The sequence below is a fragment of the Equus przewalskii genome, chromosome 17 (genome assembly GCF_037783145.1).
Source record: "Equus przewalskii isolate Varuska chromosome 17, EquPr2, whole genome shotgun sequence".
Lineage (NCBI taxonomy): Eukaryota > Metazoa > Chordata > Mammalia > Perissodactyla > Equidae > Equus > Equus przewalskii.
In genome coordinates this window covers 59,113,245-59,401,602 of record NC_091847.1, presented here as the reverse complement: position 1 = coordinate 59,401,602, position 288,358 = coordinate 59,113,245, and the positions used below count along the sequence as shown (strand labels likewise).

Sequence of the window (288,358 nt, the reverse complement as noted above, 5' to 3'; positions counted from 1 at the left end):
CTAAGGATAAACTCATAAAAAAAAGTTACTGAATTAATGAATGATTGTATGTATGAATTAACAGAATTTTTCTTATTTTATGATAATAGAAGATTTATAAAATGCTAAGGATTCATTAAAATGCAATAGGAAATAGGTTATATATCAAGTAATAGCCAAAAAAAAGTGGCAGGGGAGGTTTGGCATGTTTTCTTTTAGATTTAGCATTTTTCTTTTTCAATAACTAGTGGAAATGTTGGAAAGATATCTCTCACAGCTTAGAAAATGAAGAGAATTATATGGTGTTTTAACCGTTAATGTGTGGTTAGAAGGAAAAAGATGTTTAATATCTAAAGACTAATATATTGTTGTCTTTTGAATCAAGATAACTGGCATTTCTCTGTCATTTTGAAATAAATACCATGTAGCTTTCTATATACAGAGACATGATAAATGCAGATCTTACCTTAAAAATTTCATTAAATGCTCCTCTGTAAGTTAAACCCAGACACACATTCATGTCTAAATGTATTTAGTATTTATTTTCACTCTTAAAGTGATGCTATTTACATTTGACTTTAGAAGGCAAACCATACCAGTAGGCCATCAGGGATTAAGCTGGGCGGTATTAAAGTTAGAACACACATGTTTGCAAATTTCTATGTCATTAAAAAGAAAAATCACCATAAAATAAATACTTATTCTTTAATTGCAAGTAATATGGAACAATTTGTACTTAGTTCTAAAGTTCAGTCAAGGAGGGCTTCCCAGGAGGTGTATTACTACTGTATGAGTTGAAGAGCCGAGATGGAGAATGCTTCTGGAAGTCAAGCAGTGGCATTCCATGGGATATTCAGAAAAGTTAATAGTTCAGTTATTCCCAAGAAGCCTTCTTGCTGCAGACTCATGATTAATGGTCCCACTGCTCCTCTCTCTCGTTTACGCCTTCTTCTTCTTCAGGAAATGCTGATTCATTCTGGCCTTTCAGATGCTTAACCCCTGAAATTATAAAAATTATGTTCAATTTAATTGAGATTTATTCCTAGCAGTTTCGCTGCTTTGCTGCAAGAGATAAAGAAAATGAGTGGAAAGTTTTTGATGGTGTGTATGGGTTTCCTCCAAGAATCTCAACAATCTAATCCTATGTAAAACCTTTGAATTCACTGAGGAATAAGAACACACCCAGCCAAATTTCCATTAGAGACAGGCTGCCTTTATAATCAAATCTTCTCCATTAAGAATTGCATCACAGCCTATTAAAAAGCTGTTAACTAAAAATCGGCTCACAGGCTTTTATTGTAATTCTGATATATCATTTAGTTCAAATATTTCTTTTGGCATCCCTGAACTCTATTGCAGCAAGAAGCATTGAAACCCCTAGGAACAAAGGGGTGTGTGTGCCATTTCTGTAACTTGTAAACAACAAAAGAATCATGATGTTGTTAGTCTTCTTTAGGAACAGGAAAATACCCATTTGATTATGAAACTTCTGTATTCCTAATTCTTCAATAACTTCCCCCACAACCTACAGAGGGGAAAACATTGGCATGCCTTTGTGTGCTCTACAGGCTTCTATGATCTGGCCTCTCCCTCCCAGCGGCCTTATTTCTCACCAGCCCCTCCTGCTTCCCCCTTTCAGAGTCATTTACTCTTTAACAATACCACCCTCCTAGTCCACATTCCCTCATCACTCCAGGCTCCCTCCAGCCTCTGTGCTTTTCTCATTTTATTCTCCCTGCCAAATAGCTTCTTTCTACTCGCCCACCTGGTAACCTCCCACCCATCCTTCTGGTCTCTGGTCTCAGCTTGCCTCCTCTGTGCAGGCTCTCCTAAGTCCCCAGATTGACTTAGCTTGGTCTTTCTCATATTTTCCCACTGCTCTTGGATCACTTTCTCTTGCATCAATTACCTTATAGAACTGTTTTGTTTACATATCTTTCTCATTAGAGCAAACTTGTGGATGTCAGGATTATGCAGTTTCACTTTGGAGTCTCAACCACTGTCTGGCAAACAGTAGGTGCTCATTAATATTGACTGTGTGGGGGCCTGGAATTGGCCACCCCAAGATATGTCTCTTTGGCATGAGGATTATTTGGGGCTGGTTACTTTTAATAAACTGCAGACAGGAAAGCAACTGAAAAGTAGAATTTACTTACCCTTTGTTAAGAGACATTTACGTTGTAAAGGAAATCTCCATCTGTAAAGGTGTCTCCCTCTCTGTACCAGGAAGAAGAGGGGGTGACCTTGTCTCTAGAAACTCTTAATCAATGCCGAAGGCAAGGACTTAAATCTGCATTTGTTTACTGTACTTGTGTGGTAATCTCCCATGATCAACTCCCCCTCCACCCCCAACATCCTCCTTTGTCTTTAGCTGAATATGATATTTAAGGTGGCGGCTTCAGCCATTTTGGCAAGTGGCTCAGTTTGCCTGAGCCTCTCCCATGTATACATGTTATAAAGCTTTGTTTAATTTTCTCCTGTTATTCTGTCTCATGTGAATTTAATTCCTTCTCTGGCCATAAGAACCCACAGTGGGTAGAGGAAATGTCTTCCTCCCCTACAATTGCATAAACGATTGTTGGAATTTATGATGTAACAAGCAATTTGGTATATGTCTTTGGCAGCACCACAATAATTCATATTTGTATTTTTTCAAAATTAATTCAAATCAGAAGGCAACTGCTACAGCCATCCTCAATCTACGAAATTATCTTTCATTTCACTTGGGTCTATTCTGTTAAAACATCAGATTAGCTGACACTCCGTGCATATAGTGATGTTTAACATGGAAAATTTTACACATATTTTATGTTTTAGAGAATTAGTTTATCAGATTTTTCTAAGTGTTACTGAAAAACCTTCCAGTTAGAATTGATAAATGAAAGGAAATTACTGCTCATGTTTGCTATGAAATAAACTGGGAAAAAAAAGTGCGGATTTTCACGTACTGTAGTCAGCAAGCCTCAGAGTGCTATTTGGCAAAGAATGACATCCTTGGGCTTGGTGGATTATCTTGTAAAAATATTTGATCAGTTATAATAATATTTAAGTACTTTAATTTCATCTGCAAACAGTGATCACTCATAATTCCTGTTGACCCAAGACTGTAGAGAGACATTTGTTATTAACAAATGGAACTTATTTCACACTATTGTAAATTACATGGTGAAGAAAAAGAAGTCTAAATGCTAAGGAGAAGGAAAGGGAGTTCAATGGGCATCCACTCCGTCACTCTGCTAGAGTCTACATACCTAAGTCACTAAATCTCACAGCAACTCCATAAGACACACACCTGGATGGTGACATTTAGACTCCAAGAAGATAAGTGATTTGTTCAAGGTTATAAGCACAGTGTGGTTCTGAGAGAAGTTCTGACACATCGCAGTCCCTTAATATAAACTGACTGAGTGACTGATTGACTGACTGACTGAATGAAAATGAGTGAATGAGGCATAAATTTGCATTATCAGGAGGCTCCAACTCATTTTCACGTTTAGCTTTTTGGATGCTTATCTAGACTTTTCTCTCATTCTCTAGGATTTATCGTAAGTTTACAGTAGCTATTAACCTGCTTCAGATGATCTGAAGAGTCCCTCTGCAGTACTAAAGTGTAGTAATCTTTCAGCCACTCACCGCTCTCTTTTCTAAACTCAAGCTGTCCTCCCTGGGTTTGCAACGGTTCTATTGCCTAAGGAGATCATTCCCAAGGCAACTACAGAGTAAAGAAGTTGTATTCAAGACAATTTTCCTTAAATTAGGGTTAATAACTTACTGTCAACATTGATTTGTCTTTATAAGGGGGTCAAACATTTAAAAAAATCAGTAACCGAAATGTCCAGCTTTTTAAGCCATTAATCAACCACTTCCCATACTTAAGTATGGGTCTGCTTGCTTACCTGATCCACAGTTAATTTATTTTGTAATAATAACGGTCATGAAGTGATATGAGAAAGCCTTTTTTTAAAAGTAAAACCAATTACTTAAACCTTGGAAGGTGCTTTTTTTTTCAGCCTTATTTGAGTGTGACATTAACTACTTGATGAGGCAGGAGTTCTGTTCTGCAGAACACTTCTGTAAGAATCACAAATTCTTTGGTTCCCAGTTTACACTAATATTATCTTTCCAGTGGAAAATGGATGGTTCATTAATTTGTGTGTTGAATCTCTCTTCTTTCCTATCAGCAATATTCCTTGGGTTATATATCCAATAATGCTGGATTAAAGTGTGAATTCTGCAAGGACAGCCTAATAGTTTTTCTCCTTACCACCCCCCCCCATCCTCAAACACACATATCCTTTGTGTTTAAATTTTCTTTAAATCCTCGTTTGATATTTGAGTAATTCTAGAGGTGGAGGGGAATAACTTGGGCGGGGTTGTTGATGAAAGTCTCAGAACCTCCTCCTCGACCAAAGGCTAAGGGGCATGTGGGAAAACACCTCACCCGCACAGGCTGCCTCTCAGCAGCGGCAAAGGGCCTCCTGGAAGAGCACGGGCTCGGCCAGCCCTGCCCACAGGCAGAAGGCGAAGGGACCCCAGAGAACACATGGAGGTTCTTTTCTCCACAGCAAAAGGAACCCACGGGAAAAGGGACCATGTGCAAGACCAGTATATGCAGTATGAATACATGAAGGAATAAAAAAATAGAGTTTGAGGAAAAGAAAGTAGACCAAGTAAAAGAAGAAAAGGAAAAGAAATAAATGTTGCCCCCAAACAGAGAATAGTCCTCACGCTCTTCTCCAGATCAGGAGGTTAAACGCGTGTTGCATGAAGCTGTAAAGTGACTGCATAAAGAATTATTAATAATGAATCCACTGTGGAAGGCTTGCATTTGGCAAACAACAGTCAATATGTTTATCAATTAATTCAGAGGAAAAAAGGTAGGTTTACTATATTTGTAGATGACATGAAACTTGGAAGAAAAGATGACATGATGAATGACAAAACTAGTATTCCAAAAGGTCTCCAAGAGCTGGAAAGATGGCCTAAGCAATTAAGGCAGAGGTCAACAGGGAATTTTTCAGAAAGATTATTTTGGTTCTAAAAAATAGAGAATGAGGGCAACCTGGATGGATTATAGTGAGGGGTTTCAGGTAACCACGATTTCAACATGACCCGGTAGTTACCTGTTTCTAGGAACAAAGCTCTCTGGCGGGTGGCAGGTGGCGGGTGGCTGGTGGTGGCATTCCTAACAGCAGCGTCAGCAGTTTAAGAGAGGGAATTCCTCTCTAACCGTGTGCTGGTCAGACCTCTTTTGGATTATGCTGCCTAATTCGGGATCTGCGTTTTCAAGAGTTCCATTGAAGAAGGCAATTGGGACTAAAAGTGGTCTTATGAAATCACTTTTCTAGAAGAATTGCATATGAAACTGGAATGTTTAGCATAGAGAAAATTAAGAGAGGACAGAAGAGGCTGCCATTGAATTCCTAAAAGACTGGAGAAAGAAGTACAATCTATCTATGCAGTTCCTGAGGGCAGAAACAAGACCAATAGCTGGTGAGGGCAGAATTTGGCACAATATGAAGGAGAAAATTCCTAAACCTTTTATGTTTGCCCAGCGATAAACATGTGCATGAGCTCCCCATTGCTGTAACGTTCAAGTCAAAGCCGAATTTTGATTTCTGAGGTGAATTATAAGAAGGAACCCTGCAGTGAGTGGCAGGGTGGACTGAGAACCTCACTGACACCGAGATGCTATCAATCCACAAAGGAAATTTTTTCTACTGAAAAATTTGCTCTGCTGTGAGAACTGTAAGTTACAAAAAAGTAATCATAACTTCAAATGACGTAAGTGGCCCAAATCCACGTTTTAAAACGTATTCACATTAGGAGTAGCAAATGTAAATGGATTCGTTTTTCTTCAACATACTTTAGACCTTAGAAATCACTCGAATGTCCTCTGGGGACTCTGTGGGTGGATTTTAAAGAGACTCTGACCTTCTTGGAATTCTATTTATGGCTGTATTTGTGCTTTTTTGGGGAAGAAGGTCCATAGTTTTCAGCAGAATCTCAAAGAGGTCTCTGACCCACGAATAACTGAGAATGTGAATCCTAGTCTAATCTCTTTAGTTTAAAGCTGAAGGAACAATTTCAGATGGCAATGACTTGCTTCAATTGACACAGAAATTGCTGACTGAGCTGGGACTTCAACCTGGGCCCCTAATTCCTGTTGGAGGCTCTTCACCTGGGTCACCAGGACCCAATCTTCCACTGCTACTGATCTTTTCAAAGTTAATAACCTGAAGGAAAATACAGTGACTCTAGATCGTGAGGCCGTTTTCATTATCAAATTCTTTCAAATGACATTACGTAGATAGATTTAGATGTAGCTTTTCACTTTTTGTTGTCGTTATTGTTTGTAATAGAATTTGGAATCAGGAAGATGTAGAATTTAACCTTGCCCAGAAACTTTCCCAGAATAGAAGCAAGTTACACATAATATTCAGTTTATTAGAAAAGAAGTTTCCTTTCTCTCTGCTGGGCTCACATCTGGGACTGGACCCTGGGAGACACAGCAAATATATTGTGGTCTAGTCTAGGAGATGAGACATAGCAATCATCAAGCTACACAAGTTAAATAGAATAAAGTCCCTATTTTGTGCTGAGCATGAGAGAAACACAACTAAAAATCAGATGGGGATGTAGGTCAAGGGGTGATGGGGTGTACAAAAGTGAAGTTAATTCAATGAAAATGTGTCACAGACCAATAGAACAATGCGTGCATTTGGAGAGCTCTGATATGGAGAAGAAGAGCTCCAACTTGGGAGATAGCAATCAGGACAGCCATTACTGAGCAAGACACGGGTTAGATTAAGGGAAGCAGTAAGTCTAGATTTCTATATATGAGAAAACTATTTGCAAAATACATTTAACAGGCGTTAGTTTTCTGAAAGTCCACTATATGCAAAAGTGCAGTTTCAGTGGCCCTAGAAGGATGGCTTTCTAGTGGTTCCTTGTGTGCTGACCCTTCACATTTTATCAAAATAATCATGCTAGTGTGGGGGCCTGGAATTGGCCACCCCAAGATATGTCTCTTTGGCATGAGGATTATTTGGGGCTGGTTACTTTTAATAAATTGCAGACAGGAAGGCAACTCTGAGGGGTGCTTGCCCTTTGTTAGGAGACATTTACATTGTAAAGGAAATCTCCATCTGTAAAGGTGTCTCCCTTTCTGCACCAGGAAGAAGGGGGGATGACCTTGTCTCTAGAAACTCTTATCAATGCCAAAGGCAAGGACTTAAATCTACATCTTTTTTACTGTACTCATCTGATAACCTCCTCTAACGGACTCCCCCCACCCCCAACATCCTCCTTTGTCTTTAGCTGAGGGTGATATTTAAGGTGGTGGCTTCAGCCATTTTGGCAAATTGCTCATTTTGCCTGAGCCTCTCCCACATATACATGTTATAAAGCCGTGTTTAATTTTCTCCTGTTATTCTGTCTCATGTGAATTTAATTCGTTCTCTAGCCAGAAGAACCCAGAAAGGGTAGAGGAAATGTCTTCCTCCCCTACACTAGATATACTTGAGGAATATAATCTAACCTATAATATGGCAGAGCAATTCTCCTCAGTAGAGGCCCGTCATCTCTCAGATTGAAAGTGTGCTTTACATTTCCCAAATGCTTTCACATGTATTTTGTTTAATCTTCTTGTCATTCATTTGTAATGACAAGCTATATATTAATACACTGAGGGTCACAGAGATCAAGTGACATATTGATTTCATTCCAAAGCTAAACACCTATAGGTCCTGTGCTCACCTTAAATCTATCCCTTTCTACTTCATTTGAAGTAATTGTACATATACAGCACAGTTAATCTCTGTTCTCAGATGGTGACTGGTCAGTGAGCATAAACTGCAAATCCACACATGATCATTTCACTTAACTCCCCATTACTCAAGGAAGCATTTCTCTGCAGAAGAATAAATGTGTAATATGCTTCTCTTTTCATCATACATTGGGAATAAGGGTAGCATGTTTACGTGATATTCATAAGTATTATATATTTTATATATTTTTTTTATCTATTATATCTGTTACCAAAGCTGTTGCCCAAGAGTAAAGACTAGGTGAAAGATTTAGCGGTACTACTGAGGAGAAGGTAGGGGATGAGGTACACATACATACTACTGTTAGAAGCGTGAATTCAAATAATATCTTTGGAGAGTAATCTGGTGTTATTTATCAAAATGTAAAGTGCCCATGTCTTTATCAGTAAGCCTGAGGTTGGGGCCAGGCAAGAATACATATATTTTTGAATTTTGCAAGGATCCTGCTACTCAGCCTAAGATGGTGATTACTTTGATAAACTGAGTGCCTCTTTTACCCTCTACAGTCAAGTGCCCTTCTACTACCCCGTTTTTCTTCTAAGCAAATGCATTCCCCATGAACTCAGAAGTAGGGTTACATTTTTAAGCCTACACATAATGGAGCTAAACGATGTGGGCAATTTCACTTAGGAAAGAGACCGAATGGCTCCCTAGTCTGCAAGACTTGACTGCCATTGATTGAACACAATAACATATCTAAAATAAAGAATGCATCAATCAGCAGGAATCAGTGGTTAGCCTTGAGAGCACTAAAAATAAAATAATGAAAGGAAAGTTGCATTTACAGCCACAGAAGAAAATGCTGTCTGTGTTTTTTAAGTGTGTCCACAGGAAGATGTCCCATGCTGGCATTTTGGAAGGCTCTGTCTTCCAGGCAGGCTACCTTCCTATTGAAGTGATAGTCACTACAGGCTACCATAGTTTGATGCCAGTATATGCCCAATCACATAACCAGATCATCCAGCTCTGATTCCAAACTCACTAGGAAACCCTCTGATAACAACCGAGCTTGTGAGCAAGGTGAAAAGATTCTGACTAGGCTTAAAGAAGCTAGGAGTGAATCATGAAGCTATCTGGGAAAAGACTGTCCCAGGAACATGGTAAAAGAATTGCAAAGGCTTGAAGTCTGGAGCAAGGCTGCCATAGTCAAAGGAGAGCAATGAGCCTGGAGTGTCAGGAACGAGGTGAATGATGGCGAGGAGTAGGAGGTAAGCTCAGAGAGAAGAACGCAGGCAGGGAGGAGGAGGAGCCTGACCACACAGGACCTTATGGGACATGATAAGAGTTTGCACTGTTATTTTGGGGAACCCCTGCAAACTTTTTTTGAGTAGAGGAGCAACAGGATCTGATCTACATTTTTCAAAGAATGACTAAGGGTCCAGGATGCAAGGAGCTCAGAACTTACTAGTCTGTTCTAACAACAAGTAAAAAGTTGAACAAGCTAAAAATATCAAGAACTCCTTTTAGCTCTGTTAGAGAAGTAAGGTCACAGGAAAAACCACTGCCAAATTAGGAAGAGACAGACATGTGGATACCGAGAAATACAACTTACTGGAGCAGAAACCTATGCAGGAACCAGTGCCAGGGTAGGAAAACCTAAGTGGTAATTGACAAACAGCTGGAGTCCCAGTGTGGACAAGATCAAGAGGTTAAAAACTCCAGAGGGTTGGGCCCAGCCATAGAAGGTCCTCACACTTTTGTAAAGTTTACCTCCTGGAGCTCTACTGGGTTCTCACAATGAAAATCAGAGAAAAATCTCCTCATGCTTCTGACAGAGAAGGGGAACAGTGGCTATTTTTAAAAATAGGGCATTCTGTTCTTCTTAACAAGGTCTGTGCTCAGGAGGCTGACTTTCCGAGGTTTTATCAGAAACTAACCTACCTGGGGGAGGGGAATACCCAGTTCCACGCCCTCTAGACATCCTGTCCCACCCAAGGAGTGCGGGGACTGAGAAGCACTGGTGAAGTGCATAGTCCAGAGGCACAGGCTTGTTAGACTGAGACTAATTGTAGACTATAGAACACTCCTTCCCCACACCTTACTGCTACATTGCCAAAGATCTACTTACCACGGCTCCTTTTACCCAGCACATCATGGTCACCTTTCCAAAAAATTACAAGGCATATTACAGGCAACAATCACAGTTTGAAGTCATTGAACAACAGAACCAGAGTCAGATATGGCAGGAATATTGGAATTATCGACCAGGAATTTTTTTAAAGCTATAATTAATATGCAAAGGACTTTAACAGAAAAAATAGACAACATGCAAGAACAGATGGATAATATAAGCAGAGAAATGAAAATTCTAAGAAAGAATAAAAAAGAAACACTAGACATTAACAACGGTAGCAGAAATGAAGAATTTCTTTGATGGGCTCCTTATTAGACTGGACACAGCTGAGGAAAGAATCTCTGAGACTGAATTATGACAAAATAAACTTACAAAATTGAAAAGCAAAGAGAAAGCAGACAAAAATACAAAACAGAAAATGCAAGAACTATGGGACAACTACAAAAGGTGTAACATACATGTAATGGAAATACCAGAAGGAGAAGAAAGACAGAAAGGAACAGAAGCAACATTTGAAGCCATAATGAGTGGGAATTTCCCTCTAATTAATGTCAGACACCAAATCACAGAGAATATCAAGCAGGATAAATGCCAAAAAACTACACCTAAGCATAGCGTATTCAAACTATGGAAAATTGAAGATTAAGAAAAAAACCGGTGAAAGAAGCCAGTGAAAAAAATCTTACATTTATAGGACAAAAGGTAAAAATTACTCTCAACTTCTCCTCAGAAACCTTGAAAGGAAGAAGACAGTGGAGAGAAATATATAAAATGTTGACAGGAAAAAACCACCAACCTAGTATTCTGTACCCTATGAAATTATCCTTCAAAAGTGGAGGAGAAATACTTTCCCCCCCACCAAAAAAAAAAAAAATTGAAGGACTATGTTGCCAGTAGACCTGACTTGCAAGAAATGTTGAAAGTTCTTTAAATAGAAGGAAAATGATGTAGGTCAGAAATTTGGATCTACATAAAGAAAGAAAGAGCATCAATGAAGGAATAAGCTAAAGTAAAATAAAAACTTTAACTTTTCTTTTCCCTAATTGGTCTAACAGCAAATGTTCAAAATAATAATAGCAACAACATATTCAATCATGTAAACCTATGCATATATGTTATATTTATGCTCATGTATGTTTACATATAAATGAAATGAATAACAATAATGATACAAGGGACAGGAGAGAATAAAAGGATTATTTTGTTATTATAAGGTACTTACACTACCTGTGAAGTGATATAGTGTTATTTGAAGGTAAACTTGGATTATTTATAAATGTATGTTGCCAATTCTAGGGCAACCACTAAAAAAAGTGAAAAAAAAAAAAGAAGTATAACTGATATCTGATATGCCAACAAAGGACAGAAAATGGAATGATATAAAATGCTTAGTTAAAATCAAAAAAGGCAAAAAAAAAAAGAAGAGTGGAAGACAAAAATAGGAACAAAGAACAAGGGCAACAAACAGAAAACATAGCATTTATTAATCCAACTATATCAATAATCACTTTGAACGTTAGTGGTCTAAACACCGCAACTAAAAGACAGAGATTGTCAGAGTAGATCAAAAGACAAGACCCAACTATAGATTGTCTACATGAAATTCACTTTAAATATCAAGACTTATATAGATTAAAATTAAATGGGTGGAGAAGAATATACTTTGCTAACATTAATCAAAGAAAGCAGGGAAAGCCCTATTACTTTCAGACAGAACAACTTCAAAGCAAGGAATGTTATCAGACATAAAGAAAGGCTTTACACCTGACAAAATTATAATTGATATGAAACCCAACTCTCTATAATGATAATGCCTGGACCTTGATAGGGAAACACAATTGACACAAAGCTTACAACCACAAAAATTGCTCTCACATAAAATTTTTTTGTTTTTTGTGTGGAAGATTGGCCCTGAGCTAACATCCTTGCCAATCTTCCTCTATTTTGTTTGTGGGATGCTGCCATAGTGTGGCTTGATGAGCAGCATATAGGTCTGTGGCTGAGATCTGAACTTGTGAACACCAGGCCATCAAAGTAGAGTGTGAAAACTTAACCACTATACCACCAGGCTGGCACCATCACATAAAAATTTTAACCACATTTCTTAAGAGGGCTTCAACATTTTTCTGAAAGATTTACTTTAATTTCCCTGTTTAAATCATTCTTGAGGCTAGCCCCATGGTCAAGTGGTTAAGTTCTCATGCTCCACTTTGGCGGCCCAGGGTTTTGCTGGTTCGGATCCTGAGCACGGACCCAGCACCATTCATGAAGCCATGCTGAGGCAACGTCCCACACAGGACAACCAGAAGGACCCACAGCTAGAATATACAACTATGTACCAGGAGGCTTTGGGGAGAAGAAGAAGAAAGAAGAAGAAGAAAAAAAGAAGATTGGCAACAGATGCTAGCCCAGGTATCAATCTGGAAAAAAGAAAAAAGAAAATCTGAAAAGAAACATAAATCATTCTTAATTTTTTTCACTCTGCAAACCTCCAATAACCCCATATCCTCCTCACACTCAGCTGATTTTACAGAGAAAATTGAAACAATCATTAATGAATTCACATCACCATGACCAAATCTACCAGTATATCTGGATCTGTACCCATATCTCTGCCTTTTCTCATAAGACTCACCCCTCATTTTTTTCATCACTCATTTTTCACAGTATCCTTTTCCCTTTCAAGGAATGCTTTTAGAATAATAACATCTCTCGCATCATCAGTTTCTTCTGTTCTACTAAAATATTCCAATAGCCACTAAAACATGTTTTAATACCTCCCATTTCAAGAAATTCTCTCTTGACCCCATTTTCCCCTCTAGTCACTGCCCCTGGTCTTTCCTCCCCTTGTAGCAAAACTCCTTATAGTATACTAAATAAACTACATCACTTTATAACCTCTCCTTAACCCACTCCAATCAGACTTTTATGCTTATCACTTCATTAAAATAGTTCTTGTCAAGTTTCCCAACAAACTTCATCTGGGGAAATCCAGTGGTCAGCTTCACACCCATTTTAGACAAAATCTTGGCAGCATCCAGCACAATTGGTCACTCCTCTCTGTGAAAACATTAATCTGACCTCAGGATGACCGAACAATCCTATTTTTCCACCTCTCTTATTGGTTTCTCCTTCTTAATCTTTTCTGGTGGACAGTCTGATTCATTCTTACCCCTACATGCCAGTCAGTTTCAGGACTTGGTTACTGGTTGTTTTCTCTATTTATAATCACTCCCTCAGTGATCTCATCCAGTACTATTGTTTTAAATACAATTTATAAATTGATGACTTCCAATTGTATATCATCAGTCCCAATCTTTCATCTGAGCTCAGATTCGTATAACCAACAACCAAACTGTATTCTGACTTTTGGATGTTTAATAGGCCTCTCAAACTTGGTTTACCCAAACCCTGATCTTGATTCTGCTCCCCTGTCTTCAAACAGACACAAACAATCACCTGCCCCCTACCAACCTACTCTAAATCTTTTCCATCTTTGTTAATAAAATATTTTCAGGTTCAGTGTATTCCTTGCCTCCTCTTGTTTCTTTCGTACTCCTCTTCCAGTGCATCACCAAATTTTGAAGCCTCTACATTCAAGATTATGTCTCAAATCTAATCATTTTTCATCAGTTTCAGCACTACCACCTTTGTCCAATCCATCACTAATCTCTACCTAAAGGACTTCAATAGCCTTCTAACTGGTCTCCTCATTTTCTCTCCTTCCACCCTATAGTTAATTCCAACTTATGGAACAATCTTTCTAAAAACAAATAAAATTACATCATTCCCCTGATGAAAACCTTTGATGACCTCCCATTATCCTAAGAACGAAATCAAATGCCTCATCACAAACTCATAATCATTAAGATTCTTCATGGCTAGGTTCTGTCTCCTTCTGACCTCACCTCCTTCCAACCCTCCCTCACTTGCTTAGCTATGTTGGTGTTTTACACACAGGCCTTTTAGAGCCTCAGGGCCTTGTCCTCCTCTACTCTCTCCACTGGATTCCTCTTCTTCTGAGGATACATGTGCGTTTTTCCTTCACCTCATTTGGCCAGTCAGGTCTTTACTCAGATGTCATCATTTCAGAGAAGGCTTCCTTGACTATCCCATCTAAAGCATCTCATGTGTCTTTCTCTTATGTTCTAGTCACTTACCATGATTTATCTTATTTTTTGCTTCCTTTAGAGCACTATCACTCCCTGGTCTCATATTTATTTATTTATAGACTTGTAATATATCCCCTCACTGGAATGTTAGCACCATGAAATCAGAGCCAGTATACTGTTTTATTCAGAGTGATCAGCAAAGCCTAGAACAATGCCTGAACATCAGAGATGCTTGGCACATTTCAAGTGAAGAAATGACTAACTTAATCTCACTTTCATGAAAAAATTTCCTATTCAAAGTATAAATAATTTTCAACCCAGTCAATTTTTTTTTCAGATGAATGAACTTCTGCTAAATCAATTTAAGTCACATATCCTATGATTAATGGAAAAGGTAGAGCATGTTTGGTCTTCTCAGTCTCCTAGATTACCAATCTAGACTCACTTAGCAATTATAACTCTGAAATTCCACCTAGTTCAAGAAAACATGCAGTAAACCTTACAAATGGAAACAAGAAATGGTACTTTCCCTAGTATAGAATGTTGCTCTCATCACCAAATACAGTTAATTAATCCCATTGGGTGTATGACTTTCACAACAAATGGATTTGATTAAGTATTTTGGTCCCCTCAGTGATTCTGCTACTTAAAATTTTCTTTTGGTGGAAAGTGCTAATCCTGATGAGTTGATAGTTACATCCAGTCACAAAATCTGTTCAGCTCTCTCCATATCCTGACGCTGTTTTCCTCCCGTTTCTCTGTGGAGGGCCTCAGCTCAGTTTGCTTCTCATTAGGCAGCTTACTGGCCGCCAGGAAGCTTCTGAATGAGGAGATTGTTTTGCTGTTTCATCCTCTGCCTGACCCAAGGACAGGCAGTTCACACTCTGAGCCGTGCAACTGTTGGGCTCTGCCCCTGCTTTTCTCTGCAGATTTACCATTGTTCTCAGAAGTATTGTTGTTCGCAGGCAGTTCTGCTCTCAGACCATCCCTTTAAATAATAGGATTTCATTGTATCGTCGTGGGGCTCACTGACCCACTTTCTTCTTTGATTTGCTGCCCTACAGTGGGTCTGTTTTACTTGTCTCCCACGTGTAAAATCACCGTCTCTCTCATTTTTACATAGATCTTCAACAAACTCCCCTTGGATGAGCTGATACCATTTCTTTTATTTCTTCTTATTTCTTTTAAAATTTTGATTTTATTGAGACTACCTGATGCAGAGGAGCAATTATATATTCAAATTCCACAGGAAGTAGCAATTTTATATAGTTTACATGAAGGAGAAAAAATATTAATAGAAATTTTTGCTTGAAATTGTAATTTTTTGTTATTTCTACCTCATAACATTCAAATATAATAACTAAGGGGAAAAAAATGTTTTCCCACTCACCTAATTTATTCTTGTCTTATGATCACAGCCAAAAGTGAGGTTCACTTTAAGCCTGGCTTAGACGGGCTTCCCCGCAGGACAGCCAGTCTGTCTTAGAATGGAGGATTACTTCGGAAGTTTCATCCTCTTTCCTTCCTTTTCACCTTCATTCTATATTATCAAAATTTACGATTAACACTAGCTAAACTAAAGTGGGCTTCCTTCTGGTGCCCCTATTATTTTCCTGATTCTAATTCTATCATCCTGTTTAATAATGGTAATAACATATTGTTATAGCATTTTTCAGTTTTCAAGGCAAAAAACATACATATCATTCTTTCCTTCATATAACACTGTAAAGTGGGAAGGGCTACCTCTCTTATTTCCATTTCAGATGGAGAACTTGGATCTGCCAATAATTAAATGAGTTGCCCAAGATCCTTTGGCAAGTCAATATCAGAACTAGCACAAGAACTCAAAATTCCCAAGTTCTAATCAGTTCTTTTCCCACTTATGGCATCCAATTTCTCACTCCCTTTGGGCCAAGATCTCATTCTGTTAGTCACAAGCTATTCCTAATTGAGGATCTTCCTCCATTGCTTTGTAATATAATATGATGAACATTTAAACGATTTTTTTCCCTGAAGAGTCTGAATTCTTTTCTCATACCTCTGAAGGTAGGTTCAAATAATGGCAGTTTTGATTCAGGTGCCAAGAAAGACCATGATGAGTGGAGATGACTTAGGAAATTAGGAATTTGTACTGCTCCTTACATCATAATATTTAGAAAAGTCCATGTTTTTGGCCTATTTGTAAGGCTCACGCTACTTAGGAATAAGGCTGATATTTTTCTAATATTCTGAAGTACTTTTCTCATAAATTATGGTCATGTCCTGGGAATTCCAACATCTCCTGGACTACTTCCTGCACCAATATTATCGCAAAATTGCAAATGACCTTAGTCCTGATTTTTTTTCCTAGGAAATACGATCACCAAAAGAATGTAGACAGACAGATTACATCTGTTGAAGAGTCGATTACTAGAATCAAATTTTTCATGTTTTTTTCCAAAAAAGTAATTTTAGGGAGTTCATTATGAGCTCTCAATTATTTTTAGATATTTGTTCTTAGGTTAATACTCTGTATGCAAATAACTGTAGATTTGTATGTGTTGAGATAGAACAGCTTGTACCTTTTTCTTACACACCAAATATCATCATAAAAAGTCACATCCAGCAAATTTGAAGAAAACTCAAAATTAATGAGCATTTAATTTATTTCCATTACTCAAGAAGTCTCCAAATTAAGAAGAGATTGTGTTCCAAAAATATGTTTGTAAGGTGTTTGGAACTCAATCTGTTTTCCTATAAGGACAGAAGTAAAATGTGGAGAATTTTGTTTTCTTTTTCTAGACTGCTGACATACAACTCCTCCAGAGGACAAGATCTACATTTTCTGTCTTCATTCATAGTGGAGGCTGGGGCTCTGGGGCCTGCCTGTGTTATCAATCGGCATCTAGGATTCAGAGAAGACAGTAGAGTTATTATGCATGTGAAAGAAAAGAAACACCGTCACCTTTGGGGGAGAAGAAGGGAAGGGATCAGCAGGAGCTGGGCAGCATCTGAAGGAAGGGAAGTGGAAGAGAGGACGTCTGTTGGACACATGAGAGGCAGAGGAGAAGAGAGACATCTCGTGAAGCTTCTAAGAGAGTTTCCCTTGAAGTATTGTCCAATTGTCAATAAATTCTACACGGCTACTTGCACCTGTGTGCAGTAAATGTACTCGAAGGAGCAGGAAGAGAAAAATGGAAGGAGCATAGCTTGGATTTCATAATAGTTATTCTGGGAAGCCTGCAATGCTTATTTAACCCACAAAGATCCAGAAATGTAGAACCAACGGATCCATTTTAAGCCAACTCAAGGCTGGCCTTGTTTCTAATACATTTCAAGTTACAATGGGAGGTGCCAGAAACAATTTCTTCAAATCTCAGTTGGTTCCATGGAAGAGTGAAAGGGTGAACCGGGTACTCTTAATCCCAGGAGTAAATTGACTTTTTATTCTCGTGTCAATTCACTCAGAATTGGCTTGGGGCGGGCGGGGCGGGAAGGAAGGAGAAGATTCCGGGCTTTTGTTCTCTGTGTGAGCCTAGTTGTTATGTTTCCTATGATGTACTTCAAAGCTCATCAAAATAGAGAATGTGATATGTGTGAGTGTACATGTACATGAGTGAATATATATTAATTTTATCTACCTCTTGGGGATGGTTGATTAATATTTTAAGAACATTAATCAGGATGACACTCCAGGGAGAGCTAGTTAGCATTTGAAGGACCCTAATGGAAAACCTACTTCAGAAAAGCACCATTTGTAACTCCAATCAATACCAGAAAGTTTATTAATTAGCATACAATGTGCTAGAAATAATTTTTCTTCGGGGAAATGAGTGATATTCAAGATATGTCTACCGGCTAGATACATTGAATGGGCACCCTTGCATTTGCATGAACAGGGTTTAAAAATCTAGTAAACCTAAGAGAATACATTCTTCAAAGTAGAATCTAGTCTTGGGATTCCAATCTGTTCTGTGTGCAGTATCTGTCACCTGATTCTGACTATAAGTTTAAATTAATCTTACCACTAGGAAATTATCCCCTCTGCATTGAGTGAACCTTTCACGCAAGTTGTTTGTTGGAGAACTTAAAACAGAAGAGAGCTGAGATGCACTGAGTTTTCAGAACAACCTGTATGGTTTTGAGGGAAGGAGCTGCTTATTAGTAAATGTTTGCATGTGTGGCAAAATTAGGAGCCAGCATGCTGATCATCTGAAGGAAAGAAACCACAGCATAGGAAACTTGAAATATAAAGGCATAGAGGCTGGAAGAAACTTGATACATTTAAGAAAAAAGAAGAGGGTCATTGAAAACAGAAAATAAGAGTGCATTTAAAATAAAGTGGGGGGCCAGTTCAGTGGCCTAGTGGTTAGGTTCGTGTGCTCCACTTCAGCAGCCCAGGGTTCGTGGGTTCAGATCCAGGGTGCGGACCTACACACCGTCCATCAAGTCATGCTGTGGTGGTGTACCATGTACAAAACAGAGGAAGATTGGCAAAGATGTTGGCTCAGCAACAATCTTTCTCACCAAAAATAAATAAATAAATAAAACCAAGTGGGAGTTGTGAAGGAAGGTCAGACAACAGGAATAGCCAGGTCATCTAGGGCCTGGTTAGCCACGGTGAGGAGTTTAATCTATTTCCAAGGATATTGGAAAACCCCAGTGGAACACAAATTACTGGTTAGTTGAATACTATCAATATCATGGATTGCAGACACACCTGTCTAAAGACGCTAGGCAGGATGAAGCAGTGGTACTATAAAAAACAATAACCCAAGTTCAATAGTAAATGGCACTTGAAAGTAGACTTAAGGGTTAAGGATACCATAGTGAAAGACGAGGAGTTTGGCAAATGAAGATCACTTGCTTTATCTTGCAAGCCTATGTACTGAGGAGTGGTGGTGAGGTTGTCATGCAGAAATGTGAGTCAAGTATAGGCACATCCTCTTGCTTTCCACAACAAGCCATACGTCGGAACCTTTGCGTGAAATCTAATGTTTAAATGATGGCAGCTAATTAAGAAGAAATAAATTATTATGTAGCATAGACAAATTATGACTTTAAGTGTCTCCTTTGGGCTTCCACGAATAACATCTGATCTGTATAGTGGACATTTAACTTTGAGTACATATATTCTCTCTTCGCCTTACCTTTCTTGTAAATTGCAGCTTAACTATTCTTACTTTGCAAGTAAAAAAATTAAATCTTTCAAGCTAATCCCAAAAGTTTTTTATTCTACAATCCAACATCTTTTAACTCAACAAGTAGTTATTGAGTGCCCACCATGTTCCAGGTGCCTTAAATATATGAATGAGCAAAAGATAAAGATCTCTGCCCCTGTGAACTTTCTAAAGCCCTGGGAGGACACTTACATTTAAAGAATGAGGTAGGAATAGTAGGAAACGAAACGTCACAGAGGAGATTGAGGGTGAAGAGTTGGAGAAGACAAGTGATAAATGTAAGAAATACATGAGTTATGTCGTATTATAGAAGGTAATCAATGCTGTAGAGAAAAGAAAAAGAGCAGGGTAAGGGGGCTTGGGAGTGCTGCTGGTCTTCGGAGGGTTTCCGCACACATCCCCAACTCCAGTCTCCTTAGGGATTTACCTCTGCCTTCTATCCAGAATTTTGTTCTATCCTCTCTACCATCTTCCTCCCCTCAGTTTATAAAAATACTCTCATATCTTCTACCCTAAAAATAAGCAAACAAACAGAAACCTCCTTCAACTGTGCATATTCCTCTTGCTTGTGTCTTGTCCTTTAAGAAGGGAGTTATCTATGCTACTGGTCCCACTTTCTCACCCCCTGTTCACTCAACCACCTCCTCCCATATGATTTGCACTCTAATCTCTTTACCAAAACTGTTTGTAGATGACCTTTGATTGGCCTAATCCAACTGGCTTTTCTTAAACTTTAATCTTATTTCACCATTCATCAGCCTTTGCTATTGTTAAATGTTCACTCTTTTTTAAGGATTCAACTTCTCTTGGCTTCTGAGATATAATTCTACTGGTGGTCCCCTTACTGTATCTCATTGATCTCCTCCAACGTCTTTGTATTCTATTTTTCTGCTTTTACTACCTTCTTAAATGTTAGTATTCCCCCCAGGTAATTTATTACTTCTGTAAGGTTAGAAAAAAGTCCTTTACTGATACAGGCATCATTAACTCAACATGGCCAAAACTATACACTCCTTTATTTTCTTTTAATCCTGATCTTGGCTTACTGCTTTGAATATTTGTTTCTGGGGAAGGAAGGGAAAACTTTTAGACAGTTTTACCAGCCCTGGGAAACAGATTACCTATTCTTATTTCAAATTTAAAAGTTTTTATTTTTTAAAGAATGTTTTATATCCCCAAGTAACTGTAAAGACTGCGCATATGTGAACAGAAAATTGGGGTACTAAAATTTTAGTTTGAAACATTATGCGCTATGGGAAAATTACTAATTATCATCTAAAAGCATTTGACTTTCAAAACCTTGCATATTGTCTACATTTATACTTAGAGAAATTAAGATTACGTTGTCATTTCTGAAAGATTGCATTAGGAATATTTTTATCTATTCATCCTAGACTATCATTTCAAATAAGATTCAGTTTAAAAATCAAGTACAGCATTTAAAGAAAGTGAGCTTATCTCATTATCCGAGGTTAGAGCAGAAAGAAATTCTCACCTGGTTTTTATCTGTTATAAATACCAAATGCCACTCAATTTACTATTTGTTTAAGGTTGGAAAAACATCCTTCCCCAATTAACTCCCTGTAGACTTATTTTAAGAAAGTATATTCAACTACATAGCTTCGTCTCACACATGCATACACACAGACACACACAAATTTATAGTTCAAGAGAATTGTTTAACAGTAATATGATATAACATCAGGCGGCAAAATGAATTTTGGCTTTGGTTCTGAACGGCCACCCAATCAGAATTAGGATATATCTTTACACAAAATATTTTTATTGGATAGGTTTGTTAAGTCTCCACAGACAAGAATGTCCAAACAAAACATACAACACATATACTAAAGGAAAATGAATCCTTTTCTTCTTGAGAGACTAAATATTTATATTTGACATGATTTGCTTTCAGTCAGGTGTTCAAACGTTAAACCAAAGTCAAATGTATAATTTAAGAATATCTGAGTATTGAGAGAATATACTATAAGCATGTAAAAATTCCAGTATGATTTATATTGATTTATATTTGTTAACTTATGTTAAATAAATAGAAATTGTCTTAAAATATTTGTGCTATTGGAAGGTAATTCTGGGCACCAAGTAAGACTGGGAGGCTTAAATTTAGAGAATAAAATTATTCAATCGAATTTTCACAGATTGAAGTGTACTGTTATTCATTTTACTAGTAACACAGCATATGACTAAGACAGATTACTACCAAATTAATTAGCAATATAGTGATGATTATTGTGGCTAAAGGAAATTGCCATCTGGTCATCCATCATACTACTCTTTGAGTATTTTTGTATGCTTTAAATAATACTTGCTGTGTGCCGCATAATGAAAATGAGACACTATTTATAGAAATATCTATACCTGCTGGCATTTGTAAGAAAATCAGAAAAGCTAAATGTGAGCCAAAATACACAATCCTCAAACAATTATAATTATTAAAGCAATACATGAAACATTTATCTCAGAACTGGCTAATTTTAAAATTTCCTGGAAAAAGAGTAGCTTTTCCAACTTGGAAATATGCATATCTAGCAAATGCTCATGCTCATGTTTGGAACAACTTGAGATACCAGGAGACTTGTCATAGTTGGGCCAGTTAAAACCACAGTGAGAATTAATCTTTTCCTCCTACTGCCCTTTCCAAGTTCCTGCTAAGGGGGAGCGGTCTTCAAGGATCTGGCATTCTATGTACCTGGAACTTCAAACCAGAATTTACTACGATAGTCCTTTCCATGGCAGTATTTAGTTGTTCTTGGGTTGAGATAATCTAAACAGCTGGGATCTATTTCAGAATTGCCTGGCTCCAGCTGAACATGCTTTTGGAAAAAAAGTCTTGTTCAGAGCTAGATTTTCACTGTAATCACTGAATTTAGTTTACAAAACTAAGACATAACGGTATTCTTGCACAGAGCTAGTTTGATCTGGTTGTTTGATAGACAAAAGCTCAACTGCTTATTACTTCTTTTTCTCCAGCATTTGAGGTTCTCTAACTCTATTAGAAAGGCCTAGAAGTCTAGCTTCTATTAGGATTTTGTTAAGATAGTGTAAATGAATTCAAATAAGAAATATGTGCACCAAGGAATGATTCTGATTGATTTGGGTAAAGCATGTTTATAGCATGATTGCTGCTAATAACCCTATTAGCAAGTTTGTTTGTCTTATTCTAGATGATGTGAAACAAAACATGTAGAGCTAAGGAAAGAACACATTACTAAGGAGTAAAGACAAAGAAATAACCAATGTAGGTGAAATACCCATGCAACTTTTTAGAGCAAGAGGAATCGAGTGACAAGAAAACTGCCAAATCCTCAGTCAGCCTTACCTGATTGTCAGTCTCAGCCTAGTCATGGGAAATCACACATATTCCTGGGTCATAGCCTCACTCTGTGTCCCCATGACCTTGACTGCTACCCATGAATTCTGATGACCAACCACTTATGGGGCTGCTAAAGACGAACATCAATAACCTTCCTCCAAACTTCATCAAACTATGGTTTCTAGGTTAGCGACAGTGTAGAAGCTTCTTGAAACTTAATTGTGGACTAGAAAATTTCTACAGCAAGAATTGCCAAACATGTGCAAATACCTGTTTTTAATAGTCTAAAGCATGTTGGTCAGAATCTACTAATAGTAAAGTCTCTGCGTTGGAAATGGGGAGTTGCTACAAGGTTTGCTTACCCCCTTATTGGTTACCCAGGAAACCACAGAGAGAAAATGTTCAAGGCAATAGCCTAAGAGGTCTGTCTGTAAAGCTATAAATCTTCCACGCAATGTTTGTCTACAGCTGGCGAATGCTTGTAGATTTTAAAATTTTCAAAATAAAAGTTAGGGTGAAACCTTCATAAAAGTTAAAAACAACTACTGAGAATGACTAGGAAGAATTTTATTACTAAAAGAGCCAAGAAGTGATCACACTGCTCCCTGAGGGTGGTGACAGCATTTGGACCTGGGCTTTTCAATGGCATCATTTACAGCACCAGGTGATTACCATTGCTCCATTTCCTAGTCTATAGTTATGCCCTCTGGGGCCTCAGTAAAAACTTACTAGTTTTGTGCAGCTTATAAAGCTTTGTACATGTTTCTAACTTTGAGCAACAAAGAAAAATATGTGCTATCACAAACTATGGGTTTGTGACAAAAAGTTGTATCATGATTGATAAACTCACTTCTCATCTTCATTCATTCAGCAAATATTTGTGTAGTACACTAAGCGGTAAACAGTGTGCTAGGCTCTGGGGATCCAGTAGTGACCAACATAGACGTGACCACTGCTTCACAGAGCTTAAAGTCCTTCAGAATCCATTAATTCACTCAATAGATATTTCTCGAATGCCTAGTGCATGCCAAGCATTCTTCTGTGTACTGGAATATGCAAGTAAACAACCAAGAAAAAATTCCTGACCTTGTTGAGCTTATTTTTAGTGGGAAAGTCCAGATAATAAGCACCAAACATGAAAAATAAGTAAATGATAAAATATACTAGAAAGATAAAAGTATCATGGGAAAATGTAGAGCAGGGGAAGGGACTAGGAGTTCAGTTTGAACGGGTGTAATTTTAAATAGGATGGTTTCTGTAAGTGTCATTGAGAGAAGGTGACATGTTTGAGAAAAGGCTTGAAGGAACTAGGGAGTGGTCCATGCAGATGTCTCAAAGAATAAAGCACTAGGGCAGGGGGAACAGACAGCACAAAGGCCCTAAGGCAAAAGGATGACTGCCATTTTCCAGGAACAAAAAAGAAGTCACTGTGCTTCAAGCAGAGTGAGCTAGGAGGAGAGTGGCCTGTGAAGAGGTCAGAAAAGTAACAAGGATCCAGATCCTGGATCTTGAGGCCTAGTAAAGACTATAAGAATCATTCTGGTTGATAAATTAAGAACAGACTGTAGTGTACAAAGGTAAAAATGTTAAGAGGTAATTGCAGTAATCCAGGTGAAGAATATTCGTAGCTCAAACAAGAATGATAACAATAGGGGTTGTGAGAAGTGGGTGTGAGATGTGAGGTTAAAAAAGAAGTCAAGGAACTAAAGCTCTTGGTCTGAGCAACTGGAAAAATGAAGATGTCATTATGTGAGAGGAGGAAGATTGCAGGAGAAGCATGTTTTTTATTTCCTTAGTAAGGGAGTTGATATGGGGCAGAAGATCGTAGTTGCTGTTAGGGACATACTAATTTTGAGATGTCTGTTATATATTTCAGTTAATATTCTTTATATTTCCAAGATAGTTTGATATGTGAATATGGAATTTAAGAGATATAAATTTGGGAATCATCTGTATATAAAGGTACTTGGAGCCACTAGACTGGATGGGATTACTGAGGGGTGAATATACAGAGACGAGGACCGAGACTAGTCCCTGGTCACAGAACCACTGAGAGGTCTAAGAAAGGAGGATGGAGAAACAAAAGAAACTGAGAAAGAGCAACCCGTGAGGTGGGAGGAAGATCTGGTAGGTGTGATGCTCAGAAGCTGAGGAAAGAAAGTACCTCCTGGAGGAGGAAGCGATCAACAGTTTCAAATCTTGCCAAGTAAATTGTAGGGGAGGAAGACCTCTCCTCTACCCACTCTGGATCCTTCTGGCCAGACAACGAATTAAATTCACATGAGACAGAATAACAGGAGAAAATTAAACAAAGCTTTATAACATGTATACATGGGAGAGGTTCAGGCAAACTGAGTGACTCACCAAAATGGCGGAAGCTCTGCCCTTAAATCCCACACTCAGGTAAAGACAAAGGAGGATGTTGGGGATGGGGGGAGTCTATCATGGGAGATTACCAGACAAGTACAGTAAACAAGAGTCAGGTCATTATGCAGACTTGAGTCCTTGCCTTCCACACTGATGAGAGTTTCTAGAGATAAGGTCATTCCCATTTCTTCCTAGTACAGAGAGGGAGACACCTCTACAGATGGAGATTTCCTCTACAAATGTAAATGTCTCTTAACAAAGGATAAGTAAATTCTACTTTTCAGAGTTTGTTTCCTGTCTGCAGTTTTTAAAAGTAACCAGGCCCAAAATAATCCTCATGCCAAAGAGACATATCTTGGGGTGACCAATTCCAGTCCCCCACAAAATCTTGTGGTAAGACTTCACCACAAGATTCAGCATAATGAGAGAAAGACCTGAAATGTCATCAAAAGTATGATTATGGACACAAAAGACCATTTTTAACAGATCTTCTCAGGGATATGTAGCAGCTGATCGCCTGCTAGTAATAAATTTTCTTCTAATTCTGCAAATAATAACTTAGGTGGTGTTCACCATTTCTTTCACTGATTTATATACAAGCTTTAAGGGCCTAATCTCAATTCAGAAGGTGTAGTGTTAAATATAGTAACATCCTAAGTTAATGATATCTAAACTCACTTCAACAGAAGGAGAGAGAAAGAGATTTTGACACAATTTTTATATCACGATGGACCTTCCAATTTGTTTGAAGAAAACTATATTCTTTACATGACAAAAAAAATAGAAGAAAAACTTAGTCCCTAGATATCACCACATCCATCAGCAACTAAATCAGTCATGTGGTAGGTTTTACAAAGATAGTTACTGTGTTAATTGATGAATTTACATTTGTATCATATCATAGAGATATGTAGAGAGCGATAGAGATAGATATATTCATTGATATAGTGTAGAGCTCTATTGTTTTAATCTTTTGGTTCTTATCTTGATTTGAAAGTCTCTCACACAGGTAACAACTGTTAATATTTGCTGTATTTTCTTCCATTTTCACTACAAAACTGAGATCATATAACAGATAAGACAGGTATCACTGTGTATCCAGATTTTTTCACTTAATGTTTTATGGTGGTTATTTCCCCATGTCATGTTTACAATAGACTCAAAAATGCAGAATTTTATAACAGGAAGTTTGAGCATTTTTCCGTTTCTTGCAAAAGTGGTACCAATTTATATTCCAAAAACAATGTGTGAATTTTTCTTTTCCCACTCTTTTAAGAAGTTTGAGTATTATCCTTTTAAAGATAATTCTGGCTTTCTATGTTACTTTATTTTATATTTTTTAATAATGAAGGAAATTTTGGCTTTTTTTGTTTGGAGGCACTAATATTTTTCTATCAAATGTGTTCACATCTTTTATTCATTTTCTTTTAAAGTGTTGGCATGTTTCTTCCTTGATTTATGAGAGCTCTTGATGTAACGATGATAACCTTTTATCTGACATGTTTTCCAGTCTGCCACTTGCCTTTCAATAATGTTATGGCTTTCAGAATTTTTTTTCTATTTATTTATATAGCCTTCTTCCTCACTTTTTTTCTGTAAATTTTTTCCTTAACTTTGCATTTATGTCTTAAACATATTTTGCATATATTTATATTTCCAGACTCAGTATTTTCTATGTATCCGCATTGTCTTCTAGGTTATTTTACAGTATCGTTTTAAAATGTTTATTCTAAGATCCATCTAGAGTTTATATTTTGTGTATTTATCAACACACTTTCATTTGACCATAAAACTCAAATATGCTGGAGAGTAAAATAGACCAAACATGGATGTTATGAGAGCAGCTTTCTTATCTGTCCTTTTTCTGTTTTAAAACAGTTTCTCTTGTGACATGTTGCACTGTAGTTCATTCATTGAAGAAATACCAAATGTTTGAACTTCAACAAATATAACTGGGGTTGATTCTGTCATCCAGTCAGAGCAGACAGTTGCCTTAGACAGCAAAAACATTCCACACGGCAAATTCTTTCGGGATTGCTCTTAGTGTGAGAAGCTAGAGTCAATAAAATAGAAGACATTTCCCATTTTGTCTAAAGAGAATTGAACCAGAATTTAATTATCTCTTAGAAGTATCATCTTTGGCACCCATATTCGTGTTTATATTCCCACAGGGGTTGAGGAGCAAAGCTACATAAAATACTGAACATTTTAGAAAACAATTTTAGTAAGCACCCATTGCCTGCAATTAAAGGACAAATATTCAGAACATTTTACTTTTATTTAAGAGAGGTATACGTGTTTATGTGCGTGGAGATGAGTATATATAAGGGAAAACTTGCAAAATATAATAGATAAGGGAAAATTAATTTTTACCTTTAATCTGATTATTCAACTCTGTCAGTTGGAAGACAAACTGAAAACCTATGAACACTTGGAAATACGAAAATTTAATCTACTTCTATAATTGATTTTTTTTCTAGACTTAAGCAACCTGAGGAAATAATGAGATCTTGATATCAGTAATACCTCAAATCTCTTTTTGACTCTTGGACCCACCTAAGGCCTCTTTAAAAAGCCACTCCGCCTTGATCCTGATCCAAGGCATTCAGGGTTTTTCACGGTGTAAGTACGTAATTGTGGTCACACATCAGTGTATTCCAGCTGGACTGTATTGATTCTATCCTACCAGGTACCGCAGTCTCCCACTGGGTGTCACCAGACTCCACTCAGTGCTGCAGCTTCCCATCAGATACATCTTTCTTGCATAAAGTGTTGTTAACTAAGGTCCTCCCAACACCAAGGCAGAGAGCAGTCTGGGGCAAAATAGGAAAGAATACCCTTTCTCCCTTCATGTTGTAGTTGATTAGAGGGGTCCCCTAACAATATTGCTTAGACAGTCAATGTCTGACAGCACCTTTACTGAAACAACTCTATCAATCTCTTAGTTTCTCTTATCTATCTCTCTCTTAGTCTCTCTTATGTTTCTATTGCTAGCGTGGTCAACATATATTCTGCACTTATAAAGCCCATATTCTCCTAGGACTCAGACACGGGGCCAGTAAAGGCAGAGCATGAGCAGGTGTCAGAGACAGAATGGAACCTGTACTCAGGATCCAGCCTCCGGTTGACTAAGGCTCTGTTACCAGGTCAAGCTGAAACTCAGTAAACCTGGTCCCTCTGTCCTTAAGGGTACCTTTCCAATCCTGCTTTCTGTGCCAAACACATGCAAATATGCTTTAGAGACAATGCTTCATGCTTTTGTCAGACATTATCTGAATTATTCTTAAACTCCAGGTGAGACCTTTGCAAAAAATATTTTCCTAACTGCACTCCCTTTGAGCACTTCTCTATCACTTTAAAGGCAAATGACTTCCAGTGTCACGTGCGTGCGTTCACCTGTTGCTTGATGACTGTGTTTTCCTGCTTTGCGTGGGTGCAGTGAGAATTCCTAATCAGCTCATAAGCTTCTTATGAGCAAAAAAAGTCTTCGTGTGTCCTTATGGGAAAGAGTGGTAAGTGAAGGGTGATATATAACCCTGCGCAGATCTCAATATGTTGCTTTCTGCTTTGTCCAGGTAATAGCTCTGTGTTTAGTTCTTTAAGCTACTAAAAGAAAGGGGTGGCATTTTAAAAAAGGATGTGTGTGAATGTAATTAGAACTTTTTGGTGTTTATTTTCCCGTTAACTATGATGTTTCTGCACATAAGAACTCTCTCCCTGACATGTATCACTTAACATGTGGGATATTAGTAAAATGCAGAATAAAATATGTAGCCATGGTGAAATGGGCATGGTCTTACGCAAGACGTGAGGTGTATGTGAAGAGTTGTCTGAGTGGCTTTTCAACCACACGCATTAGACTCAGTTACTGTAATTGCTGCTAAGTGCAGTGTTTATTGATGGCACAATATTTTTAAAAGAAGCCTTCCAGAAGTTATGCAAGCTCATCTCTATTTTAACCCTGCTAGTTGTCTCTCAGAATGAAGGCTCTCTCATTCACTTTACTGAGTGATCACTCTCATCTGATCCAATGCTCTTGGGAATCTCAACACTGGCTAGGTGCCAATATACATTGATTATTCTAGCGTTAGAAATATAAGGATTTCAAGAGTGTCTATCACAATGCTCCAGTGCTTTCTCCCCAGATACCTCATATAACCTCTGCACCACAATGGATTTCATCGCCTTTTTGAAAGAAGAATGAAAAGAGGTTAAGAGCACCCACTGATAGTCACCTAGAATCTCAACCCCCAAAAAACCTTAAGTAATACTGATGGCCACCATTTATTAAGCGCCTACTGTGTACTATTTCGTTCTCGCAACACATTTTGCCCCCTTTTCCTAGGTAAGGACACTAGAGGGCACTAGGCTCAGAAAGAGTACCCTGCTTGCCTAAGGATTTGCCCAGCAGCAGCTAAGGACTTAGAAGCCAGTTCTTCCTGACAAGTGCACACGTTCCGCCCAAACCACACTGCCTTGCTACAATGCGACCGAATCTGGAAATACACTGTACAAGAAACGAGTCATCAAATGAAGCTGCAACCAAATCGTGCAAGAATTTTGGAGAGTTTATGTCAATATGCTCCTAAAATTATTTTTAATAGCAAACATTTATTGAGCATGTGTTAGGGGCATAGTACCATGATGCAACATTTTACACAGAGTTTTCTTATTTAATTTTTACCACAATCTTATGGGTACGTATAACCTCAATTTACAAATGATAAAACATCATCTGTAGGATTAGAGAATTTAAATAACTTTCTCAAGGTCACACTTTACTAACAAAGAAACAGAGACCAGAGCTGTAAAATGTCAAGACAGCACCCAGGCCAGATCTCCAGGCCTTTGTTTATGTTTTATAGATTAGAAGCATAGTAAATATTTTTTATTTTCTCCTCAACGCTTCTCTTTTCTCTATGATAAAGTCAGTTTACATGCAGAACCACTAAATAAAGCCACCTTGTATATTATATTCCTTACGTTTTTATTAAATCAATAAATAGACCTATTGTTGAATTAAAGGAAATACAGTTATTTTTCTGCTCTTTGAAATATGTGTGTGTGTGTGCATGCATTCATAGATGTGTATGTATTTACTGTGATTTACTGTGTGACCATGTCATGCTGTTTCTCATCTGGGTGAATGCTAAAGAAAGCCTGCCTCAACAAAAAGAAATGAGAATATAACAGGTGAATTGCTCTCAAGGTAAACTCTATAGGACCACGTGGTTGGTTAGACAAGACAACAAAGAAGGAGGAGTTGTAAATGTTGTTGAGGCTTTGAATCTTGGGAAATGAGGGAGAGGCAAGTGGGGTTGGTGATACAAGAATTGGGGGATCCAGTGGTTCTCATCTGAGAGTGAAAATGAAGGCAGTTTTAGACGGCTTGAGTTTAAGGCACAGTGGGCCACTGGGGGAAGCCATCTAGCAGATAGTCACAATTGGGCCTCTGTAACTTAGGCGAAACAGTCTGAACTCTAGGTAGAATTTGAGAAGTCACCTTAGCTAAAGCATCTGTGACAGGTGTTGTTCTAGTGCTTTATTTACCGTTAACTCATTTAATCCTCAAAACTATCTGATGAGGTATGTAGTGGGTGGAATAGCGTCCCCCTAAAATTCATGCCCAGTGGAACCTCAGAATGTGACCTTATTTGGAAATAGGGTTTTTGGAGCTGTAACTAAGATGAGGTCACACTGGATTCGGTATCCAATATCCTCAATCCAATGATCAATCAGTGTCCTCATAAAGAGAGGAGAGGACACACAGAGGCACAAAGGGCAGGCCACGTGAAGACAGATGTGGGGAGTGGAGTTGTGCTGTCGCACGCCAAGGAGAAGCCGGGACCACCAGAAGCCAGGAGAGGCAAGGAACATTTCTTCCCTAGAGCCTTGGGTAGGAACATAGTCCCGCTGATAACTTAATTTCAGACTGCTGGCCTCTAGAAGTGTGAGAAAATAAATTTCTGTCCTTTTAAGCCATCCAGCTTGTGGCAATTCGTTAAGGCAGCCCTAGGAAACTGGTACAAAGTGCACACTTTTTATCAGTGAAGAAAGCGAAGGACAGATGAGGCATTGCATGCTCTCAAGGTCAGACAGCTAAGCGGAGCTGGAATTCAAACCTAGATTTTCTGGCTTCAGATTTTTGCACTTAACCACTACCTGTACTGCCTCTATTTTTTAATTATCTGTAATAAAGAACGACCTAGCCTGTGTACATAGAGCTAGAGACAACCAGCATTCCCTGGAGGCAAGCTGTTGTTCAGCATATATAAAAGTTAGACTCAAACCACTTTTCTCTATCCAGCTATTTGATTATAAAGCCATTGTTTACTGTCTTGTCACAACCTAATATACTAAAATAAACACATTTACTATATACATAGCAAAAGAGAGCTATCAAAGACGCTGATTTATTTGTAATAATCTATGACAACGCCTATGACTCATTAGCCAAATCCTCTTCATCAGAATAACTGATTACCTGGCTTCCTTTATAGCCCCATTTACTAGGTTTCTGGCACCAACAGTTCTGTAGGGTCAACAATATTTCTGATCTTGTCTCCATATCAAGAAATAAATGGGATTGGATTGTAGATTGTGAAACTATGGTGAAGTCAAATCATATTAATTTCTCTCAGTAAAGACTATATGTTTTGTGTGATTGAACACGTGTTATGTGGCCCCACTTTCAGAATGTGGGCAAGGGAAGTTATTTCTCTTCAACACACTCTGGATCATTTGGTTCATTTGGGCAGAAACCCAGATTCTCAGGAACAGTGTTACCTACAATGAAAGTGTATCTGCTACATGCCAGGCACTATATATACACTTCTTTATTTAGCCCTCATGACAACTTTCTGAGAATTTTATCTCCAAGTTATAGATATAAACAAGAAAGAACAGAAGGGATAAATAAGTTGAAGAAGGCTACACAGATTTTAATCGTCAGAGCTGGGATTCAAAGCCATGTTTCTCTGACTCCTGTGCCCTCTTTTTCAGCTACTTTTTGCCTCTACCAATTGAAGACGGTCATCAATATCACAAAGATGAGGTGCGCAGGGTTTTAACTGGTCAGTTTGAAAAAGACGTTCGTTTCTTCACATCTTTCATTTGCCACCCTTTAGATGGACTAAAGGTAAATTTAAGGCCCCCTATAGATAGTCCCCTGCCTTATGGAGGGATGGAGCTATTAAAGTGGAGCTGATAGCCTCATGAAGCTTGCTTTGGTTGGAGTTGTCCAGAAAAATTACCTACCCATTGTTCTAGAGCCTGCTTCTTATTGCACAAAGTAAGATAGTACTACAGATTTATACAATAGTAACATTATTAAAGATAGTGAGTAGAGTGGCTCACAACCTAAGAAACATAAAAAGGAGAAGCCTTTCTGTTGCGTATGTTTTTAGTTTAACCCCATGGCATACCTAAATTGACAATTTTTCTCCTAAAAGGCTCTATTTCATAAACATTATTTTCTACTTGTACTTTTGTAACTTTGTGAAACAGCAGAGGGAGCTATGTGGTCACAAGCAGTTTCTTAGAATGATACAATAAACACTGAATGTGCAGCTCTTCTTTCTGGTTTCACTGCCGCTGGAGAAAACACAGCCCCCTTTGCCCATAGAGTGTTTACTTAAGGGATCAAAACACTCCTAGGGGGATCTATTGGCCAATTACCAGGGGTGGAACAGGACATTATTTATCCAGCACACACTGGAGCAGCTCCACGGGATCTGTTCTGGTCTATTGAGTAATTATATAATTACACGAAAAAATATATTTATCTCAGAGATCAGAAGGGATTAAAATGCATGTCTGGAAAACTAGGGACGCTGATATAAATGCAAAGAATTCTTTGGTTTGGCCTTACAACTAAAACATGGGACCTGTGGTGATTCAACAATCATTTAATTTTAACAAGATGAAAGAAAGCTTTGGTGTTAACAACAAGGCCCTGTGATATTTACTTTTGGAATATTTTTCATGGCTAATTTCAATAATTTGATATATTAGTTAAAACTGATTTGCATTAAAATTAAGATGTGCAAATGTTTCTCCGTTTTATCTTGGTTCAGCTCTTAAAAAATGTATCTCATCCAAAAAAATCATTTAAGTTCATGACATTTCCAGTTATTCAAAACCAAATAGCTTACGGCAGCAGTGTTTAAGTTATATGAAACTTAAAACATATTTTGCAATGCTTTGGGGTTCTTTGAGATCATAAAGGAAAGTTATAGTTTTCACTTGTCAAATGCATATTCATATTGTACTTCTTTTTAAATTTGAAAATAGACTAGGATTTTTTTTAGGTTTTCATTACTTCTAGAATGTGTCTGCATGCCCAAGTTATCATAGTAGATTAAATAAATAATAATCAAATGACACTTTGCCTACTATCTTCTAAGAAAGCCCAAAGTAAAATTAATTATATTATTGTTGTTTTAAAAATGTTCAGGATGCCTAAGATTGGTACAAAGGAGGATGTAGAGATCAATATTATCAAATAAGGTAAGAAAATTTGGCAAATAAATCTCCCTCCCTTATTTCCTCATGCTAGGATTTGCAGGTGTGTTATTTAAAATTGAATTGAATTACTTAATAGTAGAAAAATTGTAATATTGAAGAAAATAGCATAAGCAAGATACTACAGATATACACAATTGGGAAAGATCAATAGAAAAATATCTTGGAAGAAATTGTTGCACAAGTGCTAATTAATTTATTGTTTAGAGGAAGAGTTACGTCAAGGAGTACTGGGAGGGTCAGAAGACGTGGGAGAGCCCTGGTCAACTTTATCAACCCTTACAGCTTAAAGCACGAAAGGGAAGCAGGGTAGGAAATCTCAGATCCAATACTCCTTCCCTCCATTCCTCTGGTCTAATTTTTATATATAGTATTCCTTCCATAACATCAAAGGGAGAGACAGGTCCATTTGCCTGTGGTTTGACAAAAGAAGAACAGATGGTGGCGGAGGACTTCTTTTCTTTGTCCATTCTTCTAGAATTTCAAAACCCTTAATTTATCATTACCTTTAGAGAAACTAAGAACTGTCCCAAAAGATCCAGACTGATTCCCACAACAATAAAATATATTTTTTCAAGGCAAACATCAAAATAATAAGTAATGAAACTAAACTTAAAACCTAAAAATAACTTAACACTCATTATAAATACATACTTAATAAAATACATTTTTAATCATTTTGCAAAGCTTTTTTTTTTTGCCATACAAAAATCTATATTGAGACCTATTGTTATACAATGTAAGCATAATCATTCAGCGGTAATTTTCAATTCATGAAATATATTTATTTTTCACTGAAATACTGTAAATTAAGAGGCAAAACTGATCATCTAGAGACTATCGAATGAACCCCAAATGGAAGCTCCTTCCAAAATTTGATCTAGCGTACTTAGACTCCATAGTTTCACATGAAAAGGACAGAGTCTTGCATAGGATCAACAGTCAACAAGAATTTTAAATTAGCTAAAATATTTCTCCCAGTATGAGCGTACAGAACAAGGGTTCATTATTATTCGAATTGTTATTTTCTGAAATAGTCCATAAAAAGAGCATTTCAGCGTGGTTATCTGTGACAGTGAATCACAATGGCATTAGTAATTTGGCTCAAGAGTTCACCACTCCAAAAGAAAAAATAAAACACCTTCTATGGCTTCAAAGTGTCCTTTTCAACTGTCCAAAGCAGATGAAATGCTTTACAGGGAATGGAAGAAATCTTGGAAGTAGGTCTTTACCTTTAGACTTCTAAAATCTTTTTTTTGTGTTTTTTTTGGGTGAGGAAGATTGGCCCAGAGCTAACATCTGTGCCAATTTTCCTCTAATTTGTGTATGGGACACTGCCACAGCACGGCTTGATTAGCGGTGTGTAGGTCCACAGCCAGGATCCAAACTCGAGAAACGCTGGCTACTGAAGTGGAACACATGACCTTTAACCACCGTGCCACTGGGCCAGCCCCTCTGAGAAAAATTTTAAAAGAAATTTCTGTTGCATTTAGGAGGTAAGGTGTTGACCTAGGCAAAATTGCTAAGCAGGCCAGGTTTGTTTTCACACCCTTCCTAAGGTCCTGGAATGACTAGAACACTAGTTCACGAGCTACTGAGCCAGAGACCTCTCCCCATTTCCTGTCGTTTCACACCCTCACTAACCAAGTGGCCACTGCAGAAGGTGGTAACAGTGGGCATCAAAGCTCCAGGGCATGTGCACTTGTATTTTCATGTAATGTGGAGTACATACCACATTGAGTAGAAACTCTAAAAAAAGCGGGATTTTAAATCTTTTATTGTGTACTTTCACTCTCCTGCCTTTTAAAAAGCATATGATGAAAATAGTACGTCTGTTTTTTCGAGTGACTGGAGGTCATTGTTTTGATCATCTTTGGTCTCCCTCACTGAGGTAGTTGTGTAAATTTGCGGTGTTCCTGCTTCTTCCCTCCTCAGCCAGCCAGCTCGCCCATCTCCTGCAGTCATTTTACTTGTTACTTCTCTGCTTCCTTCCTTTTCTCATTTGCTTCTAGACTGCCAGGGTCTGGCAGTACCAGTAAGCTTTTAAGAATTAAATATTTAATAATAGTCTGAACAACGGCCTCAGATTCGGAAGAGGCAGGAGGACGCCGTTTCAAACGCTCAAAACCCTTTATCTATTCTAGTCCAGCTGTATTTAAAGCTGAGATTGCCTTTTGTTTGCTTCATGGATGGAAACATGTGAGAACCTTGCTCTAAGAGAGCTTGTTGGAAATCAATAAGATAATTTTAAGTTTGGTTTTGAGAATAAAATCTTACAAAGTTGCTCAAGAGTGCAGTGAATAAAATTTCTGCTGAAAGAAAAAGAAAAGCTTCGGCATACCTAGCAAAAACAAGAAAAGCACAGCCTGTCTCCCATGAGTAATTACTCCAGAAAGGAGGGGATGGAGAATACAGATCATAAATACAATGCTTATCATGTAATTTTTATCTTGTGGGCCTAGTAATTTCCTGAAACTAACCTTTGGACACTCTTACTTCTACTTGGTATTTTGTCTCTTAATGAAAAAAAAAAATTGCAAACGTTCCTCAAAATGTGACCTAGGGTGATTTAGAACTCTGTAGTTCATTTATTCAAAATAACACACAGCTCAGGGCGTTGCATGGAGTTTGAGTTTAATAAATACTTGTATGTTGATCCACGGTGATGCTGATACCTTTACTATCCCATAATAAGCTCTCCACAGAAGGAGTGCAGCCTGCTCTGGCAACTGAAACATGGGGCATTTCATCCTGGGGACCTGTTGAGCACGGAATTAATGAAACTGTTCTTGAGATGATCTTGTGAATCAGACCGTTTTTTGAAGTTCAGACAAGAATATAAGGCTTTAAAAGGGAAAATATTTAGAAAAGTTTTATAGACTGGCACAAGTTTGTAAAGAATGTAATTCTATCTTAAATTTGCCCCACTACGAGCCAATTTCTCAATTTATCTTGACATTTTTATATTATAACACATTTCTAATTGGATTTCTATTAATTTATTTTGGAAAATAATATGATGAGTGTTTCAACTTCTCACAAGTCACGAATATTATTTGGAAAGTCTAAATGCGTTAAAGATAAAGAGAGTGAAGTTGGCTCCAGCAGTTAGCCATTCCTATATAAATAAGAGCATTGGAAACAGGCAGATGAACTGAGGCAAGTAAAATCTAAGGTAGACTAATCTTTAAAAATTAACTCTGTGAATCAACTTCTTTGTCCCTTTCCCCCTTCCCCATATTTTCAAAGCACCCAAGAGAACATGGTAGCGTATTAACTAATCTTAAAAATTGCTCAAAAGGGCTCTGATTTCTCTAGATAAAATCCTAACCCATGAGCACATGAGTCACAGGACCTTCGACAAGTCCCCAGCATCACTCCAGTGTTCTCTCCTCCACAGCTCTACCCGCAGCCTCCCGATGTTCTGGGTTCGCGTGCCCTTTCACATTCTTTGCCTCTGAATCTGCTCAACCATCACCTGAAATCCACCCCTCAGGCTTCTATACAAAAATCTCACTCAACCGCAACTAACAGGCAAAGCTTATTTTTTCTGTGAGGTCTTTGCTGTGACAGCGAGGGCTAGTGCTATCCATCTCTGGGTTCAAATACCATTGTCCACATCAATCTTATGGAACTTATTTTTTTACACTACTTTATTTTCCATTTGACTACATTTTTCCTATGGACAATGATTGCATTTAGCTTATCGTAAATTAGAAGTGCCTAAAACATGCCCTGGCGGATAGCAAGCATTTAATACATGTTTGTAGAATGAACGAGTGAGTGAGTGAATGAATAAATGAGAGAACAAAAATGCACACCATAAATTTATATTTTTCAATATGACTAAAATTAAACTCACATTTTTAAATCAGGAAGATTATTCACTCACTCATTCAGCATTTAATAAGAGCCTTCTGCAATACAAATGCAAGACAAATAAGAATACTCTTGGAAGACAAATAAGATGTTGGTCCTGAATGGATAAAGAAGATGTGGTATTTATACACAATGGAATACTACTCAGCCATAAGAAATGAGGAAATCCAGCCATTTGTGACAACGTGGATGGACCTTGAGGGTATTATGTGAAGTGAAATAAGTCAGAGGGAGAAAGTCAAATACCGTATGATCTCACTCATAAGGAGAAGATAAAAACAATGACAAACAAACACATAGTAACGAAGATTGGATTGGTGGTTACCATAGGGGAAGGGGGGAGGGCAAAAGGGATTAGGTTCACATGTGAGGTGGTGGACTATAGTTAGTTTTTGGGTGATGAACATGATGTAATCTACACAGAATTCGAAATATATTATGATGTACATCTGAAAGCTATATAATGCTATAATCCAATGTTACTCAATAAATAAAAAAAAAAAAGAAGATGTTGGTCCTGTCCTCAGGGAACTGAGCCTAGCCAGAGGGGATTACGGATACACACAAACAGGGATGTATAATGCATTCTAATTCTCAAAGCAGCATAGCTCAAAGGATTGAGAAGCAGGAGGGACACAGAAAGGACTTCTGTGCAAATGAAGCTGCAGAACAAACTTGGAGGCAAGAAACCATGCGTTATTTTCAAGGAACTAAAAACAACTTAGCCTTGCTGCTGCATGAAATAGAACGAGGCTGTGGCAGGATGTGGGGCTAGACAGGTGTGAGGGGGCCAGATCGTCAACAGCCCTGCGCATTATTTCCAGGGCCTTGTTCTACAGGAACTGGTGCACATTTGAAGGGTTGTAAAACAAAAAGTCACAGGGTCAAATGTGTGTGGTCGGCTGTCTGGTGAAGGTGGACTGGAGAGAGACAAGACTAAAGGCAAGCCTGGTTTGGGTACAAAATTGTTACTACATATGGGTCTCTAAAGCGAGTTTAAAACACAAGAATGATTAAAAACAAGGATACCAGGCATTTTGTAGGAAATTTGGTATAAAAGATCTTGTAAAAACTTTCCACTAAGTTATAAGGTCGAAGGATCTCTGGATTTTAATTAGGGCAAACAGGATAGATGGGTAAATGGAAAAAGTGAGGCCTATTACTATTCCAACAGAAAAGCAAAAGTGGCTCCTGTCACAATTTAGCCTTGTAAAGGAGAGTGACATTTAACATGGGAACTCCAGTCTTCTGTGAGCCTCTCTGTCCTCTAAAATAAAAGGTCCTACTTTACAGGTTTTTTGTAAAAAACAAATAAATTATACAAAAACACATTGCGTATTTGAAGCACTACACGAGTGGAAGGTGTTGTAAACGTTACTTTTTTAAATCTCTGACTTAGTAAAGCAAACAGCTAAATTCCAAGAAGTCTGCAAACCTATTACTAATTCCACATCTATAAAGAAGCGATACAAGTCTCATCCCAGAAAACATCAGGGAGCACTATATAGATGTTAAATGGAGGAGGGCAAGCCCAGAAAGATGACATCTGTCTATTGTACTATTAGGCATTGTTTTTTCTTCCTGGAACTTCCATTAGCATTAATAAGAGTTGAGTGTGTACATCTTAGTACGCTGATAATGTAGCATTAACCCTCCTAAACACTAATGGATATAATGCACACACATTTCTGCAGAGCAAGAGAGAGATTTCTCTATTTTTAGTAACTATATACTGATGCAAACATATATTTTACAGTACACTGACTCAAGTAGGAACTGAAATTGTAATTCGAGGCCTCCTTGGAGAAATAGCTGATTCTAAGACTGGGGAAGGAAATATACAAATGAGCCTCAAGTATCTTGCAGTGATAAAAATTAAGGATATGCTAAAGCAAGCAAACAAAAAACCCCACAATAAGGGGATATGTCAAAGGGACACTGAAAAATCTCCCGTGGCCAAAGCTGGAAATATTTGAGCAACAAAATAAAGTAGTATTGAGTTATAACCCAAAGTATAAAATAAATATCCATGAGTCCATACTGATAAAAATAAATGACTGAATAAACAAAGCAATGGGAGAGGAAAGACAACTCTCCAGTGCAGAAGAATTCCAATAGTTTACGTAGATACGTTTCCTTCAAGGACACGGAACATAGCTTTCCACTCCTTAAGCATGAGCTACAGATGGTGAATTTCTTTTAGAGAAAACAGTATGGAAAGGGGGTGAAAAAGAGTAACTTTGTAGTAGAGAATACTGACAAACACCACCTCAACCAGGTGATCAAGGTCAACACCAACTTATTAGCTAAGTAATAAGTCATGTCGATAGTATGTACCCTTGATATTATGTGATGAAAAGCTCACTTTATATCTGCGATCTTTCTCCCAAAAACCCATAATCCCAGTCTAATCATGAGAAAAACATCAGACAAACCCTATTAGAGGGACATTCTAGAAAACAGCTGACCAGTACTCCTCTAAACTTTTAAAGTCATCAAAAACAAGGAAAGTCTCAGAAACGATCACAGCCAAGAGGAGCCTAAGGAGACGCGATAACTAAATGTAATGTGGTATCCTGGATGGGTTCCAAGAACAGAGAAAGGACATTAGGCAAAAACTAAATGAATACGAATAAAACATGGACTTTAGTTAGTAAAAATGTGTCAGTATTGGTTTATCAATTGTAATAAATGTACCATACCAATCTAAAATATAAATCATAGAAGAAACTGGATGCAGGATATTTGGGAATTCTCTATACTATCATCACACTTTTTCTACAAATTTAAAACTGTTCTAAAAAATGTACTTTTAAAAAGTGTAATTTGAGCCGAAACTTACCCTGTTTTAAAGTAATATTATTAAGAGAAAAGACACAGACATGAACCAGAACTTTTAAAATGGGATCAAATGCACAAGGATTTCTAAATGCTTTGGAAAGTGATGTCTGTATAGTCCATTAGTGGGACCTATTCAGACTTTGCATGGCAGCGAAAGCTTTTGTGCTGACCTATGCAGGATTTAACTGTCTACATTATGGCATCATCTTAAATGCTTTGCAAGTTTGTATGAGCAGGAGGAACGAAAATGGTGAGCCGTTTGTTCTGCTTTTCCATGTCTCAGTCCATTTCACTCTGCGGACACATGTATAAACTCCTTACATCCTCTGACAACTCTGTCAAGTCCCTATTCAAGGACTTGCCTTGGTGTGCTCTGTTTCCTTGTGTCTTGCTTCCTCTAGACTGGTCTTCCAGAGGGCGAGGATTGAGCTTTTCATCTCTGCAGCCACTCCACTTTAATACAGCGCTTGATACACAGTGGAGGTCCATATGTGAGTTGTGCTGCTATATTGTTAGTGCTTACACAACTGAATTCTACCATTTGTATATTCGAGAAAGATCTAAAGACACTAGGTTTGATGCATCTGTTCAAATCAAATGCAAAAGTTCATCTCTTCCCTTGCTTCTAAGATGGGAAGCAATTTCAAAAGTCGTATACTATTTATACAGAGGGATGCAAATTTAAAAGATTAATTTTAAAATAGGCAAATATATATAGAAACATGAATGGAACTATATTGACAAACAGCGGTCTCCTTTTCAAAGTGTAAGTGGTACCACATGAGATTAAATTTCTTGTCTCAAATTTCAAATTTGCAATTTAATCCATCTCAAGATCCTTGAGACCTTTCAACCTCATAATCCATGAAACTGATATAAAATATAAAGTCCATTCATACTTGCTAGCATTTTCCTCTGGCTTCACTCTCTCTCAATGTTGATCTCAGAAAAAAACGTCATTTTAGTGACTTTCAAGAAAGGTACATTCTCAGATCAGGTCTCCAATCTGATCCCGCCCTCTGCATTCGAAGATATGAGGAAAGATGAACATAAAACTTAGTGAAAGAAATGAAACAGAAGTGAAGGAAGTGTATCTGGAAATAGAAACATGCTTGGTTTTTTCCAAAAAAGAAATAAGCGAGACTTGTATATATTTAGAATGTTCCTTGTTATCTAGAAATCTGTTAAAATGTTTCTTGAGTTTCAAAAATAAGCCCCACCCTACACAGTAAATATACTGAGCCAGCACAAACAAAAAAGCCAAGATTTGGAAAGGCAAATGTGATGAATACCTGGAGAACACCCACAGAGGGACAGCGATGTTTGAAAAAGGAATGCAATGTGGTAGAGACTGGCGGATGAGAAGCTAAACGATCTTGCTACCTTCTCCCCCTGCCTCCCATTTTCAATGTGCAGGGGGTGAGGAACAGGCTGGTCTATGCCTTTTGAGTATTTTTTTAGACACAATTATTAGAGGCTTGAAATCAGGAAGGGTGAATTGGCCACAATTTGATATAATTATCATTCATCTACCTATGTTGCTTAATTGTAGGCTGAATTTATATGATGTGATTTCTTGCTCATCCTCTGGCTAGAAATGTTTATTGTGTAATCTTTAGCACCCCAAAAATCACCATTAGCCATCACTTTGTTCTTAAGAGTTTTGAAATACAAGATTGATTAATCTAAATGTCAACTCCCCTGAAAGTGTTATTAGTTAGCTGAGAGAGAAGGGACATGGTGTCTGAAGAGACGAGGCAGGTGGAATGAAGCAAAAGCCGGATTTTGTGGGAAAGGATGTAAAAGGTCAAAGATTAACTCCAAAAATCTACCCGAGACTGGTGCAAATAAAAGTGGAGTGAATGTTGCCAGGTTTAGTAATCCGCATGCTTATTAGGACCAGGCACCTCTAACCCTGACTTTCCAATTCCCACTGGAATGAGAGCGAAGCTCTGGCAAACATTTCATTCACCTGGAAATCCCTTCATCCCACTTTGCTCTTGGTCTCTCTCCCAGGGCTCCTTCTAACATTCTGCAGAGCTCAGTGGAAACCAAGCAGGGGTGCACCCAACTGTTAATCCAGAGATCAAATAATTATTCAAAGTATTTCTCCCACACTGAGCGCTTGTTGTAAGCATTCTCTTTACACGTTGTTTCGTTCTGTCTTCACAGCAATCCTGTGTGGTAGGTATCATCTCCATCTTACCAATGAGAGAAGAGAAAGTAAACTCATTGACCTGTCGAAGTTGAACAGTTAAAGGCTGAAATTTGAACCCTGATCACTTGCCCCCCAAACTCCATGTCCTTTAATGTCGAGTCTCATGAAATTATTATGATCAACAGCTTTCCCTGTCTTGAAGATTTTCCTTCAGTTAATATTACATGTCACATCCTTGCCACTGTCTTCTACCACCCTCCAAAAACTGCTTTTGGCTTTTTTGTTGAGCCAATCTGATATATTTCCCTCCCTGGGTTATTCTTTATTTGCATTTATTGCCTTATTATGAAAAGAGGCTAAATTGAGATAAAGTGTCAAGATCACAACCATCCTTGGAGAAAAAAATGTAGGAGTTACAATGCCACAAGCATTCAAAGAAGACCCATTTGACATATCAGAAGAACAATCTCTGGACACTGAAGTGGCTAAACTCATCCTTTAAAGAAATTATCAGGCATAAGAGGACGAAGGTGTTTTTCAGAAGTCCGTGAAAACTCTGACTAGTTATGTATTAAGAACAGTAATGTAATACTAAGAGCCTGCTGCACAAAGCCATTTCTCAGTCAGCTGCTTTGTATCATGTTCAGATTTCTTTTTAAATCGATAGCACTTGCTTTGCTCTCTTCAGTTAAAGGCATTTGCATTCCAGTAAAACACACACACACGCACACAAAATGGGAGTGGAAATGAGTCAGCCATTTCCTGTCCCAAGATGCAAACCTGCTTTGCTTTTCTGAAAACATGATTCAAGCTATCCAACAATAATTTAATTGACTGTTCTGTAAATTACAGGACTGACCACCATATAAACACCAGAGACGAGCACATAGGTATTCAGTAGTCAGCTATCATTTTTCTGATAATCTTCAGAACTTTCTACTTATATAATTACAGAGCAGTATATCACACAGAATAATGGAAAAGTAAGTCTGTTTTCTATGCAAACTTCAACTCCTGTCATTTGTATGCATGATATACATTATAAATTTATGACGCATCTGTATAGATGAAAAAATGTGGTCAACACAAGATATCTGAAATACAACAATGTATCTAACAAGAGTGTTCGTAATGTCCTCTGGTTGTAAGGGATGCAATCCTGATATAATTAGCCTTTTTGATAACTGGTTGAATGGTGGCCTTCAGGGGGATCAGTGTCAGCTAGAGGTAGATACGTGTGCTATAGGATCCCCTCTTTGCCGTCTTCTGTTTGATATGTTTATTACAGATGTGGATAAAAATACCAAAGATAAGTGTATCTTATCTACGGATGACACAATTGAGTTAATAGAAAATAGAATGGATGATAGAATCACGATACAAAATATGACACGTCCATGTGACAGCCTGATACTAACAAGAGGAAATTTAATTGAAATGACCATAGTGTCTTGCTGTTTGGTAAAAAACAAAAAGACCCAATTTTAAAATGGGGAATGAATTTAGTGAAGAATATGACTTAAAAACAACACATGAAAAAGTCTTGAAAGTTTTGGATTTACAGTAAGCTCACTATTTGTCACCAAGTTATATGGCTTCCAGAAAAAGCTAATAAGATTTTGGATTGCATTAACAGAATTAAATTATCTGGGATGAAGGAGGTGACAGGCATAATTGAAGTTTCCACTCTGTTCTGGTCAGACCACATGTTAACTATCGGGTTGATTTTCAATGATGCACTTCTAGAATGATATAGGCAAAGTGGAGCTTATTAAGAGATCAAGAATGAATGTAAAAGGACTAAATGTCAGGCATAATTGACATTGAGATGTTTTAATCTAGAAAGAAGGGAATTAAGGGTGAGGTAGGGGTCTGGTAGATGTCTTAAAATATTTAGATAGTTACTATTCTAAAATTTGCCACAAATAGCAACAAGATATAGGACAAGAACCATGAATACAAATTTCTATGGGCCTCAATAGAGAAAAGATATTCCTAATAGTCAGAAAGACCAGAGAGAAGGTGTGTATCCTAAGGAAATGATTCATTCACCAACTCAAGTGTTGGGCATATTTTTTAAAATTTTAAAAATATATTTAAAATTTAAATACTTATACTACAAAATTTATAAAATATACTTATTATTTTTAAAATTTAAATACTTCTACTTATAATTTAAAAGTATATTTATAAGCACTGCTTGTGTCCTAAGCATTATGTTAAGCCCTGCAGATACGGTAGTGAACAAAATAGACACTGTGGCGGCTGCCACATAGATCACTTCTGCTCTAGTTGGAGAGACAGACACTAAGTAAATAATTGGACATTTGATTACTTGGAATGAAAGAACTACCGAGAATTTATAACTATCAATAGAGAATTATAGCTATAGGGAATTTAGAATAGAGGGCTAGGGAAAGCTCCTTTCAGGAAATGACCTTTAAGGACAGGACTTGAATGATGAGTAGGAATTAGCCAAATGAAGAATGAGGACAAAGAGGAGCCAAGAGAGAATATTCTAGGTGAAGGGAAAAATTTATGCAAACTCTTTCCTGAATCAGCCAAAAGTTTGGTGCATTCAGAAGCTGGCAGAATGCCAAGGTGGCTGGGCCACATAGTGGGTGAGAGGAAGAAAGGAATATTGGAGCCATCATGCAGTAAACTTTGGAAACTTTGCTCTGAAACGGGAATTTTATCTAATGGCATTGGGAGTTACTAGGGTTTTAACCAAGGAAGTGGCATAATCACTCCGTGTTTTAAAAAGTTCACATTGGCTGCAGCATAGAAAACAGATAGGAAGTGAGAGGAGAAAGACTGGATGAAGAGTAACCAGTTATATCCTGGCAAAGAGATGAACGTGACTTGAAATATGGTGGTGGTACTGGTGATAAAAGAAGAGAGAAAATGGAGAGATGCTAATGGGGCATGACCTGGCGCGCTGCTGTGGAAGAGCATGAAAGAGAGGGAGAAGGTCCCTGGAGACTCCCAGAACTCAGGGATAAGCACCCAGGCAGATGGAAATTCTACTTCTTGAGAAGAAGACCAGTGTAAGACAAACTGATTTGTTGTGGAGAAGATTGAAAGGTCAGTTTTGAAGATGTTAATTTTGATCTTATGATCTCTTTGATCTCTATGAGATATCTACCTACGATACAAGAAAGACAGGTAAGTGATCGGATATCTGAGTCTGTCAACCTTTAGACTTGCTGCAGAAGAATCATCTGGAACTTTTGATTATCTGGCTCCACCCCAGGCCTAATATATTAGAGTCTTCAAGAGAATATAGCCAATTTAATACCCTGAGTTTAGATGCAGTAGAAAAAATTCAGTCATCGCTGGATGAATGCACTACTTAACCTTTAAGCTCCTTGGCAAATTTGAGTGCCTATAATGTTATAGTTAGAAAGGTGGCCAGACCAAGTATTAAATCTACTGTTACTTTCCAGGAGTAAATGTGCTAGACAAGCCATGAAACATATCTGGAGGAAGAAAGCCGTTTCTAGACCCTTCTATTTATACTGCCATGTTTGTGTCATATGACTGTCACCTTGGCCATGAACTAATTGACCCAGGAAACAGACCCTAGCCAAAGTCCACCACCTAAAGGGTCCAGGGGTCTGTGAGATGACTTTTCTTAAAAATTGAGCCCAGCCAATGCACCATTCTGGATGGTAACTAATTTAGCAAATCAGATTTTCCCTCTGACCAGAGGGGAGTGTAATAGGAAAAAGTATGACTAGAAAAATAGAAGCATATGCATAAGTAAGAACACAAAAGTTAAGGGAGAATCAGAGAGAGAAGCAAAGAGAAACAGAAGCAGAGTCACAAATATGATAATTAGTAGAACAAGGCTCAAGAGATACCCACTTCTGAGCAGATGACAATGTGGCTGGATTCCCCAGTTCATAATAATTCATTTATTCAACTAGTATTTATTGAGTACCTACTATGTGCCAGGAGCCACTCTAGGTGTTGGGGATACTCAAATGAACAAAACCGTTGTCATGGACATCTGATTCTAGGTACATCATGATAAGTGCTATGGAAAAACTAAGGCAGTGTGTAAGGACATAGGTAGTGATGGTAGGAGGCACAATTATCAGGAAAGAAAGGCCTCTCTGAGGAGGTAACGTTACCTGAGCCACCTATGAAGTCACAGGGTAAAGATCATTCCAGGCAGAGAAAACGGAAATACGAATACTCTGAAATGGAAGTCTGTTTGGCATGTTTAAAATTAGTGAAAAACTCCATGAGGTTGAGCCCCAGTGAACAAAGGACAGTGTGAAAGGAGACGAGGTCAAAGAGAGAGGCCCATGCAGCTCATTGAGGGACTTAGAAGCCATGGTTGGATTTCAGTTTTATTCTGAATTTGACAGGAAGCCATCGAGGATTTTGATAAAGGGGATGGCATGATCACATTTGTGAGTTAGAGGAATCATTTTGGCTTCCGTGTGGGGACTAAGTTGTAGAGGGGCAAGAGCAGAGGCAGGGAGACCAGTAAGAAGGCTACCTCAGCAGTCCAGGCCAGAAAGATTGGTGGCTTGCACAAGGTGGAGCAGTGGAAGGTACAGGAAGTAGTCACATAAGGGATGCACTTTGAAATTCAAGCTCACAAGAGCAGACAATGGGTTGGGTAAGGGAGAGGAGTCAAGGATTACACAAAGGTTTTTGTTCTTAACAGCTGGATACAATTTATTGAGATGAGGAAAAGCAGACAAGAGCCAAGAAGTTTGGTTTTGAACATATTAAATTTGAGAAGCTTAATAACATTCAAGTGAAGAAATTTGGTAGCTCGTTGGAAATGGGAGTCTGAAGTTCAGGAGATACGTTGGGACTGCAGATCTGAATTTGGGAGTCATCAGCATATTGGCCCTGATGGTAAACCTGTTAAAATGGTTTCCTCTGCTCTATTTCTTCCCCACCGTACCTTCATATGAAACCCTCTTCACAAGAGGTAACCTGGACACGTGTTTATTTCCTGGAACCTGGTGGAGCCATAAGTACCATAGTAACTGAAAGAGGAAAAAATAAGTGAACATGGGAGATAGGAGACTTGTCTGTCTATGCATTAATTGAAATGGCATAGGTGGGATTTAGCATCTCGCCCCTCCCACTACTTAGGCTTCTGTACTGGTAACTCCTCACAACCTCGTGAGAGAGGAGAAAGGAGTCTGGCTAGTTTTTTTTTGTATTATTTTCTTTCGTTTTGTTATGTTTTACTAACCAGTTACTCACTGGGTGCTTCATGAAGCCCTAGTTGGCCTTTTTGTCAGAATGTTTTTTTTCAGAGCTGTTTATCACATCTGTTGCTGTTTTGCTTTCCTAGCAAACTTCTTTACACTCAATAATGGCACATTCTACTGTAATTTGAAGAATTATACATTTCAGAGCAATTGTATTATTGTGTTTAGCATCTCAATAACATTTCCTTTGCTAATTCATATTTCTTATGATTGAAGCTTTTTTATGTGCTCATAATACACTGTATGTTACCATTGCTTAATTTTGTCTTGAGATATTCATTTCTAGCTCTTGGTGGGGGGTGGACAATAAAACGTGGATTTAACTTTATCTTTTCTTTCATTAGAAGCAGGAGACTTACCCAGGTATTTACTGGTTTTAAATGGGGCCTAAGTGGTTTGTAATAACACTGATGGCCTCCTGCAAGAATTACCGTGCTTTCTCAAACCTTTGACTCATGACCAAAAATGATGATCACTGAATGACCTTCTTGGACCGATCAACAGTAGTAAGGTTTTATGTAAAAACGTGCCATGTGACTAACTTCCCTAAATGTTAGGATCCCACATTCTTATGATATTTGAGAGCTAAATATAATGAAAACCATGAGCCCCTGGGGCCTCGATTTTAAGATTTTCCTTTAAAAATAATACTATTATTCTCTGAGGACATAAAAACAGGATTACTTTATTTAGTTAAGCCAACCCAAAATAAAACAGAGGAAATCATTAAATGAGTGAACATATATCTTTCATTGTTGCCCATTCATGCCAAAACTGACGTGTCTTAAAAGTCCGAGATGACTTACAATAGGGAAAATATCTTCAAAATGATTACATTTATCTTCACAGAGGGTGCCTGATAGTCTCAATAATTACCCTGCAATAAACTACAGTGCTGATGATTGCATTATTTACTGCAGTCTTACGAATAAGCAAACGTGGAGTTTTATAGCTGCACAGGAAGGAAGTTTATTGAAAGTAGCTATTAATGTGTCCATTTATATCCCACCTCCCTGAAAAGGCCCCAAATCGAGAGAGAATACAGAGTGGAAAATTTCACTCCCAATTTAGACATCTCTCCAGACTCCAGAGGAAGCTGCTCAGCTGGCCTCTGCTGTAGCTGAAATCAAGCTGGATGATTGCATGAGGAACCACTGGGCCAACTGCCCAAGTACCAGACTGGAACATGAGCTACTGGATTCAACACACTGCCTCATGTCAGGAATGTTTTTGTGTGAGAAATAAAAGAAGCCTTCCCTGGAATTGATGTTGGTAAAAATTCTGATACACTTAGATGTTCTTTCAGTAGTTCCAATTTTAGGGGAAAATTCTGGGAAAATCTGAGCTAGCCTTGCTAATTTTTATTTCAACAGCTGTTACATGTAGAGCTAATAGCTATTTGATTGGGTTTCTTAGAGCTACTCCTGACTCAAGGCAGTGAGGCAACACTTTACATTAAATGTGCCCCAAATTCAAGTTATTCTATTTCGCTTAAGCCAGGAAAGAAATAACAATCATCTGCCAACACTGGCAAGAGTAATTAGGGATTCTGGAAAAATCTCTTCAAGGAAAATATGTGAGGAAGAGTAAAAGAAAAACCTTTGTCATTATTTTGGAAAATCTGAATTCCAGACTGAGATTCTGAGACATCTCTAGTCATTTCTTCTTCAACCACCTATTTACTCTTGATGAAACTAAATTTTAAATGGATAAGGTATTTTACTGAAAGACACATTACTATGTAGTAGAGCTGAGAGTGGATCTAGCTTATAATGAAGCATGTGGTCCTTGAGAACAGTGAGCCTGCCAGCCGTGAACTCAACACTCACGACAACCCAAAACAGTACCTGAACAGTACCTTTCATGGTGGGTGCTGTGTACACACTCTGCTTCCTTTGCTTAGGGGATGCATTCTGTGACTGTGGACAAACAGAAAAAAGCAAGTCTTATATTTGGACAAAAAGTACAATGCCATCAGCCTTGTGAGAGAAATAAACACTGTGTCATATTTCAAAGAGCTTTCTGATTTCCCCATCATGAAATAGAATGCTAATCAATGAGAAATTATATATATGTGTTCACTGATATCACAGTCTCAGGAGATATAAGAAGCTAGGGGGCTATTTTATCATACAACTTCATCCACTGAAGTTTTGAAATTATTTTCTCACCTAGTAACATGAGTTTATTTTTAAAAGAAAGAGAAAAAGAGACACTAATCCTTTCCATTTGAGAGAAAAGCATAAATGCCAGGACAAAATATACTCCAAATGCAATGTCCATGGGATGATTATACTCGTTCATAGATTGTTGAGTGGTTCCGGAGGAATAGTGAGGGTTCTTGGTAAGTAATACCAATCCATAACCGCTGGAATTGATATGTCCAATCTAATGTCTTCATTTACTTTGAATTACAATGTTAAGATAATATTCTTTTTTATATTCAAAAGATAAGTCCTTTCCTAACAAAACTGCTATTTAACATTCTTACCTAAGCACACTGAGTCAGGATTAATTTATTTAAGAAGACATTTTTGCATTAAAAATGATAAAAATAGGAACACAGGAACATATTTCAGGGTCAAAACCACAAATAGTAGTATGAACATCTCTCTCTCTGTCTCGGTTTTTCTCTTTGTCTCTCTCTCTCTCTCTCTATACACACACACACACACACACACATATATATATATATGTGTGTGTGTGTATGCGTATATATGTTATTTATTTAGTAAAATAAATAATACATATGTGGTCAATACTCCAGTCAGCTTATGTCAAAGACTCCTTTTTAATAATGTGTTGATTTATATTTCAGTCTGGCAAAGGTATGAGTTTTAGTGTCTGGAGCAATTTGTTTGTAAGGAAGATTGACCCTGAGCTAACATCCATTGCCAATCTTGCTCTTTTTGCTTGAGGAAGATGGTCCCTGAGCTAACATCTGTGCCAGTCTTCCTCTACTTTGTATATGGGATGCTGCCATAGCATGGCTTGATGAGCAGTGTGTAGGCCCACACCCAGGATCTGAACCTGCGAACTCCAGGCCACTGAAGCAGAGTGTGCGAACTTAACCGCTACTTCACCAGGCCAGCCCCTGGAGCAATTATTTTGCTTCAAAAAGCTCAGGTATAAATAGTTATGAGTCACTTCAGGAGGATTGTTCTAGGCTTTCCATGTATATTAGGAAGAAAATAATGTACAAAGTATGAAAAAAACTAAAAACTATTTCATAAAGTTAAATGGAAATTGAGGAATCTTTCCTCATATGTACTAAAGCTTAATTGCCCTCGAACGTATCATCAAGATGTTGGTATTTACCAGATGCAAATACAATCTATTAAAAAGTGAAAAATTCAACAAAATAGTTGCCAAATCCATATCAACCCAGCAAATGGTACAAGCAAATTGCTGTAGAACAGAATGTTTTGGTACCCGCTATCATGCACAGGTGCAGGCAGGGCAGCTCTTCACTAACCTAAACATGTGGATGATTGATATTTCCTTGTACTTCGACTGTGCTATACATATACATCCGGTCACTCAACTGATATTCAGTCACGTCTGATTGATTCTGAGAAGCAATCACTTCTGGGATTTCTTTTATGTTTATTTCCATACATGTTCAAAAAATCAAGTAGAAAATTAATTTCAAGTAGAAAACTAATTCTACAGAAAAGTTTGTTCAGTAACATAGGGGTAAAACTTATTAAGTAATGAAAAATACTTTATATTCATTTAAGAGTTTAGTTTTCAAAGCATTTTCAACCCCAGTAAATTTTTAGAAAAGTCTTGAGAGAGACTTTTTGGTATTCTGTTCTTTCTACATTTTCCTCTGAGTGTTTCTATATGCCTGCTCATCGGCCATGGGAATTGACTATTAAATCTGCACACGTCCTACTCACTATTTGTTCCATTTCTGGGTGCAAGTTTACTCACTTCCTTATCTTCTATATATTCTACATTACCAGCTCTCCTAGCCTCCCCCGGTTCATATTTTCTATCTTAATTCCTACATGTATATGTGGAGACTCTGGCCTCAGGGTTTGCTCTTGGCTCCATTCCCCAGAAGACCCTTTATGAGGTGACTGTCCCCATCTTCTTGCTCCAGGATTCCAATATTGGCTGACCCCAGCCTGTGGTGGTCATATAGATCCAGCCACTCAATTACAATTATAAATACTTGTACCAGCCCGGTGGCGCAGCAGTTAAGTTTGCATACTCCACTTTGGCGGCCTAGGGTTCATGGGTTTGTATCCCAGGTGCAGACCTATGCACAGCTTATCAAGCCATGCTGTGGCAGGCATCCCACATATAAAGTAGGGGACGATGGGCACAGATGTTAGCTAGGGGCCAATCTTCCTCAGCAAAAAGAGGAGGATTGGGGGCAGATGTTAGCTCATGGCTAATCCTCCTCAAAAAAAGAAAAGAAAAGAAAATTATCAATACCATATCTTGCCTCTAAAGGCAATGGTTTATTTTAGAAGTTTTTTCAGGGATTAGTATTTCATAGGTAGAGAAACAAGGGTAACCTAGAGGCAGAGATTTAATGACACCATTTTACTATTTATTCAGTCAGGAAAAGCAAACTAAATTGTTTTTAATCACAGTTACATTGATATCATATTTTGTATCCCATCTAATCAAACTAATTGTGTTTTTAATTGATTTGAACACATTTATAGAAAATATAAGAAAACTTACTTCTGCTTGTGTGTTGGTCACCCTCTTCTCATCTATTTCTGCAAGAAAAGTGGATGTAATTTATTAGAAAGGTGACATTCTTCCTTATAATATGCATATTAACATTTTCAATTACATAGATCAAAATGATTTAATAATTGCCTATGATTATGTAATATCCATGGCTTAGCGTAATGGCTGGTAGGGAAAGCAAGGGTAAAGGGGATGGTTTCCTTCTGAGACAACCTTCTTCCAAAGGTTTAAAAAAGGCAATAAAATAAGCATCCCTCGGGGCCACCCGGAAGCATAGTGGTTAAGTTCACAAGCTCCTCTGTGGTGGCCTGGGGTTTGCAGGTTCAGATCCTGGGTGCCAACTCTGCACCGCTCATCAAGCCATGCTGTGGTGGCATCCCACATACAAAATAGAGGGAGCTGGGCACAGAGGTTAGCTCAGTGGCAATCTTCTTCAAGCAAAAAGAGGAAGGACAGGCAACAGATGTTAGGTCAGGGCCAATCTTCTTCCCTCCCACAAAAAAAGAAAGTATCCCTCCTGAAATCCCAGACTGCCCACCTTCCAGCAGTCCAGAAAAGGGACCAGGGAAATGGTGCTTAGAACAGCTGCTGGTGTCATCAACCCCACAGTACCAAGGCATAAAAAACCTCCTCTTCTCATGGATTTTGCTGCCACTGGCTACTGCCCATAGCCTCTGTTGTATCTCCTCCAGCTTGCCGCTAAGCAGAACAAACTTCCCTTTCCACTCAGCCCAATCACTCTGACTCTGAGAGAGCAGCATCCTCTTTTCTATATATTTTTCTATATGTGAGCCCACAAATTAAATCTCAATAGATTTCAAAACATAGATATCATGAAAGTGTCTTCTCCAACCACAACAAGATAAAGTTGGAAACCAATAACAGAAGTAAAACTGTAAAATTCATAAATTTGTGGAAGTTAAACACTACACTCTTAACCAATGGATCAAAGGAAAAAATCATAAACACAATATTTGAAAGCTTAAGGAACACAGTGAAAGCAGTGCTAAGAGGAAAATTTATGGCTATAACCACCCACATTAAAACATAAGAAAGATTTCAAATCAGCAACCTAACTTTACAACTTAAGGAAGAAGAGAAAAAGGAAGAAGCTAAATACAAATCTAAAGGCCTAAGAACCAAGGGGACCGATGGTACAAGTCCTGATTCAAGTCCGTTGGGCCTTCAGACTTGAACCAGGACTTACACCATCGGGCCCCCTGGTTCTCAGGACTTTGCATTTGGATTGACGCTATACCATTGGTTTTCCTGGGCCTCTAGCTTGCAGATGACAGCTTGTGGAACTTCTCAGCCTTTGTTATCACAGGGTCAATCTCTTAGAGTAAATCTCTTTCTATATATCCTACTGGTTCTGTTTCTCTGAAGAACCCTGACTAATATGGTCATCAAAAACAAAGTCTAAGGAACTGTCATAGCCAAGAGGAACCCAAGGAGACATGATAACCAAATGTAACAGGGAATCCTGTTTGAGATTCTCGAACAGAAGAAGGGCATGGGGTAAAAACTAAGAAAATCTGAATAAACTATGGACTTCAGTTAATAATTATATGTTAATATTGAGTCATTAATTGTGACGATGTAACACTTTAATGGCTAATGTAATACATTATTAATAGGGGACCTCTGTTCTATTTTCATGTAAATCTAAAACTCGTCTAAAAAAAGTGTCTAGCAATAAAAACTTGAGGAAAAAAAAAAGAAAAAGCACTAAACGCAAATAGAAATCACCCTGTGAATATGTTTTTGTTGTTACTGTCAGGATTCTCTATGTGATTTGAAGAACGCCATATAGTCGTTATTAGAAAGCAGATAATGTAAGTGAAAAGAAGTTTAATAAAAAATGTGTTATTAAAAACATATGTAATTTTTTAAAATGTTAAATGTAAAGAGATAGAGAAAAAAGGTGGAATTAAGGATATGAAGAAAAGATTTTAAAGTTCAATTAGCCGAAGCAAGCAAAGATATGTTAGTGGAAAAAACAAGGAGTGAAATGATTTTTAAACAAGTCCAATGATAATGAGAACTCTCGACTTTGATTTATTTACTGATTACACGTGGAAAGAGAAGGAACAAAGTATAAAAGAAAATACTAGCAGTACGATTTGATTATATATATCCTCCAGCTTGCTCATCCTGTGTGTTTGTTCCTCATACTCAGAATGCTCCTTCCCTCATACAATACTACCATTCTTCTAAGTTCTGTTCAAATGGCATCTCCTCTGAGAAATCATTCCCAGTTCATGCCTCCCTTACGCCCAATTGAAAGTCAGCTTCCTCTGCCCAATACCCATAGCACTTTCTCTATGCCAGTCTTATAATATTCATCGTTATATACCCTGTACTATGGTCATTAGTGTTTTATCTCCATAATAACCTATAAAGGAATGAAGATTAGCCTCAATTTTCAATTCTTCCACAGCTCTTAGGATAGTAGCATAGTTGACACATAACAGCTTATCAAATAAACATTTGAATGCCTATTTTTCATAAAATAAGACCTTCTTTTTTCTGCTTCTCTATATTACAAAACACAATTGTAGTGAAATTACTTACTCATACTAGGTGCTAAATAAATAGTTTTAACAAACAAGTATTTGGTTTGCAATCTTGTTAAGGCAAAGGACATGACTTCCGTTTCCTGAAATCAGCTTGCTAGGTCCAAGGCACTCAGATTCCTGTGCCATGGTAAAGGCTCTCAAATTCTTATAAATGTTGCCTAAGTGGTTCACAAATGAATCTTGGAGGAAAAACAAGGATATTTGACTTTGTTCTGTTGGATTCCAGAGGTTGAGAAGATATCTGAGGCAAGGACAATATATATCATAATAAGAGAAATTAAAAATAAGTGGAAGAGAAAGTAAAATTTAACGTATGTTTTTATAGATATCAGCCTCAGACAATATCTAAACCTATGGAAACACATGACTTATTCAGGATATTGGCTGCAGAAGAGCACTGACTCATATATAGAATGCTTTGGTAAAGAGAGAACCAATTTCTAGAATAATACCGAAAGATACAGACCTTCGATGAACTAAGATAACAGATTGACTTGAGTCTTTATTTTAGGCAGTTATTTTGGAAATGTGAGAGAAAAAGTCAGTTTAGTGGAAACTAGAGTACTTCCAATAAACAGAATGTTGTAAGTTCATGCTTTAAAGATTCCTCTGCTCAAAAGCAATAGTAACGGCAGATTAAATATAAAAAGAGATGACCAAAATGACGCAATCACAGTCAACAAGTAGTCAAAACATCTCTATGGACCATAACATAAGAAAAGCAAAATGCAATAATCAGGTAAGAAACCATGGCCTGAAAGCCTTTGGATCGAGAAGCAGGCAGAGTCAGCTGAGAGTTCTTATCCATGAGTAAAAGGATTGACTTCACGTGAAGGAAGCAACAAAAGCCAGGCTTGCTGATTAGAACCAAAGCGGGGCTCATGGTACCGATATTCAAATTCTTATAAATATTGCTTAAGTGGTTCAAAAGTGAATCTTGGAGGGAAAACAAGGATATAAGACTTTGCTCTGTTGGTTTCTAGAGATGGGCAAGGACAACATATATCATAAGAGAAATTAAAAATAAGTTGGCAGATAAAGTCAAATTTAATGTACGCAGGGTATATGCTATGCTGGGAAAAAGTGCTGATCCATGTAACCAGAGAGACAGGAGAAAGTGGATAACTTGGGATAAGCCACCATGGACTCAGTGACCACATCTGCTCCATTTCTAATATCACCATGGACCAGGAGTCCTGGGGTCCAAATTAAGACCTGATTCTAGATTAAAACTGTGTAGTGTTGAATGGAGAAAGACTCAAGAACATTAACAAGGAAAGGTAAGCATAGAAGGGGAAATTCTCTTCATTCTGTGTTGAAAATTAAAATCTCAAAACACAAGAAGAAAAGGAACATTTAAGAATTATCGCCAGGGGCCAGCCCGGTGGCATATCGGTTAAGTTCACATGTTCTGCTTTGGAGGCCTGGGGTTTGCCGGTTCAGATCCTGGGTGCAGACGTGGCACCGTTTGGCAAGCCATGCTGTGGTAGGTGTCCCACATATAAAGTAGAGGAAGATGGCCACGGATGTTAGCTCAGGGCCAGTCTTCCTCAGCAAAAAGAGGAGGATTGGCAGCAGATGTTAGCTCAGGCAGTAGATGTTAGCTAATCTTCCTCAAAAAAAAAAGAATTAGTGCCAAAAAAGCAATTGGAAGGTGAATTCCCTCCAGATGAAATGAAAACTTCAGAGCAACTAGAAAATGTCTTTAATATTTGGTACCCACAAAGAGAGATAGCATATCCATTTTTTAAAAATCAGGAAATGTTGAAACAAAATTAGCTACAGTGAAACAAGAACAGGTGGATATAAAAAGAAACAATTAGAAATATAAAATTTAATCATGGAAATAAAAAACTCAATAGAGATGAAAATCTCCAGGGTGGGCACATATAGCTTAAAAACCTTGAGCATTATATGTAAAACAAACATAAGGAGACTCAAAAAGGCAGAGAGAAGAAAGCAGACCAGGACCTTTGATCTGAGAGACATCACAGCAGCGAGTTCTCTAGGTTTCCTTCTGACTTTTATATCCTTGACTGGATGCTGGAGAAGCTGGCAATCCAGAAATGCAAATAGCAACAGACAAGAAAAAACAAGCTCCCAAGAAAGCCTACTTTCTCTAATCAAACGATCAGGAAAGGGACACCTACTTTCTAAAACACAGAAAACTTTTATACCTTAACTGCTCTTCTTCCTTCCAGTTTGTGGAAGCCAAATGAGAAGGTGGCACTTTCACAACTATCTAGCGGCAATAAGGCAGCCAGAGAGAAATGACACCTTACAAATAGGGAAAAGCGATTTGAATAACAGCAATTTTTCATTAGATCCATGAAGCCCAGGAGGAAGTGGCACAACATTTTTTAAGTGCTGAACAAAACTGTCAGCTTTGCAATTACATATCCAGTGAAGTTATGCTTCAAGAATGAAGGGGAGATAAAGATAACATTAGATGAAGGAAAACTAAGAGAATTTGTCACTAGCAGACCTATCCTAAAAGAATGGCTTAAGGAAGTTTTCTAATCAGAAGGGAAATGACTTAAAAAGAAATCTTGCCGGCCAGCCTGGTGGCATAGTGGTTAAGTTTGTGCACTCAGCTTTGGCAGCCCAGGGTTCACGGGTTTGGATACCAGGCACAGACCTACACACCACTCATCAAGCCATGCTGTGGCAGTATTCCATGTACAAAATAGAGGAATATTGACATGGATGTTAGCTCAGGGAAAATCTTCCTCCTGCAAAAAAAAGAGGAAAATTGGCAACAATGTTAGCTTGGGGCCAATATTCCTCACCAAAAAACAAAAGTAATCTTGGAACATCAGCAAGAATGATGGAAAGAGAAAACATATGGGTAAATATCATAGACTTTGCTTCTCATCTTGAGTTTTCTACATTATAGTTGATGACTGATAGAAAAATTTTAACGTTGCCTGATACGGTTCTCAATGTAGAGGACATACTTTAAAAAATCATATTATAAATGAGAGAAAGTAAAGAGACTTAAAGGAGGATAAAGTTTCTATACTTCACTCAAAGTAATAAAATGTTAGTACCAGGGGACTGTGATAAATTATATATATGTAATAAAGCATTCACTAAATAATCTGTAGAAGAAGATATATTTACAAACATAATAGATAAATCAAAATGGAATTATAAAAAATGTTCAAGTAACCTACAGGAAGGTAGAAAAAAGAAAACAGAAACAAAAAAACAGAAAAGCCAGAAAAAAAAACTATACTGGCAGACTTAGACCCTAACATGTGAGTAATTATGTTAAATACAATTGACCTAAATACACTAATTAAAAGACAGAGATTGGCACAGTGGATAAAAACCAAAATGACTTAATTATACACAAGGGCAATATGCTGAATGAACAAAAGTCAATCTCAAAAGGTCACATACTGTGTAATTCAACTTGCATCACATTATTTAATGACGAAATTACAGAGATGGAGAAGAGATAAGTTGTTGCTAGGCATTAGGGTTGGTGGGAGACAAAGGAGTGGGTATCACGGAGATCTTTGTGGTCACGAGGTAGTTCTGTTTTTTGATTTCAATGGTAGGTTCAAGAATCTATAGCATAGAACTATAAACATACATGGCAGCAATGTCAATTTCATGGCTTTATTATGGTACTATAGTTACATAAGATGTTACCATTGGGAGAAAGTAGGTAAAAGGAAGCCTGTTTTGCATGATTCCAAAATAACTTCTATTTCTTCTCTATTCTAAATTTTGCAGGAGTATTAAAAATGGGAAACATCACATTTTATTTAGGATTCAAACACGTGACTTTTTTCCAGTTCACTCATTTGGGAGCTGGTCTAACTAGCTGACAGGAATTTAGTCTATTTTAGTCAACAAATTATAATCATATATGCTTGTTATATAATCATATAATAATTTTACTTTACTGAAAATATTAGAACACATTAAGAAAAACTCCATATTTTGTGATTTCAGTTAATTTTACACCAAATGACCAAAACAGAAATATTAATCCCAAAATGCATTGGATAATTTCCTTTCCTCAATTTACAGAATGGCAGGTTGAAGCAACGAAGTGGCCCTCTACTGTGTTGTTGCAATGATATCACATTTGTCTTACTGATGGGAGGGGAGTGTCAAAGGAGAAGGCAGTGTGGCCAATCATAAACCAGTCCAGTAGAATTCACTAAAGTAGGATTGAATTTCACAAAACCACCATCATTGTGTGTGATGACAAGTCACAGAAAAGAAATCAGCTTGATTATTGCATTTATCAAGGCATTCCTTTGGCATTGTCCAAACATAACTATTAGCTGATAGGATTAGAGGCAAGTATATCTGGTCTAACAAGAGGAAGGAAATTAAGATTTCCCTACATTCTTTTCTTTCCATGGAGGAGACTATAGGTTTGTTTTCATTAATACTTATTTTATCTGATCACTTTGGCATGGAGCCAAGACTGGTCACCTAAAGATGTGTAAAATGTTATTACAAATATCACTTTTAAACTGTTTTTGTGGTCAATGGCACTCATTTGAACCAATTTGTCCACCTCATCATTTAACTGTAGTGGGATAGATTCTGTGTATGTAGTTTTTCTTCCTTGCAGCATTGTGACAAAAACCGTCTAATCACTACCAAAGGAAAGTTCAAAAACGAACATTGGAACAACCTCTTTTAAATATCTCTTTGCCTTCTACATTGAGGTTTCTATTGGATTATTCCTTTGTAGATATACGTGAGATTTTTACCTACTTCCTTCATGCTCTAACTAGTATATATTGAAGCCTATATAAAGAAATGCTTATAAAGTCAAGTGAAACAAATTCTAAAATGTAGAGAAATTTTGTATGTGGAACACCTAATATTCTAGTTGACCAACACACGAAGACAGCACCAACCTCTCTGCTGTGTAGGCTCAATTCATATGATAAATTGACTGCTTATGTCACATTAACAAAAACCTGATTGAAAACTGATTCAAGGTTTCTTAATTTCCTGCCTATTAAATTTTTTTATTGTGGGAGGAATTAAGCATTCAATCCATTAACTTATAGAAATTTCCATAATTTTTACATTTTTACTAATAACTGAAAGAATTATTGCCTCGATCCCATATTAAGCAACATAAGACAGTGGCTCTGCAGACAGATCCTTCTCAAGACAGTGATTGCAAGAGGACAGGACATTGACTATTTTACACCTAAAGTGTAATTATTCAAAACCTCTCCTTAAAATCAATCCTGGGAAAAAATTAAGACTAATTTCCTGAATTACTTTAAACTATAAAGAAAAAAAAGGTAAAATTTTTATTTCTATTGCAAAATTTTTGTTAGGTACAGTGTCATTAAATACTTTTTCTACCAATTTATCATTAAAAAATGACCAATCTACAATTGACGTTTTACAATTTTTTCAAAAATATAAGAAAAATATATAGCATGAATCATTCTACTATTACATTTTAAAAAGAGCTTTATAAAATATTAACCATCCATCTCCACTAAATCTAAAACATCTCACATACATATTTATATCCCAAAGCAAATAGTTTAAGTATATTTGAAGAGTGAGAATACATGTGAAGAGGTCATTATTTAGCCAGCAACATTCACTCCTATATGCTAGTCAAGTTTTTTATTAAAAAACATTTTCTAAGTGTTTTCTAAGGCAGCGAGACGCATCCAGCATAGCTGTAAGAATTCCATGTGCTTTCACACCAAAGTTTTGATTGAAAAGTAGAGGCCATGTAAGTTTGTGAAGCATGGTGACAAAATAATAATTTCTTGGATGATTTTTATTCTTTTTAAATGTTAATCAATGGAAATACTGCAAATGATGAGGTGGTGCTATATGGTTACCAAGGAAAACCAGGACTACTCCTTATGAATATTACGACTCTCCCTACCTAGCTCTGCACTGAAAAAGGCCCTCATTAAGGCACGATAATCCAGCTGCCGTGTGACATAGTAAGTATTGATTCCTCACCTCTTCACGTCCCCTCATCTACTAACTAAAGAGAAAACACTACAATATCAAAACCCTTACCCACTAGGCAGCATCTAAATTAGTTTTTCTTCCCTCAGGAGACACTAATAACACATTTCGTACAGAAAATGTTAACAAAATTGCAGAAAAGTTCTCAACCATGCGCATATTCTTTCCCCATTTCTTTTTCCACCCTGTTGAGCTGGTGCTTGAAACAACTGCTGCATCTTCCCCATCCATTTCCTCAGTAACCTTTACAGTATTCAGGCGAGGAGAGGCTGTTTTCACAGCCAGGCTGTGTGTTTTGCTGGCTTATGAAAGGCTTAGCTTGTGGTTTTGCTTTTGTTTAAAAGCAGAATGTACTCTCTTCTCTACAGGAAGCTTCTCTGAAATATTGAGAGAATGCTTTTAATTCTCTTCTTTTATTTATTTATTTATTTATTTTTTAAAGATTTTATTTTTTTCCTTTTTCTCCCCAAAGCCCCCCGGTACACAGTTGTACATTCTTCGTTGCAGGTCCTGCTAGTTGTAGCATGTGGGACACCGCCTCAGCGTGGCTCGATGAGCAGTGCCGTGTCCGCACCCAGGACACGAACCAATGAAACACTGGGCCGCCTGCAGCAGAGCGCACCAACTTCACCACTAGGCCACGGGGCCAGCCCCATTGATTCTCTTCTTTTTAAAGTTAGTCAAGAGAAAATGTTTTACTGTTACAATACAACCTGGTTGAAACTACAGTCAGACGTGTTCTGGGACTCACACTTTAGGAAATGTATGCAAAGCACACTCAAACTGATAAATGAAGTGGAGTAAATCTTCTACTTTAAATTTTTCTCCTTTGAAATTTCCTCTCAGCTTTGCAGTTGTTTTGCACTCCAGTTTATTATGAAAATATCAGCACTGGTTTATGGATGACAGGTGGATAGATATAACCAAATGAGACAAGATTAGCATTTATCTTGACAAGAGTCTAGGAGAATAAAATAATTAAGCAAGGCTATGGGATCAATGCATGACTTATTGCCAGAGTGTGACACTATGATCAGAGAACCAGGTTAAGGTGGCATCTGAGCAGGTAGGCCCAAGGTGCTGTTCAGTTAACACACGCGCAAGCAGAGGCATGTGGAGTAGATGGTAGAGGCAGCAATTTTGTATCCAAAACCCCAAACAGAACAAAATCAGCAGGTGGAATGGGGCTCTGAGAAGCAATTCAGTCCTGAAGACCAGAATTAGGATTTCAAGGTACAGTGCAAGCAGGCAGGGTCATATGAATAGACAGTAAAGACCAGCTTTCCTGAAATCAAGCAGGAAGACCAAGCACACGGTCACTGAGAGCCTGCTGTGAAAGAACAGCTACTACAAATCTGACTGGTAGAAATCACACGGACGGCCACGGAGCTAAGAAAGTAAACAGAAAAAGAAAATCCTGCCCTAATATTAAATGTTGAGCTTTTACCTGGGATAGTATGGACCAGTTCACAGCAGGCCGATGATACCACTTACCAGAACTAGAAAAGCAGGATAAGTTACAGAAGGCATCAAGGCCTGCAGAAGGAAAGAAAACTACAGAGACCAGAGACACTGAGACGGAGAGGCTGACAAGTCATATCTGGCCCCTGGCGGAGGGCCACTGAAGGAGAAGAGAGAATCCAGAAGAGAATTTGGCGATGATGTGGAAGTAGAGCAACCGAATTGAAGACAGGAATGGCTTCAGACATATAACTTGTCTCCCCGATAAGATGTTTGAGAGATTCTGAAGCTGTCCAGGGTGGATGAATAAGCAATTAGAAAACCTCTTAAAAGCAAAATGTAAATTCCAAAGAAACAAAGACTTGCAGACTCTTAATTGAAAGGACTAGAAGCGATACAAGACATAGGTAAACTGAATCACAGCGAAACCGAAATCTGGCCTCACCCTGGGATAGTTGGTGATCGGATTAAGTGATCAGTCCCCTGCTCTGTCCGCCTAGCAGAGGAAGAAGTGAACTCTTTAAACACGTCTAAAAATACGTTTTAAGTGTTTCAGAGCCTCTAAAGTTTCCTAACCACAAATGTCCAGAATTCAATAAAAATTAAAAAACACAAAAAGATAGGACTGATAACTAAGAGAAATTAGAAACAGATTCACAGGTGATTCAGATATTGAAGTTAGCAGTCAAAGACTATAACCAATATGTTCAAAAAAATAAAGGGAAACATTAACAAAATAGATTTAGAGATAAATAAGTAACAGAGAAATAGAATCCATGAAAAGAAACAACTTGATGATCTTCAACAGACATTAACTTAATTTAAGAATCCAATGGATGGCTTTAAGGGCATATTGAACCTAGCAGATGACACAAACAAGTTAATGAACTGGGACACCGGTCAGTAGAATTCTACAAACTGAAGTACACGGAGAAAAAGTGAATGGAAAAAACAGAACAGAGAATAACAGACACTTGCGACGCAGTCAAAGGTGTAAAATAAGGGTAATTGGAGTCCCAGAAGTAGAAAAGAGAGAGAATGGCCAAGAATTCAAAAACAAAAAGAAGACACCAGATGACACAGATCCAAGATGTTTAGCAACTCCAAACAGGCACAGGAGGGGAAAAAAAATGGAGAAAAAGAAAGGGAAAAAAAATCACATATAGGCATATCACAGCAAAACTTCTGAAGGCCAAAGACAAAAGAGAAAATCCTAAAAGCAGCCAATTGAAAAGATTTGTCTTCAAAAAGCAATAATAAGATGGACTAAAACAACTGAATCCAGAATACAATGACATAACATTTAAAGTACCGAAAGAAAATATCTGTCAGCTGAGAATTCTTCAGGCAGTGAAACTATCCTTCCAAAATGAAGATGAAGTAACAATCATACCTGCTCTAAGACACAAGCTATTTTTAAATATATTTCTTTCTTTGGGTCAAAACTGAGGTAGTAATGTTCCTTGTCTAATTTCTAATTTTAAAATATTGACTCATGCCTCTTTTAAGATGTGTTCTTTATATGTTTCCTTCTTTTAGGTAACAAGTGAACTTGTAAGGCACCTTGTCTAGATTCTGATTTAAAAATTCTGTTTCTAGTCTTTTCTCTTCATCAGTGTAAATATTCTCTTGACCCATCCACAAGGGCTGTATGTAGTGACTAGCCCAAAAAAGTTCTCTCTCAAGGACAGAGAGAAAGTCTATTCCTCAGGGCCGCGGACAGAGTAGAACCACAGGTGGAAGCCAGACGTGCACAGTGCTGGACCAGAGTACATTTCATAATCAGCTGATAACTCTAATTTCCCTTTGAATGTGATAATGGCAGTATAGTTCCTGAAATATTTCTGATAAGAGAAGTTTGTTGTAACTTTACTTTCATAACACCATTAAGGAGGCTAAGCATACCTTTCAGTTATGTGTTCCACTCCTCTGTTTAATAAATGGGGTTATCTACCTGGGCAGAAAACTGAGATAATATCCTAAATCCTTAGCATATTTTCACTCAGCTTTTTAAAAAACTTTTCTAGCAATTTTGTGGGAAAAAATTAATTCTGTTCTACAGAAGAGTAACAACAGAGAAAAGCAATTCATAGTCCTCTTTTTGAGGTGCCCTAGAGATTAAATCACAAGGATATGGGTGCCATCTTTGACAGTCTCTAAAGGAATTTACCATCAGATCTCCAAAGACAGCAGTGAAATCTAAATTATCACATTTCAGCTGATTTTCTGTTTTTGTATCTAACATATTTGAAGGTAGAATATCTTTCTTTCCAGAGACCATTGGATCACAACTATTGACAAGATCATCTATGGTTGGGCAATATGGGGTGAAGGGAGAGGTGAGCAGAGTCAAGGACAAAATTTCCTTAGGGGGCTTTAGGTCTACTAGTTCAAGAACAACCGCTGACCTACGGACCTTCGGAAGAGAATAAGAGTAAATCAAATACAAGTGAAAGAAATTGCTGTGCGCAGCTCAGCTCTTCATTTTGCATGTAAATTTGTCATTTCCTTGTGGTTTTAGCATTCTAGCATAGAATCAGTCAGTTGAAAGTGCCAGAGAAATCTATCATGTATTTTCTTACATATAGTAGGGGACTAGAATACTCAAGCTTTATTTTTAGTAGGGCTATGCAAAATCTCTTAAGGGCAGCTGTGGCGAAGCCTCTCTTTCTGACTTATTCTCAAACTCTCCACTTTGCAAAATGAGCTCTAAGCCATCAGCCTTTTTGCTCAAAGCCTGCTGGGCTCTGTTGGAGGCCTATCATTTGAGGCTGTGAGTTAAGCCACTAGGCAGTGCTTTCAGCTGTGTTTTTCTTTGAGCTCTTACATTCAGTCAAAACCGGGACCCAAAGTGAAACCACCAGAGCAATGAATTTATATGCACTGGAAAGGGGATGTGGGGAAAAGAAGCAAACGGTGGGAATAGCTTCACCCTCTTGTGCCAAGAGTCACACAGCTGTATTTTTCTTTCAATATTTTTTATAGCTTTCCACTTTTACTTGATGAAAAGTAGGGACATAACCTCATTACCAAATAGACTTTTATCTCTCAGAGCCCCCTACAAAATGGTTCATTTTTGTGGCAGTCAATAAGAACCAGGTACAAATTATTCTATGTGGAAATAGTGAAGGAGAAGACGAGGAAAACACAAGATGGATCATGTTCGTTTATTAAGAAAAAACTCTCAACCAGTAATTGTCTTGTGATAGAGTTTAGAAATCTTCCAGACTACCTTTAAGCTTATATTTCATAATTTCTGAGGCCACTTCCAAACATAGTAAAAGAAGAACAGAAAAATCAGATCATTTAAAACCTCAAGAGTCTGCTTTTCATTAGTATTCTCCATTTTTATAAACTAAGCGTCTCCTCAGAAAACATATTTTATCCTACCACAGAACCAGTTTATATGAGGGCCAAAGAACTGTTGCATCATCTTATCAGTTGTGACTTTCAATCATTGGTAAGTTTTTCTGCCTGTTTGGAATGTGGATTTCCAATGTTTGCTCCAGGAAAATAAACTAAACTGATTCATTTAGTGCATGGATTTTCTTTTGGGATGATGTCAGATTAAACAGCCACACATATTCCAGTAATTCTTTTTTTTTTTAAACATTGGCACCTGAGCTAACAACTGTTGCCAATCTTTTTTTTTTTCTGCTTTTTCTCCTCAAATCCCCCCAGTATATAGTTGTATATTTTTTTAGTTGTAGGTCCTTGTAGTTGTGGCAAGTGGGACACCACCTCAACATGGCCTGATGAGCGGTGCCATGTCCCATGTCCGTGCCCAGGATCCAAACCGGTGAAACCTCGGGCCACCGAAGAGGAGCACGCGAACTTAACCACTCAGCCACAGGGGTGGCCCCCCAGTAATTCTAATTTTAAAATATCTCATCTCCTTTTCTTAGAACTACCTAGAGAACTGGTTAGGAATCATACTTTTTATGTGAATTTTATAGATTTAGTTTAAAATAATTATCAGATGTTTCAGGCAATGTACACAATCAGGTAATTATTTAATGAGCATTTATTATCTTTCCAATAGTGTGCTCTATGGCATTTTACCTAATAACCTAATTCCTTTAATAATTAGGATTTGAATAACCTAGGTTTAAGACACTAAATTTAAGACACTAAAATTTCATTATCCTGTCATGTAGAATATCACAAAGATATTGTTAGCAGAGTCTCCAAATGAAGTCCCATAACCAGGTGTCTTATGAGAAAGAGTAGGGAAAATGATTGAGGAGAGCATAAGAAAATTATTCAGAGGTTGATCGTTTGAATGGTGATGATGAGGAATTCTGAGAACACCTGCTTTAGAGCTGGGTCTGAGAGGCATCAGAGTTAGAATAGAGTTAGCTGCTTACCAATATTTGAAATATTTAGTGCTCTTTCTACTACATAGAACATTTTCTCTTTTTTCACACTGGCTGCTAAAATTGACATTGACTTATTAAATCTGCTTTGCAACTTGCATCAGTCAGCCAAGGAAAATGTAGAGGTTTCCATTTCTAAAAAAGCATACTGGAACATAAAAGTAAACTTCTACAATGTTTCTTTATATTTCATAAATTTAATTACGTGACACGATTGTTCAACTTGAAGTTATGATCAATGTATCTGGAATTTGAATTGCTAGTACATAATTTTTGAAGACCCTTTGGGGGCTACAGTTCATGCATAAAAACTAGGAAGCAAAGCTAAACTGAAAATTAGGTTTCAATGTATTCTTATGAAGCCAAACATAAGCAGACGTTTGACAATTGGGGAGTTTCTCTATGTTGATCAAAGTGCTAAACTAAAGGATTTCTTGCTTATGTCAGATTCTTATTTTTTAATCGTGCTATTTGATATCCTGTTTGAAAAACAATTTAATTTTTTCCAAATCCTTTTGTATTTTTGATTGTGTAGACATACACCGTTGTGAATTTCAAAATAATTTTGTGAGTGACTCTATTATGAGTAAACCACTGGAAAATGACATAAAATAAAGCAACAATCTCCTTTTAACTAGAATCCTCTATAACAAGAGGCAAACTTCCCTTTTTTAGCTATAGATGGAAGGTATCTTTTTAAAGTCACAAGTTGTCACTCTATACATTAAATACATGTGGATACCTATAGACAACATGGTGATATTTTCATGACTTAACCAACTAAAGGCATCCTATCACTGATGATAAATGTGTTTTTGTCAGTAATGGAGAGAAAGGTCAGTTTAACTATATTATTAACTCCTACTCCACTTTACATAACTTTTTGTAGACTTGAAAAATATAGAAGTTAGCTTTTGTCATTAGGACATCTGCAAATCTTTACTTCACATTCTAAGTAATATTTCTCAAAAAGATGATGCTTTATTCATTCAGTTTTAAAGATTGAAGCATTAAATATCTGTGTAATCAGGTTATTTTTCCAACTCTTGGCATTCTATCTGTCCTGGGAATCTTAACCTTCATGCACTTTCTCAATTTTCTTGAAGATTTCTAAGAAACAATGATTACTTATAGTAGATATTTGGGAGAACGATCAAAGGATAAAGTACTGTATGAAATACTAATTCAATATGTTTCACACCAAGTTCAGATAGGAAACAGAAAAAAAGTTGTGTGTGTGCATCAGGAGGGAAAATAGTTCGTATTTTTACATCTTAAAATTAAAGCATTTTTTTCTATGAATAATGAGGAAAATTAAATGAAAACATGTATCTGTTTTGTGTGTAAGACTGTCACCATGGATCTAAAATGCATCCCATATTTTAACAACAATTGCATATATAATACGTCTTGGGCATCCTGCTAGGAACTGGGGTCCAGCCCTCCTAGAGAGATTAAACTTCATTGAAAAAGGCAGTTAAAGAAACCACAATATAGTGTGATAAGGGCTGTAACAGACTAGACACAAGGCATGGTAGAAGAGCATGTCAAGGGCATTGAACTAAGCCCTAGCAGGGCCAGAAAAGGCTTCTTGGAGGAAAGGACACCTAAGTTGACATGGCCAGCAAAGGTAGGTGGGATAGGGAAATTTGACAGCATGAGGAAGTTGGGTGGGGTAGGACTGGGGAGGAGAAGAGATTTTAATCAGAAGAAACAGCTTGTGAGAATGTCCCTAAGGTGTGAGAGAGCAGGACAATTTTTTAGAAATTGAAAAAACCTCAAATATTTGAGCCATAGAATGCCAGTGGTGAGTTCAGAGAGAAGAGGTTGAGGACTTAAGAAGGAGTTGGGTAATTTAGGGTTTTGTAACTATGTTGAGAAGTTTGGACTTTATTCTAAAAGTGTTGGGAAATCACTGAGGAGTTTTAAGCAGGAAGAGGCATGATCAGACTTCTCTCGTAGAAAGATCATTCTGATAGTTGTGCGGAGAATGGGTTGCAGGAGTCCATCCTGGATACAGGTAGTTCAGGGAGGAAGGTATTGCAGTAATTCAGGCGATGGAAAATGATAATGTGAACCAGGTTAGAGAGATGTTTAAGAGAAGGAATGGACTGGACTTGGGAACTGAGGAAATGTGGGAGGAGAGGGACAAAGAAGGAAAAAGGAGTCAAAGATTATATCCAGTTTCTGGCTCATAGTTTAAATACTTAGGGAATTGTTGATTTTGAGGTACTTATTGACTATCCAAGTAGGAAGAGTTCAGAAATAGTCACTTTTACCCAGCTTCCAGCACATAATTTGAGTTGTTATGGAATTATTGATTTTGAGGTGCTTATTGACTATCCAAGTGGGAAGAGTTCAGAAATAGTCATTTCTGAAGTTAAAGCAGAGCTGAAGATACAGATTTGGGAGTTATCAGCATCTAGGGAGTCAAGGATACCCTGGGAAAGGACGAGAATGCCCAGGAAGAGGGCAGAGAACTGGAGAAGCAAAGGGCCTAGGTGGCAACCCTGAGTAGTAGTAACAGTTAAGAGATAGACCAAGGAATAGAGCCCTGAAAGGACGTAGGGAGCAGCCAACGGGTAGATGGGGAAAGTTCTTCATTGGTAACCTGCGTAAATCATTCTTCAGAGTCGGCATGAACTTGTCCTGGGTCATCTACTCCACATTGAAAAAGCTGGCATATGTGTAAACTGCTTACACATGGCTTTCTAGCTAGGTAGACGATTTGAATTATACCATATCTGGGCATACATGTAGTAAAAATTGATACTGTGTACATCTTTCTCCTTTTTTTCATGTTTTATGCTTGATTTCAACATGAATGGCATTGCAGCAGATAAATCAGATATTCTTTTGCTTGTTTTCTTGGCTTATTTTAACTTAAAAAGTAGTACATTTAAGCAGATTCAGTACAATAACCGTATTTTAGACTTTTTGAGCAGGTTTGGCAGGAGGTCACGGATATCATAAGACTCCTTGGAAATCAGTTCTTGTAAAATAAAATGTTGGTGGTTTAAGAAAATAATTCAGGGACAGATGGATCAGATTTACTTCCACACACACGAATTTGAAGATGAAGTGGTTGACCAAATGAATTTTACACTCATCTAAATATAACTCTGAATACTGAACTGAAAAAATGCTGATTTGTGTGTTTTTTGCTTTTCTAATATTTGCCATGATCTTTTACTAGTCAACTCTCAGATTTCTCTGGTGGCTCATTGTTTGGAGTTGCATACATAATCTTAAGTTTAAGGAGAAAGTTTTAAAGTAAGTATTCCTGTTAAAGTTTTCTTAAGAATTACTTATTGCAGCAGATGCTTCAAATGCTCTGCATCTCATCATATCAGCCCATCCCTGGTTTCAGTCATAGCTGCAGTAATAGTTCCAGAAAAGTTGAGACTCATCTCCAGTTGACTGAACCTATCTTTTCTCCTATATTCTCTTAAAGCTTATACCTCCAGCTTCCATAGTGCTTTTCCATATGATTTGGTTTTCATAACCCATGTTATCCTGTTTGTTCTTGTCATGTGATGCCCCCTCTTAAAAGCTGCTGTGCAGAACTGAGCACAACATTCCAGATCAAGGCACAAGACATTACAATTCTGTTATTGTAGTAAATGACCATAATGGTCTTGTTCTCTGCATCCCACCTCAAAGAGGAATGCCACTTTCATCTTCCCTCTTTCTCCTGAGGGCATTCTCTGGCTCTGGGAGAACCAACTGCAGGTAGAGTTAATGCTGCTGGGGGACAATTTGCAACCAGTAGGAAGTAAAGACAGTGGATGAAACCTCCAGCTTCTTGTTCTTCATGTGGGCAGCTCTAGAAAGGAATTCTTTGTGCTTCTCAAGAGACCCCCAATACAATCAAGCCTCCATTCCACAGCAACAACCTTGAAAATGAGTCTTTTTCTTCTTCTTTTTTCCCTGTCTCATTCATTCTTATTTTCTGGGATTATATTTCAGATAAAGTACTTCCATCCAAACCCTTTTCTCAGGTTCAGCATTCTAGAGAATCCAAACTAAAGTGTTTATATTTAGCATTTTATCTGTGACATGAAACAGTACATACTTGGACTTAATTGAACAAAGATCAAGAATTCTTCATTCATATTTTTTAGTTGAGGTTTTATCAAATTTGTAGAAAAAAACTCATAACTTTTTATTCTAGTCCAGCAATTCCTTGTCAGTGAATATGATACATAGTCCAATTGAACATGAGTAAAATACTGTGTTAAGTACAGTGTATGCTGACAGGTAAGTGGAAGAGAGAGTCACATATATAGAAATGGAAAGAATTGTCAGTGACCCTGACTACCAGAGGTTCACAAAATAATTGGAAAAATGGAATACAAACATGTATGAAATAACCGCACATCACATCAAAGGAATGTAGATAAATACACTGTAAACTAAACTATAAGCATGAAGAAGCTGCCGAAGACAGAAATAAACATAGTCAGATGTTATCATTTTGAGGGAGGAACAAATATCAAGACAGATTTTGTAGGGGGAAGGGTAACTATATTAACACATGAATAAACATATGTCACATGGCCAATGTGCTCTACTTATGAGAAATTTTTTCCTTTTTTTCTAACCTACTTTTATTACATTTTCTTGGCTCATACATTTTATTTACTGCAAATGGCTACATTTGGAAAAATTTTTAATAAGACAAGAGTTTAGCATAAAGTTCTTATCTAATATTGATGGCAACATTCTATTTTTAGAAATTTTGGAAAGCTTTAGATAAAAAGTAGCTATTTTCTTTTTTAAATCTTTAGTGTGTCACTGTATGACTATTTAAATACTGCACATGTGCTGTAAACATCTCAAAATATGGCAAAGACTGCCAATTTGCTGCAAGATTGAAATAGCCAGTTCAGGAAAAACAAAGAACTTCTAAGAGAGGGCTAGTTTGAGCAGTACAATTTGCAGATCATTTCTGGGACACTTTCAAGCTAAATTATGATGCAATAATGCAAGATACCAACGTAAGAAAAGAATTTAAAGTAGGCTAGTAGCTAGTTCATGTTTCCAATCCTAGTGGTGATATTTATTCCACTCAATAGGAACAATAGAAAAGTGGATCAATACTAGTATAGATAAAAAAGTGAATTTTTCAATATTATGGAAAAATAAAAAACATAAGAATTTAGAATTTGTGAGAGAAGTTAATATCTACTCCAAACTCCTACTTAAGGAGAGTTGTATCATCAAGATGGCAAAATAGGAGATTTCTACTGTCTTCCCCTCAAAGAACACCAATTTTGACAATTACACACAGATGAGAGTACATTTGTGAAAGTCCAGGAGTCCAGCAGAGAAGATTCAGCACACCGTTTGAGCAAAAATAAATCTGAGAACAGACACATTGAAGAGGGTAAGAGAAGCAGTTTACTTTACCCACATCACCCCTCCCCCAAGGCAGCATAGCTCAGCGCCAAGAGAGATTCTCAGCCAGGATCTCTCCCACAGAGGAAAAGTGAGAGCTTGTGAGTAAGCACTCGGCTTCCCCAGCTGTGTGGAATGCCGCCAAAGAGACCCACTTTTTCTCATCTCATCCAGAACACTGAGGTGTACTTCATAACTTGGGGGTGGGAAACAGTTGAAAGAATAGCAACCAGGGCTCTCAGAGGGCATCAAAGGGATTCGGATCCCACTAACCATGTGGAAGCCTGCCCACGGTTGCTGGGAGCACCTCACCTGGGGATCCTCCAAACTGGCCCATGAGCACCCCCAGCACTCCACGCACTTCACCCATACACATCCCCACCCATGGTCAGCTCCCTGGACTGCTACAAGAAAACAGAGAAAATTCAACAAAATCAGGCACACAAATACATGAACAAAACGAGAAGTTTAAGAGAGAGATGGAAATCATAAAAGAGAACCAAATAGAAGTTCTAGAACTGAAGAATACAATGAATGAAATGAAAAAGGTAATAGAGAGCATTGACAACAGACTTGATCATGGGATGGAATGAATCTGTGAAGTAGAAGGTAGTATATTTGAAATTATCCAGTCAGACGAGAACAAAAAACAAAGAATGAGGAAAAGTGAAGAAAGCCTAGATGAACTATGGGATACCATAGAGAAACAATCTATGCATCCCAGGAAAAGAGAAAAAGCAATGGGCAGAAAGCTTATTTTAAAAAAAACGGCTGAGGGGCCGGTCCAGTGGCATAGTAGTTAAGTTTGTGTGCTCCACTTCAGTGGCCTGGGGTTTGCAGGTTCCAAGCCCAAACATGGACCTACGCACCACTTATCAAGCCATGCTGTGGCAGGCATCCCACATATAAAATAGAGGAAGATGGGCTCAGATGTTAGCTCAGGGCCAGTCTTCCTCAAAAAAAAGGCTGAGGACTTCCCAAATCAGGGGAGAGATTTAAACATTCCAGTTTATCAAGATCGTATATGACTTTATGTCGAATACTTTATCAGGCAGTATAAGTTATAATTATTACACTGTCTTTGTTCTCAATATATTTAAAATTATGAAATGTTGACAGTGAACTGCATAGAAATATCTTAGGGATCATATTCTAGATGAATATGTTCTACTTGATTATTACAACTGTCCAAATACTAAAAATTATATTTATACTGAGAAGCAGAATTAAATGTCAGTATGCCTGTGTAGTAATTTCATTTTTAGAATGTTAGTGAAGTTTAAATATACATACGGAAATGAGTAGTAAATAATAATATTAATAATATGATTACTATTTAATGAGTACTTATTTTGTATGCTTAAATGGTATGTGTTTAATGCTTAAATGTATGTTAAAAAGTATGTTACACCTTTTAACATGTTATCCTATTTAAGCCTTTTAACAACACTCTTGGGTAGTTTTCATTATTGTCAATTTATAGGCAATAAAAGAGACCAATCAACAATGAATGGTGAAATCAGGATTTGAAACCAGGTCTCTGCAGACCCATTGAATCCTTAAGAGAAGAAATTGTCTAGAGTTACAGAGACTGTAAGAGTAAGGAGCTCTTGTGCTACCAAATAAATTTAAGCCCAATTTGTGTTGAATTTGTAGCTCTAGCCTTCTAACTCTTTTTCTTAAAAAGACTTGTTTCAGAGACTCTATTTTCCCTTCTACCGCTTGTATACGAATATAAGGGACACTCGTATATGAGTAAGAAAAAAAGAGAGATGTTTAAAAGCGCAATGAAATGAATGAGTACAGCATAGGTCTCCACAGCAAAACCATTGTAGGATTAGTGAGAAACACATTAAGCCTCTCTTGTTCTCCTAGGGTGTTTAGAGTCGGCAGCAAGAACACTGAGAAGTAAACTCTATGCAGAAAAAAATTATATGTAATTCCTCATGGCGAATATTTTTATAACTAAGGCACTTACCCAGCTAGTTAGAGGATTATTCTTCACGAAATTAGAATAAGATGATCAGTTATTAAAAGCTGATGAAATAGTGTGAAAATATTTTACTTAAGCATTTGATCTTGCCCATGTTCTTCCTTCTACTTGAAAAACTTCACATTCTACCTCACTCCCGTTTTACACTTCAAGTATTAATTCCATAAAGAAGCCCTCTTTGACTCTCAGACTAGGCTACATCTATGTCTTGTTATATATTCTGATGGCAGCTTTTAATCTTCCTTTATAGCATTTATCATGATTATCATAAATTAATCATTTGTGGGCTGATTTATTTAATATTTGTTTTCCCTACGCAGAACACTCTTTCAGGGAGGGGACTTTGCCTCTATCCCACGTAGGACAGTTTCCTAGACATAGTAGGCTCTCAAGAATTTTTCACTGAATGAATAAATCAATGATTAAGTATATTCTGAGGTGTACACAGACTCAAAGGAAACCTGAAAAAGACACACCTTAGCCTGGAGTCAAAAAATAGCTTCCTGATTATAAATCTGAATCTTGACAATGGAGGAGTAAGCCATTGGAAGAAGATCAGAGGAGCTTTGTGGAAACAGAGAAAAGCATGAATAAAAGAACACATTTTTAAATTAATGTATTGTGTCCTGGTACCTAGAAGCAGTTCAGAATAGCTTAGAGTGGGGATGAGAATGAAAGGATAAGTAGAGATATTGTCTTCGTGAGCTTCTCGTGTCATGCAGATGATCTTGGACCTTTTTCTTCATGTCTTGGGGGATTTGTAAAAGTGTTTAAGGAGGGCATGGGTCTAGCCAGATGTGTATTTTAGGACTATCACTCTGTTAGAAAAGAGAAGGATAAAACTGAAGTTGGCACAAGTCATACAAGGTTATTGCAAAAGAATGACGGTGATAAGGGCCTGAGTTAGGAAGTGGTGGTATCTTTGGACATGTGGGCTACATTTGAGAAAAATTTGAAAATAAATTTGGCAGTAATTGGGGATTGGTTGGATGTCAAAGAGTACATGAGAAGGGGCAGATTTGCAGACGTGAAAGGAGTGATAAATTCACTTTTTGGCATAGTAATTTTGATATGCCTCTGGGACACCCAAAATAAAACGTCTAGACAATTTTTAAACATAAACATGTAAGGATAAGACAATATTTCTGGCTCAAGACACTGATTTGGAAGTCACTAGTATATGTTTCTAGCTTTAAAAAGTAATGTAATATTTCTTTAATGTAATGGGAGGAAAAACTATTGAGGTAAAATTTTAGAAGTTGGTAAAGTTCAAATAAATTTTTCTTCACCAAAGAGATAACAGCTCTTTAAAGATCACTCTAATATTATGAAAAAACTTAGGGAATATTATTTTAACTAATATTTTAAGTATAGTTATTATCAATTGACTACAATATGAAAAATGAAGAAATTAGTACTTTTATCTTTCCTCGAACTTCTTCCCTAAGTCCTGAATTTTTGGTTCTAATTCTTATATTTCAAGATTTGTAATGTTTACGTTCTCTTCCAAAACATAGTTGTTTAACCTTAATTGTAAGAATATATAGATGCTCACAAACATATCACAGTTTCTTCATCCTGAATATGTTTTGTTTTAATTTCTCTTTGAGTTAGCTGGTATCACTATTAATTTTTTTTAGAAGGCCTCATAGAAACTCTTTTCTGAATTCTTACATGTTTGAGAATATCTGTAGTTCAATACGCAAAGATAATTTGGCTGGTATAAATATGTTGGGTTATACTTTCCTTTAGTACCATGTAGATATTGCCCCTACCATCTTCTGTAATTTATTGTTGTGAGAAGGAACAATTTGCTTTTTATACCTGCACATTTGAAAAATCATTTATTATTGAATTTTAATAATAATTTAATAGTAATATTTTATCTTATTTATTGGATCATCAGATGCCCTTCCAATCTTCAATCATTTATTCCATGATTATAATTAAAAATTTGCTCCTATAATTTTGGGTTTCTTTTTTGTTTTCCTTTGGTAGAGGAAGGGAAGTGAGACCAATTGTCCTTAGACTGGATTGTCTTTGCCCGTTCTATCTTTTTTCTAATTGTTTCAATATGTCTTTTCCCCTTACATAAATCCTAATTATCTCAAGCTATTCTTCCTTATCAGTAATTCCATTTTTAACTTACCTATTTTGTTTCATTCGTTTGTAATTTATTCATGAATCGTATGGTGACATCATTTTGGTCTATAATCTCCCTTTTATTTCATTTTCTCTTCTTATTATCTCAAGTTTTAGCTATGGGACCATAATATTCATGTTGTTGCTAAGTATTTTTGTATCATTAAGCACTGATGAGTAAATTTTCTTCTGTTCCTTGCATAATGTCTTCTTCTATACTAGCTTCTTCGTCTGTATTCAGCAAGCTGCATGATAGTTTTTATTTTTTCTCTGTGTTATGTTTACAAAATTGCCATTCTATGTTTTTTATATGATAAACTATAGCTCACTCTTCTTGATGCAATTCCCACTTTATATTTGACTTATTTACTTTCTTGCAAAGTTACAATTGGAGACTGGGTATTTTTATGCCCACTTTGGCACAACCTAAGGATTTAATAGGAGAGGAGTAGAGAAAGAGACCTCCACTGGTCTTGGCTCTGCTATTTCCTCAATCTCTTATTAAATTCCCTACATTAGGGTTCACTCCATCTGTTAGCAATGTATATTATTCATAAGAATGATACCCTTATTCATCCCGTTAAGTATGGAAACCTGGATGTGATGATCTTGAATGGGTTTTAAAGCTTCTATTGAGATCCTGAGATTTTATAGCAGTAGATGACAGCTTCCACCCTTCAGGGTTTTATTTTCTTCCCCAAGATTTTACTGGATGCCCCTGAATAGAGGTTTCTCCAAATGGGAGGTTTTAATGAAAATTCACAGGATATGTTGTACTACTTATGGGGGCGGGGATGGAGGAGGAGTAAGGAGCTACTCTGAGTTTGGAGAGAATCCTTCCTTGATTGCTCCTTTTTAAAGTTCATGATATGTGATTTTACTCTTTTACTCTTTTCGGTTCTGCTAGTTTTATCTTATTATTTTCTTGCTAGTTTTACTTTTTAAAAAATTTTTTATAAATAACTGGGGAGGGAGAGTCTATAACACAGCTTCATTAAATTGCCATTATCCAGAATTATGAGTTATGCTTACTTTACATCTGATTTTCCCCAGAGCCTAGCACAGTGGTCCAAAACATTTTTTGAAATTACTTGAAAATGTAAATTAACTTGAGTGTGAAGTTTGTATTAACCAAAAAATTTTCATCAATTTGTTTCTTATAACAAATTGTGGTGATTTCTTTAAATTACTTGTTTCATTTAAGTAACAGTGTGTCTTAACTAAATACTGCTTAGTAATTCTGTTTCACATTTCTTAAGAAAACACACAATTTAGATTAAGACTGAAAGAAACGTCTACTTATAAGTTATTCATTGACAACCCATTGTAGAGTCTCTCTCGTCATCTAATCCTCATTGTAACCCATATTAACTTACAGCTTTTCAACTGTGGTCTCTCTTCCTTTTGCTATTTCTGACTATCTCATTTATGGATAATTATTGATCACTTACAATGCACCCGGTGAGTAGCTTTGATGTCTAAAGTGTTGGTCCATTTGTTCTCAATGATCACTTTCTGTTTTTTCTGGGAAGGGGTAACTATCTTCTTGATTCTTTATTGAGCTTACTAATTGTCCTTTTATTTGACTTCTTCTTACCTCATTAGCTCCCTTTTGACTAATTGTTCTTCTTTCCAGGAGAAGTTTAAAAAAGGCAAAGAGAAATGACTAACATCCACTTTCCTGTATTAGAGATTCTAAAATCTTAGGAAAACAGCTAGCATTCATTTAATAGGCAAGGTTAGATGACTTGGGCCATATTAATAGAATCTTACAGTTAGAAGAAAACTCTCAAGGGCCTACTCCCCACCTCCTCCTTAAACAATGGAGGACTCTTTCTACCACATCTCTGAGAGACGGTCATTAGATTCTGCTCAAGTTACAGAAGATTCATTTACATTCCAGTTCATCTTTCCCATGGTAGAAACTTTGATTGCTATAAGGTAATGCATTATATGTTGCTGCGATGCTGACAGCTATGCCACCCATATTTCAAATACCAGCAGCATCATGCATGGTGGACAGGTTTTAGTGGAGTTTCCAGACTTAAGACAGACTAGGAAGAAGGACCTGGCCACCCACTTCTGAAAAAATTTGCCATGAAAACCCTAAAGAATAGCAGTGAAGCATGGTCTGATATAGCACTGGAAGGTGAGAGCATGGTGCAAAAAGACTGGGCAGGACTCCTCTCTGCTGTGCACAGGGTCACAAAGAGTTGGAATTGACTCAAGGGCACTAACGAGAACAAGAAATGCTGTATATTGCATTAAAATATGTGACCCTATGACTTCAACCCACATGAGTCTGCACCAAAATAAGATACTTTGCTTACTCCATTATAAATTATATATTATTTGGATTATTAGGAGAGCTCCTCTATCATTTTTAAAAATTTCATTTGTTTTCTCTTTCCAGGCACACTGCTAGCTTTTACTATGCTCTTTCCTTAAGACATTTCACTTTCACCAATTGGAAAATTATGAGATTGTATTGACTTTATGAGAACAAAATCTTTACTGCCATTGTCAGAAAATTGTCAAAATAAATATACAATTTTATTATGTTTATGATGTAAATGCACTAAGGAGGCTGTTTTTTAAAAAATTCATTTAAAAAATATTTTGTATCTATGAGTTTTGGGGCATCATTCAAGTTCAGGCATATCTCTTAGCCAGAAATATCCCAGAAAAACGTTAGAAGTAATAAAAATGATTAGGATTATAAATTTCCACTCACAAAACTTTAAATTCAAAATATATTTGGATGGGGGCCGGCCCCATGGCCGAGTGGTTAAGTTTGTGCACTCTGCTCCGGCAGCCCAGGGTTTCCCTGGTTCAAATCCTGGGCGCGGACATGGCACCACACACCAGGCGACGCTGGGGCGGCGTCCCACATGCCACGGCTGGAGGGACTCACAACTAAAAATACACAACTATGTGCCGGGGGGCTTTGGGGAGAAAAAGGAAAAATAAAATCTTTAAAAACAAAAAATAAAATATATTTGGAAAGTTCCGATTTCTCAATAGCTAAAATTATTTTAAAGTGGAAATACAGTCAGCAAGCACTGATCAGCTCTCTGCCATAGGTAGAACAATCTCATCCTATAAATCTGTTTATTGGAGTATACAAAGCACATCATGAAACAATTCGTGGAAAATTATAAAGCAATATATCCACGTCCCAGAATGATAAGTAGAAAGAAAAGTTGATTTGGAATCAGAACAGTCGGGGTCGAGAAGCAACTCTGGTGTCTACCGACAAGGAAACTCAGTTAGGTCTCCAACAACAGGTTTCCTTATCTTCAAAACAGAAATTATAAGAACACATGATTTACCTACCCGACAGCACTGTTAAGAGAAGCAAATGAGAGAAAGTGTATAGAAGTGCTCTGCATGCAAGTGCAAATTAAAGGGAAGCTTCTTGGTAAAGTAAGAGAGGTGTAAGATGTGGAGTCAGATAAGCCTAAGTTCAATTCACAGACTTTGGACTATCCTCTCTGAACTTCAGTATATAAATCGGCAAACCAGGTATTAAAATACCTCAGGAAATTGCTGTGAGTTTAATAAATGTGAAAGCATGTATAGTTATATTACAATATTAAAGATAATTGTGATTTAAATTGGTAAATGCTGAAAGGATTTAAGTAACTATAAGGAGATAACTGACAGACTTGCAGTTTGTGACACTAATTCTGAAGCAGAGTTTGACATTTGAGCCTTGGAAGACCACCACTTACTGAGGGTAGGGGAGTCAGAGCCGCCAAGCAGCAATACTGAGAAAGAGAAGTCATCTTGGCTGAGAGAATAGGAGGGCATGGCATCACAAGAGCCAAAGGTGACGTACATTTCAACAGGGAATTGTTAGCTATTTCAAAAGCAGCTGAGAGATCAAAAGATAAGTATAGAAAAGACACAAGTGTGTTTGGATTGTGACCTCAGAAAGAGGAGATTTAGTGAAAGCCAAATTGAAGTAGGTTGAGTGACTAATGAGAATCTAAAAGCAAGGGCAGACTAACCTTTCAAAAGTTGAGTCATAAACAGGCAGAGAGAAATCAAGTAGCATATAGAAAGAGTTGGCAACGGTCAGGACAAGAGTTTTCTTGTTCTTAAGATACAGGTTCCTATTCATGTTACCAGGCAGAAGAAAGGAAGAGGATAAAGATACCAGAGAGGATGGGGACTAAGAACTCATACGGAAAGAGAAGACAAGAATCCAAGAATAGATGGAGAAACTACGTGTTGAGAAGAGTTGTGATTTCTTCTGGGGCTGTCAGGGAAACAATACCAAATAGTGTTCAGGGTGAGAGGGACCTCAAGGGACTACGGATGCTACTTTAGCTTTCTTCAAACGTTACGTTGACCCTTAGATCTCCCATGATCAAGAAGAACCCTCACGTGGTGCTCAGAGAGAAAAAGAGACAGAAATTACAAGTTATAGAGTCTTTTTTGTTCTTTATCCCCAAAATCCAGAACCCATGTACTAATAATTTTTTTATTACTTGAGATGTTACTCTTCTTTCTTCTAATTCTATGCAATGAGAATACGGAAATTAAAACATATAATCTTCTTACCTCAGATTTTCCTATCAAGACTCATAGTATGAATATTTATAAACACATTTACCAAATCAAAAACTAAAATAGTGCTCCTTTAATTTAAATACATGTAGAGCATTGTAGTCCCTTTACTCTTTCCTTTGGTTGTCTGTAATCTCATGCTCTAGTCTGAGAACTAATTATGTTTCTAACGAATCTTCAATATTACATGTCAAACAACATCTAACTTATTTAAACCAGTTTTAACATGTTCATATTTTCAGGGAACTGATTTCTTAAGCATCTCAATTATATAATAGATCTGATATTCTCAAGCTGCTGTAACAGAGATGTATCTATATGTCACTGCCTACTCTGAAGAAAACTTCACCAAATTAGTTGTGCTAAGCTCGGCTTCACTTGAGGGATTTGCTTCTGTCTTGTTGATTTGATAAGCTTCTGGATCCAATCCCCAGAGCTTATTTCAATGCAATCTTACAAGACTGCATGACATTCATAATTATTAAAAACTCTGTGGTTAGGAGTACAGGGTTTGCCATCAGACAGATTTGAGTTCAAATCCCAGCTCTGCCACTGATTTGTCATATGCTATCTTCCATATTACTTAATCTCTCTGAACTCATTTCCTCAACCAAAATTGGGGCAAGGGGCTGAAAGTAAAACGTGAAAGACACACTTTACCACACTCTTTCATAAACTTCTTTCTAAATATTTCAGAGCCCTACTAATGGGTCAATACCAAGAAGAGAGACACATTTTTGACCAAACGAAGCATGGTGCATGGAATTGCCGGAGGCGCAGGGCTGAGAGTGGCTACAAACTGAAAAAAGATGTGCCTGGTGGTTGAAACAGCTCAAAGTAGTAGCAGCGGTGCCCAGTGAAGCAGTAAAAATAATGAGAAGTGGTATACATGTGATACTTCACCCAAGGGAGCCCAGAAAATATTTGACTAGGGAAAGCACTTTGAATGGGTCTGGAGGGCCCACATAGCAGGTAATGGCCACCACACAAGTCAACTTTAGGATTTTTATAAACAAGATCATATCTATGTCCATAGGTGGCAGGACCTAGGAAACTTCAAGCTGCATCTATGTTGATATAAACCTCTACTCTTTCAAAGAATCTCATTTTTGAATACAGTCTATCATTTGATTTTTGAAGTTGCGTTTTTGTGTATAAGCATGTTGTCATGGCATAAATATGGTTATAATTATAATATATATAAAATAATAACATAGGAATGTATATGTTGTATACATCATGTGAATTCGTTTGTGTTATAATGAAGCTATATAACCATTACTTTTAATTTTGACTAACTTCATTTTACACCACAAAGTTATTTCCCCTCTCTAGGTCTCCAATCCCTCTATTATCTATACTTGGAGACCTGCTCTCTCTTTTAGCTTCCTCATCTCATACCCATTCAGGCAATCAGTTGATTCACTTTTCTGAATGCCTCACAAATTTGTCTTTTACAACCTATTACTCTGCCATCCCTCATCTAGATCCTAATCACTCATTCCTAGACTATTCCACTCGCCTCCCAACTGACCTTCCTGCCATTCCTCGTTCCACACTGCATGCTGCAAGACTGAGCCTTCATTTGATCACATCATGCTCTAGCTCATACAGTGCCAGTAATGGCCACTTTGCAAGACAAATTCATAATCACTCACATTGGCCCCTCCACACATTGGTCTCATGCCTAAATTCTCATTGGTCTTCTATGTTAACCATCTGCTTCAGTCCAGACCTGAGCAATTGACCTCACATGTCCTACCTCCATGAACTTCCACAAACTATGCTTGGAATGAAACTCCAATTCTGGGGCGGGCCCCGTGGCCAAGTGGTTAAGTTTGTGCACTCGGATCTGGCGGCCCAGGGTTTCGCTGGTTTGGATCCTGGGTGCGGACACGGCACCGCTCATCAGGGCATGTTGAGGTGGTGTCCCACAAGCCACAACTAGAAGGACCCACAACTAAAATATACAACTAAGTACTAGGGGGATTTGGGGAGAAAAAGCAGAAAGAAAAAAAAAAAAAAGAAACTCCAACTCCTCCATAAAATCAACTCTAAAAGCTTCAATCTCCTGAGAATTCTCACACTTCTGATCCCTTTTAGCATTTACTGTGGGCATCATCAAATAATGAATCATCTTCTATCTTATTGCAACTGTTTTATGTTAGTGCTTGCTTCTATTAACTGTTCTAATTTTCTTGTTTTGTTTCCTATAACTAGTTTATAAGCTCACAAATCGTTTCCTTACAATCTATTTTATCTTGCTAGCACACCTAGCACAGAAACTGGACTCAGTAACTACATTCCCAAGATTTTCATTTTGGCGTAGTTTAGATAGATCATTACAGCCAAGAGCTGTATATTGTGAAGTCATTTTTTCACATTACTGTCCATCTTTTTCCTTTAAATATTTAAGAAGATAGTATCACAAAGATAAAATTTAAGGGAAATCAATAGAAATATTTATTATTGATTAGTCTGAATGGACATAAAGTCTCAAAAAACTTGAACTATAGCCACATTCTTTTAACTGACATCAATTTAGAATAATGACCTTTAATCAATATAAATAGCACATTATTTTACAGTGCAAAATAAAAGAGCATGATTTCCCTCCCTCTGTCGACTTATTCCAGAAACCTAGAACTTTAGCATCATACATCCATTTTGAGACTACAAAGGTTTGCAGTATAATAGTTTTGATGAAAACAATGTGTTCTGTAGTAAACTACTATTAAGTACGTGGAGATGAATGAATATGTTTTGCCAAATACAGCATGTCATACATTTTATCTTTCTTCTCTTATTTGACAGAACACAAATTCACAGAGACTTATATATTGGAGATAATTTAGTGATTAATGACTCCTTCTCCCACTAGTTGCCAGTAGAATGGGTACCAAAGGAACGGGGACTTGTTTTCTTCATCACTGCATCTCCAAGTGCTGAGAAGATGCAATCAGTGCTCAAAGTCTATTAATTTATTGAATAAATGAGCGAATGAAAAATTATTTTAATTCAATCCTATAGTCTTTAAATGTTAACATTCTAATGTGCAAGTGCAGAGCTGGACTCTGTGAGGAACAGAGGCAAAGTTGAACAAGACACAAAACGGTGTTTCAGAGGTTTACAGTCAAGTTGAATTTAACTGAGGTCTGTTCTAGAGTCACAAGCTTTCAGCAATGGAAAGACCTTTATCCTATCTCATTCTAACGTAATTGAAATCTGAAGCCATATGGACAAAAGTAGTGAGCAAGGAGAAATTGGTCTGAATTTTGTAGTAAGTAATATAAAAAAATTAGTGTGAAATGAGAAAAATATTCTGATGATACTGATTTCGGCAATATGAAAAGGTAACTGGATGATGGTTAGAGTTAAAACCTATAGTTTTGTCAAAGATTCAAGAGTACTTTGGCATAACTTTGAGAGTTTATTTAAAGAATTTCTACTATTTCCACCTATAGCTAAGCAGGACATTTACTAAGAAGTGCTTCAGTAAAGCAGCAGGCAATTTCCACTTTACGGGTCTACCTTAGCTTTCTGGAAAACTCCACCCAGGCCCTCAGTTTTCTTCTTGTTTTTCTTTTTTGTCTTTTTCTTTTTTTCCAGCTTTATTGAAATATAATTGACAGATAAATTTCTTTACTCCCATCCTGCCCTTCCCTGAATATGAGTGATCATGTATGTGCACGTGCGCACGCACACACACACACACACACAGACATGAACATTTTATCCATGATTCCAGATTTGCCCAAAGGTCTTGCTTTCTCTTCTTTCTGACTTCAGATACACCTCAAATCTGCTCTGTTGAATAAACTTCCAATATCTTCCTCACACTTGCCTGGCATCTAAACCCTAGCCAGACCCTAATTTGGACTTGGCCTTGACTCCGAAAGTCCACACTGGTCTCATCTCAACAAGGAGAATGGATGGGACATTCCTTCCTTTTATGTATGAGCAAACCAAATGCCTAGAAAGGTTTATCAGCCTGCTAAGCACGATAGCAAACCGGAAACAGACCTAGACTAGAACTCTGTTTACTAGCTTGTCCACAAAATAATATTATTAACTCGAAAATGGATTGACATGTCTTGATTACATATATATATACATACATACATCTTTATATATGTGTATATACATATATTTTATATATATGAGCCCCCAGAAACGTAGCTTTATTCTCAATCAGCTTATTAATTTATGACTAAATTCATGCTAAATGAATAAACAAATACTCTAAAGATGTAGTCGATCCTCTTATAACATCTACCTTCAGTGGAAACTTACAAAACTTGTTGGCCTACAAGTGTTTGGCAAAGACCTCAAAGACGGCCAAAGCTCTTCAAAGAAGGGTAACCTATATACTATCATGTATTTGTGATGACAGGAAAGATTCCTTTTGGATCATGGATGAAAGTGAGATTAAAACTTTAGTTCTGTAATTGGAAATTTGGCTATGAATCACATAAATTTAATATTTTAGGGCCTGGCTATAAAATGACACAAAAATTAAACAGATGTCTAACCACTGCTAAGTAGTTAAGAGGAATAAGTGCAACTAACCATACGAGCAGGAACCTAGACTCTTACAGTTAGTTATCAGAAATAAAGACAAAACTAGATGCTTAGTCTGACTAAATGATACCTGTGTTCTAAAGAAGCTGGAATGTTAACACGTTTTAACAATAAAGAATGGGGATCTGTTTCTCTTTCGAATGTATATATAATGATTTCTTTAAAAATGCCAAATTGGGGCCAGGCCAGTGGTGTGGTGGTGAAGTTCGGTGCACTCCACTTTGGCGGCCCAGGTTCACAGGTTTGGATCCTGCATGCAAACCTACACCACTCGTGGGCCACACTGTGATGGTGACCCACATATAAAATAGAGGAAGATTGGCACAGATGTTAGCTCAGGGACAATCTTCCTCAAGCAAAAAGAGGAAGATTGGCAATGGATTTTAGCTTAGGGCTGATCTTCCTCACAAAAAAAATTAAAAAGCCAAATCAATCAAATTTTATATTTAAAAGAAAAAGAAAAGGAAACTAACATTTTATTAACAAACTACCATGTACTGATAATCATATTATTTCATTTAACTCTCATTCAATATTCACATGTGATGAATACCCTATACTATTTTCCAGATGAAGAAACTGGGTTTCAAGAAAATTGTCACTTTTGAGGGTCCCTTAACTGCTAAGTGGTAAAACTGAAATACCAACCCACATTTATCTTACTATGAAATCCTTATTCTTTTCCTTACTGCTAAAGTTATTGCAAAAGCACATTTTCTAGGGGCTGGCCCTGTGGCCGAGTGGTTAAGTTCGCGCGCTCCGCTGCAGGCGGCCCAGTGTTTCGTTAGTTCGAATCCTGGGCGCGGACATGGCACTGCTCATCAGACCACGCTGAGGCAGCGTCCCACATGCCACAACTAGAAGAACCCACAACGAAGAATACACAACTATGTACCGGGGGGGCTTTGGGGAGAAAAAGGAAAAAATAAAAATCTTTAAAAAAAAAAAAAAAAAAGCACATTTTCTAAATCTTCTTAGATTTAAAACCATCAAGAATTATAAGAAAAGCATTTTTTTAAAAATGTGAATGTGATTGTAAAATGTTCAAGATTAGAGGGTCCTTTGAAAGCAGTCATTCCATCCCTCTTCACTAACATGCCTTTACCAAAGGGACAGGCAGTGACTCTGAGGGGCCTAACCTATATCATATCAAGCATATCACAATGCACTCATAGCTCACATTAAATAAAATTTGCTTATAACTACGTTCTTTGAGTCACAAATAACCAGCTGACATTATATTTTATAGACATTTATGCAAATACATTGATTTATATTTTGAAATATTTTTAAATACATTAAATCCACTTAAAATTTTCAGGCCCTACATTTTTCAATAGGTCCAGAAAAACTCATAGTCCCCAGGCACTAAGCCTTTATTGACTAATGGGAAAAAAACAGGCAAATTACCTTACCAAGGTTATTTGGTTAGTGGAAGTCAAGACAAGAGCCCCTATTGTCTAGTTTTCTTTTATTTCACTATCACATGCCTCAATATGGCATTATTCTCAAAACTGTAAAATTCCATACAAGCAGATTTGTGGATCTACGTTCAAGTGGTCTCTCCTGTGAAGCTCAGGCTTTGAGTAGAATTTATGTTGGAGTATTAAATGACATTTAGATTTGAAAGAAAACATAATTAAGGTTTTAATAGCATCAGTATTGGTATTTTCTAAAATAAATAAGCCACAGTATACAGGTATAGGATGATGGAACGTCATGAACAATCAGTTAAGAAGTGTGTTAGTGTCTATGTAGATAGACTGTGTTGGGGGAGTGTGTGTATTTATATCCAACGATAACTATAAAATTGTTCCATTTCAATACAAGCAAAGGATTGAAGATGTCATCTCATCAAATCTCTTCATTTCATAGATATAGAAAATGACACTCAAAGACACAAGTTGATTAACCCTTTCATCTAGCTAGATCATGGCAGACCACATTAAAATCCAGATTTCCTGACTCCCAGTACACAGGTTATTGTTATTGTTTTTAATTATTCCCATGCTGCTGCTGCATTAATAAGGTAACAAAAAGCAAACAATTTCTATAGATAAAACATGGTAATATAGGCAATAACCTAACCAGTATTGCTTTTAAACAAGGAAGTTCCTACCCTATGTCCTCATTTTGAAGACCAATATGATGAGTACTCTGAAAACCATTAACAAGCAGGGAGAAGCCAGGTTAAGCAGTTCAAATCCTGATACTGCAATGGTTCTTCAGTCTATGGTTTTCAATTGGATCATTGCTCAAAACCTGAAGCTTCTTGCTTTTTTGGTGAGACCTCAAATATTTCAATAATGGCTCACATGTAGGGTTGGGTTTCAGCTTCATTGTGTTTCATTCATAATGGCACATGGCTGCATGTGCACGTTTCAACACATCTGCCTTACAACAGGAAACTGCTTAAAACTCAAGGCTACTATTAACAAAAGAAAAGATTAGACAGAAAGATGCCAGGAAATTTCAAAGACAATTGTTAAATTGGTTCTTGCAATTTTGTTCAAAATTGTAACCACGTTCAACAATAACTTTTATCCTTCAGTCCTGAGAACCAATGGGTGTCACCAGCAGATATAGACAAAGTGCCTAAAGTATCACTTTTTTGGAAGTCTTTTTGTTCCAACAATGCTCTAGGCTATTTGTGCAGATCCGATTAACCTGAAATCCACTTTTAGTCTCTCTTATTTAATCCACATTTTCTGACTAAGAAATTAATTAGAAGACAATATTTTTGAGTCTTCAGAAGATTCCAGTGAAGATCAAAGTAAATGTCTTTGATCTTTCATAACTAAAGCCTTACTTCCAAAAATCATTGTTTTTATTTTGTATAGTAAAATCCTAGGTAATAATAAGAGATATTAGTCCAAATTCACTTTCAATGATTTTTAAGTTGCCAGTTCCTTTATTTCAACCAGTGGTCTTTGGGGACACTTCATCCTCCAATTCATAAAACCACCATCAAACATAATCAACAAGTTCCATGACTAGATTGGCAGGATTTCCACTTGAGGAAAGGAAAGAGCACACCTTTCACTTCAACAATTTCCAAAATATTAATGTTTTACTCTCACTGCTGTTGGCTCCAGTACCATGATGTTATGATGCTAAGCATTTTCATTCACTATTTTCATCTTCAAAAAACTCCATGAGGTAGATATTATTAATTGTTTTAGACGTGAGCAAACTGAAGCTCAAAGAGGATGGATGACTAGCTTGAAGTCACAGAACTAGTAAGTGGCAGAGTTAGGATTCAGAGTTGGGATTCTGGTTCCAAAGTTTACATCTTTTGATGTACCATATGGTAAATTGTATGATTGTACCATAGTTTTAGGAGTATAATTTTTCTAAAATTGTGGTGGAAGCGACTGAGAACAAGAGAATGACAAGCTAGATAGCATAATCAAGCATTTTCCTGAGACCTGAAAGTAATGGTATAAATAACATAAATGACAGAAAATATGTGTGTTTGTATGGGATATGTCAAATGCCCTCAGTTACAAATTGAAACAAGTTGCTTCTTCTGATGTTACAAATCTTCAAAACTCCCAAGATCCATACTTGGATAACTTGGTCAGCCACACTTGCTCACTTTACTAACCCCTGAAGATGAGAAGGATATAAGTCATCAAAGAAGAATAAAAAAACTTCCTCCAGTTGGACTTTGAATTTAAATGGATGTATTGAACTGAGGTCATACAGTTTTGAATTAGCTATTCTGAGGAGCCCAGGCATATGGCACAGCTGTCAGAGGTAGGATAACACCCATGCCCCAGATTGTTTGGCAGCATGTTAGTGACTCAGCAGATAAATAGATGCGAGTAGCTAATCTTAATTGCTTGGCTAATGATGTATGTGTCTAATTGGAGTTCTTTAACAATTAAGAGCAATAATTGTTTTTCAGGTAGTTATACTGAGCCTCTAGTAGATGTATTGCCAACAGTATTAAGGTAATAATTACTAGGTAAACATTTCCTTTTTATAAGCACATTGTGCTTACTCTTAAAAGGCTCTAGTAAATTGGTTTCTAATACCAGTGGCTCCATTATTGAGGCATTACTTCCAGGAATGTTATGAATATTTCATATGAAATTAGAATGAGAACTATTTTATCCACTATCTCTAAAGTGATGTGTTCCATTCTCAACTCGTCACGGTTCCCCACTCTCTCCTGCCTTCTCAGGCCCAGCATCTACAGCCTTAACTCAAACTTCTTTTTTGTTACCATCTCCCCGTCTGCCATCCAGTTAATCAAGTCCACTGACTCTCCGTGCGCTCAGACTTTCTCCCTCCTCACTATTCTTTATTTGAAATAAAATTTGAGCTTGTAGCCCTTCTATTGAAACCATTTGGTGGTTCCTAATCATAACTCCTTAAAAATGTTTACAATGCCCCCCAACATGGTGCTTGCCTAGTCTCTGCCACCGCCTGATGTCCTCTGTGCTGCATCCTTTCAGTGCCTTGAATCTGCAACACCTTGCCCTACTTCTGAGTCTTTGTCCCTGTTTTCCCTTTGGTCCTGGATAGTCTTCCCTGCCTTTTCCTTCAGGTTTCAGCGCAAACTTCCTTCCTCCATTAAGCCTATACTGACTGGGTTATGCGCTCCTACTGTGTGCTTCTAAAGTATTCTACATTTCTGTACCACAAACGCCATCGCCTTTCATTGTGAATCCACACTCTTAGCATACTACCTGTAGATGTCCAATAACTGTTCAGTAACTAACTCCTTTATAATTCCAACATGCTGATAGTTGTCACGATGCTGTTAACCACTGCCTCTCACCAAAGGAAACTCCCTGCTATTTGCTTGGCTATGGAAGAAAATACAGATCAATCCTGTCCCAATAGGATGGTTGATGGCAGTTTTTTGGGTTTTGTTTTTTGTTTTTGTTGTTTTGTGTTTTACCATGGCTCTGTATGGAATAGTTCTGCAAATTAAAGATGAAGAAGGTGAGACTGACAATGTACAGATATTTGGGGTGATCTTATACATTTTTTTCATATATGCTTTCTGCTACCAAATGTTTGGTAGCAATTAGTATGAATATTACTGTGTTCGTAATTCAGATTTGGAGTATTTAAAGCATGTAAATCAGTCTAGATCATGAGTCATATTAATAAACAACATTAAAAGTTAAAATATTTTATTTTTCAGTTCTTTGAAATATTGTTTTGATGCTTTTTGTCTTAGTCACTTTCTTTTTTTCTTCATTAAAACATTCAACCAAAATTATTAATAAAAATCAAAATCTAAGCATTCTACTTTAAGAACAAGGAATCTTACTCATTATTACATAATAATTACATTATTAATAACAAAATAAATCTGATGACATATACAAATGATATTTTAACTGTTTTTTTTGTTTTGTTTTGTTTCAGTTTGCATATATTTCTTAGAGCATAAGATTTGAAGTAGGAAGTCACAGTCTATTTCTTCTCAATTTATTTTATGTCAAAGTTTCAAGTTTATTTCATGTCTAAGAAAGCTATTTTCTCATAAGAAGTTTGATGCTAAATTAGGCTCTCAGACTTTTCACTGAAGTGAAATGTAGGCCGATAGCTTTAAAAACAATGAAGTCAATTCCAAATTCTAGCCACTGCACAGAAAGTTTTAATATTAAAAGGGAAAAAAGAATCTCAACAGAAAGTGGGTCGTGGTATGTCTGGAAAAATTGCCAAGAAGAATGTCAAACCAAGTTAGAAATAAGGAAAGTGCACTGATGCCTGCAATGAGCTCATTTTTATGTAATATACCAGCACTATGCCCATAATGATAGACACGTTAATAAGTACCTAGATAATAGGTATACATAGAACACAATCTTATCTGACTCAGTCAGAAAGTAATAAAGCAGCTGGAATGTTGTAATGTGGCGCTATATATACCTATGCTTGCTAATAATTCACTGGGGCCAAAGTAAGTTGTTTCTATGATTTTCTTGTAAGAAAAGTGAGGGAAAGGCAGGATAAGGTACAAGGTCCACTCTAAAATTATTTTTCTTGCACTCATTAAGTTCAGTTTACGTAGGAATCTTACATGCAAGTCCATCAAATGGCTTTTTGGATGAAGTTGCGTAATTTTAAATGCTTTTGATAAGCAATGAAATGTTTGATTTTCAGTATGGACTATGGGTTACCAGCTATTCCCTGATAGCTTATCCCTAAGGAAAGGAAGTAATTTAAGGAGAATTATCAGGTAAAATGTTTATTTCACAATTTAAAGGAAATGAAAAGAAAACCTGGCCCCTATTTATCTGGGCCCATACGCTAGGCAAACAGAAGGAAAGTAAATAGCCACTCACTGGGATAGAGCCTGCTGCTATTTGATGGCACTGAGTTTAACTCTTGAACTCCTATATTCTTATAAGAAAGCAACCAAGTTGATCATGTATTCAGCTTTCCACCATCACCATTTCACCGACATTTTAAAATCAGATTCAAGTAATTTAAAGACAACAAAAGAATAAAATTGGTCATTAGACAAAATATACTCAGGCGTTAAATTGTACTGCAAAACTTAATAAGTCCCCAAATCATTATTATACAAAATTGCCCATGTATCCACAGTCACTCGTTGCCTGTGGTGCTTGCTTCAGAGTATGTCTATACTAAAACAATGAAACAACCAGCTCAGTCCTCTACTACTAAAATTTATCTTTGCTGAGATGATTCCAAGAACTTTGTTTATCCTGTGTGTTGTGCTGCAAAGGCCACTTTAAATTACTCTCATAAATATTTAATGTAAGAGCTCCAATGATCCAATGGGTTGTCAGTCATAGTTACTTGTGAAATACGAGGACAAGGATAAACCTTGCGAAATAATCAGGTTAGTGTTACTAGGCCTCCACTTTCCTTCTAGAGGAAGGGCTGCCCCTAGTCACTCTCCCAGATCCTCAGAGCCCTAGTCTGCAGCCCTGCTACCCAGAGAGGACTTTACCGAAGCCTGAGACACATGGAAGGGACTTGTGACACAATCTTTCTCCTTCTAACTCACATCAAAATTTATTACTTCTGTAATCCATTCCTTCAGGGCTTTACAGGGTGACAGCCAGCGACAATCAGTTGGAGCAAATGAGTTACTTCGAATACAGTAAAGCCTCTCCAGGTGGAGCGTTGATGAAGGTCTCCTGGAGGAAGGGGGTATTTAATCTGAGTCTAGAAGGGTTGGAAGAACCACAGTAGATGGGAAAGGGAGATGACATCCCAGTATGTATACAAATCGGTCATGTTCTGGGTCCACTAAAGTCGAAACGTAAAAGCTAAACTTTTAGCCTTTCAACTAATGTTTTAGGTCAAGACAATGTGTTTTTTAATGTGTAGATACATAGGTAGACAAAGGGAGACATGAATAAATAACAGGGTCTAACTCTAAGAATAGAATAATGGGTGAGATATATTTTTGTTTGGTTATCTGATTTTCTGCATTTCTGCTTATATAATAAAAAAAATTTGGGGGCCGGCCAGGTGGCGCAACAGTTAAGCTCACATCTTTCGCTTCTCTGCGGCCCAGGGTTCACCAGTTTGGATCCTGGTGCAGACATGGCACCGCTTGGCAAAAGCCATGCTGTGGTAGGTGTCCCACGTATAAAGTAGAGGAAGATGGGCATGGATGTTAGCTCAGTGCCAGTCTTCCTCAGCAAAAAGAGGAGGATTGGCAGTAGTTAGCTCAGTGCTAATCTTCCTCAAAAAAAAAAAAATTCTAGTGTTAACAACTTTAAAGTCCTCTTACCTAATAAATTATGAAAGAAAAGAAAAAGAAAAAAGGGTAGAATTACCACTCTAAAACAAACTTACTTACTTCAGAATAGAAAGAAGTATATTCTGGTCTCATATCAAATAGAATCTCACTTGATCAAACAAGGAACTTGCTTATAATTACTTCCGTGAGGAGGACAAATAAAATAGCAAGAGTATGATATTGCTTATTTGTGGGAAAAAAATGTTACTAAGTAGTGGGAAGCACATTGACCTTGAATAGGCGACCTGTGTTTAAATTTCAGATCTGCTAACTTCTTACCCTCTCTGACCTTGAGCAGCTCACCTATCGCCCTCCCTCTGTAAAATGGAGGTTATAGTATTCATCTCACAGAGTTGTTGAGGATGTATATTACAGGTGAAATAAGTTTGCAAACTATAAAATTACCAAAAGTAAGATACATTACTATTAACCTCTTTAAATTTGCCTTTGAGCTTATATGGTTTTTTAAAGTATTTTATTTATAGCTTAAAGATACTTTTTGTCCTTTATGTCCTAAATGTACTTCAAAATATATTTTGAATATGTTCCTTATACTGTAACTGTCCATATAAACCATACAGCTGGTGTTTGCCTTGATTCCAGTGAGGCTATGAACCATGGAACAAGGGTATGAAAATATCTTCAGCTGTCTCCAAGAGCTTAGGCAAAACGGTGCCCCTCACTGGCTGTGTAAAGAAGGAATTCTGGGCTATTCATCAAGTAAAATGACCTGTGGTAGAATCTGAGATGAGCCGTTTTAGCTCAATCATTCATGACATTTTACTTCACTGAAATGTGATGGTAAGTGGGTCTCTGGCATTATTTCTTGAAAACCCTTTAATCACTGGGGGGCAAGTGGGCAGAGTTTAGGATCCATGAAGGGAGAGGGGATAATCCTTACATTAGCTTTGGAAGGCAGATGCAGTCTGAATCTGTCCTGCTCGATCTGAAATCCCTGCACATATGGAAAAGTTGTTTTCAATAAGCAGGTAACTAGGGCAAATGAGAAAGTTTCCTGTATTCAGCTTTAGAGCCCTCAGCCAAAAATAAAGAATAAAATAGAAAAGAAATGGCGGCCGGCCCACTGGCATAGTGGTTAAGTTCTCATGCTCCACTTCAGCAGCCCGGGATTCGTGGGTTCAGATCCCAGGCGTGAACCTTGCACTGCTCATCAAGCCATGCTGTGGCAGCATCCCGCATAAAATAGAGGAAGATTGGCACAGACATTAGCTCAGGGACAATCTTCCTCAAGCAAAAAGAGGAAGATTTGCAACAGATGTTGGCTCAGGACCAATCTTCTTCATCAAAAAAGAAAAAAAAATTGAAGAGAAATTATAGATCAGTAACGTTAACCAAAACCTAACACAATTACTTTCCTTTCCTGTGTTCATTTATTTCCTTCAACTAAATCTCAACTTTGGTACAATTATCAACAATTTGTGTAACAAAGATTCCATAGACTATGGAGGAAGTGACTGACTTATTTCAAGCAAGAAATATGAGTGATGTGCAGATTATGATGAAATATATAAGCTCTTTATGAGAAGATCTCATGTGCCTTATCATTGCTAATTAAAAGCTAGGACAAGTAAATTACAGGATACAACTTAGAGCTCATAACAAATCAATTATGAAAAGTAAAGCTACCCTAGCCAATCACCCATATATAATTAAGTCTGCCAAAAGTATCTCACACAGCCGGAGCAGGGAAAGAACAAATGCGCCATCAATAGTCTTGCTGGCATACATCACCTTGTTAATTCCAGCAGCACAACCAGTGTTGGAGTTACCATCATCTGTGCCGCGTGGAATTAGAAACTAAGACTCAGATTCTCAGTCACTCTGTGATTTGATTCTAAGTCATGCCATGTTCCCTGATTCTAAGGTTAGGTTCTTACTGCTGCATAAAACCACCTCTCACTGTTAAAGTCATGGAGGAGCAGTTTAGAAGTTACTGTGTGATTTCAGAATAAAGCAATAAGTGCCCTAGGATGAGCAGAGACAATAAAAATATAGAGAGAGAGATTCAACCTATACAATAAAATCGGCAGAAAAGCCATTGGTAGATTTAGGGGGCAAGGGAGAAAGAGAGGAGTCAGAGATGATTCCAAGGTTGTGTGGTTCAGCAATTAGAAGAACGGGGATACTATTAACAGAAATGCTGAGGTCAAGAGTTGAAATGTTGATTTCACATTGGATGATACATTTCACGTAGATATTGACTTTCAGGTGGTAGCAGGAGGAGCTCACTATCTATATCTGATTATAAGACTTCTCCTTGTATTCATGAATTATGAAAATAGACATAGGAAACCTACCCAAATGAGAAGATGGTCTTGAAGCAATTCATATTCCATAAATGTAACTTATTTTCCAGAATATTTTTCTGATTTTTAAAAAATAATTTAATAAATCTCATCATTTAAATCTATGCCAGTAACTTCAATGTTTTTTATTTGTGGTTTTTCAAATAATGTGATTAGTTTTTGATCTATTAGTTTTGAATGCAAAGGGTTAGATATTTAAGTAATTATTATTAGTTTTATTCTGTTTGCAACCTGAATTCACAAAGCTTTTCTAGATACTTTGGTAGGTCTTTCCTTTTTTGTAAGTCAAGTCACTTAGTGGAAATGGATTTTATGACATGGATAAATAGCTTGTGATATTTTTCTCATAGTTGGGCATGTGTACATGTGTTTGTGCATGTAGATATGTGTGTACACATTTTCTAATAGTCTGTTCTTCACCACGCACGAAAAAAAGCCTAAAATGATATTGCATCATTGAGGCAAATTATTCTAAAAATTGGATTCCAAAATAACTGTTGTTCTCATTCTTCCATTTTGTGCATTCAGTTCTATCTTTACAAGCAAGTCAATATGTATTTATATTTAAAGAGTGTGATTCTGAAAATTGTTTCCCATAATGATGGAAAATTGTTACCAGAGAATGAAAAAATAAAAAGAAATTTCCTAGCTTTTCTTAGTTCACACAGTACTTTTTCCTCAGCGTTATTGCCAAGGTGGAACTGTAATTATATTCTAAGGAAACTGTCAATATATTTCCTTTGATGATGCAGATTTTCGCAGCTTATTTCACAAATAGCTTTGTTAAGCACTATAACTGTCACTATATCAAATTACTCTAGGAGCCGGCCCAGTGGCGCAGTGGTTAAGTGCGCACGTTCCGCTTCGGAGGCCCGGTGTTCCCCAGTTCGGATCCCAGGTGGGCACATGGTACTGCTTGGCAAGCCATTCTGTGGTAGGCGTCCCACATACAAAGTGGAGGAAGATGGGCACTGATGTTAGCTCAGGGCCGGTCTTCCTCAGCAAAAAGAGGATTGGCAGCAGATGTTAGCTCAGGGCTAATCTTTCTCAAAAAAAAAAATTACTCTAAGTGATAGAAAGTCATTGAGTTAAATTGAAAGATAATCTTCCAACCACGGCACAGAGAAGACTTACAGATTTAGATGTAACATTTCCCAACATGTGCTGGGGGGCCCTGAAATATTAGGGAAGATCTGAAGGGGATGGAGTTTGGAGAAGGCAGTGACAGCACCCAGACTGGGAGGGAGGAGATGAATTCTGAGATCCCTAATCTTTGCAGTGGGGCCTTTGCTCCAGGACATTCCTCTCTCTCCACCTCAGACGTTCCAGGTCCCGTCTGAGCTCCAGCTAGACTACTTCTCTGCAGTGTCAGGGACAGTGTCACATCTGGTCAGAGGGCTTGTGTTCTAGAAGATAGAGTACACTAATAGTAATAACCTCAGAAAGTAGAATTTCAGGTAGTATGTAAACTGACTTAGGGAGAGATTTTCCAGCATCTTTAAAATCGTACCACTTAGGTGCCCCCACCCTTCACGGTGTTTTTTCTTTTGCTGTGGTTTTGTCTGTCTGTTTAATTTGAAAGCTATGAATGGAGCTTGCATCCTCCAAGTAGAGCACGGTCCCCATCACAATGTCCTACACAGAGCCCAGGCACTCGACCATGTCACCTGCCTAGGCCCTAGGGGCATTTCAGTTTAAGACCTTGGTGAATTCTGCTACCAAATTTTGTCTGGAATTGCTGGAACAGTGTCAGATCACTACTTGGTCAAAGTCATGACTAGAAAATGTCAGGAGAAAATCCCAAAGCTTGAAGCCGTGCTCCTCAGCAGTTCTACTATTAAGAAATATGGAAATTACTCTTCTACATTAATTACATAACTTGGCTAGACTTTTTGTTAGAGGTCACTAAGTACCACTAATTTACTGTTTTTCTTATATATGACTATGAACTAGAAACAATTAGAACTGTTAGTAACTTTTTCAGTCTTAAATTTGAAACTGAACATGCCCTCAAACTCCCCAGAACAGCTAATAATGATTTGGTTCATCTGTATTATTATGCAGACACAAAAATGCGCATCTATTTATTCAATGGACTCAGGATAGCCCTCTTTGTAATGAATATGTCTTATAGTTAGTGACATATGATAGTGTTGGAAAAAAAAACCCATACGTTTTGGAGCCATCTGAAGCCACCTTCCTCACGTAACGAGCCTTAGGAGGATGAGCCACTTTCCTGGGGTGACAGGCAGTGAGCAGCCATCTGAGATCCATATCCAGACCTAAGTGATTCCAACCCCTCTGCTCCTAAGTACTATGTGGCTGCCTCCCCAAAATTATATTTGTCATTTATCAACTATCTAGTCTTTATAACATTACAACTTTACAACATTATAATCTAATCCCAAAAAAATATCCTACAGTAGACATTTCTGTACTGAATTAAAATATATTTTATATTTGTGTCACATCCTATTGCTTTTGCTATCAATATACGTGTGTCAACTTATAAATATGTCTCAGGTAGGTTTCTCCATAAAAGCAAGGATGATGACTTACCTATTTTATCCCCCAGAGCAGCTAACACTGTGCCTTAATCAGAGTAGGTGCCCAGAAAGCTTGATGGATGACCACTGGATTTCAGGATCTATCTTTTATCCATTTAAATTTAATAGCCCATGGGCATCTAATATCTATTGTACTAGATATTCTAATATATACTCTACTAGATATATCTACTGTAACAGTTTGGAATAAATAGTAAAATTTTAGCTCTGATTCCAGTCCTTAAAAGCTTAAAGCTGAAAGATGAAAATAAGTTATACAAACACTTTACAGAATAGTGAGTATGAAAAATAAGTGTCTCTATGTCCTGGCCAGAATTAATCTTACTATGGTCTGAGCAGTTGGGATTTCTTTTTTTTTTTTGAGGAAGATTAGCCCTGAGCTAACATCTGCTGCCAATCCTCCTCTTTTTGCTGAGGATGACGGGCCCTGAGCTAACATCCATGCCCATCTTCCTCTACTTTATACATGGGACACCTTCCACAGTATGGCTTTTGCCAAGCGGTGCCATGTCCGCACCCGGGATCTGAACTGGTGAACCCCGGGCCGCCAAGGAGAGGGATGTGCGAACTTAACCACTGCGCCACCAGGCCAACCCCTGGGATTTCTGTTATTACAATTGTATCCTGGTTCACCCAGGTGTATTATTCTCTGTTACCTAGACCACATCTTCCTGGAGGATTTAGAATAAAGACTAGATAAATATTTATTAAATTGAATTGAAAGTCAGGAAGAGCTTCAAGAGTTGGCATTGGGAGGAGAGTACTGGAATAACAAAGCCAGACAATGGATCAGATTAGTCAGGGAAAATTTTTGAGATTTAAGTGAATCTCATGCTGCAATTCAAATAGGAGAAATTAGTGGAAAAGATGGAGGCTGATTTATACAAATGAGTCAGTCTAGACTAAGTCTCAGAGCTGGCAAAGGAAGCAAAAGAAAGAACCAAAGAAAGAAAGCCTATGCAGAATAAGGCACAGGGATGGCGTATGGAAGGAAGTGAGAATAAATGGAGTTGAATCAAATGTGAGCAATCAAATGAGTGTTTGATGTACATCTCTAAAGGATTTTTATACTCACTATTCAACCATCCTTCTCTCCTCGTACTATTAGAATATAAATTTCATTTTTGGTCAAATATAAATGTGCCACAAAGATTTCTATTGCTTGCGATAGTTTTTTCATAACTTTATAGACATCAGTAGCATGCTTATTCTAAAGAAAATTCTAAAGAACTCATATTTCATGAAAATTATATTTGTAAACAAGACATGCTCAGTTGAACAAATGCCACAGTTTAAGATACATAACAATTCTGTAATTGCGTATTCTTATCTTGATGAATTAAAAGGTATGGTACATCTTTTCTCTTATCAAGAATCCCCTTCTTTGGAGACACTGACTCTGTCTAATGTAGTCAGGTTTGGAAAAGAACTGGGCCATCTTCTTGTAATAAATTCTGGCTTTAGGAGAACTCAGCTTTTCTCAGCATGAGCATAATGACAAAAGGGGATCGCATATCTTCAGTATCTACTTGGTTCCAGGCACCGTGCTATGCATTTTCTCACACCTCAATATCTTATTTAAGAAAGGCAGAAGTCAAGCCCTTAGAGGTTAAGTACACAGTCAGTGTCTCACCACCAGTAACTGGCAAAACTGGGCTTCCAAGGCCAGTACTTTACCTACTACAAACGCTGCCTTGCTATGTCATGCAAAAGTACCTTAGAGTTATTTTCATCTGCTATATCCCCACAAGTATGGCACAGAGCTTGAGAAAAATGAAGTGAATTGACCCTACCACCATTCTGTCATATTTCACTAAGCTATTTCTAATTAAAATCAACATGAAAGGTGAGCAATATATGCTATTATTCAAAATGAGCAAAAGTAGTTAGCTTGCTGAAATGAAGTAGAACTGCTTCATAGTTTCACGATTTACCCTTTCTTTTTGCTTTCATTTAATTTGAAGATTACACTAGTTCCTTTGAAAACTTACAGTATGCAAACCTTGGCATTACTAAGAACTAGAACCTCATCTTTGGCTCACAATTACTCCAATTGATTGGGCTCTTTGGCTGCAGAGACTGAATAGTTACGGGAAAATAAGTCAATCAATTGTACAGGACATGAATCTCTGAAAGCCACATGAGTCACTTGTCTTTAAATCATTCAACATGGTTTGGCATTCAATAACTCATAGAAATAAATGCTGAGGAGGAAAAAAATAGGCTTTTCTGACAATTCCTTAGAAATTAATGCCAGTTAACTGTTAAATAGTCTTCAAACATTGGACCTTTCTTTGTTTTGTACTGTCATTAATACTGAGAAGGCAAAATAAATGCTGAGCAATTAATAAGGATCATAGATCAAAATGAATAACAACCACATTCCCAAAGAAGATGAGAAAACTTAGAATAAAACAAAACTGTATGGACTATGGGTCCAGTACAGCTTTTACTTGAATACTTTTGATTAGAAGTTCCTGGGGGTGACAGTGTCTGAAGCTGATGATGTCATACCCATCCTTAAGAGTCCTAGGAAAATCCTCAGTGTGATTCCTGGAGCTTGTACTCAAGGTGCCCATTGCCTTTTGACCACAAATCATTCATTTTGTAAAATAGAGGGTCTCCATGAAAGAGATCATGTGAATATGCATGCCCTAATGCTGGAATAAATCTTCGCGTTAGTTTTGTTGACCCTGAAAAACCTCCCATCGTTAGAAATTCCTGGGGCTCCTCTGTTTGGAACAATTCAGTCTGAGTCCAGTAATATTTTCTAGCTATCATCCAATGTCTCAGGATTATAAATCCAGAGGCTTCAAAATCTCATTAGTTAACTTGGTATCAGAGTCCTAAAATGCAAGCCTCCTTTAGAACATCATATGCTACGTCCAGAATGGTCTGTGGTTTTATTTTCAGTTTGGGAGCTGAATAGCGTAATCAATTGGATTCCCAGCTCTCTCTACTGACTAGACTTACTATCAAGGCTGAAAGGAGATGGTGCGATGTTTAATTCATTTGTCTCATATTAACTAATTTTTAGGATCTTGATCCATGTGAGAAAATGCTTTTGTTTTTATTCCTCATTTTTAAGAATATTTGGAGCTAAAAGTGTCAAAGAGAAATCAATCTTCCCCCAATTCAGCTGTGATAGGAAGTTCAGTAAACATCTCCCAAACCACTTTACATTATATTTCTGGTTCCACTTTTCAGATGTACAGCAAACTTTTAAATGATGCCAAAACTCCTCAGTACTTACCTAAATCTTCACTAAGTTCCAGGCCTCTTACAGTTCACTCATGTTTAATAGGCATCAGATCCACTAAATTTAATTGTAACCATATTGTCTCTGCTTAACAGTAAGTGGAGAAGAATGGATGCCACAAACTTTAATGTTTAGAAGGCCTGGTCTAGGCTGGTTATTTACCAGAACACTGTGCCTAGTTCTGGGCCCCAAGGGCCAAGAGACAAGGAGAATTTGGATAGTTCATTAAGGTCCTTACAGGGGACTGGGTATATTCAATCCAGAAAAGGAAATAATAAAGAAATCTTTTATAGATTTAAAAAGCTGAGTAAATGAACTTTTATTGAAGAGAGAAAACGAAGAGTTATTTTAGAATAAAATGGGACATTACTCAAATTTGGTTTAAGAAACTATATTTTCTAGCATCGAAAATAGTTCGATCTGGAATTGAAAACTAGGGGTAATTAAGGATTCTTTTCTGAGGTATATAAAACAGAGCAAGTCTCAGGGACTCAGGTTGATTTATATATCTTTCATGAAGATGTATGGTTAGATTAGGTATTTCCTGAAGTTCTTTTCCAATGCTAGATCTCTAACACTGGTGGCCATATATACGGTCTTCTCGCAAGTCTACTTAAAGACAAGTAATGTTTAAGTAAATCTGGAAATGTGATGAAATAAACTTCAGAAAGTGGCATTGCCATTTATTTCTAAACAGAATTTCTGTGTAGTCATCCCTCTAAATAAAAATATAGGAACCAAACCGGTTAACTACAGGTTATACAAGAGTAAAAGTAACCAGCACACAGTACAAGAATAGACAATGAGACTCTACTGCAAGCCTCGGAAGGCTTCCAATAAATAGGCCGTTAATCAGATGAACCGAAAATACAGACAGATAAGCAGTTTGCTACAAGGTCACTCACTTTGGCAGCCCCAGAAAACATTTGAAGAAGATGAAATTTGTCTTCGATGCTTCTCTGCTCCGGCTTCCAGTATCTTAGCTATCTGGCTGTTTAGTCATTCGTAGAAGCAAACACATAGTGTTTGCTCTCTCTACCATAAAAACACATCCTTTGCTATGAAATTCTTTTCAGACATGATGCCTTCAATTCAAAAATTTTAGTCCTGTTTCCCATTATTTTGAGTTAAGCTGATTAATCTGTGCCAGAGGGTGACATATCCTTACCAGGTTATGTGTCTGTTGCTGTAATGCCTTTACTGCTGAGAATTCCAGGCCATCGGCTGGGGAGGGGCTGATGGGACATTCTGTTGTCCCTGGAATCCTATCAATCAGGTGCCTACCTCACCCATGTGTTTAGCCCAGCATCGATGAAGTAGCAAACAATCTGGTTTTACATGATGAAATATCTTTCTATCCTGTTTCCTCTCTATCAGATATAAACAGAATGCATATGTATTTCTAAATCTAAAATCAAATCATTCTTCCAAATACTCTTTTATAAATGACTATTTCTGAAAACTCCTGAAAAGCTTAAAAAAAATAAAAAGGAGCCATGTCTAATTCATTTAACAATGATTACAATAGACTGATCTCATCATGTGAATTGGAAGGGTTTGTTAATTATGTCTCTATAATGGAAAATTTAATTTTCTTTGCTTCATTAATTGACAATAAAGAAAGATTTTCAGGGATTTGAATTTTAAACAGCATTAATGACAGGTAATTCCAAGAACACTGAGTTGTTTCCTGCACAATTTCAATAAACTGAAGAGATTTGTTTAGTTTACCACGGTTTAAAGTTGCATTCAATTTTTATTTGTCAAAGAACACATTGCTTTTGAGGGCTAAGAGAAGCAATTGCATAAAGAAGATCATCTAACACAACGAAGTTTTTGTTGTTGTTGTCGTCATTGGTTTTGTTTGATAGAAAGTGTTCAGATTATATTTGGAACACAAAGAATTGTTGAGTTGGGCAGAAATATTTAGTGAAGATGAGATTATGAAGATTCTGTTCTTCCTGTTATCTTAACTCTTAAAGATCACCTGCGAAGGTTGTATTCCAGAATATGTCAGCTAATGACACCTAACATTTGTTGCACTTTGCAGTTTTTTTTTTTTTTTTTTTTTTTTTTAAAGATTTTATTTTTTCCTTTTTCTCCCCAAAGCCCCCCGGTACATAGTTGTGTATTCTTCGTTGTGGGTTCTTCTAGTTGTGGCATGTGGGACGCTGCCTCAGCGTGGTCTGATGAGCAGTGCCATGTCCGCGCCCAGGATTCGAACTAACGAAACACTGGGCCGCCTGCAGCGGAGCGCGCAAACTTAACCACTCGGCCACGGGGCCAGCCCCAGCACTTTGCAGTTTTTAAGGAGCATTCACATTAACTCTTTCAATTGTTACAACCACCCTGTGAACTAGAAAGGGTGGACATTGTAATCTCTATTTTGTAGATGAGGAGATAAAGCTTGGAGATGTTGCCCCTTACCCAAGACCGCATGACTAAGAAAAACTAGTCTCTAGGTCTGGTTTGGTTTGGTGAGATGTTCTTTTGTTGCTGTTTGTTTGTTGGGTCCTTAGATTATTTCCCCAGTAATCATGGTTCTAGATCATTTTTTCTGGGAAAGCAATATAGGCATTTGATTTTTTTGCTGCAAGAATTCATCACTAGCCCCAAAAGTTCTGGTTGCCATACACATTGCTATACACAGCTAAAGGCTGATCAGGCCCTTGTAAACTATTTGAATTTCTAAAAGGAGGATGAAGATTGAGGATATGATATTACTAAAAAGATATACTTCTTTATGAGATGTTATTTGCATCTAAGTTCTCTCCAGTGGTGCTTATAAACAGGGAGAAGGATGGAGTCAATAGGAGAAATAGGACAATGCCACCTAATGATTAGGAGATTTGGTAAGAAAAAGATTTCTAGAGAAAATCTAAATTTGGTTCACAGGTATATTTAAATATAATTCCTAATACACTAAGCTAAGTGGTCCAGAGAAAGGATTTATTTAAAGTTTGGGTTTGCTTGTTGATAGAGCCTGAATGGCTAGTCACATTCCTTCACTATGTAATGCAAACTGAAATTTGCAGGCGTAGCATCATGCTGTAGGAAATGCATGGGCTTTAGAATTAGAATTATCTGTTTGTCTGTCATTGTCTGAGTGTAATTATCTGAGTGTAATCTGTCACTTCTATGGAAGAATTTAAGCAAAAATCACTTGATTTCTCTGCTGCCCACCTTCCTCATCTGTAAATGGTACATATTTGGCATTCAAGAAATAGGGCTCAAATGAGAGCCACAATGGTAGTTACATGACTTCACTACGTTCAGTCACAACGCCTGCAGAACACTGAAGGCTTCTCTTTAGTATGCAAAAGGACACGTAGAAATCAAGTTGGGCAACACTTTTCAAGATTGGCGTAGGGAGGGAAGCTCTGGGACACTGTGGAAAAGTCTGCCTCTATGAGCAAAGACAGTGACGGGAAATTCCTGTGAAATTACCTCCAATCTGAGAAGATTTTATTATTAAGTTTATTTGCTTGTACTTATTTGTAAACTATAAGTGCATACTGTTTGCACCTCTTATTCAACCAAATATAATTGTTAACATTTATTGTGAGATAGTATATTTGAAAATGATTTTAAAATTGTATAGCACTTCAAAGATATAGGATCTAATTATAATTCTTCGTTTTCAGCAGGAATAAATTTGCTTCTTTCCCACCAGCTGAACACCTTTCTGTATTTGGGTTCAATGATGAATATTCTATTAGAATTTTGCTTTCTTATCTCATGTATATTTCTCTAACTAGAAACGAATCTGAAAAATTCAAAGACTATTTTACCCTGGTATTTTTAAAACAGATCATTCACTACAACTTAGACTTAGACTTATTATGTTTCCAGCATTCAAACTCCCTTTCTCCACCCTTATTGTTTATACCTACCAAAATCCAATACCAACTCCTGCCTGGTTACAAATTAATGCCATGACCTTTGCTGTCTTACTTGCATTTCTAGAAAGAGCACTTATGTGTGAGATTAAAATCACCCCCATTCAATAAGTAAATAATGTTTGTGTATTGCAGATCATAGGCCTGTATCAGGAATAATAATGCAGCTTTACTTTTTACAGGAAATGGAAAAGAAAACCTCAACAAATGGATGCAGCCCTTCAGAACAGCTCACAAATGGGCAGTGCTGAAAATTGATCTGGTTACTTGTCAATTGCATTATTTAGAGATGACATTAGCAGCAAAGCTGTAACCAGTACGGGCACATTGCCCACTCCATGACAACCTTTCATAAATAAAAAATATACTCTGTAAAGATATAAGCAACTCTAGGGGCGTAATTTGAGCTTTGAAATCTAATTAAATAACTTTCCACGAGCCTCATTAATAAGCACTGAACCAGATTCTATACAAACCCCTGAACACATGACAGCAAATGTTAACAAAACATTTCGTAGTGTATCATCACCGATGTGTCATTCTAGAGGGAAAGCAGGCTGTTGCCTGAGACAGTTCCTGTAACATTTATTTCTGATTTTGTTTATGATCCATTTTATAGACTAGCTTGTTAGATTATTACTAACTGAAAGCCTGAATTGAATTTTTTTGGGAATGTCATGCTCTTTGATGTTCTTCAAACAATTCTATTCTGTTCCATCAGCAAGAAAGAGATCATACTTCCTTACCTGGGGGATTATGTTCATTGAGAATCACAAGTGACGCTGGTGTGGGTCTTCTTTTCCTGATCTGTGAACAAAAAAGGCCCAGCTAAGGTCAGTGAGAGTCAGACGCTGCTCCAGGTTGCTCTGCAGTTTGCAAACCTGTCCCCTTCTCATCTTTTCCCAACACACAAAAGCCAGTTTCTGGAGGGCACACGATAGGTGCTCACTAATTTTATTCTGAATAATAAAAAGGCAGACGGCAGAACAGTCAGATATTAGTATTACCTTCTTTGACCAAAAAGCTACATTTCCAGAGAAGAGAAATAGTTGCGAACAATCAAATGATGAAAATAAATATGCAGTGAAGTGACAAGAATGACTTGCTAATTTTAATGGCTCTCTTGGAGCCGTATAACATTGATGATGCTTTCAAGATCCATTACCCTTATTTCTAAACAGAGTAAAAGAAGCTTAGAAAACGCAAATCTCTAGCAGGTTAAGTTTAAAAGTATGATTTTAAAATTTCATTAATATTATAAGCTTTTCTTATTTTCTAATATAATATTTAGAACAAATCAACAAATAAAGAATGAATACGGATCTTATGAGAATATATGATTCACTTAAAACTAATAGGTTCGATGTGGAGTTTTTTTTTATGTTAAGAGTTACAGGAGCATATTATGATTAGAATCTCTAACGTGTCCTTGATTTCTTAAATACCTAGGTAAATTCCCCAAGTATATGTCTGTAAGATAGAGGAAAAAATTTACCAATGATGTCTTGTCCAGGATAGAACAATGCCCCACTCAACACAGATACATGTTCAAGGTTGTATTTATCTGGCCTGAGTCTGAGTGGATAAACTTCAGAATATCAAAACATCCTAGAAAATTTGAGCCTCAGATTTAATAAGCATTTTTAAGACTTTGAATATAATATTTGGAAAAGGATTCAGGGATAATTTCAGTTTTATGAAAGTAATGAATTAGGTTGATGACTCCATAAATTTCTTTGCTTTTACCTCCCCACTATTGTAATTTTACCACAAATGATCTTTTAAGTGCTTCCATTGCATCAAGAGTCTAAGTAAATCTGAATATGAAAGGTGATACAGATGTAAACCAATCTCACATGAGAGTGAGAGACAGAGACAGAGAAATACAGATATATAGATATATCAGACATGGAAAAGGAATCCAGGAAATGTTCAAATACTATATTTAATATCTGAATAAAACGTTTTCTAAATTATATATGACTACAAATCCTGTCTATCATATATCACATATACTTATAATTACTATTTTGGATACACTGTGAAAACTTTATTAAGCCTATAATCTGAAATTATTCCAAGAGTTAATGCTTTCATTGTTAAATGAACCTTTTATTTTATAAAAAATGAAATAAAAAGTTGCTAATTTTGAGAATTTTTTTAAGTTCCTCTAAGTGTGGAACCAGTTATTTTAATAAGCAAAAGCCAACAGATTTTTGGATCCAAATCCGAATCGCTAATATAACCATTTTTCCCTAACCGATGCTAATTTTATATCATATGGAGTGCTCGTTTTAGCCAATAGTTCCCCCGATGCAACCCAAATACAAGTGCATATGGAAATCGACTTATTTCTCATTCACATATCACAAAGTCACAAAGTTAGGCAAATTCAAAAGGTGGAGAAGCTTTCAATTAATAACAAGAACATCTGTCTCTATTACCTTCTATGCAGGATTGGTCCCCACCCAATTCCGCTTACCTGCTCTGCTGCTTCGGGTGCAATCTGACTCTGGAATAAAGGCACAGCAAATTGTATCTTTTTGGGACTGTTGGGTTCCATGATAATGATGAGAATTAGTCAGAAACGTGAAGGGCTCGGAAAGACTAACCCCAGGTGGTGTCTGGGATGTGATTCCTCAGGCGCACTCCACCCAGCCACACAGAGTGCTTTGTAATAAATAGCTGTAATTCCAGAGCAAGCAAGTGAAGATGTCGAGATCCGAGTAACTCCCTTCTTCAACATCCACAGTGATGCCTGGCTTGCCTGGTCCTCTACCAATCCCTTGGATCCTCTCAGCACAATACAACAAGGAACAATAAGCTAATTGTGTGCCTCTTCACTAATACACATGCCAAGCGTTCACTCAGCAGCTAATTGAAAATGCAATGCTAGCCTTGAAGGACCCTCTGCCATGGGATTTGAAAGAGAGGCTCTATCCACTGTACATTACCAACCGGCTGCTCAAAAGTGCAATGTAAGCTCCCTCTGAGTATTGCAGGGATGGGCTATTCATTATTGATGAACATAAAGCAAGAAGTTTTTAGAGTTGGGGGCAGGGTTTGGGTATGGAATCATTTCATTTCTCTTGTAGCAACTTATAAGTCTGATACCTTTGCTATTTCACGTTCAGCCACCAAACTGATGAATGGGCACAGAGGGTAAGCCACAACCAATAACATCGGCTACATTTGTGCTGCTAGATCTGGTTAGGTAAAACGGATCACGGGAGGCAGAGCATCTGTGGTATAGTGAGGACAACATTGGTCAAGCCTGAGCAGATGTTAGTTCAAGTTCCAGCTCTACCATCAGCAAACTCTGTGGCGGAAGCAATTCACAGGCTAAATCTAGGTCCCCTTACCTTCGTCAGAAAAACAAGGGGATTGGACTCGATGACCTTTAAGCTCTATTCTGTTCCAACATTCTATAATTGTAGTTCATAGTTTTCGTTAGAGTGGAAAGTATTGGACAGCTAAATTTAGCAAACAGCTTGAAAGTCACTGCTGCTGCAGTGACCTCTACTTTACTTCCTGGTGGAGCCAGTTATATCCTCTGATTTGGAAAAATACAGAAATGTCTAGAAGACATTAGTGGAAACCTAATGGTATCCAACATTGTGGTTTGTTGTCAATAGTGGGCACATATGTAAAGAAAAGGACTTGAAAAACAGCGTAAAAGGAGTGATCTCCAGAATGATAGAGGATGATGGTCATATTGCCTGGCGGTAGCGGGAGACACTGGCCTGAACTCTACACCTATTAATGTCTAAGGGGAGGCTATAACATAGCCAGATGGCCTTCATGCATTCAACTCCTTTTATGAAGGAAGCCTGAAAATGAAGCTGCTTTAATGAGAGAAAGAACTTGAGTTCTCTACTTCCTTATTTGAAAGAAATTGTTTGATGAATGCCAGATTTTTTTTGTGTTTTTGGATTTATGTAATACAATTAGACATTGACTACTATTCCAGGTATTTACGAATGAAGCTTTCTTCCTTATTATAAAATTCTGAGTCCATACTAGGAATCTATCGTAATGACTTAAATATGCAAATGTTCTGCTGAAAGAATACAGAAGGCGATATGCATTATTCAAGCAGTTTTCTATACCCACTAGGGGAAAAAAACAAACGACGACGTGGTTACAAAAGCTCTTTCAGCTGGAGAACAGTGCTGACCAGCAAGAAATCTTGTGATGGGTTTATCCTTGGAGTGTTGAAGGGGGACTTGTGGGTTACATTTTGTGTAACAGTTTACAAAAGTTCTCAGAATGAAAATCCGAATTAATAACATTAATGAAGTTATTTTTCTGACTACTTCTTCAAATTATATAAAAGGAAAATAAGACAGTATTTCTAGTGGGTAATTAATCCCAAACCTCATTTAGTGTAGGAATTAAGAGCATGTACTTGGCTGCCTTGAATTCAGACTCTGGCTGTGCTACTTACTCACTTTATTAACGTGGGCAATAAGAGAACTTTCTTCTTGTGAGGTTTAGATGGCTTAATTCTTTAAAAGAGTTCATTACAAGGCCAGTACATGTTAACTACTCAATAAAAGATAGCTATTATTTTTCTTTCAATTAGATTTTTCAAAAAACTTGAAGATGCATATTTTTAATCTGTATTACCAGGACTCTCTACCTGTTTGGAACAATTCAATACCAGTTAGAACAAGAGATTATAGAGTGAAATTTCAGGTACGCATTATGGTATAAACATCAACAAAATGATCCTCATTAACTAATTGCCCTATTTTGAATTGTTTGATTAGCAATAGTATCAAAAAAGGACTATCTAAACCCTTTCAGCTTCTTCACCAGGGCAACTCCTGTGCATCCTTCAGGACTCAGCTGAGTATCATTGACTGAGTATCTTGTATGGACTTACTCCTACGCACATTGGGCTTACATCCACCTCTTCTGTGTTCCCAAAGCACACAGTATACCTCTACTTAGTACAATAACTACCAGTCTATCTCTTAACTGTTTAGCATTTAGCAATTCCATTCATTCACATAGCAAATCTTGGTTGAGTAGATACTACAATCTACTCCACGCCCAGGCCTTTTTCTATGGCATTAGAGGAGAGATTGTGTTAAAAGGTGTTTGAGGTCCTTTTAAAACTAAATTGTTATTGCAAGAATCATTTAAAATGCAACTTAAGTTTGAAATATAAAATTTTTAATGGGTTTATATGGGGAGTATAGTTATACTAAATATTAGGTGTACATTTTTTCTCCTGTTAGTGATAATAGTAATAGCTAACCCTTATATGACACTTACTATGTACCAGGCACTATTCTAAGTGTTTTATCTGCATCAATTTATTTAATACTCATAATAACACTTTGACGTAGAAGCTATTGCCATCCTCATCCCTACTTGAAAATGGAGAAACTGAGAATCCGAGCGTTTGGGTAATATGGCCAGGTCATACAGCTAATACTGACAGAGCTGGGGTTCAAATGCAGGCAATTTTGCTTAGATTCCCGGGTTTTGATCACAATGGCTACTATCACAGAAGGGCCTATAGAGAAGCCGGTGGAAGGCACCAGAATCTCTACAGTGGTTAGATGTTCTAACCACAAGAGTTTCATGGTAAAAGATTTTTCTTAAGACGACATGGGGTATGATCAAAAGGAAAGAACGTAGCATGATTATAGGATACTAGTAATCAAGAAGATCACACATTTCAAAGTAGACATCAACATAAAACGGAGAATCTAGAGTTGGGTGTTATGTCACCATGCTGATTTGAAAGAAGGCAGCTTTTCTTTTCTCTCTTTTTTTAAGTAATGTGAACACATCATATTGTTAAAGATTAAAAGTGCCTCTAGAACAAGCAATAACTACAGTCTCTCTTCAAGGTAAGTGATACTCTGAGTAAAGAAGGTAAAACATTGGGAAAATAGGCCATTAGGCCTTCCTAATTTTACTGTATAGTAATATCTATCTGACCCTGCTTTCCACGGCTCCTCAAGACCCCCATGCAGGTCACAGTTCACCCCACAGCCAGCCTTTCTGTGGCCTGCCCTACCTTTCTGGGAAGGTTTTCTACCTCTTCCCTCTTTTTATCCAAATTGGATTCATCCTCTAATTCCACCTCCTTCAGAAGGCACTCTCAGAATCTCCAGACAAGAGGAATGACTCCCTTTTTCCTCTCCTGGTATTTAATTATATGTTGTTGTTAGTGCCATGGAGTTGATTCTGACCCTGTGTAACCCCACGTACAGCAGAGCAGAAGCCTGCCCGTCATTTTTGTGCCCTCCTCTCCCTTCTGGTGCCGTATCAGACAATGTTCTGCTGCTCTTCATAGGCTTTTTTTTTTTTTTTTAAGATTTTATTTTTTTCCTTTTTCTCCCCAAAGCCCCCGGTACATAGTTGCATATTCTTCGTTGTGAGTCCTTCTAGTTGTGCTATGTGGGACGCTGCCTCAGCGTGGTTTGATGAGCAGTGCCATGTCCGCGCCCAGGATTCGAACCAACGAAACACTGGGCCGCCTGCAGCAGAGTGCGCGAACTTAACCACTCAGCCACGGGGCCAGCCCCTCTTCATAGGCTTTTTCATGGCCAATTTTTTGGCAATGGATGGCCAGGTCCTTCTTAGTCTGTCTTAGTCTGAAGGCTCTGCTGAAATCTGTCCACCGTGGGTGACCCTGCTGGTATTTGAAATATCAGCGGCAGAGCTTTCAGAATCACAGCAACATGCAGCCACCACAGAGTGACACCTGACAAATGGGTGATGTGGTTCCCTGACTGGGAAATAAGCCGGGCCATGTGCACAGGTGAGAGTGCTGAATCTTAACCACTAGACCACTAGGGCTGGCTTAATTATTTGTAGTTTTAAGTTATTCTATAGCAATTTCCTGTATGTTCATTTGGCCTCCTCTCCTAGACTGCAAATCCTTTTCTATCCCATCTGAAACAGAAACAGAACAAGCAAGGTGTCAGCAGTCTAGTAGCTACTAAATAGCTCCATTTAGGCTTCATCCATCTGATATTCAGGAAACAAGGTGTTTCAATAGACTGAGTTTTCCCAAAGACTACAGCTCATCCTTTTAAGTACCACACCTTGCTTTTATTTTAATATTTTAATGGGCACTTAAAATATATTCAATATTTTCCTGCCTTTTAAAAGAATATATGTCAAACATAATTTGTCCTTTTTCCTTACCTGGTAGCATTCATATAAACATCAATTGTTATACTCTGTCACATACAAAGATACCATCTGGAGTTTTTAGTATTTCTTGTTATCCTAACTGATTCCAAATTCCATAGATACATAGTTCTTATGACTGTTTTAGAGTTTTTCCTTATCTAATGATCACCAATAGTCATTTTTAAATTGTCATTTGTCTTAGTCTGTTCAGGCTGCTATAACAAAATACCAGGCACTAGGTGCTTTATAAACAACAAACATTTATTTCTCACAGTTCTGGAATCTGGGAAGTCCAAGATCATCATGCCAGCAGATTCGGTGTCTGGTGAGGATTGCTTCCTTGACAGCCATCTTTTCGCTGTGTCTTCACGTGGCAGAAGGAGCAAGGGATCTCTCTAGGGCCTCTTATATAAAAGTACTAATCCCATCCTTGAGGGCTCTACTCTCGTGACCTAATCACCTCCCAAAGGCGCCACCTCCTATCACCATCACCTTGGATTTCAATATATGGATTAGAGAGAACATAAACATTCAGTCCATTGCATTCACTTGATATCTAATAAGTGCTTTATTTATAGAAAGAAGAAAGAGAAGGAAAGGAAGGGAAGAGAAGGGAAGGGGAAAGGAGAAGAGAGGAAAGGAAAAGATTTGCTTAGAAAACCAAATATTTTTGATTTTTTAATATATTTCCTATTCAAAGCTGTGTTTCAAATATCTTGAGTACACAAATCTTGAAAGATATACAGATATGCGAAATATTATTTCGTTTAACATTTGGTTGGCCAACTGAATATCATCAAAAATAAAAGCAAATATTTATTAATCATGCCTACAAACATGTCGGACTACATTAAATGCTGGAAATACCATAATGGACAAAAGCAGACAACATATGAGAGCATCTAGATACATGTCAGTTGAAAATATTTCTAGCCCTGAAACAATGATTTTCAGCCTCATGTGTTCAACATTCTGATAATGGCAGTCACACTTGACATGTTCTCCCTTCCATGTCCTCCTTCAGTTCTAGCTGTAACGTCATTCATTTCCTCCATTAAATAAAGCCCATCAGAATGCAAGCGAGAGTGGCATTATTACGGGAATTGTGTAGCGTAATCTCAATTATTTTTAATATAAATTGTTGGAGAACTCCAAAACTTTCATTATTAATGTTAACAAATTACTAATAGAGCACCAATATCTAGTTGAAACAAACAGGTGTACTTGTAAAAATGTGGTTGAATACCACTAATCTAAGTGAAATGGACCACTGTCTCCCAGTACCTACTTAAATTAAATTTCTCCAAGGGAAATCGTTAACCATATTAATTCCTTCAGAATGTCTTCTAAGTTCATCCATGGCGTTTTGAATCTTATATTTTTTCAAATTCTGCACCTATAAGAAGCCTTCTCAAACTAAGCTCACTATACTGCAATCTTATAATAAACTCTGAACACCCACAGTACTTAAATATAAAAGTGTGCTTGCAATCACTCTCATGCTAAAAGGCTGACATCATTGATTCATTCACTCATTTATCTAGTGCCTACTGTATTCCTTAAAATTGTTCCTTAATTATTTTATGATTGCTTGTTCTTATCTTCACTAACAATTTTGATTTACTCTTGGACCCCCATATCAATTAATGCAGTGTTCACAATATGTGCTGAATTGAAGAATTACAACTGTGTTATATGAATACTCAGGGTTTTTTCCTCCTAACTAAGGACATGCTGTTTTGTTTAATGTATAATATTTTCCTGGGTCATCACGTAATTGTTTCATCTTTATTTCTTGTTGAGGTAGGTTTACTATAGAAAACCAGAAACCCATGAAGGGCTTTTAGCAAGCCCAAATCAGCCATGAGTCTAGAGCTGGATTTCACGTGAGAGAGAGGGAGCTCCAGGGACTGGGAGAGCTGAGGCCTGTTTCAAGGGACCTGAGGCTGTGGGACTTTGTTGATGCCACCCTTGGGGAAGCAGTTCATTGGACAGCTGAGGCAGAGGAGTCATGTAGGGACAGAGTCAATCACAGCCTGGTGAGGACCAGAGGACTTTTGACATTTTAGGCCAGGTGGACATTTTAGCTCAGGTCCAGCAAAGGCACAGGAGTAATGGGAAGAAGAGCTGGAATCCATTCTTGTCACTTCCTTACCCATCTCCTTTCTCATTGTTGGTAATTTTCACTTTTATTCATTTCCATAGCTTAATTTTAACCTTTTCCTGCCTTTTATTTGGGGGAGACGATTATTATGCGAAATATGGAAATTGTAATTATTGAGTTTACTTAAAGTGCATTAGTTTACAAAATATTTTTATGAATATTATTCATTCATCCAATAAGTATATATTGAGCATCCCATTCTATGTCAAACATTGGGATATAAACATGAACAAGATAAGAGCCAAACCTTCAAAGAACTTGACATTAAGAGAAGAAGGCAGAATCCTAAACAAACAAGCAGCACAGAGCTGGAGATTCAATGACAGAAAGTGGTAATAGGAAACAGAGAGAGACCTGGGTAGGAGGTTAATGGCTGACTCAGACACAGACGTTTTTTGTTTGCCTACACAGTATTTTTTTAAATTGAGATGACGTTTTAAAACACATAAAAATAAAGTCGTCTAGCTTCTCTTAATAAAATAGAAGGTCTGGCAAAGCTGAGCTCTCATATCCACAAGGTCACCATCAACTCCAATGGCATAGAGCTACCTTCTGTAAACACAGCAGTGATTTCTGCATAGAAACAGGCTTCATCACCTCTAATACAGCGTGTGCATGGTATTCACACCCAGGTAGCTTCAGTCAACCCCTGACCTAGAGTAAGCAGGCATAACAACATTGTATACCATGCAAAGAAATGTGGGATTTACTCAGATGGCAACAAGTAGAAGTAGAGAGATTTAAGGAGGAGAGTATCAAAATCCAATTTCAGTTGTAGAATGGTCACTGTGGTACCTGTGTGGAGGATAGATTGGAAGGTTGGAAAGACCAGAGGGGACAACATCTGAGGATGTTATAATAATGTACTCAAGAGATGACAAAAGCCTTAACAAAAGTAATAGCAGTGAAGATGGAGAAAGGGGGATGAACAGACTATAGTTATTCAATGGAATTGGATGGTGATAAAGAAGGAGAGAGATGGAAGAATGAATGCAAGATTTCAGATTCAGCAGCTTAGCATATGGGGGTATCACTCACCGAGAGAGAATGTGAGGATGATAAGATATAGAGCAAAAAATCTATTACATTTGGGTTAGTGCCAGTAAGCCACCTAGGTAGAAATGCTCCTCCATTTTCTCATCATTAAAATTAGGGAAAATTAAATTTTAAAATAACGATAAAAGTTCTAACCATTTCATAGAGTTGATATGAGGATTCAGAGTCATAATTCATGGCTAATTGTGATGGTATTTTTCAAATATGGTTGCAACATCTCCTGTTCCACATATTCTTCTGCGATGTATCCTTACTACTTCCTCACTAAGAGGTGGAGTATAATTCCCCTCCCCTTGGATCTTTCTGGCTTTAGTGACTCATCTGTAACCAACAGAGAACAGAGAAAGTGAGGTTACATGACTGCCAAGTTTAGGTCATAAAAGGCCATACTAATTCTGCTTAGTTCTCTTACAACCCTTGCTCTCTAGACTCTCCATCTGGGAATTCTCCCTCTCGGAAAGCAGCCACCACACTGTGAAGAAGCCAAAGCCTCATGGAGGATACATGTAAGCACTCTGGTCAACAGCCCCAACTGAGCTTAGCCTTTGAGTCATTTTTACCAAGGGTGCTAGACATGTGAGTTAAAAAGCCTCCAGAGCATTCTAGTACCTAGTTATTCAAGTTATCCTGCTCTTTAAGTCTTTAGAGCTTATGCCATCAAAGTGAAAAGAAAAGCACTTCTGCTCTACTTTGTCTGTCTCCCCTCCAGATGCTCCCTCTTCAGACACTTTCTTTCAGAACCCAGCTGGTATGCAGTGAGAAACCCAAGCTATATGGAGAAGTCACATGCTGACTCCAGTCAACAGTCCCAGTGAAGACCAGCCTTTGAGTCATCACAGCCATCTCATGAGACATGTGAATGAAGAAGCTTCCAGATGATTCCAGCCTCCAGCCATGTGAGTCACCTCAAACTGTTTGTGTATTCCAGCTGAGGCCCCAGACACCATGGAACAGAGACAACCTATCCTTACTTTACCCTGTTGGAATTCTTGACCTACAGAATCTGGGAGTGTAAAAATTGCTTGTTGTTTATACTACTAAGTTTGGAACAGGGATATAAAGTCAAAACTCAGCAATTGGTGACTACTTTTAAAATCATTATTATTATTTTTACAGCTGGCCATTTTATATATGGGTTTATAACTCAGAAAAAAGGTCTGGCTTGAAGACAAACACATAAATATATGTCATTGTCAAATAAGAATTGAAGACATGGGAGTAGATAAATTAATCCAAGAATTATGTAGGATGCAAGAGAAGGAAGTATAGAATTTTGAGAAACCCAAAGTTTAAGGGAGGAAAGAGAAGACAGAACAGAAATAAACAAATAAAAATTAGGTAGGAAGACCAAGAGAGAATGGTAACATGGAAATCAAGGTTGAAGATAGTTTCTTTAGGAAACTTGTTATCAGCACTATTAAAAAGCATCTGCAAATTTTAGTAACTAAGATGAGGGAGAGAATGGGAGATGAGTAAGTGAAAACAAAAATTTAGTTCTTCCAAACAACCCTGGAAATTAAAATAAAGTCTCCTTCATACGCAGGACCAAGAGTGAGAGTGGAATAGAGATTTTTAGGTTTGTTTTACAGGTGAACAACACTTGAGCATGTCCTGCCCTGCAAGGAGGTAGCCGATTGAGTGAGGTTGAAAATACACACGAGACGGAGGAAAGAGACGGAGGAAAGAGAGGGAGAATTTGTGAAAAGAAATGTAAATACAATCTTTTTAAGCTGAGGAGAATAAAGTGTAGACAACTTATTTTGGATTATACATCTATTTTCTGTGCTGGAATTACTATTCTAGATTCCTGAAGAGTCGGCCAGTATTCTTTCCAGGAGGCCAGGTGTGCTACTCTTTCTTAACAAGATAAACAAATGAATAAATAATCCATTTGTAAAACTCCACATCCTACCAATTTTTGATGAGTGTGGTATATACAATGATGATAAAATGATGTTATGATGTTATTTTATTGGTTTTGGGTTTGGATTTGGAATAACTTCTAAAATCTCAACTCTATTTGTTGGTATGGTTTTCAAATAATTAGAAAACTTTTTTCCCACAGTGTATTGTTAAGCAAAATTAAGTTTACAAAGGCAGGTTATTAAACAGTATGTCTAGTATAATTCCATTACACATTTATATAGATACACAGACACACACATGTGCTAATGTATTGAACACATATTAAAATACACATGTATACATATTTATATTTGTGTGTGTGCGATGTGAGAAAAATATTTGGAAGAACCTGTGCTAACATCTTACTGAGGATTATCTCTGGGTAGCAGGATTATAGGTCATATCTTTGCTCTTTGTGCTTTTCTATTCTACACAATGGGGAGATATTAATTTTATAAGGAAAAATTAGTTTCCAGAATAACAAATTTTTTTTAAATAGTACTTTCTTTCTAAGGTCTTGATTTTTATGCAAGAAAGACTTTTTTCACACTCTCCCTTAAACCAAAGACATTAAAATAGAGTAGTTTTTCAAAAATCATGTTTTGTCTTTTAATTAAGGATAACCTGCTTATTTCCATAAGCATCTTGAGTTTACCTCACCGATTAAATGCAAAAGAACACTGTTCATCACACTCATATTTACCTTAGGAAAGACTGCGGGTACACAGCGGGCCTTTCAGTCTACTTGCTGGTATGTGCAATAGAAGGCGTATGAGCTACAGTAATACCTGGAAGAAATCAGGAGAATCTTTGTTTTCCTGTAATTTCCATGAAAACAGCTATTATTTTCTTGTTTATCTTTGTCGATTGTTTCTCTTAGGTATGGATAACAAACGGAGAATATTTTTATTTTTATTGTTACACAATTAAAACAGCATGAATAAATGAATGAATAAATGTGAGAGAAAAACAGAGAGAATTAACAGGGCAAAAGAGGAAGCTCCTTAAACCTTAAGGAACTTCAAGTCTTCTTCTCAGAAGAAATGTTCGAAACGTAAATGGTATTTCACACTACAAAACGTGATTGGAAAAAGTGTGAATATATTCTGGCAATACTCATCAGTTAGAGCAGACCTGAAGGAACAAGTTCTCTCCAAGCCCCCCATCAGTCTTACTTTTTTAGATGTCTACTCATTCGGAAGGAACACTCTGAAGGAAAAAAAAGGCGACTCCCCAGCTAATATACTATCTCCAGTTTAGTTCTTTAAAACATGTCATCAAGGGGCTGGCCCCGTGGCCGAGTGGTTAAGTTCGTGCGCTCCGCTGCAGGCGGCCCAGTGTTTCGTTGGTTCGAATCCTGGGTGTGGACATGGCACTGCTCATCAAACCACGCTGAGGCAGCGTCCCACGTACCACAAGTAGAAGGACCCACAATGAAATATACAACTATGTACCAGGGGGCTTTGGGGAGAAAAAGGAAAAATAAAAAATCTTTCCAGCTAGAGAGCAATCACCCTCAATTACCCCCAAGATTTTCGTTTCACAGTTTCTCAAAGCAGGGTTTTGTGAGTCACCTGAGGTCAGTGCCTTGTAACGTCGTGTGATTGATGTCAGGCACGATCTTGACAGTCACGGAAATTTTGGCAGACTCTTAAAGCCTCTCGTTCATCTTACAAACATCAGGAAAAGCATTTGTGCACTACCTTTATCAAGAGGCTATTTTAAATAATTGAAGAAGAGAGGAAAAGACTACCCTCCAGAGATGGTGAGGCTCTTCACTTTAAAATATATGTAACCTCTTAAAGGGCACTCAGGTGCAGCTAGTGGAAGACCAGGGAGACCCCAGCCAGCTGCTGCCAACAGCCTCATTCCGACAGCTGGGGACCAGCGAGCGTTCTGATTTATAGTTCCCAGACTAGGGGCTTCTTCCAACCCCAAACTGACCTTCTGCTGGCACGTCAGCCCATCTCTCCTCTACCCCTTCATGTTTGGACAGTCTCAAATAGTTTCTTACCACCTTGGGGCACAACTCGAAGATCTAGAGTTCCCCGGGGAAATTCCAAGAAGGGGCCTCTCTGTACGTAAGGTTATAATTGAGATGTTTCAGATTTATCTTAACTCTAGAAGAATCCCATATCAGAGTGGATACCAAACCTTTGCACAATCGGTGTGAACACAGTCTTTTCCGATTACAATTTTTGATAAGAATAGAATCCAATTTCTGTGATGACGTAAAAAAGCAGACAAGATTTTTTTCTTTGAATGTCTGGTTGTTCCGTGAAATGTTTTCATAGACTCTTCGGATCAACTCAATTGTACCTGCAAATATAGTCTATGGGATTTAATTTGAAATTTATATAACACTGAGACATGTGTCAAGTAAGAAATACTCTGAGCATAATCTTCTGTATATTATTTTAATTAATATTCACAACCATCTCGGATTTCTGTGGGAAAGAGCGACAAACAGCACACACATGATCTAAATCAATTCTTGATATTGGTTCGAGTTTTCTTCCTTACTTAGTGATTTTTTTAACCCAAAACTCTCTCTATACATGTATATATAAAGCTTGTATTAGAGATACTCCAAGGTGACATAATTGACAGATATGTTCCATCTCTTATCCCTAAAGCTTCCTGCTTTGAGTAAAACACTAATCGTGAAAAGACTGCTTAAAAGGCAAGACACAGGGAAGAAAAGACCAGAGGCACAAGTCTGCGTAAGCCAAAAATTAATTATCAATCCCCAGAATTAGAAAGTTGGTGCTAATAGTAACTGACTTGATAAGAGTCTCAAGATCTTTTTTTAAGAAAAAGGATGTAAATTTAAATTAAGTATACATGTGATTTGAAAGTTTCATGCAATCTAGATGTCACTGGGGCTATACATTATATGAATACTATATTCATATTGAGTGTGTTTTTACTTTTTCAAGAAATATATTTGATTGAACGTCTCTGTGGAAGGAAGCCAATTGTTTTCTGTACTCTTGGTGTCAAAGAAAGATCTACTTTGCCAAAAATCCCTTTTCTTCTGACTTATACCTTGAGAAATGGTTAAGCTTAAGTTGACACTTGAACAGTCATCATTTTGCCTTTTTTATTATCATTATAAAACTTGATAAACACTCTCTTCTGTCTTTCTGCTCACCTCCATATCTACTATGTAGATAGTATTTATACATTTAGTACTTTGTGTATGTTCTCTCTGTTCTAACTTCCACTTACACAAAAATAAAGTTCTTTATATGATGATTGCAACTTTTGGCTTCATGGTGTTGCAATTTAGCAATTTTCTGGTTCTGAGTGGACTCTGAAAAGGAAAACGATAGCCATTCTTGAGAGTTTGCCTATGTTTCCATGCACAGCGGAGGCTTATTCATATCCACAAATAATCTTAAGTAATGGAACATTAAAAAACAGAATAATTTATTGATTAGGATGAGTCATTTCCAGTAAAAGCAAACCTCTTAGTAAGAACACGAAACCTGTACTGAATGTCTGAGGGCGTTTCCCCTTTTTTTCTTGGTCAGGTTGGTCTCTAGCAACTCTGGTCTGGTCTGTAAGTCAGAGTTGCTTATTGATCACATTTACTTCACAGCAACCTGTTATGGGGATCACTGGTGCCATCCCACAGTCTCTGTTTCTTGAGAGTTTGAAATCTTCTAAGCCTTTTTTTCATGATTTCCTAACCACCTAGTTTTAAAAGTATAATTAGCATATGACTCATTATACTGCTTGTGTAATATATGCATAATGATCTTGAAAGCAGAGGGATTTCTCTTAATGCAAAAAGAACATGAAATTTCTAGCAGGTTGTAATGTGCTGAGCCCTGTTTTCCAGTGCAAATAATGAGTCATGGAGCAAAATGGGTGATAGGGAGTAGGTAACTAACAAAGTATGATAAGGAAATCAATTTAGATCATCATCTGGCCCTTTAGAAAAGAATTTTCTAGACACTTCTCAGGCCATGCACCCTACGGCCACCACTGAACTTCTTATTCTATCTCAAATAACCCAAACCCTGCACAATGCTCCATCTTTTGTTCATGCAGATGCTTCGCTCAGAACATCCTTCTACTCACCTTTCCTACTCGGCAAACACTTCTTCTTTAAGACTGAGTTCAAATGCCCCCTCCTCTGAAATGTCTTTCCAGAGTCCTCTGAGCCTTCACAGGGCTTTGTGCATACATTGTTTTCTGCCCTATTAAAAATTAATTATACTACTCACTAATGTAGTAGATGAATGGCATTCCTTGTCTACATCTGTCCCCAAACAAACAGGATGCCTAGCATGTCCTTCTCCCCAGCCTTCACTCACCTAACATGGTGAAATGATCTTTTATTTTAATTTCAGGTTTTCTTTTTACAGTACGTTTTGATTAACTCATTTTACTGGTTTATGTGCTCACCATTGTTCCTATATCCCACGTCTTTGTCTTGGATTCATTCTCTGTCTTGCTGAACTGAGTTCTTCAGTAATTTTTTTAGAAATGACTCATAAATAGTAAACTTTCTAAGTCTTTGCATATCTAAAAACGAAATCTTTATTTTGCCCTCCCACGTGAGTGAGTTTGGCTGGGTGAAGGACTGCAAGTTAGTAACTTTTTTCTTTCTTTGATGATATTTCTCTGTTGTCAACTTGTGTCCGGTGCTACTGATTTTAATCAGGAGAGAACTCTTTCAAAGAGAATCTAATTTTTCCTCTTGAGAACCATTTAGGATTTTATCTTTACGTTTGGCATTCTGAAATGACATTCGGGTGTGTCTAAATGTGGGTAGTGTTTTTCTATTCGTGCTACTCAGAAACTTTTTGGATCCTTGAATATTTTGAATGACTCACTTTCATGGTTCAGTTTCTTCGATTAGTTTATAGTTTGGGGTTGCTATTTATATTTATGGTTGAGCATCTTTATCAAACAGGGATTGTTGGAATGTGTTTCATCAGATCAATGAAAACCTCTTTTACTGTAAGTGACTTTAAATTCTGAGTATAGAAAATTGCCTTGGATGTTTGGGAGGGGGTCAGGCTGGGAAAATTTGCAAGGTACACAAATAACTTTTATTTAGAGTCTGAGGGCTCCCTGGCCCTGCTGGTTGTTGTATGCTACCTGGTACAGTGCCCAGTCTGGGAGCATCCTGCGGCAGAACTCCCATTTCAGAGTGCCTCACTCCCAAATGTGTTCTGCATACAAAGGGAACCAGTGGTTCTCCTTCCTTCCCCCTCTTTGCTGTGCATTTTGGAGTTCCAAGTTAGCTCAGGCTCTGCTTCCCTTCATCTCCTGCCCCAACCTGCATACAAGGGACTCTCCGAGGGAGGTAACTCATTTTGTGTGTGAAACAGTGATCTTGTTGATTCAGACTCAAATGACTTAAAACTAAGAAACGAATTTATCAGTTGAATAAATAAGTAACATTTAGCACTCATTTTACTTGTGGGAAGAGTAGTTATTCACCAATATCAGCATTTCTCAAAAGAGGTTGCTAGCTTCAAGGAAAGTTTCTACAAAATTTCCTTGCAAGTTTTCAATTTAGGGACAGTTTAAAAAACAACCTACACACCCAAAAAGGCTAAAAGTTACAGACTGAGACTACCGAGCTGGTGAGGATACAGAGCAACCGAAGTTTTCATACAATGCTAGTGAGAGTCAAAGCGGCACGATCACTTTTGGAAACTGTGTATATTGCAATATCTACAAAAGCTTAATAAATGCGTGGTCTATGCAATCAACTCTACTCTCAGGTATTTGGCCAACATACCTGTCAGAAATGCAAACATTTTGGTATCAAAATACACTTAGGAAAAATATATAACAGCATTACTCATACTAGCCCCAGACCAGAAACAAACCAAATGCCCATCAGCAGTAAAATAAATTGAGAAACAGCCATAGAATGGAATACTCCAGAGCAATGAAAAGTAATGAACTACAAATACATGCTACAACATGGATGTAGCTCAGAATAAGTTGAATAAAAAAACCAGACACAAAGGAGTACATACTGTTATTCATTTACATATGGCTACATAGCAAGGAAAACTAACTACAATAGAGAACTGGTTACCTTTTCAAAAGTTCTATTGAATGGGAGGAGGTACAAGGAAGACTTCTGGGGTGCTTATGTTCTTCCATATCTTGATTTGGTGTTGCAGTTACCCCTGGGAACAACGCTTCCCTGCTCAAGGCCTGGCTGCATAGACATCATTCACCCGCTATGCTCCCTCTCAAGTTTATGTCATTACAGTGGATATAGACAGTGCTCTACCCACATCCCCTTGGGTCTTTCTTATGAGTCTTGTGCTTCCTCATGAGTCCCTTGGCTTCTGTATATTGTCCTTTTGACAGCTCATAGCTTCAGTCTTTCAAGGACTGTCCGTGGGTTACTGGAGTCCCTTTGGCCATACCTGCATAGAGCTGTAAGTGCCAAGAAGCTTATGTCCCCCACAGGGCAACCTGTGGCCAATGACTGACTAGTGTGGAAGAGTGAAAGCCCAGCTCCTTTCCTTCAAGACAAGACAAACTGAAATGTAATGAATTCTGCACAGCTTCCTGTAGGATCAGGCTGAGGCTGGGAATTGACATAAAACTGCTCCCTTGCTTAACTTCTTTCCCTTCCTTGTCTGGCATCCCCTATACCTCTACTGGCTTTTCCTGGGAGTACTGCCCTAACAAATCTCTTGTTCACAGATGCTCAGGTCAAAGTCATCCTCTGAGAATCAGATCCAAAACAGTCATATTGGAAACCCAGTATCCCATGGATGTAGCTTTCTTTTCCTCACTACCCCTTAATACAACGTTCTTTATTGCCTAGAGTTTATACCCCAGACAGTCCCTTTTAGGGATTAAGGTCTTGAAAGGCTTCCATGAATTAGTGAGGGGCACAATCTAGGAGGCATGACTCGTGAAGCATTAATCAACGATTTGCAGTTAACAAAATGCAATAAGATTAGCAATGCAGTCATCTGACAAGACCCTTGGTCATCGTAAGACCCACCACTGGCTGGTGATTGTGGGGGCAAGGAACGATGTCAGAAAAGGGCCAAAGCAGAAGCCTTGCTGGGAAAAGGGAGCTGAGTAGGGAGTGAAAGACACATTCCTCAGGCTCCAAGCAGCAATTTCAGATTTTGATCATCTGGGCACAGGAAGGAAAGAAAGATGACTCAAAACGGAAACAATTTTGAACAAAAGGCAATCTAACTTCATGAATTTTACCCAGGACTAGCCCTGAGCTGATTAATATTTATTTATTTTATATATAAATAATGGAGTGAAGGCATGTTATGATTCAATAAGTCAGAGGGACTTATAATATTTTTAAGTGATTGAGAATGGGGACATTACTAACTGCCCCAGATGAAACCCACATGGCTTCATGAATTGAGTGAGATTTCAAAGGCTTGCTTGATAAAGCTAACACAGTTATCCGGTGGGAAAGCACATGAATACTACTTATTCTAACTCAAACAGCTAATCAAATTTCTTTTGCCCAAAGTCCATTTTAAGGTTTAACAATATGAACAGCTGGTGGTATGAGCTTTAGAATTAATTACAGAGTGAGTCAATAAACATAAAATTATGTAACTTCCAGATGGAAATTTCAAAAATAATATCTTTTAAATCCATACCTCACAATTTCAATTAACTTGTATGTAAAATAATCTTAAATTGGCCTTTTTAAACAGCTAGTGAAAAAAGAAAGGTGTTAAATAGTACATGATTGACTTAATTGGAGTGAATGGCAATCAAAATTACCAAAAGAAATTGTGACATAAATGGGACAAATAAAACAAAAAAAATGTATATAACACAAAAATGTGCATAGACAAAAGACTAGACTGAAGCAGGTCAGCATTTCAATAGTGTTTATTTCTGTATGCTAGGAGTGAGGGTCATTTTATTCTTTTCATCAGAAAAAGTGTTGTTTATTAAAAAGATAACACATAAGATCCTCCCTCTACTTCAAATTTCCCCCCAGTAAAGGCTTAGTGGGTGACTGTCACCTGAGCATAGGCACGTTATGAAAGTCCATTATTATAAAGGCTTGTGTGAATTAGGCAGAGAGATTTACTTTGATCTCTTTGAATTACTATATATGCCTAGAAAACATTCTAAAATAAGGGAGCATTGCAGACCAAAATAGTCCTGTTTTTGTTGATAGTGGTGAGATTAAGCAATCAGACATTTCCGTGACATCTATTTCCTTGATGAACAAATACTGAAAAAGAAGGGACAAGCGCATTTAAACACACACACATTCCCTTTACCTGGTGGAAAAGCAATTGTGTTTGCGGAGGCCTCTCAAGTCATTGCTCAATGACTCTCTTGCAGGTTATAAATGTCAACCAATTTGAAGGGATGGTAAAGAGGAAAGAAAACTGGAACAAATTTCAGAGAAAAGGCAGAGCTGATGAGAACACAATTCTTATCAAGGGAGTTTTCAAATATCAAGTTTCCGTCACATTGAGAGGGATAGCTGTGACTCTGTGGGAGGGTCCATCTCAGATGGCATTTCCCGTGTCACACCTTTCATCTGAGCATCTTAGGATATTTTATAAACACAAGACCTCAATAACATCTGCATTATTTTCTTTGTTTTATAAATGGACTAATCAGTCATCAAAGAGCTTGTAAAGTTGACAGAGGTCACCTACGAGGACATTAATTCCACATCAACACCTCTCCCCATGATGGCCCTCAATTCAGATGTGAGAACTACACAGCTTCTACTCTAGCACATTCTGTAACATTAAACCCATGTCCTTAACTTTTTAAAAATAATTTTTTAAGGAGACATCTCTAGGAAAAAATGCACAGGTGCAGATAAATATCATCTATCTATAGACGTGGACACGAAGATATAAATAGAAAGGGTTCATTAGCTGTAAAGTAGCAGTAAACTGATAACAGGCAGAGAAGCTGGAGCCTGGCTCCTGACAATGATGTCTGCCTTTGTTTACATAGCTAAGAACAGAGTGGGGAAGTCTGCAGGCAATAAACAGAAAGGGAGAATGTTTAGGGTTTCTTTTGCTAACTCCTTTGTCAATTGTGATCTTTCTGACGTCTCTTAACCACTCTTCAGAGGTTCCCAAACTTTCTTGGCTCGTGGTTCCCTGAGGTCTCAGCAAATTTGTCGCCGTGCCCCTAGGGTAAATCTAATAGTTTCGTTTATTAAGTACTAGTGAGGTCCGAACAACTTAATAATAGTAGTTGGCGTGATGTCCGAGAGATGGCGCTGTGCTGTCCCTCGACCATGTAAACCGTCCTGCGGGGCTCCTACGAGCTCGCTGCAAGGGGCGCCCAGGGCACCTGGGTTCCTTTGAGGACCAGGGCTCCAGATCATCCGTGAACAAGGTGAAGTGAGCTGCAGAACTGGCCTTGGAGGAATTCGAAAACAGGCGAAAGGGACTCCATGAAGGTATCTTTCTGTCATTAAAGGAACTCCAGAAAGTTACCTGGTTCTAATAAAAATGCCTACTGCTGCCCTTTAACCCTAATGACTATTGGGCTCACCCTAGGAAAGAGGGGAACAGCTGGTCACTCCTACGTGGAACATACAGGACACTTATTGCTCTCTCAGGTTTAGCTATCTCCTCTTCAGACAAAAACCTCCAAAATTACAAACCTCTAAGTGGGTTTGTTCTACTCAACATTTTACTTTTTCGTTGTCTATGACTCATTCTCCAACCCACATAACCTTAAAGATAACTATACAAATAAAATTAGTCTCTATCTGAGTCACATCAAAAGAAATAAACAGATTTCCTTTGTAAATACTGAAATTTTGGACCAGCCAGATTTAAAATATAAGCATAAATGAAATTTGTTTTCTGAGACCCTGAAACGACACCCGGAAGAACTCGGCAGCCCTCCGACCTGACCATGAGCTTTGATGACAAATCTGTGTGCTTGCCAAGTAGAGGAGAGCTGCTGGATGCCTCGAGATGCCCCGGACAGAGGAAATGGTGGCTCTAAAGGAATCTGCAGATGAGAAGTCACACGAGGAGGATGCATTAAATTGCAGGCTGATCGGCTGTAGAACGTCTCTCACAAGGGCATCTCCATGAAGCATGTATCCTGGAGACGAGCAGCAAGGATTTTTTTTTTTTCTTTAACCAGCAGTTAGTGATTCTCCTAAGCCACACCAAGAATGCCAGAGGCTCTAATCAGGCTCTGGTGAGAACGAAACCCTGTTCACAGTTAATACCATTCCTCTTTTTAAGAACTATGGAGTGCCTGCTAAGTGCCAGGCACTGTCTACGTTTAGTGGAAGATCAAGGCCCGAGGGAGGGGGAGCAGGGGAGGACGACTCTTGGCCTCTCAGAGCTGGGCCTGGTGGCTAAGAACAACAGGAGGTTCCATTTTATAACTCGGAGGAAACAGAGGAGGTGTCCTGGCGATTCACTTTCCTCTCTGACCTCAATTTACTCTTTTTAAATGAGAGGGTTGGACTGTGTGATCTCTAAGCCCCGCTGTTCTGATTCTAGCACCATGTGAAGTTCACTTCAAAGTCAGCGAAAGTCGCAGCAACATAAATAGACCTCAGGATATAAACACTGTGTTATCCAAAGGGAAAACGAAGATGACAGACTACATGTTTTAAAATAAACTCACTGTGGTTTTTAATTCTCAATTCCATCCTTGAGTTTTATGAGTATTGATTTCCTAAGAAAAGAAAGCCTACAACTGCTACCTTCCTTAAGTACCTTTCTAGTCATTTTAAATAACGTCATTAACAATTTTCAGGCCTAATATATATAGCTTTCCATTTAAATATCCTTCCTACCCTCACCAAAAGGACCTTTCTTATGTAACAAAAACGAAAGTTTTAATTTTGGACACAAAAAAATACAGGCTTGACATTTACTGAGCATTTATAAAAAAACAATACTTTGTGCCTTGCCTAAAAAAATTCCTGTTATGTACTTCAAACATTGACAGGAAGTGTCATTGACAACACAGTGGGATGGGCAAACTGAGAGACAGAGACCCAAGACATTTGCAGTTTACTTAAGGTCACACAGTTATTTTATGTATCTGCCTCATTTTCATCTTATTTCATTTATCCTTCACAGTAGTCTTAGAGAGTAATTTCCCGACCTACAGATAAGGATATTGAGTTTCAGAAATCGTATGTTCTTACAACAATAACAGATTCAAAACTAGGTTGACCTATCTCAAAAACTCTTGCAATTTTTCCCTATACCTTGTGGAGTTCTAGCACATAATCCCTACTTTGCAAATTGTACATTCTCACATAGGTCAAATGGAAAGGATCCCTTCACCCTCAAACCTTTTTCTTCAGAGAATGAGAAGGAGGCCGTTCTAGAGGAGAGACAAGGGGAGAAGTGAGGTTAAAGAACTGCCCTCTATTACTCTAAGATATTTCCAGACTTATTTTTCCCTAACCCTGTCCAGACTTATATTGTACCCAAATTAGACTACCACAGTTCCTGGTTTATACCCTCAGTATATGACACCTCAGTCTGTGATAAAATATAAAAAGAAAATAAATGTATTATTTCTCACTGTTAAACATGAAACTGTAGTCGGTCCATGGCTTTTATACTCACTCTTACATAATGTTTGGCATCAAAAGTTCCAGTCTAGTCTAATAATTGTAAAGTTAGAGTCCACTCCAGTAAAGAAATAAAATATCTAGACTCTTATTCAGTGTCAGACTTTCCCCATTCCTAGAATGGAGGCCCGGGGGGAGGAGGGGAAGGGAGCAGGGCTGGTTCTTAAGCATTTCCTCTTCTGCCTCCTCTCCCACTGTGAGCTCTCTCTGAAGTCAGCCTAGGAAGAGAGGAACTAGAAGAAAGGGGCCAGGCTGCATAGCTGGTATAAGGTTATCTGGCCTCAGTGCCCGCTGGACTAAAGAAGCATTGCCGACTCTTTCTCTTTTGAACACTTTTGTTGATTCTTCGGAGTCTCACTCAAGATCACCAACAAAGCCCCCTGCCCTTGGCAATGCCCTCCTCTGGGTACCTCTGTTCTGAGCGTCCATCCAGCAACTCACCATTTCTTCATGTATCATAACCCACTGGGGCTATCTTTTTGGAAGAGATTTCCCTTTAAGATGACCCAGGTCAACTCACCTTTGAAAGGAGTGTCATTTTGTCCACATGACCCAATTTGAGCGGAAGGGCCTACTACCCCAGTGGATTCTCTTTTTACCTCTTCACTTTGGATTTCTCAGACTTAAGTCAAATGCCATTGTCTATCTCCCTCAATCTCCGGGACACAGATATCAAATATCAAAATCTCCTCAGTCTTCGCTCATTGGCTTGAGGTAAAAGTAAAGCCTCCTCTGTTCCTGTGAGGAGGGAGCAGGGAATATCACACAAAGCTCACACAAAGAAACCTCTACTCTCCAACCATTTTTTCTTATACCAGCTGGGGTACATGATCAAGCTGGCAGACCATCCTGTTATCCCTTCACATGTCAGCACTTCATCTTAGAATCTTGGGCATTGGGTAGGGGGAGGGAATTGTTCTAGAATCTTTTATATTGTTCTTTGTCTTTGGGTTCCATTTTAACAACCTGTTACGCAGATAATGGGTTTAAGGAGTAGCTGAACTGTGAGAGTGGAAGTCATCAGGAACCAAGGAAGCTCTTCTCTGTCTTTCCCTCTCTAGAGTCAAACAACTCCTCAACCTGCTCCTCTTTGCTCATAATCTACTTTGTTCTCCTCCCTTTCACCAAACTGTCTTTCTTTGTTTCTCTATGCACATACAACGACGGCCACACCTCCACTTCCTATATTACATGTTTGCTCCCACAGACCAGCAGATACTAACTAGTTTGAATCCCACTTTAAAATTCTTAGAGAAGAAAGACAATGGGCCTAGTTTGGACCAGGTGTCTATCCTTGATACAATCACCTTTGTCCAACAAACAGGCTGTCAGAACCCATCCCTGAGGGCAGGGAAATTCTCAAAGAAAGGAGGTAATAGTCCGGACAGGCATTCCCTAACAGCATCAGAAACACATGTAGTGCCGGGCACAAGGCTTCACATAACTAAATACTTAGCATGTTTTTCTTTCCTTTCAAGACATTTATTCTCTTCTGAGTAGTTAAATATACTGGACATTGTGGTTAGCTCTCCAGCATTACTCTCCCTTTCCTTAGTCAAAAGTCAAATCTTCATTCAGATATCTTCGCTTCCCCTGGGCATCTCACACTAGCACTGGGACAAGTGGCTGAAGCCCAAACTAATGAACATATTCCCTCCCCTGGTCACAGTTATTCATTCCAGGATGACTGATCTCAGGCTGATAAGATCAAAGGAGAGTTTTTCTGGTGGTTTCTAAAGAAAAAGTATTCTCCCTCTTCTGAGAACACTCTTGGAAATGATCCCCTCTTCCACCATAGATGCGCATGGAGAAGCATACTGCCATGGGAAGTGACACACGCATCTTGTGACTACAAAGTAGAACCAGGCTTAAGAAGAAGCTGAACTTGCTAGAGACAGAGAGGCGATAAAAGGAAACTGAATCCTTGAAGACATGACTGAGCAGCTGAGGCAAACCAACCCTGAAGCCAACTTATATGTCAACTGTTAAATGAGCCAATAAATCCTCTCCGTCATTTTAACCAGCTTGGATTGGATTCCAGAAAGGCCTAATTTGTATAGTCACCCAAAATTATAACATGTCAGGACAAACTGTCAGTAAGTATGTTTGCAAAAGATTCTGATGTTCCCTGAGGGGAAGTTGTAAATGGATTCTAGAAAAAAAAGGAATCAAGAATTAAATCTCTCCAAAAAGAAGAGGCTAAAAGCAATCTTAAAACCTCTCATGGAAGATACCAGATATGTAAAAAACTCAGAGAAAGGAGTAGGAAGATGTTTGAACTGAATCATAGGAAACCGGCTGATTTTGTAGAAAAGGCAATATATCCAGGTGACCCCATGGGATGCCATATGGATGGTCCCAACTCTGCCGGTGGAGGATATTGTTCTAAATATCTCAAGAAATTAAAGAAGATATCAAGAAGTGTGTTACAGCTGGTGCTACAAATAGGACCTGAGAAAATAAGAGAGGCTACTCTCCATGAAAACCACATGAATAATAATGCTGCCGGGGGAAGTGGACTGTCACTGTAAAGTAGGCCTGTCTAGAGGAGCCTCTGCACACCAGGACCCAGGACCAAGAGGAGATGCGGAGATCTTACCAAGGAAGAGAAGGGCTTTGTCATCTGAGTTCTAACAGTACCATGGGATAGAGAGAGGGAAGAGAAGTAGCTTAGAACAGAATGCTCCTTTTTTTAACCATTGTTTGTTGTTACCTATTTCTTCTCAATTATTTTTAATGCATGGGTAGAAAATCTTGTATTATATTTGTGTAGTGAAATAATATTTCGAAATACATTACTATGCTTTTCTTTTTGTCACTTCCTTGTATATATTTTTTAACCTCACCTCTCTTCAACTGGAGCTATTCATTACCTCTGAGAGGATTAAGACTGCTATAATTAGAAAAAGTCAGAGTTTGGCTTTTGGCTTCCAAAATTAGGTTCATCAAATCAGTTTCAGCGAGGATAGTCTTGAATTTAGTTTTCAATTTCAAGAGGCAGGCAAGAGATTGAGATAAAGAAGGTTTTGTTTTGTTTTCATTTTTAATTCCATAGTGTTTCCTTTAAATGTCAAGAAACGAAGCCTGGAAGGTTGATAAAAGAGTTTTTAATAAAAACCTTTAAATATGAAGGATACAGGAGAAAACAGGAGGGCAGTGTTCTAGCCCAAAGAAAGGAAACAAAAGAAATTTCTGCTACACAGCAGAAATTTATTTCTCACAGTTCTGAGGCCAGAAAGTCCGAGATCAAGGTGCCAGATGATTGAGTTCCTGGTGAAGACTCTCCTTCTAGCTTGCAGATTTTCTCCTTCTCTCTGTGCCCTCACCTGGCAGCGACAGCGAGCAAGCCTACAGGTGTCTCCTCTTATACAGATGCTAATCCTGTCAGATCAGGGCTCCCCTCTTCCTGCCTCCTTTAACCTTAATTACTTCGTTACTCCAGATACAGCCACACTGCGTGTCAGGGTTTCAACTTATGAATTTGAGGGGGGACCTGATTCAGTCCAAAGCGTGTGGAAAGGATCCCAAAGGTGAGCAGAGCAGGTAAGTGAATCATAGGTAAGTTTCCAGAGAGGCTCCTGCCCTGCCTCCTCCCCAGGTAGAGAGGAGGGTGGGTTATACAATAAACTAGATGGCAGAAAACTCTCAAATAGCTCAATTCTATCCACGGAAGGAACTTTCACTTGTTTGGGGCCTGGAATTCTAATTGGAGGCAGCCTCAAAGAGCGTTCCATGCCAAACTGACATGTGTGCCATGAAGTAGAAGGCAATGGGGCATATTTAGACCAAGAAGACCTGTGATAGCACCCAGTGTGCAGCCCCTTCATCTCCCTCCTCAGAAATTTCCACATGCTCAAGCTGGAGTTGCTGCAGCCCTTAGCAGAGGGCTGTAAGGAGGTGTCCTCTAAACTAGACATTGAATGGGCATCACAGAAAATCTCACTGGATCTGAAACACTAGCAAGAGCGGTGGTGGGCTCTAGTCAACAATGGAAGTTGGTCTCCTTCCTCCAGACATAGTGGCTGCTATACTGTTGGTTGGCATTCTGCTATTCCTATATACAATGCTATATTTAAGTAAGAAAATACAATATTTTTGTTGGCATAGTTTTGTTATTCTGGAATTATTTAAATTGACCCCTCCTTCTATGAAAGCAGAACTGCTTACAGAAGTTGCCCTCCTACTGCAAACAAATAGAAAACTGGACAAAATAAAGGAAACAACTGGTTATACATTGACTAACTATAGTCTCTGAGAGAAGGGAACTAATCAAGATGAACTCTATGATTGCCCCAACAATTTCTGGACTGCAGCACAAGGAAAGCAAACCCAAACAGACGCTGGCAGTTACAATGAGTTGAGAAGGCAGAAGTCAGAAATGAGGGAGGCTGAGGCAGCTAGAATTTTCAGGGAAGATTACCAGAGAGGAGGGAACTATGCAGAGAATGAGCTCCGGAAATCTGCCTAGCAGTCTTTGGTGGAATACTAGTCTTTGGTGGGTAAGAGAAATTCAACATGGCCAGAAAAAAAGAACTGCTGGGAGAAAATAGTTACTAGGGAGCTGTAAACTGAACTATCCCCAGAACTCAAGTAAACCTGGAAATCATTTGAGTCACATCAGTCAAAGTGGAGAAACGTTGTGAATACACATGCATTTCATTAGGGAAACCAAAAAGTTCAGGGTTAGTAGGGGGATTAAAGGCTTCTATAGACCCATATGAAAAACTGAAAGGCAAGCCTTTAAAAAAATCAAACTGATCTGCAAGTAGCTTACCATGCCAGACCAATATCCAACTCTTTAAGGGAATACCATAAAATCCAGCACTCAATGTTCAGCATCTAATAAGAAAATTACTGGTCAGGTGAAGAAGCAGGGAAATATGCCCTGTAACCAAGAGACAAATCAGTTAACAGAAACAGTCCCCAAGATGACACATGTGATGGAATTAGCAGAAAAGGACTTTAAAGTAACTGTTATAAATATGTTCAAAGATTCAAAGAAAAACAGAAAAACAATGCAGAGAGAAATGGAAGTTATTAAAAAAAAAACAAATTGAATTTCTAGAGATGAAAATATAATATTGGAATTGAAAATTTCATTGAATTACATTAAAAGCAGATTAGATACTACAGAAAAAAATCCATCAACATGAAGATGTAGAAATATCCGAAAGGAAGCATAGAGAGGGAGAAAGAAAGAACAGAACCTCAGTGAGCTGAGGAAAAATATTAAAAGTTTAACATACATGTAGTCGATGTCAGGTAAGGAAAGGAGGGGTCGGAGGATAGAAATAATATCTGGAGAAATAACGACTAAAAAATTTCCAAATTTCCAAATTTGATGATAGTATAAACCCACAGATTCAAGAATCTCATCCAAGAAGCTCAAACCACACCAAGGCAAATCGTAGTCAAATTGCTGAAAACCAGTATTAAAGAGAAAGTCTTAAAAGCAGCCAGTGTTGAGGAGTAGGGAATGGAATTGGTATCATTTATATCTTGAGATGTGCCCCTTTAAAATTTTGCAATAAGCAATGGTGCCCTCGTTTAGAAATTGTTCTTTTATACCACCGCAATCCTCAGTATGGAGTTAACACTGCACGTTACCCTGGTTAATCAAAAGTCAAAAAACCTTTTTCAGTATCTGTAACAATTTACACAAAAGCAGTCTTGCCACTTAACTATACCAGTATTCAAGGGCTTTATTTTCCTTAATTGTAACTAGAAATTGAATAATATTATTTCTTATGATTAATTAAACTTTTAGCATTTTATGAGTCTTTGATTTAATATTTTTATTCTTCTTACGTTTTTATCTGTTATTTTATGGTAGAGTGACAAAATGTTTGACATTTATATTTTTATAAATTTATTTTTAAATTTATTTGTAATGTTTTTGTATATTTTGTATTTAAATTTATTAAGCAGTTAATTTCATTCGCTATTTTATTTTGACTTGAACACACTTTTAAAATTACATAAAATAAATACCAAAATATTTGTGTCATAATTTCACTCCCTTATTGGAATCACCACTCAGGAGCAATCAGTCTGCATTTCTTTTTTTGAGAGAAACTATAATTAATTATAACAGCACAGTAAGAAGAAAAATCCCAAAGTGGAGATAGGCAAAAGATTGATTCTTTAAGGGCATATAGTTTTGTTTTCACTTACTATTTCCAGCAATTAGGGTATCTTACAACTGTAAAATGTGAACGTTAACTTATAGAAAACTGATAGCAATTCAAATTATTTTTGTTCCATAGCATTGCAAATGAATTTTGTCTTATAGAGATGTAAATCATTTCTATATAGTAGAAAAGATTAAAACATTAGGTTTTAAAATTCAATTTAACAATCTTATTCTGATATTCCTTTTTTTCCAATTATAATATTTCTGCCTGTCCAGTACATTTTTCAATTAGCTTTATTATCCCCCTGGTTCCCTCAGCAGCTAACTAAATCAATCTTTGACACTTGCTAATTTTATATTTGTAGAAGAGTCATGTTTTTAATGTTTTTGAAAATTATATTTTGATGAGCATCGTGCATAAATAGAAATGGTGAGTAAGCTCAGTTTTAGAGAAGTAAAAATCTGCATTTCTGTACATTTACTTCACAATGAATGATTAAAAACTTACCTCATTTGTGTCATAGGATTAGTCAACCTGCGTGGGAATTACTGTCTTCAAGAGATCAGAACCTTTTCCCCACTATCCCTTAGGCTTATCTCTCAAGAATATCTACACACTGGGCAGAATCTTACTTATCTGACCCCCAGACAAGTACATAGAGCATTTTCAGTTTCTGTGTGTCACTGATGTTCATTTTAGGATAACAGATGGACATGCAAAACAAAAACCATAGGAAAACTACACATTTAAGACCCCTAAATTCTTTCAGCCATCCTCCTTTGTCTAAAGTCCCTAGTGATACTTCTGACCTAGTGACAGGAAGTTCTATTAGATTGTTTGCTTTTACATGAACTTGTCCTTCCTTCTCCCTGGAAATAATCCTAAACAAAGAGTAGGTGGTCTTCTTTCTACAGGAAGTTCTTCTTAGCTCATGTTCTATATAAGGCATCAGAGTTGAACAGTGGGGGTCTGGTCTGAGAACACCCAGCCTTCAGCATATACACTTCTCCAGGGACCTTGCCATGGAAAAGTTGTGGTTGCTGTCGTGTGGTGGTGGTGGGTTTTCTCATGAAATGGTCAAAAGATGAGTGCCAAAGTGGAGCCCTTTCGAGTGCAGGATTCAGGACAGCAGCCTCTCCTTCGTTAGTGTTGGAGAATCAGCGCTACATCACCACCTTGAAGCAATGGATCATGTCTTAGCTAGTGTGTTCTAATTTGAGTGAGAAAAATACTAAGGAAATAAGCATAAATTAATATGAAAAGATTATCCTGCCAGAGTAAATCAGGAATAAAGATCTGACAGACACTGACTCTGTTAAACTCTACAAAACTGGACTTATCAAATGACAAACAACTAAAATGTGAGATTCCATCACCACTCAACATTGGGTCTTGAATTAATAATTTGATCTAATTGGATTTGTTTCTTTGTTAACTAAAAGCCTTTGAATCCAGAAAAAGTGACTAATTTCAAACAGTAGAAAGCCATTTGTATAGAACTTGCATAGAAATGCTGATTCACCAGGCCAAATTCTGCATATGTCTCTATGAAGCTTGGCAAATACAAACAAGGGAAGCTCATTCACACTTTTAGGTTTCCGTAAACAAGGATGACAGAGAAAAGGATGAGCTGCTGATGTTTTTCCATTTCATCCTGTGAACATTGCATTCTGGAAATTATCAGCAAGGCTAAGGTCTTTGGGCTCACCATAATTAGGTTGTTTTACAAAGAATGCAGCTCAACTGGTCCTTACTTAGTTACTGTTGACAGTGCAAATGCATGCTGCACAGGAAAAGACATACTTCACAGAGGCTCTGAGACAATCCCAAATATGTACCTGCTGCAACACCGACTTCCAGTCACTGAATACCAAATGCAAGGGGAAGTATTTCAGATATATTTAAACTTCAATTCACTCCTTAAACTTAACATAATTGAAGTGTTTAAAAGGAAATACATGGAATAATCCTGACTATTCAAACAGGACTCTGCCAATATTTACTGTTTCTACTGACTACATATGATGTGATATTTGCTTCCTACTTTATTTCCCATAATCCCTGAACTGTTCCTAATGAGGCAGTTAACAGTGTAATCTCCCTGTTCTGGGATTTATGGCTGAAGATATTTAAGTAATTTTTCAATCACACCAAATTTTCTAAGACAAATATCATCTCCATGATCATCAAGAAGAAGTCCTCATCTTTGACAGAAGCAGCGTACATCTGTTCTGAAACATTAAGTGTAGTTCAGCCAATGCATGTTAAGAAAGACAGAGTAAAGCCAGAAAATAAATAAAAGGGAAACAAATTACTGAAGGAATGTAGATGGTAGGGAATGGGTGGGAGGAAACTACATTATGAGAGAAAAAAACCTCTAGTGTTTTTCAACCTGAAAGTTAGTGTGATAGTTTATTTGAAGTCTCTAAAACTTACTAACTTAATGGACTGAGGACAACATCTTATTCTTCAAATTCTGGTCATATTAGAGATAAGAAAATGCCCTTTGAAAATAGAAATATGAAAAATGTAAAACACATAAAGGAAAATACATCACCCAAGCAAGGCAATAAATAATCTAATGCCATCACAAAGGTAGTGTGAATTAAAAAGGCCTGCCTCTTGCCTCTAAAAGTTTGGGCATCTAAAGCCCTCTTCACTTTGTATTGTGTTTCTTGCTTTCAGTCTAAGCTGATATGATTCTTTAAAAATTCTTGTTGATTACTTATGTATCCATTTATAACCAACTCCATTAGATAAAAGCCAAATCCACACACTACAAACCCTTGTATAGTTAGGCTTCTTTTGAGATTATTGTGGGAGAACACCCTTAAGAATCTTAGAAGCCCTATTATTTAACTGAAATGATATAGCTGGGCAGGCATTAAGATCCTTAAAGGAGCTTTCCTCTGTTTGAAATGTTTTATGAGCAACTGTCTTAAATACTTCTGAGGTATTAACAAAGATCTTATAGACTCATCCTGGATTTGATCCTTTCCAGAAGCCAATTTTTAGTTTAGTAATTGTTTTTATAGAATCTGGGTGTGAGAAACAATTATATTTCAAACCCAGTAAGTTATGGCTCTGTTATATTTAATAGTTTATTCTTTAGCTCATCTTTCTTTCCTTGTATTTTCTCATAGGCAATGAGAAAAAAAAATAGTTGGCATTTTGAATATTCCATCTGGAAATCTCCTTAGCTAGATCACTGAGTTTGTTAGGTACATTTCCTCTTTGCCACATTATCACAGATGACTATGTTGACAAACTCTGTCATCACCTAACAAGGGTTCCCTTTCCTTCAGCGTCCAATAATATTTTCTTCTCTTTCCTCTAAGGCTTTGGTGACAGCCTCCTCATGGCCTCTTAGGTTTCCACTAACACTCTACTTGAGACCCTTTGGTTTTCACTGTCTCCTCAACCCCATTCCAACTTCTTCCTACCGACCAGTTCCCAAACCAATGACATGTTGTACATTTTTGTTAGTGCAGCATCCCATTTCTAGGTACCAAACTTAGTAGCAGTTACCTATTGATACAGATACTATCCCCAAAACTTAGAGGCCTAAAGAAACAACAGTCATTTATTTTGTTCATGAATCTGCAGTTTGAGCAGAGCTTAGCAAGGACAACTCGTTTCAACTCTACATGGTATCATCTGTGATGGCTTGACTGGCAAGTGGAGAATCCACATTTACGGTAAGTCACTCACATGTTTGGCAATTTGGTGCTGTGAGTTCAGCCAGGGCCAAAGACCAGAAGCTTCTGCTCTTCTCCATATAGGCCTCTTCTTCCTAGGTGTTTTCGCCTTCCTGACAGCATGGTGGCCGGGTTCCAAGATCAAGCATCCTGAGGGAACCAGATGGCAGTTCATGGCATTTTTTATGCCCTAACCTTGAAAGTCACTTCTACTTCACTCTGTTGTTCCAAGCAGTCATGAAGTTTCAACCAGTTTTAAGGGGAAGGGATTTAGACTCCAGCTCTTGATGAGGAAGTGGCAAGGTTTTAGAAGAGTATGTGGGACAGGAGACATTGTTGGTCTCATCTTTGGAAAATGTAATCTTCTACACTAAGTAAAAAGTGATTGCATAAGGAAATTAATATTTTGGGTATATTCTTTATGACTGTGCCAAAACTGTGGAGAAGAATCAATACTTTATAATATAGCCCTTGTTCCTCTTAGAGTAAAGAAAATATGTCTAGATGGATTATAGATCAGACCCAATTTGCAAATTTTTTTATGCGCATCTAAAATGGACATATCCTGGGGCCAGCCCAGTGGTGCAGTGGTTAATTTCACAGGTTCCACTTTAGCGGCCCAGGGTTCACCAGTTTGTGTGGACCTACACATCAATTGTCAAGCCATACTGTGGCAGGTGTCCCACATATAAAGTAGTGGAAGATAGGTACAGATGTTAACTCAGGGCTAATCTTCCTCAAAAAAGAATGAAAAAGAAAAAAAGATAAAATAAAATGAACATATCCTTGTAAAATATAACGATCCTAAAAATCAAGTAATTTGGCATATTTTAATCAAAATAACTGTTTTTTAGTAACAAGAAAAAAATGGTCAATATTTTCCATCCAGATCTAGTTAAGTTCCATTTAACAAGTATTTATGGAATATCTGCAACATACCGAGCACTGTGCTAGGTATACTATGGTGTATAAGGTATGTTCCTTCTTGGGAAAAAACTACCTTCTGTAGTTTGAAAGACATACACTAAACAATTAATTACACCATAGTAAGATAAAAGAAAGAAATTTTTAAAGGTCTGTACCATATCTACATGAACATTAATGAAATTGGACCCCTACCTCAAATTATGTATAAAAATAAAAACTCAAAATCCGTGAAGATCTGAATGTAAGAGCTTAAACTATAAAACTCTTGGAAGACAACGTAAGACTAAATCTTCATGACCTTGAGTTAGGCAATGGTTTCTTGGCTATGACATCAAAAGCACAAGCAATGAAAGAAAAAAATAGATCAACTGGACTTCATTCAAATTAAAAAGTTTTGTGTGTCAAGGACACCATCAAAAAAGTGAAAAGACTGGGGCTGGCCCCGTGGCCGAGTGGTTAGGTTCGCGCACTCCGCTGCAGGCGGCCCAGTGTTTCGTTGGTTCGAATCCTGGGCGTGGACATGGCACTGCTCATCAGACCACACTGAGGCAGCGTCCCACATGCCGCAACTAGAAGGACCCACAATGAAGAATATACAACTATGTACGGGGGGCTTTGGGGAGAAAAAGGAAAAAATAAAATCTTTAAAAAAAAAAAAAAGTGAAAAGACAGCACCCAAAATAGAAGGGAAATTTTGCAAATCATACTTATGATAAGGGACTCATATCTAAAATATAAAAATATTTCTTACAAGTCAATAATAGAAAGACAAATTTTTTAAATTGTCAAAGGATCTGAATAGACATTTCTCCAAAGAAGATATACAAATGGTCAATAATCATATGAAAAGATGCTCAATATCATTCAGGGAATTGCCCATCAAAACCACAATGAGATACCACCACCCACCCACTAGGATGGCTAGAATAAAAAAAGATAGACAATTACAAGTTTGTCAAGGATGTAGAGAAATTGGAACCCTCATACACTGCTAGTAGGGATGCAAAATGGTTCATGTGGTAACTCTATTTAACCTTTGGTAACTTTGTGATTAACCAGTCACTTTGGAAAACAGTCTGGCAGTTCCTCAAAGGGTTAAACATAGAGTTACCCTCTGCCCCAGAAAATCTACTCCCAGACGTCTACCCAAGAGAAATAAAAATATGCCCATACAAAAACTTCTACATGAAAGCTTTTAGAAACATTATTCATAGTAGAAAAAAGTGAAAAAAACTGAAACAGCCATCAGATGATGAGTGGATAAACAGAATGTGGTATATCTACGTAACAGAATAATATTCGACAATAAAAAGGAATGAAGTACTGATACATGAAACAATATGGATGAACTTTGAAAACATTACGTCAAGTGAAAGAAGCCAGTCACACAAGCTTTCATATTATTTTATTCCATTTCTATGAAATGTCCAGAATAGGCAAATCTATAGAGACAGAAAGTAGATTAGTAGTTGCCGGGGAAGGGTAGGGAGAAATGGGGAGTGATTGCTAATGGGCACTGGCATTTTGGAGGTAATAAAAATGTTCTAAAATTAGTTGTGATGGTGGTTGCTCAACTCTGTGTATATACTAAAAATCAGGGAATTGTACATGTTAAATAAGTGAATGATATGGTATGTGAATTATATTTCAATAACTCTGATACACACACACACATGAAGGTATGTACTAGGTAAAGTGGAGGCATTGACAAAGTAGTGTTCTCTGCTTTGTGGATCATAGAGGGCTTCTTGGAGGAAGAGATGCTTCAAGTGGGTGGCACTGGTGGAAAGGGAAAAGACTTCCAAGCAGAGAGAATATGCAAAGACAGGGCAGGATGGAGCAGTGTGGTTGAATATGGCTGAAGCACAGCTGCATATTGAGGGCTTTCAAGAAAAGAGGCTGGGAGATGCAAAAAGGGATGCATTTGGACTCTACCAAAAGTAATGGGGCGTCGTTCAAAGGCTTCGAGCAATAGGGGCAAAAGGGTGACAGAATCATATTTGCAGTTAGAACCATCACTCTAACAATATGAAGGAATGTGGACTACAGAACAACTCCAGTGGGCAGAGAGGCCTGCATGGGAAATAGCACCATAACTCAGGCAAGAAGAGGGCCTGAAGTAAGATATCAGCAGTGGAGATGACTGGATATGAGGGAGTTAGACTATCAGGACTTGGTGTAAACAAGCAAGGTAGCTGGCATAAAAAGCACAACCAGGATTTGCTAAGTGGAACTGGAACTTGGCGGGGCTTTTACTTAGCTATGTCAACAAGGGAAAAATGTAAAAAGTAATATGAAATAGCTAACACTTCAAATGACATATCTTTGCATATAATATTCCCTTGAAGGGAAAGAAATGACGTATGGCACAATCTATAAATGTGTTTTTATGTGCTTTGAATCTGTAAAGGTGGGCTGAAGTATATCAAACTGTTCACACATTTCTTCTTGAAGAGAAGCCAAATATATATTTTAATAATTATATAACCACCAAACCAGGGGCTTACTATGGATATCATGAAGTTCTTTTTATGGTTATTTTTGTAAATCAGCATCATCATTAATTAGAAGTCCCTTAATTTTTAAAGAAATAACTATGAAGTTTCGTACCAGCAACCACAAAAATAGGTGGGATGGAAAATATCACCTGTTGCATATGGGATGTTTTTCTAGCATTGTACCAGAATATTCTGGAGGTGTCTAAATGATATCAACCCTGATATCAGTTTCCCCACATTAAACCCAACATATATGGAGTTAAAACCGAAACACTCATTCCCTGCTTACTCTCTGGCTTCCTGGCTCCAGAATCCACTATCCTCCATGGAGACAGACACCACCAAGGACAAGCACCTGGATTATCTCTTCCCTACAAAGAGACACAGGCTGGTGGGAAAGCTGCTGACCAGCAAGTTCATGGGCTCCCTCCTCTCTGCAAGTGTCTCAAGGCCAAAAACAGGCTGGTGGGAAAGCTCCGACCAGCAAGGCCATATGCTCCCCCTCCCCTACCTAAAACCCCAAATAAAAACCCTTCCTTTTAGCTTTTCGGGGAGTTTGGGATTTCAGCGTTAGCTGCACTCTCTCCTTGCTCAGAGCTGTGCAAAAATAAAATTCCTACTTTCTTCCACCACACCCGGTGTCAGAGACTGGCTTGCTGTGCAACGGGTGAGCAAACTCACTTCAGGTTTGGTGTCATAAATGTTCCTTGTTTGAAGAAGAAACCAGAAAGTTGTCAGTGCCCATCACTTCTCCAAAGGGCCTCTTCTTTTCCTTGCCTGTGATGAGATGTCAAGGTCATGAAATAGTTCTGTCCACACTTCCTGATTTTCAGTTTCTAAGATACACAAGTCATGGTTGAGCAAGTGTTACTCCTTAGCAATCCTCGTGACCTAGCGCTGTCAATTCTTCCCTCTAGAGAGAAGATGCCAACTGTCCCATTGTTGTGCCTTTAAAAGTTATTGTCAAAATTATTTGCAATGTCTACCAGTTGAATGTTTATTCAACTTTAGATTGTACGTCTTTTAGAATAATATTAACCTGAAAAATCATTTGGCTGTTACATACGATTTAGAACTTGAATATTCTGAATAGTAGAACCACTCAAAAGTAAATAGTTATAATGCACTCTGGATATAGTACATTTTATTTGTAATATTTCTATGTTGATAATAAATTGGCTTAATTTGTTAGTTTTTCTCAACTTTGTTTAACCCATATCCCCAGTTCAGAAGATTTTAAAAGACTGTGTTTTCTCTAGTTTGTATTTCAAAAGGATGTTTTCAAAATACAAAATTATAAAACTGAATAAAAACAACATGCCCGTGACATGTGCATAAATACATGCACGCACATGTAGGCACTCACATAACACATGTTCTGATCATTGCTCTTGTCCAGCTGAGAACCGCTATGCCTAGAGAGCTTTTAAAAGCTCAACTCAGTTATTCATTGGTTCATTTATTTTTATTTTTATTTTTATTTTTGGTGAGAAAGATTGGCTCTGAGCTAACATCTGTTGCCAATCTTCCTCTTTTTTTTTTAAAGATTGATACTTGTACTAACATCTGTTGCCAATCTTCTTCTTTTTCTTCTTCTTCTCCCCAAAGCCCCCCAGTACATAGTTGTATGCTCTACTTGTGAGTGCTTCCGGTTGTGCTATGTGAGATGCCGCTGCAGCATGGCTTGATGAGCCATGCCAGGTCTGCGCCCAAGATGTGAACCTACGAAACCCTGGGCAGCTGAAGTGAAGCATGTGAACTTAACCACTCGGCCATGGGGCTGGCCCTGCCAGTCTTCCTCTTTTTGCTTGAGGAAGATTGTCCCTGAGCTAACATCTGTGCCAATCTGCCTCTATTTCTTATGTGGGACACCACCACAGAATGGCTTGATGAGCAGAGTGTAGGTCCACTCCCAGGATCCGAACCTGCAAACCCTGGGCCACCAGAGCAGAGCACACGAACTTAATCACTATGCCCTTCATTGGTCCATTTTTAAAAATGAGAAACAGAGAAAACAAAAAACAAATAGGAAGATACTACTAGGAGAATGTTATTTTCCAGGGCATTCTTATAAAAAATAATACAGGGCTATGAATAGCCAAAACCAAGGATTCCAGTTTTTAGGAGCCCCAAATCTTTTAAATAAATGATGCAAAGTAATGCATCTCATCATTGGCAATTATCCTAATTAATCCTAATTATTGTGTGCCAATTAAGTGCATTGAAAAGAATAGAGAAGATAAACTTCTGACAAATGTATCTAACATTGAGTTTTCCAGAATTAAATAAAGCTTAGGCAGGACAAATCACACAATTTTAATAGTGGTTTATCTAACATAAAGTTGGGATGATGTCAACTGCATTTTCACTCATATTTGACACAGATAATCAGCACAGTATATCATCTTGATTCTTCTTTTTTTTGCTGAGAAAGATTCTGCTTGAGCTAACCTCTATGCCAGTCTTCCTCTATTTTGTATGTTGGTCACAGCCACAGCATGGGTGACAAGTGGTATAGTCCACACCCAGGATCCGAACCCACAAACCTACACTGTTGAAGTGGGGTGCACCAAACTTAACCACTATCCCATGGGGCCAGCCCCTCATCTTGATTTTTTAATACACTGCTATATATTTTTGCTTTCTCTTCTTCTATTGTCATTATTACTACCTCTTGTTAGAATCTAGTATTTATTGAGCTCTTACCATGTGCTAGGCACTATGCTAAATATCCTTGTGTGATTACACCCTATCTATCTCCTCCAATAAACCAAAGAGGTAGGTGCTATTGTTATTTTCAGGAGAGTGAGGCTAAAACGAGTAAAAGAGTGGCAGAGGTAAGCCTGGAACCGAGGCCTATCAGCCTCTCAGTTGGACCTCTAATGCTTACCTTCTTCTGCTCCCTTCAACTATACATATTTTTAGCATATATTCTTGTAAAAAGAAGTGACCATAGATGCCTTTGGTTTTTAGGAAACTCAGTACAGACTCAAACAAGTAGGCCAGATCACATAAAGAACTAACTCGCTTTACATAATCTGAAGTTTCAAACTCAGTGTTCAGACTAGCACAACATTGAAAGGGACATTTGTTGGCAAAATGTGATATGTTAATCCAGTTCTATCAGGTACTATAATGCAAAGAGTTGAGGAAGAAAACAATGTTCTCAGAGCAGAAAAAATGGGTTTCAAGAAATCCCTCAGTAAGGAAGTAATTTCCAGTTCTTGATGGGAAAGAGGTAAGAATAGAAGAGAACAGCAGAAAGGAAATGCTGCAATTGAGAACACACTGTAAAAGAAATGCATGTTGCTCTGTAAGCACCTGTATTTAGGATTTTTTCCATCATGGAAGTATTTCCTCACCAAATGATTTAAATTCAGGCCATTGCTGATTCCCCCGGCTGTGTCATCCTCTGTTCCCTTTGTTTTTGTTATTAATTGGAAAGTATAGAGTACTTTAAAGAAACTTGCTTTGCTGCCTGCTTTGCTATAGTTCAGCTAATCTATGAACCAAGACACATTGTAAATGGACTGTTGTCAGTTTCACTGATGCTCCATATTGAGTTCCAGGTTGGTTTTTCACAAAGCCAAGTGTTCCACGAGATTTCTAAAGAAAGATAATTTATCTAGGGGTAGACACAAATCCAAAGCCTTTGGGAGGTTAAGCCTCATTTGGAAAACTGTTCCCCAAATCATGAGTGACAATTACAACTTTTTTCTATAACTCACATAGTTTCTGATAATGGGTGAAGTTTCCATCACTGCTTTTGTGCCTTTCCACAAATACTTTCTATCAAATGTGTATCCAGAGTCTAAAGAAGTAGAATATTTCAGAAGCGATGGGCTGTTACATTCATTTCTCTTTCCCATTATGGGCATTACAGGCAGAATGGACCGAGCGAAGACTCTTCTAGGAAATTAATATCTACTCTAAAAAATGGTTTAGGATTACACCCAACAGAAATGTGATGTTATTTGTGTTCTGCTTTTGGCTCCTTACACAGTAATTGAGAGATAACAACAACAACAATAATAAATTATACCAAAATAAAAATATCTCTGTTGTGAATCTTGACAAACTTGACTCAAATGCTAGTAAAATTCACAAATTAGCACACAGTAAAATAAGGCCATAAAAAAATTCACTTTGTCACTAGTGCCTTGTTCTCAAGAGTTGTTCATTAGATGTGTGTTAAATGAATTTAACTGTGAGGAGATTTCAGAATTAAAAAATAAGAAAAATGTGAATGCTCAACATTTGTCATTAAAATACTTGTCTGTTCCTAAGAGTAGGAGGAAACTAGTTTGTGCCCACAGTATGTTCATGCTAAAGATTCAGCCGTGGTCGATTTGAATTCATTGATTTGCAGAAGGGTGTTTTGTCAGAGTGAGAGAGCTTGCCCACACTGGAGGAGAACAGATGATGAGGAGGACAGCAAAGTGTCTGCCTCAAGTGCTTTTCACCCATCGCCAAGCCCCATGGAGATGATCGTGAAAGCATAAACGACCAAAGATGCGTTCACAAGGGATTCTTGTGAGAAGGCTGGGTTCTTAGCAGTGCTGCTTTGCTACAGATGTAGTAAGTGGTGATACAGGAAGATAAGCTCTTTTTCCACTTCCATGTAGCATGATGTCATCACAACTTTGGCCAGTTGAGGACCCCACCAGTGGAAGAGCAGGGGAGCACTGTAGCCACCAAGAGAGAGAGCAAGAGAAGAGGAAATCACTTGGCACTGATAGATAAGGACTATTGTGAAGATATATAACTCTTGAGGACTCCCCAGTACAAATGAATGAGATTTGGGAGAGGACATGCCTCAGCAGGAGACGGAAAAAGATTAAAGAAAATGTCTACCATCATTAAGGCAATCCCACTTGTCCTCGAAGGCTGAGGAGGCCTGGGTGAGCACATTAAATTTTTATTCAAGTGATTAAAAGAATAGGCTTATTTTACATATCTCAATAGGTTAATAATGTTATAAGTACTTTCTAAGCAAACACAAATCAGAACACTCACAGCTGAGATTTCCCTGATGATCCCAGTGATTGAATCAAGAGCAATCTCTGCCCAGGCACAGGAGAGTGAGAGACTGTGAACCAACTCACCAGGTAACATCTGCTTCGCAATTCCTCAAGGGATTTTTCACTTTGGAATTATTTGAGATGCACCGAAACAAACCATGAATCATCTGTGGATGGATTTACTAAACAATCAACTCAGGAACAAAGTAACATATTACAATGTGTTTGACACAGGTGTCATCCTTTTCATCACTAATCCCTTCCCAAAAGGAATGGTAAACTCCGCCAGATGCCAATGACTGCAACAGATTCCACACCCCAGAGCTGATCTCCTCTTTCTGCAGCATCTCCAGAGCTAGTTCTTTCCTTTTTGGGTCTCATTCTGGTTCTTGACTGATTGACTCTAGAAGCACTGAGATTATCTCTGCATTTTGTCAATGTCCAGTCAGCACAGTATACAGACTTATTACCTGCTATCATCAACAGCAAAATAGCTCTTTGCTCTTGCTGTTATTGCTGCCACTCAGGCCTCTCTTGACCATTGTACATTTCTATGGGGCCTTGGGTGGTCCCCCTCGTGGTTTTCCTCCTGTGTGCGGTGCTTACATTTGTTCTCTCTCTCTTTTTTTTTTTTTTTGGTGAGAAAGACTTGCCCTGAGCTAATACCCATTGCCAATCATCTTTTTTTTTTTTTTCACTTGAGGAAGATTAGCCCTGAACTAACATCTGTGCCAATCTTCCGCTACTTTGTAGGTGGGATGTCTCCACAGCATGGCCAATGAGTGGTATAGGTGCAGCCTAAGATCCGAATCTGTGAACCCAGGCCGCTGAAGTGCATTGTGTGGAACTTTAACCACTCGGCCATGGGGACGGACCCCTTGTTCTCAGTTTTGAACTTAGGGCTGTAATGAAAAGATTCCTGAAGGGGGCCTCCAAGGTGATATCTTTATGGAGATAAAAAGTCCTTTTCCTCCTTAAGAAATTTCTCCCTTGAAGCATCTGTCAGACAAATATTGAGACCTACTAATCTAAATCTTTGCTACTAAAAAGTACTACAGTTCATGGACTAGCAGCATCAACCTCACCTAAGAGTTTCTAGAAATGCAGAAATTTGGACCCCAGAAAGTAGCACCCAGACCCACCCAATCAGAATCTTCATTTCTATACAATCTCACGTGATTTGATTTCTATGCACATTAAAGTTTGAGAAGCATTGCTCTAAGTGGTATTCCATGAGCGAAAATTTTGTTCCAAAGAACAAAATTTCTTTGGTGAAAATTGAAATGCAGTAACGTTCGCCCTTCACATAACAGGAGTCAGGGGTCCTTTGCCAGTCCCTGCTCCCATTGCTTGAAAGAACAGAATGAAGATGAAAAATGCATGCAGGGACCTATAAATTCATGTTCTCTCTTCCACATAGTCCTTAATTTGCCAAACCTCATCTACCTGTTCCCCTATTTCTACCCAACACCACCACCACCATTACCACAAACTTTATTGAGCCGTGCCGAGCACTGTGCTAAGTGCAGTTACATTCACAGTGACTCTATGAAAGAACTCTATGAAAGAAGCACTATTATCACCATCCCAGTTCTATGTAGCAGAGATGTGAACCCACTTGAGCCTTAGCCAGTAGACGTGTACATCCTTGTCAAGTCAGATTGCTGGAATCTCATTCGGACTAGCCCTCTTTTCTAAAAGACTTTGTTACCCTTTCTAATAATCTACTACCTTGTTTTCTGAGAAAGCACCTGTAGAAATACAGAATGATGTTTAACTACTTTTATTTAACAAAAACACTCCTTCTGACTAGCTGTAAGTTTAATGGCACTGGAAAAAACAGGTATTCTATTAAAATGTGTATTTTAAAAAAAGTATCATTCACATTTATTTCATCAAGCCAAATATATGACATTTAAAACAATTTTTAAAGGCATTAAATTATAAAGTTTACTTTGTAAAGCGTGTTACACTGGCAAGTTGCTGTCTTAGGAAAATTATGAGATTTATGCACATTAGAATTAAGAACAGAAAATAATTTAGTATAAAACATTAATCTCTAACTGCTTTAAAACATTCTTTTCGTGGTTGATGCCACATATCATTTGAATGTCAAAACTGAGTACACATCATTCAATACTATGTTTATTGATTCCATAAAAGTGTATTTATGACACCAAAGTTGATTTGAGGGACATTTTTGTAAATCTAAATCAACAGGGGCATCAAAACAAACAAATGTAGGTTTTCTACAACCACAAGAACATACAAATATTTACAAATGCATGCGTTCTTGATAGTTGTGTGGTCCTCACTCAAGGGGTATATTTAAAGTCACTTCTCAAGGTTTCTTCAATTTTTCTTTTTCTCCTTAACCTACAGATAAATCAGTTACTTTATTTATTTTACCATTTCAAGTATTTTTATTTCTAAAATAAAGCAACATTCGTTTCTCAGTCCCACTTCTAAGTCATTCTGAAGTCTGCTCTTCAAAATGTACCACCTCTCATGTTCATTCCAACTCATATTACCTACAATAATTTAAAATGCTTTTCTACTTGTTTAAAGAACCCTTTGGATTTTTAAAAAATGGACAAAAAAAGGCAATCTAATTCCTAAGTGTATTGATTCTTTCAAAGGTCTAAACAATGTACTTTATTACCTTTCCTCAGAAGATGCTCTTATTCATTCTTTATATATCCACTTTCCTGGGCTCAGAGCCTTATAAAGGGCGAGTATCCAGTGAACTAAACAGAGTGAGCAAGTAAGCTAGTTAATCATTGTTCACAAAAGATTCAGTCTCCTTTAGGGTATCCAAAAAGACCCTCCTGCGGAAATGGACCCTGATATTTGATATGAGCATATATCTTAGAGTACATTTCTAATTTACTGCTGAGCACACTGACATTCTGTATGTAAGCTATTACTCATTCAATATGAGAAACAGCATCAGTTATGAAAATGAGAATAATAAAAGGCAAAGGGCCTGACTTAATAGTAATAAATAGAAATAAAAAACCATATAGGAGAGGAACTATTAAGGACATCTTAACTTTGTATATTTACAATGCAGCTAGCATAAGTGCTAATACTTTCAGTATTCATAAGTGATTCTAATCATCAGTCATACATAACTTACTACAAAGCTTAGATCCTCAGCTTTAATTGTAAGATACAATGTCTCCTCTTCCCACTTTCTAGAAATGCTATCAATTCTTTCTTTCCAAGAGAGGAAAAAGAAAAAAACAGAGACTCTGCGCTTCTTCAGCTTTGCTTTATTCTTCCCCTAGCACCACGCTCCCACGTGGACAGGTGAGGAGCAGGCCGTACAACATCTGTTCAGGAACTCCCCAAACACACTTTCCCATTACGTTATTTTACATGCACATTATTGCATTCTTACTTGCTTCTTAAAAAGTTGAAATATGTTGTAAACCTAAAACTGCTCTAAAAATATAGTCTTAAAAGATAAATAGTTGAAGATGGCCAGCTGAGCAAATAGTCTTAAGTGACATAATGCATATTTTAAATGTTACTGAAACAATATGTACTTTGAGTCTGAGAAGCTGTCAACGGGATATCATTCACAGCAACTCCCAATTTCCAAATCACTATTTCAAGATACTTTTTCTTCTATGCCTTCTTCATTCAGGCAAGCTATAGACAACTTGGGCTCTTAAAAATATTCCTTCATCATGCACATAGCAATTCAAACTCAACTTATTCCTTCTGGACAACCTTTGCTAATATTCTTGATTACTTGAACCCCATCCTTTCCACTGCCATTTATGAAGACTTTACTCAAACCACATCCCTTTGGTAAAGACTTCTCTGACCACCCCAGGCTACACTCAAATTCATTTTATTCTTCTTCTTCATATTTTTCATTTGGTACTTCTAAAGTGGCCCATTAAAAAAAAGATGCCTTGTTCTTCCATCTAGCTTGCAGACCCTCTCTCATTCATTTCTACAGAGCAGCTAGCATGGTGCCTTGAATACAGTAGCTTTCAAATGTTTAAGTACACAAAGGTTTAGAATGGGGAGAGGAAAGATGAAACTCTGATAGTGTTGAAGTTCATTTTATTTCATTTATATACTATGTAAGTGATTTGCCCACTGGCTTGGCCTATTATTACAATTGTTATATTTCTAATTTTTATTATCAAATTCTGGGTATCTTGTACTGTCAGAAATGAACTATAAGTCACTACAAAGCTGAAGAGCTAAAATTATTGATGCCTGTATTACTATTAATATAAGGTGTTTGGTTTATATGTATCATTGCTATTGTTAGAATCAACTAGTTAAATTGCTGAATAATTTGAGCAAAGAATAAAATAATACTTTAATGTCTGTTCCTTGTAGTTTACCAGTACATTTTAAAGAAGAGTTTTATTTGGCCTCAGATGGTAATCATTAGGACCACAGAACTAGATGAGAACAAGAGACATTAGTATGAGCACTTTCTCCAGGGTGGTCTAGTCTTAATTATATTTTTGAAAGCATCATAGAAGGCTCTTCAAGAAAAGAGAACATCAACCTATTAGGTTATATGCTCCAATTCTTTTGGACCTTATTTGTTACTCATCAAACCTAATCCAAATTCTTCATATTGTAGTTCAAGAAAAGAATATGCTAAAAACATGTTAGGCAAAATAAATACTTTATTGTTTTAATTTTTTTTTTTTAGAAATCAGCCTTTGTGTGATAATTCAAACATTTATAAACCTTTTAGATATTCTTCAAAGAACATTGTTAACATCTCAACCACTTTTGATTAAAATTTCACACAAAGAAATAAAATAGGCGTTGAAAATTATAAATGCTAAAAGAGTAATTCCACTAACATTTGGTTGTTACTTTACACACTTATTCAACACATACAAAATCAAATAGGAAACCACCTTCCTTCTTTTTTTTTCATAAAAACAAACAGTTCTCACTGGTTAAAACTGAATTAAAACCATCTATTATAAGGAGAACAAATCTAAATTACTTCCATTTTAAAAAAACTAAACCAGCTTATTCGTTTCTATCCATTCAAGTCACAGGCCCCATTATGTTGGCAATAGTCTACTATTTAGCCTAAAAGACAGAAGAAGAAACATCTCCTTATAATAAAGAAGTCTGGACAACGCAAAAAGTACATAGTGTTTAACATAAGGCATGTTTCCAAAAGAAAAATACTACATAAGCTATAATAAAATTACATTTGTCTTGGGTAAAGTAACAATGCTTACAGTGTAAGAACATTAAGTAGTTGTAGGTAACCTCATATAATTCTATCCTACTGCTATTAGTAACCTCCTCAAGAATTAAGAGCAATTTTTACAACAGAACGATTTTTCTCGGAAGTGACACTAATTAACAGCAGTGGAGGGAAAACCATTGGTTGCTTCAAGCTCTCAAAAAATGAATCAGTTATTGCACAGTAAATACCTCATAGAGGTCAGTGTTTTAAGAAGCTAGTCTGAAGAAATATGTTATTTATAAGTTGGTTAAGTCCGGAAGTTTTCAAGTTTTAAGATTAATTCTACATAGGGAATCAATTGGAAAATATTGACATACAAATAAATATTAGGCTTTTCAAATGGCTACAGTTTTGATAGTTTAGAAAAGAAAGTCAGCAAAGTGCGTAAGTTTCTATGTATGTTTTTAAAAAAGATACGCACAGAAGAAATAAACATTGTACATTGTATACAGTAGGCCGGATCAGCAGCAAGTATCTTCTGAAGCACAAATAACACCTCCACCAGTGTATATCATTGGTAACTCCAATATCATACAGCTAATACGATCCATGCCAACCTTAAAAAAGAAAGAGAACATTAAATATCTTTCAAATATTACTATTAAAAGGTTCCCTTAAAGAAAGATGAGAATATTCTCTAAATATATATAAACAAGATTCTCCTCTATAAATTATGACATGATTAGATATGGACCTATGGAATATGTTTGTTTAAAAGACAAAAAAATTAAGTAAGGTACTAAGAATTTGTGATTAATTCTCAAAATCTTGGTCCATAAAATGTACATCTGAAATATCGTTATAGCCAATGCTACCAAAATAAGACTCAGGTTTGCAGGTCCTGATTCCCTAATTTCAGCATTTTTTACTACAATGAAATTTCAGTAAAATGACATTAATACTGATAATTCCTCAGGGGTCAGTATTACGAGATCTGACCCGCTTATACTTCAAATGGGGCTAAATGAGGTTTTCACACTGGCTAACATATTACATGGATGAAAATAAAAATCTAGCTAGAGAAACAGACCTGTGTATTAAGAAAACAAAGCATTTAAAACTAAGCACTAATTTACATTTAGCTAAACAAACAAATTCAGAAAAATTTACCTATAAATTCCATTTAATGACTATCTTGCTTAGAACTGGATGCTTTACTTGAAGATACTGCTGCCAAAAGTCCACTTACAATTTCCCGTCTGATTTCTCCAACAATGGACTCTTTAATCTAGAATGGAAAAAGACGAAAATAAGAATTTAACAATAAGATTGCAATCCATTTTTTCTGTTTTCAAAAAACATAAATAGTATTTAATTCTTGCATCAGCTAAACCATAGAGAAAACAACAACCTTTATGTAAACCTTCATGAAATAGGGAGAGGGGTGGGGAATCGTGTCCATCTATCCTCAAACCCAGATCAGACTCTGAGGTCTGGTTTAGCATAACTCAGATAACTCCATTACAAAATATCACAATTCTTAAATTGAGAACATTAGAAAATGTTATTTTATAGACTAAAAACTTCTATTAAATAATTTCCTTCATGATACAAAATAACCTGGAAAAACTGATTAAATCTTAGTTTCACTTTTATGTTTTTTATTAATGACTATCTTTGTATGGTAATTAGCAGGATACTCAAATGTTCTCATTGTTAAGAAAACCTGTTAGTGGCAAAATAATATACAACTATATGCCTGTTTAAACCAACCGAAAGCAAAGTAGCTAAAGAAGTTATATATTGTTCTCACCTAATATGTACACTTTAAATGGAAAGATCATTTAGTGCAATTTATTTTAAAACATGAAAAACATCCTCTAAACCACCCTAAACTCTAGAGGAATAAATTTTTCTTTGGTTGTATGGTACATTTGTCACCTGCCTGAAAATTCTGCTTCAGAGAAGGATATAAATCTTATTTTATTGTTGGAAAAGGCCAATAGACCTAGGGGCAATGACAATTCTATCAAGATTTTCTTCTCCAGATGTCCAAACACTACACATGCCTACCCACGCCTTTTTCTCTCTAATGATATAGCATCACCTCCAAATAGCTATTTGTGAGGGCTTTAAATGTGTATTTCCTGAAATAAACTGATAATGCCTTCCCAAATTAGCACTCAAGACACTCAACCAGCTTTTAAAAATTCTACATTTCCACAGTTTCCTGTCAGACTGATCTATTTCCTAAAATGTTCTTAAGTACATCCTGAACATATCTCAATTGAAGTCTTTCCAAAAATGGCTCTGTATTAATCTGTCATGCAAAAATGGAACACAATACACAGATTTATATGTAAGTACTCACAGAAACAAACACTCCTTAGCTACCAACCATCTGTATTGGAATATATTTAAATAAACACAGCTTCTCATTTTACCTTCTACCAATATTTCTAAACTTTAAACATCATTAAAAATAGTTTCTGAAGTCCATGCTACTTCAGGTTCATTTTTCAAACGAATATGTGTTGGATAGAAATATTAGGAAAACTAGAATCTCTTAGCCACAGTATATGAGTGCAATTACAATGTGTTGAATCAGAACCTCTGCAAATCTGTATTTACAAAAGACCATGACATAGTCTTTCTCGTCCTTTTGTCCAATGCGATATGGCAATTTTATTAAATCTCATCATTCTTCATCATTCAAAAAACAAACTAGCCAAAAGTATTCTCTACAAACCAAAAATGTGTGCCAACATTTTTAAGGGTACAGACATTACTGGAGTAAAACATAAGTCTCTACCATCAGGAAGGTTTAATCTAGATGGGCAAAAAATGAATATTGTTTTATAAACTATTAAGAGGAAAAAATAATTTATTAATTCATTAATGACATAAGAACAGAAAAAATTTTGAAAAATGAGAGACCAGTATGTTCTGGAAGAGGAAAAATAAAAAATTCTCAGAGAATGGGAGACTTAAAACAGCAGGTCATGGGGCCAGCCTGGTGGCACAGAGGTTAAGTTCTCACATGCCACTTTGGTGTCCCAGGGTTCGTGGGTTCAGATCCCGGGCACGGACCTACACACACCTCATCAAGCCATGCTGTGACAGCATCCCACATACAAAGTGGAGGAAGACTGGCATGCATGTTAGCCCAGGGACAATCTTCCTCAAGCAAAAAAGAGGAAGATTGGCAACAGATATTAGCTCTGGGCCAATCTTCCTCACACACACACACACAAAATAGTAGGTCATGAAAAACAAAGGACAATTTCAGATGATTGTGAGAAGGAAAACTGCAGCAGGAGCACCTTGGATGAGAGGGCAGCAAAAAAGGAGCCGAGCTGACAAGAAAGTTCTTACTAGGGAGTCCAAGGAAATAGGATAGGAAGGATGAGGTCAAATGGAAAGTGGTGTGCTGTGAGCTACTTCAGGGAGAGGACTGGTCTCCTTTATCAATGTATCCTGGCATACAGTAAGTGCTCAATCCATGTCTGACTGAATGCATCAACAAGAGAGTGAGAGAGACAGAACAAGAGAGCCCGAGAGTGAGACAATATCAGACACAAAAAGGAACAGAGAGAAGAAAAATAAAGGACTACAGACAGACCGGCACTGAAAATGACAAGATGCCTTTAATAATTTATTGAAGGAACAAATGTATGGATAAGTAAATTAGTTCTAAAATCTCCTATGCTACAGAGAGGTTGGAAGGATTAGGAGTGAGAAAACTCTACTGGGATGATGGTAAAGTTGCCTTTATGAGTACAATTTCCAAAAAGTGGTACAAGCTGAAGACAGACTACTTGAGAGTGAGAAAGGAATGCTCATGGGCAACGTTAACAGACTGACTGCAAGTCTGCAGTGGGGCAATGCATCCACTTAACATGCATCTACTGAGTGCCTGCTTCGTGGCAGCCATTATATCAAGTGATCACTAAAAGAAGTTATAATAAGAACACAGGCATGCTGTGTATTTACCAAAATACATGTTTAAAGCATGTCAGATGAACTGTAACATAGATACTAAAAATCATGAACCAACCCTAGGAACTTCAATAAACAAAGAACTCTCTAAACACAAAGAAATCTATGTTTACTCTTTGACCTTTAATTCTGTTGAATTTGCTTCCGTGGGCACATGCTCATTCCTTCTATTAAGTAATCTTTTTCCTTTTTTTTTTTTTTATGTAACTGTAAACAGCTTTAGACCACGGATTACATACTTCACAGACCACTTGGCAAATTCCAAGAGAGTGTACTTTTTCCCACCACAACATACATAATCTGCAGAAAAGAGGTATGTTTAACCTGACAAAAGCATAGTTATTGAATGAGTGTATTAAATATTTGTCTGAAAGGACTTTCGGTGTTCTCCTTTAAAGAAGAATTCTACTGTACTAACACATTATAAATAATAAAAGCATTCCTTTTAAAAACCACATGTGGTGAAATGATGGAAACAAAGGCCTGACAGACATCTTTGTTCTCATGCACCCATGAGTGCAATAAGAAAACGTCCCTCAAAGCATCTGCCAAACACACTTAATCCTCACCTGCAAAACTGCTCAACCCAAGCTTGCATCTTGCCTTCCTGAATAGTGGCTTTGTTAACGGGGTCGGGGACTCAGAATTTACTGGGAAGACAGACTCTAATTTAATTTTCTTGGAAGTTGATACAATAAATTTGAAAAAAATTGGAATTCAGTACCATGTATATTTAGGTAAAAAGATTACAGATTTGAAATGAACAGAATCAAGACTAATCTGAATTTTAAATATTTTGTAAACAAAGTCTAACAGTACACCATTGTCACTGAACTAAGATGATATTAACACGTTTTTTCCATTATAAATGGCATTGGACTAATTTATGCTTTTTAATATATGCTTTTAAAGTGCTTTAAAACCTTTTATTTTCTTAAGCACATCGATATTCCTCTTACGCCTTGTTTGACCTGTATACCCTTGCTTGGTAAGTCCTCCTTTTAAGACAGTAAAAGGGTAAATGTTAAGCCTAACTTCCTCCAAACTATACCAAGTTCTGAATTAGGGAGTTTCTAATTAACAGGTTTAGTAACAAATTCTGAAAAATTCTTCAAACATTTGACCTGCATGTCAGTTTAAATGTCTTCAAATTACGAAATCTTTCCTATTTAACAGGAGGTTCTTATAAATGATTAAGTAATTCTCGAGGACCAGGGCAGTGTAACAGGACAATGGACTCCTCTATGTGCCATGTTCTATCAGCCAAAGACTCAATGCTCTGGTGTAGGAATGCTTTACTTCTAGGAAATTACTCATAGCACACATCAGGCCGTCCATTATCAACTCTAAAAATGAGGACTCAAGTGTGCCTTAAGGGAGTATTTGTACCAAACAAGCATCATAAAGTTGAGTTTTCAAGGAAAACTTTTAAATTAAAGCAAGCTAAAAGGAACAAAATATCACATTTCTAGGGGAAAAAAATGTACCTTAAAACTTACTTCTTCAGTAACAAATATAGCACGGAGAAAAACAATTATTTTACTCAAAAATTACCTTTGATATGAAACATATAAGAATGGATTATAATCAGTCACATGTAACTGAATAAGGTGGATATACCACTACGGTGGATATATCGAGCTTGCTAAACATTAGCCAGCTACAACCAACTCAATAAAAATAATTACATTAGTGGGACAAATGAATTTATAGAATTAAGATCTTCTAAACTTTAAGTTGGTGATTCATGTCATGAAAAGAAATTACATATATGCAATCTCTTCTGTTATAACGCTTGTTTTGAAAAGTGAATTTGTCTCAACATGACTGAGATATTAGGAAACAACTTGACTATAATGTAAATTTCATGTTTGCTTATATGCAATTTCATCCACAAGTAACACTAGGTGAAGGTAGATGATGCATTCAGCTGAACCCAGGAACACAGCACACAAAATGCACACACATTAAACATCTACTAGCTATCTCAGTCCACTGTGTGTTAGCAGCCACAGCTATCCATAGCGAGTACTAAAACCTTCTGCTGGATTTCATATCACCCTCCTCCACCACTTCACAGTAACTCACAAGCTGCAACCCTTCCAAGGCTCAATTCCATAAGCAAATTTCAGGTCTTTTCAAGGCAAAGCACCATATTTATTGCAGTATTTATGTATTTCTTAACCATTTAACGTGCATAAAACTGTGCTATTGTTTTTATTAGGTTTCTATCTTTTTTTTTAATATGTCACGGACAAAGTTTTGAGTGTTATGCTTCTAATCCTATTTTCCCCACAAGTTCTGTGGTTTTTATCACACGAATTTGTATAGCACAACAATTTTTAGGAACGCATATATTACACTACAGCAAAACTGACTGTATTTCTTTTTAATGTACTTCTCAAGCTACTGTCATGAGGCTATAAATGATGGCACTTAATACACATGAACTAATCTCTGGACCCAGAGGATCAATGGCCCATTTGAGGGAAGATTCTGGTCTGCTGCCACCTTTCTTGACCTATGACCACTAGAAATATGTTCTATGTTACTCACAAATTAATTCTAAAAATACATTAGGTTCATATTGCTGAATTTATTGGAAATACGCAGATTAAAAATAGGGCGCTGCTGACCTTAATTTCTCTGGCTCATTTTGACCTTTTCCATTTCTAAATTCTCAGTTCTTGAATACATTACACTAAATGCTTTTCTGTGTAATTGTTCAATTGTTTCTTGAGTTAGTCTTGTTTACCTCCCTACTAGCCTTTAAGCTTAAGGATTTCATGTCTTATATGTATGTTTCTTTTATGCTTTACAGAGCAGATACTCATTAAGATACTTACAAAGTGATTTTTGTTTAATGTATAAGATATTCCTCTTTTTAACTAATGGAAGGAATAAAGATCCTTTCTCATCATGGGTTTTAATATCTCAGTTGGAAAGAACTATGGATAATTATGGTTCTTCCTTAGAGCTACTCTTAAGATGAGGGAACAGAACGGAAAAAAACATACTATTCACCACGTGTAATTTTTATCCCATGTAATCTACCGGATTTTGCACCCAAAGACAAAGTGTGATTTGAGAAAAAAAGGAGAAAAATAAAAAGCCATCATAAAAATGTATCTATAGAGATCTCCCTTTTTAAATGATATATATACTATTCCTTATTACCTGATCCTAGCGGCAAAAACAGCTATTTTACTAATTTTCTCAATTAACTTTTGACTTTTGACTACAAATCTTCCTAATTTTTTGCCGTCCTTTTGGTGACCTAGAACCATAGTTAAATGCTTCAGGTTTGCACATTGCCATCATCCAGGATAAACCTTCTTTTCATTCTGCATTTCTATCTTGGAATAACTCATAAAATGTCCACATTTCTCTACTCATTAAACCAAACAGATCAAGTGCTCACTTCGGCAGCACATATACTAAACCAAACAGATCAAATTCTTTATACTTATTGAAATCACACCACCATTTTCTCATGTCATTTGACATTATAAAATGACAGCTTTTAATCCTGGAAGAAATCTAAATTGTAATCCCTCATCTTACAAATGTGGAAACAGAAGTCTAAAGAGTTTGTCACATTTATTTTGAGCCCTACAAATACCTTCTTCATAAGAGTAAATACAGAGAATTAAAATTATTTCACACTGGAGTATGAAATTTGAAGAAATGCTATTACAAATATATCTTAATAGACATCAGCTGGATCAATGGTAGAGTTAATTTAAAAGCACTCTGAAAATTACCGAATACAGTGAATCAAAGGAATATCTTATAATGTTAAAATAAAACCTCCTCCAATACGTATCTACTAATATAAACTAATTAAGCATAGATTTTACTCACCTCCCGTATAACTTGCTGCAACTCATCTTGCTCCACGTTTTTATGCATTTCCTCAGCAGCTGGCATTAATGGGATTTTTCTATGCCCTTCTTCCACTTCAGATTTAGGTCCTATAGCCTCTAAGGCTTCTTCAGCTGCTCCAACTTCCTGGGAACTTTCCACATCTGGAGGCATCTGCACAGAGCCTTTTCTAGAAGGAGCAGTTGGTGTTAAGGCCACTGATGCTCGGAATACTTTCTTTCTCGGTACTAGATGGGTCTTGGGTTTGCCCACTGAGTCACCAGAAGGTACTCCAGTTCTTCTATTAGCGTGAGAGGGACCAGAACATACAGAAGATGACTCTGACGTTGCTTGGGAGAAAACAGATTCTGAGCTTTCTCCTGGAGGAATTTCAAATCCCATTTCTCCCAGTCCCAGGCCCAATTCAGACTTCAGATAGGACTGCTCTCGCATCAGTTCAGTGACCTGGAGATCAGAAAAACTGTAAGTCTTCTCTCTTGAAATTAAGATTGGTAGTTAAAAAAAGGTTAAAATCCTAGCTGTGATTCCTGCCAAAAATCACTTAATTTGTAAAGACGTGATTCTAATTAACTCATTTAGTAAACAATTTCCTTTGCAAAAACAGCAAGAAAAACTTAAATTCATAGTGAGATCAAGCCATAAAATGTGTAACTAGAATATATAGTTAGATGAATTTTACTTGTTACCACATGGGAGTCCAAATTACTTGTAAGGAAGAGTCCTAGTGAAAATCAAAATAGTTACTCACAATGCTTTCGCCCCCAAATGAACCAAATTTGTTTAAAATACTTAAAAAATCAGACTTGTTCAAAAAGTAGTCATCTTACAGATCCAAATACCTAAAGGACCCAGAATCAGACTGAAAGCACATTTCCCCTGGAGTATAAATTAAATACTTTTTATGATGCATTACCTCCTTTAGGCCATACAGATAAATCACTACTGCAATTACCGGTTTTCTAGCGGCCTAAAAAAGCCATTTCAGGTAGACTAGGAAAATTGTGTGTTTATGAAATGTTCTATCATTCCCTTCCCCAGCGATAGAAAAGGAGAGAGGCTTACTGGTTCCAGTACATTCAGTGGAGAAGGGCATGACAAGTTATCAGCACTTCTACTGCCACACATTCCCTGAAAAAGAACAATAGATATGTGTGTGTGTATATTTTTTCAAATTGCAAATGTTTTATTATAAAATGAATTGGCTAATTATTGCCCTGAAACATTCCTTTATGTCACAAAGGTCACCCTCAACTATCATGGGATCCTATAAAATGTGTTATTGTGACAGAAGGTGCACAGATGATGTTCTGATTCTCTGCTGTCACCAACACATCTCTCAGAATAATGGATCAAAACTTTTTATGGAAAAATATTCATCGCTGATATAGGATATTGTATGCTATGCTATAACACATATGTCTCTAGCTACACATACACATTCTTATTCTACTGATTCTACTCCATATGTGTGCATATATTCGTGTGTGTGTATTCATCTATTTTTAACAAAATCAAATACGTTGTTCAAGTAACAAAGAGAAAAGTTCAAGATGTCAACATTTAAAAGCAATATATTCTAAAACTGCAAAGACAGTATCAAAAATAATACAACTGTTGGCCTGGTGGCACACCAGTTAAGTTCACACATTCCGCTTCTCGGCGGCCCGGGGTTTGCCGGTTCGGATCCCGGGTGTGGACATGGCACCACTTGGCACACCATGCTGTGGTAGGCATCCCGCATATAAAGTAGAGAAAGATGGGCATGGATGTTAGCTCAGGGCCGGTCTTCCTCAGCAAAAAGAGGAGGATTGGCAGTAGTTAGGTCAGGGCTAATCTTCTTCTTCAAGAAAATAAATAAATAAAAAAATAATACAACTCTTGAAGTTCAAATTTCATGGAAGGGAACACTATAATATGAAAAGTGGCATAAAATAAAGAGAAATGGTATTTCTTTTTAGTCTCTTAGTTGTATACATGATTTCTGACCTTACAAAGATCTTGCTTGACTCCTTAAAAAACATAAAGAATGAAAAAGCATTCAAAATAAAGAAAAAGTTTAAGATAAATGGTTATTTATTTGAAGGAAAGAAAGGGGGAAAAAAAGACTGGGTGAAATATATATTTGTGCTCTTTGCAGTTATATGCAGTGATTAAAATCTAAATTAGTCATACATTAACCCACTATCATTTTTCCTTTAAAACACCCAAACTTTTGTGTTGCTCCTTATTTTCTACTATTAAAAATTATGATTAAAAATTTTCAATGTATTTCTAAATATACTAAATATTTAAGAAAATAATCACAACTTGCACATTCAACTGATTTGAAGGAAAGGCCTCTTAAACATTCTGCATGCTTCTAATGCTATCAAAATGAGTGTTTTTAAATTAAGGTACTTGTCCTAAATGATGTGGAAGACTAGAACAAAACCCTTAGTGAAAAGTACGACAACCCCCACGGCACCGTACCACCAGAGCTGAGGAGCGGAAGGGAGAAGGCACGGGCTGGGCGCGCAGCTGGTCCTCCAGGCCCAGCAGGCGCTCCTCCAGCTGCAGTTCCAGGTCCTGAAGTTCCATTCGGACTGCATTTCTCAAACTCTGCAGCTGATCAACTTCATACCTATCGGTATGGTGACAGGCACACAGTTTGAAAACAGCAGTCTGGAGGATTCATATTCACAACTCTCTCACAAGCAATCAGAAAGTATTAAAATTCCAAGTTTCATAAACTAGCACGAGAGCAACTGCAATAGGAGTAATCACTAGGAGAACTCGTCTTTCTTCCTCTACCCTCTCTCACAAATATCCCAAACACTAAAAACCAGATTACAAAAAAGGTCAACAATGCTTTCTGGAACGAAAAATACTAGAGCTACATTAAGACAAAGCGAACTTTTACCTTTCCTCCTCTGTCATGTGATGATAAACCATCGTCTGCTGACGCAGCATTGCCAATTCTAAATCCATCATTTGTGTTCTAAACAAATTCAGGCTCCGCCTCATTACCTGGAGCTCCTGAAAAGTATTCTAAAATACAACATAACAAAATCATACTTCTAAATCGTACAAATTATTTCATAACACAAAGATTTCAGTAAGAACTTACTTCATAAAGAGGTAGAACAGACGAGTTCTGAGTACGATATGGAGCAGCAGCAAGGTCATGTCCTCTCATCATAGGGTACTTCAAAAGAGTGAAAGTATGGTTACAAACCAATGGTAAAGTAACTACTTTCAAATTATCTAAGGTGTTAAAAAGGTGGGATTTGGGGCTACATATTTTTCTCTTTGAGACAGACACAAACAAACAAAACACTTCATATTGTAATCAGGAACCAAATAAATCAGTCCCCACTGCTCCCTTTACTCCTCTGTGTCAGGTATAGGAATGAGGAAGAGGCAAAGCACATGTACAGTTCAAATCTGTGTCTTGTGGGACTTCCCTCTTGCCTTGAGAAAGTAGAAAAACAAAAACGAAACTCAAAAATGTAGAAGCAATAGCAGACGTCACTCTGAGATTACAGAAAGCATTGACTTGGCTGGAAAGAGCAGCAAGCCATAGTCACACTCATCCTTTAGACATCTGAGCATCTACTATATGTTACTATTTTACGTGGTGAAGAAAAGAAGAGAAAAGGCATTCCCAGCCTTCAAGTGTTCTCATAGTGGAAGACAGAAAAGTTAAAAAAAATTATTTTAATATTGGGGTGAGTGCGGGAGTGCTATGATGGAAACACACCAAAATCCAGATTAGATGTGTGAGTGTTCCCAACAGTGGTGACACCTGAGCTAAGTCTTAAAAATAAACAGGGCTTCGTCAGGCAAAGAAAGGCAAAAGTGGGGCATTCCAAGTTGAAAAAAAAAAGGGGGGGCATATGTAAAAACGGATACCTAGGAACGCACAACAATTTAGAGGGCTGCATGCAGTTCAATACAGCTGGAACACAAACATAAGGAGTGAGACTGGAGACACAGGCAGACGCCAGGTCATGAAGAGCATCTGTCTATTGAGTAGGGTGGGGTGAGGGTGGGAAAATTAATTAGCTGAGTAACTGATGGGACATCCAAGAGTAAGACCACTTCTAGAGCAGAACAAGCTGGCCGAGAGAGAGAGGTGCACAATGAGGGTGCAGTGGACAGGGCCCTAAGAATCCCCAGTTTCATGTAATTATAGCTGAAAGGTTAAATATCTCACTCATAGACAGATATCTCACTAATTAGACAGAACTCCGTTTTGTAAGGAGGAATCTCCACATGTAAGGACAGACATCCACGTTCTGGTTAGACTGAAAATAATTAGGAGACAATTGTCATGAGGATAAAATCTATATTTGAAAGAAGGTATATCTTACTATACAACTTAAAAAGTTACAACTTTCATTTTTGCTTTCAAAGTGGCTTGCTGTCTACTATGTCATTATCATAAGAGATCCATTATATACATTCCAGGCCTCCTGACTCCCAGCTCAACACTCTGATCATTACACTGTCATTTTGTTCATTTCCTCAATTGTCTAAACGTAAGTAGTTCAGAGAAAGATTTAGAAAGGAAATGTGAAAGGCAAACCTAAAGACAATTTGCTTATTCTCAAAGTTTTTTGAAATTATTTCCAGCTCACTAAAACATCTGACAGAGAGGACTTTAGAGTGACAAGACACATAGAGCATTTTTATTTGAATTCACACTTTACCTGAGTTTTTCTCTGAGGTAACGGCAGTCTTTGAACCCAGTGGAGGCAGACTAATTCTGTGCCAGAAGAGCAGCATCAGGAGTCAGTAGATGAAGGGAAAGCTTAGTCAGAGAGCTACGAGCAGAACCAGGAGGCCCACGGTGACACAGAAGCCAAGGGGAGGAAAACTTAGAAAGGAAGAGGTGGTGAACACTGTCAAATGGCAGAGAGAAGGAGAGAAAGTACTTGAGGAGGAAGATTCTTAATAACAGGGACAACTTGACTATGACAAAGACACTGGAGGAGAGGCTACAGAAGGGAAGAAACCGAATGAGCGAAATTTCTTCTCCAGAAGGGAGGGAGACTGTGAGCAGAGAAATTAACCTTATTCGGGATTAGTTACAGCTTTTCCTTTGAGATGGAGGGAAGAGTAGAGGAGGAGCGCAGGTACAGGTAAGTTTAGGCATGTAAGAAAATGAAAGCGAGGTGCTTCATGCCTGCTGGATCTTAGATCCTCTGTGAATCAAGAGGTGCGCAGATCAATAAAGAAAAAAGTTAAGAAGGATATACTTTTTCTCATACCTGTGAAAGATTCTGCAGTGAGTTTCTAATATCATGCAACACTCTTCGCAACTGCATTTCGATGGCAGAAGGAGGGTTCGCAGAGCAGGCTCGGTAAGGGTAGGCAGCGTGTCTATGTGAGTAGGGACACCCAAAAGGGGAAGTGAAGGCACTACAGGTGGCGCCCGAGATGTTGGGAACACTGTGAGTGCTCAGAGTTCTCGTGTGCTCACACAGGGGCCTTTCCTGCCACTCAGAGTGGACAGAGTGAAGGGAGCAGGTGGACTGGGAAATAGGCGCCGGAGCATACAGTGAGCAAGTGGGAGTCCTTCGAGCATGGCATTCCTCCAACTGGTTCCCCTCGCTCGGAGAGGCTTCTTCTTTCTTCACAGATGATGGAGAGATGAAAATGGTGGATTTAACTAAAGACTGACCATCTGGCTCAGTCACCTCTTTTTCTAACTTCTGTTCCTCTTCAGGTGTGTACTTATAGGTGAAGGAAGGTGGACTGCATCTGGTCTCCTTTCCTGGGGACAACCGAACATTGACAGAGGACACAACCTTCACTGGGTTCAATAAGGTGGTTGGTAAGGACTGAGACCTTCTTAGAGGATAGCCAGCTTTTGCAAATAAGTACCTCTGTTTTAACAGATCTTTCGACTTTATCAAGCTACGCCCTACTCTTTGATTAGACAGACTGCAAACCTTCATCTGAGCTCTTTGCAAAGCTGTAGTAACTCTGTCCACAGAAGAGGGAGGCCCAGTTGTATCTTCAGAGCCCTTCTCACTGCATTTAGCTTCAATAGAAGCCAATGATTTCAGAATATGGTGAGTGGTATACTGGGCAAATTCACATTCACTGCCTTTGTCCACATCACTTTCAGCACTTGCTTCCCTCTGCAGTTCCAACGGCTGTGCTGGAGACAAGTCCTCTTTCATTTCGGTAATTTCAGGAGCAGGATCCCCTGCACTACCAGTGGACTGTTTATTTCCTTTATTCTCAACAGTCTCACACTGCAGGAAATCCTGGCTATCTGACCTTCTTTTGTCAGCAACTGATGTTGCCTTCTTGCTTCCCTTCTGAAAAGCAATCAGAGACTCCTCCTCTGATTCTTGTGCTATTGGTGTGACATGGTCTTCACCAAATGATGTGACTGTTGTCTCACTGTCACAACTATCAGCACTACTCCCCATGGCTTGCAAGGACTCCTGAACCTGTGAAAGGAAGACAGGAGGAAGGATGGAGAATTCAAATGAGAAATATCATTAACAAAATACCAAACTGATATGATGCTTCTATACTTTTAGGGTCTCCCGCCTCGGATGCTGTTCAAGACTGCTTTTATTGCTCCTGATCAGAAACCCCTCCACTTTCTCACAAAGATTATTCTAGACCTTTACTATTTTCCTTAAATCCTCTTTTCACTACCCATCTCATCTCTTTTTCTTCCAACACGACACTGACTCGGAGAAAATGGACAAAAATTTCTCAACTTTCTTCCCCAACACCTACAAACTTCCCCATACCACTCTCCTCCTCTCCATTCTGAAAGGAAACTATGTCTCTTTTTTCAAAGCTAATCCTTCCAACCAGTACTTTTGATCACATCCTCTCCAGAACTTGGGTATTTCTGGAGTTTCATCCCAGATTTTCCTGCATCAAGTTCTTTTTCTCTTCCAGTCCCCTCCCCTTAAGCTTCTCTAAGTCATTACCCTATGAAAAAGACCAAAAGACCTATCATCCTTCAGCTATCATCCTTATTTGAAAAAACAGTCAACATTCAGATCTTTTCTTCCTTAACCTCAATTTACTCTCCAATCATGCTTCTGCCTCAGTTACTCCATGAGAATTATTCACTCAATTCAGTTTCCAAATAGCCAAATTCTCATCTTTTTACTCTGATGGCCATAGTTCTCCTTTCAAAAGTTTTTCCTCCATCTCCCAGTTTTTCTACCCACGAGATTATTCTCTCGGAGCCTCCTTAGACACTTCTCTTGTCTGTCTATCCCTTAAATGCTACGTTTCTAAAGGCTCTTTTCTGGGTTCTCATTTTCTCGTATTCCAATTTTCTTTAAAATTTGCTTATAAAGTTTTAAACAACTTTCATGTACATTCTATGTACTACAAATACAGAATATAAGCTCCTTGAGGATAAAGATGTGCCTATCTTCTGGTTATCTAGTATACCATACCTTAAAAGTAATATAATACTCAGCAAGCCATGGATCCACACTCAATGTTAGTTATTAAATAAACAATTATCGTAAAATACTGAAACACAATGATAGTAAAAATAAGAAAAATAACAGAATAGATTAATGATTAAAATAAACTCTCTTCCCTGGTAGTCCAAAAATAAGGGAGCTTTTTTTTTCGTTCTTAAATATTTGGTCAGAGAGAGATAAAGAATTAGTGAAATCTAAAATTTGCAGCCAAATGCTTAGATAACATCTGCATCCCTGGAAAGTTTTATTCTTACAGTCATTTGAAAAATAAAGACTACACAGATTCAGTCTTAAAATGTATAGCTACTGAAAAATCGCCTAAACTGAAGCAGTTAATCACAGTGCCTACTACAATAGAAAGTTTTACCTGAAGATGATTAACGGAGAGAGACTCTGTTGAATCTTCAGCAAAACCACTGCTATCAGAATGCTGACTTGCGGTACGTAATAGATGATCTACCGAAAGAAACACCATCATACAAAACTGCTACATATGACTTCAATGAGGACGGTAAGATTACAGACATATGATTCCCAACAAATAGATGACACACAGCATTGACTCTTTCTTAGAAAAGTAAGTGTTACTTATGCAAAACTGTGGCTTCAAGGCACAGGAGGTAACTTCAATTCATCCAAAACAATCAGATCTATCACAAATTCTCAGTTTTCAGTTGCTAATTAAGCTTTAATTAATGTATTTTGGTAAATCCAATTAATGTCTTATTCTTGGAGGACAACTGATTGAAAAAATCAGTGGCTCTAATAAAAGAGCCCCAAAGTAGACTATTTCCATAATGTAAATATATAAAGATATTTAGTAGGTGAAATTAGAAGTTTAAATGTAGTGTGTAAAAACTTCTATTATCTTCCTAATAAGAAAAGAATACAATTAAGGCCAATAAATTAAATAATTTGTATGCAAAGATATACTTAAATGCCTCTGATGTTCCAAATGATGCAAACATTTCTAAGTTATGAAACAACTATTTCATAACAATTGCATGAAACTCAAATAAGTTCAACCAGTACATAATATTGTTAATCTTATAAAAACCCTGTTCATTTTTCACTTCAAAATTCTAATTCTTGGTTAGTATAACCTAAAAAAAAATTCTTTTAAGTAAGTGAAAAGGCCAATTGAGCACATAGCAAGCATGGTCACACACCCATCCACACCACAAGTGCCACAGGGGAGGCACTTTACAAGTGTTACAGTTACTAAGAGAGATGCTTCAAGTCAAGTTCTGCAGAACTTCAAAAGCAACAGGCTAAATAAAGTGTTTACCAAATCCACATTCATTTAAGATTTGAAGGATAGGAAGGAAGAACTTGCTAATATGTTTGAATAGAGTCCAAAATCAAAGTCTTTCTGACTTTGAAAACTATTACACTGTAGCCTCAGGTTCAACCTGGAGCAATACGGAATGGAATAATTTTTTCCCCATTAAAAATTTAGAATAATTCTGTAATATTATTTTAAAATGAATAAAACTTGGGGCCAGACTGATGGCAAAGTGGTTAAGTTTGCGTGCTCTGCTTTGCCAGCCCGGGGTTCACAGGTTCGGATCCCAGGTGTAGACCTACACACGGCTCATTGAGCCATGCTGTAGCAGGCATTCCACTTACAAAATAGAGGAAGATTGACATAGATGTTAGCTCAGGGCAAATCTTCCTCAAAAACAAAAACAAACCCTGCATAATAAAATATAAGGAATTGATCCATACTCTTGATAAGCCTAGGTAAATTAGAATAATTGTGAACTAAATTGGAATAAGCTGTTACCATAGATACTAATTATGCATTACATTGACTGAGAAAACGATTAACATCTTATGTCATAGCAGTTATCACCGTAATTATATTTGCATGTCTTTTTTTAAACAAACTAGACTGTGAGTGTTCTGAAGGCAGAAACCTTATTTCTTCTTTGTATCCCAAATACCTAGAGCAAGCTAACAATGAAAAATGTTTGCTGAATGAGTCAATGACGATAACTACCTCCTTAAACCAACAACAAAATTAAGCAGTCAAGCTTAAAGAATTTAGAAGTGAAACTGCCAATCTGGTCGGGCAAAGGGCAGTGGCCAGAGGGCCCAGGACACCCTGAGCAGCTCTGCTCAGGCTTTCTCTGCAGTGGAGGACAGTCTGTGCCGAGTTCTCCTCTCCTTGGTTAGTCCTGAGCTCACAGAGGTTAGGACAGAGTGTAGACGCAGGCTTCAGAACAGGTGTGGGCAGTAGAAGAACACGGGAGCCTGGGTTCAAGTCCCTGCTTTACCGCTATAAGCAACAGCTTCGCTCCTCAGCAAATCAGGTTGTCTCCTATCTATCTCACAGGGCGACTTCAGGAACTAAGTAGAAAGTAGGTGAAACTATTTTGTAAACTATAATCACAATCCAGGTTCTTTAGTCAGATATTTCAATTTCACAAAGAACACAGTTTGCCAAAGAAAAAGGTGGAACTAAAAGAAACAGACCTCTGTCCTAACTGAAGAGGTAAGACATTTCTAATTAAAAACTAGGAAGTTAGAGCCAACGCTGAACTGAGAACAAAACAAAATCTGGAAATTTTACTTATCCAGTATCATAAAGAAATAAAAGAGAACACCAGTACACTCTGTTAGGCTAAAGAAAACATTAAATATCTTCTGTAATAAGGAAAATATTGGACTACACTCAACAGTATCTACTGAAGGTTAGCTTGTGACAGGAGTTGAGTTGCTAAACCTCTGTGGGCTTCAGTTTTTAAATCCTAGGACTGGATTTGACAGTAAGATCACCGTAACTTCAAAAGTCCTATTACTAAAGTGTGAAGTATTTTTATACATGTACTACATGCATTTTTTTTACCAAACTTGTAAAGTAAATAAATTACCAGTGATTCTAATTCTGTAACTACGATTAATCTAAGATGCTTGCATATCACATTATCCAAACCTGACAGGCCACCTTCAAAAATGACTGAAACACTACCTTTTTCTTTCTCCCTCTCATGTACACACAAAACCATTTTACTTTTAACTTAGAAAAATATGATTCATAAAAATGTTAACATTTTTACTTATGCCACCAGAAATAAGAGACCTTATTTCAGTAAGAGGAAGAAACCCAGAGGTGAATACAAACCACATTCCGTCCTTCCCACCACAGGAAGCTTACTCTTGAAAGATCTTAAAGTAATTATACTGTTTTTACCCCTTTTGACACAGGGCAAGCTGCTTTTTCCAATGTATCCTTTGTCTCCCTATCTAAAGCAAAGGCCCCTTGATGGCTGTCAACTCTGCCTGACAGCTCAGAAACATACACAGATATTTATGAACTTACAAGGGGAAGAAAATTAAGCAGTAAAGTTCTTTTTGTGTCTGCCCAGAACTGTAGTGACCCAATGAGTAGGAACTAGCGTTTCTTAGTATCATATTGCAATCAAAGAAAAGAATATATGCAAATTGTCTCTTATGAAGTCATTTCAGAGATCAGAACACACATGTAATTTGCTATTCTAGGAACATACATATGAATTTTTGCTTAAAAAAAAAAACCAGGGTGGTTCAGCATGTGTAAAGTTTTAAAAATAAACAGCCCTACCTTCAGTGGTCATTTTAACTTCTTCGTTTCCTCTCTCCTCTCCTCTAAATCTCAAAAGCTTTGTAACTTTAAAGATCAGACACGTTTTTCTCATTGCAAGTTAAAAGTGAAAGGAACGGATTCCAAGGTATTTTGGTCAATAATTAATAATTCAAAGGAAGAATGCTACCTACAGCCACTCACCTTTGATCCATAGTTTGAATTTAATTTAACTAGCTTTAACTACTGCTGAGAGATTGGTGTTTTCTTCTACCAGAGGCATATTCACATATTATACCTAGGAGCCAGATTTAAATAATGAAACCCAGAGATGGGCAATACAAGCACACATCTCAATCACAACCATGTAGAAAGTAGCCCTGACCTGTTGCACTATCACTTCCCTACATCCCTTAAGCAGAACTTCAAAATATTTAGAGTACATGGAATTGTGTAACAAGACGATAACAGGATAAGCAAAAACTACAATGACTTATGAGCACATGCTTTCAAGAAGATATAAAAAAATTCTATAACTAAACCATAATGAAGCCTGCAAACCTGTGTTCTTAGTCTTCTTTTTACACTTACAGGTGCTACAAACACTGACAGATAAAAACCCCTTTTCCAAATCAACTGACGACATTTTGGTAATGTGCTGGGGAACTAGTGGCTATGGGTCTACTTACCTCTTTTTGACTTGGTAAGACCCAGCTGGTAAGTGGCTGGAACATGAGGAACTTCTCCCTCCGTACTCTGAACCTAAAGAATAGTTTTAAGTAGTCAAAACTTAAAGAATCTATGGCAAAGAATACCTCTTGACAATCATTTACGAAACAAATCAACTTAACAAAAAAGGTACCAAAGCTTTATATATTTAAAAAATGCAAGACATCTTATCTCAAAATTGTTAAGAATGTCCCACATCTTAATCTTATGATCTATTTTCCAGTTAACAATAGGACTGCAAGTTTGTAACTAGCAAAGAAAAATGACTACTTGTATAAACTTCTTCCTTAAAAAACAGTCACTATTAAATGAAAAATAGATCCATAAGAAAAAGTTCTCTAAAAGTAGTCAAACTTCCAAGTGTGAGGTCAATCCCAGGAGAAACGCCTGCACACTCACTGTGGCAGACCGATGCACAGTCAAGGCGATTACAAGTCCTGCATCTCTGAAAAATGGCGTATCATGCTCCCATTGCAAAGTTTGATAAAACCCCACAAATTTTCAGGTATCAGAAACCACTCGTGTAAGACTGCTTTGTCCTGACATAAATGTTCTTTTAAGATATAACTTGGGAGTTATAAGTGAAAAAGCAGGTTTCATCAACTAAATTGTTGAAAATCTTAAACATAAATCCTCCCTGAAAACTATGTTCAAAGAAGGTATCAAACCCACAAAAGTTATCTTTATATGCTCTTTTTTTCCCCCATCTGCACAATGATATAATTTAGGAATTTTCAGATTCCTTATTCCTACACCCAACCCCCCCAAATACTCTATCTATTTTAACATAACTAAGTCTATATTAAGATTAAGTATTGGCTAATACTAATTCCCAACACTTTACCCTGTAATGATTAGTACTTAAAATAATAAATGACACCCAAGTAAAGTGAGCAAACTAGTCAAACACATGGGTTTTCAACGGTGAACAAATCAGAGAGCAAACAGCAAACAGGTTTTAGGTAGTTTTGAGTTACAAATCCATTTAAGAACCAGAAGTATTCCAGAGGAATGAGTGGAATGATGAACATAAAAGAAGCTCAAAGGTTAATGATATTATTACCCAATTTAAAATTTGCTCTGATTTGTGATATTTGTCCCACACAGTTTCATGAATCCAAGTTTATGCATCTTTTCAAAACTGAAAGCACACTGGTTATTTAAAACCATCACCTATAAATCACATAGAAAATAGTTTCTAGTATTCTTTATTATTGAAAAATTATAATATTCTTCAAAGCAGCAGACGTAAGTTCAACAGGAAAACCATTGTTTTGTGTGCAAAGAAACAAAACGCATTTTCTTTTTATATTCAACAAAAGGTCTATTATTAGTCTCTATTCAGGCCTACCCTACTTCAAAGAGTTTTCTGTGAAGTAAATATCACACAGACCAAGAAAGTATAACTGAAATCCAAATGTCACTTTAATTATATTCTAGGAATCTCAGCTTAGGCACAGTATTATGATACTCCAAATTAGAATCTCTCACTTTAAAATGTAGAATTATCACCTATTCTATGCCTTAGGGTTATAAAATTAGTCACAAAATAACATGACTTTAGTGAATATGTAACCTCAGTACACCATCCTTCAAGATGCTACTCTATGACAAGAAAAAGAAATCTACTCCCTCTCTCCTTTTACTACATACTCCATAAGTAATTGAAAGAAAAAGGCCCTTAAAAAAATAAGCTGGGAGAGTCATATTTTACTAATAAAACTACTGAAGTCAGGATCCTTCCTCCCACTGAGCAAAATCATCAATCACTTACTGAAGACAGAAACAGACCTGCTGTTGATAATAGTTTAAATTTCATAGCTCATTATGTTTTATTATCGGTCACAGTTGTCAAAGGGAAGTAGTCAAATTCAAAATGGGGTGCACCAGGGAAAACCATGACGCAAACACAGAACTTAGACTTCTGTGGCAGGATTTTCCCTGCTCATATTTTAAATCTTCAGTGGAATTCTGATCATTTGCTACAGGTTTCCTTCTACCAAATTAACTACAGCTAAATATTGATAACTGAATTGAGTGATGGATAATGAGCATTCATTATACCATTTTCTCTAATCTTTGGGTAAGCTTGAGACTTTTCATAAGAAAAATTACAAAAAAACCACCACTAAACCAAATTAATAAAATTGCTTGGTTTCAGTGTTTTGAGGTTTAAAGCTGTACGTAAACAGCTTTAGAGTAATGCACACAATTGAGTTACTTCATTTCAAAAATGTTTTAATAAAACAAAGACTATACCCTTTTGAATCAATATCCTGCTGCCATGGCAGGCACCTACTTCGTTTTCTAACATCTGTCATTTTGTCTTTACTAAGATGTATCCTCTAGGCACCAAACTACTGTATTGCATTCTACAGAGTAGCAATATTTGGAATGTTCTAACTCAGCCCTTTCTCCAAGGTTTAAAGAGAGCTGTACAGCAATTTTTGCTTTTTGGTTTTTTTTTGTTGAGGAAGATTAGCCCTGAGCTGACATCTGTGCCAATCTTCCTCTATTTTGTACATGGGTCACAGCCTCAACATGGCTGCCCCTGAGTGGCATAGGTCCCTGCCCGGGCTGCTGAAGTGGAGTGCACCAAACTTAACCACTAGGCCATGGGGCCAGCCCCTGTATAGCAGTTTAAAAAAAAAATAATCAAGGGGCTGGCCCTGTGACCAAGTGGTTAAGTTCGTGCGCTCCACTGCAGACGGCCCAGTGTTTCGTTGGTTCGAGTCCTGGGCACGGACATGGCACTGCTCAATGGGCCACGCTGAGGCGGAGTCCCACGTGCCACAACGAGAAGGACCCAAAACGAAGAATATGCAAGTGTGTACCGGGGGGCCTTGGAGAGAAAAAGGAAAAAAATAAAAAATTTTATTAAAAAAAAAATCAAAACTGGAGCTTTAGAAATTATAATTCTAATTCTTAATGGCATCTCAAAAAAATTCAAAGGAAAGAATTATTTTTCTAAAGTAGTATGGGGCTGTATATCAGATGACTTGACTTAAGTTCTTGTCCAATGTCTGACCCTATCACTCAGTCTGAACTTCACCAAGTTGTACAGTATAGTCAAAAGCAGCAGGTTTGCGCAGAGACCCGAATTCAAGTCTTATTTATGCCACTTACTGGCTAAATGGTTTCAGATACTACCTGAGTTATCTGTGATACTTATCTCAGTTTTCTTAACTGCAAAATAAAGATCGAAACTTCCACCTCACAGGTTCTTAGGATGATCAAAGGTGCTTTCAAGTATTTTGGAACAGTAAAGCAGTCAAGATTTACAACCGCTCTCTCTCTGCCATCCTCCGGGAACTCCCTGCATGGACACTTCCTTGCTCCTCCCCCTAGTAAGGCACTGATATCAAAGTGAACATTACATCCCTCAGAAAGATGCTGGAGAACGAGTGCTGTCAAGCAACAGCAAATGTTAGAGGGGAAAACGCTTCCTCATCTGTGAAGGGAGAAAACTGGAAATGAATGCAAAGATCTCTTTCTATGCTAGGTTCTGATTCTATAATTAGTTGCAAATTTTCATTTAAAAAAAAACCTTTTCAAGTTTTACTCACACACATACATATATGCAGTTTACTTTTACTGTCAGGTAAATACTTTTTAAAAGTAAACTTAGGGGGTCGGCCCATGCCGAGTGGTTAAGTCCGCACACTCCGCTTCGGCGGCCCAGGGTTTTGTGGGTTCGGATCCTGGGTGTGGACATGGCACCGCTCGTCAGGCCATGCTGAGGCGGCGTCCCACCAGAGTTGCTCACAACTAGAATACACAACTATGTATTGGGGGGCTTTGGGGAGAAGGAAAAAAACAACCAACAAAAATAAGACTGGCAACAGTTGTTAGCTTAAGTGCCAATCTTTAAGAAAAAAAATTAACTTAGTCATTTAGATAAATATCAAACAAAACTTAATGGTTAATTGGGCTTGGAAGTAACAAACATCAGTGCATCTGTCATGTGTTAGAGTTCATATCCTACTGTGGATACAATACTTGCCCACAAAACACATACAGTTGAATTTCAAAAGCCCAAGGAACAACTTAACTACCTGTCAAGAATCTGACTGACTTTAGATTACTTTAACTCAGGCTAATATAATAAAAAGAATCCTGAAACTTAATGGCTAAAAATAATACGGTACATTAGTTAAATCAACAATCAGTGTGAAGACAGGATTACAAATACTAAATCTTCAGAGCTTATAAAATTATGTATACTTCCAATAATATCTATATTTGAATATAAATTCATTTAGAGAGTAAAGAGACAAAGAACAACCTATTTACAGAAATACACAGGTAAAAATTCTCCTTCCTCAACATTTAAGTATGAGGAATTTTTCCCTTAAACCTTAAAGATGAACAATTGCTTATAGAGTAGGATCATTTGGTTTAATGGTGAATCATTCATACTACAAATCTATAGCTCTAGAGAGTTACCGTGATGTATTTATTCAACATAAACCGTTTCAAGAAGAATACAATAATTATTCAGTCAAATCATTTAGAATTAGAAAACTCGAGAGTAGGGTGTTACAACTTTTAGACACACTGAAACATTTTAAATAGTCTACAAGACATTTTTTATAAGGCAAACTGACTTTTAACTGAAAATAGTTTCTGGCCTTTTTTTCCTTAAGAAATAGTCACTTTCATTCTCCAAGGCCTGGGTCAGTTTTGTCATCTATTTAACTTTCTTTACATTTAAATATCGCCCCTCACTGCTCCTGGTGGCTGTCAGATCTTACCTTCGGCCTCAGAGGGCTCAGGCAGCTTCATGCACAGAGCCATGTCTGCACCATTTCTCCTACCTAGCTACCCAAAGCAGCGGGCAGTCAGTTAATCTGAGAACTGGCTAACTGAGAGAGAGAATGTGCTCTAACTTATATTTATTCACTGTTTTTACAGGAAGAAAGTTCCCAACAGGAATCAAACCTCAAGGGAAAGAAGTCCAAAAGAAAAATAGTAGCAATCTATTTTGAATAGGATTTAAAAGTTTGCTTCAAAAAGATTGTTCTCTTCACTTGTCAGTATGCTTCAAATCATGCTTGGGAGAAGAGGAAATTACAGAAACACGTTATTTCCCTTCTTTATTCATTGTTCTACATGCTCTTTTTAAAGTTCCCAAAGGGAGAAAAACACAATTCTAGGAGGTTTTTCTCCATGTTTGAAACATATCTGAAGAACAAGGATTCGTTATCCTTAAAATTCCCTACATTTACAATGCAGCTATGGTTGATCATATATTTTTTGAAAACAAAAACCTTCCATTATTCTTCAACCACCAATGCCTGTAACCTTGTACTTCAAAAAAAGCAATGTTCACTTCAATGTCACATTACTTTCTTCACGAACTGGTTCCACCAGCAGAGGGAGCAAGAGAACCCCAGTTTATCATTAAATGTTAACTTGCTGCCAAAGCGCACCTAGCACTTTACAATGTTTTAAAGACCTTTTGTTTAAAAGACCTTTTGTTTTAATTAAATTAGTCACTTTCCAAACTCATTATAATGAGAAATAAATTAGGAATTTAAATAAGAAAAATATAAAAATATATAAACAAATTTTAAAAAGCTTACAAAAAGTATAAAATATTTCAAAGCACACTGCTCCTGCTCCCTTAATTTCACTTTTTAGTTGAAATTTAAGTATTAAAAGATACATTCAAAGACCACAAAAAAGGTGAATCGCTACATCAGCAATCGAAATTTTGCAGTAAATGAGAAATCTTCATTAATGCGAGAGATACTTAAGAGGACATTTATAGGCAGAATCAATGATCCCATTTCCAATTCCTCAAAATAATGCCACATGATTCTAAAACTGTAAACTATTACTAAAACTTTTCTGTAATAAATTTTGTTTAAAAAGTGCCTATTATATAATTCATAGCCACAACTCTTCAGCAGTATGTATACGCCTCAGTTTCCTCATGTGCAAAACGAGACCACCACCGCCTGCCCCAGAGACTGAGAGAAAAGGACTCCAAGGGCCTAGCACAGGGCCTGCCACAAGGGTCGGCTTCCACCCCAAGCCATAGCTCCTACTCATGAGTATCAGCTCCCACCATTCGAAAGCAGTTTTGGCTGACCTTCAGCACAACGAATATTTTTATCCTGTCCAATTTGAAATTTATGTAAACTAGCAGGAACATCAGTAGGTTAAAAAGTACAGTAAGCAAACATTGGTCTTCTGGGTTTGCAGAAATCCTGTTCAGCGGCCTTTCAAATATCCTTCCTCAAGGCCCCCTAACCTCCCCTTCAGGTACATATCTTCATGTTCCTTCCAGTCCCACACCCAGCCTATCCTCAAAGCCTTCTTCACACTTATCCCTTCCACTGAGATACGCAAAGAAAAGCTCACCCAGGGGCACACAGCAATTCAGTGGCAGAGACAGAACTCAAACCTGTTTGACTTCAGTGCTTGTGTTTTTAACATTGCAGCGTATTGATTTGAATTTAAATACACTCTCTCAGGGCTTTTTCAGGGCACTAAAATCTTAAACTGAGAGAGAAAGGGGGTTAAAGTTCAAGTATCAGCAGCGGATGACAGAGGATTTAGAGGAGCTGATGAAGGCCTCCATTATCTTGACATCACACAGTGCTATGACCACTTCTTGGTTTGTGAAACACAAAATCAAAAACCTGAAAAGTCAAAATTAGGATGATTTTTTCTAGTATAAATCTATTAGTCACCTTTCATTTTAAAAACATTTTTTGGCATTTTTTCCCTAACTCACTATTTGCAATAAGACTGTCATTTTTTACCTACCTCTTCCATTTCAAAGGAGTCCTTCTGCTGTGCCATTATATTCCTTATGGACGGGATCGTCAGTGGTGCACATGGCTCTTTTTCAGGTGTGGACACATTGACATTTTTCAGCTCACTGCTATTTTCTAGCTCACCGTGGCCGGACATGTTGAAATCACTCCCTAAATCAGATTCCGTAATACCACATTCCTCACCCAGTTTATTCCCATGACTCTGAGTTTCTTTACTTGCTTCACTTTCACTTTCTTGGTTGAAATTACTGATTGCTTCATCAGAAAGTGGATCACTGTCAGCAATCTCCATCACACTTGCTGAACCCCCTGACGCTTCTTCTTTAACTGTGGCTAACACAGAAGAAGAATCTTTCTTCTTTACAATTTTTTGAGACTTTGGATCATTTTTATTACCACTTTCTTCCATCACTGAAACATTCAGAATCTTTCCTTTTTCAATTGCTGGAAAAGGACTAGTACCTTCTCCTTTCTCTGTTTTATCAACACATAAATTTAGTTTTGATAGTGTTTTCATCAAGCGATTTGCAGTGTTACTTCGGGTTAAAGGTGGAGGAGAATCTGTCTCCTTGTTAGAGGTCACTGAGGACATACTTCCAATTCTCTGCAAGGGAGTCCCAGAGACTTGGGAATACAAAGAAGAAAACGCATTGGCCACAGTAGTAAGCACTTCAATTTGACGAAAACGGCCTACAAAAAGAAAAAAGCATTAATTACATATATATTTATGTTTATATATATACATATACTAAACCATTACTATTGTTCAGAATTCCAATGACTGAACTTAGATCACAAAGATTATGAAACCAAATTTTTTTCCTTATCTAAGACTTTAAATTTCTCTGTATTTACTGTGGAGAGGGAGGAAGATTTTTCACTCTAAGCACTAGAATTTACAATTTAAAAAAATCAGAAAAAAGCACAAAGCATGATGACAACTTTGAGTAAAACAGAAAGGACTAGCTAAGGATCTACAGCTGTGATTCTGTTTATAGGTCTTGGACTCCATTAAGACTCCTCCAAACGTCCTCCTAATAATGTATACATAAGTACATATTTCAGACCTAATGGGGAACTGGATTTACAGATCTCTTAAAGCTAGTCCAAGGACCACCTAGGGATCTCAGTTTTGGCACTTCTGGTCAACAGAGAAAAATAAGCAAAGATATAATACGAATAAAAATTATAAAATTAGCTATGCTATCTTAGCTTTATGAAAAGCACCCAAAACTGACTGACTTCATTTAACAGTAACAAGGCCCCTCCTATACTTCTTTCCTTCTTGAACAAAAGCAATCTGGAGATAAGGATAAGGTTCTACGAGTAAGTTACACTCTAACAAGTGTTCCTCTACAAGGTAACGCTTAAATAAGTCAAGAATTAGGGAGGAGGGGAAGAATAGGCAAGTTAACTTATATAAAGAGAATAATAAAAATTCAGAATAAGTAAAACAAGTATTGTGTTAACTTTAATAATTAAATTTCCAGTGCTATTCGTAGAAATTAGTAAGTCTTTAAAAATAAGACCATCTTGCTGTGGATGCTACAGTTTTAAAAATAATATGCTGACATTTAAAAACCTTACTTGTTAAAGCATAATTTGGATTTTCTACTTCCATTCGTTGCATTTGAGCGCTCAAAAATACTTTAATATCTATCCCTCTAGCAAATGATGATGAATTAAAAAATCTGGAAGGAATTTTAGAAGCAATATCTGGTTCATCTCGTCCAAATCCAAGATTATAAAGAATTTCTTCAGGATCTTCCTCATAAAGTTCCAACAATTCTGAAACGCTACAAAAAAAGAAAAAAGAAACATCAAGATATAAAGTAAGTTTACAGTCCACATCACATTATAAATGAATTCATATTCCTGCTTTCCTGTGATAAAATCTTTTCCTACAGCTTCTGCTCTCTAAACCATTATTTATTTCAGCATCTTTATACACTGTGCACTAAATGTGATAAATAACCCTGAAAAAGGGTCCATGCTCTTTAGCTATTAGTACTGGGAAGAAGAGCTAACCCCCAAGAACACACTCAGTAAGAGATTTATTGATTCCTCACCTTATTTTTTTGGTCATTTTAAGAGATCCCCAGTAAAGTGGCTAAAACAATTAGAGGACAGCTGAGGGAGAATAAGGAATAAGCAGATTAAAGAACAAATGAGAGGGAAAACACACTAGGAACTAGCTGGTAGAACTTTGGTACCAACGGGCATTGTGTGGAACTTGAGCTTTTCTGCTGTCTTTGGCTGTCCCAGAAGAGGCAACACAGGTAACAACCTGATCTCAGAAAGTGAGGGAGGAGCTTACTCTCAACTTTTCTCTAACCACTTCCACTCAGGAAGGAGGAGGAGTAAGGCAAGGAGAGCACAGGTTACACCAAGGTAACTTCCAGCTCTACTTCTACTGGGAATTGACCATTCACTATCCCTTCTCTCTCAGGCCACTGATGATCCACACCGAGCCCCACTGAGGAAAACGGGAATGTGAAGCAGAAAACTTGAACAGAAGAAAACGTCAATTTGTTTCAGAGAAAAAGCTCATATTCCAACACAATAATTTGGATAACAGTTTAAACTGGTTCCACAGGCACATGTTTTGCTTATATTAATATATTATAAAGATCTTTGTTTTAGTATAAAGATAAATTTGCTTAAATATCAAGCTTTAAATTAGAAATTCTGATCTTAGAAATTAAATTAGAAATTCTGATTTTTATGGCAGAGTAACTCAAGAGCCTAACAGAATGGAGGATTTTGGAATAGAAGTCACACCACTATGATATTTCTCTTTCAAGTTGTTGAGAGGGCTCAAAATACTCACTAACGGATACCAGTAGCATTAACAACATATTTGTTGCTTTTTATTTAATCTTACTTTTAAAAAACAACAAACAAAAAGAAGCTCCTGTCAGTTATGCTGATCCATGAAACCCTTTGGATTCCTTTTGATTTCATACTACCACGCCAAATCCAAGACTGAAAAAGTGCTAAGAGTAGGTCATCTAGAAGAAGGTAATTGTAGGATAATTTCAGAATAAGTTACCTTGAGACTGTCCCACTACTTTTCCCAGATCCAGTGGAATTCATACTTCTCCCTTTCTGATGAAACTGCAGTCTTCTCTCTTTGGCCAAGATATTATGGCTATAAACAAAAATTAGATTATATACAACCTTATTTTCATAAATGTTCATTTTTAAAAAGGAAGAAAACAAACACAGTTACATACCAGTTTTCAATTTGAGCATCACTTTCATGGAGTTGGTTGGCTACAGATAAAAAGAATAAACACAGGGCAAAATTGTTAGGAGGACGGTAACTACAACAATACAATCATCAAGAAAGGAAATTATCCACAATAGTATAGCTAAATGCTTAATACGACAAACTTTTATCTTGGCTCATTAAATGTGCATCATTAAAAGTAGTATGTAGATCAATAAGAAAAGAACCAATACCTTTGGAGGGTATTTTTGTTTTTTGTTAGCAACGTAAAACTAACTACTTCCACTGAATGTTTAAAATAAAAAGATATATAGACAACCAATTAAACTTCTTTGACAGTTTAGAAATAAGTAGTAAGGATAAGATGTACAGCATATGTGGTTTATGTGGTTCTAATCATTAAATTTTAATGCTGTTAATAAAGAATATGTTAGGACCAAAAACACGATTTAGCATTATTTAAGTCTGGCAATAGCATAAATCAATTTCTAATGTGGCTTTTTTAAGGCTGAAAATTCACACCAGTTACAACCAATTTTTCATGCATGTACCCTGAAAATTTCTACTCATTTCAACCCACGTTTTAAAAATTGCCTTTCAAGTTTATCTTGACTTACAAGTTCTAAACAGATAAATGTTGTTAACGTTAAGTTTAGAGTGTGTTAAATTTACTGTAGTTAACTTTTATAGGCAAATATAAAGAATCAAATTAATTAAAAACATATCTATTTCAGCACATCAGAATTTTTTCTTCATTTCCAATCTGTGAAATCATGGCAATTTCTTATGTTTCTCTGTACAGCCTCCAGAAAGGTGTCTAACATGTAGTGCTCAATAAATATTTACTAACTGAATGAAAATAATCTTGAAATAATTTTCAGTGAAGCAACATAATAGCTCCCCTCTTCTCTGGGACTCCTTTTTAGGGTCTGGTCTCCAATAAAATCACTCAATGTGGACCAACAGGCAGAGCACACAGGATTTCTAAGGCAGTGAAAATATGCTATAAGATATCATAATGATGGACACATGTCATTATACATTTGTCCAAACCCATTAAATGTACAAGACCAAGAGTGAACCCTAATGTAAAGAATGGACTTTGGGTAAATATGATGCCCCATTATAGGTTCATCAGTTGTACCAAATGTACCATTCTGGTGGGGGATGTTGATAATGAGGGAGGCTAGGCATGCAACGGGGTAGGGAGTATATGAGAAATCTCAGTTCGTTCCTCTCAATTTTTCTGTGAATCTAAAACTGTTCTAAAAACATAAAGTCTTAAAAATTCCATACTGTGAAACTACTAAGGCAGATATTAAAAGTGCTATTTACAGTAATACTGAAATGCATTTTAATAAGGGCTTGCTTGGCATGTTCAACTGTACTGACTGAGAAGAAGTAAGTTTAAGTTCTTTATAGAGTTTATTCCTTGAAAGCCTATTAACAGTGATAATAAAAACTACTATATTCACATATTCTAGAGTTTTCAACGTTAGAAGGTTCCAAATAAGTTATCTATCATAAGATCAAGGATATTAAATTCAGTGGATAAATTCACTATTCAGCAACTTATAATGTAAAAAGATTTAATAAAATCCTTAATTCTTTTTTTATAAAAAGCAAACATTAATAACCCAGCTATACAGCTACCAATAATCTTAAAATACCAGTAAAATCATTTAAAAAATCATAATTTTACATTGTGGAAAGCTTTATTATGAATTCACAGGAAGATTATATAATCTGTGAAAATTTAAACATAGCACAAAACACTTTTAAAATGCTAATGCAGTCTGCAATAGACATCAGCATAATTATTTCTAATGAAATTATAGTAACTATTTTGTCTTTATCCTTTAATCTTCTAAAAATCTGGAAAAAGAGGAAGAGGGAAAAGACAGGAGACACTTGGATGCAAAGCGAAAGCCTGCAGCTCTAAGTCACACATACGGCTACCTCACACTAAAAATACGCTTCAATTTAGTTTTCTCATGTATAAATATTTAAGCTTCCTTCCTTCTGCGGGACAATTCTTCCCTCAGTTTTATCACCATTGTTTGTCCCCAAACAGTTCCTTTAAGAATTTAAGTCCAAGGAAGACATATGGACATTCCATAATGGTTTTTCAGAGTCATTCCTACAGGCTCTGACTAGATTATTAACACACAAAAGGTTCTGTAAAATGTGTCTGAGCCATTTTCAAGAACTTTAAATTTGGCTCTGAAGATCGTAAACCTGAAAGCACTCGCCTTTCTCTCTTTAATTTTAAAACTACATGAAAATACAGTTCTTACGAACAAATATACCTTCAGCTCCCAGTGACAAATCATCTTCAAAACTTCCTCCATTTCTCACAAGCACACCTGCAAGAAACAGTGCAAGATTTATCATGGTGTTCTGTCTTCCTGATCCCCGGGTAAGTGTAAAACCATTGCTTTAGTTAAAACAAATTGACCAAGCAAAACATAAGATACATTAGAGTGTTTCAGACCCAAACATAATAAGTACAAGATACGTTAAAGTGTTTCAGACGAGAATGCACTCAGAAATTATTCTGATTTTATGGTTTCAAGAAGCAAGTATAAGCTTTTACTTTATCGTAAAGAAAGTACGATTTGCAGCCAGGTAAAGCTGTTAGAAGCCAATCTACAGGCTATTTTATACTTATTCTGCCTTTGAAGATGCTCAGTTTGATGACATGTCTTACCCAAGAGTTTCATGGAAAACCAGATCCTGGAGCAATCTTTCCTTTTACCCTCCTTACATGAAGTCAGGAACTCAAGCTCGATTTTCTGATACTGTAAATGTTTTTTATATGCCTTGCCACTACCTGTACATTCTTGTTGTACTTTGAACTTTAGAATGCTGTCTTGCACAGGTGGTAAAATTTCAGGTGTGGCAATTTCAGTTAATGTAAGCAAAGAAATGCTGCACTTAAGCTGACCTAGTTAATATATATTTTCCTTATGTTTACATGTCATATTTCCATTTAGTTTCTATATCTTTATCTAGATAATAAAAATATGAGTTTCACATTGCAGAAAAGTTTGGTAATTTGCTTAAACTCAACACTATTTTATGGTTTATGACAAGGTTTCTCCCTTTTGGCTTCTCAGAACAGCATATTTTATAAACATAAATATCACTTTTAAATTCATCCACCGACTTTCACTCAGAGGACAAATGAAGCAGGACCCTCATAAAGAACAGATTTAGAAAGGCAGCTTTCTCTTACCTTTGAGTGTACTACTGCTCTGCTCATCCAGTGAGGCTCCCAAAGGGGTACTGAAACCACGTAAACATAGAGAGCTTAGTGTTGGAAAGCTGTCACTGCACAGCCTTACACTTACAGAGTTCTAGCAAAGCAAGCTTCTAATCACAGTTTAACTCTCCTCTAAACACACAAGGAATGTAAGTGGATTACGTAAGTAATATCCTACTAACTAAGCAAATACGCATCGTCAAGTCACTTCCCCAGGAATGATTTAATCACGTCTGATCTGCCAGCAATTAAGAGCAAGAATGGCAATTACAAATGATATGAATTGGCATTTTCTTTACAAAAAGAGAAAAAGAGAATGACAACAGACATTAAAAAAATGTCTGCTCCCCTCAATCCCTTCCCTAAAAACAGGAAGCAGAATTAAAAGAAAACAAATCTTTACCTCAATAAAATTAAAAAGTCTACTTAGAAAGAAGACTCAAGAGTTTTCTTAAACTTCCTGTGTTAAATCTATCACTAGCATTTTAGAGCACCACTCAGGACCTCTCTTACCCCAATGACTATGTTTTTTGATATAAATGGAGAAGCTTGAAATTTATTTTCTGCTTTGAAACTAAAAAAATACATATACTCTTCATTTAACTCTGCAAAGAAAATTACTAAAAAGTCGGCTTTAGAATCAACATTAAGAACTAGCCATTACTAAAGTTCTTTCATCTTTCATCTTCTTGTAGTTCAGACACAGATAACTCAGAAACTTTTTTTTAATACAGAAATGTTTTTCACTTCTTTCTCAAAACTACGTTAAAGAAACAGATTGTTTATTTTGAAAGTTCTATTTCGTGATACAAACCTTTTGTCAGTGACAATTTATACCTGTTACAAATTCACATAGTTTCAAAGAGGTACTGAAATGCCAATTAAATGTTAAAACTTTCTGCAAACAAATATACAAGCAAATGCAGTTCTTTGAAAATTAGTGCTTTTGAAATGTAAATGAATCACAAGCAACTACCATAAAGATATTAATAAAAGCTTTGAGCTAAGTTTTTGTATATATTTTAATAAAACTCTAATTTATGCTTTTCAAAAAAGTCATTCTTCTTCCCTGATGGCTACTTTCTCAGTTAGGACAAAACACTGTATTACTCTTTCTGCAGCTGTTTCTACTGTCCTATATACTAATAGAAAATGGCAAATAGGCAGATATAATTCGCATTCTCCTTCAAAAACAAGTCTCTCACTCTTACAATTGCTCTCCAAATTCTATCAACAACTATCCCTTCTTAGATGCTAATTCAAGCAATTTGTTTCCACCTAGCCAAAAAAAAAAAACCGGATATCAAAATAAAGACTCCCTTTAAGGAAAGACAACACGGTATGTTTATTTAGGATATGGACAGCAAAAAGAAAGAATATTTGAGAACTTATCGGGGGAAAAATTCTGTCTTCAGATCATTTGTACAGAATGTACAAAGCTGATAGATGCACAACTCTGGAAAGGATCCTAAATTGTCATAGAAAAAAAATACAGTTGCATATATTCTAGCAGTCAAATCTGTGAATAATAAAGCCAACACTAAAAGACTATTTGTTCTAGTTTCCTCCGTTACAAATGAATGCCCCTTTTGTACAGAATAGGTGCAATTGTAGGGAACAAGAAGGAAACCTAGGAAGGAAACCCATGAGGGACAGAGCAGCAGACTACAGAATCTGCCTACATATGTCAAGATTAGCCACAAAACTCCTGGAATTTTCAGAGATGATGTGTCCTGGTGAATGCTAACATTTGTCTATTGTATTTATCTTAAGAGATGCACTTATGTCCTGTCTACTTGATATGATCTCTATACAATCTTAATTCCTACACATCATAAAATAAACATAATGTGATTCTTCTCTTGCTCTTAAACTTTTTTGTGTGTGCATCTTTAGAGAGAAGGTCCATATAGTTCATCATATCTCAGAAGGGTCTACGACACCCCCAATAATGGTTAAGGAGTTCTGTAATGAAAAGTGTTCATATTGTGGTATACATGAGAATCACTTCTCCCTTCCCAAAAAAAGACTTCCCAAAGTCTGGTACTTAAAGTAATGATGAAGAAAAGCCCCTTGAGATGGCAGAAGTATGTGCAGAAGCAAACACCTTAACAAAAGTTAAAAAGCAACATTCTCCATATGAGATTTTACAAGTAGCAAACAAGTTGGAAAAAAATAATTAAACTATAAAACAAGCACATTTTGCTGTAGTAAGATTTACTTGAAACATGATTCATCTCCTCTGCACTTTATCAAACATTTTTGTACCAGTTCCCAAAGCATGTAATTAAACAGATTTATGCAGTCTAAATGCCTTCAAAGCTCTACTTCCCTTCTGTGAATTCCAGTGCCATCTGACAAATGCATGTCCAAGAAGTAAACTACAAGAACAAAGTGAGCTAGTTTCAATAGCCCTCCAAACAGAATTAAGGCACAGAAACAAAATTAAAGCCAGTTAGTGTAGTTAAGCAAATTAAACTCATCTAAAACACATAGGAAAGGGAAACGATTCGATGCCAGATGTACGGATGTCAAAACAAAAGCAAAATAAAATACTGCGTGAAAAGTGAAAATCCTTTCGAATAAAAACAAGTCAAGCATAATAACACGGCACGATTATCTGTTTTAGGTTTCTGATCTCTGATGCTAACATCATTCATCAGATCTGAAGTCCTAACAACTGTCAACACGGTCAACAAATAATCAGCGGTCATGCTTCCATTTCTAATCACTTAAAGGAGGAAGCTATCGGCCGGCTCACTTTCCGGTTTATAGCTTACAACGGCCATGGGACCCCCAAGAACCCGAGTCACCCTGCTCGGGCGTCCCAGCTGCATGGATCTCCCTCCGGGGACGCGAGCGGCGCACGCGAGGACTCACCGGCAGTCCTTGAGCCATATCGCGATCTTCTCGTTGGGCACGTTTCCTGCGGGGCAGAGCGAGGGGACAGCTCGTTACCGATCCTAGGGAGGACTCTCATAGTGGGGTCAACCTGCACGCTCCCAGGTAGGAAAATCGACTGGGAGCAGAATGCAGCCTAAGCAACACATCTGGGTGTCATCTGAAGTGAAGCGATGGCACCGGGGTGTCTATGTTGACGCTGGAGTCGCCTTGCCAAGCGCGCGCGTTTAAAGGTCGGAAGCGTCCCCTCTGCTCTCGGCCCCTCAAGCCCGGGAGGACCTTCCAGAACCCACAGCAGTGGCCCAAGGCTCCCAAGACTTCCCCCGCCCGCCAGCCCGAACTGCCTGCGTCCCCGCCGCTACCCGGCCGGGCGCACCGACCTCTCCCCGCGGCCGCCGGCAGCTTCGCGCCCGGGAGGTCCTCCTCGTCTTCCTCGTCCTCGTCCTGCGTCGTCGCTTCTGTGGACAGGTCCTCCGTCTCCGATGCCTGCCAGGAGCTGCGGCACTTGGCCCAGGCCTTCCTCCTGCGACTCGCCACTTGCCACTCCAGTTCCTCCTCCGCCTCCGCCGACGCCACCAGGGGCCGGTCCATGGCCGCACCGGGGGCTCCGCGGCCCCAGCCGGAGCCTGCGCGAGACAAGGCGGCGGCGGGGACCCCCGCCCCTGCTGTCAGCGCCCTGCCGGGCTGGGGGCCCCTGGGAGCGGGCGCGGGCGCGGGAGGAGGAGGAGGAGGAGGAGGCGGAGGAGGAGAAGGAGGAGGAGGAGGGGAGGGCAGGGAGGGAGGGAAGGAAGGGGAGGGAGGGGGCGGAGGGCCGGCGCTTCACATGAAGCCGGCCTGGCGCGGCGCGGCGCGGCCGGAGCGCGAGTGGCCTGAGCGAGCGCGGCTGGAAGCCGAGCGCCGGCTGCCCCCCTCCCGCCTCCGTCCGGCGCGCCCGGGTCTGGCCCGCGGCCGCACGGCTGCGCGCCCCGCCCTCGACGGCGTGCCCCGCCCCCTTCCGGCCGGGGGCGCGCGGGCAGGGGAGGGGAGGGGCGGGGCGGGGAGTGAGCCGCCAGCCCGCCGCCGCGACCCGCGAAGTGGGCGCGATTTGTTCGCTTGTTAGTCATCTTTCTGCCTCTCGACTTGTGCTCTGGCGGTCTAAAACAGAAAAACTGTGGTAAGGCCAAGTGTCACGAAACGCCCGTCTTCCCCGCGTCCGGACAAGCGTCTGCTTGGGCTCGCTGAAACTTACTCTAGGAGGAGTCCCGGGAGTTGTGGATAAAGATGAAAGAAAGAGGCGCGTGTTTGGTATTTCTTGTCAAAGTGTCCAAACTGGAAGAGACCAAGCTTTGTAGAGGACTACTTTCATGTCTAAGAAGGTTCTTTATCGTGATTGTGTTAGGTATGAAAATAAATTGACAAAGAATCTTTCATCTGGAAATTCCACATTGAAGTTGGGCTTAAAGAAGTGAAGGAAAGGAGAGCACAGAATGGCCGGGAAAATGTAGATATATTTGCTTGGTTTTTGGTGCTACAAGAAACAAATGTCAAGGCTCAGAACTATATTGAAAAATGAATGTGAGCCGTTCCCTTTTCTTATTTTTTAAATCTCATAGCAGAAAGACGGTTAAATTCTATTCAAAATCAGAAACAAACTTCGAATGGTTTACCGGTATCCACAAGATCATATCCAAAGTCCAAATTAACTTTGCAGAAAACCATCATAATATTCTGGGCCTTATGTATACTGTGAAATGGAAGAGGAGCTAGAATGGTGATACCAGTATCTCACTGGCTTGAGATTTCACTATTTCTTTGCATCTTAAAGACTTTTCAGCCTTCAAGAGTCCTATAGCAAAACGCAGCTAACAGTTTAATGGCCCTCCGAAATAGGCCAGAGTCTAGCTGCCCGTGGGAAAGATACGCCACAGAAAGTGAGGGAAGTACCTAGAGAGGAGACGCTGAAAGGGCTCGTCAAAAGCCACAGAGAACAAAATATGCTGCCTTCATAGTACCGTTCAGGGCCCCGACGGATCCTACCCATCCGCTGTTCCCAGCTTCAATTCTGTCATCTCTCCGTGCTGTTGCTGACTCTATGTCCTTGCCTCAAAATTCATTCCACTTCTTTCTGTCCAGTACCTTCGTGATCTTCAAGATCCAGCTAAGCCAGAACTTGTCTCAACACCATCCTTCCAGCACTCCCCTGTCACCAGTTCCCTGATAAACAACTGAATGTCTACATCATTCATCTGGGGACCGAATTGTGTAGTAAATGATATGGCCTCTGAGGGTATGTTTGACTTCCCAGCCAGATTGTAAACTATGAGAGAGCAAAGAACGTTTCTCAGTATTCTTGCACCCCTCAACACTTTTCGTACAGTACTGATCCCACCCGGAACAAGAGTTCTCCTGAAGTAAATTTCTGTTCTTTATGTTCTTTAGAATGGACAGTCCAATGGACAAAAGATTTGCTTCATGTTGTTTCTCTAAGGCCTATTATGTTTTAGTTTTGTTGTTTAAATACACTTTTAGACAACAACAAAGAATTCTTGAGAAAAGCAATAACGAACCATATTTTATGTTTAAAAACCAAACCTCCGAGTCGAATAATAAAGAAAAAAAGCCAACAGGTAACAGAATAGAGTACAACAATTGTCAAATCTCCGATAGCAGAATTGTGTGTTTTCTTCTACATGATAATTTTTAATGCAAAATGTTGAGGGTACAAAAATAATAGAGAAGGAAATCCTTGAAACAGCAAGCTATTTTGAAAAGTAAGGGATTTTTGTATTCTCAACTTTGAGATTTTAAAAAATGCCCAAGGTACATTTATTCAATAATGAATGCCATACCACACATGAGGAGAGTTCTGTCTTTTGCTTCTTCAAGGACTTTTTCCCAAACAAGTACTGTATTGTAGACCAACTGCAAATCCACATTGCAGAAGCTCTACGTAAAAGATAACGTCTGACTGCTTAACAACAAAAAAACAAACAACCCGATCAATAAATGGGCAGAGGACATGAACTGACATTTCTCAAAAGAAGATATGAATATGGCCAATAGACACATGAAAAGATGTTCATCATCGCTGATCATCAGGGAAATGCAAATCAAAACTACACTAAGATATCACCTTACACCCGTTAGATTGGCAAAAACATCCAAAACCAAGAGCGACAAATGTTGGAGAGGTTGTGGAGAAAAAGGAACCCTCATACACTGTTGGTGGGAATGCAAACTGGTACAGCCACTATGGAAAACAGTATGGAGATTTCTCAAAAAGTTAAAAATAGAAATACCCTATGACCCAGCCATCCCATTACTGGGTATCTATCCTAAGAACCTGATATCAGAAATCTCAAGAGTCCGTTGCACCCCTATGTTCATCGCAGCATTATTTACAATAGCCAAGACGTGGAACCAGCCTACATGCCCAGAACTGATGATTGGATAAAGAAGATGTGGTATATATACACAATGGAATACTACTCAGCCATAAAAAAAGACAAAATTGGCCCATTCACAACAACGTGGATGGACCTCGAGGGTATTATGTTAAGCGAAATAAGCCAGTCAGAGAAAGACGAACTCTATATGACTCCACTCATAGGTGGAAGTTAGTATATTGATAAGGTGATCAGATCGGTGGTTACCAGGGAAAAGGGGGGGTGGGGGGAGGGCACAAAGGGGGAAGTGGTGTACCCACAACATGACTAACAAAAATGTACAACTGAAATCTCACAAGGTTGTAATCTATCATAACATTAATAAAAAAATAAAAAAATAACGTCTGAGTCACGCTTATGAGGTGGAGGAAGAAATGAATTTATATTAGATGTGGATAATTCCATCCAGCATGATGTAGTGGAAACAGTACAATCTTTGGTGTCAGACTGAAGTTTGAAATCTGTTTCTGTCTCTTTCTAGTTGTATGGCCTGGGGCAAGACAGCTAATATCTCCGGCTATCACGTTCCTCATCTGTGAAACAGCAATCATGATAACTGCCCTCTCAAGGTGATGTGAGTGTCACATGGAATAAAGTAGGTGCTCATATAACTATTGAAATTACTATATTGCAGAAGGCAAAAATCAATTTCATACGGGGGGATTATTCTTATGCTAGTAAATGGCATCTATCTTCATGCTTATGCAGCTGGATTTTTTTTTTTTTAAGATTGGCACCTGAGCTAACATCTTTTGCCAATCTTCTTCTTTTTTTTTTTCTTCTTCTTCTCCCTAAAGCCCCCAGTACATAGATGTATATTCTAGTTGTGAGTGCCTCTGGTTATGTGCAGCTGAATTTTTTAAATGGCATAAATTCAGGCTAGGACAGAAAACATACTCTGGTTAAATTAGGCAGTTTTAAATGGAAAAGCTTATATCAAAAGTGAAACATTATGTTCAGTCTAATTACTTTAGTTATTTTTTGCTTTTCCAGTCCTTAACCCATGCCTCAAAATTACAAAACAAGATTTGCTGAGTAAGCTAAGGCATTTTCATGTTAGCTTAGATAAGGCACTTGGTATTTTGGCTAAGGTTATGGTATTGTTTCTTCAATAATATTTATGTAATAAAAATTTCATTTTGTTCATCGAAATATTAATAATTCAGAATTTGATCAGAAAGTGGTATTGTCACAGCTTACCGAATTTTCACCCGTTATTAGACAAAAGGGAGCTGGGAAGTGTAAAGTAAGTAGAATTGTAGATTAAATAAACAGAGGAACATCTTGTATTTTAGAGTTGCCTGGAGAAAAGGATGGTATATAAAATTATTTTGGAGAACACTACATATTATATCCTTGCTTCCCCATATCCCAACCCAGTCACTGAATGTTAAAGACTTAAGAAGTCTTCAAGATTTATTTAAAAGAAAAACTCTTTAACTTTGTTTAACCCAGTATTTCTAAAATTTATTTCAATATGAAATCTTTTGGGCTCCCTCAATATACCTATTAACATTTCCAGGGATAGCAGTGGAATAATTTGCAATAGGATAAAAGAGAATGAAAGGAAAATGTTGCCCCTAGAACTAGTGAATTCTTCAAAAACTCTCAAAGGTTTATTTACAAATCATGTAATTGAACTATGAGGAAAGGTGGTTAGTCTGACTTAGATTGGTTTTTTGATGTATTCCTTTAAGTTATTATTAATTTTTAAGGTATTTCTAGTCATTATGTATATTTTAAAGTAGTAAAATGGCGTATTTAAGGTCTACAATTTAAACTTATTCTTAGGGTTTTTCCACATTAGCAAAAGTTCAAGGATTATTATATTAGTTCAGTGTCCTCATAAGTAAGCATTAACATAACATAATAATCTGCTATTTTGATTTCTTTTCTTTTTCCCAAGTACACACCGGAAGGTGAAGCAGGTGTCAATACTACTGGAACTTTGCCTTGCAAATTATTTACATAATCTAGGTAAGTTTATATACCTTCTGATTTTGTGCATATTGAAGACTTGTCATTTTATCACTCATTTCACTGTTCCCAGATCACAGTTTCTTCAGTTTGCCATATAATGCTAAATTTACCCTCCCCATACTAAAACCTTGAAGACAGCTTGTTTTTTCAGTGGCTCAATTCTCTGGTGTTTCTGAGCAACAGGTAGGAATAGCTCATCGATTCTTCTTCAAGAATAAGTGAAGCAACATTATACAACAGAAAAGCTTTATTTGGTCTGTTTTATGAATTCATGAAACAACTCAGAGGAGGTTTTGAAATCCTCATAACTGGACATAATTACACATGGAAAAGCCAAAATCTTTTTTAATTCACCTGTAAAACCTTAATGCTCAAGTTTAGTCCTTTTTTCTTTTTCATTTCAGTCCTGTCCTAGAATACTGCTTTTAAAGATCTCTGACGTTTTGAATCATAAAAGCTTTTAAAGAGGTTTATCTATCGATATCAAATGCTCAGTCTGTGCCACTTGATATTAAACATTTTTCTGCAATATACACAACAAAATGGGAGGATGTCACTTGCCAATCTTAATACTGTCCTATTATGTGATCAATTTATTGATACACATTTTCTTCCTAATTTAAGATTAATTTCTAGCTCTTATGTTACATATATGGTGTCTTCCTATTTGAAGCCATTTAGAACATTAAAAAATTATTTCACTATCCATATATTTGGAATTATATGTTCACATGTAAACCTCGCCTTTCACATTTTATGGGGATCAGAAAAAAGAGGATGGTGACTAGATGAACCATGGATCGATCTAGTATTGAAGTATCTTTAAAGCCTTAAATGGTACAGACCTCATAAATGGTTTTTTAAAACACACACCCACAATGTCTTTTTTAAAAAATAATTCTGATGTGTGCCTGAACCTGAATCAATATAAATTGCTGCACTGGCCTCTCCCACCACATTTCCCTTCTCTAATCTCCCTTCTGCAGCGCCTTCATGCCCTCTCAGAACAAACACAATCTGCATTCAGAACAGGACCGTTTACAAGTTGAATGGAGTTGTTTTGGGTGAGTCATTGAAAACACAGTACAAAACCTTTCCTCACTCACCAGAAATGCATTTTTAAAATAAAGCCAAAGTGAACAAGGCTTGGCAAGTTTGAGGGTGGACAAAATGGGGAGAGAGTGGGGTTTCTGCCAGACTCAGACAGGATTCTGCTAAACCATTTTCGGCTATTCTTTACATTCAATTCCACTAATTTCCCTTACCATCACTAACCAAAAAGTACAAGATTGAGCAAGTAGGACGTCAAAACAAGGGCACTTCATTTCAACCAGCACTGTGATGGTGAGCAGAGCCCGGAGATCCCTTATAGCTTAGGGACAGTTTTAAATCCCCCTTTCTGTCATTCTTTAATTCAGAAGCTGGAAGATGTATACACTTAATTATCCCTTTCTTCTGATTAAGTCATTTTGAGAGATTAATAATAATTCTAGGCAATTTTTAGAAAGTAGAGAGTAGAATTTTTAGAAAGAAAAAATTTTTATAAATTCAGTATGCAGTTCTTTAAAATTGCTTTTAAAATAAGTGACGTTCCATGAGGGTTAATCAAACAAAATATTAAAGGAAATAGAGCTATAAAGACAAAAATAATAAGCTAGCTCCTAAGAAACTTTTAAAATTCGATTAATATAATAAAAGTCTATACAATGGCTTGATAAATTTTAGACACTTAACATGCAAGTGTGCAAGATTTATGAATCAGAATAGATTCCTATTTATCTATTTATAGAACATATTACTCACCCTTTATCCTGCAGAGAACTTTCTAGCAGAAATACAAGTGATTATTTTTCCACAACCTGCTACAGATCAGTTGAGGCTCACATCTCATGAATGAGGAGAAAGCTAGAATCAACAAGGAGACGTTCTTAAACATATAATGGGAACTCAGAACTCTTTTGCTGTAAAGTTTGATAATCCCTAAAAGTCACCTTTAACACAGGTTGACCCAGCCCGTTACTGGGCACTGATTAACACACCTTGTACGGTGCAAGTACAGTTAGCAGTGTTGCCTGTTCACAAAGAGTCTAGCCCAAGCTGTGGGGACATCTACTAGATGTAATTAGGCTAGTATTCTCCTTGCACTCCCTGTGATTTATCAGTTTCCACAAGGCAGGGTGACAATTGTTGGTTAAACGGAATGAAAACTCTGTGTTTGAAAGTTAATCTGACTATGGAAGCACCAGGGTCATAATAAACAAACACATATTTCCTGCTGTAGTTAAGAACATAGCAAAGAACTCTCGTTTCCCACATTTGGGGGATTTTTTTTTCCTTTTCTTTTCTTTTATGGTTAAGCAATTGTTTTTAAACTATAAAATAAGTACTTACACAGCCTTCAAAGTTTATCTTGCCCATCTGAGAATGATTTTATCTCATTTCGTTGTATTTAAAGATAATCTACATAAGATCAAAAGTTAAAGGGACGAAATATCTATTGACGGAAACCCAAAACTAAGAACTTCCCTGAAATCTTGTTTCAAAACAAACAGAAAAGTGAAGCAAACCCCCATTAAAATTTCTTTGGGGAAAGAAAGTTTATTAGTGCTATTAGGTAGTATTTTTGGCCTGGATTACATTAGTACTAATGAAACAGCTTAAAGCAGTGTTTATTCACAGACTGTTATTAAATAAAAGAACTACAGGGTAAAGGTCAGCACACAGGTTGTTTTGCTTAATTTTTAAAAAATCCCCTGAGCTTATGTCTTTCCAGTTTTTTTCAAATGAGTCAGCCCAAGTTGGAACCCTGAAACCTTTAAATACTATAATTGCAATTGTGCTGATAACCAATTTGGAGAAATGCTATTAGAAAAACAATTATTGGGCCAGCCTGGTGGCGTAGTAGTTAAGTTCACACACTCTGCTTTGGCAGCCTGGGGTTTGTAGGTTTGGATCCCAGGTGTGGACCTATACATCACTCATCAAGCCATGCTGTGGCAGAGTCCCACATACAAAACAGAGGAAGACTGGCAACAGATGTTGGCTCAGGGCCAATCTTCCTCACCAAAAAAGAAAGAAAGAAAGAAGAAGAATAGTTATTTCAGTGGACCCAAGGAAATGACAATGTTAAAAATGGATACTTTTGATTGAGCACTACTTTGTGCCAGACACTGTATTTAGGGCTGGATTTATAGCATCTCATTTAATACAACAACTCTATAAGGGCTTGTATTATTCTCACTTTACAGATAGGGAAACTGAGCTTCAGAGAGGTTAATACTTGCCCCAAGCCACGTACTAGTAAGTGCAGAGTGGAATCAAGACTTTACCCCTGCAAAGCCCATGATCTTACCTAAGATATGTGACTGTCTCATAGTACTCCAGGTCTACTGTTAGAGAAACATTAGCAATCATTTACTCTCATCAGAGAGGAGACTCTTCACTTACAGCTGATGGGCAGAGGGTCACTGTGACTCACAAGTGGAAGGAATCCTAAGAGGCAATAATCTACTATAACTCTCTCATTTTACAAGGGACGAAAACTGAGCTCCGAAACTCTAAGTAGCCTGCCTAAGATCAGCCATCTAGTTAGTGACAGAAATATTTAGGGACAAGAATCCTTGTCTCAACAGCCCTACAAACATTGATAAAGGCAGAGGAAGAAAAACTGCTTTTTCTCTTATCAAATCTTCTGAAAAACTCAGAGAATGTAAAAACAAAGATTTTAGTATCCAGGCTTCTTACCAGCCTGTAATATTATAATTTATCAGTAAAGCTGATACTTCTGACCCAAAGCTGTAGCTCCGCCTAGCCATATTTCCAGGGAGGACTCAAGGTTGGGGACAGTGAGAATCTCTGTAAACTTGGGTATGTTATTCAACTTATGTTGGAGTCCTTCTAGGATAACATTCAATTCTCTGTTAGATACAAAAGCCCAAGACTGTAACATCCCCAGCCCAGCCACATCCTTGTACTCAAAGGACTTTCCCAAGGGGAACCATATTCATGATCAAAAAGTGAGAATTGTTGCTCCTCGACCTAAAGTCTGGTCTTCCAAGCAAGTCTCAACTGCCCAATATAGGACCTGAACTTTTGAGATTTCACCCAAGAACAATTTAAAACTCTGTCTTGAAGAGAAACAATATTCAGAAAGTTTTTCTAAAGGATAAACATTCAGCAACTCCCGTGACTATCTAATAAGGAATCTTCCCAGAAGTTAAGTATGTCACCCTGTCTTCTCTTTAGGAGGATCTCAAGAGAAATATCTTTCTACCCAAGAAGAGTTGAAATTACTGGGATATTTTTTTTTAATCTCATGGGCACTGGGATTTGGATAACTGACAAAGTTTCTGTTTTTACATTGGTTACTAGAAAATTGAGAGCCAAATGTGTGGCTCACTCATGGTGGATGAGTGGGTCATCATGGTATGCATCTTAAACCTTATTCATAGCTCCAGTTTGTCCCCACCCTTGTTTTTTTTTCCTTTCTTCTTCCATTTTTTCTTTTCTTAAAATAAAATTTTGTAATGTTTGATATTCTTTTTCTGCAACATGACAAGGAATAGGTAAATAACATATGTGAGAATATTATGCAAAACTATATGTTTAGTATACAAATATGTACATATATAGAGGAATATTGGGAGGGAAATAAAGATGCTCTGTTAAAATGTCAATATTCTGGACAGATTTTTTTTCTTGATTTTCCAAATTTTTTCAAGTTGTATTTGCAATTTAGGGAGAAAAAGTTATTTGAACTTTGAAAGCTCTAGCTATTTATCCCAGAGGTAGAAGAAGTGTGGGAAGTATGTGCATGACCCTATGCAATATACTTCAGTTTGTTTATGTTAAAGCAAGTTGAGAACCTCATAAACTGAGGTTAGAATGGTAGGTGACAGCCAAATTTTAAAGGCCTTGGTATACTATTCTAAGGGATTTGTATTATTACTGGTAGGAAGTTGGAAGCAGCTTTCATTTGTTAACTAAAGTGCTTTATTGAAAGGTAACTAGTAACTATATAGTTGAAAGAGTAGGGCAGGGGAAGTCCTCAGGCAAGGGAGCCAGTTAGGAGGCTTATTAGTGTGGGGGATGGGAGGTGGGAGATGGATAGAGACTAAAGTCAGAGCAGTGGGGATAAGGACTGTGATCAGATTTGACAGATTAGAAATAGCTTGGGGAGAAGAAACAGAATGATCCCCAAGGGTTTTTTTGTACTTTAGGTAAATGGATAGGTATTGGCGTCATTCAACATGGTACAGAATTTAGGAGGATTGTTTATTTGGCATTAATTTGTTTGGGAGTAAGGGGAACAAGAGGAAAGAAAGGAAAAGAGTTAACTATTGGACATATTGATTATGAGGTGCTTATAAAATATACTGATGGAAATGAAGCTCCAAGCATTCAGAAATACATTACAGAGCTGGAACTCTGGATAAAACTTTGCCTTAAATATTGTAGGGGGGTGTGTGTATATGTGTGTGAGTGTTTGGAGTCATTAATACCAGACAGCCATCTTTCTGTATGATCCTGGGCAGCCCTCTTCCTGTTTACCAGGTAAGCTATTGCAAACCTACTGAGGTAATAATCATTAGTGACTTCTAAAATGCCAAATCCAGTCAATCCTTTTCAGCTCTCCTTTTATAGGTATCTTTATAGCATTTGTCAGGATTGTATTCCTCTCATTTCTTTCTTGACCTTATGTTTTCTGACTCTCATACTTTTCAGTCTCCTTCACTGGCTTCATTCTTTTGTCAGCTGTATTGTTGTGTTCCTCAGAGTTCCCCTCTCTTAAGTTCACACACCCTCCCTGACTGAGATGGAGAAGGCTTCAGGTGGAGGAGTTTTGGGAGAAACAAAAGTTTGTTGATATGTATGGTAATGGATAAAAACTAGACTGTTGGTGGTGAGCACAATGCAGTCTATACAGGAACTGACATATAATAATGTACACCTGAAATTGCACAATGGTATAAATCAATATAACCTCAATAAAATAATTTAAAAAATAAAAATAATTTTCAAAAAATTTGTTGAATGTGTTAAGTTTGAAAGCCTGTTAGACATCCAAGTGGATATGTTGAGTAGGCATTTGGGTATATGAGTATAGACTTCAAGGGAAAAATCTGGACTGGAATATAAATTTAGGACTCATCAGCACATAAATGGTATCTAAGTCTAAAATATTAGTTGAGGACACCAAGGCGGAATTGGTTAAGAATGAAAAGAAGAGATATCCAAGGACAGTATCTTGGGGTACTCCACATTTTAGAGGCAGATAAATGAGAATAATTCAGCAAAGAAGGCTGAGAAAGATCAACCAGCAAGGTAGGAAGAGAACTAAGAGAAAGTGGTGTGGAAAAGGCAACTGAAAAAAGGTTTTAAAGAGGAGGAAATGATCAACTCTACCAACTTTCTGAAAAGTTGATTAAGATGAAGACTGAGAATTGACCTCTGGATTTGGCAATGCAGATGTTATTGTTGACCTTGATGATAATTGTAGTAGACTAGTGAAGGTGAAGCCTTGACTGGAGTGGGACTCTGTGGGGCTGATTCCTTTTAGAAGAGGGAAACAGGAAATAGCAAGGGTATTCAAACTAAAACAATTAATTGGTTAAGATAGGACAAAAGAGCAGGAAAGCCATTATATAAATATATGGCCATTCAAAAGCATGAATATCTATGCCTGGCCAAGGCTGGGAAAAAGCCAAGTTCTAAAATTTTGACCCATCTGAGTTTATTCCCAATTAATTTTAATATTAGATCTTCATACAATTGCTGTCATTTTGCAACGCAGTCATGAGAGAGGCAAAGGTAGAAACAGCAAATGTAGACATCTGATGAAGGGAACGGTGAAGACGGGAAAATAGCTAAAAGGAAATGCAGAGTTGATTTTTGGTTATTTTGTGGAGGCGGGATGCATGCAGATAAAACTTGTTTATTCATTAAAGACAGCAACAAATAGAGAAAGGTTAAATATACATAGGAGAAGTTAGGTATCTGAAGGGATAAGATCTTGAGAAGAGCAAGAAAATTAACTTAGGATGTCATTTCTTTCTCTTACATGAGAAGAAGATACAAATGCACCAATGTAGTTAAATTTTCAGCGGGAGATAATTTAAAGGAGTTCACACCTAATGTCATATATGTACTCTTAGAATTAAGCCAGATCATCTGCTAAAGTGATGGAGCCTGAGCTGTTTGGAGAATTAAAAGAGAATGAAAGGTTAGAATAGCTGTTATTAAAAATGGAAACAAAAGTACAAGGGCAAAGTGAAATGCTTGTTTAACAGTTACATACCCCTCTAAGCACCTTATAAATATTAACTCATTTATTCATCATAATATAGCTATGAGACATGCCTGATTATTATCCTCTTTTCGCAGATAAAGAAAATGGTGCATGAAGTGGTCATACTGTTTTCCTAAGGGCACCCAGCTAGTAAGTGGAGGAACTAGGAACTGAGTTTAGGTGTTCTGGCTTCAGAATGCATGCTCTTAACCACCTTATGATGCTGCCGGCAGTGATAGGACTATACTTACCTGATTTAGGTACATAGGTGTTGACTTTCAAAAGACAAAATTTTAGATTCATCCAGGATAGGAGTTCAGGGATTGAATGTGATGGAAGTTGAGAGATTAGTTGATGAGATAAATGCATAGAAGGCAGGCTATCTGGAAGAGGTAGGGCAGGAAGGAAGGAAGCAGACTTGCAGAGGGGCTCAGAGACTTGAATCTTTGCTATTTTCCTAAGGTTTTAGATTCCTTATGAAGTCAAAGAGTTGGTTTGATAGAAGTAAGGAGAAGGGATAGTTGAAAAGAGCAGGAACTCAGATTAAGGCAGTTTGATTGTGAAGTGTAATTAAGAGAGGTGAGGAGTTGCTGGGGATGACTAGGTAACACTGGGGTGTGGCACTGGGTAGATCACTGAAGTCCAAAGGAGTTAAAGGCCTGTGCAGCAAAGGTCAAGAAATTATGAGTCTAGGGTGTTGGGTGGAGCATCTCTATAAATATTGAAGTCACGTATGAATCACTCAACATGAGACAGGAAATGGGGTGGAGAAAACGGCAACAGAAACCAGTGGCTGCAATGTGAGTTTGATGAGGGAATGTAAGATGGCATAAGTTGAGACACCAGCCTGACATAATGAACACACTCCAGGCAGTGGAGTCATATAGGCCAGACTTTCTTGTAGCCACCTGCCTCTGGAGAGTGATAGGTAAGCTAAAAGTGCCTGTCGCTAAGATACCTAGATTGGCAGCATTCCTGAAGAGCTTTTTAAAAGGGCTGAACTGTTAAATGATTAAAGCCTTAAATTACCTTGGAGGCCCAACACATTAGCAAAGTGAATATTAACACAGATTAGTTTATCTAGCCCATTTTAAGCCATTATCACTTAAGTACAAATAGGGCCCTAAGGATATGGCTAAGTTTTAAAAGCTGGGAGAGTGGAAGGAGGAAGGGAACACAGGAAATTGAGGTGTGATTTGGCCCTGGGTAATGAGAACAATGAACACAATGGAGGAGGAAAGAACCAGCAACAAGGATCTTGAAGAAGCTCTAATGTGTGCCCTAGGAATAGCGTGGAAACTATTCCACAAATAATGTGGAAATGTGCAAATGAGCCATAGTCTTCCCTTAGCTCAGAATCCTCAATAAAAATTATTTTAGTTATTTCAGATAGAGTGATATGAGCTTTCCCAATTCTAAGAGCCTCAAAAAGAAAAAATAAATTTTTACAGAAAAAAAAATTCTATCCCTGAATCAGAAGGCAGACTAAATTACATACTATTATAGAACTAACTACTTAATAATAGAGGAAAGTATGTTTTAGTAAACAAAAGTGCAGATTTACCTTGGTGACCTATATTTATTGTTGGTTACCTACCAAACCACTACTCTTCCATCTTCTTTATCAACAGAATCCTTTTTATGCCTCTGGATACTGGCATCTACACAATGCTAAGAGATATGGCAGCCATCTTGTGACCATGAGTGGAGCTAGCTTATGAAGAAAGGCCAAGATGCTGATAAATTTCCCAGATTTAAGAAATAGTAATGCAGGGACCCAGTTAAATTTGAAATTTCAAATAACGAATACATTGTATGGAACATACATTGATTAGCTAAAATTCAAATTGAACTGGATGGCCTGTATTTAATCTGACAACCCTAGATACTCAGGATGACAAAATAGAAAGTTGGGTAGATCCTAGGTTATTGATGAAGTAATTGAGCTGTTGAATTAGCCAACTCTGGGACCACCTTAACTCAAAACATTTTAATATCAGGTATATCTTCCTCACTGTTAAACCAGCTTTTGTTGCATTTTCTGTTACTTACAGCCAAAAGCATCCTAACTAATGCAGTTTTATCAGCCTTCTCATTGAGCAAGTCAATAATACATACTGCTCATCCCTAAGTATCAACTTACAAGTTCTAATTAGTATTTTTGTTCTTCAGTATGAAATACGTCTGTTTTCAGAATTCATAGTTTTACATCTTTGTGTAGTACTCCATAAAAATTATTTTTGCGGAATGCATAAGATGTAATGTCTGCCTCTGCACTGTTTAGCTGGATTGGATGATCTCAAAGATCTAGTCTAGCTCAGAAAATATTACCTATTATAGAACAAAGATGTGATATAAAGATGGGCAGATATTTTCTTACTTGGTAAAGCACTTAACAATAAGGCCGTACAACAGTGATTATCCAGTGTTAAAGTTAACTGTATAACAAAGGGCTTCTTTTGACAGTAGTTCCTTGTTTTAGTAGTTAACAGAGTTATATTCATGATACTGCCACCATGAAAAGCAGTAGACAACTTCATCATGGTGTTTCTTGGGTTATGAATACAAATTAGAATGAAGTCCTTTATCCATATAAATATATAGTTTCGATTCTTAATATCCCAAAAGTACAAAGTAAACTCAGACAAAAGAAAACAAGCTAAATGCTGGAAGACTTCTGAAAGATTATATTTACAGGCTGTGTGGTCCTGGAAACACTAAAAGTTGGTATTTTTCATCCATTTCAAAAGCCTTATCAGAGGGCCCAATCAGCTTGTAAATGCTCTTAAAGTTCTATTTTCTACCTTGAGTGTAACCACAGTGATTGAAGAACAGAATAAGTTTGACAGGAACTGACCTCCCCTGGTCAGTCAGGAAATGGCTTAAGTTGACAGATAGGAACCTTTTTACATGGTGATATACATTTGTGTGTGTGTGTACACAGGTCTGTGAGTGTGTGCACACTTATGCTTGTGAGTGATCCTGAGGTTTTTAGATCAAGAAGCCTCTGCTCTTTCCCCCATGCACATGCTCAAGGCAGATCCAGCTGCATGATACCAGAGCAGGTGAACTCAATTCTACTAAAGATTTCCAGAGCTGGGAAATGGAAGCGGGCTGAGAAGTTTATAATTGACAACATTATAGGGCATATTGGTACTCTTCAAAATTACGCCCTGGTCCGCAACCAGCCATCTCATCATTCTTCTCGCCTTCCTCTCCTAACACAATTTTATTTAAATGCAGTTCAGCTCTCATTCCAAGCTTGTGTTCTAAGAAAAACAAAAACACTGCAGTTATAGAAGCTATTCATTTTAGAATACTATCCAATTACCACTATTCTCACTCAAACATACCAGGCACACTCCTCAACAAGCATATTGTAGTGATTATCCAGCAAAACCAGGTAACTCCCAAGAAGGAAAAATTTTGCTCCTTAGAAAAGTAGTTTTCTCTGTATCAGATTTTAGAAAGGAGAACCAAGGCACATCCCTGCATGCATACCCACACATCTCCACAATGAACTTGGGGGAAAAAAGAAAGGAGAACAGAAAATATTTAACATTTCAATTGGGTGGTCTGAAGACATTGGAGATTGAAGAAATATATTTAGAAGTTAAATCTTTTTGTAGGATGATTTTATTTGAGATCTATTTTAACCCATATGGCAGGATGTGTTACTTAGAAAATGGTTCGTCTGCTTCCTCTAAAAATTAATAATCATACAATAAACTATTTCTAAGGACTATTCATTAAATTGACCTTAGAAGGATGATTCTAGTCCACTGATTCCTTCTTTGTATTATTTATTTCTACTACGTTAAATTTTGTCTCCAGGTCTTGCATAGTGAAGAAACAGAAATAATAGCTATAAATGGAAAAGAACACTTCTCCAAGGTCATTTAATTCAAATCTACCTAAGGACAGTTGTTTCCTCAATTTTAATAATCTAGTAATATCCATTATTTTCCTGATGTATCCAAATGATATTTCTAAACTACCCTAAGAGAGACTATTTTATTTCAAATATTTCTCAAACTAATAGAGCCTACCGTTAAGCAAAATTTCTTAATGTATTTTCCAAATTCTTTTTTAAAAGGGATGATAAAAAGTAAATGTATTGTATAAATCTGATGTGAGAGAGATGGATTAGGTCATTGGTGTATTCTTGCTAAGCTTTTTTTTTTTTGTCAACACAATTCTAAGAGCAGTATGAAATGTCCGTGTGTCTACTATTGCCTATGTGATTTTCAATCTATGAAAACAATCTAGTATCTTTTTAAGAACCACCTAAATTTTTTCCACCACCAGTAATTTAAGACAGTAAAAGAGAAGTCCCTTGAATATTCAGAACACGCTGCCAGCCTGCTGACACTAAAGCTCTCCTTTTGTTGAATACCAACAGTAGTACCATATTGCCCCTATGCATACTTTAACTTCAAGGTCCTCCATTACCTTCAAAGTACGTCTTCAGTGTAATCCTATTTTACCAATTCAAGTTTAGATCCCACTGACACAAACACTCCTCTTCATTCAGATCTACCTTCCTTGTCTTCAACAAACATGCTTTCCCCAGCTTCATCTCTGCTGTTCTCTCCATTAGGAATGCCCCCTGTTCTCGTACTTGAGCATCTCTCTTCCAGAAAGCTCCTCCTGAGTCTTTTAGTCCATATGTAGCTCTTACTGTCAGTATGTCCATTTAGCACTCCATTGTTCTGATTTCTGTTAACTAGTTTATTCTTTTGCTTTTCTATATGCTCCACCTGTCCTTGCATTCTAAAACACTTTGGAAGTTTCTCTACCAAACTTTGTTTATACATTGTTCAACTCTGTACAGTTCAAATTTCCAGAAATACTAAGTCAATAACCAAAGTACAAAAAAAAGAAAACAAGGTTTTACTTGTGCTAAAAACTACATTCAGGACCTGTTTTCCCTTATTTTGGAATGCAATTTCTAGGCTTTTCTTATGACAGCTACCTATGGTGACATCATTTCAGATTTGAGCTCCCATGATATTCCCCCTTTTTCCTCATGGTGTATATAAGATAATACAATAGTTTTCAAAAATGCTTTTTAGGTACAGAATTCTTTTTTTTCCCAAAGCTCATTATTACCCAGAATTTCAAATATATAAAAAAAGATGCAAGTGGAGCAAATGTTGTTAAAGAGAGTACAGTGTGCGAGGGGAAAGGTGAGGGGTCCTTTCTGCTTGACCCTTCCACAGCCCCACCAGTAGCTCCTATGGCTCCTTGGAGGAATTCTGGAGGTATTTTATAGAAATAGCAGAAACCTTGGCCTTGCCTCTGCTGTCGTCTCTCTGTTCAGGCTTCAGCAATTCTCTTTCCTCAACCTAAAAACAATGAACTTCATCTTCAGAGACCATTAATTTAAACTAAAAAACCTCATAATACAAGCAGAACTCAAACAAATGAAAAGAAGATTCCTGCCTAGACTCTTTTGGTGTTCTATTGTTGTATTGGGTCAATATTTTTAGATACTTTCATAGAAAAAAAAATTGGTTGATGTTTGATAAAAATTAGTATCCAGGGTTGATGAAACATTTGAACTTTTTTTGTTTATTTAGATTGTAGTTTGTATCTTTTATTATCAGTAAATTTAAGTTGTGAAAATTCTACTTTGAGGTAGCATTTCAAAAAAAGAAACCAAAGTTTGAGTTCTACTCATTTGTATTCCTTCAAGGAAGCAAGCAGTGTAACATAGTGTTCCTACATAGAAGCAATCTGGTATAAATATCATTCAGATATTTGCTTTGGCCAGTGTTCATTTAACAGAATATGTGAAGAAATACACAAACCTAGTCTAAGGCAAATACCATTAAAAAGTACTATCATTCCAGTTCCTAAAATGTATTGGTGAAATTAGGACATTTCAGCTTGGCTATATTTAAAAGTTGTTTCTACAGATCAGTGGTTCATTTGTAAATGGAAAAAACAAAGTCAGGCAAAATACCAAAACAGTAAGTTCCACTTGATTCCAAGCAACCTGTTAGATAAACTGTTGCTGTTTTTAACTGCAGAGTACTTAAATGTAACTGCCAACATCTATAATTCTTTTTAGAATTCCTGGTTTCGCTATCAGATGAACTTGACTCAGCTATCAGCATAAAAGTGCCTTAGTTGTCAATTTGGCTTAATCAAAACAACTTTTGATACTACTAATCTTTTTACCAAAATTTTTCATTTTACAGAACAGATTTATAAGATGAAAATCTCACTAAAACCCCAATTCGTCTATATGTATGTATTTGTGTGTGTATATATATGTGTACGAATATATATAATTTTAGAAATACTTGTTAAAGTTATTTCTAGCGAATTAAACTTTGCAAATAAAATATATTTATGCAACTTACTGAAAATTTCATTTTTTACCACAGTGTGCTTATTACTAACAAGTTTATACAATGTATATATTATAATATATAAAACTTTAAATACAGTTAAATTAAGAATCATTCAGTCCATGCACATTTTTATTCATTTAATAAACAGTTGTGTTGCACTTGTACAAGGAGATTTACTTGACCCAGATAGGAATTGAGTACTAAGATTTTGTTTCTGATACCCAGAAGCTTGCAAACTAAAAAGGACCACGATAAGGAACTGCAGTGTAAGGTAATTATCATCTTATTGGTACAGGCAAATGCTTTAACATTTCACTTTAAAAAGAATGCCAAAAAGCAAATGCAGTCTGAAATGGATCTAAAGGCAACTTTTTTGCCTAGAGAAGCAGTGAGAGATTCCTTGTCATACTTTCTGGCCCTTTCCCTGTAGAACCAACATCAACCAGCTTTAAATACACTGTTACTTAAAAAAAAAAATCAGTCTGACAAGTGTGAGATGAGTGAATTTGACTTGGGAAAACCCGAAGGATTGGGAAAGGGTGAAGAAGTAAGATAAAAAGAAAGGGAACTCACATTTACGGAGTACTTAGCAATCAAGCTTTTGTCCGTTACGACATTATGTTTATTCTTTAAGGAACCAGTGAGAAAGTTATGGAAACCACTGAGGTATAAGCAGGAGAAGAAACTGGACAAATTGAGTAGATTTTTTTTATCTTGGCTCTATTCGACTTTGTACCAATTGACCAGTCCTTGAGGGAAGAGTATCTTAGCACCAAACTAATGGAGAATGTCAAATATGATTTTCTTTCAATATAGCAATGTAATTGCTATTGATAAGGCCCACAAGAAGTATAGAAAGGCTGTGAAAAGACACTTGAAAGTTGGTTGCATATTCCTTTTTAGAAAGATGTTGAGTTTGTCGTCCTTAAGGAAAAGATCCTATATTTTTCAGTATCTCAAATACATCAAAGTAAAAACCAAAAGCAAAGCATTCAGATGGTTAAAATGTTGTGGTTTAATTTTTTTTTTTTAAAATCTCTAAATTTACCATACATTTATGTTTCATGTATCTACATCAGTTCCTTATTTCATGCTCCAAATTGTTTCCCTCAAATTTCTAGCAATAATAAAAGAAAGTCTCGTTTTTCCAGTTTCTCTAAAGTTAAATATTTTAAGAGTAGAAAAGAAAGGGCCAGGCAATAATTTGAAGTTGTGTTTGCCTTACAGAAAATCTATGTTTAATTCATTTGTATATTCAACTGGAGAGACTCTAGTGTCATTGGTACAATTTTGTATTACACATCATAGAATTAGCACATCTTGTCTGAAGAGGATGCTATCTAAAGAAAGAGCTAGCTATTTGTGCTCAAGTGTAAAACTCCTTCCTAGGAAATGATGTTCAAATGTAAGGCTAAATCAGCCTTAGTGCGTATTTCAAGGCTGTAAGAATTATTTGCTAATTGCTTTTATTAAGAGCTAAGTGCAAGCTAATCTAAAATATTGATAAGAAGGGAATTGTATGCCGTACTAAATTAGAAATGTATTAGTTTCACTTTAAGAGGAGACTTTTTGCACTTCTCTAAGTTCATGCTAGTTACATAATTATCAGTAAATCAAAATTCCCCTAATTATTTTATTGTCAACAAGCATATTTTGATATGCTGCTTCCTGTATTGTAAAATAAAATATTAACATCAAGTGCTGTAAATTCTATATTTCGCCTCTTGTAGTATGCAGATTTCTCATAGAAAATATATATACAATGTATCACACATTAATTTGACATCATAAAGTGAGAAAAACGGTTTTAGTTATTTAAATATGATTCTTAAGGACAACTTGCTGTAGAGCAGAGTCAGAAAGTTTTTTTCATTAAGAGGCCTGGTAGTAAATGTTTTAAGCTTTGTGACCCTAATGGTCTCTGTCAAAATTACTCAATTCTGCCATTGTAGCAGAAAAGCAGCCATAGGCAATATGTTAATAAATGAGCAGGGCTGTCTTCCAATAAAACCTTATTGTGAAAAACAGGTAGTAGGTCAGATTTGGCCTCCAGGCCACATTTCACGGACCACTGTTGTAGAACATGTAAACCTTTTACATTTTCTCTGTTTAACAAAGATGATTGAATCATACTTCCCAATCTCTATAGTTATTGTGAGGTTTATAAGGATCAAATGAACACATGGGAAAGCACTTTAAAAACTAGAAGTATTGATCAAAGGATACAAATGTCCAAATAAAGACAAAAAAGTACTGTGGATCTGTTGTATAGCATGGTGATTATAGATAATAATGCTGTATTATATACTTGCAAGTAGCTAAGTGAGTAGATCTTAAATGTTCTCACCACAAAAAAATAATAATTATGTGACATGATAGAGGTGTTAGCTAACACTATGGGTGGTAATCATTTTGTGATATGTATCAAATCAACATGTTGTACACCTTGAACTTACACAATGTTGTATGTCGATTATGTCTCAATAAAGATGGAAAAAATACTAGAAGCATTTTCATCTATAAGTGAAAGGCAGTATGATTATAAACATGAAATGTTTAAATATTCATATGTAAAATGGGTATAATCTACCTTCAAACATGTCAGGATGCCTTTTCTAGTATTATAACAGATGAAAATTATTTCATGTTTCTAACATGTGGGGAAATTTGAAAATATCTATTATTTATGACTCTCAAATATACTTAATTCTATCATAAAGAGGAAATTTGTTTGAGACTAATTTGGTATATTTTAACATTGTATTTCAAATACATGGAACCAGTATCATTTCTTTTCTCTTCTTCTACACCCAAAAAATACGGAGGTACTAATTTTTAAAATGAAATATAAATCCCATATGCAATAACCCCATTGATTTACTAGAAAATCAGTGTCACTGCCATATGATTATTGGGGATGAGGAAGTTAGGACAGAAAAAGATGAGTTGAAGAAATGACAGTAACAGCATCGTTGATGATGGAAGCAGATGCCACCTCCACATGGAAAAGTAGAGGAAATACTAACCTGAAATTCTCCATGTACATTGGGAAATATAAGTTGTGATCCAGGCTAGACAAAAGACATTCCTTTAAATTATTTTAATGTGAAGACTGTTCAGATTAACCATTGTGATTTATCCATAATAAATTATTCATGATAGATTAAAGAATTCAGATTACAGTGACAAATAGCTCACAGATTTGCATTAAAATTTTTCTGCTTCAAAGGCAACAAAAAAATTCCTTCACAGTTTTAGAGAAATATGTTTTGTAGCTTTAAGAGTCTCAAAAGAATTTTAAAACATAAATTATGATATCCGCATTAAGTCTTCTTAGGAATACTATCGCACTTTAGGCAGTGACATGACTTTAAACATATTTTATGATATATTACATAATCTAAGGAAACATTTCTAGTTAAGCAGGTGCATATTACATAATTTGCATTTTTAGAGCACTTATAAGGGAGATCAGGGTGTTTTAAAAGATAAGGGAACTGACAATTCCAGTAACATTATCACTCATTTGAATTAGGATCAAACACTAGACAAGTTAGTGCTAATCAGATGTTTTTATGACCTATATAAAATGATTCAACCCTCCTACATCCAGCTACTAGAGGAAAAAAAATATTACCGAATTGCTTAATTATCATTATCATATCTTTTTTTCTCCAGGTTTAGGGACATTCTCTCTTGATTCTCAAGTCTGATATGGATTTAATGCATACTTCTATGTTAGTATCTAGAGAGGCATCATATTATATCATGGATATTTTATGTTTTTATGCATATGAAATGAGTTCTTTCAGGGCAGAGCTATATCTTACTTACAGTATCCCTAGTGCTTAACACAGTGCCTGGCAGTTAGTCACACTTTATTGGTTAAGTTGATTTAAAGACTATAACACAAGGAGTTCCTCTGTCACTGATATTAACATTGTTAAGATAGATGGTTTCTCAGCATTCTGGCACCATACAAATAGCTTTTTTACAAACTACCCAGGGAGGCGTTAAATGGACAAAGCTGTCTTTCAGAGCAAGGAAGGTACTGTGCTGAAATTTCCTATGGTGACTAACGAGCTTATATTTTCATTACTTCTTAATAAATGTTTTTAATAATAAACTTGTGCTGACCATTGAAACCCACTATTATCTTGAGATAATCTATGATGAGGAGTAGAGTTTAAAGAGGCCCTTAAACCAGCACTTCTCTGTAGCCCATCTATAGGGCATTGAGGGTAACCGATTATACAGGTGATCTACTGCCATGAAAGGTTAGATTAAAACACTAAAAATAATATTTTTCACACAAGAAGTCAGAAAGATGCTTTTCCATTAGAAACAAAGGAACCTGAACCTATAACTCCAATGTAGATAAGTTTCCTTAGGAAAGAATACCTGGAAAAGGGAAGCAGGGGAGATTTCTCTCAATTGTTAGTGAGGTATTTTCCCTGCAGAGTATACACTACCTATAGACACATCTGACTCCCCCAGGCCTGAAGCATACATTATATTGAAAAGGATTTTGACCTGTGCCTCAAAGAAAATGACTACCAGCCTGTACATGTAAGGTACTGATTGTGGGGGCCCAGGTATACATCATTATATTGCTGGCATTTGCACTGCCTCTTCTTGACTTGACTTCTTGATTTGTGCTGCCATTTTCAATGGCTGGCAGAGGAGAACTCCTTCAACTTCATTCCCTTAACATCAAAATTCCCCTTCCCTACCCTAAATCCTACATTCTAGCCAGCACACATATTGTAAATAAGGAACATTCTGTGACCTCTCTCACACCCTGCACTTTTGCATGCAAAGTATCCTCGCCACTCCTCTACATCATGGATGCTTCCTGCTGTTTCCTCTGCTTCGGACACTCTCCACCCCACCCAAGCCCATTAGCTGATTCCTGCCCACTCTTCAAGACCAGACTTTTCTGGAAGCCATTCCCAGCCCTTCCATACCAGGTTAAAAACCCTTTTTACAGTGTTCTCGGAGTATCTATGCACAATTGTCCATTCACCTCTTGTCTTTCCCCATTTAAAGTATTATCCTTGAAGATAGGGCCAGTGTCTCTTTCGTTATCACATCTCCAGCAACATGAAATCAATGAGGCAGTGTGCAAAAAGACAGAAGATTTGAGAGCTGCTGAGGCTGTAGGGCTTAGTAGCAGTGTTGCTTTAGCCCAGTCACAATCTCTCTATGGCTTGGTTTCATCATCTATAAAATAGATATAATACAGTCTACTTGCAGGGCTGTTAACAAGTACTCAAATATGTAGTTGGTGCTTTCTAAATACTTTACATACACTATCTCATTTATTCCTCAGCACAACCTCAATGAGGTAGGTAGTGTTATTATTGATATTTTATGGTCAAGGAAACTGACATGTAGAGAGATTAAGTAACTTGCCCACAGATATGCAGCTGATAAGGGCATACCCAGGATTTGACCCTGGGAGTCCGACTCCAGAGCACTCATAAGTTCTCTACTACATTTTACTTTGTTTCATAACTTCTAGAATGTGGTCCAAATAATTGGATTGATTTGCCAGTTCTGCTAGATAGCATGAGGATATTGTATTTGAGGATCTTTGTTTTCACATATTTTCAGTTTTCAGAAAGTCTCACAAGGTAGTACTTTTGCTTTTTGTCTAGAGTAAACTTAAAGTAAATTGTCTAGATTCAAAAAGGATTGTAATAAGGACAAGTGCTTCTTAAAATGTGTTTTTAAGATATTTTATTTCAATTTAAGGGACAACATCAAATATTTAGAATAATTACTGTTTTCTTACCTTAACCCATAAGTCTTTCTCATAGGCCTTAATACCTAAACACACTAAATTCTTTCCTCACTTCTAGTCTGACCTTGATACTAAATGCTTTCATTTAAGATATTACCTCCTTAGGCCCCCAAAGCATCCTAGTGTGTCTAGGAGGCCCCCAAGTTCAAACAGGAAGCCAAATCCCTCTGCTTCCTCCCTTTCTTATTCATTTTGTCAATGTATTTGTCCTAAAAATCTGTTTCCATAGTTGCTGGTTTTTATTTCTGTTTGCTGAGAAAGATTGTTGTCCAACAGACCTGCAGATAGGAGATTAAACAAACAAAAACACTATGCTAACAATCAAAATTCCCCTTACACTAAAATTCTCAGTTCTAAGCAATCCATATTCTATTTCAAAACATAGCAATTTAACGTTTCTTGAAGAGATCAGATGGTTTTGGTGGGTCTTACGTGAAGGGTTTAGACTTCCTTCTGTAGTCACTGGAGAGCTACTCACGATACAGGTGACTAGTGTGAAACGTTTTACACAGGTTCTGCTGGCAGGTTTCAGGAGGGATTTAAAAGGGAGTTAGGGACTTGAGGCTGCAGCAGGGGATGTAGTAGTGGACTGTTGCAATATTACAGATGCAGGGTGTCCTCACGTAGCTGCTTTTGAAAAATAGTTTGAAGCAAGAATCCATGCAATGGCTGACAGGCTAGGAGTCTGGGGAAGAGGGAGGGGGAAGAGCCATGCATGTCTCTGTTTTAAGGCTTGGTGGGCAAAGAAAGGATGAGATAAACTGAGAGAGGGAGAGCTGATTCGGGCAGCAGGCATGACAAGTGGTTTAGGGTACTGGCTGAGAGAAGAGGAAGATGAGTAATTCAACTACAGACATGTTTCATGTAATGGCAGTACATCTGCATCTTATATTTTACATATAAGAGCAAGAGTCTTTGAGTTGAAAATTAATATATTCTGAAAACCTAAAAGTCTTATTCTTAAGTTCTCTTTCTCATAAATAACTTCTAAATCATAAAGAAAAGTAAGTCATTAACTTTAAAAAAAACAGGAAATCTAATTTAGTCCTATAAAAAACTGAGAATGCTTTCTAAATATGTAAATATTTAGATATATCACATAACATTTCTTTTGAAAAATGACATATCATTAAAAAATCATCCTTCAAATATTCCATTGGCCCTAAAGTAGTCCTTTCATGGTATGTGCTCTGTCTAGTGAGTAAATAAATGAATTAATAAGAATATAACCAGTGGGCAATTAGTTTTAAACTATACAAAAGTGATCAAAAAAAAATATGTCAGTTTTGGAGCTGTCCACATGTTGGTGACAATCAGTCAAGAAAACTCTAAGGGGGTGAGATCCAATACAGAAGAGCAAATGATCTAGGAATATGTCTTGTATTATGACTAAATTTAAGGTATGGAGTGAGAGAGAGAGCCAAGGCAGAAGGTTGGGTAATCTCACAGAAATGAGAGAGTGCAAAGAATAAAGGGTGGACTATGCTGGTAAAAGCAATAGAAGATCTAGGAGGGGGGAGGGCTAGAAAAAGTTGCTGAGTCTGTGTGCATTCTAGTGGAAAAGCCAGAGTAGTAGAGGATGGAAGGATGAAGATTGTGCTAAAATAACGAAAGTGGACATATGTAGAAAGAAACTTATACAGTAGGCCTTTGGGTATTTGTCCCACACCTAAGCTTTACAACACTGGTTTGGTTCACAAATGTGGGTAATTGTGGATCAGCCCTCACCTTCATTCCGCAGCCTGAAAATATATATAGTTTGCTTAAATTCTCAGTGAAGCTGACCAGGTATCATTGTGCCAGTCACAGTCCAGGAACCTTTCTTTATTTGCCAGGTATTGTTTGAGTGTGAAAAAATAAAATCAAGTGACGCAAGTAGCTTTTCTGTGGCTGTATTGTTTGCCGAAGCTATGATTGGATAAGATCCAGTAACACCTTTAGGATAGGCTTAGACATAAACTAAAGAGCAATGTGTATTTTGAAAGAAACTTCTAGAAAAATCACATGATTTCATAGCTTTAATTGACGTTAGAAATCAGAGCCCAGACCCTCTACAGTGAAAAAAATTTAAGGCCAAAGGAAGTCAAATGGCCTGCACAAGCTCACCAGACTAGTTATTGACAAAACTAGACCCAGAAGTCAAGTGCGATGGTTGTTCCCAGTGCCTTGCTCATTTTATAAGCCATACCACCTTCATGTGAATTCACAAAACTCCAAGATGCCAAGAGTTTTAGCTCTGACATATTCCAAAAATATCTTTTTTTATGTATAAACCAATCTAGTTACAACATGCAAGTACTTTTAGTGCCTGAGACATTCTGAAATTAATATTTTCCACTATTCCAAACTGAGTCTTGTAAGCAAAATTTTAATCAAATATTTAATATCAGGTGTTTAAAACAAATTAGTTCAGTTGAACAACTTCCCAGATTTTATCTGCCTGTTGTTCAGTTTCACAGGTTAGAAACTAGAAAAACACTTGACGTTTCCCATGAGGACTTTGAAATGGTTTTTAATGATTAATACAATTCACATTTGAGGATGAATACTCTTGAATACACATCATTTTACAGTGAGACAGTATAGGTAATATTAGCTCAAGTTCTTGCTAGGGAAAGCCAGTTAACACTTCCTCTCTCTCTCCGTCTCTGTCCTTGACAAGTAAAACAATTCTCTAAAGACATTAAAAACATGTGATAATTTCTTTTTAACTGCTCTGCTTGTTGCTAATGGTAGGAACAATATCTGATGTGGGTTTGTTTGATTTTCATTAGTATTTACAGTTTAAATTTCATTTTATTTTTCACAGGACCATTTCCTATCAGTTTAAACTAACATTTAACAACACCTTGGCAAAATAATGCAAAATTGATCTAGTATGCACACACACAAGACACTACACATACACACACACTACAGTCCTTTTGTAAATGTTTGATACCTGCAGATAACAGAAAATGGTCACCCAATACTTTAATATTCTTGAAGGTTCATCTCTCAGGCCTATCTGAACAGAGGGAAGACCCACATAAGTATTATAAGATAGTTACAGAGTAGACAGTTTAGAATAAGAGCTAATTTATTTTCCAGTTATTTTTTAGAACTCATAAGGTTTTCTGCAGTCCATTGCTTAGGTGGTTATGAGGTTACACAGGCCAATAGAACACACAGAGGAGTCTAACTAGCCAGGGAGGTGCTGGCAGATACCATATTTGAGAGCCTCAGGAAGGCCATGGGAGGTAGACACAATGCTGGGAGGGGCACAAAGGTGTTATCCCTTAGGCTGGAGTCCAGGAAAGTCAGGTAAGGCCAAGCACAGCTGGCAAGGGCCATCATTCTAAATAACTAAGGCCCAGAGTCCAGGAAGTCAGAGTGGGTTGGAAAGAAAGTTTCTGCAGAACAGGTGACGCTTTGTTCTTCCTGCTCTGTGTGACCATCACAGGTCCCTGATTGCTGATGGCTACCAGAAAGCAGTTGGAAGTGTGCCCGGGAATTCTGCCTCTCACTGAGGCGGAGGAACCAGGATCACTTACTGTACAGAGTTTTGCCATTTTAGATCACACATTCCTGACTTCCCTATTTCAAACTATGCTGGTAGCCTTGAAAGGAAGTTACTGACTATATATACCTATCATACTCTTGACATGCCAATTAAAGTTAACAAGATTTAAATTTGTGATATGTATAAGTATTATGAGGGAAGAAGTCATAAAATGACAGTAGTTGGTCAGTGAGTCTATCATTTCACTAGCTGTGTTATCTTGGGCAGGTCATATAACCTTGTTGATCGTCATTTTCTCCACCTATAACAGAAGATTTAACACCATACAAGATATGAAACACTAATCAAACTAAAATACTAATCCCTAAGCCAGAAATTACTTGGTATAAATTACTTTCATTAATTGACTTACTCTTTTATTAGTCAGCAAATACTCGCTGAGAACCCTACTATGGGCCATTTTGGATTCTAGATCCTGGAAACGGGGTGGTAAGCCAGTGAGATGTCCTTGTCTCCAGGGAGCTGAACTCTTGCTCACTTCCTCTGTTTGTTTACATTTGCCAGTTACCTACTTTCTTCTTCATAGAGTAGTAAAATATTTGAGAACACGGTTAAGTAATAAGGAAACCCACAAATAGTTATAATGATCATGATCTAGGGTGTGGATCACTTAAAATATCAGTAAAACACTTTGTCTCATTACAAATGTTGGCAAATCACAACAGATTAAATTCACTACTCAAGTTATCCAAGACTATTAAATGCAGTATTAAACATGAATAGTTCACATACATGTATTTGTAATATCTGCTCAAACATATGATTCATTTCACTAAGAATTACTTTACTGCATTTTTAAATTTTTTTTTTAAAGATTGGCACCTGGGTCAGTGGAGCAGGTGAACTTAACCACTCGGCCACGGAGCTGGCCCCACTTTACTGCATTTTATATATCTTGATGGCTTCTCCTATCACCCACTTCTGAATCCAGACACAAGCTGAAACATTGCCTCTTAAAAAAATTAAAAGCCACATTCACACATGAAAAGTAATTTTCTCTTATTTATATGCTTTGTTTTGTTGATTTTCAACATCACCATATCACTAAAGTAAACATAATTAGGGATTCAATATTTTTTTGTTCAAAAGGCTAAAGATTGAGTTTCAAGTCTCTCTAGTGCCAAAGATAGTGCTCACGAGGTTAAAGGGTTAGGAGGTTTTAAGAAAACCCCTTCCTAAGGGCATACAAGAAGACCAAGGCACTCAGGAAATCCAGCAGAGAGGTGGGGGGGACCCAGCTGAAGGAGGCAGCCCCATGCCAGCCCCCTGCTGGGCTTGGCCCAGCAGGAGACAATGCTCCTCATCACCCCCCCCCCCCCCCCCCCCCGGCAGTGCAGAGTGGGGGGGGGGGCGGGTAGAGTGAGATGAAGTTGATCCTGTAGTACATAGATGAGGGAAACAACAGCTTTCCAAGCCTTTCTGAGAGGGACTTCAATCTCATTATTTTATAACGTATCATTATCTGTTTGAAGTATTTAAATATCCACAGTCAATTAATTGTTGTAGTGCACCCAATCTCAAATGTGTTGTATTGCTCATCCTTTCAGATCATCCATAAGGTTATACCTCTCCCTTAGGTAAGATAATCACTACGTGATTATATGTTAAATTTTCTATGTCTTTGAAAGATATGTAGGCAGTCGTACTTGGCATATACACACATAGATATGCACACACAGAGTATGCCTCTTTGACCCAGGCAAGAGGGGCCTCTGTTGTGGGCCTTAGGCTTCAGAGAATCTCGCTGCCCTTCCTCTGACTACAGCCATCTGCACAAGACAAAGAACCCAGGAACTAAATGGCTGTGCCCACCCAGAGCCTGAGTCATGCCCCCTTCTATGCCTTCTCTGGTTACTTGGAATCCCAGAATTCCCACCCAAATGGCAATGAGCCTGCTTCAGCTTCTTCCTTAGGTCTGTTCCCATGCATGAATTCTTCCATCCGTATGAAACACCCCTAGGCCTGAGGGATGCCCAAGCAACAGCTGTTTGCAGGGGATCTGATATGGATATGTGGGTAGGTGTGTCCACATGCATACTCTTGAAATCTCTCACCTTGTGGGATGGAGCTGGGGGAGGGAAGAGCGTGGGGCTGGGCTGTGGGCTTTGGGATAGGCTCTCCCAGGATCTCCACTTTTTAAGCATGAAGCTCCAAAATATCAAAGAATTTTAAATTTGAACTTTGCCTGAAGGTATATTTTTTTAAGGAAGAAGATAGAACACACTTCATTTAAAGATATTTACCATGATTTACAACTTGAAATATTGTACATGGGCCTCTATTTGTGCTCTTTTTCAAGTCCACAAATGTTAGGGAGGGAACTGTATATATAGAGTTAATTTTCCCTAGCATTTCTGGTATATGAATTTCCAAGAGGATAGCAAAAGCTCTCTCAGTTTTATAAGGTGTGCTTCAGACTGTGATTTCATACTGAGTCCACATTACTTTGGATTGCTTTTTCCCAACATGTCTCAGCAAAACATTATACAACCTGATTAAACAAAGCCTCATTCCCACACAGCTCCACCTTCCTTACTTGGCAAAGCCTTAATCTGGTAACACCCTTTAAAGACCATCATTCCAGCCACATTTAAAGGAAATAGCCAGTAGGACTCAATACAATGGTTTTTTTTAAAGTTGAATTTTATTTCTGACCATAGGGTGGGTATAAACGAATAAAAAACATCCCTAAATGAATAACACACTTTAAACTTTTCTTCCCACTCATCCTCTCCTATCTTTTTTAACCAAAGCCATACAAATTAAGCCAACAAAGCTAAAAATCCAAAATAGAAACAAAGTTGAACACCATGGGATCATTGTGATATTTATCTCCCTAATACTTCCAAGCCATAATAATAATAATACGTTAGTAAATACTTACTGAGAACCCACTACAGACCTACGATATGCTCCTAGGTGATGTCAGTCAAAGGATGTAGGTACAATACAGTGTGGAAAATAAGACATAAGAAGCGCTAGGCAGGAGAAAAGAGTTTTAACTTGAGTTCAGGGAGGGGAAGATTATTTTACCTTAGGCAGTGGGTAGGCATTGAATCTATTTGGTGAAAGGCAAGAAGGCATTCCATAATTGCATTTTAATTTAGTTTAGGGCATCCTGGAATATTCCAAGTTTAAATATTGAAGGTATTAAAGCATCTGACTTTCGTATATCCAGGCCACTTAAGATTTGCCAACCGCCTAAGGTAATCTGAAATAGAGATCACGAACAAGGGCAAGGAGGAAGAGAGAAAGATTGGGCATTGATTTTCAGGGCATTGCTCCTGAACAGTGATGACTTTTTAAGAAATGTAATGGCTGTAAAATACATTGACATTTTCATACCAAGTATGTCTTCTCTTTGGATATTGATATTCAGTGGGAACATGGTATACAGGCAACAACACCTGATTTTTCTACCATTAACTCCAGAGAGTCATGGAATTACCACAGCCATATGTGGTATAAATGAAGAACTGACCCCATGATACACACCCACTGTGTCATAGCTGATGACGCTCGAGGTAAGATGTTCATAAGCCATCCAGATTCCTCAACACACAGCTCCTTGGAATTAGGTCATCTTGATGGAATTCACTACATTTTGTATGGTCAGAATACAAATGTAGTTGTCATAAATTACTGAAGGCTGACTGTCTTTACTCAAACCATTGTCAAGTTCCTAGTGAAAGTTCTGAATCACAGATAGGGTCCACAAATTATGATTTTGGAAATAGCACCACAGGCATTCAGTTAAATTTGTTGAATTGGATCAAAGTTGCAACATCAGAAATAGTGCTTCAGCAAGGATGCAAAATGTAATGTAGGAAAATGTTTTCAGTTTTTTTGTTGTTGTTTTTGTCTTAGTTTTAAATGAAACATTCTCTTAACTGAATCTTCTTAGGGATGACACAATTTATAATTCATTACAGCAAAATATTTTTAGAAAAGGAACTGGTGAAGTTGGGCTATGCACAGAAATTATGCTGTCTGCATTAGAAATACAGAGGGAGAGGGAAAATTTGAACTGAGCCAAGCACCTTCCACCTCAGGTCACTGTACTTGCTGTTCCTACTGCATGGGACACTCTTCCTTAGTAGATCTGCACAGATAGTTCCCTGCAACCTTCCAGTTTCTGGTTAAGTGTTGCCTTAATCAGAGACCTCTGACCACTCTAAGTGAACTAGCAACCGCTTTCCGTATCACTCTCTACCCTCTTACTCTGCTTTAATTTTCTTCTTAACATGTATTAACACCTCACATATTATAGCTCTGCTTTTTTTTTTATTTTTTGAGGAAGCTTAACCCTGAGCTAACATCTACCGCCAATCTTCTTTTTGTTGAGGAAGACTGGCCCTGAGCTAACATCCATGGCCATCTTCCTCTACTTTATATGTGGGACGCCTGCCACAGCATGGCTTGACAAGCGGTGTGTAGGTCTGCACCCAGGATCCGAACTGACCAATCCTGGGCCGCCAAATCGGAACATGTGAACTTAACGATTGTGCCACTGGGCTGGCCCCCCTCTACTTTTTGTTTTTTCTTCTTCTCTTTAGAATATGTTCCTTGTGGACAAGGACTATATTCTGTTCATTACTATATTCCCAGCATTATATCCATGGTACCTAGTAGATACTCAATAAATTTTTCTTGAGGAAATAAATGGATGAATTGCTAGCTCTTTGTAGGTCAAGATTAATTACTTGTAACAGTTTTCACCCATTTTAAACTTAAATATAGTAAATTATATATTTACTTTGGGGAAGAGCAATACATCCAAACACCTGAGATATTCAACAGAATAAAACTTGTGAAACATTCAGAAGCAAGAAGAGATGTACAGTGTATACAAATCTACAGAAACAAATACTGATTCCGAAAGCTCCCAGAGTTGAATTTGCTTACTCGGATGCTCAGTGACAGACAGCTAATGTAACTGCTAACTTAACAGCTTTCTAGTATGTGGTTTAAAAGCTTATGCAATTTCAACAAATGGTTTTGGGATAACCAGATATCTACTCAAAAAAGAATAAAGTGAGACACCACCTCATACCATATACAAAAATTAATCCAAAACAGATCCTAGACCTAAAGTTAAAAGCTAAAAGTATAAAACTCTTAGAAGAAAACATAAATGTAAACCTTTGTGACCTTGGGATAGGCAGTGTTTTCTTGGATATGACTCCAAAAGAATAAGCAACAAAAATAAAAATAGACAAATTGGACTACCTCAAAATTAAAGATTTTTGTGCTTCAAAAGAAACCAACAAAAAAGTAAAATGACAGCCCAGAGAATGGGAGAAAATATTAGCAAATTATGTATCTGACAAATAACTTATATCCAGAATATATTAAGAACTCTTACAACTCAATAATAAAAGGACAAATAATACAATTAAAAGTGGACAAAAGATGTGAATGAACATTTCTCCAAGGAAGATACACAAATGGCCAATAAGCACATGAAAAGATGATTGCCATCATTAGGGGAAGGCAAATCAAAACCATAACAAGATACAACTTCATACCCATGAGGGTGGCAATAACAACTGTTGGTGAAGACGTGGAGAAATTGGAACCCTCATACCTTGCTGATGGGAATAAAACTGGTGTAGCCACTTTGGAAATAGTTTGGTAGTTCCTCAAAATGTTAAATGTAGAATTACCGTATGACGCAGCAATTCCACAGTGAGGAATGGGGGATCAGAATTGGCCACCCCAAAATGTGTTTCTCTGGCATGAGGATTATTTTGGGCTCGTTACTTTTAAGAAACTGCAGGCAGGGGAGAAGCTCTGAAAACCAAGTAGAAGTTACCGTTTGTAAGAGATATTTACATTTCTAGGGGAACTCTCCATTTGTAAAGATGTCTCCCTCTCTGTACCAGGAAGAAGGGGGGATGACCTTATCTCTAGAAACTCTTATCAGTGTGGAAGCCAAGGACTTAAATCTGCATCATAACCTTACTCTTGTTTACCATAATTTTCTGGTAATCTCCCATTACTGACTCCCTCCACCTCCAACATCCTCCTTTGTCTTTAGCTAAAGATGCTATTTAAGGTGGTAGTTTTGGCCATTCTGGCTAAGTTGCTCAGTTTTCCCGGGTTTCTCCCAGGTATACATGTTATAAAGCTTTGTTTGATTTTCTCCTGTTCTTCTGTCTCATGTCAATTTAATTCATAGCCCAGCCAGAAGGACCTAGAGGGTAGAGGAACTCTCTTCCTCCCCTACAGGATATACCCAAGAGAATTGAAAACATATATCCACACAAAAAGTTGTACACTAACAACAAGCATTATTCATAGCACCATTATTCATAATAGACAGAAAGTGGAAACAATGCAAATGTCCATCAACTGATGAATGGATAAACAATGGTGGTACATCCATATAATGGAATATCATTTGGCAATAAGAAGGAGTGAAGTATTACTGATACATGCTACAACATGGATGAATCTTGAAAACATTATGCTAGGTGAAGGAAGCCAGTCACAAAAGGTCACATATTGTATGATTCCATTCGTATGAAAAGTCCAGAATAGACAAATTTATAGAGCCAGAAAATAGATTGTTACCTAGTGCTGGGTTGGGGTAGTGGGGGTGGAAATGAAGAATGTCTGCTCATGTGTACAGGGTTTCTTTTGGGGAAGATGGGAATGTTTGAAAGTTAGATAGTGGTGATGGTTGCACAACTCTGAGAATACACTAAAAATTACTCAACTGTATACTATGAATGGGTGAATTTTGTGGTATGTAAATTATACCTAAAGAAAGCTATTTTTTTTTTAAAAAAATGGATGATTCAATTAAATAGGAATCAGAGCTGCATAGCAAAATATCACTGTTGGTTCACTGAAGTTGTGCTACATAATAGGGTTATTCAGAGTAGCAAGAAACCCTCTCCTGAGGGCTGTAGATTATACAAAAGCAATAGAATTCTTCCCTTTAGGGCCAATTCTCTTCATAGGCAGGGGAAGAGCCAGGGGTCTAAGAGGTGTTCAAAAGCCCATTTGCTCAAATTTTCTCTTCAGTTTGTTGCTTCAGGGACTGAAATGCCTTGTGTAGGTCATCCTGTGGAATAAGTCGTGAAAGATCTTATTAAAATAGAAACATTGCTTGTAGAAATGCATAGTACATTAACTTATTATCACTCATAAGAATAAGCTAATGAACTACTTAGCCAGGCATTTCAGTAAGGCCCTAAAGGAATGAAATGTTAATTAAAATTGAAGGGAAGAGAAAAAGATTTGGTACCTGGCACACTGTCTGAAGCACTGATTTTAGAAGCAAAATCTGAGAAACAGAGATACAAAATGTGAGATGGCATTAAAGACTAATTTTTTGTCTGTCATAATTTACCCACTTTGCCTCACCTTTCCTGCCACATAAATCAACTCCGGCCATATAGTGTAGAGTTATACCATTTTACCCTTTTGTTCTTTGAGCTTTAGTAGGAAGGTGGTAAATCTAGGATTATAAATCATAATCCTTCTCAGTAAGGAGCCACTGAAGTGTTTTTAAGAAAGGGAGTGTCATGATCAGGTGCTTTAGAAATATCGTTCTGGCGTCACTGTGGAGAATAGATTTGTGAGAAGAAGATTGGATGTAGGGAGATAGCATAGTGACCAACCACACTCCAAAATGACATGAAGATTACTTCAGAGTGAAAACATCTGTAAAAAGGAATCTTATCTGAACTGCCCTTATCTGACGAAAGCAGGGCTTTATGAGAGTCAGCTGCCACAAAGCCCCTCACAGGGAGGTCTCCAGTTAGGGAGGCTACTGGCCTTGGGCACTTGGACACTCCAAAAAGTTGTGTGAACATGCCTCAACAGAACATTCCATTTTTTGAAGCCTTAAACTCACATCCCCCGCCCCCTTCATTAAGCTGATATGTAAACCCTTGTTCCTAGCTGTTCAGGGAGTCACTTCTTATGGGGTTCTTCCATAAGAATGAGGTAAAAATTGGACAAAAAATATTGCCACATAATAAAGTAAGAAGAATGTTTTGCTTCAGCCAGAGATGGGTGAATCAAGTGTTCCAAGACCAGAAAAAGCAGTGGAGGATAACAGGAGGTGGGGAAGATGGCCCAGCAATACGTCAGAAGCTAGATCCTGAGCAAAAATGCTGGCTAGTGGCAAGTACTACCAAGGAACAGGGGTGTCTGGTGTTCAGTTTAACGTTACTTATCATGCAGTGCTGTGATATAATGTCCTCACACCCCAAGATATACACCCAAATCTTTAACTCAACTGCCTGGTGTGAATGTGTTTAGGGAAATAAATGAAAACACATGTGTTTCACATTTGGGTCCACGCAGAAAAGATAGAATAGGATAGCTACAAGAGGAAGGATGTGAAAGAGATAATTCAGCAGTAGTAGGAGCTGAGAACAAAGAATAAAGTGGGGAAGACAAACTTCCTGACATTCAGCATGTCTACTGGGAAGTGGGGTGGGGGCAGGGGAAACAAGAAAATTATGTATCACACTATATGTGAGACCTGGGGTTGGGGCAAAAGCAGGGCCATTTCCATTCAACTATTGTAGGACAAAGAACCCTGAGCAAACTGGACGACTAGGGCCACCAGGCAGCTGATACATGGGTAGATTCCTAAGTGAGAATCTTTTTAAATTAAAATTCAAATTAAAGATTTTCAGAAATCTTTCTGAATTTCTTCATTTTTCATTTCTATGCAGAAATGAAAGTACTTCTCTATTTGTCAATGTAGGTTATCTTGGATACATATCTAATGGTTAAGAGTATTAAAAGAGCTATTATCTATGTCATGTATGAGATGTACCAGTTACTTGGAAGAGCTGAGTGTTGGAACACAAAAAGATAATATTGTCTGGAGCAGAAAATAATATTGGACAATTTTTAAACTTTGACTCTTCTTAGTGCTTAAGCAAAGCGTAAAGTTTTTTTAAATTAAGCATTCTGAACTAATGAAAATGTCTAAATTCCAGTATAAAACTAGTGCCTTGTTACCTGGAATATCTACTAAGTCAGTGAAATATATTTTGAAGAAAAATATATTGAACATCTTATCTAATGTTTTAAAATTTGTTGTGTTATTGTTTGAATTATTCTCCAGAGAGGCCTCCTTGAAGCAGGGCAGTTTAGAAAATAAGTGATGTACCTGGAAATTATCCTCATGGGTTGATCTTTTAAAAATTATATCCTTCATTCATGATTTTCATGGAGTCGTTATTGTATTTACCAAGTTACTGGCTGTCTCTGTGGTTACCACCAGGAACTCTAATGAAAAATAGATTCTTTTCTCCTCCTGTTGAAATCAATGCAATCCGTAGTATACTCTTAATTTTCAAGCAAGATCTAATAGAATATACCATGAAAACCAGCTGGAAAATGAGAGGTTTTATAAGTTGAAAGCCATAGATGCTTCATTTGGAATGTCCTCTGAATTTGTATAGTCTACCAGTAAAAGGTATAAAACTATTTATGTTTTTTTGATTCTATAACATGGATAAATTTTTTAACTTTGTATAAATTAGGTTTTATAGATTCTGTGGAAAATTAAATTTATGTGCTTTTTCAGCAGTGATAGAAAAATATAAACATGAGCATTGTAACTGGTCACCAGCTCTTCTTGCAGCTATTAGCTGTCCATGCACAGTTTATTTGCGATGGTTACTAATGCTCACTGGTGTCACTGAGCTAACCTAACCTTCATCAGCCTGACGTACTAATTGGGTAACAGTTAAAATTAAGTATTTTTTTATCTTTGAAAGATTTAACTTGTCACCAAAGCTGGTTCCTAACATCATCTAATAGAAAAGATATACTCCTGGATCTTTCACGTGAAACCAAGTCTACACTGGCACTTTGGCATAAATTTAGAGGCTTTCCACAAACAACTTTTAAGTAAAACTCACTAAGATTTGTGATGGCAGGAAATTTTTGCAATAGCTCCACAAAATGGGAAGTGGACAAAATGTTTCTGTTTTTAGCCATAAAAATTTAGGAAATGAAACATAACTAGTCCTTTCATATTAGCTCCTCTTCCCAGTCTGCTAACTACACTGTCTAACCAAAATTAGATATTTTATCATTATCAGACCCCTCCGATTGTTCTCATTGCCATAGTTCTCTTTGCCATTTGAGGAAATCTAAGAATATCAATAGGAGGTTTATAAATAAAATATTCTCCTCCTCTTCCCACCCTCAAAGCCATAGATAAGAGTTGGACTCTAAGAGAAAAGATTCTATTTGTGTGTATGGAATAAAATCATTAAATGTAAATCTTTAGCAATATTTTCTCCCTGGAGTGTGAGTATTTAGGACTTTTTTTGGAGGATTTCAACAAAGGAGTGTTAGAAAGAAATACTGGGTATTTGCAGGAGTAAGCACATTTATCATAAAAAATTGGGGGTGGCTGGTGAATGAAAAGTTATATCTTATTAATTAGAAGGAAGAAGGCAATACTGATTTTAACTTAACTGTTAACTTCAATTAGCTGTTATTTCCTGAGAAACTAACACATGATGTCTAATTTGGTGTTCTATTCTAAAATAGAACAGTTTCAAGTCTAGAAACTGGTCAAAAATGGGAGAAATAAGATTGCAGCTTAGAATTTCTCTCCCCTCTAGCTTCAAATACATAGCTTTGCGTGAAACTTTACCCAGATAATTAACATACCTAATAAAGTTTTGAGTCACTGACTTCAGTCATTTGCAGCATTTGTGGGAGTGGGAGAAATGAGAAAATTCCTAACGAGTTTCCCTCCCACTGTCCTTTCTTCTTGATAAAGGTCACAATTTTGCTGTATGATAGATTGAATTATAGACTGTCAGAGTTAAAAGAGACTCTTTCAGTCATCTAGACTCATTTTCTTGTTTTATACGGAAGAGGAACTAAGGCGCAGAGAATTTAAATGACTTGTCCAAGGTCACAGAGCTAAAAATTATGGGGTAGGAGCTAGAAAATATAGAGCAGGGAAGAATTTTCTCTGCTAATCAATTTTTGTGGTTGTTAGTTCAAATACGTTAGCTCTATAAGAGCTTAATTCAGGTAAGCCAGCTAAAAATACTTGTACTGGTTGTTTCTTAATGTAACAGAGATAGAAAAAAAAAATCTGGAGCAAAGGAATGAAAAGAGAAATGGCCCACAGAACAAGTGAGACACAGCATATGTGCTTTGGTTTTTAAGCCTCTGGGCCAAAATCACACTTATGATCTTGGTAACCAAAAAGAATCTTGTTCCTGGAATGCTTGTAGAGACCTGAGTTAGTCATAAGCTTCTTAGGAAAGAATTCATCCTTTGTTTGATATTGCAATGATTCTTGATCAGAAAGGCAAGCAAGCCTCCTTTATTGTCATGGGCCTAGTCATACTGCAATTGGGGGTGTAACAAATCCCTTGGAAATCTTTAACTAAAGAACCATCTATTTTGAATGATTTTAGTACGGATTAGATGATCTCATGAAGTCTTTCCCTGCTCCGTTGTTCTTTCCCTATTGGTACCAGCACAACAAACCTTGTATGCTTGTTTCAGAGGATCAGAGTAGCCAGCAATGACAGAATTTCTAATTTAGACTTATTCAACTGGGGAAATAACTATAGATAGTTTACTCCAACGTATTGCTAGAATCATTATGCTAAAAAGTTTAAATGAGGACTTAAATGCCAATATCCAGGACAAAACAACTCCAGTGAAGTCATTGGCTTTGGACCAAATATTTAGACCATGTGATAACTTGAGTGATAAGTCTAGCTTCTGGTTTTCCTTCTACTCAATTCCTCTCCCCGCCCCACATAAATCTGTTCCTGCCTCTAGTCAGAGGATAAAAATTCCTTTCTAATCTACTTTCACAGGTAGGAGACTGACCAAAAGCTCCGTTTGGTCCTTAATTAAAGTTTTTCATTTCACTAAAAGATAAGAAAGAAGCACTCTATTTCCTGTCTCTAGGAACTTTAGCTTGATACTATATTAAAATATGACATTCAAAATAATATCTGGCACCTTCTTGACATTCCAGAGGCATACTTGAAATAAGTGATGCCAAAAGGAGCTAAATTACAGAAGTGTTTGACTATCATCCAAAAGATTCTAACGGAGGAAAATCTCCCTCCACCCCACAAGCATCTTAAGGCTTTCTACCAAAGAATGCTAAAGATTTTAAAAGGCTGGCCAAATACATAGCAGGTGGCAAAACATTTTTGACTTGGTAGCTGAACATTTTCTTTTTATTGACATACTTGACCATTTTATAAGCAAAAATTAGAAAACAACAAAAATTAGGAATGGTTAGTCTTTGATAGAATCCATTCTATTTGAAAACAGCAAGTTTCTTCAGTCTTTTGTAGCAAATAGAAACTCTTCAAGGCTCAAATATTTCGTTCTCTGGTCTCCCCTTGTGCCTCCCTGCCCCACTGAAATACTGTGAACAACACTTTGTGCTTATTCTTATGAATCAACATGAAATTTGACAGCACTTTCCCTTCCTCATTTCAGATATGACTCATTGCTCTTGGTATAATCTCCAAGGACCAGAAGCTCTATTTCAAAGTAAGGAAACAAAAGATGCACCTTTAATTCAAGCTGCTTTACCCAGAGAATTCTAATGGTCATTATTCACTGACTTCTTATTATAAGGCTGAGAGCTTGAAGTGTCTTCTCTTCAGCTTCCCCTGGGAAAACCAATGTAGAAAAGCTGGAGAGGTCACCTGACTGATAAGTCTTAGACTGGAAGTTTATCAGGAGTTCTACTTAACTGTCCATTGTCTCTAGGATGCTATTGGATTTTAGCTTTGGGAACATTTTATTTTATTTTCAAGATTTTGGATCATCTTCCCCCTAGACCCCTCTAACTTTGCATATGAAAAGTAATAGAGCTCACCTATTCTTAAAAGCCTTTCTAATTTAAAACTTGACCCTTATTCTACTGAGTGATAACCACCACTCCACCTCCCAGTCTCTCTCAGCCTTAGAAAGTGCTGTGGAACTCAATTCTCTACAGAAATCTGAAATCATCTAGAAAAGCTTGTGGTCTTTTGAACAATATTCAAATAAGAAGGAAAAAATAATATGGAGCTCTAAGTAAAATTCTACTTACCATTACTTGAAAATAGGAAAAAATAAATAAAAAGCTGAGGCCTCTTTACTTTTCCAAATCCTAGAAACATCTAATCCCAAGAGAAACTGTTTTTTGGTTTAGAAGATGAGAAGAGTTGAAGTTAAACAATGATCCTTTTTCCATTTCTTAAAAAAAAAAAAAAAAATAAGGCCAGCAGAGGCAAATGCTCCGTTGGACAAATTGTTTCAGCAGATGTTCATTGTCCCAGGGAGAAAACAGCCCCTACTTTGCAGCTTAGTATTTGCAAATTTAGAAACTTAAATACTTTTAACTTGAAATGGTCCATGTGGTATGAGTGAAATGTAAATATTAAAATCATTTATATGAGCAAGTGGTCACATTTTACTAAGTCCACAGAAGGATGACGACTGTTGTTTTATTGTGATATGATGATGCAACAATTGTCACCCATCTGAGCTTTTCAAGCTTGTATAGATTGTCCCCAATCATTTACAATGGCACCCTGGGAGAATATTAATAATTACAGTAACATTTATAGCACACTTATGTTATACTAGGCATTCATAATTATCCTATGAGGCAAGTACTAATAGTATGCCTATTTTAAAATACGTAAACTAAGGCTCACAAAAGTTAAGGAACTTACTAAATGACAGACTCAAGAAGTAGTGGCACTGGCATTCAAATGTAAGCAATTTGACTCTAGAACAGGGGTTGTCAAATCTCTTCTCAAAGGAGCCGGATAATGAGTGTTTTAATCTTTACAAGCAATAAAGTCTATGTTGCAACTACTCAACTCTGTCTTTTCAGAAGAAAAGCACCCTAAGACAATATGCAAATGAGTGAGGATGGTTTGTTCCAAAAAACTTTATTTATGGACACTGAAATTTGAATTTCATATAATTTTTGTGTGTCACAAAGTATTATCCTTCTTTTGATTGTTTTTCAACTCTAAAAATGTAAACACAATTCTTACCTGATGGGCTGTACAAAAACACATGATAGGCTAGATCTGGCGCACAGACTAGCTTGTGGACCCTTGCTCAAGGCTCTTAATGACTATATTATTTTTCTAGCAGTGTTTGTAAAATGTATTTTTTAAACAGCTAATAGAACTACATTTCCATTTTAGCATTATCAAGTTATCTCAGACTTTTATCATATAAAGTTATGTTTCAGGAAATAAGATTTGTTTTTTATGTTATATATGTTAGGTTGAATCATATGAAATTTGCCAATATTGGACTGTTTGACCTATAAAAGTGGCAATTTCATATGTTTCAACATAATATTTATAAATGTCTGTTGCCCTAGGAATTAACACGTTTTTTAGAGCTTAAAGTGTAGGCTAGTGACCAGGGCAACATTACATAAACAATTTGGCATCAGATATGTGACACTGAGATGATCTTTAAGGTTCCTTTAGAATCTTTTCTATGAAATGAATTATAGCCTAGGACTGAAGTTATAAAGAACGGGAAACATCGTATTGCACATAATTTCTCTGTGACAAGTACTAAACTGTATTATTTCATTTAGTTTCCATAATGACACTATGCATTAAGTATTTTTACCCAGTACACGGTTGAGGCAATCTAGGTTCTTGGAGATTCAGTAACTTGCCTGCATTCAGAGCACTAATGGATGGCAAAGCCTGGACTTGAACAAAGAAAAGACTCTTCTTTGTTTTGCTCACACAACAAAGGCAATTTCACTGCAATTTGTCAGTACTACTAAGACTTTTAAGATATAATTAATTTTTTTCAAATTCATCACTAGAAAACCAGTAGTAAGCCATAGTATTAGAATTTCTCTCATTTTCAGTAAACTCTAGAAAACATACTCATATAATTTTTAAACATTTTTTGTAGCCAAGTTTGTTTCTTTGGAATTTTTATACCAATAACGCCCTAGTTGGGTAAGATTGCAATTTATTTTTAAATGGAAGAGAAGAGGAAGATGGGAATCATAGCTTTTGGTAAATGCAATCTTAATAAGGTAATGATTACTTAAAACTGATAGGTTTACAAGGTCTGAGAATTTTAGAGTATCAAATGCTTCTTTTTCACATTTTAACATATTAGAACATTGAACTCCTGCATATATGAAGAAAGCAAGCATTAGGGAAGGAAAGAAACTACAAGGTAAAGTCAAAAGAAATATCAAGATCAGAATATTAAAATTATAATACTTTACTTCATCTATGCTTCTCATCACCTATCTAAAGAAGAAACCAATAACCTCATCAATGGCTATTGAGGCATAAACTAAAAAATAGACAAGGAAGTCTAAAGAATTCACCAGAGACAGAGATATCTACCAGAGGAAAAGAATTTCTCTGAGTACAGTTATGCTGGAAAGATATATTACTGCTCTTTTTCTTTTCTTCTTTTTTTCTTTCCTTTTCCCTTTTTTCTTGGCGTAGCAAATAAAATAAATTTCAGGCACGACTGGCCTCTTTCCTCTCACAATTTTCCATCTTTACTTTTATGTCTTTTTTCCCCAAATGCCAGATTCACTTTTCTTACTAACATTATTTCAACTCATCAAATATTCTACTTCCCTTCCTTCAAAATTTACTTCAAAATCAGTCTTCTCTAGAATGCACACCAAGCAAGTTGAAAATAGAGACATCTGCCAGAAATTAATGAAAACGTTCTTGGTAGTCCCCAAGAAACAGAGGGGTTACATGAAGAAAAAAAGTATGAGCAAACTTTTGCAACTATTTATAATGCACCAGATGCGGTTCTTGCTGTTTTGCTTTGTTTTGCACATGTAACAGAGCAGGATAAAAAATGGTTGAAGGAAAAGGGGATTTTGGATCTTCTGATTTTTACTAGAATGTAATCACTACAAAAGTAGGGTTTTTGTCTTACTGCTGAATTTCCAACATAAAACAGTTTCTGAAACATGTTAGGTGCTTGATAAATATCTATAGAATGAGTCAATGATTATTGAAGAGTGACTTTGGACATAAAATCAGGAGCACAGCAATGAAACAGATGATACTGTTGTCTTGCCTTAATGAGTCCTTCTTTATCCACAGGTAGAATCAATGAAGGAAATATTCTACAAGTCGTTCGGACAAAGCACTATTTAGTAATATGGACGTGACATGAGCTTAAAGATAATGTGACCATTGTCATTTTGGTACTGGTGATAATCAAGGAAGGGAAAACTGGCGAATCCAGTCAGATCGTGATTCCCAGACTTTATATAGGCAGATTCCAGAGAGTTTAATTAAAAATTAGGTGTGATCCTATAGGCTAATATAAATAAAAGGAATGAAGGGCAAATCTTCCTCAAGCAAAGAAAAGAGGAAGATTGGCAACAGATGTTAGCTCAGGATGAATATTCCTCAGTGAATGAAGATTCCTTTTATTTACACATGAAATTTCAAGATATTGTGAAAACAAAAATTCTAACCATAATCAGGAATTTAGCCATGATAAGGCATGTGAGACCTGTAAAGCAGGGTTTCTCAATCTCAGCATTATTGACATTTGGAATATGATACTTTTTTGTTGTGGGGAGTGTCCTGTGCATTGTAGCATGTTTAGCAGCATCCCTGTCCTCTACCCATCAGATGCCAGGAGTACCCCACCCCCTCGTTGTAGTAACCAAAAAATGTCTTCAGACTTTGTCAAATTGAGAACAATTGCTCAAAAGGAAGCAAGAGAAGAGAAACAGCATTCTCATGTTTTAGAAATACTTAGAAGCAAACATGGAAAAAAGAATTTATAAGAGTGACTCCAAAATCCTATCATTGCAGTTGAGGAGTTAAAAATTCCAGTTTAACAAAAATTTTTAGGACAAAGGAAAGGATTGTTTATCGTGGTTTATCAGAGCAAGATGAAGTTTTGTGCTGATTGTGTATAAACAATAGGACAATTAAAATTACTAAAATATTTTGTGTATATCTTCTCTATTTAGGAAAATAATCTTCTAATATCATAAAGAGACCATTTTCCAGTAAAAAGAAAGTGAGAAAGCACTTTATTACTTTATATATTATTTTAAATTCCTAAAGTTAGGTAAATGTCATGTCAAGAGAGTATGGGAAAATTAGCAATCAAAGGTACAATAATGTTTTTAGAAATCTTTGAAATGATGTTTACGAGTTGTATCATAAAATTGGGGCCAGCCTGGTGGTATAGTGGTTAAGTTTTCGAGCTCTGCTTTGGTGGCCCTGGGGTCTGCAGGCCTGGATCCCAGGCACAGACCTAGCACTGCTCGTCAAGCCATGCTGTTGTGGCATCCCACATAAAATAGAGGAAGATGGGCAACAGATGGTAGCTCAGGGAGAATGTTCCTCAGCAAAAAAAAAAAAAACTATTCAGAAATAAAATCCAGACTTTTTGTTACACTATTAAATATTTCCTTTATAGTTAATTAGCACAATCACTCTGTCATACTGACAAAGAAGAAATAGTATGCTAGATATGGGAAGAAATCTACCTATAAGATACTGTATCAGTCTGACTTTTGCTCCACTCCACCCATCCCACATATTCACCTCTCGCCTTGTTCCAATCATTGTTAAAATGACTAAGCAAAAATATTACCAGCATAGATACTTTATTGTTTTAATTTTTTTTTTTTTTTTTTTGAGGAAGATTAGCCCTGAATTAACTACTGCCAATCCTCCTCTTTTTGCTGAGGAAGGCTGGCCCTGAGCTAACATCCATGCCCATCTTCCTCTACTTTGTATGTGGGACACCTACCACAGCATGGCTTGCCAAGTGGTGCCCTGTCGGTACCCGGGATCCGAACTGGCGAACCCCAGGCCGCTGAAGTGGAATGTGTGAACTTAACCGCTGCGAGACTGGGCCGCCCCCAGCATAGATATTTTAAATACCATAGTACCAATAACATCTAAAGTATATTTTCAGAGTAAAGAGCACTCTTTGACAAGGGGAAGAAAGGAATGTTAACTAGAATGGAATTGTTTAATTACACCTTACCTGGAAACAAATGCACAGTTCCAATAAAAATGGTAAAAGCCACACCAAGTATACATAACTACAAACCATGCATCTCTTTAAATGGGCTGCTTCAATTTTACTACTACGTAAATTAAAAATACGGTGTTATGAATTTGATGATATTGTGATTATTTTAGTTAATAAAAAAATGTGTAGGAATTTAAGAAAGGAGAGTCCAGTTTGACAAATTAAAGATAAATGGATGGATTGCATATCATATTCAACTATCACCTCATCAACATTATTCCACATAATAGTTTCCTTACCAGAGTATTGGTTCACTTGTTGAAAACCCAAATCATATTATCAGGTAAAGGCATGCTGCAATGATTTCTTTCCAGCATCAACTAGGTTTCATATTACACAGGTCATGTTTATACTCAGGTGTCTTCAAACTCTGAACAAATGGAAATTTACCTAATGAGACAACAAATATTTGACCTGACTTGTGTCCATTTTGATGATCTTCCTTGTAAATAGGAAATATATTCCTAAGAAACACAAAGCCATGGAAGAGAGGAGGTAAAATATGATTTTGAAAGAAAAGGTCAATAACCACACTCAACTAGGTTCCTCTGCAAATTTGACACTTGTTTTCAACGTATAGTCTGTGTAAATTGTGTAAGTTGTAAATGTAAGTTCAAGGGATTGCAGTGTTCAACCTAAACATGTGAAAGTACTAACTCCTTAAGAGTGGGAGGATGATTTGACCCAACAAACTCAACTCACAGAATCCTTTTCAAGCACTTGCCCCATATTACCCACAGTGAGCACTGCATTGGTGAGCCTGGGAGCAACTAACTTTGAGTCAAGAAATTCTGTTTTCCTTCCTGAGGAAGAACAGCGACTTTTTTATTCGTATCACACCTATTAGTAAACTCCATTGAGTATAAGGACCCTGATTTTATCTTCCTCTTTAAGACAAAATCATGAAGAAAATAGCTAACAGCAAAGAGATAATGAAAATATATAGGGGTTTTGGTTTTTTTTAAGAGAGACAAGAAACCAAGCTGTACGTAAGATCAGCAAGTCTTCCTTTTGAAGTTAATTAGAAAGCCCATTTCTCAGTTGGAAAGAGTCAAGATTTTATCTTTTCAACAAATAGAAGTAATGATATTTGCTTCCATAGCAATAATTTTAATATTTTCAAAGCTAACCACACTCACAACTTCTTGGTTTACATGTATTTGCTACTCTGAAATCAAGAAGAAACAAATGCCAGAGCCAGTCTCACAGATGTCTGTTATTATCTTTACCTCTTTTCTTTTCCTTAGAACCTTCCGCTGGAAGAAAATCAATTTAGCGTGATTTACATGAAACTATCTCAAGTAAAATCATCGTTTTAGATCCACTCATTCACTCAACATAAAGGCTTTTAAGTGATTTAGGAAAAGTTAAGCATTAGGAAGAAGGTAACACTTTCAAATCCAAATCTTACCTGGTAAATTAAAATGGAACAACACTCCTGAAAGCCTTCTTGATGTGTGCTCCTCTCCTCAAGGGACAGCTAAATCACAGCAGCCTATATTCTTAAACCCTGAAAGAAAAATCAGGAAGCTTGATCTGTGCACATAATGGCCTGCATAATGTAAGAAAGCGCCGTTTCTTGGCAACTAGCAAACAATCCTTTTCAATTAACTCACAGCAATTGGCCCACGTTTGTTGTTAAACACAGAGTAAAGAAAATGTTTTAAGAACTCAAAAGAACCTGGTAATAGCTCACCAAGAAAGTGAGATCAGTTTGTTCATTTTAAAAAGCATTTTTAATTACTTGCCCATTACGATTGCCTAACCTTTTCCTGAGAACATTTATTGACATACCTGTCACACTTCCTTGTGGCGTATTGTTTACTTAAAACTCCAATCCTGAATAGTTGCATCTGTTGTTGCAGAAACACAGTGATATGTAACGTTATCCTAGTCTTGGTCATTTTGCGTACCATGTTTTGCTTTCATAAATATCTGCTTGAATGTAGCCCTCTATGCTCATTAGGATGCATAATTCAAAGCAGTTGTGTGTTCTCTTAGCTGTTAAAGACCACCTCCAGCGGGCACTAATTTTAGGTGATATATAAGCGCAGCTGGGCTAGGTTGATTTTATGCTAACTTAACTGTTTTGAGGGGGCTCATTTATACGTATGAGATTTGATGAAATCTTTGGATAATCTTCTTGGGGTGCTGTGCGTTCTCACATACATACTGGAGATTTCATATATCAATGGGGGTCCATATGTGGGACCCCTATTTAAGAACCTCTGTTCAAAAAGGCAAGTGGTGAGGAAAACATTGTACATAGATAATTTTTGCTGTTAAACTTGACCATTTTCAATGCTATGGCTCTATCTCCTAAAAGAGAAGACAGCTTAAGATGGATAATTTCTGTATCCAACCAAAGCCAAGTTGGATGAATTTTGTCTTCATCACCCCTCTACTTTGCCAGGATTGTCCAAGAGTCTATATTATGGTGTTTACCTTCAAGAGGTCGTTTGTTTTCTTTTTTCTCATTTTCTCATCCAAATCTCCCTAAAATGTGTCTACCTTGTATTGCTATCATTAGCAAGCAGTTCTTCTTAGGTAATATTTTTAAAATATAGCTTTTTGGAGGTATTATCTTCATACAAAGCACTTTCTCTCTTGGTGGGAATTTGAGGCGGTGTTGTAAACTGTTGAAGGTGATGCATTTGGGTAGACCTTCTGGCACCTTCAAATCACACTGTCGACAGCTGTGTACACTTTCCATGGATTGAACTGGCTGGGATCATTTTATAAGTGTTCCTTCGGCTTTAGTACTGACTCTGCCACTTGCTAGCTCTATGCCTTCAGGCAGATTTGTTAAACATTTTGTGTCTCAGTTCCCTTATCTGTCAAATGAATATAATAATATTTACCTTGTAGGCTTGTTGTGAGGATTGACTAAGATTACATATGTAAAGCTTCTTAAAGCAGTACCCAGCAGATGGAAAATGCTCAAAGGTTAGCTATATCATTCACATTATTGTTACTAGTATTCCTAAACTCAAGGTCCTTTTCAGATTTAGGATTTCCAAAATCCTATATAATCCTTACATAAAAGTTTAAAGTAATATAGAAAAGGCTCTTGAAGCATAAAAACATAAAATTATTTTTCCCTTTTTTATAGATTAATCCTCATTTACATTGAGTATGTCTAATATTTAGAACTTTTGTATGCCCTTTTACTAATAAAAAGAAAATGCACAATTATTTTAAAAACTGAAAAGTGTCTTTATCTTTCTGAAAAATGCACTCATGTTAAATACATTGGCTTGAACAATTTAGCCAAAAGCATAGAGAAGCAGAAATTCTGCAAGAATCTTTTCTTATGACATTTTATTATATGCAATGCCATTATTAAATGATTCACAAGCCTTTCTTCTTATATTCCTAAAATGTATGGACCATTTGCTTCAGCTTTTGGCAACCCTTTGGAATTGTTTTTAACCAGCAGCTGCAAATCCTAATATCTGAGAGGAAATGCATGCTTTTGAATATTCACTGTAAACACAGTCCAGGCAGAGTGGGCCATAAAGACTACATCTCATCCTCTCCAGCTTAAAAGACAGGTTTAAGCTCAGGTCTTGGCCAAATCCATTATGCAGCTCTCTCAATCAAAATACACACCTTCTCTCTGCTAGGAAAAAATTCAAAATTAGTAAGAGGCCAAATGAAACAACCTTGTTCGGAGCGATTGGATTCAACTACTCAGGTAGATATTTACTATTATCCTCTTGGTACATGACCGTGCCTCCCTTGTTCTTTATTTCTGACAGCCTTGTTTGCCTCAGTATCTTGAAATAGCACATTCTGGCACAGGGGAAATTAACCTATGAAATCTGCAAAAACTTGAAAGGACAATATTTGTTTAAAAGTGCTGAACTCTGGAGATTGTAACAGAAATACTCTGGAAAACATCAATAAGGTGTTTCTCTTCACAGAAGATTGGGTGTAATGTGAAAGCAGTGCTGCATAAGCTCCCAGGAAATGTGAATTCCTCACCACAAATTCTATAAGAATCTAAGTCACAGAGTCATTTCCGTTCCCTAACTCTGAAAAAGTCCTCATCGTTCAGTGCTACCAACTTGAGCAGCACAAAAACAGAGCGTGATATATGGCATTTATTAGTAACTTTTGGTTGACTTTATTTCTAATTCAAGTATGGTGTTGAAAAATGATTCATCATGGGAAACATTAGCATTTAAATAAAAATAAAATCAGTGCTGTTGTACAAAAATATAGAGAAGTCATATATAATCCTGCCACAATTTATAAATATGTGAATGAGACATCAAGTCTCAGATGATACAAATTGATGAGGACCGTGCAAAATGATTCTTATGGATTGTATTTGATGATGAAATATTTCACAAAATAAAATATAAGCATTTAATAAAAATAGAAATAAAAATTTAGCAGATTATAGTCAGTCAAAATTTATTAGAGCCAAACCGAATATTTCTGAGTTCTTATTTTTGGAGCAAAGAAAAAACTTGAATATAAGAAACTGCTTGGATGCCCATCAGAACGGTGCCATTCCTATAATCCAGAATTCTAATTTTCAAGCCTCACAGTGAGAAGGAACTGACCTGGGAAACTTGTTAAACATGCAGCTTCTTGGACCCCAATCCCAGAGATGCTGATTGAGTGTCTTGAGTGCGGCCAAGGAGTCTGCATTTTATTGGGTTCCTAGCATGACACAGGTGGGTTTAGGGCCACTGTTGAGAACTACTAATCCAAAGAAACACAGGTGGCTGGGTCTCTGCTTCTCTGACGGACGGAACACTTGGATAATTGAAAGAGGTGGAAGGTGGCCAAAAGGAAGACATGGAATGGGTCATAAGGAAAAGTAGGAAAATACTGCTTAGCTTCCCTAGGCCAGAGAACAGGATGGAGAAGGGTGGAGAATGAATTTTGAGAGAGAAAAAGAAGATACAGACATACCTGTAATGGCTTCCTATTTTATACTTGTAATGCCATTTAATGTAATGGCATAAAAGCCAAAGTTCTTAAAATAGACTACCAGACTGGCCCCCTCTTACCTCTCATTTCTTACCACTCTCCCCTTAGCTGACTCCACCTGCCCTGCTAAATGCTGCTTAAAACACAGCATCCTCCTCTACTTCCTTCACATCTTTCCTTAAACGTCATCTTCTCAAGAGCCCTTCTCTGACAACCCTATCTAAAAACCACAACCCCTGCCCAACTGCACTGACACTCCCTATTCCCTTCCTGTCTTAATTTCCTCTTTATCATTTATTACCACAATCTACTTATTCATATCGTTCTTTTTCTGTCTCCCCCGACTAGACTGTAAACTCAGCAGCAGGGATTTTTACTTGTTTTGTTTACTGGTATATCCCCAGCCTCTAAAATGTTACCTGGCACATTGTACCTGCTACTGCACAGGATTAAAGGGGTTCCCCATTAGAAAGTATTATATTGTTAACATTTAGAGACAGAACAAACTGTATTCAGCCCTAGAAGTAGAGAAAAAGTTTATGTAAAATATTTGATTTAAAAAAAATTCCTCTGTGCTCTTTTAGGAAAAAGAAAAAGAAGAAAGAGCTGAAGTAGGAGTATCTTTTCAACTGATACAATGCTTCAAGGTATATTTGTTTTCCATTCTTTCACAAAGGTAAGTACGGGTAGTTATTGTTTAACCCTATCAAAAGCTAATAATTGTGTCACTTTAGCCTTGGGGAAATGAAAAACAGGAAACATTTTATCGAGGTGCACAGATTCATAAGTAATATTTTAAAAGGTTATTTGAAGGGTGTTAACAGAATTGTTTTGAACAGAACTGTGGTAAGGTAAAAGAAAAATCTACTTTTTTGAAAAAGTATTAAAAACCCTAGAAATTGGCCATTGATACCCTATTTCTTTATATACATTGCTAAACCTGAATGTTATTTTTTGAACAAAACCATTATAGAAATAAACCTTAAGCAATGGAAATTATTTTTCTAATTAATAATAGCAATATTACTGTATTATATTACAGAATATGTTTCTTCCAAATGGTCTAACATATAAAGATTAAAAACAGGAACAACCAGGGGCTGGCCCTGTGGCCGAGTGGTTTAGTTCACGCACTCTGCTCCTGCGGGCCAGGGTTTTGCCAGTTCGGATCCTGGGTGTGGACATGTCACCACTCACCAAGCCACACTGAGGCAGCGTCCCACATGCCATAGCTAGAAGGACCCACAACTAAAAATATACAACTATGTACCAGGGGGCTTTGGGGAGAAAAAGGAAGAATAAAATCTTTAAAAAAAAAAAAAAAAGAATAACCTCACCACTTCGTTTGAAAAGGGAGGAAAGGCCTTCCCTACCTCAAAATCTCTCCTTCACTCTTTTCCCAACTTTTTCTTCTTAGGAAAGTCCACTTTTATTTGTATATCATGCTGGAATTTCCTCCCTTAACGTGAAAATACCTCTAAGTTATTTGCAGTGACACTGTAATGGCCTGGTGACTTTCCAACTGTCTCAGTGGACAGCAGAATCTTGTTCAAAGGACAGACTTTTGACATGGGGTGCATACAAGTGCCGGGGGTGGGGTGTGTGCAAAAGTATGATTGAAATGGGAACAGAATGCTGAGAAGGAGGTGGGAAATGTTTCTTTCTGCTTTGTCCTGTGTATAGGAGACAAGTGACTCTCTCAAAGTAACATAAATCTCCATATGCCTCCTGACATTCCATTCCTGTTCTGTTCCAACATCTTCAAAATTCAAAATTCAAAATCCTTTCATCAAATAAGTTAACATTAACAACGATCACATCCATACCATCTCTAACAATATTTTCTATATACCCTTCCCAAAAGCTCTCTTTCTATCTCCCTCAATCTCTATCCCTCAATTTCTCTCTCTCCCTTTCCTTCCTTCTTCCTCCCCCTCCCCATTATGTGTGTGTGTGCTCACACAAAGTGTATGCTCACTCTTATCTGACTGGTAACTGTGCATCTACTCTGTGCCAAGCACTGGTAAGTAAATTACATATGTTATCTCATTTAATCCTTAAACCAACCCTAGAAGGTGAATACTTTTATTTCCATGTTACAAATGAGGAAAATGAGCCACAGAGATGTTAAGTACATTTCCTAGTCACACATTAATCAGAGAGGCTAAAACCAGATCTGACTGACACCACAATCCGCTTTGAACCATCAAACTCTATGGCCTCTCCACACCCTCTGCCATGTCCAACAAATGATTGTACTTGAAAAGTCCCTGACTTTTGTGTATTAAATAACTACCAACATAAAATAGAATGTCTGGCGTATCTACTGCTTATAAAGCTCAAAATGGATTTCTTTAATATTTTTTTGGCTTTTTATAAAACACTATGAAATACTTTTAAGGACAAAAGAAGCAAACATTTTCTTGTGATCTTATATAATGATGTGCAATTTAGACCTAATCCTTTTAGCCCAGAGATGGAAGACTGACACTCTAAACAAAACTCATTGTGTTCTTTTGTGCTGTCATAACAAGATATTTAAAGATGAAGTTCTGGCTGGCAGATGGACTTCTTGGCATCACTATACATGCATCACAGAAATTGTTTTGTTTCAGAGGATTCAAACAAGATGCATGACATTTCTCACAGGATATTTCCACTTATAATTTTGGTAACTTGTTAGGTGGGAGTGTTAAGGGACACTAACAAAGGTTTTTAAGGCTTGTGTCTTATTTATAACTTTCTACGGTGTGTAAAAAAGTGCATTACTGAAACTCATCCTGGCTCCAAGTCTAGGTATTTGGTTTTAGTGTATAATATTCCTATTGCTCCTCTCATCCACATGTGGAATTTCTGTGTATCCTGTGGCACAAGAAAATGAAAACACTCTACTATATACCCTAAGTAACATGGAACAGAGAAGGACATTCAGCTGGATATCTGTGAGGCTCCCTAGAATACAGCACTTAGAGAGCATCCATAGTTCTTCCAGATTCCTTGCCATATGCTACTTGAGGCTGCTACAAGGTTGTCTTAACTTCACATATTCTTGGGGTATGGGAATCTGACTGTTATTCAAAAATGCAAATAAAAGCTCTAGTAGTATAGGAATCTCCCTTGTGCCTAGAATAATCACAAAATGAAAAGGGCCAAGAGAAGAACACAAGGGTTAGCCCTTTGCTTTTAGACAAATGAGTGCTTGCATCACCCAAGGCAGCCAATAGTGGTGTCTCTTCTCTTCTTGAAGATCTTGGGGGTAGAGACCTCACATGGTGACTCACTAGTTTTAGCATCACCTATGGAATTTCTTTTGTATTTCTACCAAAATTCATTATGTCAACAAATGTTTATGGAGCATCCCCTTTGTGTCTGACATTATCATAAGGTCTGGTGATATAAGAGAAAGCAAGGCCCCTTGTGGTGGGTTGTAAAAAATGGCTACAAAATTCTTAGATGCTCCTCACATTGAGAGTGGGTGAGTTTGTAACTACTTTGACTAATAGAATACAAGAGAAATGATGCTATGTGATTTTTGAGACCAGGTCATAAAAGTGATGCAGCTTTCACCTTGCTCATGAGAACACTCACATTTGGGGTTCTGAGTTGCCACATAAGAAGTCCAACTCTCTGAAGCTGCCAAGTTGTGAGGAAGCTAACTAAACCTTATGTAGGGGTCACCTGCATATGCTCTGGTTGACAGTCAAGCTGAGCTCCCAGTTGACAGCTCCTTCAACTGCCAGCCATGAGAGTGAGCCTTCTTGGACATCCAGGCCAAGTAAGCCTTCAGATGACTGTGGTCCTGGCCAACATATGATGACAATGACGTGAGAGACTCCAGGTAGGATCTGCCCAGTTGAGCCCTTCTCAAAGTTACTGTCAGGTAAAATCTGTGAGCAAAACAAAATGAAGGTTGTTTTATACCAGTAGGTTTGGGTGGATTTGCTATGTAGCAAGAGTAACAGATTTTGTTACCTGGGAGTAGGGGGTTACCAGGACCAGTGAGCCTCAAAGTGGCTGTCAGTGAAGGCTTGAAGGAGAGTGACTGAAATGTTCTTGGGGACTAAAAGATAGAAGACCTTGCATATATAGTGGTGGAAAGTTTGGGAAAACCGTCATCTGCAGAAGTTAGAAATTAACCTGGTGAACTAATTGATCTGGCTAAGGATATTTCTAGGCTAAATGTTGAAAGTGACAACTAATTTCTTTTAGCTGCAGCTCATAAAATGAAGATAAAGAGACATGAGCTACAGAAGAAATTATTCCGTTTTCAAGAAACATGTTGAACAAATCAAAATGACCCTTGATTTGCTAGGTTCAAAAATAAAATTATTTCTCATCCCTAGTTTCTCCCAGAAGATGACTCTCAAAAGTAAGAAGAGCCTCAGGGCAAAGCTCAAAGCCAGGGCTCTGTCAGGAAACATAGTCTCAGAGTAAATATGAAGCAAAATGTGTGACTGTAAAACCCCTTCTTAAGATATTGAAAGATTTAAGGTGATTTCTCATAGATCCTTTCAAAAAGCCTTCTACAGATTTTCAGGATGTGCCTCACAGGCCCTCTATTTTCAATTGAACAATAGCCCTTCCAAGAATCTTAAAAAAAATAGGTCCACAACAGCATCATAGGGAACCCAAGGGTAGATGTTGACTCTGAGGTCAACTTTCCAGTTTTTGCATAGAGACACACTGTTTGAGATTGAATATTTTAAGCAAAAATCAAGGTATCATATCATTATGTAAGCCAAAACCATCCCAAATTGCAGGTGAAGGTATTTTTGTAAGAGGTTTCCCTTGATAGACTCTAAAATATGCCATTCCCTTTGGAATGGGAAGTGCGTACATGACCATTGCATTTTTGCCTGATCAAAGGCTTCTACAATTCCATCTGTTGAGATAGAGTTTCTCAGATGCGTTGGAACCCCCAGTAGAGGCTGCTAACCTGTTAATCATATGCTAGGTATATTTTCAAACAGTCCAATTTCAGCAAACAGACAAAAGGAGTTTGAGTTTGAAGAGAGCATACTGTGTTGCGGTAGAGGCAGGCTTCAGAGGCAGAGATGCGAAGGAGATTAAAAGAACGTTTATGAGCTTGGCTTTAGGAGGTACACATGATCTCAGTCCTGCCAAAGCTTCACCTGTGTGACGAAATACTTGACAGCATTGAAAGTGTACTCCATAATGTGGTGAGTTGCTGGGACTCGCACAGCCACTTCCCCACCATGCACCAACAGGATGGAGAAGAGTTCTCTGAAAATGTGTTAATACTAGAGAGTCTTTTGCAATGAGCCATATGACAAGGTGCTATTGAACAGTTTGGAAAATCGGATTCAGTTAAAGCATGTTATTACAAGAGCAACATACAGTAAGGCATTATTAGAAAAGCTTTAGAATTCATGCGAGATCTAAATTCTCCTCGTTAGCACAGCTTTATTCAACAAGGGAAGAAAGAGGGGTGACTATGATCTCTCTAGGGAACCCAACCAAATGGCAGAGTTGAACTGGAGGCCTTAGTTGAGACTCGGAGAGTTGCAGTTGATGATGCTGGTTTAATAGCCTTCCTAGTAAATCAACTTCCTTGCAAGTAAGGTCCCAGGGAGTGATTTCCAACATCCAGCTCTCGTCTGAAACCCAGAAAGATTTGGAGCCCTAGTGAGAGACTGTGTCCGTTAATTAATTTTAGTGTGTGAGGTCTAATCTCAGAGAGAACAGCTGGGACCATTCAAATACAAACCACCTTTAACTTAGGAGCTATTCATTTATCTGGTGCATGTTCAGTGCATAGGGGTTCCAGGTGAGAGGAAAGCATCTCCCTCCCTTTTAAAATTTGGTTATAGAAAAGATCGATAATTTTTAGCAAACAACACTTGCTATGGGAGACTTTTCTTAGCTATCTAGAAATTAAGATCAGAAAACAAGGAGGAACCAAGGAGACCAGTCATCCCTGTAAGCAAAATTGCCCAATATTCTGGCTCCTTCTGTTAGGAGGCAGAGATGATACATGTAGGAGCTGAAAAGAACAGAAGCTGACGCTCCTTCCCTGTATGTAGGAGTCATTAACCCAGGAGTAAGCTTTGATTCTGAGATTGGATAAGATGATAGAAGACGCTGGTGAGAATTTTATTTTTTTCAGGCCCATATTCTATAATGTTGTGATCTTCAAGCTAGGGACAGCTGTATAGCCCTCAAAAGCCACATGCCACAGAGATGTCTGCTGATGCAGGGAGACCCTGCCTGATTAGGCTGGGGCAGTGGCGTTATTGGCATGGCTGACTAGCACTGTGTAGGTGAGTGTGAGAAACTTTCCCAGTATCCAAGTGACAGGGCAGAGCCAGAAATAAATACTTCAGGTGCCAATTCAAATCCTCAAAGAGAAAGAAGGGTTGTTTGGGCTCAGAGAAGGAGTTTGAGGCTTGGGTGCTAAAAGTAAATTCAGTCTTGTCTTTTCAGCCATACCTCAAGAAGAGGATTTTTATGGAAGGTGAGCAAGAGGCTGCGTTTTTCCCCTTCAGGGATGCTGTAGTTGATACTTTCGTGCACCACCCAGGTCCCATTTTAGAATCAAGGTAGTCACTCTCCTTGTTGACTGGACTTTTGGATGCTGATGGCTCACAGCTGTGTCCTTCTTCAGGCATTGTCCTTGGCTGAAGGAAGCTGCCTCACCCAAGGTTATGCCGGCTTCCTGGGACGCAGCACACATCCAATGCCTGGGCAATGTAGGATATGAAGCTTTGTCCCCCTTGCCTTGATTCAGGACACATCTAAAGGGCCACTCCACCTTCAGGGATCCTCATGGGGTACTGCAAGGCTGCAAGGCTGTTCTTGTAATTACAGGTCTGCCTCCCTTCTCCTGTGTCTTGAATTAGCAGTAATTCCTTCAACAAATTAATTTAAATATTTTGGTACTAACTTGATGTTAAGACACTTTGCTAGATGCTATGAAAATCAAAATTATGGCTTGGTCTCTGCCTTCCAGGAAATTTTTAACTTATAGAAATGATAAATGACTCCAAAATATACTACAAGACTGTGTTGCCTAAGTAGAAAGTGCTAAGGCTTTCATTCATCAAACCTGAAGTGACTACTATACGCTTTGTCCAGCAGTTTAAAGATTAGTAAGATGTGGGCCCTACTATTAGGGATTTTAGGAAGATCTATTTTTGACAGGAGTTTCTTCATGGAGGCTCAATTTGTTTGTTTATTTAAGTCCTCACTTCCAGAAAAAATTTGAGTTGGATCATAAAAAGTAATTAAGTATTTCATGGAGGGTTGAAGTATGATGGGGTGGGAGGAAAATTCCAGGTTGAAGTAATGACATGAAGGCAGTAAACGGAAGACGAGTTTCTCAAAGTAGGGTCTTTCAATGTGTAGCCAGAGAAGAATATTTAACAGCCAAATGGAATCCAAAGTGGAGAGATGCCTGAAGACGAAGGTAAAGAATTCTGGTTTTGTTCAGTAGAAAGAATAAAGATTTTTTTCTAGTTTATCTCCTACGTTTATTTAAAACTTCATTCTCTTTATCTCACATCCTGCCATTGTTTGTTGATGGTGATATCACAATTACTATTTTATGTAATACATCCTCATTTTATGACTTTCACTTGCATTCCACTTCATTTGTCTCCATCCTTGGCCATGTTTGTCATCTCTGTTTAAGAAATAATAAACTGGTTTAAACCAGTTGTTTTGGGGCTGGTTTGTTATACAACAGTAGACGACTGATGCATACTTTGGACTTTCACACAATAGCCTCACTCAGGGATGGTTTTGAGAGACGGCAGTCTTCCCCATTGGAAGAGGTTTGGGTGGTGTGCATAATCATCTATTTTGTGTCTAAAAAGGAGTAGGTTGAGATCAGATTATATGTGGACTCATTAGCAGTGACAAATAGTTTGGCTTGTTCATCAGGGGCTTGGAAGGAGAAAAGTTAGAAGAATGAGACAAAGAAGTCTGGTGAAGGAGCATGTGAATTGGCATGTAAACAGGGCCATGAAGTATGAATCTCTGATTCATATAGTGATGCCTACCAGAGAGAATTTACCATTGAAGGGACACTAAACACTCTTAGAGAATAACTTAGCCAGTTGACAATAGCCAGTCTTTGTCAAAAGCCCCCGCAACCCTGATGTTGTACAAAGGGTCTATACAGGAGAAGCTGTGAACGTGGGATGGAGGCTGTGTATGAGCCCAACAACATGGACTACCACTCACTAAGGCAGATCTAGTACTGCTGCTGCCAATCATCTAACCTGCCAGCAGCAAGACTAATGCTGACCCTGTAATATGGCACCATCCTTTGAGGCGATCGACTAGCCAAAGTTGATTATATTGTGTCCATTCCACCTTGGAAGGCAGGAATTATTTTGAGTCTAGTTCTCTATGTGATTAACTTTCCTGCCCATTGGGCTCCTAGGCAGCACCATTATCCAAGGGCAAATAAAATGTTTGATCTACCAACATGTGATCCTACATAAATTGCATTGGACCAAGCAATGCACTTTACAGCAAATGAGGTGTGACAATAGGTACCTGACCATGAGATTCACTGGTCCTATCATGTATCCTACCACCCTGCTTCTGCCAGCCTGACAGAGGGATGGAATGGCTTTTTGAAGGTGCATCTAAGGTGTCAACTTGGAAATTATATTATGGGAGGATACGGTGCATATCTTCATCCTCCAGGATGAAAAGCACACCCTAAATCATTAACCATTATATAATGCTGTGTTCCCCAGTAGGGAGAATATGTGCATCTTGAAACTAAGTGTTGCAAGGAGAAGGGACTCTGCTTCTTATCACTCCCAGTGAGCCATTTGGGCAATCTGTCCTTCCTATCCCCACAACCTTAGGTTCCGTAGATCTAATGGTTGTGATTTCCAGAGGGAGGATGCTTCCACAGGAGCCCCATTAAACTTTATCTATGACTGCCACGTGGTTACTTTAGGTTTTATTGTCAGGGATCCAGTAGGCCAAAAAAGGATCCACATCCTGGCAGGAGTAATTGTCTCTGATTTTCAGGAGAAGGTAGGGCTGCTGTTACATAATAGGAACAGGGAAAAATACATTTGGCACCCAAGTGATCTGCTGGGGAAGGGGGGAAGAAAGGGGGCTCTTGGTGTTCCCCAGACCAATTTTGATGGTAAATGGACATGTTCAGAAGGCACATCATCCGAAGGGCGTAGCAACTATGGGCTCAGACCTCCTCAGTGATAGGGGCCTGGGTCGTCCTACCAGGTAAGTGATGGAGGCCAGCTGATGTGGTAGTCAAAGGTGAGCGGAATCTAGAGATGGGGTTAATAGATGAGGGAGACTATAAATATGAGGTACAGTCTAAAGAATAGCTGCAGGGGCAACAGGAGAGTGGATGGGGAGAGGGAGAAGGGGGCAGATGGCTGACACTGTAGCTCGTCCCACTAAACTCTTCTTAAAGCTTCCCTAGGAAAGGAGATCAATTACAATCCTGGAGGAGTTGTTCCCTCGTGAAGGAAATATACTATATGAAGCAAGTGAAACTGAAGGGTACAGGGGTGGATTGTAGTGAATGTATTTGGACACCTCCTAGATTCCCCTTCCTGGTCAAGGCTTTGTGTGCTCAAATGCCAGTAGTGCTAGCTACTGATGACTCACAGTTGCATACAACTCTGGGAATTGCCCTCAGCTGAAGGCAGCTGCCTTGTCCAAATCTGTGCTCCTATTCTTGGCTGCAGCCATATCCAATGATGGATTGTTGTGAGGTATGTTCCTTAATGTGGGACATCTTTGTAGGATCGTCTCAGCCTTGAGAGATCCTGTGGCATTGGCTGAGGCTACTGTTTCAACTGTATCTCATTCCAACTTCTCCTTCTGCCCAGTCTTGCCTCCCTTGCTCCTTCACAGATATTGCTTTTAAGACAGCTTCCAATAAATCTCCTGCATACAAATCCTGGGGGAACTTTACCTGCAATAGTGGGGTATATTTATAAACCTAAACTGCTAGGAAGGGCGGATCCTGAAGCCTCCTTTATTCTGGTAACCTCCATAAAGGATTTTATGTATATAATGCTGAGTGTAGGAGATCGTTATATTCCACATAAAATGAGAGAATTCAGAGCTCGGAAGTGATTTCATGGGGAGGAAACAAAGACCACATGAGGGAGTAAAAAACAAAAGTGAGGAAACCTGATAAATGTGGGAGGAGAAGACTTCATTGAAACCAGTGAAGGGACTGAGTTTTGCATCCACATTGTCAAGGAGGAGAGGAGGCAGGCATATGTAGATATAGGAGTCACACACAGGATCTATGGCCTCCCCCTTGGGACTTCTACAGGTCATTGAACTTGGAACTTTGAGGGGAAGAAAAATCCATGGTAGATATCTAGGTTACAAAATACATTTGGTGTATCTAGTTGTATTCTTTTAGAGTTGAATTTTACTTTTTACACTAGTATCTCTTCCTTCCTAAATGAATTCTTTTCAATTATTTGCAGTTTTCATTATGATTTATCAGCATCTCTATTATAAACCTTGGGGTCATCTTTGACATTGCTTTCTCTCAAAGGCTAAATCAAAATACGTCTGGAAATTTCATTGGCTCTACCTTCAAAATGTATTCAGAATTCAGAAAGTTCTTCAGGCAAAAGGAATATGAAACCAACAGTAAACTTGGATCTACATCAAGAAATGAAGAGCGCTGGAAATGGGATAAAGTAAGGTAATTTAAAATTAATTTTTTTTTATTTTAATTGCTTCAAAAGATAACTTTCTACAGCAAAATAGTAGTAATGTATTATATATTTATTGCAAATGTAAATGTAAAATGTCTGACAATAGCACATAGGAGGGAGGAATTGAGCATGTACTATTTTAAGGTCTTCCTATTACATATCAAGTGATATACTGTTACTTTAAGGTGGATCCTGATTGATTAAATATGTATATTTAAAAACCTTCAGGGGCCTGCCCAGTGGCACAGTGGTTAAGTGCACACATTCCACTTTGGTGGCCTGGGGTTCGCCAGTTAGGATCCCAGGTGCGGACATGGCACCGCTTGGCAAGCCATGCTGTGGTAGGCATCCTGCATATAAAGTGGAGGAAGATGGGCATGGATGTTAGCTCAGGGCCAGTCTTCCTCAGCAAAAAAAGAGGAGGATTGGCCACAGATATTAGCTCAGGGCTAATCTTCCTCAAGATGTAAATAAAAACCTTCAGAAACCACTGAAAGTTTTATAGAAAGGTGTAATAAGCCCATAGTAGAAATAAACTAAAATTGAAAAAATAATAAATTCAAAAGTAGGCAAGAAAAAAAGAAAGAATAGAAAGAACATTATAAAACAGATAGTAAGATGATCGAGTTTGATCTAACCATAAAATAATTATTCTAAGTGTAAATAGTATAAACATGCTGATTAAAAGACATAGATTGTTGGGACCTGCCCAGTGGTGCAGCGGTTAAGTTCGCACGTTCTGCTTCTCTGCAGCCCGGGGTTCGCCGGTTCGGATCCCAGGTGCTTCCCCAGCAAAAAACAAAAGAGCAAAAAGAGCAGGACTGGAAGTAGTTAGCTCAGGGCTAATCTTCCTCAAAAAACAAAAGACATAGATTGTCAAACTGGATAAGAAAGTGAGACCAAACTATATACTGTATACAGGTAGACCAATTTTAAATATAGGACTTAGATAAGTTAAAAATAAAGAGATGGAAAAAGGTATACCATGAAAACACTAATCAGAAAAGGTTGAAGTAGCTAAATTAATAATGGGTAAAGTAGACTTTAGCAAATATTTCCAGGGTTAAAGAGGGGCATTATTTAATGGTAAAGAAGTCAATTCTCCAAGAAAACATTATAATCCTACCTGTATATGCCTCTAACAACAGAGCTTCAAAATACATAAAGCAAAAATTGATAGAAATAAAATACAAGAGAAATTCACAATTGTGGTTGGAGGCTTCAACACTCCTCTCAGTAATTGATAGGACAAATAGAAAATCAGTAAGGATATAAAAGACCTGAACATTATTGACCAACTTAACCTAATTAATATTTATAGAACACTCCACACAAAAACTGTAGGAAACACATTCTTTTCAAGTTCATATAGAACATTCACTGAGCTAGACCATCTTCTAGGTCATACAACAAACCTTAATATATTAGACATTTAAATGAATTGAAATAATTTAAAGTATTTTTCAGACTTTAACAGAATTAAACTAAAAATCAATAACTTGTGCAAAATGGAGATGCTAACACTGACCTCATTGGTTCTTTGTGAGCATAAAAAGAGATGATACATGTACAAAGTATATGAGACTTAGTATTCAAATGACAGTTATAACAATTATAAATATTTGTAAAATCCTGTTTTTAAATCAGTTATTTAAGACTCAAAATAGTTTCCCTTTGCAATGTTATCTATACTGGATAAATTCCCAGACTACATGAGATAGCATGCAGAAAGTCAATAAATATATGTAAATTACATTCTACACCTGGATTGACTATATCAACTTGTTCTGATAGAAGTGAACTCAACTTCCATGGGGGATTAAAAAAATGGTCTCTATTCGTTTACTTACTCACTCACTGAACTAATAATTTCTCAGCACCTCCTTTTTGCCAGGTACTATTAAGTATCAATGGTACTTCCCTTCAGGAAAATGTACTCGGAGTTATAAAATCCTCTCACACAGAAGCTCTGTGAGTGAGACCAAGACATTCCCCCACACAGTGCCCACCCTCTAATCTGTCAGGTGGTAGCCATGTGGACCTCTTCACCTTCTGCCATTGGGAATAGTTTTCTACTCAGGGATAGTCCTCCAGCTCAAACTTGTTTCCCCTGCTTGTTTTCAACTGACAATATTTTTACTATTAACTTTCTCCCTACCTCCATCTTGATCCACATAAAATAATTCAGCTTCAATTTCTCTCTGAAGTTAAATGTCCCCAAAGAAAGTACCACATCTTTTTTTTACTGGCATCAATAGGTTGACAGTCAGGGATCAATAAAAGAAGAGTAACAGCTAAAATACCCACTCTCCCCCGCCAAAAAAACCCCCTGAAAAATTAGTTAACATGGTACTATAAAGGAATGTAGGTCCTGAAGTTCTTCCTCGATTTTAACTGCAACTACATTTTTGTTCTTGTAACTCCTCCACAACGTAAATGACAGATTCCATTTTTAAGGTTTGCCCACAGATTGGTTTAGCTATTAAACCTACCAAAAATGATTGACTTTCAGATAAGATTAGGTTTTGATTTCTTTACAAGGACCAAATTGGCAATTTTTCATTGGCATCACTTTCCAGACAATAATAAACTAACATACTATTTAAGTCTGCCTAAAAAATGGAATGCCATATACAAGTATGTGTTTATCAGTGTGGGAAGAGATTTTGCTTATTCTAAGAGTCTAGAACCAGCTGAAACTACCCTAGAATGCTATTGGGATGCCCAGTAGCATTTCATAATCACTCAATCACCCTGTGTTTTTCTGTCTAAAGCATAGTATACTTTCTTCTTTCAGAATTTGAAAATTTAATTCAGAATGACTTCCCTGACTCTGGAAGAAGTGAAACAAAGCTATATTCAGCCTTTCATTATCTTTCAATTAATTATGATCCTTGGAACAATTTGGGCCTGGGAATTTAAACTGCCAAATTTGCCTTCTGGGATGCTTTTCTTTCACAAATTAGTGTTTCTCAAAAGCATCCCATAAAAATAATGACACTGACAGTCTAGACAAACAAAGCAGCTGCTTTTCTTTCAACAGTTCTCTTTGAACTGGGAGATACAATTCTACATCTATAATTACATCTCAGACTGTATTTCAAAAACACTTTTAAAAACTGGCATTGTGTGTCCTGCAGATGATGAAACCCAGGATTTGTGTATTTGATGAACATACACTTTGTGAATGATTAAAAAAAAAATTCTCAGAAACTTGGTTGATGGCCAGATCTGAATGATGAATTTTTAGGCAGTTAAAATGTTTGCCTTCAATGGACTTCTTTGGAAATGGAATCCATGTCCCCTCTGAACCACCTATCTGGTTTCTTTTATTAGCTGCTGCCAGAGCTAGCATTAATAACATGTGAACAGAACTTTATCTCCAGATAACAGCTGGAAAATCAACAGATAGTATTCACTTACGAGATGTTTTTTGACTATCTATGTGTGAAAGCTCTATACCGAGTCTTACACAGGTAGAAAATATAAAACACAGCACGGCTTCTGTCCTCAAGGACTTTGTAAGTAAATATGGCAGAGGAGACATTGACATAAATAATTATGTCATAAGGTAGAAAGAGTCTCTTAAAGATCCATTTTATTTTAATGTAGAATACAGAAGTACAATCTGAGGTAATGTTTAAGATCCTCACATAAGAAGAATCCTTGGTCTTCTTCGATTCACTCGGACCCTTTCCCATTTCCTGCACTTCTCACCCCTCCCCCACACCTCCCACAAATAAACACGGGTGCAAAGCCTTAAGATTTACTTTTCTCATGGGATATGCTTCAGAATTTACACACAGATACCTTAGCTGAGGCTCTTTCCATGTTTAAGCATAAAATAAATTCTACAGCGCAGATACAAATCTTGTGCCTATTCCTCTCAAAGTGTTGTATATACTTGATCTCATTTAATCTTAACAGCAGGACATCAGTAGAGACTGATTTATTTATTAAAAGGAGCATTTGAGACTCACATAGGCTGTTATCCAATATTGCATGTATACCATTAGTTATGAGGTTGGCATTAGAATCTGGTTTTCCAAAAGCTCTGCTCAAAGGAATTCTTTATTAGGTTTTATTGATAGTTTATAAATAATTAGCAGTTTCTAGTTATCCTAGAACAGCTAACCTCACCACAGAAATGGCCCCTCCACCCTAGAAGGGAATGGGAAGAATGGAGTGATCAGAGTTGAGGGATATCCAGTATCAGGAGACAGTCACTGCTCTACATCCTCAAAGCTGCAGCTCCTCCACGGTGAGTAAGTCGTGACTCCTGGCCATGAACTGAGAGCACAGAGCTGATACTAGAGAAGCCCATGGTGTGTACAATTTGGATCCAGATCCCTAGATTCCAGTTCTACTTTTCTTCTTCTTCTTCTTCTTTTTATAGCCCCACAGATTATACTGCTTTCCCCAAGTAGTTAACTGAAAAAGTATACTTTTTTTTCTAACTCTGAGCCCAACCCCCATTTCAGATCTCATCTTTCTTTTCTCTTTTCCCATGCTCAGATGCCCCATTATCCCTTCTTCCTGATGCTTCACCATACCTTAGGCCTTTATAAAATAAGCTGGAGGGGGAGTGCTGACAGAGAAAGAATATTAAATACTACAGCACAAGCTGTTCTTTCAGACTTTATTTGCTTTTCACATCCTATTTCACTTCTGACTGTGAAGGGCAACCATTTCTTGGTATATCAATCAAACCAAAAACAATACATCAAAGCTCTAGTCATGTTCCAAGAACTGTCTAGGACATCATCTCTTTAATGTCTGGAGAAAATATTTACTGAATCTCTTCCCACACTTCATTCAGACATCCTTCTCCCTTGATATGTTTCTCTGATCTTTGTAGTCTTATACTTTTCAATACAGAAATCTCTACTTAGGAAAATAAAGTGGAAAAAAATAAATTGCAAACAGGCTTTCATGTTTGTAAAATATAAGTATTCATAAAACAGCCAAGATATTATCTGTTAATACTTGTCATGGATTCATACAATAGTATTTTCTTCAAAGTACCCTAAAGAACAAAAGTGAACAGATCCTAAATTCTCAAGTAAGCGTTAAATGAATATGCATATTTAAAGCAAGAACTGGTGAAAGGGTATTTTCATAAAATTCCAAGTCTCAGTCAATTATATGAGTAGTACCAAAGCTTTCATAATAAAGAAATTCTTATTCAACAACTGTTTTCACTAATAAAAATACCGAGATAACAAATAGAACAAGCAATAACATTATGCTTCATTTACCTCCAAAGTTAAACTTGTAGATGTCTCCCCATAAGCCAGTAAGTTATTTCCAAGTCAAGTCTGTTCCTGTTGTAAACTTCAGTACACTAGATGATTCTTCATTGCACTGCATCCAGAGGTTATCCAAAATTCTATGTAAAAACAACAAAATAAGTCAAAATTGAAAGGAGCTGGCTGTGGTTCTTGTAATTTTCACTCCATGATTTGAGGCTAATGTTTTTTAATTCAGTAACAGTAGATTTCTCTACATGACAATGTTGGCAGTGACTTCTCTGAGAAAGAAATAAGGCTTTTTGAGGTATTGAGAATGGATCAAAATTCCCTGAATCTTTTAGTTCTTATTCTTTTGAAATGCTCCTTATAACCAATGGAATTATTTCACGTTGAAAACTCTGGTCCTGTTGTAACATAAAGGCCATTGGCAATTATCTGTGAAGTGTTTCCAAGAATAGAGTTGGCCTTTACTCCTTAAAGCAATATCTCTTCAGGATTCAAGAAGGCAAAACTCAAGATTTCCTGCGTCCCTGAAAGTCACTATTTTACCACCTCTTAGATATAGCTTGCTAAACGTTCTGCCAAGATTTGCTCAGGAAGTTTGAGAAGAAATAAGAACTTTGAGAAAAGAAGGGCAAGGAACAAAGAAAAAGTCACTGGAAACACAAGTGTTTTATCATGGGCCACTCCTTTTCAATCATCTTACAAAGAATGTGCTAGTGATATTCCTATCATCGACGTTTCCTTAGGTTACAATATTATATTGTAATGACCTACAGGCCAAGAACAGGGTTTATGGGGTCCTATTAATTCATGACTTAATGCCATGCCAAAATTGGCACTTAATATATGCTTTTAGAAATATCTGCTATAACCTGGTGGACCCAAAGACATCATGAATTAGGAGGGTAACAAGCAAATTCCATTTAAGTTGTTTTTATAAACATAGAAATTGAATTATAGTTTTGTATGAGTCACGGCCACACATGGACTCCAAGTCTCCCTTCTAAGATGTCCCCAGCCCAAAGCCACATTGTGCTGAAAAATATTTTTGCCTAATCTTTTGGGAACTGCTTCCACACAACCCCTCTGTCAGTGGAGTGCACTGCTGATGTATCACTATTTCCTTCTTTGACTACTCTCCTTATTCATCTCTTTCCTTCCTCTCTTTGTCATCTTCATTGTTGTCTCTAGAAAACACTATTAGTAATCCTGAGATATTTAATGTCTCCTGTCTTTGAACTCTTAACAGTCTTGTCTATACAATGTAATATAATAATTATCTACAGTGTTCTGACTAGGTCATGTGGCTTAATCTCCCCAGCTAGATGGGAAATGCTTTAAAGGCAGAGTCTACATCTTATCATTTTTATCATCCCCTCAGGGCTCTCCCCATTGTTGGACACACAGGGGGACAAATAAGGCCTTTCAAGTTTCCCATACCCTGCAGAACATTAGACGTCCCTGCACAATGCCTCCTGTGTTCTGCCACTGTAGAGAACTCACCCCAACATCGTCTTTCTTTACTCCTGTTTCCCTACTGCATAGTGACGTACTCTTGTTCTCAGAGCCCAAGTTGATAAGCAGTTCTTTTAACAATAATAATCCATGATTATGGTGTTTTACCAGCGGCTAACTAAAGACAAGTCTTTTCCTCTCTAAACTGATAATGAACAAAGATCATGGCAAATTGATGTTCAAAAGATTTGGAGACGTGGGGTTTTGAAATTCCTAAAATGACATAGCATGTTGTCTGTTCTACTCACTTCCTTTTGCTTCAAGGGAACCTGTTACAGCAAGTGTTGATCAAAAATGAAGAAAATCATGCTGATTTTCAAGAGTATAAAGTGCACTGTAGAAAAGAAAAAGAACAGGTGAAATGTTATTTTTTAAAAAATGGAACTGCTATGTTTGACAGACTTAAAGATAGAAAACAGAGCTCCAGAAATAGCATAGAAGACACATAGGGAAAAAAGACCTCAGGCTTTTTAAAGAGCTGATGAACTAAGCGAATCAGAAAGATTCGCTTTCTAACTAAAGTAACTAAAAATGAGTTGACAATACTGGAAGAAGCTTTGAATTTTTTAGAAACATTGTGACTCAAACATTAGTCACACTGCACGTTGATCTTAACCTTCTCACAATTGAAAATGTGATGTTCAAGTGTGTGAGTAGTGAAACAGGGAGAGTTACAGAGAGGGAAATAAAGAAACTTGTAAAAGTTGCTTATCTTCATGTAATATTTGTGTTTACAATAAAAGCACAATCTTCAAGGGCCTCTGGAAGAAGGCTGATTGATTTACAAAATTGTATTTCTTTTAAGATTGATTTTTTATAATTGTATTTTTTCAAAAGTCTTGCATTCTATCCAAGAGCATATGGTTAGAACCAGGCTGTCCATGAGTACCTTAATGAAGGAGTAGGACTGATTTGTGTTCTGCAATTATTGTTCTATAATGAGTACTATTGAATTGTTTTATTGTTTGGTGAAAAGTCTAGTTTCTTAAATTTAGTGTTTCATCTCACCATATTCATTTGCTTGGTAAATCTAACCAAAGGTTTATGGCAGTATAACTAGCGTTTAATGGAGCAGGGTCACTAGTCATCAGATGTTAGTTCACTTTGGTCTATTAGATCTTACTAGCTGTGTAAACTTGGGTAAGCTACTTAACTTCTCTATGCATCATTTTCTCATCAGTAAACTAAGTTACTAATAATTTCTAACCTGTAGGATTTTTGTGAGGATTCAGTGAAAGAAAACATGAAAATACTAAGTTTGGGCCAGCCATAAGGCAATAATTTATTAGTATTAATTGTTTTTATTCCTGTGGTAATACAGGTGCCAAATCTTAAGACATGACTTGTAGAAAATGTCTTAGGGAAGTATTTCAAAATCCAATGGTTAGTAATAGGGAGCCATTTTGTGTTCAGAGATTCTGTCTGTTACGTATACATTTTAAAAATTTACTTTGAGCCTTTAATAAAAAGCAGTAGTGAATTTTCAGAGATAAAAGTAGACATACTAAAATGTTGATTGTCAGTAGGGAATTTCCAAACTTTATGGTATTTTACTCAATATATTTCCAAACAAATTAATCTTTTCTACCTATCACAGCTTGCCGCAGTTTTGGCCACTCTTCTCCTAAAATAACACTTTAATGATTTATATATGGGTCTGGGATCACCAGATTTATTGCCTCTCATAATAGTCTTAATGTGTTTACCAAATAAGTTGGTATAAAATTCTTAATTCTTCCTCTTAAATTACATTATTTCCAACATTAATTGTAAGTTAAATATGCAGAAACTATAATGTTTTGGTGGGAGTCGTTGGTAGAAGGGAGAGGTGAAAGGAATATTTGACTGAATTTTTACAGATCTGGATTCTTGTCTTGGCTTTGCCACTGATAACCCATGTGCATTTGGCAAGTATGACTATATAATAATATTAACAACCAGTATTTACTCAGTCTTTAGTGTTTATGTGCCAGACACTTATAAGCTCTTTTTGTTTACTTAGTTTACTGAGTTCTTACAGAAATCTATTGTCAAGAACTGTGAAGAGTCTGAGATTTTACCCTACTTGGAAGCTAATATATTAGTCTGCCACAGTTGCATAGATGTTGACAGAAGACATGAGACTCCTGGGTCGGAGACAAAGGTCTTTATTACTCACATCAGTATTAGCATCCAGAGTATCAGCATTTGCACTAGTTTTCTGAGGGCCAAGTGATGCCTACACATGCAGAGGGTCATATTACAGGAGAAGAGTCCTGAGTTTAGGGAGCCCAAATCTTTTTTTTTCTTTTTAATGTTTTATTTTTCCTTTCTCTCCCCAAAGCCCCCCAGTACATAGTTGGATATATATATATATATATATATACTTTTTTAAAGTTGTGGGTCCTTCTAGTTGTGGCATGTGGGATGCCACCTCACCATGGCTTGATGAGCAGTGCCATGTCTGTACCCAGGATCCAACCTGGTGAAAACCTGGGCCACCGAAGCAGAGCGCATGAACTTCACCACTCGGCCTCAGGGCTGGCCCCCTAAATCTTTTATAATAGGCAGTAAGCATACTTTTGCCTCACTTTTGCCTCAGAGGGAGACATTATGTTGATTTTGCTGTACAGTAGGCAAACCTGCCCTTTTCTCTGGAGGCAGCACTATCTCTATCTTTCAAAGGGTGTTGTATGTGCTAACATCTTTGAAAAGATAGTCCTGAACAAAGGTAGTCAGTGTCTCTGCTTGAAAGACAGGCAGAAACGTGAGAAACCTATGGAGAATTGTCTACTAACACCCCTGAGTAGATATTAACATTAACTGATTTCATAGATGGAGAAACTAAGGCACTGAGAGGCTAAGTAACTTGACCATGGCTTGTATAGAGCTGAGTTCAAACCCACATAGTCATTGCCAAGAGCCCAGGATTTTAATCAGTGTGATCAATTGACATTCCCCTGAATGTAAACATTACTATTTAAATGTATAGCAACATGCAAATGTAAGTTCTAAGTGCCATCATCCTGCACCTTGCTTTCCTCATCTGTAAAGTGGGCGAGGGACCAGGGGAGAGAGGGCTTGCGTTAGAGGCTCTCTTTGAGATCCTTTCTGATTTAATATGCCATGATTCTAAGATTTATCTCTTGGAATGAAGAGACAGCATGTGTAAGTGGATGTGATGCAGAGTAGAAATACAGAGAGGAAAATAAGAGCATCTATTTCATTGTCAGCGTACGTTTTAAAATTTTTACCAGGACCTTTGTTTCTTAATTGTTTTATGAGATTCCTGAGAAAAATGAGTGTTGAATTACTACTTAGGGGTATTTCTGGCCTTGCTAATTATAGCTCATGGCTAGAGTAAGCAGATACTTTGTTTTCCAACTACCCCTATGATAAAACTTCCTTTTTCTATAAAATGAGTGAGAATATTATCTAAGAATAAAATGAGGGCAGTCTTCAAGTTGCTCATGCCTGGCATGTTACCAGGGAAGCATGTCCTAGATAGAGCATTACCAAAGAAGGGAAGGAAAAGCAAAGAAACTGTAATAACATTAGGGAGATAGTCAGGCTGAGTCCTCTTCACGTCCAGGGAAGCTCAAGACATGTTTTTCTTGAGTTGGAATCTGGCTTTAAAACTATATTTAGATATTGACTGATGCTGTAACCCAGCACATAATATCAGACACTATCTTATATCGCAAGTTAGTTTGTGGTCACATGCTGCCTGTTTCCTGAAGCCTTTTGAAACCTCATTCTCTTGCCAGAGAAATACAAGAGCTGCCCTCCTCCTCTATTGCATGTTGATGTCTGTTAGGAGTCTATTCCTGACCCTCCTCTTCTCTCATTCTACTCACTTTCTTCAGGGTGTCTCATCTATCCCGGGGCTTCAAAAACAATTTATATGCTAATGAATCCGAAATCTCCAAATATGGTTCTCCGTGCTCTCCTGAGCTCCTGACCTGTGCAATCATCTTTCTGTGTGACATCTCTACTTGAATGTGTCAAGGATATTTCAAACTCAACTTGTCCAAAGTAGAACTCAGTATCACCAACCTGCAAGTCCACTTCTCCTTAAATAGTCTCTATGTCATTTAAGGGCACCACTAGTCACTCAGGTTCCTAAGCCAAAAACCTAGGCATCTTTTACTTCACTCTCCATATCCAAATAATTGCCAAATTCTGTTAATACTCCTTCCTAAATTTCTCCATGTCCACTGACAACATCTTTGTAGAAATTGCTCTTAATTTTGATCTTGATCATTGTATCATTCTCTAACTGGTCTCCAACAGCACGAATTATCTCTATAAAATGCATATCTGATCTTGTTAACCTTCTGCATGAAACCTCTCAATGGCTTCCTGGCTATCTACTGAATAAAGTCTGAACTCTTAATATAACTTACCAAGCCTCTGTAATTTGGCCCCTGCTCACCTCTCCAGCCTCATATTGACTGAGTCTCTTTGTTTTGGCCACACTAGTCTGTTTTTAGAAACCACACCAAGCTCCCTCTTCCCATTCCTCTCAGATCGTCCCTCCTGCCTTAGATGTCAGTTCCGTTATAAAATTGCCATTCCTACCTACCCCACTCAGTTTAATAAATTACATGCTCAGAGAGCCTTCTCTGGCCCCTAGACCACTGTAATTTCCCAGTGCCTTGAGCTTCCTCTATCATTAATATTGGTTTTCTTTTACAGTAATTACTTGTAGGAATGCTATCTTCCTTACTGGACTTTAAGCCTAGGATGACAATGACCATGGTTGAATCCCTAGCCTCTGACCTTGAGCATGCTACTTAGTAGGAACATAATAAATTCTCATGAATGAACAAATAAAGGATCTGCCCAGGTGCACTTTGGTGAGCAGGAGATTTGCCAGGTGTCAGTGAGGCAGCACTCAGCCTTTCAGCGTTGAAAGTCTGGAGTTAGCTCCTTCTATACCTGTTTCCAATGTGTGGATGGTAGAGCCTAGACAATTTCTTGGATCAGGGCTCAAAGTGCCTACCTTTGGCTTCTTAGGAAAATCAAGATTTAACAGAAAAAGTTGAGAGTTTACAATCAGTTTTCAAAATAACAAATAGGCAATGTTAGATTATTCATGCATTTGTTTTATACATTTTATATCTTCTGTGTATAAAAATTGGAATTTTATAAAATGTAAAAGTATTTAAGGGGCTGGCCCAGTGGTGCAGTGGTTGGGTTCGTGTGCTCCACTTCAGTGGCCTGGGGTTCACTGGTTCAGATCCCAGGCACGGACCCTGGGATCTGTTGGACCTACATACTGCTTGCTGAGCCATGCTGTGACAGGCATCGCACATATAAAATAAAGGAAAATGGGCATGGATGTTCGCTCTGGGCCAATCTTCCTCAGCAAAAAAAAAAAAAAAAAAGAAAGAAGAAGAAGAAGAGAATTGGCAGCGAATATTAGCTCAGAGCTAATCTTCCTCAAGAAAAACAAAAAGGAACTTAAAATTGTTGCATTTCTCTTTTCTATCCTTGTTTGTGAAAAGTGTCTTTCTTCAGGTGAGTAGCAAGACTATTTGTTTCTTATCAAATAGGAATTCAAAGAAGGATGTATAAACACATTCCACTCCCACCAAATTTAGTCAGTGTCTTGAATGCCATCAAGAATATCATCAAAGTATATTTTGGATTAAACAACAACAGAAAGGAGGAAATGCTTTCCAGATCATAACATGTTTAAATTACAGGATTCTAAAGCAAAATTTATGAAAGATTTTCTCCCTCCTCTTAATTCACCAACCCCAGGGACACTTCTGTGATATGAGGGGTGGTTGCTATTCTTGTGAGTTCTAAGCGGTGCAGTGGCTGCTTAGGCAAGAGGTAGACTTAGGTTTTCTTCAGCTTACGGGGAGAGTGGGTAGACTAGGGGAGGAAGACAACTGGTCATACACTTTCCTTTTTCTACTCTACCACTTACCACAGCGTTATTGTTTGCATGATCCAATAATAAATAACCACGAAGTATCTGAGAGGAACCTTGGGCCTTTCATGCCCACAACAATAAATAATTTAAATGATTGCAAAATTATGATATCAAGAAATAAGGAGGTCTGACTGTTCCCTTTAGTCCCATCAAGGAAACGACATGATTGTAATTAGCGTGAGCATACCTTTAGATCTGCTCAGGATGGTTTTTTTTTATTTTTTATTTTTTTGAGGACGATCAGACCTGAGCTAACCACTGCCAATCCTCCTCTTTTTGCTGAGGAAGATCGGCCCTGAGCTAACATCCATGCCCATCTTCCTCTACTTTATACTTGGGACGCCTGCCACAGCATGGCTTTTTGCCAAGCGGTGCCATGTCAGGACAGTTCTTGTTGGACCTGCTGTCCTGGGCTAATTACTAATAGTGACCTTTTCACATTCAAAAATGTATTTGGAATATAAATTATGTTATATGGTTATCCTAAATATAGTGAGCTTTTAGCATAATATCAATTCACTAGTTTTTTTTTAATTCTTCATTTTTTTTTGAGAGCCTACTATGTGTCAACTGTGATGACTCTCTGTTTCATTTGCAATCTAATTGATTTTTCACAACAAATTCACTAGGTAGATAATATCACTTAAAAGATAGGAAACTATGGTTTAGAAATAGTAAGGCATCGTGCAAAACCACACAACAAGTACAAAGCAGCTACAATTTAAACTCTTTCTGGGCAACTGGAAAACCATTCTCTTTCAATTACATTATGTGTAATTTCATAATTGAGCCTTAAAAACACACTCCCTGCTCCTGCTCGCCCCCCATAAATAAATAAAACACACAGACTGAAGCAGCAAGCAATCCAGAGGGGCTAGTTGCAAGACAGAGTCTAGTTTACTCCTGGGTGATGAGGCATGACTGACTCAACCACAGAAGCTGGAATAGACCATAAATTCTAACATAGCTCCATTGTCTGAGTATGTCTTCAGACCACTGTATACATGTCTTGGGGGCTCCCTTGAATAAAAACAAACTACTCCGGGAGAACTTTCGCTATGTGCTTCTCACTCACTTTGTGGCACTAGAAACCGGGCGGAACTCCTCCCCTGCCTGCTGCCCATTGCTGCCAGTCTCTCCCACACCCCAGATATGAAAAGAGATAATAAGGCCCTCAAATAGAAGTTTCCCGATTATGAGTCATGGCTCACTCAGCCTTTGTTACAGAGAACCTGGAAGCCTTTGAAATACACTGTTGATTTTGGCAGTGTTAACTCCCTGTGCTGTTATCAAGAAACAAGTTACACGACTAATTTGCTTGAGAAATTACCTCTCTAATGAGTATATTAAGAATGGCCTATGTTAAGGGGGCTAGTGTTTAATGTTTGTATATATGGATATGTACTCAGTTCTGTGAACAATGCCTCACAGCCAATAAGTCCTCAATAAATATCTGTTATATTGAATTAAATAAATATATCAGTAAAAGCTAACATTATTATAGGGTACTTAATATGAGCCAGGCATTATATCAAGAGTTTTTTTGGAGATTATTTATTGTGTGTATGTGCATATATATTACACACAATAGATATATAAATATAGATATACTATGTGTATTTTTTAGACATGATGTCTTATGCATAATAGGTACTTAAATATAAACTTTATTTTTTTGTTCTGCTTTTTCTCCCCAAACCCTCCCAGTACATAGTTGTATATTTTAGTTGTGGGTCCTTCTAGTTGTGACAGGTGGGATGCCGCCTCAAGATGGCCTAATGAGCGGTGCCATGTCCACGCCCAGGATCCGAACCAGTGAAACCCTGGGCCACCAAAGTGGAGTGCGCAAACTTAACCACTGGGCCACTGGGCCGGCCCCTAAATAGACACTTTAATTAAGCACATCAGATATGAAAACAACCACATACATCAATATAGCTCTCTTGGTATTACTTATTATTTTTGATATGTACTTCACAGAGATAATTTCTGAAACACATAAGTAGGATGTATTATACAGGGTTATGTATTATATGGTTATCAGGAAAAAATGCATTTTTGTATTCATTTAAATTAGATTAGAAAACATGTGTTGTTATATAATACTGTAGTATAGACACTGTATAATCCTTATCTGCAAAACATAGATAATAATAACTAATTATTAGGGTTTGCACCATAGACAAAATTAGATAATGCATGTGAAATACACTTCATAGCATATCTCAGGTACTCTATAAATTAACGACATCCTCTTCATAACTACAATGAGACTGTGGATACAAACAGGTACCTGTTTTATTTAGAAGAAAAATCTTGTTCAGTATTATGTGTTAAAGGAACTGTTTAAAAATATGTACACTTGTTCTATCATTGTAAAAATTGTTATATTATTATTAATATATAAACTTAAAATATTAACTTTAACGTTGACTTGGGAAAGTAAAATTTGATAGTCTACAATTTTCCAAAGATAGATTCTGAAGATTTCTCCTGAAAGAAGACTTTTTTTCACTGTCTTTTTGTATGTGCTTTGAACCAAAACAATAGAAAGGAAGATAAAATAGTAAAGTTCTCTTCCTCCGTCTAATGATTACAGTTCCTACAGTTCCAGGGTAGTCCTTGATCAGTCTTAGAGGCATGCCATGCTTCTTGACTATGATTGGTTCAGGAACGCCAGGCCTAAGCCAATCAGCAAACAGTGCTCCCCTGCCCATGAGAGCTTGTTCAACAATGAAGAGATGACCCAAAGAAATTTTCTGAAGGCTTTGATAAAGAAATTTCCTTGTTCTCAGAAGAAACTGCTGAAAGAGCTGAATTCTCTTTTCTTGGGTTTTTTTGTGCATAGATTCAAGGCTTAAAACAGCTGTAGTCATCTTGGTACTGTTGGAAGATTAGGCAGATACACAGAGGAGGTAACAGCTAAGAAAAACGCTGAGAAATAGAGGTGGAAAAATCAGATTAAACCAACCTAAGGCCTGAATCTTGACTTCTAAGACCAGTGAATTTTCTCAAAGTGTGGTCCCAGACCAGGAGCATCAACCTCACCTGGGAACTTACTAGAAATGCAAATTCTAGAGCCCTGTGTCAGACTGGTAGAATCAGAAGCTTGGGATGGAGCTCAGCAATCTGTGCTTTGAGAAGCTCCTCAGATGAATCTGATGCAGGCTAAAGTTTGAAAACCACTGGTTTAAGCCAATTTGAGTTATATTTTCTGTTTCTTGCAATCAAAATATATTAAATGTAACACATAGACTTGTAAATATATACCAATCATGTACGTAATGAAAAAGATCACTTGAAAGTATACTCAAGTTTACAAATAATGAATTAAAATGATAAGGGAAATCATGCTATAATAAGACTGGAAGATTGTCCTGTTTAAGTGTAACAGTAAAACTCAAAGGCTTTGGACCCAGACTGCCAGGGTTTGTACCTGAGTTCCATTATTTATTAACTGTGTGACCAGGTGAAAAGTACTTTAGTTTCTTTCTCTGTAGCATGTAGATAATCCTAGTGCTGTTTTGAGTGCTAAATGAGTTAATAAATGGAGAGCAATTAGAACTTTTTCCTCATGTACACTATGCCCTCAGTAACTATCAGCAATTATTATTGTTCTTACCATCAACAGGCCAAATTTCACCACATCAGAGAAGTCCTAAAGAACAAGCCACACTTGACTCAACTGACCATGTTAATATTCTTTCAATAGTGTGGACTTGTGAGTGCCAAATAACCCTCATGATGGCATTTGGATTCAAGGTCAATAATTTTATTACAAAATTTATATCTCGTTATGGCACTATAATTGTTCATTAAAAAAAATTCCTCTAGGGGCCGGCCCAGCAGCCTAGAGGTTAAGTACACATGTTCCGCTTTGGTGGCCCAGGGTTTGCCAGTTAGGATCCCAGGTGCCGACATGGCACTACTTGTCAAAGCATGCTGTGTGTGGTAGGTGTCCAACATGTAAGGTAGAGGAAGATGGGCATGGATGTTAGCTCAGGGCCACTCTTCCTCAGCAAAAAGAGGAGGATTGGCAACAGATGTTAGCTCAGGGCTAATCTTCCTCAAAAAAAAGAAAAATCCTCTGAAAAAATAGCTCTCAGAATCTAATTAAATGCTATTTTTAATTTACTCAACAAATTATTAATGGCCTACTTATATGGCACAAATATTAATATTTTGTTATGTAAAACACACACATACCGCTCTCTCAATTAAATCTAGAAAAAAAACTGGATGTTAATAGACCTGTTGTAATGTTTGTCTTTGGATAAAGGAACTATAGTTCGTATTTTTCTTTCTATATATTCTGTGTTTAAAAAGTATATATTTATGCTACTATTTAATGAAAGTGGACTTCTAAAAAGAACATACAAAAACTACTTTTCTTTGAGGGAATACAAAGGTCCAAATAATCTCAGGGCCCCCAACTTTCATTTTCCATTTGTGATATAGTGGCCCATCAAGCCTACATCGCACAGCTTTCAATTCCCAAAGCGCAGGTTTGTTTTTGTTCCTAGAGGCAGATTTTGTCAGAGTTCACCACTGAGTTTAGTACCAACTCATGTCTTCAATGATCTCAGACTTCAGGGTAGAAAATCAGTTGTGGATGCTTCAGGGCAGAGCACAGGCACCCAAACCTACAGCCAGTGGGGCGATGCTAATGAACCAGGCTATTCTGCATAAGAGTCCTGTGGGCTTCGGTCAGGGAATGCACAGTAAAGAAGCTGACCAAGTGTTTGAGGTTACGTATCTCAGGAAAAGTCTTGAACCAAGAAATCAGCCTAAGGTCTCTCTCACACTTTCATTCATGAAAAGCTACATTCTCTGGGCTAGATTTATCCGTGTTAGTAATTATGCATTCATGAACCATGGTAATGAACAGTCACAAACCAGGACTCTAGCACGTAGCAGTTTACAGGCATAAGTAGAACATACACACATTCTAATCACTTTTTACTTACCTTGGTGATTTTTAACCATTCATTTTCCTCCCATATTTCTATCTCCATCACAAACTGAATGGGGGAGGCAAAGTGTGGCAGCCAATATAGCACAGCGTTACAAGCTTAACTCTGTAATCAGACAGTCCTAGATTTGAACCCCATGCTACCGCTAAAGAGCAATATGATTTACAGACACCCAACCTCTCAAACCTACCACCTTAGGCTATTGTAAGGGCTAACTAAAGTAATATATGTACAATGCTTAACTCAATTCTGGTACAGAGGAAACACCTAATACCTACTAATAATGTTACTGTTCTCTTTCTTCGTACTTCTTCTTCTGTCTATATTCTCTGCTGTTACTACATAATGGGGTCTAAGCAAATGCCAGGGAGGTAAAACCCTCCAAATATATGTGGCAAAATAAAATGTATATGTAATAGTTTCCAGACTGTGAAGTTTTAGTGATTTCAGAAATGCTAGACTCAGAGAACAAATAACTAAAAGGAAATTAGTATATTTGGCAAGTTCTTATTAGTGGCCTGCAGCTGAGGCCTTCCTTGGGCAAGCTGGCAACAGGAGGAGGAGTACTCAGACAGATTGCCAAGCATGAGGGCGCTGAGCTCGGCAGCTGCCTTAGAGTAACACTGAAACTCCTAGGGGCTACCGAATGCTTGCTTTCCCTCTGCCACCCGCTGCGATTCAGGTTGACTTGGAGGTCCAGTTATCTCATCTCAGAATGTAAAGAGAACACCCTGGGTAAATATCCTGGGAGAGTTTAGGCCAGCCTCTCTACATCCCTGAAGTCTATATCTAAAGTAGGTAGGTGCCAGTATCCCCTGGAGCAGGTCACCTGAGGTCCCTGCAAATGCTGGGCAGCCTGGGTCAGACCAGACCTTCTGTACCCTCTCCAGGCCTCCCTGTACTTCATTGCCCAACCCCCTTTGTTTAACCCTTGGCCTCTCAACTCTGCAAAACCCAGGAAAGGGGAAGTCCAGGCCACATCATCAGATAACATCTTATTTCACACAGCCACCCCGTATTCAGAACCTCCAAAGGGAGATGTGGTGTTAACAGATAGTGCTTTAGTATACATTATTGAAAGAAGAACCTTAAATACTAAATAGTTTCTTATGGAAAGGGAGACAGAAGAGGTTTACAAACAGCAAATGACTTTCCACAATACAGTTATGTTTCTTCTCTACTAGGCTCATTCAGAAGATAAATAAGTAAGGCCTTGAAGCCAGTTTTGGAAATACATCAAGTCATGGAACTGAACTGATCTAAACAAATGATGCGTCTATTTAAAAACCACATGGGATCCAAAGAACAATACTTTAAAAGTTAACAAGGATTCTTTGCTAATTAGGGTCTTCTCTCTTCTGCCAGAATACCTTGTCATAAAACCTCAGCTCTGCCGAATGGTTCAGGCTTAGAATTCTCACTGCATCTGTTATGTGGCCTGGACAATGTCACGATTCTCAGACTCTTTCTGTTGATGAGGTAAAATATAGAATTCTGGGTTTATTGTGAGGTTTAGAAAAAAATAAAAAGCATTATTCACTTTCTATTCAAGTTCTACTTTCTTAAAAAAGTAACAGTCGAAGCCTTTTGCCCCGCCCTACTCTTCCTTTTTGTGTGCTACATTCTATTGTTAATTAACAATAAGACTGTTCACTAAGGGAAACCTTTGATGGATTCATTTTTCAGAATAAAAATAACTTGATACTATTAAAAACAGAGATTTGCAGTCTACTAGATGCGGTAGCAACTCTCTAACTTCTGATTCAATGCAGGAATAATTCTGAAATGTTCTCTGTCTTACAGCAAACAACGAAAATTATTTCTACTCAAGTTTTAAGAAAGGCGGAGGTGCAGCAAGGATCAAAGCATCAAAGAAAAATAAAATAACTCAATTCTAAATACATTCACTGATTTTAAATTATCATATACCTAGTCTCCTCCAGTGACCCCTCCTCAAGAATTTCACCAGGTTAGAGGGACAATCAGGATAGAGAATTATTCAGGAAGCATTTTGGAAGTACACTAAAGAAAACAGTAGGCACATTGAAGTAGGAAGATGAGCATTTTGTTAAACAAACGAGTTATTTCTAAAAAGACAATTTACCTTTTGAAAATATTTTTAATTAATTCAGTCCAAATCCATGCCGTTGTTATGATTTCAACATACCCATGTCCTAGGCCAGAAGACCAGTTTAATTATTTCACAACTCAAAGAGGAAAGGCTCCCAGCACAGAGACCCATCAAGATCAGCTCTTTGCATGGCAATTGCCAAGCTCCTGTATATAGTTTCATGTTGTTATGGGTTGAATTGTGTCCCCTCCCCAAATTCATATGTTGGCATCCTAACCCCTAGTTCCTCAGAATGTGGCGTTATTTAGAAATAGCATTGTTGCAGATGCAATCATTAAGACGAGGTCATACTGGAGTTGGATAGGCACCTACTCCAGTGTGACTGGTGCCCTTATAAAAAGGGGCAATTTGGACAGAGAGACAGGCACACAGGAAACACCATGTGAAGGCTGAAGTTATACCACCACAAGCCAAGGAACTACCAGAAGGTAGGAGAGAGGCCTGGAACAGATCCTTTGCTAGCGCCTTCAGCGGGAGCATGGCCCCATAGACACCTTGATTTCAGATTTCTGGTCTCCATTTGTAGTGCTTTGTTACAGCAGCCCTAGCAAACTAATGTAGATATCATTTTCTTTTTTACTCTTCTAAATTTTGCTGCCACTTTCAAGTGACACAAAAATGTCAAACCAAGTAGGGAAAGAATCATGAAGCAGAGGCATGACCATATACACTTCTCATGGACTCCACCACCCTTACCCTCTGACCCCTCAACAGCCCCAGACTCCACGCCGTCTTCCATGAAAGAGAAACTCCTTGCTTTCTTTCTCAGCCCATGCTCTCTACAGAGGAAAAGCATAGCCAGCCTTCCATGTAGACCCCATTGACTATTTGCCTATAATAAGCCTGCCCTTCATCATAACTTTTCCTGTCTGACTTAGTTGGGAAGTTAGGTGTGTCATTTCAGATGGGAACAGGACGTTTACCCCAGCAACTGCCCCTACCTTTAACCAATAGGGCTGAAATTCTCTGAACAAAAATAAGAGCCTTTTCTTTCTGTTGGCCTGTGAAATAAACTGCTCCCTCCCAACACACACACACACACACACACGCACACACACACATGCCCAACATTTCCTGTGGCATTGCAGTGTGATTGGTGGTCTAGTAAAATGTTGAGAAAGTGATATGTGAGCAACCTAGCACAAATTTTTGAAGAGTAGTGTATTTGAAAGACTGACCTTTGGCATATGCATAAATAAGTACAGAGAAAGAACAGAAAGTAAAAGATAATTGTGTTGTGTTGTGCGCTCAGCAGGAACTCGGTTGCTTGTTGATTGAGAATATTGAAAGTACAGGATAATGAGTAAGTGTGCCACCTAGTTTAGGTTTGCTGGAATTTGACGAGGCCTGCAGTTACAGATTGGCCTGACTTTTGTAAAAACCTCTTTGTTTTTCTTGCTCTCAAACACATTGTAAATTCATTAAATGGCCCAAGGCTTTGCTACTGATTCTCACACTCTTGTAAGAGCTTATAAAGGGAGTTTTGGGGCCAAGGCCTCTAAGCAGGATCCAGATGTGGGCGGAAATGGTACTGATGATTCATACTGCTCTAGGGTGATAAAGTATTTTATTGGCTACCATCAACCTGATGACCAGGTCGCAGTGGAAGTCAGCCTCAGTTCTGAGCGCACAGTTAAGGTGGATCTTTGGGGATGCCTGCAAACCCAAGGCCACGAGCAAGCCTGTGACTCAATCAGAATGAAACACAGGACAGGAGACCCCTGACCAGTCTACTTGCCAGGACTGCCTTCTGTCAGTGATCTTTACTCTTCTCAGTTCTGGGCATCTGGAAATATATAATGCGGCTGAGTAATGTGGCATTAAGCAGACAAAATAACATACAGAAATCAAATCTACAGATAATCCAAAAAGCACATTTTGGACCATCTTTTGATATTCTGTACTTTTTCTTTCCACCCTGTAAAAATAATCTTTTTCCATCTAATGAGAGATTGGCAGAGGGGATGAAGGGAAGAGAAGCAAAAAGAGTGAAGAATTTGCAGACTGGATGACCTGACCCCGAACAACTGGATGTGTTGAAAATGTGTGCATTTCAGAAAGAGTTTTAGTGTGGAAAGTCCTGAGGACAGAAACTCTGTCTTTAGAATTTAGCATTTTAGAGAGCATCAAGATTCTTCTGCTTTAAACTCCTCCCTGGGTGCAAGCTAGTTATCAATGTGAAGTGGAAACCTGAAAAAATTTCAAGTGTGTGTTAAAAATCTATTTCTATTTTCTGATATTAATATCTTCCAAAATTAAACTAAAAAAAAACTCTTTCCCAATTCCATTTTTTGAAAAGTCTGGGTTTCTATTGAAACAATTCCTACCCTCCACGTCTAAAAAATTACTTAAGAACTTTCGGCAAGATCAAGACGGTCAGTTCTGTGATTCTGGACACTGTGGAATGCCTATCTCATTATTTCTCTTGAAAATATGTGTGAAACTCACTACCATTCTGAAACTCTACCTAACACATTTTTTTAAATAAACTTTTTTTTTAAATTTTAGAACAGTTTTAGAGAAAAATTGCAAAGACTGTACAGAGAGTTTCCAAATACCCCACATCCAGTTTCCTCTACTGTTAACATCTTACATTAGTATAAATAATAATTAGTTACAAATAATGAACCAATGTTGACACTTTTTTTTTTTTTGGACAAAGATTAGCCCTGAGCTAACATCTGCTGCCAATCCTCCTCTTTTTGCTGAGGAAGACTGGCCCCAAGCTAACATCCGTGCCCGTCTTCCTCTATGTTTTATGTGGGATGCCTGCCACAGCATGGCTTGATAAGCGATCTGTAGGTTCTCACCCTGGAGCCAAACTGGAGAACCCTGGTCCACCAAAGCGGAGCACGTGTACTTCACCACTACACCACCAGGCCGTCCCCAGTATCGACACATTTTTATTAACTAAAGTCCCTACTTTATTCTGATTTCTTTAGTTTTTGCCTAATATCCTTTTTCTGTTTCAGGATCCCATCCAAGAAATCACATTTCTTTTAGTCATTATGTTTCCTTAGGCTTCTCTTGGCTGTGACAGTGTCTCAGACTTTCCTTCTTTTGATAATATGTATAGTTTTTTTTTTAGGAAGATTAGCCCTGAGCTAACTGCTGCCAATCCTCCTCTTTTTGCTGAGGAAGACTGGCCCTGAGCTAACATCCATGCCCATCTTCCTCTACTTTATACATGGGATGCCTACCACAGCATGGTTTTTGCCAAGCAGTGCTATGTCCGCACCCGGGATCCGAACTGGTGAACCCCGGGCCGCCAAGAAGCGGAACCTGTGCACTTAACTGCTGTGCCACCGGGCCGGCCCCTGATAATATGTATAGTTTTGAGGAGTACTGGTCAGATGTTTTGTAGAATCTCCCTCAATTGGGATTTGACTGACATTTTTCTCATGATTAGACTGGGATTGTATGTTTTAGAAGAAGACCACAAAGGTAAAATGCCATTTTCATCACATCATGTCATGTTTTAATTCCCTTGTGATAAATGGTGTTGAGCACCTTTTCATATGCTTCTATGCCATCTGTATATCTTCTTTGGTCCCCAAACACATTTTTAAATACTTAGATAATTTATTGACTGTTAGAGCTGGATTGCAATATTATATCATTTTTCTGTCCAAACATTGGATAGTCTCCCCTAAGAAAAACTTCTTAAAATTTGTGGCTCTGTATTACACTGACCATATCCCCCGTATGTTATCAGTTCTGACACTATTGGTAGGAGTATATTTTAGATGACAATTATGCATATTTAGTTGTATTTTATTGGCAGTCTACATAATGATCTTAAATATTTGTACCATTAGAAGCACATCCAAGAAGAAAGACAATGCCTAATAGTGTAAATTATCTAACAATGAAGGAGAGGACTGCCGTATGCCCCAGTTATAACACTGTCATGCTTTGTGTAGTGGACATTGCTATGTAAGGCCTCAGTTTCCTCATCTGTGTGTAATGGGGGATTGTAGATAACCTAGAGTTGCTTCTGACATTCTGGTTTTATTCCTTACTTCCCTCTAAAGTCTCAGACACTGATCAGAGGTTCATTAACACAGTATTCTTTGGCCACCTTTCCTCCTACCATTACCATGCTGAATTTCCTTTCTTTAGTTATTAGTACCCTTTCCAGACCACTCCTTCAGTACAACATGTAATTCCACTGGCTTTTATTATCTGGAGATCACTTTCCTTTGTTAATTTGCTGTTTTAATTTTTTCAGATCTAATTAGGAAGAACTTGCTTTGTCTGGGAGTAATTAAATTTTATCAGGACAAATTAAATACAAGTCGATGGCCTTACAGCTTATCTAAAAATCATCCTAGATTGCCTACTAAAATTGAAATTAAATTCTTTTCCATCCCTTTACCAGGAAGACTTCATGAATAGAATTTGGATTCTTGATCAATTTCAACTTTTGGACTATTCTCTTCCTAAAAGACAGATCTTAGAAGCCAAGAAATTAAGCTGAAAAACAACAAACCACCAAAGGATCTTACCCAGGATATATTTGATAAACTCTCTTTTCCTTGCTATTAAATGTATCCTGTTGCCTTGAAAGAAATGAATACACCTATCTTATACAGTGAGCAATTTTCTCTCCAAGGATTATTTTACTCATTCAGGTTCACCATGGGTCAGGCTAAGAGCAGTCCTAGTATAATTCATATTTCTTCCCACAGACATTCTTAACTGCTTCAGGATGTGTGACTAATTAGAAGAAATATACAGAGCAGGCACTGTATGTGACACACAGCAACCACCTGCACAGGTTGCCATTGTGTTTAAGTCACATAGATTACCCTATGAGTCATTAACTTTTATAAAAAGTCTTAAAAATCAAAGTACTAGCAGAGAATGTATATGAATACTTTCCAACATTCAGAGAAGTCAGATGATAGATAGCAGGAAAGCAGCATTTCTTCGTTATAGGGAGTAATTTACAAACCCAGGGATTATATTCAAAACCAGAAGAATCAAACTGTCTCTAATGGACAACTGTACTGTTTTCTCAGGCTCATACAGATCTTGAAGCACAGGTCTTAGTGCAGAGGCTTGAAGGCGTTCATTGCTCACACAACACATTTACCATTTAATTTATGAGTATGAAGTTGACCTTACTCTGTCTAGTCAGACACATATTCATGGCCTTGTAGATATTTGAAATTCAATAAATGTTTATTATTGAATTAGAAAAAAGAAACGTAAATGGGCTTTGAATCAGGACTTCGGAGGTCTCATCTTTGAGTGAAATGTATGACAGATACCATAAGCATGTCCCAACAAACATCTTAGGGCAGCTTTATGTTAGGTGGCATGCTTGTCTGATGTACCCACTCTGGGTGGACCCTAGAACTTGAATGGCTATAATAGATCCAGATATCATCAGGTGTAATAATACCTGGAAGGGTTTTAGATTGGAATTTTATGAAGATGACAAATTTAAAACCAAGGAATAACTATGTATGCAGATTACTAAAGAGTTAACTTAAACATGAGATCGACTACAGAAGGTCTTCAATAAGAGTATGAGTTCCCTTATCTACTAAGGAATTGATTCTTTTAAGCAAATAAACAAAACATCCTTATATGCTTTGGGGGTCTAAATTTCTAAATTGTTCTACACATTCTTCAAACTGTCCAAGTTCCATTGATACTCTTTTGTGTGTCCAAGTTGTTATTTTCCTGGAAAATAATAATAAAAGCTAATTTTCATTAAGGACATTTGCAAAATTGTTCTAAACTCCTTATGTGTATTAACTCACATTTCTTTCCTCTATCAAGGCTTCTATTGCTGTTTTCCAGGACACTCTCTATCTCAGTGTACAACTGCTCAGTGTTAGACTTTAAAAGCTGTCTTATCAGGAAGGAATTTTCTTTCCTTAATGTTCTCTCCTGAAGTGGGCAGGAAGTTAGTGATTGTCTGGGAATGGCTGTTCTGCCTGTGTGGCCTTGAAATCTCTCTATCTCTGTGTGTGTTTTCTGCATGCTGACTACAGGAGTGAACTTCTAGAATGTAACTTCTAGAATAGGACCAAGTTGGAATAGCTTTGCCCATTGCACATGAACATAATAATATAACCCTCCCTATAGAAATCAGTAATAGGGCTACAGGAGAAAAATCATGATTACCGTTATAGAATATTACCATAATAATCTGTTGTCAATTGCTCATGATCTATTTTGTGCCCATTATTTGTACGGGGCATATACGTACTTTGTAATACTTAATTTAGATACACTGGTTCATTTCTCTCTTACTTCCTGTCTCTCAGATATGTGCTGCATAGGTGGGATTCTGGATAACAAAGAGTTCTTCTCTGTCTCTTACTGTAAACCACATTATTGATGTATGGTTTATTCCCTTTAGGAACATTCTACACTTGGCATTAGGAATCTCAATTTACAAACTGTGTATCCTCTTTAGCACCTAGTTCAGAAATAATGTAATTACTTTTTTTTTTTTGATGAGGAAGATTGGCCCTGAGCTAACAGCTGTGCCCATCTAGATTGGCCCTGAGCTAAGAGCTGTGCCCATCTTCCTCTATTTTATATGTGGGACCCCTGCCACAGCATGGCTTGATAAGCATTGCATAGGTCTGCGCCCAGATCCAAACTGGTGAACCCTGGGCTGCTGAAACAGAGCACGCAAACTTAACCACTATGCCACCAGGCTGGCCTCTATAATTACTATTTTAAAATGATTAACATTTAAGTCTGCTATGCTAAATGCTTTATACTCATTATCCCCTTTAATACTCACAACACTTCTATGAGATAGGTACTATTCTTAGTCCAATTTGGCATATGATCAAACTCTGAGTTGATCATGTTAAATAAGCCAACTGTTAAGAGTTCGAAAGTACGTCTGCTGATAGCCGAATCAGGTCTTTACCATTATAGCTGTGTCTTACATATAGTATTCGTGCTAACAGAACAAAACAATTCATTTGTTAGATGACAGCAGATCCTAACATTCTCTCTCCCTGATCATGTAAAAATGATTAAGGAAGAAAATGGAGAAAAACAAAGGAAACAAAGGAAATCCAGCAGAGCTCCCACAGGTTTTCTAGGCTGGGTCTAATCTCAGCTGAGCTGTTGAATTGACAATGTTGCTTTGAGCCAAGGGAATGTGATTTGAGTCTCAAAGCCTATCATGCTGGCTTATATTTAGAAGAAATTCAGTAAAACATGGAATTGAATTCAAATGTATTCACCAGAACAGCTAGCCTTAGTACAAAGGGAAAGGTAACAGAATTACCTAACCCTTGGATTATCATTTTATAGTTTTCAATCTGCTTTTGAAACCCACATGTATAGCTTGTGAAGTAGCCAACAGTAATGCCACCGAGCTGCTCCTACTTCATGGTGTTTAGTGATATTACTGTGTTACCTGGCACAACATCCCTTTTTTCTTTCAACCTTTACAATAGTCCATGATGTAGATAGGCCTGATATTATTCTTCACCTTAATAACAAAGACTAATGTGTTTACTAGTAAACACATTTAACGATGTATGGTAGGAATTTGATTCTAATAATTTTGAAAATCGAGAACTGCCAATAGTGTCAACAGCAGGGATAGGTAGCAAGCGGTTTAGACCTCATTTGGATCTGGGAGGATTGACTTCGGTGAGCCTTTTAAATCTTGCAGATATAGATATAGATGGAGAGCCATATTTTCAGAAAGCCCTGGGTTGTAAAAATTTAACCCAAATACTACTTCAAACTGATATGTTGAGTTCTATTCAATTCTATGCTTGGGAATATTAGGACTTTGCCCCTGGAAAGTAGAGAATTGCCCTCCCCCCCCACCCCCCGCCCCGCCCGCCATTCTTGATTTAGACTGCCTTAAAATCAAGACTATCTTGTTCTTGGAAGGTGTATGTCTTTTTGTCTAGATAGTTGTTCACAGGATTCTGAGAGCTGAGGCCAGGCTGTGACAGGAGGGGCCTGCCAGTCTCCTTGTTCCTCCATCTCCCTCCACCTCCTGTTGCAGATGAGTCTGTGGCAGCCAACTGACCTGGGGCTTACGTTCTGCTTCCTGAACTGATCTGTTAGTAACCCAAACATGTGGTAGTTAAAACAGAGCAATCAGGATTTTGAGAAATAGGGGGAACAATTGTGATAATCTCTTCCAGGCCACAGTGGTCAAATTACACACAAGTTGGGGCTAACAAGTAGGTAGGATCTTATCTCAAGGAAACAGACAGTATCGCTGACAATCATTCTGGTTTCAGTAAAACATGTCTGACTTCATTTAAAACAAGAACAAGGACAGCAATAAATAGTTGGGCCTAGACTGGAGTTTGGAGGTGCTTGGAAGTTCTCACTGGTGGGGTTGAGCTGCTCTGCATACTGGGAGCTGGTCAGGGACTCTGCAGTCCAACTGGGTTTGCAGGCCCTAAAATTAACCACCACTGATAACAGCTGTTGGGTACTCTGCATTAGACTTCTGCTATATCCAGGTTTTCGGTGAAGTCTGACTAAAGTCACAGATTGGTGTCACTTGTGCTAAGAGGATTAGCAAGAGCAGAGTCCTTTCTAGAGCTGAGGAGGAGGTATCAGTGATGATCCCCTCACTCAGACAGGCCCACCCCAGTGTCCACAGGCCTGGGCAGGAGCACAAAGAAGACTCACACACCCACGCCCAAATATTTAAACATTATGAATCAAGCTACCTAATTGTCTAGAACATATCTTGTCCTCCTACCTTGCCAAATCTCTCTTCATAATGACCTGGAAGGCCAGTTCAAACTTAAAATTCTCTTCCCCCTCCTCTGTCCACTGCATACAACCCATTGCCCTCTTTTCCTGCGCTGGCTCTGTCCCACATGAGAAAAGGCCTTGTTCACTCATGTGTGGCTATCCAAGCCTACACTTCCATTCTCCATACACACTCCCACAGCAAACAGCCACCCTTAACTGTCCCTTGAGCCTATAGGGTGTGCACGTTTGAATGTTCTACCTTCAGGATAAAGGGCCCAAGGGAGAGGCCTGAAGTTCCTCTGGGCAGGAGATTCTGGAGTCCTGGGTACCCAGGGCATGGCCTAGAAGGGGTAAGTAGGCCCAATGCGTTCTCCACCCAATGGGATGAGGCATGGCTGGAAGGTCAGAGCAGGCCCTCCTGCCAAGCACTAAGAGCAGGAATGCCAGAAGAGGTCAGTTTTCCCAAATGGCTACCTAGTAAGTGTAAGCAGCAGCAGAATCCATAGTGTAATGGGAAAAAAAAGAGAAGATCAGGACAAAAGAAACTAAAAGGATTCTGCCAGAGGTCACAAGATCCCTGAGGAACTCTCAGAAATAGTGGAGTAATGCTGAGAGGAGTTCATTTCAAACCAATCAGCCATTGGAAGGTTCAATTGTAAAATTATAATTTGGAAATAAGGGAGTGTATACTTTGAGATGGATTACCTAGGAACAAGTAACATTGTGTAATTCTTTCATTACAATGTGTTCCTTCAATAGGACAAAACAGACTCCAATGAACTAAGAGGTTTGTCCGCAATCACATTTCGACCTACACAGTAGAGTGAGCATTCAGATTACAAGCTCAGTGCTCTTCTGTGTCAAAAAAATGCTGAGTAAAGCAGCCGGTGGGGTAAAGGAAGTTTAGGGCAGGTCCAAATGAGAACTCTGCACAGCATCTTGCTCCTGTCTGGATGCAAGGAAGAATTCTCACTTCATTGATTTTCCTCAATAGGTCTTCCCACCTTGCTGACTTTTGCTTTTGAGTGAATTGGCTTCCTGGTTGTTGAAAGTGTTTTTATTTCCTTTTGATTCCCTTTACCAAATTTTCTAAACTGGTGTATTTTTTAACACTAACCACAATGGATTTCTACTTTGAGTCAACTCATTAGCCCATTTCCCCAGTATGGGATTATTGACCTTACTGAGAAACTCCTTGTCTCATTCTCATGACTTGGGAACTTTTCTGACCATTTTTAATGCTCCTTTTCTCATACTGTGTGACTAGCCTTATACCCCTAGACTTCTACTGCATATATTCTGATACTTTTAAAAAAGAGTGAAGAATAGGTACTATCTATTAAACACTTAAATTGCATTGGAGGCCTTTTTCTCGTAGCAATCCTCTGTGACAAAAATACTGACTAGCCTCTGTTGAGTATTTTGTGTGCCTGGAACCATGCTAAGCTCTGTGCACCTATTTGGTTATTTGCTAGCATAGCCCCATCAAGGAGGAGCGATCCCTTCCAATTTTGAAGTGAAGAAACTTGCAGAGAGCTGTACATGAACTGCCTATGGCTGGTAATGGTGAAGCTAGGGTTTGAGCCCCAGTCTGTTTCACTCCATGTCCTTTTCATTATGCTATGCTCCTCCCACATTCTGTAAAACAGGAATTTGGTGTGCATGCATTTTTTCTGGAAGAAATAAATCATTATTTATAGTTATTATTCTCTGACCCGTGAAGTGTGGTTATCCTGGGAATGTTAGAGCTGGAAAGAACATGAGAAGGAGCACCTAGTCTGATAGTCTCATTATATGGTCAGGAAACAGAAGCGCAGACATTAAGTAGCTTGCCGCAGGTCTTACAGTGAGTTGTATATAACCCTAAACTCTTGTTTTCTACATTCTTATTCCAGTTTTTGTTTGTTTGTTTCCACAAGCATTTTTATGGGCCTATAAAAACCCAATTCGCCTTTTCTGAAAACTTAAATTTATAATGTTCTCTATATCACCATTTTTCTAACCTCCCTTTTTCAACAATGAAACCCAACAATCTCTAAAGAACAAGTTAAAACTTTGAATTACGAGTCCTCAACTGAAAATTCAGGAACGGAGAAAACCATATATACAGGTGGAGTATCACTTTTCAAAAGGCATGAAGAGTAATTTTGTTATCATCAGCAGGCTGATGAAATCCAGAATATTTTTAAATGTACAGTAGTTGGGCTTTAGAAGAAAACTTTTGTTATTATTCCATTTATAGCTATACAATTGCCCTAAGAGTATTTTACTGAGATGAATTATGGTACCTGCTGTGATTTATAAACCAAGAGATAAAGGTTGGCAAAATTTACTTAACTTCACTGATGTAATGCCCACTCCCCCACCTCCAACAGTAATAAGCTCAAATAAAATGGCTTATTAACCATAGATCAGAGGTTAACACGTACAGCAACAAAAAAAATGTAGCAGATTAAATAGTGAATTAACATTCATTAGTAGTTCAATCTTGATTTCCAAGTATGCTGCTATTTCTACCACCTCATTATCCGGCAATAATTGCTATGTCAAAGAAAATGGGCGGGGATGCTCTATACTTCTTGCCATTCCTGAGGGTGAATGTGCCGTAAGGAATTTAATAAGGGACTAAAAGGATTAAGTTCAGAAGAAAAACAACTCATCAAAAGAAAAAAAATGGATATATACAAGACCACACACATTTTCAAGGTAGTATTGGTTTATTATTCAGTGTTGCTTAGGCACGATATTAGAACTCTTACATGCCAGGAACCAGAAAACTCAAGAGTTAAATCAATAGCCAGCTGCTCAATTCAGCTTATCATATGCCTGGCAACAGGAGCAGTACAATAGATGTTAAGTACTTTCATTACCTTCCCATCTACCAAATCCCTTCTCTACATATTGCCTATCCACTTGCTGTGTACTGTGTGTAATTGTATGAGCCACCTGATATTCTAGGATTTACTCAATTTACTTTGCAGATAATCACAAAACAGCAGATATGCTATTATATGACTGCTTACATTTTTAAAAGTTTGGTTGACTCACTTAGGAAATATCCAAAGCAGTTTTTTCCATGGATATGCCATATGTTTCCTTTTGGAAAGTATTGTCATTTGTCCCTCTCAGGAAGGTAGCAAAGCATTATAGTTCTATGGATATGTGTGCCATTTTCTGGAGCATTTAATAACCAAAAATAATTGTAAGACTTTATAAGAATGGTACAGTGTCCTGACACTTAAGCCAAATACAGAGCTATGCGGTCTGAAGTTTTAGAGAAATCACAATCCTAAAACATCACTTATTTGGATTAATTGTAGGCATTGGAGATGATCTCTATATAAAGTAGAGACTGAACTAGAAAAATATTAAGGCACAACCTTTTAACTTTCTGGGAAAAGACATACATTAGATGATAACTCACAGCCTGAACCACCAAAAAATCTATATCTGCTTGTCCACAGCTACTCTCACCTGTCTTCACCTTCCTGCTATCACAATCTAGGAAAGGTCACCTGCCTCTGTGCGCCCTGTGAATCCCATCTCCAATCACCTTCTTTGAAACTTTGCACTACTGATTGTCTCTTCTTTCCCCCCTCGAATTCATTCCCTTCAACAATTCTGTCCCTCATCTTTCCCTTTCAACAGCATTTAAACATGCCTAAGACATTTTCATCTTAAAACATAAACACACACGACACACACACAGAACACTTTCTTACCTTACTCTCCTTCACAGCAAGCTTTATGAACCTTGCTATCTTGATTTCCTCATTTCCCACTCACTTTCTTCTTTTTAGAAAATATATCAAAATATTTCAGATATGTATATGCTTCTCAAGCTGCTCCAGTCTGAATCCCACTCTGTCTAAACTACTCTTGCTGAGGCTACCAGTGCCCTTCAGGTTGCTAATGCCAATGGCTGTGTTCAGTCTGTACCTTAAATGACATCTCAGCATTCAACACAGAAAAATAGTCTCCTCCTCTGGCTGATATGCCACCCTTCTCTCCTGGCTTTTCTCTGTATTCTGTGCTGTTCCCTTCCAGTCTCCTTTAGCTTCTGTTTCTCCTCTACCCCATGTTGAGGTGATGGAACTTCCTCAGGGAACTACTTGAAATGTTCCTCTTTTCTCTTTCAGAACATTCACTTCCTCGGCAATCTCAGCCACTTCTATGGGTCATTTACCACTTCTGCACAGACAACTCCCACCATGTGTACTCAGCCCCAACCAAGATTCTGAGATCCAGAATGATATATCCAATTGACAGTTCAACATCTCCACTTAGATATGGCACAGACAACTGAAACTCAACACGTCTAAGTCTGAACTTATTTTCTCACCCAAATCTCCTCTCTGACAGTGTTTCCTGAAAATTATGTCACATACTCCCTATTGCTCCTGCCAGAAACCAAGGAACAAGGTTGGACCAAAATGCAGACAATAGCAAACCATTTGTTTAACATTTATTTACTGGGTGTACTAGTTCCCTAGGGCTGCCGTCACGAATAACCACAAACTTGGCGGCTTAGAATAACAGAAGTCTATTCTCCTCTAGTTTTGGAGGCTGGATATCTGAAATCAAAGCGTTAGCAGAGCCATGATCCCTTTGAAGTCTCTAGGGAGGAAACTTTCCTTGCCTTTTCCAGCTTCTGGTGGCCCCAGGCATTCCTTGGCTTGTGGCTGCATAACTAATACCTGCCTCTGTCTTGACATGGTTTTCCCTTTTGTCTCAGTATCCTTGATTCTTCTTATGAGGACGTTATGATAAGTCATTGAGTTAGGACCCACTCTAAATCCAGGATGATTTCATCTCGAGATCCTTAACTAATTACATCTGCAAAAACTCTGTGTCCAAATAAGGTCACAATCTGAAGTTACGGGTAGACATGAATTTTGGGGACACTATTCAGCTTACTACAGGCGGAGTGGAGAGGAACAAATTTCATAACTAAAAAAAAAATGACTAGAAATGTATTCATTTATTAATTCACTTCCACTGGACAAAGCAAGAAAATGTCCTGGGGGAAAATGACAGAACCCTTTTCATTCTTCTGCAGGTTTGGTTCTCTCAGCTGTTTTTATTTTTTTCTTTGCTCCAAACTTAATAATTTATTTTTTGGTATATGAAAGGATTTTTAAATTCTGATAATTTGGAAAAAGACAACAATGTGTTCCAGGTAAATAGCATCAGGCCTAGTAGACTTCAAGATTTTTCCTGGTTCTATGGTCTAATTTGCAGCTGACTGCCCTGAAAGCATTTTCAGAGAAAGGCCTGCACTAGTAAAGAGGTCATTTTTACTTTTCAGTTTCTACTCATGGGCGCTGTATACAGTGGGCTTTATTTATAGTTCACTGAGTGACCCAGTGGAGTTGTGGGTCTAATGCCTTAGAAAGATCAGCATTCTGACAGCTGCCCTGCTGGTTGTCCCATGAACCTTGCCTATCTGAGGGGATCCTTGACATCTTCTTCCCCCTCACTCCTCACATCCAATCAAGTCCACTGACTCTACCTTCTAAATCTCTTTCCAATCCATCCACTTCTCTCTACCTTCACTGCCATAACCCTAGTCCAAGCCACCATCTTTGCCTGCTTGAGCAATCTCAACTGATTCCTAACTGACCTCCCCAGAAAAATCTTTCACAAAGCAACAGCATGAACTTTTCTAAGTGCAGGTTTGATCATTTTACTCAACTGCTTCAATATCGTTCTATTTCCTCATTTTAGAGTCCAAACGTTTTAACAAGACCCTCATGGCACACTGCCTTCTGGACCCCACAAAACTCTGTAGCTTCATCTCTCACCATGTTCTTGACGATGTCAAGCTCTCAACTTACCTCAGGGCCTCTACATGTGCTCTTCCCTTTTCCTGGTATGTTGCTTAAGAATTTAAAAGCATAGCTTTTGAAGTCAAGAAGACTTGCACTTGAGACCCTACTCTGTTGTTTATGAGCTGGGTGGCCTTTTGCCAGTTATTGAACATAACTTCTAAGCCTCACTTTCTGAATCAACAAAATGTGAATGAAAGTAGCATTCTCAAGATTGGTGTAAAGATCAAATAAGAAAATAGATTTAAATTTTTTTCAAGTTACATAGCACTGTAGAACTCCTAGTTATAATCATTACCATTATTCTAGTAGCACTATCCAGTTAAAGGCCTTGAATCTTACTTTAAAGTACAATTTAAAGGCAACGTTGAATTGACAGATCAGTATCAATATGTAGATGCTTGTGGAAAACTTCATTTTACTCCTCGTAAATTGGTTGTGTTCTGCTTATATGCCTGTTGTAATAATTTGTCAAACATGCATTTGTCAGCTTCTATTTGAATCAAGTTCCAAATAAAAGTTTTATTGCATATATGGAAAGTGAGGTGATTCCCTATATGGTTTGGTGTGCAACAGGGTGACCAACTCATCCTGGATCACTCAGGACTTTCTTGATTTTAGCATTTAAAGTTCCATATCCTGAGGCCCCCTCAGTTAATCACCCAACATACAACTCAGTGTGTCTTCCACTGCAAGAAAAGTCCTTTCTATCCCTCATCCAAGGCTCCCATTCCTTCCTGATTGTATATCCAGGGGTTCCCTAAGGCTTGTAGAAACGGTGGCGTCAGGGGAAGGGGAATATTGCTTGGCGTGGTCTCTCTCAAAGCTTGACAATGGGGAATGATGCTGATGGCTTAAGAAACTGGCCTTGGAGAGTTGTGAATGACACAAGCTGAGAGCAAACTCCGGCTTCTGTGGCGACCACTGGGGCCACGATGACATTCTACTCAATGAGAGCAAATGTTCAGGATGGGGAATAGTAAGTACTTTCCCGCCCCCTGTGGATTCCTCCAGCTGAGCAGTCCAGGCATGTACGTTACAACTCCTTCAGGTCCTGGTCACCTCGCAGGTGTTAAGCAGGGCAAATTAAAGTTGTTACTGTACCTGTTCTGTTGGGCACTACTTTGCCACTCACTAGCCATGAGATGTCTTATGAATGCTGAGTGCTAGGGATCTCACCAGGGGTGATATGGGCTTATGAAAGGGAAAATGCTGCCTATGCCACAAAATCAATATCCTGAAGTTTGGCCCAGGCCAGGGCAGAGGCTAGGTCCACTGTACCAATGGCCAGCACTAGAGATGGAAGAGGGCTGCTAGGGAGGTTCTTGGGGGAAAGGTAGCGCCTCCACAAGTGCCATGAGTTTTCATGACCTGCCCACCCAGAGTCCAAAGCATTTATAGCTCTGGTGGTCTCAGCCTTCTCTGTTCTCACCTACAGCCATCTGCTAAATACTTACTACCACCTCATAGAGTCAGAATCACCATCCTTCCAACTCCTTCCCTTTTCACAATGTCTTCCCTCTCCTGGGTGACAACTCCCCTTTGAAAAGTGAACTTTCTCCCTTTGCATCTGCCCTTTTAAGGGAAGCCACCTCAGTAATTGATTTCCTATCAATTACTGGTGATTTCCTATCTCTATTCATGTTATGACTTATTGTTAATTCATTTCCTAAAGGAGAGAAAAGAGAACAGAAAAAAAATGGAAGGCTTCAGTTTAATATCTAGCTATGTGCTCCTTTTGGTAGGGCTATATCTTCAGTAAATTACTGATAGAAAAACTGGAAGCATGGCTACAAGGAAAACATCAAGATGAGTCCCAGGTTTTTATAACAGAGAGACCATTCTGTTGTCCCAGTATTTTTGTAGTGAAGACATGGGATTCTTCTGTTTCTTCTGGCATAAACACCCTTGGTTGGGATCCGAGTACTGATTTCCTTTACACTAAAATACCCTGCGAGGATTGAGTAGTGTCCTAGAAGGACTGTGGGGTCATTGACTTAAACAGTACTATGCTATTGTCTTAGCTTTTTACATTTTGTCAGAACTCAGCAGCAATTAATCTGATGCTATCTGTGGCTGCTGGTTGCTTGTTTCCCTTAGTCCACAGCTTGAGCCATCCATCTGTTTATTTTGGTTCTTTTTAAAAGGCCCTCTTTGTGGTCTTAGGCACTGTAAGTAGATGGAGTGAAACCAGGAGTTAATGTGTAAAGTTTTTCATCTTCGGAGAGTTTCGTTTCAGGCTAACTCTGGGTCACATGTGCACTGAGTTCAGTTTTTGTTTGGATAGAATGCTTCAGCTTGGAGAGAAAGAACAGGAAGTGGTACATTCCAGCCCCCAGGCAGCAGCTTCTGCTTGTCAAGCCTTTCTTGACAATAAGGTCACAGACATTTAGTAAGGGTGGCTCTGGGAAGTAATTTACAAATTATGCTGAGAGCAATAACAAAAAAGTTTTATTATTAAGCCAGGAATGATAGGAGCACACTAGCAGAAACCAGGTTGTAAAATGAGTTTACCTCCAATCCAAGTATCAGGAGACTATGCCAATTAGAGAGACAGACACTTGAGGTGGGAGGGAAATCAATGCCAGAATTGGAGTCACTCTCCCTGCAAAGCAACTCCTTGAGCAGCGACATGGAGGAGAAGACATAAAAACTGCTGCCCTGGTTATGAAGGTTGGCAACCAGAAGACAGAAAGGAAGAGCTGCTTTTAAGGACACAGTGAAACACATTTCAAGTTTCAGCCGTAAAGCAACCATGGAGGGCAAGAGCATCTATCAATGCCAGGTTGATGCTTTCTGAGTGAAGAACCAGACAAAGAAGCCAAAAGGCATGGCTGCTGCTATTACAAATATAACTTGACAAATACATGCATTCAGGTCAGAGAAAATGACCCGGGTCTTTCCTGAAGTCTGGGCTTAACAATTTCTTCGCATTAAGAAACCATTTCCTGTTTCCTTCATTCCATCTCTGAGGAGGTCCCAGCATGCGCTCTGTGTCACTCCCCCTCTGGCAAAAGGACCCTGAATGGGCCTGGCTGGACCATGGATTGCCATTCTTATGAGCCTTGACCCCTTTCCTGAATCCAGAAGAAGCAGTGCCAGCATTAGGGAGGAGACACACATACCATCTATTGTCATCATGATGAGTTTGTGGTTAATTTAGCACAGCCCAGTGTCTCAATTATGCCAGGCTATAGCCAGACTATCAACATCTTCGAAAAGAAAAGGTGGTGGATAATGTACTTTCTCATTGTAAGCATACTCCATCATCGTGAAGCCCCCAAAGAATCTGCATGTACCTAAATCGTACATTCTAACTAGGCCAAGAAATCATTCATGGCATAAAAATGGAAACTGTCAGGTTCATTACAAAGCACAGCTGCCTGGGAAATTAATGAACTCTTATTGATGTTCTTTTCTTTTTTTTTAAAACAAGAAGGGATAATCTGTCAAATGAGACCATTTGTAGACTCAAAATTACCCAGGTCACCCTTTAGTTATTATGCTTAAAAGATGGTAGCCTATTCTTAAAGGCACATAATCTCCATCTAGCCTCCTAGCATCTTGCTTTGTTATTAGTAATGCCATTTGTGTTTGAGCTAGGAGGAAGT

At 37.6% G+C, this 288,358-nt stretch overlaps 2 protein-coding genes and 1 long non-coding RNA gene across 18 annotated transcripts; all 3 read right to left on the bottom strand.

Moving 5' to 3' along the window:
• Positions 1-494: 494 nt before the first annotated feature.
• On the bottom strand, positions 495-107,865 carry PPP1R1C (protein phosphatase 1 regulatory inhibitor subunit 1C). 2 transcript variants are annotated; one of them, XM_070580364.1, is made up of 5 exons: positions 107,588-107,865; positions 105,852-105,912; positions 52,200-52,237; positions 49,346-49,417; positions 495-978 (listed from the first exon to the last, which is right to left on the bottom strand). In XM_070580364.1, exons 1-5 carry the CDS (start codon positions 107,666-107,668, stop codon positions 964-966), a joined length of 267 nt encoding a protein of 88 aa, XP_070436465.1. In that variant the 5' UTR covers positions 107,669-107,865; the 3' UTR covers positions 495-963. The 2 variants fall into 2 exon arrangements, with proteins under 2 accessions (XP_070436465.1, XP_008521015.1); XM_008522793.2 differs by having other exon boundaries at positions 49,357-49,417.
• Positions 107,866-118,048: 10,183 nt separating this feature from the next.
• Positions 118,049-129,854, bottom strand: LOC139076653 (uncharacterized). Of its 3 annotated transcripts, XR_011528466.1 has the most exons (7): positions 129,493-129,831; positions 127,276-127,471; positions 125,662-125,772; positions 121,481-121,599; positions 120,623-120,707; positions 119,546-119,710; positions 118,049-118,179 (listed from the first exon to the last, which is right to left on the bottom strand). It is a non-coding gene; the product is annotated as an uncharacterized lncRNA (long non-coding RNA). The 3 variants fall into 3 exon arrangements; XR_011528464.1 differs by lacking the exons at positions 118,049-118,179; positions 119,546-119,710 and having other exon boundaries at positions 120,481-120,707; positions 129,493-129,854; XR_011528465.1 differs by lacking the exons at positions 118,049-118,179; positions 119,546-119,710 and having other exon boundaries at positions 120,481-120,707; positions 127,308-127,471; positions 129,493-129,841.
• A 22,042-nt stretch (positions 129,855-151,896) lies between these two features.
• ITPRID2 (ITPR interacting domain containing 2) lies at positions 151,897-256,167 on the bottom strand. Of its 13 annotated transcripts, XM_070580360.1 has the most exons (22): positions 236,454-236,541; positions 236,169-236,267; positions 234,997-235,127; positions 195,471-195,572; positions 188,643-188,888; positions 188,242-188,287; positions 185,335-185,384; positions 184,406-184,462; positions 182,101-182,140; positions 181,917-182,015; positions 180,452-180,660; positions 178,854-179,554; positions 172,037-172,109; positions 168,150-168,238; positions 165,578-166,771; positions 163,432-163,509; positions 163,225-163,352; positions 162,795-162,945; positions 161,388-161,453; positions 160,305-160,769; positions 153,612-153,729; positions 151,897-153,058 (listed from the first exon to the last, which is right to left on the bottom strand). In XM_070580360.1, exons 5-21 carry the CDS (start codon positions 188,851-188,853, stop codon positions 153,625-153,627), a joined length of 3,762 nt encoding a protein of 1,253 aa, XP_070436461.1. In that variant the 5' UTR covers positions 188,854-188,888; positions 195,471-195,572; positions 234,997-235,127; positions 236,169-236,267; positions 236,454-236,541; the 3' UTR covers positions 151,897-153,058; positions 153,612-153,624. The 13 variants fall into 13 exon arrangements, 10 of the variants coding, with proteins under 10 accessions (XP_070436461.1, XP_070436462.1, XP_070436458.1 ...); XM_070580361.1 differs by lacking the exons at positions 234,997-235,127; positions 236,454-236,541 and adding an exon at positions 255,660-256,076; XM_070580357.1 differs by lacking the exons at positions 195,471-195,572; positions 234,997-235,127; positions 236,454-236,541 and adding an exon at positions 255,660-256,167.
• Between the last annotated feature and the right edge of the window lie 32,191 nt (positions 256,168-288,358).

Excerpts from the sequence above, each read along its gene's own strand:
- PPP1R1C (XM_008522793.2), bottom strand. The coding sequence starts at position 107,668 with ATGGAACCCAACAGTCCCAAAAAGATACAATTTGCTGTGCCTTTATTC. Across the intron at positions 52,238-105,851 it reads CAATGAACATAATCCCCCAG|AAATAGATGAGAAGAGGGTG; the intron begins GTAAGGAAGTAT and ends CTTTTCTTGCAG. Across the intron at positions 49,418-52,199 it reads TGACCAACACACAAGCAGAA|TCACAGAATGCATCCCCTAA; the intron begins GTAAGTTTTCTT and ends GTTTGTCCACAG.
- ITPRID2 (XM_070580357.1), bottom strand. The coding sequence starts at position 188,853 with ATGGACCGGCCCCTGGTGGCGTCGGCGGAGGCGGAGGAGGAACTGGAG. Across the intron at positions 182,016-182,100 it reads GATGCTCAAATTGAAAACTG|CCATAATATCTTGGCCAAAG; the intron begins GTATGTAACTGT and ends TTTTGTTTATAG. Across the intron at positions 179,555-180,451 it reads TCCAAATTATGCTTTAACAA|GCCGTTTTCGTCAAATTGAA; the intron begins GTAAGGTTTTTA and ends TTCTTTTTGTAG.